The sequence below is a fragment of the Leptosomus discolor genome, chromosome 1 (genome assembly GCF_034619465.1).
Source record: "Leptosomus discolor isolate bLepDis1 chromosome 1, bLepDis1.hap2, whole genome shotgun sequence".
In the NCBI taxonomy this organism is placed as follows: Eukaryota; Metazoa; Chordata; class Aves; order Leptosomiformes; family Leptosomidae; genus Leptosomus; species Leptosomus discolor.
Window position 1 is genome coordinate 17,296,866 of NC_141391.1, and position 288,358 is coordinate 17,585,223.

General features: G+C 40.0%; 1 protein-coding gene across 3 annotated transcripts; it reads right to left on the reverse strand.

The window, feature by feature from the left end:
- Positions 1 to 85,524: 85,524 nt before the first annotated feature.
- On the reverse strand, positions 85,525 to 241,076 carry GUCY1A2 (guanylate cyclase 1 soluble subunit alpha 2). Of its 3 annotated transcripts, XM_086481775.1 has the most exons (11): positions 240,816 to 241,076; positions 225,677 to 225,738; positions 220,559 to 220,680; positions 206,939 to 207,657; positions 153,450 to 153,935; positions 134,281 to 134,424; positions 112,940 to 112,956; positions 109,255 to 109,288; positions 101,833 to 101,839; positions 99,323 to 99,512; positions 85,525 to 85,732 (listed from the first exon to the last, which is right to left on the reverse strand). In XM_086481775.1, the coding sequence occupies exons 1-11, from the start codon at positions 241,074 to 241,076 to the stop codon at positions 85,525 to 85,527; spliced, it is 2,250 nt and encodes a 749-aa protein (XP_086337901.1). The 3 variants fall into 3 exon arrangements, with proteins under 3 accessions (XP_086337901.1, XP_086337902.1, XP_086337903.1); XM_086481776.1 differs by lacking the exons at positions 101,833 to 101,839; positions 109,255 to 109,288; positions 112,940 to 112,956 and adding an exon at positions 224,710 to 224,712 and having other exon boundaries at positions 99,323 to 99,477; XM_086481777.1 differs by lacking the exons at positions 101,833 to 101,839; positions 109,255 to 109,288; positions 112,940 to 112,956 and having other exon boundaries at positions 99,323 to 99,477.
- Between the last annotated feature and the right edge of the window lie 47,282 nt (positions 241,077 to 288,358).

Below are 288,358 nucleotides of genomic sequence, written 5' to 3' on the forward strand. Positions count from 1 at the left end.
CATAAGACTTGGCAACAGGAAGGCTCCTACTCCATCTGCAGACTGGCAGGGACAGATTCAGTGCCCTGGGAGGTGACAGGGGGAACAAGCTCTGCCCTTCAGAGGCAGAAGCTTCAGATTTGATCAAACTTGAACCAAGTATCTGTACTAAGAAGAAGTGACAGATGAGAGTTGGAGATTCCCCTTTTGTGGAGGCCAGAAACGTTCACCTACCATCCACATATGCTGTCACAGAACACTTGTTTCTTGTTGGGTGTCCACATCTGGGATGTTTTGAAGAGAATGACATTTTATCCAGCCCTCAGTCTATTACTCCTTGGTGGTCATCTATGTGGACGTCGATGGTACTTCCAGAGGAGTTCCTGAGCATATCGAGAGTGACTAGAGCTTGCTGCACCAAGGATGCAGGTGAAAAGCCCAGGGGCCCAGGTTGTGTCCCTTGATCCTGCTGCTGAAGGGAAAGGCTGGCTAGAAGCAGGCATGTCCATCAAAATATGAACTGGCTTTTTGACTCTTGTCACAGAAATCACTCTGACTCTTAAAACCACAGGACCATCTTTAAAAATACAAACTTCTGAGCAGAGGTGGGATTCACCTGACAGACTGAGGCAAAAGGATTCTTGCTAACAGTCTGGCCAAACTGGTGAGGAGGGCTTTCAACTGTATCTGCTGGGGGATGAAGACAACAGCCTGCAGTCAAGTGAGGGAAGCGAGATCAGAATTGGTGAGTACAGGGAGAAGGGTGATGGGAGCAGGAAAGTCCTAAGGAAGGTAAAGCAGGACAAAAAGGAGCCCTCCTCACACAGTCAGACATGAACACACACAGCCAGAGAAACAGGAGGAACTAGAGCTGAATGTGTGGACACAAAATTACTGTAACACTGGAATAACTGAGCAGTGATGGGGTAGGGTGCCATGCCTAGGTACTTAAATACTTCTAGGTATCTAGGAAGTCACAGCATCGAAAATAAATACAATCCCAGCACTGCTCCCTTCCAGTGGTTTGGCATTTCTGCTTTGTCAGTGAAGCCATGAGCTCCCTAATGGCTCTGCAATTCTTAAAATTGTGGGCAAATAAGGTCAGTGCTGTGTGCTTCTCAGTATGTTAAGTACAATTTAAATGTAAAAGATCAGAATCCTCAGGAGACGTGGGTGAGGGTTGTTTAGTTTTTGAATTCCAGACTGGCTAAGGAGAAAAGTAAGGACCCGTTTTTTCAGATCAATCCAATACAGCAAAGTCCTTGAGCAGCCAGAGGAAGAGGACCTCGGGTGGAAGAATTTTAGAGAAAATTGACAGCAGTGATGTCTTAAGCATCTAAGCAGGCTAAGGGCTGCATTTATAGACTGCCTTGTCAGAATAAGGCATCTGTATTTCACTAAGGTGAGTTTTATGCACTTGATATCAATTTTAAGACCCACAACATGCTGTCGTTCAGATGTCTCTTTCCCATATGTGGACAAAGAAAGCTGGTCATGCTGATCATGTTGGTTGTGCAAGATGTGTTTCCCGAAAGGAGCTGTGTGTTTCTCAGTCATACAAACGAAAACATGTTCTCATAAGCAGAACATTATATGCTAAATGTCATGTCACGTCCTCTTCCTTCACTCTGCAAAGCCAGACAAATCTCATGAAACAACATAATGTATTTCTTGAGTTTTTAGAGTTGAGGAATGCAACTGCTATCAGTGCAGCCACAAGCAGAGTGTACACAAGCCCTGGGAACATCTTGGAGAACAGAATTTATCAGGGGAACATAGGAGTCATAAAAACTCCCACAGGAGCACCAATCAACATTAAAGTGTTCATGTTGTGGCTGGCTAGTGCTGATGATGGAGTTTAAGCTTTTACTTTTACATCCAAAGTGCACAGCCTTTTTCAACTGAATCAGTCTCTATACATACCACAAGAATATTTCCTTTAATTTGCATTTTTAACTTACCGTTCTTTCCTGGAATGCTGTACATTGTAAACTCGTAGTTTCCCTGTAACTATGTAAGCTCTGTTTACTTGAAATGGAGATGGAAAATTACTCAGATGATTTATTCCTTTCTGGCACATATCTTTCACATGATGACACTAAGTAAGAAAAACTGATAGAGTCCTCTTCTGCCCTATCTAGATCCTATCCAGCTTTCTGTGAAGTGACTGGAAAGATTCCATCATCTTTCAGGGCACCTGGACTGTTACAAGAGCTGTGAGGGCAGTGGACTGCTCTCAGGCTTGTTCTGCTGTTCTCATATCAAATGCAAAGCCAGATTTCTGTGAATGCTGCACATACCGTGCAGAGTCTGTGAGCCTCTTTGATCCATAGCTATTTATAATAGCTGATGATTATACTTCATTTTTCACCCTGATGGTCCCAAAGGACATTGCAAACATCTGGTTAAACAACAATCCCTGGATCAGTGACTGTTGCAATCCAGCTGCTACCAAACTAAGACATGACAACTGCTTAGCATTCAGAGGGAGGGAAAACTATGGCAGCTTTAATTCTCAGACCACTATTACTACTGCTGTCTCCAGTATATTTTGCAAAATTTCCAGTACATTTTCCAAGATTTCAGACATCAGATAGCTCAGCTGGAGGAGTAGTTATGAGTTATCAAATATCCAGAAATCATAGAAGAACGGCTGTTGTGCATCAAGAACCTGAAATGAGGCATCCACCCATGGGCAGGCATTTCATCAGTGGTCATCTGTTCACCTGGGACATTCTAGAAAGAAAGAAGAGATCCTGAAGTATGCACCCAGGTTGTCCTGTCCTTCCTTGTTAGAGTGGTCTCGTGTCTGCCATTGAATTCTCTGATCTTTTATGAGTCCCAGAATTTTATCTAGTAATTCTGAATTCAGCTTGGAGTCTTCAGTTGAGTCCTTGCTTTTAGAAAGCCTTCCTGTATTGCTTTCAGGCCTTCCAGTAATCAAAAACACCCCACAGTGGCTGATGTATTGTCCCAATAATTTATTATACTGCCTTTAAAAGGCACAGTTCATTCTTGCCCTAAATTTGGCTATTGTCTTCTTTCAGCCATGACCACACTGAATACACAGTTTTCAGACACCAAGTTTATGTGCATAAATCTGCTCCAATAATAAACTCTTGACATCTGGTTTGCTTTATCTAGTGGAGAAATTATAAATCTGGTAGGCCTTTTTATTCTTGGAGTCCTGGTGTTAAATGAATTTAACACTTCGAAAAAGAGGATCTTTCCTAGCTAATGTGATTTCCTAGATTAACTTGTGTCCGTGACTAAAGTTCCTTCCTTTACTGACATATATGAACAGATTTATGACATCTTTGGCTACATGTATATAAGTAAACTGAAGAGAGTCCAACCTTGGGCTCAAGCACATTGTATGACCGTGCGTGCTGTTAAATCTTTAGCACTCTCTCCTGCATCAGTTTTGTCTCAGCACACTGATTTCCCCCTAGAACAGATCAGGGGATACTGATATTTCAAAAATCTGAAGAGGGTGGGGGGGATGTCCACAGTTCATATTTGTTTTGGAAGTCGCTGAGAGGTCACTGATGGCCAGCGAGGCCAACCTAGCAAATTGTACAGTGTTAGCTGTGTAGGTACAAGTCATGCCTAAGGCAGAGGGCAGGCAATGCTTTGTTATTTTATTCACATAGTATAAACACAGATTTTATGCAAGCTAAGTAGTCATTATGGCACACTAGTACAGGGGTGTAGAAATAAAGCACTATTAGGCTTTTTCAAAAGGAAGTGAAGGCCCCTGACACCTTCCCCAGGGTGTGTGAGTACCTGAAACCCATCCAGAACTGCTGAGGAGCACCTGGATGGAGCTGTTGGGTGTCTGGTAGATAGCTGTAGATGCATAGATTATTTTTCTGTGGAATGAGCACTTGTTGTATGCCTTCAGGACAGATCATGCTCCCTGCATGTGCTCTCAGAGTGCTTCACACTTTTATCTAGCCGGGAAATCCCAGCTGCATATGTAGTAGCCATAGGGATACACACAATTGTTACCATCTATAATGTCTGTTGACAAGATCAGTCAAAACATCCATCACGTTTCAGCGCTATGTTTTATATATAACACCCTACTCAGCTGTGTGCGGGAGACATATCCACAGAGGTATGTAGGTGCTTCACCATTTTTAGAAGCCAAACTCCCCCAATTTCACAGGGAATAGGTACCTAAATACCTTTGTAGTGAGAGTAAAGAGTCCTAGAGGAAGAGTGGGTGTTTTTTTAAAAACTCTTCCTACTGTCTCTTTGTCCTTTCTTTCCTAATGTCTATTGCATTCTTCTTACACAGCAACATTATATTTTTTCTGAATTTGAATGAGTACATACATATTGTGTTACTGTTGTATAGTGTTATTGCTATAGAGATTAATTTGGAAAGTAAAATTGCCCCCTTTCATATTGTAATGAAAATATAGCACATTTTAGAATTCATCTGAGGAAGATTTAATTTCTTGACATGTTGTACATTTAAAAAAAAAAATTTCATAAAAATTAAACATAGTGCTTATTCAGTCATCTGTTGCAACCATCTGCTCCTGATACATTATTTTGATTTATTATCCTTAGCCTGGCAGGGCCTGATCCTGTCCCCAAGGAAGTCAACTGCAATTTTATTATTTCCTTCATTCAAACAGTATAGAAACTTCATTCAACTTACTACTCAAGGTGAATTATAAAGTCATCTTCTTCCACTACTCTGTAGTTAAGAGTTTAAAGTTTCTACACTCATGGTATTGTGATGTTGTAATTTTTTCCAAGTTCAGGTTCTGACCAGCACAGAAGAATGAAGCTCAAGCCGATGACTTGCATGCAAAGTCTGAAAAATTATCATAGAGTCACAGAATCATTTAGGTTGGAGAAGACCCTTAAGATCTGTTAACCTAACACTACCAAGTCCAGCACTAAACCATGTCCCTAAGCACTACATCTGCACATCTTTTAAATCACAGAATTACAGAATGTTTTGGGTTGGAAGGGACCTTTAAAGGCCATCTAGTCCAACTCCTCTGCAATGAACACGGACATCTTCAAATAGACCAGGCTGGTCAGACCTGACCTAGAGTATCTCCAGGGGTGGGGCTTCTACCACCTCTCTGGGCAGCCTGTTGCAGAGTTTCACCACCCTCATTGTAAAAAAATCTCTTCCTTATATCTGCTCTGAATCTACTCTCCTTTAGTTTAAAACCATTACCCCTTTTCCTATCACAACAGGCCATGATAAAAAAATTGTTCCCATCTTTCTTAGAAGCCCCCTTTATATATACTATTCCTAATTTAATAGGAAGATACCTCTTAAACAAATCAAACCTCTCATAGCATAAACATCTATCAGGTCTGACCACTGGGTCTTTGGATTTATCTCCCTTTCTCTGTATCAGACATGAACAAAGAAGACACAAATTTGTGTCCTCCTTTCCCTGCTGAGAGCCTCAGGATCCAAAAGAGAAGGCAAAGAAATACCTTGGACAATGTCTTGGGGGTCTGTTACAGAGTACCTGGTGGTGTACATAAAGGATGAAGTGGATGAAGCTTTTCCACAAGCCACCTGGAGAAGTTTCCCAATTGCAGGCTCTGGTCCTCAGGGTGGATTTCAATAAAGGCATCTACAGAGAGGACAATATAGCATTGTGTGAGCAACCCAGGATGTTGCTATGCTTTTCATCATGCAAATGCCAGAGTGGGCAGTCAGGGGTAATGCTTTACTTGATCACTGCTTATAAGCAAGGGATAACTGTTGAGCAGGGTGGTCACAGATGGCAATTTGGACTGCAGTGACCACGGTGTGACTGAGTTCAGGATGTTATCTCCTTTCAGGTAGTTGTAGAGAGCGATAAGGTCTCCCCTCAGCCTCCTTTTCTCCGGGTTGAACAACCCCAGTTCCCTCAGCCACTCCTCATAAAACCTGTTCTCCAGACCCTTGACCAGCTTCGTTGCCCTTCTCTGGACACACTCCAGCCCCTCAATGTCTTTCTTGTAGTGAGGGGCCCAAACCTGAACATAGTATTTGAGGTGTGGCCTCACCAGTGCTGAGTATAGGAGAATCATATCTCTACTCCTGCTGGCCACACTGTTTCTGATATCGGACAGGATGCTGTTGGCCTTCTTGGCCACCTGGGCATGCTGCCGGCTCATGTTCAACCAGCTGTCGACCAGCACCCCCAGGTCCTTTTCCCCCAGGCAGCTTTCCAGCCAGTCATCCCCAAGCCTGTAGCGTTGCATGGAGTTGTTGTGAAGCAAGTGCAGGACCTGGCACTTGGCTTTGTTGAACCTCATACAGATGGCCTTGGCCCATCTGTCCGGCCTGTCCAGATCCCTCTGCAGAGCCTTTGTACCCTCAAGCAGATCAACACTTCCACCCAACATGGTGTCATCCTCAAACTTACTGAAGGTGTACTCAATTCCCTGATCCAGATCGTCAATAAAGATATTAAAGAGAACTGGCCCCAGTACTGAGCCCTGGAGATCACCACTTCTAAATAAAAATAAATCTTGGCCACTGAGTCCTGGAGGTTCCCCCCAGTGTTGAACCTGCCATCCATCAGCAGGGTGACAATATGGTGGATGTCCTGCCAAGACTCAGGGTGGTCTGTCAGCCCTGCCTGCACCATCTGGAAGAGCAGCATGTGGTAGACTTCTGTCAGTGCCCCACTGTTGGTGCCTGTTGCATTGATGTGGATGGTGAGGGTCATGTTCTCCAGGCGGCAGAGAACCTTGTTGGCATAGGATGCTTCATCCTCCGCTGTGGACAGGGTGACCCAGGCCCAGCTGGCAAAGGACGTGATGGTGAAGCTCATGTCTACCTCAAAGATGGTGAGCCTTTTGACGATGGTGGCCCCTTACTCCTGGAAGAGGCGGAAGTTCTCTGAGCTTTTCTTCATGTTTGTACAATAGCTGGCAACATCAGATAGCAGCCTTTTTGCATCTATGGAACATCATAAATGTGTGCTATGTATATGTACTATACCATGATTATAATGTCAAACAGTTCTCCCACAAAGCTTTTTTTTATCTGTGTTGCAAACATTTTTTTCCTTTCATGTTGTTTTAGTGATTTATGGATTTAGATGTATGAAAAATCAGGTATGTACAGTGACTTTTTTTAAATAACCATTTTCCTGTAAAATGTATTTTAAAATACAGAAAATGCAGTGTACCTTCAGGCTATTACCCTTTGTGCATTACAATTTGCTCTTTTTAAGTGTACTTTCACACTGATTGAAGTTAATGATTGAATCTTCTGCTTTAATTACATGTGTCAGAAGTAATTTATCAACAGAGAAGTGATTAATCAGTGCTTTAATAAGCAATATCTCATATGATCTGTAAAAGAATTTTTAATCTGCTTTTATGGCCCTTGGAAATCCCAGGGATATTTTAAACGAGATTAAGTGAGAATCATATTTTCTTAAGTTACTCACTCAGTTGTTTTTAGCTGTAGCTTATTAAAATAAATATTGTAAGAATCAAGAAATTTTGATAAATCTCAGATATAGATTTCATTCCTCAAAACAACAACAACAAAAGTGTTTTAAGCCTCTGAATACCCAGCTATTCACAGAATTTTCAGCAGAGCAATTTTACTTGCAAAACCACAAACAGCACTGGTGGTACACTCGACTTTGTTCTTAGAATTGAAAGAAGAAAGACATCTCTTAAAATTTGAGAAGACTATTCAGGCTATAGGTTGGTCCAATTCATTAATAATGTTAATGACAACATTGCCTTGACGATGTCACTCACAAGGCATTCAGTGAAAGCCAATAAAATGACAAAGTTTAGCATGATTACAGTTTTGTTAACCAACAACAAATAGAGCTTTTATATTGTAAAAGACCAATAAATTAAGGGTTGCTATAACACACATATGCCTTTAAAATAGCATGCTATCCTGCTAGGAAATTGAATAGGGCTGGCTAATAACGAACTACACTGAATAAATAGGGATAATGAGTAATACTCATTCTGTTGCACAGCCCTACAAATCAGAAAACCCGTTTCTTAGAAAAGCAGCCTACTTTTGCCTTAAATATTTCAGTGTTAACTTAAAATAAAACTTCAGATTTGACTGAAGCAGTATTTTGACAAAGCATTTATGACACTGGGCAAAAATATAGAACATCATTGTTTTATGTCATTTGCTTGCAAAAAACTTTTGCAAAACATGTCTGCTTTGCATTTTCTTGTCAAAATGTGACATTGAAATTTAAAGACCACCCATTGACTGGACATCTATGAAAGAAAGATGACGATGGAAAACTTGTTTGGAAATGCAGATTTCCATTTTCTGGTTTTGGAGCTAATCAGACAATGCAAACACCATTGTTCTAATATTCCCTTGATCGAGCATGCTCTGTTCTGTGCATAGTTTTTCATGGCGTGATAATAATTATTTTTTTCTGAGTGGTCAGGTGACTACCAATTTATTTCTAAATGTTACATGACTATTAAACATTTCATGAAGCTTAGCATGGACAATTATTTACACTGAGCGAGGGCTAAATGTCATTTACTATTATTCATACACTAGTCTTCAGAAAAATGCCAGTCACCAGTCATAAGCAGAAATTCTGTGGAGTTCAAAGAGGAAATCACAACCAGCAGGTAGCAAGTAGTCACAATGAAGCATTTAAAAAAAAAAAAGAAAGAAAGAAAGAAAAAAACTTTTCCATAGGCTGAATTTTGTGAATAATATGTCTTCCATGTGGATATGGATATTTTCCTTATCAGGAGTGCTAAAGAAGGCCACCAAAAAAATCACTTAAAGGCAAATATTTGGGAAGAAAGATAGCAAATCCTTTACAGTAGTTGGAAGGGAAAAGCTTAACAGTGTTGGTTCATCATATGTAATTAGATAATATTTCTTTAATTTCATCCTTTTCTAGCCAACCTGAATTCTTTTTGCAGAGACTGCAGGTTCAAGCGCATAGCACTACCTGGTTATGGTTTTCCTTTATTACCCCGAAAGACGGGATCCCTCAGTTCTACTCAAGCACAGAGCTCTCTCTCCCTGTTGCCTTCGCTCACCTCCTCTGGAAAATCTCAACATGAGAATTAATCCTTGAATAGTTCTCACACTCTATTTTACCTGTTCTGTTTTATGCATATTAAGTTTTCAGACACCTGCTATATTATATTTACTCCTCTATACATGTCCAGTTCTTCCAACATTATTTATATCTTACCTTCAAATTTGTGTCTGTTCTAAATCAGCAAATTACTCTGGCTTCATTCATTATCATTATTATTACATCATTTAATTACATTCTTTAGTGCAGTTGGCTTAGCAACTGCAACAAAATACTACAACAAAATAAACCCCAAACATTTCTAGCAAACATCTAACTTTTTTTCCTTCTTGCTCTTAGTGCATTTTGAGCTGACGAGATGTCAGTAATGTGAATAAACAGACGTGGTACAGCAAATAGCCCAGTATTTTCCAAGTTCTGTACTTTAATTAATGTGGTTTAAGTTAATTCACGGGGGATTTTTCTTATCTAGAACTAACTTGTTTGAAAGCATGGTACCTTTTGTTTAATGGTGGATGCATGGGTGAATGTACAATCTGAAGTGGAGCCAGAGTAGATCAGCTTGAAGAAATGATCCTTTTACTATGAGCATAATTGAGTTTAATTAGATGCAAAGTATCTGAAGACAGGAATTATAGAAGAAGAAAAAGCAAGAAATTAAAGGAAACACATATATGAATAAGCAAATTAAACGTAAAAGAATGACCAGATCCTCCCTCAGAGAAAACTATCCCTGATGAGAAGGGGATAGAATCAGATTCTAGCGCAGAAAGTGCTGCGGTGAAAACCCAGCCTCAGCAGGGTACTGAGCTCTGCTGGGGGGTCAGAGCTGACTGCAGGAGTTGTCCCACACATTCTAGCATACCCCTACTCGTGGTACATCATACTGCATCAGATGACAGTTAGTTCAGATATGTTTCTTTGGGTCTGTATATGAAAACAACACCTGAGGTTTATAACAGACACTATTGTGACAAGCTTTTGTGCCTACTGTGTTGCTTAAACACCCTTTTGATTTCACAGTATGTTGCCACGTGTTGTGGCATGCATGGACAAGGCTATTCCCTCACTGCAAAGCCCATTCTAACCAAGAGAGTGAAGAATCATAGAAAATTCATTCACCACACATGGCGTTTTTCATGGGGATTCAGAGATCCACAGGAGGCTCAGTTCTGACTTCTACAGCATGATGCTTCTTGGGCAAGGACAGAGGGCAAATTGAATGGAAAGAAAGATCAGAAAGAAATGGAAATGAAAAATCAACTGGAAGATGGATTTTAATTGTCAGCTCAGATCCAAAGAAGCTGTGGTGCAAGGACAACTCAGGTGAATCAGTGAGATGGAAAGAGAGTAAAAATTAGGGTTTTAGGTGTGGGAAGAAGGGAAATAAAAGGACTAGGAGGAAGATTTAAATTTTGGAAGGAGGGAGGCATTCAGAGATGGTTGATGGACAAGGAGCCTGGACTTGAATAAGAACCCTGAGTTGGTGGACCAGGAAACAAACACCTGGAGCAGGGGGTGAAAGGTCAGGGGTGCATTGATGGAGGGGCTGTACAGCAGAAGTGATGAGCTGGGAAGAGGTATGGGACTGAAAAGTGCAATATTCAGACAGTGTGAGCCAGGAGAGGGGTGATCAAGACTAGTTGACAAGGCATCCATAGATACCTGTTTAATTAATGCAAATTGCAGTCGTACCCCTTCCACAGAGTGTATGCTTGGATATTCCAGACCCTGCTTTTGTCTGTGCCAACAGTCTCACTTGTCTTCTTTTTTTTTTATGCTAGTTAAAATAAATTTAAAATTATACATAATTAATGAGAGAAAATAGCTCCACATTTTAGAAGATGTGGTGTTTTATAAAAATAGAAGGAATATAAATAAAGTCTTGTCAAGACAATGTTTTGCAATTCAGAGCTAGTTACTCTGGTAACTTTAAAAGATACTTTTTCCTCCTGAACTGAGAAACAAGCTGACTTAAAAATCCACACAACCAAGTAGTTCAAGCAGATGGTGAGTGACCTCAGCAAACAGGAAAAGAAAAGTGAATGGTTTACTGAAATTGTCTCAGTATTAAGGCTACAGCATCTGTCTTCCAAGGGACATTTCTGAAGTACTTGTTTTATACCATTCACTTAACACTTTTCCTCCTAAGTCTGTTATTTAGGTCAGAGGAGAAGGGTCTTTTAAAATCTTTTTGTAATGTTCTTATCGCAAATATATGACACCATCACAGTGAGATTTCCCTGCACAGTACAAACTGTGGTTGTTTCCACACTTGTGAACACAACAGAGTGAGTTTTGTGCTGAGATTTATAGAGTAGAATAGAATAGAATAGAACAGAACAGAATGTTTGCATGCATTTCGAAGAAGATAGGAGACAAAATGATTCCTCATGTAGCTCCAGTGTGTTCATGATGGTTACATTAAGGAAGACAAATAATAGCCAGTGCATGTTGCTTTCATGTTAATAGGCATTAAAATCCTATGAACGGCAAAGCCAAATTAATAAAAAGTTTTGTATTTACAGTTAATGGAAGTGGAGAACTGTGGGGAAAAAAAATTACACACTATTCCTATGATACTTATTTAATAAACCTTCAGAAAAGATAGTATTTTCATATGTATTTTCAACTTTGGATGATCACGCCTTGGTATTCAGGGTAGGAGTAATTATAGATGGGTCTGAGACTTCTCCCTACCCAAAAGATGAAGAACTTTATAGGAATGAGAAACAGAAACAAAGCAATAACACCATTCAGAATTAAGACTGGGCAACAGCATCATGAAAACTGTCATGGATAGGAAGTTAAAATATAGAAGTGTGTACATGTATGTATATAACTATATACGTATTTATAGCTATAACCAATCAATTCATCCAGAACCTTGTAATGAGCATGAGGTTTTCAGTTTACACAGTCCAATGATGTGTCCATTGCCAAGGTTGGATTTTGTCTGCTATCATGCTGTCAGTCACCAATCTTGGCAATTAGTCACCTATTTTTACTTTTGTCTGTCTCTGTAGACAGAGTCCAACCTGTGACTGCACTCTTCTACCCCATGGCTACTCAATTTCCTTAACAGTTTCTTTCAGAGCATTTGATCTTTCTCAGTTCTGTGTTCAGATAAAGTGTGAGCTTTAACGACTTTCAATGGTCTGCTCCAGGCTTCTGGCAGAATAAATTGGGAGAGTAGTCTCTAAGACTAGCTTATCTTCTAGAAGTCATTCTGACTTGCCTCCATCCCAAAAAGACCTCAGAGTTTTCCATCTTTGTTTTTAACGTAATTTAAGACTGGCTATCAAAAAGGCTAGAGAATTTTTATTTAGATACGAAAAGGGTCTATGTATGGGATCTGATTTTTCTTCTTACTGCATTCTTAAAGAGAAAAACACAGACATTTTACTTTCTCTGTGGAAGCACCCTATAGAGTATTTGATGATGATATTGACATAAAGTTATTGTTTAGCATCCAAGGACTGGGTACAGCTCCCAGCACTTACAATGAGTAGGAACTTCCCCTGCACTCACCCTGTGGAGGATGTCAATAGTAAAATGCAACTCAGTTTAAGTAATGACAATAGAATCAGGGCAGGAATGGCATATTTTGCCAGTCTGGCAATTGATTTCACATATCATTGGAAGAACTCAGAGACCTCACATCTTGTCAGGTCCCAGCTGTCCAATGGACGGTTCCAGTCTTTAAAAAAGCCATGTTTAAGACTCAATGCTTCATAAAAGCATCTGTTCTGCTTTCCATTTGTGACCTGGTGAAGGGCTGAATTTCTACCAAAAACCCATCCATCCCTGTCCAGTGAGATACAGAAAAATACATCTCTCAAATGGAAAATCATGTGCTCTTCAGAAATATGTGAAGACATCTCCATCCTTTTAGTGGCTCTTAGATTGTCAGGGTCAAGCTCCTGTTTTCAACAGGAAGACTGTGATCCAGGTACAGGGGCTTTTCTTTTTTTTTACGTCCTACCAGTGAAGAAATTATTTTCCAAAGTGTGCAAGTTATAGTAAAATTTATTCAACTAGAGGTAAATCATATCTCAAGCAGAGAAACCTTTTTTTAACATCACTGATCTCTACTGTACAATACTTGGTAAACTGATTTAAAACTTATTTAAATATAATCAGTAACGTAATTTAAGCTTCTGAAGTGGTGTGCACCAAATTATATGCCTTTGCAGGAAAATTAAGAAATGGATTGTCGAAACTAACAAGAGCATTATGTCATGTCTGGAGTTGGCTTAATGACTGAAAAACTTATTTAAGAACTTTCAAAAGAATTCTTAATAAGACAAAAGTTACTTATGACCCTTCAAAAAGAATTCTTAGCATTTTTATAGTTCAGCCAAATCTACATATCTTTTTGTTCATTTCCCCACAAACAGAGCTGCAGTTAGTTTTTTGGTTTCCCAGCTTCTTGGAGAGAAGCTGCTCCTTCTGGGGATATCCTTTTTCTTGTGGACCGGCGCATAATATTTTGTTCAAGCACCAAAATGAGATGAGTTTAATATTTAAGTTACTGACTTTAGAAGAAAAAATCAGGAAAATCATCAATAACCTATGTTCCCAGTATATTCAGGAATCTACAAAAGGAGGTAAAAACCTTTGACCTTTCTGTACCAGATTAATCCTGTTGAATGCTGTATAATGGTAGAGAGCATCTAAGATCTGGTATCAGAAATTTGACAGTGGGAGAACTCACCTGCTAATGAAAATCTGCAAGGGTAAATGTAAAAACTATAGTCTATTTTTGTGCTGTGAACAAGTAGAGAAAAGTGTCACCATGCTGGTGATGTAGTGATCACAAATATCTCACCTTGATCTAGCAGATTGGTGAGATCTGTTTGGCTCATCCCCACGCTTGTATTCTCTACTAGCTTAGTCCTCTGACAAAACTGTTAATTCTGAGATCTCATATCAGGAGAGCAGGGCTATTTCCTCCGGGCTTGAATTCAGATCTTGGACACACACAGCTTTATCTTCTTGGCTGAGACTACATCAGCCTTGTATAATACACTGAATCGAGATTGGCAGTTTCAGTGTTTGGATGCAATGTGTGCATCTGTAACATTATACCAGTGATTTAACAGTGGTTTAAAGGCTTCTTTACAATTAATTTAACAGTGGTTTAAAGGCTTCTTTACAATTAAGAAGTTGGTATTGTTCCATTTGCATTCACATGGAACCTGCCTTATATAGGCAACATGAAAGTGTCAGTATTGCCACTTGTTTTTATGAATATCAGTGTAGGAACATATTTTTCTCATAAGTGTTATATCAGAGTTGTAACAAACCTCAGTGTAATTCAAAAACAATTTAAAAAATTACCAACTCTCCTCTTACTTCCCAAGGATTCCCCTGCTTTCCCACATCCTGGGGCAATGTGCAATCAACAGAAGAGTTCTTACACCACATTCTTCCCTCCTCAGCATACAGGTTGTGACTGGAAAAATGGAAGGGCAAGGAATGATTATGTACCTTTGCCATCTGAAACATTGTCATATGGCACTGAAGCTCCCCAAACTGTATTTAGCTTGTCTCCACATCCAGGTATCCTTTCAGCTTAAAAGGGGGAGTGGGGGGTGGGGGGTGGGGAAACCCAACACATTAGATTGCTTTTGGACTTTTTTTTAAAGATAAACTAGAAACAAGCTGATTGACTTCAGCTGAGTGACCTCCAGAAAACTCATCAAAAAGTCTCAGCTATAACTTACCTGAAAAGGAGTATTTCTGTCCCCTCTATCTGTCCCAGAAACACTGCAAGCCTGTTAGAGCTCTCAGCAGGGAGGCTGGTTCCTCAGTTTCTTTAATCTCTGGCATCATCCAAGACTTTGCACTGATATTGCAGGCTTGAGGAAAGACTGTTGCACATAAATATCATTTTACTGCTCTGATAACATAAACTAGGCAGGTTTGGCCTCTGGGAAACACTGTGGAACAAGATTTTTGGAAATTATAGAATATCTCTACAGCACCTCTTTTTGCAAAACACTGCATCTGTGGGCAAGGGCAAAGCTTGCTGTCCCTCAGCTTCTTCCTGACTATGAAACACCTCCTTGGGCTAATGGGGAGGAGGAAGGACGACAGAATCTGGCTGGGCTCCCTTCTACTCACAGCTCGACAGATGAGGACATCCGCACTGAAGCCATCTGTGTATTGTAAATCTATATATGTCTAGTATCCACATACCACTCTTGTTTTGAGGACATCCGGCACATCTCCTTTATCTAGGGGCCTTTGATGGAGGATGCATATTTACTTCCTAATGATTCATAGAATTGCTAAATATCACGAGACTTTACCTTTAGCCTTGCACATCCTCACTAGAAAAAAACCTCCATTCAATTAAAAAAATTGCATTTTTTCATAAACTTCTGTCTTTTGACATCTTCTCATTAACATTGTTGAATATTTAATACCTGGTCCTTGATAGCAAGTGTTTTTTAAAAACTTGCATTATGTCAATTCAGATTCCAGTAAGTTTACCATAGTTGCTCAGTTTTTACTGACTTAACCTAAAACTGCACCAAAAAAATAAATAAACACTTTTCAATAAACTTATTTTCTGCTCCATGCTTGCTGGCATACCTTATATTCCCCATATATAAGATGAAGTTTATTGAAAACATTATCAGATTTTTTTTACTGCTTCCATTACTTTGGCAGTAGCTCCCACTAGCAGAAGAATCAGAGTGTAATTTCAGGTATGTGACTGTGCATGTGAAAGAAATAGCATTGCCTACGTCAAATGACTGCAATGGATTAAATATGATAGATTTTCTTTTTTTCCCACAGCTGATGGCTCAGCTTCAGCAGAATCAGTATCAGGAGCCCTTGTATGAAAATGGAGTACACAACAAGGAGTATGTCAAACCAACTGAATCTATTAAACTCTTAGGTGTAAATAAGACCATAGGGAAGAAGAGCACTTCTGAAATGGTAATTTTACATAAACAACAGGTGAAACTCAAGTGTGGGTGAAAGGACTGGAAACAGAAAAAAAAGTATATCATAGATGCTAATCTCAGAAAAGCCAGACACTGATCAGGCTTGCTGTACCTATATACAGCTGTATTGGGTCTGGCTGAAATGGAGTTAATGTTCACACTGGCAGCCCTGACAGAGCTGTTCTTTGTAGTGGTAGCTAGAAAGGTGTGGATAGAACACCCATGTTTTGGCTACTGCTGAGCAGTGCTCATATAGCATCAAGGCTGCCTCTCCGACACTCCCCCCTCACCAGTAAGCTAGGGGTGGGCAAGATCTTGGGAGTGGATATAGCCAGGACAGATGACCCAAACTGACCAAACGGATATTCCATATTGTAGGATGTCTTCTCAGCAATAAAAGCTAAGGGAAAGGAGGAGGGGGGGTGTTTGTTATTACGTCCTGAAGCCCTGCTTCCCGGGAAGAGGCATTTGCTTTTGCTTTTAAATTGCTTTTATCTTGACCCACAAGTTTTTTTCCATCTTATTTTCTTCCCCTCCCTTTCCTGCTGAGGAGGGGAGAGATAATGTGCCTTGGTGGGCACCTGGTGTCCAGCCAAGGTCAACCCACCACAATAGCAAAAGGATCAATAAAGCAGATTAGAGGAAGTTCTTCTTTCTATGTTTCCCCTGCCTGTCCCTGGTTCCCTTTCTTTTTCATCACCAAACCGTCCCCTCTTCTGACCCAAGCATTCAAAAGCACAACAGACATATCCCCAGAAGTGGCAGTAGTTATGGCACCTTGGTAACCATAAGAATAAAAGGGACATTACTCTTAAGAACTTCCGATGGTCCCTGGATCAGGAGCAGCTTACCAAGCAGCTGAAATGCGCAATACTTTCTTTTACTTAGCAAGTACTTTCCTGAAGGGATTGACCATTTTGTTAATTCTTCCTCACTACAGGCAGTTGCAGCTTTCTTATGGTGTTTTCTTTTTGCTCAGGCAGCTTATTAACATTCAGCTTTCTTGCATCTGACCTATTATAGCTTTTGAATTTATTCTCAAGGCTCCTTTATATCTCAAGTTTGTGTTTGCCTATAGAATTGAAAATATACTCTTTGTTGTCTTGAAGACTATTACTCTGAGTAGAAATCTGCAGAGACTATTGCTGGTGAGCAATATTTCCCTGGAAAAGAAGAGCAAAATAGGAATGACTCTTTCATTTAAGATACATTCTACACTTAACTCTCCCACCAGAAATTCTTTAAAGTGGTCCGATCTTCTCAGGATGTTAGCTAAGTCACCTGCTGAAAATTAACCTCCTCTAGGTTACTCCAAATAGGAGACTTAAAGACAGCAGCTCTGAAATACCATCTAACTTTGAGTATGTCTACAGCAACATTGCAGTGTGGATCAGGGGCATGGTCTGGAAGCAAATAGCCTTTGTTCCCACTTTGATTTGTACCATAGAGTGACCTCACAGGTGTTCTTCCAGCTGAAGCCAAAGAGGAGCACACCTCAGTGCTCTGATCACTGGTGGGCCCTGAAGTCACAGATCAGAGCTGGTAAGTCCAGGTGAAACTGCCTTGGAAACACATAGACAGTGCAGACTTTGGGTCCTCAAATTTGTTTGCTTTTCCAAATGGTTCTCATTTTGCTGCACTACTTCCTAGACTCAACTTAGCTTTTGAAAACTTCCATTATCTTAAAGAGCTTGAGGGAATACTCCTTTTGGCAGGGAGGGGAAAAAAAATTTAAAACCAAAGGGTCAAGCTTGTTAAGCTTGTTCCTGAAGTCTTATCCTAGTTTTGTCTACTACGTGCCTTCAGGCATGGTTCTCCAATGGCTAACTCTAATCTAAGAGAACCTGGAGCATTTCCCAGCTCCCAGCTGTGACTGTGTCCTTTGATGATATCCAGCATACATGTCACTGCGAGGCTTAGATATGACCTACCAGGCAGAAGGGCACTGGTGGAGCACCCATACATGCCGCCCCGTTCATTTGACTGGGGGCACCAGCACTCTAGGACACGCAGTCTTTAGACATACTCTCTAAAAAGACACAGCCTTTGAGGACTTGTATGCATTCTCACTGACACCAGCATATTAACATTTCACTACAGTTAGCTTGATGGGGTACTCGAGCATGAATGTGCTGTCAGTAGTGTTTAACCGTGTTTTGCACATAGGTATTTGGTGTGTTGTTAAATATCAGCAGCAGCTCCATGTCAGTCTACTGAAGGGATTCGAACACTAATGTTACTGGTGCTGCTTCGATGTCAGTGAGGACAGGGAACTCCCACTTAAATAAATAATACTCCCAAGTAGTCCTTGAGGTTTTTCTTAGCCTGACACAATCTAACCGTCACTGTGGCACGTGTGACTCTTCCACAGACAGGACTGACCTGCTGCCGACCTTGCCCAGGGAATTATCCTTTCCTCTTCAGAGGCTCATGCCCTTCTCTGGATGTTCCTGTTTCAGTTTTTGATGGCAACAAAAATGGTTGTTATATTGTCAACTGTAAGGTCAACATTCAGAAGTGGTGTAAATTATACTGCTGTAAATCAGTCCAAGTGAGTGTCAGATGTGTTTATATAGAAATTGTACATTAAAGAAACAAAATGGCAGGACTGAAGAAAATTAATTGAGCAAAGTAAGATAAAGGGGCTGTTATCCCAGAGAATATGAGGGTATAAATCCCTGAATAAAGACTACAATATATATACAAGGAATTATATGTTGCCTGTGCAACCACTTGATTATTAGTAAAGAAATAGTGATTATCAAGTCGGGCCTTTTTCCCATCCAACTTTTCTTAATATTCTCTTTCAAGGACAAACTTTTAACTACCTAGTAAACCCCTTATTAATTATTTCCTTCTGTACCTCCACTGCTGACTCCCCTGTATTCAATAGTAACTTTCTAATGTTCTTAAAAAAACGCATGCTGGCTTTTGTCTGCATTCTGATCTAGCGTTTTCCTATACAAAAGATAATAGTAAAATTAAGTTCTCTCCAAATATATCAAAACAGGACTAGCTGGTATAAGTAGGTTTCATCTGAAGAGTTTGTACCAGAGTTAATTTTTTATCCCAGTTCCTCAGTAGCATCAGGCTAACCAAGACTGTGAGACCTATTTGTACATATCCTCCTCACTGTGTAGAACAATCAAAAAGTGCAGGTAAGAAAAGCAGAGGGAGCTCTGGGTGTCACATTAGACTGAATAGTCAAATTCAAATATGTGACACAGCTTTGCCTTTGTTCTCTGAATCTTCCAAGTGAGAGTGTTTTCTGGAGCAGATTAATTAAAATTTCAGAGCCACATGTGTGCACATGTTTGGATATGTCACTTAGATACCCAGCTGTTGGCATATGGCACCCAGAGTTTCCAGTGATGTTTGTTTGTGGTTTGAAAGGGAAAAAAATAATCCTATCTTTAGAACCTCACAACACGTTTATCTTAGCTCTAGCCCTGGCAGCACTGGATATTTGTTTTCTCCAATGCAATTCTGTCAAATTCTGATTAACAGAGTGAAATCTTGAGGAAAAGTACCAAAAAATCTGAATGAATATTTTACAGAATTTATAAATATTTTTTTGGCAGTGACAGTTTATTACAGGGTAACTTTATGCACAAGGCAGAGCATATGGGCTTCATTTGCTATGCTAGATCATATGGACTATTTCTCTCTTGAATGTAAATAGGAGAGCTTGACACTGCACAGGTTTACACTTTTTAATCAGGTAAAAGTAGAAGGAATGAATCTTGTTTGAATATGACTATATTTGTTGCACAAATTGTATTATACATACTTAATTCTTATTAATAAAAATTGTAACTGAAATGTATGTCCGTGCTCATGGTTAGCTGTACACTTTCAAGAAGGAAAGTTGTTAGTGCTTTACAAGTGCCTTTCCTAAGGATTTCCTGGCTTCAGAAGTCATTTTATCAATACTAAATGCAACATTGTGCAGGGAATTTCAATAGGAAGATGTCCTTGTTGATCTCATTTATATTGGCAAGCATACCTCATGCCTTTTACATATACAACATTTATTGACCTTATCAAGCATCATGACAAGGATAATTTTCTGCTATTGTACTAATTCACATCTGAGAATGTGGGTTTGCTAATATGCCTGCAGACACATCAATGTAAAACTCATGTAGTGGCTATGTGTCCAAATTTTTACTAGAAACAAACAAAAAAGATGTAGCATATTTTATATCCAGGCTGTATAGGCGATTTTGTAATCCCAGGCTTCATTAAAAGCTCCTTGAAGTCCAAATGATTCTTCCATTTCCCTTTAAAGTTTGCAGATGAAGGTTTGATTGTCTCTCTTGACTTCACATCTTTACTGAAATGCTATTAGATAAGCTTACTTTAAAGTTTTAACCATGATATATGGACAGAAAGTGATGAAACTTCTGCTGCCTTTAAATGCCTTTTGACTTTCAGGAATTAGATGGCCAAGCACAAAATTCTGGTCAAACATCTTCCACTGGAGATTTGAGGTCATGTCTAGGGTACCTCCATGCATGAGCTTGTTGACTGAAGAAGTCAGTTTGGGTCACATTTATTTTTCCTTCTGATCATGCCTAGTCAGTTCAAGTGGCCATAAATACAGAGTTTTCCAGCCAGCAGGTGCTGAATGTTATACTGAAATGTACCATAGTGGGGAGAAATTGCTCCAAAATCTGCTTTGAGGTTTCTAAGGAGACCGTCTGCCTTCTATCATATTGGTTCAGTGTAGCTTTAGAACACAGGTTTAGCTGCCGGCTGTCTATAGGAGGGACTTTTCAGTGTCAAGGGAAGAACTGAAGAGTAAGAAGAAAAGGTTTACCTATCACCAGCATATAAATTATAATTGTTTCTGGGTGAGTTCAAAGTCTAATTTGTGATGTGAATCACTGGGCTGTACCCTGGGATTAGACACTTATCATTTGACACACACTTTTAGCTCCAGCTCACCCAAAAATAATTGTGAGCAGGAAGCCTGGAAGACCTTTTTTTTTTCTTCTCTCCTGGCCAGCAAGGAGCTTCCTGTTTCAAAATACAGTAAGTGTTCATTGCTTTAGAGTTCCACCACTTGAAAATTCTGCCTGGGTTTTGGCAACTGGAGATGATGGGTTAGCTTCTGGAGTCCCTTCAGTTTCTCTCCAAGAGAAGTGCAGGGAAAAGGAAAAGCAGAATTTAAGAGTCAGCTCAAGCTCTTTTAATGAACTGCAAGATTATTCTGTCTGAAGAACTGGATCCTTTCGGAAGCACCTACACCAGACAGAAGAAAGCAGTCTTTTAGGAATTCACCAGAAACGATGAAAACAGGAAAAGCCAGATTTGTTTTCAGATGGGAGTAAAGGAGCATGCAAAGCCAAGAGCATTCAGGTTGTTAAAAACAGACTTCTTCTGTAAGTCTGACCTTGATACCAATGTGTGAAATAATATCATGGTCCACAAATAATAATAGGAAATTTGGTCTAGAATGAGACAGGCACAGTTAGAGATGTGCCGCTGAGCAGATCCCTAGGGCTGCACCCTCACAGAAACATATATCCTGCAATACCCACTTCCTAGATATCACATACCATCTCCTAGGTATCACATGCTGATCCCTCAGGCCTGGTCATACTTATCAGCATAAGGAAATTGTAATTTATTTCTTACAGCAGACCTGTATGGCACACTAACTACAGTGTGACCCAGGAAGGAAGAATGATTCATACGGTGAATTTGTCCTATGAAAACCATAGCTCTGTCTCTCAACCAGTATTCAACAGCAATGAAAAAACCTCCACCTTTAGCCTTTGTTGTTTATATACTGGTCTAACAGATGTTCACAGTCTCTATGCCTTTTTTTCTCACACTTGAATCTCTGTATCACTACATTGTAACTTGTCAGGGCATAAAGTGTTTACTTTGGTGTCTGACAAAAATGAAATACTACCACTATTCAAGATTCCTGACTCCTATCCTAAATAATACAGGACTATTCCCATTTTTAGTGGTAGCCAGGAAAGTTAAACAAGGGCTACTGTACTAGACACCAGAGGAAAAAGTGACACTGACAGTCCCACCATATAGAGTGCTGTCAGGTGATAATGTCAGACAGATGAGTAAATAGATAAATATTGGACAGAAGGTGGGAAGATTTGCATAAATCAGTCACAACAGAGAGTACAGATGTCACACTCTACACTAGTTCATTCCCTCTAGGACATCATGCTTCTTCACATTGCTGAGTCCCATATTTCAGTTGCATAGACTTAAAGAAATGTTATCTGCAATTTCTATGTTATTTCACAGGGGTTTTACTTGCGATGCATTTTCATTCTTTATAAAGATGTTGGCTTTCATTCCTCCTTCTATCCTACTCTCACACATGAAATGCTTCTCATTTTTGCAATTTAAAAGCATAAAGTTGACTCCATTCAAGCAAAGATACAAGCGTTTTCCCAAGGTCGTTTTTGCTGCAAAACTGACATAAGCACCAAAGAAACACAAATGAGCAAGTGTATACAGAAGTGTCCCTCAAGACTTCTGATCTTCTTTCCTGAAATCAAAGCAAAGTTTTGCTGAAGGTGAAGGCTATTCCTGACAACCGACAGCAAATGTCATGGCCTGAACTGTTAGTGTCCAGTTACAGGAAAAATCAGTGACTCAGACACAGGTATATCTTCAATCTCAGCCCACACTGAAGCCCAGAGATGCTCTTCAGCTGCAGTGGGGACAGAAACTTTGTCCAGGCACCCAGATATTCTCTGAGAAACACTAGAAGAGAAACCTTAGGTCTGCACTACCCATTAATGTGGACAGAAACAAGCACTGTCCTGGATTTTGTCTGGGACAACTGTGCCCAGACTGTTCACCAGATATCCCACCTGCCTCCATCACATTACCACATGGCTGTCAGGCAAACAAGACAATCCAGGGCCCTGTCTCACATGGCCCTAAAGGTGCATGTTACAGAGCTACCTAGGATTTGTAGACAGCTTGATCTTTACACTCTGTGGTAAGGGAGTGATTGGTGGTGCAGGTACCAAGGATTCACAGGTCTGTGTTTGTGAGCATGCTAAGATGTGGCCTAAGTTCTGTCTGGACTGTGTTCCCAAAGGTGGTGGGCACTAATTTATTTAGAGTTATACACTTTTCCTGGAATGGTAATGTTTTAAAACAGCGTTAAAGCAACAATTAAACATTTGCAACTCAAATTAAGATATTAAGGTTGAGGGAGGCCACCTTTTATATTTCCTGCTGTTTGCCTCAGAGCCCACAGCACCACTATACTGAGATTTTGTCAAATGAGCTTGACTGAAGCTCACTTTCTACACAAAAGACTTTGAGTGATATGAATCATCATCACCTAGAAGCTCCTTTCATAACATTATATTAGATTACACAAAGGAGAACAATGAACTAGATTAGACTTCGGGGACCACTGAATCTAGTCTCCTGTTTTTGCAGATGAGAGTTTAGATGAGCTGTTCTGTCTTAACAAAAACTAGTGAAGAGATAAGCTGAAAGATCCAGGAAAAAAGAAACAACTTTAAGAAATTTAAATAAAAGGAATATTATTATACAAGAAAAAATCTCAGTTACAATAATAATACAGTTGCAACTGTTATCCACATGTATCTGTACAGCATCCCTTTTCCTGGTGCTATGGTCATGCTGTCACTGCCCTTTTGACTCATAGGTTGATAGCTTCAGTCTCGCAGGGTTGGAGGGGGTTCAGTAAGTTGTCAGTATCTGGAGTCCTTCACCAGGATGACTGATGACTGTTTCTCTTTCTTCACCCTAGGACCCACTTGGGGTCATTTTCATATGATTATTCTCTCACCTATACATTTTCTTTTTCTTCATTGGTCTACAGTGCCATGTTACGTGTGAATTTACTGTATATGGTTCGTTTTAGATGTTTATATATTTGTTCTTTGTTACACCTAAACAGTTTTGTCCAGCTCTACATCTACATTTAAATAACCATTGGTGAGAGACGCATTTTGCTAGAGCCACGGCGTCTGTGAAACAAAACCTGTACCCCATCTCTTGTCATCTCATGCTTGCAATCCATGCCACTGCATCCCGCAAACACATTTTTCCAGCTCCCTGCTATCTGACAGACTGGAATGTCTCCAAATTATTAAATCACAATCATAAATATTTCACTCAACATAAAATGCCTACCTGTTACTACAATCTAAATAAAAATTACAGTTGTACCATATACAGATAAACAATAATGAAACAAGTTACGCATGATGAGTTGATCATTAGAAAAATTGCTGTTGTGGTTAAATGAAAATAAAACTCTAGGCATGTCAAGAAAAGTTCAGACAAAACCTTCCCAACCCAGTACAAACCCTGTGGCCTGTTACTAGTAATGACAGTATTGTGTTATTAGGCTACAGGGCTACAGATGAGATAATCATGATGTGACTTCACGGTGGGTCTCCAAGCTTTTATTCATTTGGCCTTCCAGGTAATTGTATGTTCTCTACTTCAGCTGTTAATTCTTTGGGTGTTTTTTTCCATTCATCTATTTGGGGTTTTTTATTTTCATGGCATTTTAGATAGACATATGTATAGATATAAAATGAATACATGAGTAATGGAAGAGTTTTTAGAGTGGGACCAAATGAATCCATTGCCAATGAAAGACTTATACTGGGAAAGAATTTTGCTGCAGAGGTTTTAATTTCAGAAGTATTTCTTTTGTATTAAGTCTCACTAGAAATAATATTAAAATGAAAATGCAGTAATGGATCTTGTAGAAAGATCTAGGGGAGAAATAAAATTGAATTAAAAACAAATTAGTCGGTCCAGTTTTGTTGAACACGTGGACTTAATGTGATGAGCAAAGATCAGAGGCTCAATTCAGTGCTCTCATTTGAGAGATAGAGAAAGGCTTTAAACTACATTACATGCAAGTCAATCCAATCTGCTTACCAAAAAAAAAAAAGTTATCCCATTCTGTCTGTTCCCCTGAAGAAATGGATTTTGAAAGTGCTGAAGTGCTTCATGTATATATACATCTCAACCACAAGACTTAAACAGAGAATGGAAAATTTAGATAAGCAATTTATCCGGGTTTAGGTGGTTAGGTATGCTCATTTATGAGAAGGAAAAGGAGAGAGGATGAGTAGAGGAAAAGTTTTGTCTCTGCTTCCAAGCCGTTGACCCGGAGGGATGAGAGCCCACTTTTTGTGGACATGTCAGGAGAAGATAGGAAGAGAAACAGATCTGTTGGGTTTAGATCATGGCAATTTGCTCCTCATCTGTTCCCAGCACTGACTGATAATCCTCTCAGCGTCCAGTGCTTTCTATTACATACAATAAAAAAGCTAGTATTCAAGCTATATCAGCATACTCAGAATTAAGCATAAAAGAACACAAACAGCTGTTATTCTGCAAAACCAACTAACCAACCAAACAAAAAAGATGTACTATATCTTTATCCAACTGCCTCAGGTCAATCCCAGTCCTGGGGTTGTTTAGCCTGCAGAAGAGGAGGCTGAGGGGAGACCTTATTGCTCCCTACAACTACCTGAAAGGATGTTGTAGTGAGGTGGGGGTCGGTCTCTTCTCCCAAATAACAGGAGGAAAGACAAGAGAAAATGTCCTCAAGTTGCGCGAGGGGAGGTTTAGGTTGGATGTTAGCAAAAATTTCTTTATCAAAAGAGTGGTCAAACATTGGAACAGGCTGCTCAGGGAAGTGGTGGAGTCACCATCCCTGGAGGTGTTCAATAAACAGGTAGATGTGGCACGGGATACGGTTTAGTGGGAGTGGGGATGTTAGGTTGACAGTTGGACTTGATGATCTTAGAAGTCTTTTCCAACCTAATGATCCTGTGATTCTACAGTTATGTGAAGACATAGCTTCCATAATGAAATATGGGTGTACTACAAAGATGATTAGGGGACTGGAGCATCTCTCCTATGAGGAAAGGTTGAGAGACCTGGGGCTCTTTAGCCTGGAGAAGACTGAGAGGGGACCTTATCAACACATAAATTCTAAAGGGTGGGTGTAAAGAGGATGGAGCCAGACTCTTTTCAGTGGTGCCAAGCGACAGGACAAGGGGCAATGGGCACAAACTGAAGCACAGGAAGTTCCACCTCAACCTGAGGAAAAACTTTTTTACTTTAAGGGTGGCAGAGCACTGGAACAGGCTGCCCGGGGGAGGTTGTGGAGTCTCCTGCTCTGGAGATATTCAAAACCTGCCTGGATGCAGTCCTGTGTAACCTGCTGTAGGTGAACCTGCTTTAGCAGGAGCTTGGACTAGGTGATCTCCAGAGGTCCCTTCCAGCCCCTAACATTCTGTGATTCTGTGATTCAGAAAGTGTCTTGTAATAGACAGCAAGCTCTTCAGCAGCCTGATGCTTATTTGAGTTGACATTTGTCCAAATAAATAATCAGAATCTCAATTTTATTACCACTGGCAGAGCAGGCCGTGATCTTGTGTTTTCATAGCAATACACTAACCATAGAATCATTTTATTTTATAAGGCAATCAGACTGGTTAGGCATGATTAGTCCTTGGAAAATTCATGCTGACTGTTCCCATTTATCTTCTTGTGCTCCATGTGCCCAGCACTGTCCTTCAGGAGGGCTAACTGTATGATTTTCCCATGTACTGAAGTAAGGCAGACTGACCTGTAGTTCCCGAGCCTGATCTGTTGGCTAATTCTGAATATGGTAGCAACAGCTGCCTTCCTCTGGTCATTGGAGAATCTCCTCTCGTCCCCATGATCTTTCAGGGATGACAGAGAGCAGTCTTGCAAGGAGCAGCCTTTATCGGGTCTCTCAGCATCCTTGGATGCAGCCAATGAACCCATGCAGGTCAAGTCGTTGCAAGCATTCCCTGACAGTTTTCATCTGCTGCTAGCCATTCTCTTCCTCCCTGAACCCCTTCACAGGAGGCCTTGGAGAAGCTGAGGCAAAGAAAACATTGAGTATCTCAGCTTTAAAAAGTTGTTTAAAAGTCTACTGCGAGGTTGTGTGCTCTGCTACACTTTCCTGTTAGTTATGAGAACACTTAGGAAACTGTCAGTAAACACCATCTTTTCAAGACAATCAACTTTTAACGATGTTAGTCATGCATACAAATTGTATAGATTTTTTCACTGCCTAAGCACTGAGCCTGGCAGCAGAATAGATAACGAGTTTGAAAGAAGCATTGCAAGGTGCAGGTACATCAGTCAGTGTCATCCATTTTCTCAGACACGCATTTTGTAGCAAAAGAAATCAGAATCATAGAAAGACAGAATGGTTGAAATTAAGAGGCACCTCTGGAGATGATCTAGTCCAACCATCCTCCAAGTAGGGTCACTTACAGAAGGTTGCTCAGGGCTATGTCCAGTCATGTTTTGAATGTGTCCAAGGGTGGAGACTCCACAACTTCTGTGGAAAGCTTGTTCCGCTGTTTGATCACCTTTAGAGTAAAAAAGCTGCTTCTTAAGTTTAAATGAAAAAATCAGGTTGAACTATCTTTAGTCTTACTTGATGGGATTCTTGTTAGCTAGCTTTAATCTGTGAGAGTTGAATATCAACGTAAGATTCATTTGACCTATCACAGAATAAAATTAATCTTCTTTCAAATATCCTTCTTTCCACTGATTATGAAGTGGCATAGACAGATGAGTTTAAACATCCAATTCAGATTACATGAATCCTAACAATGGTAATTTTTCTTCTGTAGCACCACACAAAGTCAAAAATGAAACAGAATAAAGACTCCCCCCTCAAAAAAATAATACTTTTTTCTCTATCCCTCTGGGTTGAAAAGAACAATTTCCAGTAGATAGGATTCAAAATATGCAGCTATTCTGCTTTTTTCTTTGCTTTGCTGTTCTTTGCTTATTCTCTTTACTCATGGAAACCATCTTTACAGGATCCCTTGTGCTATGGGAATACAAAATCTTATCCCACTCTACTTGTAACCTCTAAACCTGCTGGCTAATTTCAACTAGAGTTAAATTGGGAGAGGCATCACATGGGAACTCAGAACGAACAAATTTTGTGAAAATCAACAGATGGTTGATAATGAGGAAAAGAAGAGCAGAATGTCGTGTTTATCTGTTTTGAGAGGTAATAAGACAACTGACCAAACTGTCATGAGTACCAGATGTCCAGTCAGTGCACTGGTAATTCCAGCCTAGCTACAGGACAGGATTGTTTCTTGCCTTGAAAACAGAAAACAGACAGTGAACAGAGTAGCAAGGGAATGATATGGGGATAAGGGGAGCAAGAGAGATATCTAGCATGTGATAAACTAGATGGTATCATGGGAATTCAAGGAATACAGAGAACCTGAGGATACTGCAGAGGGAGCACGTGGGGATGGGTATAAGACATAATCTATGAGAAGTGAGTTTCAGTAGCTCCACATATTGATCCATACAGTACCTCATACAGTCAGGAACTGAAATGCAATTGGCCAGGCTTCAGCCTGACAACAAATGCCCTAATAGTCAGTTTCTGCACTCATTTATAGTTCTATAAAAGTAGAATAACTCCTCCATTTGTTATTTTATTCCTAGTTATCACAAGGTGACCCATCTGTTTATATTTTCTCACGCAATGCATGGTTATGGCAAATCGAAATTCCCATCAAATCACAATACTTTGCATATACTTAGCAGCATCTAAGGAACCAAGACTTTCACAATGTCATATTCCTACTTGTCAAATAGAAGACTACCATCTGATTAACATTTTAAGTGTCGGAGTTGCTTGGATGACACATTTAGCAAGACGCAGAATAACTTCAGCCATATGCTTTAAAATACTATAAGAGAGAAAGGAGAATTAAGCATAAGTAGAAGCCTAAACCATGGCCAAGACTTTAAAAAGATTGGTGAGTACATCTAGGCTCTGAAATCTGTAACTAATAATTTTCTCAAATGAATCCATTTTCAAAAGATCTGGCAAATCCAGACTACTCCAGATCCTCACATCTGCAAATTTAATGCAAGGAATGCAACCTGATTTGAGATCAGAATCCTTTCTTGAATTCATCTGGCAGGTGCTGACACATGGAAGCCTGGTGTAATCCCTTTGCTTTTCGTCAGACATAAACCAAACTCCAATCACTAAAGGTCAAAATCTGTCTATTCCATACATATCACAGAATCAATTGGTCTGTGAGGATGTTTACAGGAAACATCGAATGCATTGCTAGTGACAAGACAAACAACATCACTGCTTTTCCCTCATCCACCAACCTAGTCTTTTCACCATAGGAGGTGATCATGTTGCTGAGGCCTGTTTTCTCCTGGGTCTCCATGCTGACTACTCCCAACCATCTTCCTGTCTTTGATATGTTTGGAGACAGTTTCCAGGATTATTCCATGATTGAGGTGAGGATGGTCAGTCTGTAGATCCTTTGATTCTCCTTTTTGCCTTTCTTGAAGGTAGAAGTGGCATTTGCTTTCTGCCTGTCCCCAAAAACATCCCTTAATGACCACAACCTTTAAAAGATAATTGAGAGCAACCTCACAATGACATCAACCAGCTCCCACAGCACTTTTAGGTGTATCCCAGCAGGTCCCAGTGACTTCCAGATGTCCAGCTTTGTTTAAATGTTCCCCAAACTGATCTCTTGCTTCAGACTTCCCATTGAAGGTCTGGGATTCCTGAAGGCAAATCTTACCAGTAAAGACCAAAGGAAACAAGGCATTAAGTGCCTTGACATTTTCCATATCCTTTAGCATCAGGTCTTATGCCCCATTCAGCAGGGCTTACCTTTTCCATCTTCCTTTTGCTCCTGAGGTACCTGCAGAAACTTTTCTTGTTTACCTTCATGTCCCTTATACTTCCAGCTCCAGGTGGTCTTGGGCTTTCCTAATCTCGTCTGCATTCTCTTGGACATGTGTGTCTCTATAGCCCTTCTGGGTCACCTCTTCCTTTTTCCACACCTTGTGAGATTTCTTTTTTGTGTTTGGGTTTTGTCAAGAGATCCTTGTTCAAGCTGCGGACCCGCTGCTGCCTCTCCTTGACTTTCTACACATTGGGATGGACCAAACTTGAGCCTGAAGAAAACAATCTTTGAAAAGGCCTCCCATCCCCCTAGGGTGAAGTCAGTGTGCTCAGCTTGCTCCTTAAAATGCCTATATACCAGTGAACACAGGATGGAGAATATACAGGAGGAGTTAGAAATCTACGTGTGGTCGAGGGATTATGATCTGCTGGCAATTACAGAGACATGGTGGGACAGCTCACATGATGGAATGTGGTCATGGATGGCTATGTCCTTTTCAGGAAAGACAGGCCAACAAGATGAAGAGGTGGAGTTTCTCTTTACATGAGAGAGCAACTAGAAAGTATTGAGTTATGGACAGGGGTGGACGAGGAGCGGGTTGAGAGCTGGTGGGTGAGAATCAAGGGGCAAGCTAGCAGGGGAGATATGTTGTGGGTGTCTATTACAGGCCACCTGATCAGGATGAGGAAGTTGATGAGGCCTTCTACAGGCAGCTGACAGCAGCCTCACAATCACAGGCCCTGGTACTCATGGGGGATTTGAACTGCCCAGGTATTTGCTGGAAGGCCCCTACAGCCATTCAGAGTCCAGGAGGTTCCTCCAGTGCATCGGTGACAACTGCTTGATGCAAATGGTGGATGAGCCAACTAAGAGAGGAGCACTGCTAGATCTTAGACTCACTAACAAGCAGGATCTGGTTGAAGCGTTGAATGTTGAGGGCAGACTTGGCTGTAGCGATCATGAGATGGTGGAGTTCAGGATCGTGTGCGGTAGGAACAGAATACCAAGCAGGATCACAACCTTGGACTTCAGCAGGGCCAACTTTGACCTTTTTAAGCAATTGCTAGGGGAAATCCCATGGGACAGGGTACTAGAAGGTAAAGGGGCCCAAGAGAGTTGGTTTATATTCAAGGAACACTTTTTCCAAGCTCGAGATCAGAGCATCCCAGTGGGTAGGAAATCAAGAAAGGGAGCCAGGAGACCCACATGGCTAAACAGGGAACTGATGGGCAAACTCAAGCAGAAAAAGACAGTCTATAAATCTTGGAAGGAGGGGATGGCCACTTGGGAGGACTGTTGTCAGAGGATGTAGGGAGGCAACTAGGAAAGCTAAGGCCTCCTTGGAGTTAAGCCTTGCAAGGGAGGTCAAAGGACAACAGGGAGCACTTCTTCAAGTACACTGCAGACAAAATTAACACTAGAGGCAATGTAGGCCCACTGTTGAATGAGGCGGGTGCCCTGGTGACAGAGGATACAAAGAAGGCAGAGCTACTGAAAGCAAATGTCACTCCAGTCTCAAGAAAGGGCAAGAAGGAGGACCCGAGTAACTACAGACTGGTCAGCCTCAACTCCATCCCTGGAAAAGTGAGGGAACAACTTATCCTTAGCGCTGTCTCTAAGCATATCAAGGATAAGAGGGTCATTAGGAGCAGTCAACATGGCTTCACCAAGGGGAAGTCGTGTTTGACCAAGCTGATAGCCTTTTATGAAGACATAACCAGGTGGATAGATGACGGTAGTGCAGTGGATGTGGTTTATCTTGATTTCAGTAAAGCATTTGACACCGTCTCCCACAGCATCCTCACAGCTAAACTGAGGAAGTGTGGTCTGGATGATCAGGTAGTGAGGTGGACTGTGAATTGGTTCAAGGAAAGAAGTCAGAGAGCTGTGGTCAATGGGACAGAGTCTAGTTAGAGGCCTGTATCTAGTGGAGTCCCTCAGGGGTCAGTACTGGGACCAGAACTATTCAATATATTCATCAATGACCTGGATGAGGGAACAGAGTGCACTGTCAGCAAGTTTGCTGATGACACAGAACTGGGAGGAGTGGCTGACCCACCAGAAGGCTGTGCTGCCAATCAGTGAGACCTGGACAGGCTGGAGAGCTGGGCGGGGAGAAATGTAACAAACTACAACAAGGGCAAGTATAGAGTCTTGCACCTGGAAAGAACAACCCCATGGACCAGTACAGGTTGGGGACTGAGCTGTTAGAGAGTAGCGTAGGGGAAAGGGACCTGGAGGTCCTGGTGGACAGCAGGGTGACCATGAGCCAGCAATGTGCTCTCGTGGCCAAGAAGGTCAATGGCATCCTGGGGTGGATTAGAAGGGCTGTGGTCAGTAGGTCAAGAGAGGTTCTCCTTCCCCTCTCCTCTGCCCTGGTGAGACCCCATCTGGAATAGCATGTCCGGTTCTGGGCCCCTCAGTTCAAGAAGGACAGGGAACTGCTTGAAAGAGCCCAGCCCAGAGCCACAAAGTTGATGAAGGGGGTGGAACATCTCCCTTATGATGAAAGGCTGAGGGAGCTGGATGTCTTTAGCATGGAGAAGAGGAGACTGAGGGGTGACCTCATTAATGTTTATAAATACAGAAAGGGCGAATGTCAGGAGGATGGAGTCGGGCTCTTCTCAGTGATGTCCAGTGACAGGACAAGGGGCAACAGGTGCAAGCTGGAGCACAGGAGGTTCCACATTAACATAAGGAAAAACTTTTTCACTGTGAGGGTGACAGAGCACTGGAACAGGCTGCCCAGAGAGGTTGTGGAGCCTCCTTCTCTGCAGACAGTCAAAACTCACCTGGATGCGTTCCTGTGTGACCTGCTCTAGGTCGTCCTGCTCTGGCAGGGGGGTTGGACTAGAAGATCTTTTGAGGTCCCTTCCAACCCCTAACATTCTTTATTTCTGTGATTCTATGAATATCAACTAGCTGTTCAGGACTGTTTTCTTCCCAGGGCCATATCCCATGGGATTCTTCCAAACAGAGCCCCAAATAGGCCTAAGTCTGCTCTCCTGAAGTCCAGAATTGTGATCCAGCTGTTTGTTTTGCTTCTTGCTCTCAGAATCCTGAACTCCACCACTTATGGTCACTGCAGTCAAGGCTGCCTCCAGCCTTCACATTCCTGATGAGTCCTGCCTCATTTCTAAGCATGAGGCCCATCTCATTTAGTTGTCTCCTTGACCACCTGTGTCAGAAAGTTACCATCAACACTGTCCAGCAGCTTCCCGGACTGCTTGTGCCCTGCTGTGTTCTCCCTCCAGCAGGTAAATGGTGTGTTTACAGTACCCCGTGAGGACCGGGGCCTGTGAACATGAGGCCCCATCTACTTCTTCAGGCAGTGTGTAGTGGATTTCTACCACACCCATGTTACTCTGCCCTCTAAACCTGACTCATAAGTTAGTGCATCATCTGTCCCAGTCCATGTCCATTCTTCTCTTCTAGTGCTGATGCATGGGAAGTACCTATAAAATAAATGCATTATTCCAGCTAAAATTCACATTTGTTTTCTGCCACAGAGTCAGACACAGCTACTATGCGGATGGGAGAGGGAAGAAAAGCCGTACAGAACAAACTCTACCTTACAGTATGACTGATGTGCACATATTTATATTGCTATAAAAAGGGAGTAAGGTGGGAGGTTAGGGTGCTGCTTGAAGTTCGTGTTCACTTTGGAGGGGACAAACCTGACAGGTCCTTTATATCTATATAATATACAATTGCTACCCCTTGTTCTCATGGGGGACTTTAATTTTCCAAATATCTGCTGGAAATACAATACAGCAGAGAAAGAAGAGTCCCATAGGTTCCTGGAGTGTGTGGAAGATAACTTCCTGACACAAGTGGTAAGGTTGCCAAACCAGGGAAAGTTCCCTCCTGGACCTGCTCCTTGTGAACAGAGAAGATGCTGTGGGGGAAGAAAAGGTTGGAGGCTATCTAGAGCATAGCAATCATGAAATGATAGAGTTTTCAATCCTTGGGGAAGTAAGGAGTGGGGTCTGTAAGACTGCTGTCTTGGACTTCCGGAGGTCAGACTTTGGCCTGTTCAAGACACTGATTGACAAAGTCCCTTGGGAGGCAGCCCTGAAGGGTAAAGGTGTCCAGGAAGGCTGGACGTACTTCAAGGAGGAAGTCTTAAAGGCACAGGAGCAGGCTACCCCTTGTGTCGAAAAACGAGTTGGTGGGGAAGAAGACTGGCCTAGCTGAATAGGGACCTTTGGCATGACCTCAGGAACAAAAGGAGAAGTTATGACCTTTGGAAGAGGGGTCAGGTCTCTCATGAGGACTATGAAGAAGTAGTGAAGCTATGCAGGGAGAAAATCAGGAAAGCCAAAGCCCAATTAGAACTTAAACCAGCAACAGCTGTTAAGGACAATAAAAAAAGTTTCTATAAATATAACAACAGGAAAGGAAGGGCTAGGGTGAATCTTCCTCCTTTACTAGATAGAGGGGGAAATACAGTGACAAAAGATGAGGAAAAGACTGAGATGCTCAATGCCTTCTTTGCTTCAGTCTTTAGTAGTAGAACTAGTTGTTCCCTAGACACCCAGCCCCTTGAGCTGGAAGATAGGGAGGGGGGGCAGAATGTGGCCTTCACAATTAAAGAGGAAGTGGTCAGTGACTTGCTATACCACTTAGATGCACACAAGTCTATGGGGCCGGATGGGCTACATCCAAGAGTACTCAACGAGTTGATGGAAAAATTTTTCACTGAAAGGGTTGTCAGGTATTGGAAAATGCTGTCCAGAGGGGTGGTTGAGTTACCATCCCTTAATGTGTTTAAAGGTCCTTTAGATGTGATGGTTGGAGATATGTTTAGGGGTGTACTTGGTAGAGTAGGGTTGATGGTTGGACTCAATAATCTCAAAGGTCTTTTCCAACCTGAATGATTCCATGATTCTATATAAAGATCTTAATGTTATCTCGACTGATAGCATAGTACCATGTCCAAGGAATTATATGGCATCCCTCTGGCTTGTTGTCTAAATTATTAACTCACAGATAACATCTTGCACAATGAAAGAAGCTCCCTTCAGCCTCCTACACTTAGAGCAAACAGACTACAAGTGCCCTCCAGACTTGCAAACAGTTTAGCTAAGAAAGGCTTCAAAAGACATCTTATAAAACATGTTCTATTGGTCATTTGTCTCATTTCCCTATGAAAAGGGCTACCAATTTTCCTATTATTTTCTGAAAGAGATGATCATGGGAAGGGTTGGATCTGAAATATTTGGTGAGAAAGATCTTCGTTAAAACTGAACCAGTAACCAAGATAACTAAGGCTATGTTAACTAGGGCTGTGTCAACTAAGGATGCAATAACATCCTTGGCCATAAGGACATAGCGAGGCATAAAACTTGTCTTAGGTATGTGTGTAAATATGAAGTTCATCACATTCTGAAGACCACTGCCAGACTGAGACCACAATAAAGTTTCCATCCTCTCTTTTCTTGACTGCTGGCCTCTGCTTGCAGCTGTCAAATCTAAAATCAGTTCTGCTCATTATTGATAAAAACTGCACTGATTCCAATGGGAATACTCAAATGAAGGATGTTGCTTGTATGAAGAAGAGTTCATAAAAACAGATTTTCCCATTAAAGCAGGGAGTATATTTCTGCTTTCAGAAAAATATTTTGTACATTCATGACATTTGACATATTAGGCAATTTTACTACCTGAACTGCGTTTCCCTCTTTGTTTCTTTTCACTTAAAATGCTTTTTTCATTTGCAACTACAGCTTACTTTCACCTTGGAGACACTGCATCCAAGCTGGCTAAAGAGGAGCTAGACTTGTGAAGTTTGATGGCCAGCATAATGTCATCCCCCTCAACCTCTATTCCTCCTGCTAGAGAAAGACACAGGGCTGCAGCCATTCTTCCCAGTAGTTACATGCAGCTAACCAAAAAACTGAACTCAAGGAGTCATAATTTCCTAGCAACTTAGCAATTCAGTCATGTCTAATCAGGTTTACTGAGCTCTTTGGAAAATAAATACATAAATCTGATCATGTACTCGTGTAATACCTAGGAAAATGTTTCAGTGTAAGTCCAACATTTGACAATGTTATTCTGCAGATGTGTAATACAATGCGCTTTTTCAGGCATTTCAGCAATAATATCCATTATAGTGTTCTTCAGAGTTTTACAAGGTTGTGCTTGTTCTTATTCTTTTTGTTATCATGTATTTAAGTGTCCTTAACTGTAATAGACATGTTGCATCATATTGTCAACATTTCACACTATTATTTAATAAACAGCAAAAAAAGAAATGTCAGGAGGATGATTATACTTTCACATTTCATTGTACCAGTAAGGAACAATTACACGGCAACCCAATAAAAAAGAACTGCTACAATAAGGAGTTGGATATACAAGGTGGCAGCCTAGAAAAAGCCTGTATTGCTTTTCTGCAGATAGTGCAAATCTTTTTTAAAAAAAACCACAGTGTAAATTTCTAGTTTTCTTTAAAAAAAAAAATTTAGATGCATCACAGATCTCAGAGGGCAAGTTAAATCTGTAGGTAAAGTTCACCTTTAGGAAATAGCTGTTGACATTCAAACTGATACGCTTCTGCTCTTGGGAAAAGCAAACTGAGCTATGTGGGTAGATGGGGAAAAAAGACACCAAGGAACAGATCAGTAAGAACCAGGTTAAAGGAAAACAGAAAAAGAAGTAACTGAATGCGCCACAATTGGAAAGCAGAAAGGATGAAAATAAGAAATGGGCAAGTAAGGACATAATTTATTCACCTGTGGAAGAAGAGCTCTGGGGGAAGAACAGAGACAAAGCAGCACATTTCCACAAATGTGCATCTTGCCACCTTTAAAAAGTCACAAGACACCAGACTGTTCGGATAAATTCAGGTGCAAAGGATCAATAAAATTTTGCAAGTATGAAAAAAGCATTTAAGATTTGTTCATCTTTTTTTGTCGACTCTTCGGTTTTGCGTATATGCAGCTCTGGTTTATGTAAGTGATAGCTGTTTAAAACTGGGACTCCTCATGAATATCTACAAACATTGCAGAGCTTCCATTCTCTGCCTGGGACTCTCTGGTGTTATCAAAAAAACCTTTTTATTCTCAGAAAAAAATGGTGTACACTGCAGGGAAAAGTGATTTTTAGAGTGTTTTATGTCAGCATGTCTATTGCATAAATGAATGTCAAACACATTACAAGTTACCAAATTCAGACAATTTATCTGAAGATTTGGGCACCTGAATTTAGGTATCTGCATAAGCCAGAAATTTAACCTTTGATGGTAGCCAACGGAGATCTGGCCGGTACAGATATGGAACGGGAGAGCTCTTTGTCTCCTCTAGAACCAAACCCGCCTACATTTGGTGAGGTAAATAGCTCTCTATACTCCTAAATTGATTAAATCTCCCTTGATTATAATGGAAGCTTAGATGTCTGGCTCAGAGGTTAAAGGTGTTAACAGCAGCCTTTGCGTTATAATTAGAGAGAGAGCAGTCCTCCTATGTGGCAGAGTTGAAATATTCTAAGTTGCTTCAATGCTTTTATAAAATGTGTCCCAGCTGGACTGGCATTGTGTCATGTGTCTGTACACGTTTGAACCTTTGTCTGAATCCTACCCTTAAACCCAGAAGTGAATGCAAACATTGCTCAATTCCTCATTTAAAGAAAAAAAAAATAAAAAAAGGCAGCAATTTTTATTGTCTGAGAATTTAAAAATCAAATTAAAAAAACACACTTCCAGTTCATTACAATCATGATTACCAGTAAGGACTTCTGGCAAAAGGAGAAGGGAAAAGGCAAAATTAACTTTGAAAAAGAAAGACCTTTCTAGATCCAAGGCTATTATCAGACTTTGTAAGGCAAAATCATCCTTCCGTGTGTATTTTGTTGTTTTTTGTTTTTTTTTTTAATTCTCCAGTTTTATCCGTTTTTGGTTTTGCCTCCCAATCAGGATCTGATATGAAGCTGTGAAAACCACAAGATTCTAGTAACTGGCATAATTTTGCTGACTAGCCATATGTTTGACTGACAGCATAGTTTGACTAGTGCTCAGCAAAAACGTACATGTAAACCAGACACAAAAAACACACAGAATGCCAGTCTGGCTGCAGACAGGTGCTAAAGTAACTCAGAACAGTCCATTTTTGCCATGCTGTAGAGTGTTCTTCCTTAATTGTAATGCAAAGACTGCTGTGAATTGCTTTCAAGTTACTGAGATGACTGAAAAACATTTTCAAAGCAATCTCTGCTTTAAAACAACCTTCAATAAATTGCTGTAATTATTTTTCCAGCTGAAACAATTAGTAAATTATTGAAAATTCCTTTTTGATGCCTTTCATCATTTCAATTATAAATTCATAACTGGATTGTTAGTTCGTGCAGCTCATGACTTTTTCTTCTTCCTTTCTCCCTAAAAGGGTTATTGCTTCAGTAAGCACTGCATGTTAATCAGGTGTGAGCAATCAAGAATATTAATTTGTCAAAAAGTAGAATAGATGAGCGTGGTGGGCTCCCACTATTCATGACTGGTGTGAAAACATGAGGGTCTGTATGTCAGTCTTTTCCGTGGCCCATCACAAGCTGGTTGCTATTTCAGTCAGGCCCAGCTTCATCAAAAGACATGCTGTTCATCAGACTTTTGTCACTGAGAGACACCTAACCAGCCACCTAAATAAAATCAGATGATGGGATACCACATGGTAGTGAACACAGTACATCACAGCTGTGACATAATTGTAATCATGTCAAACTCACTACTAAAAGAGGATTTGTACTTGAGGGAAAGGACCTCCTGACGTATCGAGTTGAATTTTGTCAAGTTGTTTTCACTAGCTAGAATACTGTTTTCTTTCTTGTTCAAACAGATACCTTAAGAAGTTTCATAAGATTATTTCTAACATTTTTTGAGACAGAGAAGAGAGGTACATAGGTAGGTAGATGAGGTAGACCCTCATCTAGGAGCAAGATCTCATCGACAGTAAAAAAAAAAGGATAATATTTTTATATTTTGAATAAGCTTTTTAAACTCAGCGTTGCAAGAACTCTGGAGTGAAGCAGCAAATTATTTATTTAGGGATTTATTTTGTTTTTAGTAAGAGGACAGTGAGACCAAGGTGCGGCTTGCATAACAAAGGTCTGAAAATCAGTATGATGGCAGAAGTCACTTTGCTCAGAAATAAATCAGGCTATTGGATCTATGGTTTGGCACATGAAAGTAAAGAAATTACACCCTGAAAGCAGTTTCTTTCCTGGTTTCATGCAGCAAATCATAATCGGAGAGAATCACAGAAATATTTGGACCCCTACTCTAGGTGGTCCTGCTCTGGCAGGGAGGTTGGACTAGATGATCTTTCGAGGTCCCTTCCAACCCCTAACATTCTGTGATTCCTCACTGATACTTTTGGATCTAAAAATACCTTATTTTGAAATTCAGAGAAAATACTTTGGAAAAAATCCCTGTCAAACACAACTACATGGAAAGCATAAATGGTATCATGAAAACAATTCCAAGGGTATTTTACTATGTCTTACTTTATATGTCTGCCTTTTGTGTTCCTCCCACTAATGGAAGAACTCATAATTCAGGAAACAGTTTTCACACAATTTTCAAACAACACAGAACCAGAAAATCCTAGGAGTCAAAGTAAAAATTTCCTCCCAGCTCAGCAGACCCATAAGTTTCAAACCACCAGGATAAGCACTCAGAAGACATCAATGTCCAAACCCAAATGGATAAGGTGCTGAAATTCATGTTACTGAGCTATTGGCACTTGCTTTATCTTATCTTCAGAAGGAGAAACCTTTTAGTGTTGTCATTTCCATTTTTTTACTGAGTCCATAACCTCCGTTTCATAAAAAAATCAAGCATCCATAAAAAAGTTTACTCTGGTTACCATATACATTTTAATATTTATTTCTCCACAACTTTTCCAGTCTAGGTAAGGTCAATGTGATCACCCGGCTTAAAGTAAAGTAACACTGTCAGAGCAAAAATTAAGTAAACAAATCAATAATACTTGATTGTTAAAGAAAAGCTGATTTCACAGCTAATGTAGCTGGACCTGTGTCTTCCAATGTACTTTCTACAACACGGAGTTTGCCATTTTCAAAAAAATCCACATACGTTATTCTGGAGTAACCTCAGGGTACAGTCAGCTGGAATTTCCTTCCCAGTAAACCCTCAGCCAGGCAGCCTCCCAAGTGTGCAACTCATGTCTCCTGTGTGTGAGGTACATAGGAGGCAGCTCTGCTGCTGGCAGCCAACTCAAAAGATTCTTAAAGCATGGGTCATTAATTCTTCTTTCCAAGTTTTAGGGAATCAGGTTGCCTTTCCATATATACAAAACAGTACCTTCTTATCCATTCTGCAAGCATTTCCACAGGTTGCTTGTTTAGTAGGGAGTCAGGAGGAATTCAGAAGTAGCTCAAGAGCAAAGTGGGCTACGATAAGGTGGGCTGCAACTCTCATATTTCCAGCAAAACAGGTTTTCACTGATTTCCCTGCTGTTTACAAGATATCCAAGAGAAAATATGGAAGTGGGGTACGAGAGAGAAACTACTTCAGAAGGCATCATCAGAAGGCATTGGAGGGAGGTGCCACTACTGCCTTCAGTAACTTCTGTCAGCCTCTACCTCTGATCCACGGAAAAGTCTGGATTGATCACATAGGTACCATCTTGCAGACATGTATAGTACTAACTAATACAGCTTGTTGCAAGGGCTGTCTTCTGATGTGAAGGCTATCCTTGTTCCTTGATGTGAAGTCTCCACTTTGGCTTGTGCCTGTTCCTCCTCAAAACTTGTATTACGTGTCTGAGAATGGGCATAGTGCCACCCAACAGATGGTCATAAGTGTAGGCATGCTGGAAACCTAGTATGTACAGATCTAAAGCCAGATTTCTCCTCCAAATAGGAAAATTGTGTAGAGCTTCTACATTCTTTGTTAGCTAAAGTCATCTCTGCTTTAAATATCCCCAGATACTTTCCAGCACAGAGTGACTTTCAGGCTCCAGTATAGAAAGATAAATTATTCTTGAGGGTGAGGAAAGAGATTATACCTCTATGCAACAAAATCAATCTCTATAATAAGTGTGGTGTTAAGTGGAAAATGAACTTTTCTATGGTTCTTCTGGAGGATAAGTATACATAGAGTGGACGAAGAGGAAAATTCAGTCACATGTGGAAAACTTCTCAGTTATCTCAAGATTTCATCCCTGTTGTAATTATACATTCCACTAGCCTCCTGCTTGCTATACAATACGGCAGGAGGCTTCTTCCTCTCAGAGCAAGTACGATATCAAAAAGGTTTTTGCTTTTCATGGCTCAGAAGGTGGAATCTAATTTATGCTATGTGTGCAAAAGAAAAAAAAAGTTATTTTCCAGTGACAATCCAATAAAAGTTACACACCATTATTTTCAATACAAACAGCCATTGCAAGGCAGTCCATATATCTTCTCCACTGTTAACATTTCACTTAGAAATATTTTCTAGGAAACTAATCCTGACTCTTTCCTTCTTTCCTTTGCCTTGCTTTCAGTTTTTCCTCAGCAGCTTGTAACATAGAAAGTGATTTTCCTGTTCACTCCTTACTGCCATCAGCCTTGGCTGTTTTATTGTGCTTTTTTATCTCCTTGTTTCAGTACTGGTATAACATAGCTGCTTCAGCAGCAATCACAGGTTCTACATGCCTTACAGGTTTTGTTTTCAGTCAGAATGCCCTTTTTGTTCTGCTAGCTGTCTGCACTTCACACCACACATTGCCTCTTTCTCAGACAGATCTCTCTGATTTGATTTCCTCTGCTTTACCACTCTTCTTTGTAGCTGGTCTAATTTAATGTCAGGTTCTCTTGATGGAAAATTGATTCTGCCAGGATTCTTTGTGGCTTTCGAGGGGCTTTGAAGAAACGGGTATGAACAAAAAGGGCAATAGAGGAAGTCAGGAATTCCAAACATTTGGATTCCAAATTGCTGCTTCATATCATTTTAAGGAAGAAGAGATGGAGCTTCTGCTCCTTATAGGAGGCTCAAGCCTCAATGTTCAGGTTGTAGTATTCGTTATTGAACTAGTGCTTTTTGTCAGCTTGTTCACATAACTGAGAGCAAAGCAAAGACAATTTCTTGTGTGCCGCAATCAGCTCCCTGACCTCTTCAGTGTCTGGAGATTCCAAACAGTCTGATCATGTTAAAAAAAAAACCAAAACCAAAAAACAAAAAGAAAAACAACTCCCCTAACAAAAAAAAAAAAAAGGTCTTTTAAAGGTGCTTCTAGAAGGTGTTAAAAATCCTAAACTGGGTATCATCACATGACTCTAGTAGCAGCAAATTTCAACAGGAATTCATCTGCCTGAACAACTGAAAAAAGGTCTTTCTGTCATTTTTGCATTAGGAGAGTCACATCCAGGAGCTTTGAAAGTTAAGTTTCTTTCAGACTGCCTGATGGGCCCGATAATCCAGACCCTATGCTTCTGCCATTTTTGTGGGTTGCCAACTTCTGGGACAAACACAACTTCAAAACAGAAATGGTTACACAGCTGCACACAACATACTAGGCATATCAAAAGACAAAGCCCTTTTACCACCTGCAGTATATCCATGACTAGAAACCTTTTATAATGCCTCTACACAAAGGCCTATGATACCTAACACCAGGCATTGGGCACTCAGATGCAAAGTACAATATATGGAAAACTACGCCTTTGTTTGCGGAAGAGGTTATGCATGGTGATTTTTGCATTTGAATACAATCACTGAGTGAACTGGAAATTATGTATATTGTCAAAAATATCTTCTTACTGGCAAGTATGTGATTGGTAGATATCGAGTTTGCTGAGGTTACAGAAAGGGGCTCTGTGGTGAGTTTGACCTTTGCTGCCTGCCAGACCCCTGCCCAGCAGCTCCATGACTCCTCCTCCTCAATAGGATAAAAGGAGTAAATAGATGAAAAAAGCTTGTGGGTCAAGATAAAGAGAGGGAGATCCCTTACTGTCATAGGCAAAACAGAGTCAACTTACGGAAAATAACTGAATTTATTGCCAATTAATAACACAGTAGGATAATAAGAAATAAAAACATAAATAAAATCACCTTCTCTCCAGCCCCATCTTCTTCCCAGACCCAACTTCACTCCTGACTTTTCTACCTCCTCCCTCTGAGTGGCACAGGTGGATGGGGAATAGGAGTTGAGGTCGGTTCACAACACTTCATCTCTGCCACTCCTTCCTCCTCACGCTGGTCCCCTGCTCCATTGTGGGATTCCTTCTGTGGGGTACAGTCCTTCATAAACTTCTCCAATGTAGATCTTCTTCCCACAGGCTACAGTTCTTCAAGATCTGCTCCAGCATGGGCTCTCCATGGAATGCAGCTCCTGCCAGAAGCCTGCTCCGGTGTGGGATCTCCACAGGCTGCAGCTTCCTTCAGGTCACATCCATCTGATCCAGTGTGGGGTCCACCATAGGCTGCAAGGTGGATATCTGCTCCATCATGATCCTCCAGGGGCTATAGATGGTCAATCTTCTTCACCATGCTCTTTCGCATGGACTGCAGGGGAACCTTTTCTCCCTTGCCTGGAACAGCTCCTCCCTCTCCCTCTTTACCGACCTTGGTGCCTGTAGGGATGTTTCTCTCACATTTTTCTGACTTTTCACTCTCACAGCTTCTAAGCATAATTTTTTACCCTTTCTTAAATATATTATCACAGAGGTGCCACCAGCATTGATGATGGGCTCAGCTTTGGCCAGTGTTGAATCTGTCATGGAGCCATCTTTAATTGGCTCTCTCTATCATGAAGGCAGCTCTTGGTGTCTTCTCACAGAGGCCACCCCTGCAGCCCTCCCACTACCAAAACTTTGCCACAGAAATTAAATACAGGTTCTTAAAGGAGTAATAGAAATGTGAGTGGAGATGGCAAGTGTCACACTTCTTCATTTCAGGAAATGCCGAACAGGCTTGTTGAGCACCTAGAAATGTTTGTAGCTTGTTAGGGTTGTGACTTCTGCCTGTTTTACAATGTATCTTTACCCTAAAGTGAATTTATGATCTGTGTTTGAATTAATTCTTTTGAATTAGTACACTCTTATCATAGTCCTTGCCCAAGAGCAACACTGAGATTTCATGGGGAATCTCATGATTCTTGGAGGAACACTGTGCTCAAGCACTGTAAATATTTTTGCCTAATAAATCCTGGTAAAACATGTCTGCTCACTGAGAGCAAGTGTAGGAGGAAAAAGAAGATTAAGGACATTTTGCATATGTAAACCCATGCCAATACTACAAGTTTTCTTAGTAGCAAAAGGTAAGTGTCATCCATACAATTTGCCAACAGACGTCTTCAGGAAGACAGTCTGAAACCAAAACAGCATCACAGTCCTCTAAGGGTCTCTGTTTGATCTCTTCAGTTGTAGCTTGGGCTTGCTTTTCACTGTTAAATCAGTGGGTTGAGGATTTGAAGTGGGACAGTCATAAAGCAGCTTTGTACTGGTGATCTCTTTCTTCCAGAATCAGAATACGTAGTACCAGCATACCTAGCACAGTTATATCCATTTCAGGAAGGAGCTGCAAGGGGCAGAAAGGAGGAAAAATTATTAGGTTAGTTGGCCAGTACAGTTAAAATCCAAGTGTTTTGTAAATTATATAATCCCAATGCCACAACAATGCAAGAAAAACACACTGAAGACCTCTACCTCTTTCAGGAACACACCATATTTTATTTTTTTAAAAAATATTAATTAGTCTTCACAAATTGAATACTGACTACTAGATAAAGGCTGGAGTTTTTGGACTTGAGTTTTGTGCTGCTGTGCAGTGACGTCTGCATAGTCCCACACAATATCTCTTAGGAGTTGTCCCTACACAAGTGAACTTAGATACAGAATCATAGAGTCATAGGATCATTTTGGTTGGACAAGACCTTTAAGATCATCAGGCCCAACCATTATTCTAACACTACCAAGTCCACCACTAAACCATGTCCCTAAGCACCACATCTACACATCTTTTGAACACCTCCAGGGATGGGGACTCCACCACCTCCCTGGGCAGCCTGTTCCAATGCCTAACCACTCTTTCAGTAAAGAAGATAGGAGAAACAGTAGAACCGTGGCAGCATGATGTTTTCTTATTAGGTCTTGCTTCCCAGTCTGAGAGGAAGGCTGCATTAATTCCATTGTCCTGCTTTCAGTAGTGAGCTAGTTCTGTTATCAAAACCGTATACCCCCACGTCGTCATACATTTCTGCTCCCATGGGTATTTTGATCTATAAACATGGAAGCAGGAAGAAAAGGAAGTGTCTCAGTCTTTTCCCATATTACTAGGCGTATGGAGGAGGAATCCTCTCTAACTAGCAGATGAGTTCTTCTTTCTTTCTTTTAGTGAACCACAGCTATTAATTAAAAAAAAAATATATAAATAAATCACTTTGTAAATTGTACTGTGAAATTATCAATGTCCCAGTGTGCTAGCAATGCCTTGGAATGGCATCATATTTGAATGTTTTTCAGATTTTTTTTTTCACTACAGGTAAAATTCCAAACTTACAGAGTTTTACAAACTTAGATTCGGTCTTTGCTGGTTTCCTGTGTAGTGGGATGGGAGAAGGAATGGAGAACAGATGCTTTTATAGAGAACCCCTGAATTAATGTCTTCTACACAGTAATCTGGAAAAGCAGGGGACTGAACTGGAAATCCATTTAGCTCCTTTCCTTTGTTCCTTTCTCCGTCTGTGAGTTGTATTATTTGTAGATGAACCTATGGAAAATAGGAACTGGAGGGATTTGGCAGGTCTGCCTGCTTTAGGAGGAATATGACATTCCCAGCACAAGAAAACCAGAATTGAAGTCTCACTATGCGTAAGAAAAAAGTTTTATCACGGAACAAGAATGATACAAACCAACAGAATCTGTCCACAAAATTTGAAAGCTGATATAGTTTTTTAGGTTATTCATAACATGAAAATAGGAGAAGGAACTTCAGATTGCAGAACAGACTGTATAGTGAAATGTGAAGTTGGTAAGTACAAAAAACCCTACAAAACTACTTTTCCTTTAACAGCTGAATTAAAATCTCTTGGCTTTACCACCTAAGGAAAAGAAGTTGCATATCACTACAGATAGATCACTGGAACCTCTACTTAATGCATCACAGTGATGGAAAAAAGCAAATGAGATGTCATACTGTATAAAAAATGGGCTTTTGACCTTACCAAAAGTAATGCAATTATGTTGCTAGTTCTACAATACCAGTCACCATTTTTTGGAGAAAAATTGCACAGAATTATAGAGGGCTTGAGAGAAGAGGATAATTATTAAGAACACAGAAAAACATTTAAAGGGAGATTGAAAAGGGTGGAATTGGTTCCTTTAGAAAGGGGATTAATAAGAGGAGGTGAGAAATAACTATACCAAATAAAGGAATGTGATAGAAAAGGTAGATGGGGAACTTCTGTTTCCTCTCTCTTGTAATGCAAGAACAAGGAGATGTGCTAAGAAAACCAAAAGCTAGTAGAATGAAAACTGATAAAATCCATTCTCTACAGCAGATAATTAGGCTGTGAAGCAAATACATTGATAGAGGTGTGATTGAGGTCAAAGATTCTCCAAGATTGAATGAAATTTGAACAGTTACAAGAATTAATACCAGCAATAACGTAAGAAAGAAGATAAAGCCTTGGCTTTCAGGGCTAAATACAGTCTGTAACTTCTAGGAACAGATAGAAGGCTCTCAGTACCAGGCTGCTTTATTTTTCATATAAACTGCATTTCCTCTGCTATTAGTAAGATTCCCATAGTATGGCCAATGGAATTTTTCACATGTCTATTTTACAGTGTTATTCCGACTGTATTTTGGGTCTGTTCACAGTAACATGACAGCATTGCAGATGGTGTAAAAGCCTATCTCCAAAAAACAATCCAGTCATCACTTCCATTTTCAAAATCCAGGGATGAGTCATTCCCCTCCCACAGGTAAATGTATTTGTATGAACATCAAGCTCTACAAACTTCTATGTATATTCTCACAGTGAAAAAAAATTACAGCAGAGTTTTTCTCTGTATTGATAAAACTCAGGTTTCTGCCCACCCTTAACCACACTCCAATTTAACAAGTGCTCTGTCAAGCAGATGTAACTCAGAGTACCCAAATGGGTACCACAGTGCAACACTGGATTATGGTAAAGGCAGTATAAGAAGAAAAGGTTGGTAAGTGAAGGAATGAGAAAAGGGTGCCTTGGAGACAGATAACAGGTGTGTGGAGGTTAACCACAGTTCTTAAAGGACCACAGGATCACAAGATGATTCAAACTGGGAGGAACCTCAGGGGTCTCTGGTCCAACCTCCTGCTCATAGCAGGATCAGCTCTGAGGTCAGACCACCGTGCTCAGGGCTTCATCCAGCTGGGGCTTAAATATCTCTGAGGATGGTAATGGCACTACCTCTCTCGGTAGCTCATGCCACTGCCTGACTGATCTCACAGGGACAAAATATCTCCAGTTTCACTTTATGCCCACTGCCTGTCAGCCTCCCACCCTGCACCTCTGTGAAGGGCCTGGATCCAACTCTCCAATGACCTCTGCATACACATGGGGGCCTGCTGTTAAGTCCCCCCAAAGCCATCTCTACTCCAGACTGAACAGACTTAGTTGCCTCAGACTTTCATTACAGGGCAAGTGTACTGGCCCCATCATCTCAGTGGCCTGCCCTGAACTCCCTCCAGTTGTTCAGTCTGTCTTGTACTGGGGGACCCAACATTGGATTCAGTAATCCAGATGTCATCTAACAAGTAGTGAGTAGAGGAATATAATTACTTCCCTCAATCTCTGGTGCTGCCCTTGTTCACACAGCCCAGGCTGTCATTGGCCATGTTTGCTGCCAGGATTCAGCATGGCTTCACCAAGCAGAAGTCATGCTTGACTAGCATGATAAACTTTTACGATTAAATGATCGTCTACCCATATTGTCTACCTGGACTTCAATAAGGCCTTTGACATTGTCTCCCATAAGATCCTCACAGTGAAGCAGTTGATGGGCTGGGTAAGCAGGTAGTGAGGTGGACTGAAAACTGGCTGAACAGTTGGGTCCAAAGAGTGGTGATCAGTGGCATGAAGTCTGGATGAAGGCCAGTAGCTAGTGGTGTACCCCAGGGGTCAATATTGGATCCTGTCCTGTTTAACATCTTCATTAATGATCTGGATAGTGGAGCAGCATATACCCTTGGCAGGTTTTCTAGTGAGCTGGGAGGAGTGGCTGATATGCTAGAGGGTTGTGCTGCCATCGAGTGAGACCTCAACAGCCTGGAGAAATGGGCTGACATGAACCTCATGTAGTTCAACAAGTAGAATTTCTAAGTCCTGCACCTGGAGAGGAACAACCCCATGGCACCCACATACACTGGGGGCCACCTACCTAGAAAGCAGCTTTGCAGAAAAGGCACTGTGGGTTCTGATGGGCACCAGGTTGAACATGAGCCAGAAGTGGGGTCTTGCTGCAAAGAAGGAACATGTTATCCTTGGCTGCATTAGACAAAACACTGACAAGAATGAGGTTTTATTCAGCACTGGTGAGACCACACCTGAAGCGCTGTGTCCAGTGGTGGGCTTCTCAGTGCAAGAGAGAGATGGACATACTGAAGGGAGTCCTGTGAAGAGCTCCTAAGCTCATTGAGGGACTGGAGCATCTGACATACGAGGAAAGTCTGAGAGAGACAGAACTGTTTAGCCTAGAGAAGAAAAGGCTCAGGGGGATCTTATCAATATGTATCAAGGTCACCCGTCTTGGAGATATTCAAAAGCCATCTAGACATGGTTGTGGGCAACTAGTTCTAGGTGGCCCTGCTTGTGCAGGCAGGGGGCACCAGACGACCTCCAGAGGTTCCTTCCAACCTCAATCATTCTGTGATTCTGTGGCTCGCTGCTCGCCCATGTCCTGCTTGCCACCCACTGGGATCTCTAGGGCCTTTTCTGCAGAGCTGCTCCCCAAGCAGTCAGTCCCAGCCTGCATTACTGTAGGGGGCTCTTCCTTCTTTGGAGCAGTGCCTGGCATTTGTCCTTGATGAATCTCATAAGGCTTCTTTTGGCCCACTCCTCCAGCCTGTCCATGTCCCTCTGAATAGAAGCCCTGACCTCATGCATATTGGCTAATCCCCCCAACCTGGTGACGTCAGCAAACTTAACGAGAATTCAGTCTGTAATCCTCCAGGTTATTGATAAAGATGTTAAATCAGACAAGTCCTAGGACAGACCCTGTGACACTCCACTTGTTGACACTCTCCTGGCAGAGATGTCCCATTAACAGCTATCTTCATCTGAGCCTGACTATCCAGTGAGATATTTACCCATCTGCTCATCCACCCATGCAGACCGTAATATCAAAACAAGGATATAAGAATATTGTGAAAAACAGGTTCTAAAGTCTTGTTAAAGTCAAGGTAAGTGGCTGCTCTCCCATAGTCCAAAAATCCAGTCATATTATCATGGAAAACAATTAGGTTGGTCAGGCCCTTGGGTACCTGTGCAGAAGGTGACTCTCAGTCACATTTTTCTCTTCTGTGTTCCCAGAAATTCTCTCCAATAGAACTTGCTCGATAATTTTCCCAGAGATCTAAGTGAGGCAGACCAGCCTGTAGTTCCCTGAACTGCCTTTTTTTTTGAAGACAGGAGACCTTTCGCCTTCCTCCAGCTGAGGCCTCTCCCCAGCTCCACTATTTCACGGTCTCTCCAGACAAGGCTGCAATTATCACATCTCAAATCAGTTGGTCCTAATTAGCAAATAGACAGCTCTCCATCTACATTCACTCAATATAAAACAAGAAAGAGCCTGAATTAACAGCAGGGAATTTAATCCCCACTTGTAGAGAAATTCAGAGGCTAAAGGCAGTCTAGAAATGGAGAAGGTGGCTCAGGTATGGCAGAGACCTGGGTTCATATCTCTTCTGTCTAATTTAACACAGAAACTTGGATTTGTCTCACAGCTGCAACTCCCAAACAACATTGGGTTGGGTTTTCACTGCACATATGCAAACTAAAACTTAGGGTGGCCACCAAACATCAGAGAGGACAGAGCAGAGGTTCCTGAGCCAAAAAAGACACCTCACTGTGGCCTGGTTAGCCATTACTGTAGCTAAACTCCACACTTTCCTTCTGCATTTCCAACTAATTCTGGCATGGTGCTGCTCTGCTGGCCCCTGAGGTTCTTTATTTTATCTGTCTAACAACATAAGGTATCTCTGTCAAGCTGAGGAGTGTGTTAGATAGCAAACATCCTTAATAACGTAGTATTTTAAAACTCACATAGATTTTAAAGCAGCAGGGATGACAGCCAATCTGCAAACAAGGGATAGGAAAATTCATATATACTTTTCTGTTGTATCAGCTGTCAGAAACCTGTGGTGCACATCCAGCTCTGGCTCTGCTGGTTAATCTGGTCAGTGACCTCCCATAAGTACGTCCTTTGCGAGTGGCTTTTCCAAGCCTATGTGCCTGTGCATAGTTTGCTCAGATGAGGACAAGCACACAGACTGCCTTCCAACTTCAGACTGTACAATCTAGCACCATCAGCTGCAGGTTGAACAGGCTGAAAGGGCTGTAACTGCAGCTTGTATGTGGAATTTATATTTAATAAATACATTGAATGGAGCTACAGGGCACAGCCTGAGGGCATGGGCTGCATCAGGCTGCTTTGTGGGAAACAAAGTGGTGAACTTCACCTATCACCCAAACAGCAAGAGGGGGCAAGTGAAGGGCACTGTGAGGTGCTCCTGGCATCACTCCCATACGCTCCACTGCCACACACACAGGCTCTCCCTGGGAAGTGCATCAAGCACTGGAGGATTTAACCACAAGTGTGACACCAGAAGTGCAGTACCAGAACAGCTGGGCAGGTCGGGCCTCGTAGGAAGCAGCGACCAGAAAGCCTGTGTGCACACACAAGAAAGGCAAGCCAGCTTGGAAATTCAGGCTCCAAATCCTAGTAATGCAGATATTCTCCTATGTCCTGAGAAAGCACTATAACCCACCAAAATATGACAGAAGAAGCAAAACCAGTGCCCACTCCTAAGAAGTTCTAAGTGATTAAGATGCCAAAGACTGGCACCAGTGATTTAGACTTGCTCACAGGTTTGCCTTGGACTATTTGAGAACAACCACGTCAAATAGCCCTAGCCACCCTAGGAAGGCTGTGCATTTCTGCAACGTTCTTCCTCAGCCTCCAGATATGATCCATGTGGGTAAAAATTGCACTTAGGGGACACTCTGATCACCCACAGTGTTTGAGCTTATCAGATTAAGTCAGGAAGGGAGCTGGGGGGGGGAAGTAGTGTATGCTGTTTGGATAAATAACAGTATTTTGTCTTAACATAATACTACAGTAACTGGCTTTTTGGTTGAGAAGACCTCTGATACAGCTAAAATGCAATGGTGACCCTGTAAATATAAGGCTGAGTTGGTAACTGACCTTCCATTTCTCACCAAGCCACAAGAAGGTGTGTAAGAAATAGCAGAAAGCTGAGAGCAAACTCATTGCTTTAGAGAAAAACTTAAAAAAACTTCGAATGTGTTCTTTCCTGACGACATCAAAGTTAATTGAAATTCCCCACAGCAGCTGTGGATAACCTGGACTAGCACAGGGATGTGTCTCCAGGTCTCCTGCTCAGTAGAGGAGATGGCAGCACAGCACTATGGGTTTTTGTGAGCCATTTTTCACTGGAAAAGACTGTAAAGCGTCTTCACATCTATTAAGACTGGCTGTATATTACAATTGTGTAATCTTATCATATAGGAAAATTTTCACAGTTGATTCTATGTCAATTCTGTCTCTCTTATTTCCTTCTTTTTCCAAATTAAAACCTATATGATTGTGTATTTTTAAACTCAGTATATCTCTTCCCTTAGCATTGTTCCAGCTGGTGAGAGTCTAAGACAGTAGTGCAGTACGACAATGTTTATTGCTACTAATAGAGAAATAATATATAACAATGTGTATCTGTGGCACAATTGCTCATATCTACTGTACTATTTTCGTATAAACTCATTTTATCCATTATGGTCAGGTCTTTAGCCTTTCTTCAGCTGGAGGGGTGAGAAACTTTAAAGTAGCAGCAGTTTCCTGAAAGCTGAAAGAACGGTAGCATATGAATTTCACCCCAAATGTATGGGAAGATACTGTGAAGTTTAATGTGAGAAGAAATTATAGAGAAGACATCATTAATAGTTAAAATTACTGGGAAACTATGTCTCTGCTGTAAAAGTCTGCAGGACTGCTTAATAACCGGTGAGGAAGGAGAGAGTCCACTGCTGTTTACTAAGGCTTTTAAAACTAATTATTTTAAGATGATTATTGCATCTCTGAAAGATACCAGTTATTTTTAGGGCTCCACCACAAAGACTTTTATTAGTTTTCTACATGTGAAGATAAGGCTTCTGCTGCAGTGGTACAGACATTCACAAAGAATATTTGTTAGATAAATTGATTTATTGAGATCTCTGCATAGGATATCACTCACAGGGGAAATTGAATCTCTCAGACAGGATGATCAGCTGCTGTCTGGTTGGTGATGGGAGTCTGCAAGGGTCATTGCAGCAGCGCCTTCAGCTGCATCAGGTGAGACAGCCCGAACTGTACTCATGGGGATTTTTTATATCCATCTGGGCTATGGTCCTACATGATCACATCCACACAAGCAAGGTCCATTGCTACAGATTTTCTTCAACTATGTATAAGCTTTTCCTACGTTAAGTATGCGCAAAGGACTTTCTTATGTGACCATCCCTACATCTGCAGAAACTGTTTCTACTGACCATACAGGTGTCCCATTTATGTACAATTTGGTCAATTCTACCGTGCGAAGGGTCTCAGGGAGTCCCTGGGAAGGCCAGAGGCGCCACTTGGGATGTTACTCAGCATGCTGAGGCAGGACAACGGTGTCTATCCTTTGGTCTATGTGCAGTAGCAGCTGCCCGGGGGGAATCTTCAGGGCTGTTCAAAATCTCCCCTGGAGAGCTGCTGTTGAAATTGGTCAGACGCTTCATAGCGAAGCCGGTAGGAGTTCAGCCGAGCATTTTGTCGCACATCAGCCCATTGAACCAAACCAGTCCTGTGTCTCATCTATGCAGAGACTGGCTGGGGAGTTCCTGGAACCCCCCCAGGGAATGAGTGACTAAGTGCACTGGGAGTGCACGCAGGCAAATTCCTGTTATCACAGTTTGTAACTATAGGGCCAACTCCAATCTCATTTTTATATCAGACTTACAAGTTAAATCCTGTAACTTGCCACAGTATATATATTTGCTAACCAGAACTTCAAAGGAAGAATTGAGATCAATATCTGAGCCTTTTGTCAGATGCAACCTACTAAATCACTGTAGTTACAGCACAAATTTCACATTTCAGTATTACAATGGTGTTCAGTATTCCTCAGGATGCTTAGGTGTCTCAGGTTCTCTTCAGGTTTAGTTTTTAATTTTCCTGTCATGATGAAATGCAGAACGGATCCCACCATGAGCCCATTGCTATTGGTCAGAGAATATGTATTTACTTACGCTGACGCAAAGGAAAAACAAATAAATATCTCACGGTTTTCATGACAATATAAAATGCCATTTATTTCCCTGCATAGTAAACTACTACTTCTTCCCCCTCCACTTTTGTTTGCCTTGTTTCTTTTATTCTATAGCTCATGTATAATTTCACACCTACGTAATTTCTGAAGAACTAGGATTTTGCTTATCAGTTTAAACAATGAAGGCAGATCACTCAAAGAAACATGCAGACAACCATTTCACAGGCTGAACTGAAGGGCCTGGGCTGTTTATGCAAGCAATTTCCTTTCTGAAGCCTGCTGAGAAGCCTTGTACTCTTGATAATAATGTTAAAAGGCTCACAAAGCAAAAATCAAGTGTATAAAACACCACAAGAAATATGAGGAAGCATACAAAGAATTTAATTCACTAGAGAAGCACAAACAGTGAGCGTGTCCTGTGATGAATACCAGGGAGTTTGAAGCAAAGGGCTCTTCTTAGAAGACTTTCAAGGGTAACTGTGATGTCTGTTTTCTCTAGTCAAGTCTGTGTACCATAGTGTTGGTGTCCAGTCAGGCACAGCATGGGTCACATGCAAACCTTCCTAATCGGATCCTGCCAAGATGCCTGATAGTAGTTCTTCGGGAAGACAGTCAACATCCAGACATGGAAGACAAGCTTTCCCCGTGTCTCATATCACAGGCAAGTAAGTCCTGGTGCACACCCAGTGTCGCTGATAGAAAATGGTTGGTTTTCGGACTGGAGATTGAAAGGAGACAGATCATTCATTCACAGAGAATGAACACAGCAGCCCTGCAGTCTCTCAAAGATTTAATACTACAAAGATATAAAGAGTCAGACACATGCTGTTAGTTGTCCTTTATCAGAAATAAGGATTATGTTCTAGAAATAGGCTTTGCCCCAGACTGAATATAGGGTTCTTATGTCCATCTCAGCTCTGGAAAATTATATTGCTGTTGTTACTAGGGAAGGAGGGATCTGAAGCAGGAAAATAATACTGGGAAGCAGGGAAAAAAGGATGCTCTGCAAAGCAGCTGTGCTTCCAGAGATCATCTAACCCGACGTTTGCCTAACAGCTTGCTGATATTATGTATTGTGTGCAAGACCATGCTGTTCAGTTTCCAGCTGAGTATATTTGATGCAACGCTGTTTCTCCAAGGACTCATGCCATCTCAGAAAACTGAGTTTACTCCCCCAGATTTGGGGCTATTGCCAAGGGTGTTAAACACCTGAGCGGCTTTGTACAGAAAAGTGCAGCCTTTGAGATACTCTGCTGTCTATCAACCCTGTAAAGCTGTCTAGACTATCCCAGGAGAGGGGGTGGAAGTGTAAATCAGATATACGTGTAAATCTAGAATTGTAAATCATATTCTATAAGCATGCCTATGCAGCTTATAGGGAAAAAAATTACACAACATTACCAAGACAAAACCCCAAGGACCCTCTTGAAGCTCCGGTAAGAAACGAATCTTTCCTTCTTTGGAATTCAATAAATGGCAGAAATCTTCTAGGACCTCTGTTCAACCATTCCACAGCTTTGATACAGTGCAGCTAATACTGTGCTGAAATAGGATCACAACACACAACAGCAGCACAACACACCACATGAGGATAGGTCACGCTATTGCAAAATAATTTATGCAAGGAGAAGTACTGGCTGGTACCATGGAGTTAATTATGTTTATTATCTGTGAGCCCAGGTGAGAGCAAATGTGCACTGCAGCAGCTGTATCTCACCAACACAGTAGTCACCCACACTGCTGATGTAGTGATGGTCATTTTACAAATTACAACATATATCTGAGGAGAGTTATTAAACCTCCTAATGTAACAGTGCCTGGGGTTTAATATTGTTTTAATATTCCATTATTTATTATTTCATGTTTTTGCAATAAAAAGTCTGAAACGTCATTTCCTTACCAGGGCTCCAGGTTGTGTCCAGGTTTACTCTGGTCCTTTGGGGAAGGACAATTAAACATTCCAGTTTAACACCTGAAGATCTGAGTGCTGCTCCCCATGTTGAGGCAACAGACTGGCTGCATTTTTTGTTGTGTTTGTTTTTTTTTTTTTTCCCAAAGATCCAGTGTCATCTTGCAGGTAAGATAATGCAGAAATTATCTGGCTAGACTACAGGTTTTGGATTAGCATGTTTATGGGAGTGCTTTCTAGAAAAATGAAATCGAACTTGTAGAGCTCTATGCCAATGTCTTTAAACTGATCCTGGTTTTCTTTCTGCAAGGCATTTTCTACTGAGAAGAGAAATATGGTCTTGAGGAAAAAGTATTAGATAAGGATTTTCATACAGAGTTATGAAGATCAGACTAAGTGATATGGATTCTCCTGGGCCAAGAATCACTGAGGATGTCCAAGCAGGTGCTGTCTTTGGGCTGTGTTCACATCACCTGCTGCTGCAGCCACCCACCAAGCTGGGCCTGCTTCTCTGCCCCCTGGCAGTGAGCAGACAGCAAACAGACAGGGTAGGGGATTACAAAGACCCCAGGTACGGTTCCCATATGTGGTGGTTTGGCCCTGGCCAGATGCCAGGTGCCCACCAAAGCCACTCTGTTACTCTCACCCCCTCAGCTTGACAGGGGAGAGAAAATATAACAACAGTCACATGGGTCAGATAAAGACAGTTTAATGAAGCAAAGAGCCACATGTGGAAGCAAAAGCAAAACAAAATAGCTTATTCTCTACTTCCCATCAGCAGGCGACGTCCAGCCACTTCTGGGAAGCAGGGCTCCGGTATGCGTAGTGGTTGCTCCGGACGACAAACATGAAACGAATGTCTCCTCCCTTCTTCCTGTTTTCCCCAGCTTATATTGCTGAGCAGACATCCTGTGGTATGGAATATCCCTTCGGTCAGTCTGGGTCAGCTGTCCTGGCTATATCCCCTCCCAAGTTTTTACCCACCCCCAGCCTACTGGGGAAATGTTGGGGAAACAGCCTTGATGCTGCGTGAGCCCTACTCAGCAGTAGTCAAAACACTGGTGTGTTATCTAGCTACCACTGCACAGCACCATGGGGCTGCATCCCAGGCAGACCCATTACACCATAGCAGATAACTTCCCTGCTGGTCTGCTAGTAAAGCCAGAGGGAAAAATGTGTCTATTCCCAAGGCACCAAAACTTATGACACCTCTTGCTATATGTTAGCAAGTGAGTTTGTATGCTGGACCTTATTTCATTTAAGATACTTTTCCATTATGCAAGTCAGCTCTTTGGACAAGATTTCATGAAGTGCTGCATCAAACTCTGCAGATCACACAATAAACCTTTAAATCAATTGCCTCTTTGACACCTCCTAAATTGCAACACCATTTTGAAAGCAGACAGTTGTGATGGGAATTCTTGTTTTCTTTTCACATACTGATGTGGTTTGCTCCTCATTACTCTATTATCCACGGGGGCTTGTGGTATATTACACTTATATTTTTCACTGGCTGGAGTAACATCTGTTTGGATCTTATTCTCTACTTCTTTTTTCACTTCACGCAAGTACTTCCTCTGCATCTCTTTTTTCAGTCTCTGAGTATGCCAAGAGACAAATCTTTATGTTTTCTCCACTGTGAAAATGAATTATCTATGGCAAAATTTCTTTGTAGCAGAAATGGTCACCAAATATCTCAAACTGAAAAAAAATCTGTGCAGTCATGAGTGATTAAAAAAAAATAATCGAGGACTGTCTTGTTCTGATTGTTCAGCAAATAATCAAGAAGTTAACGTTTAAATAATAATAAAATAATGTATGTATTTGATGGAAGTTGCTAGAGACAAATTTGAAGACAATTCAGCTCAATCTAATCAAGACCATAGACAGAAAAAGAAAAAGGCAGTTAAATTATAAACGGCATTTTTCCGTGTGAAATAGCAAATTAAATGAAAGATAAAGGTACCAGTATTCTTTCAACAGGAGGGCAGCCTTCCATGTCTTTATGTCATCCTCCCCATCACTTATCCTCAGTCTGATGTGACTATGAAATAGTCTCGCCGTGGAATACGCTTTTCCTCACTTACTGCCTGCAGTTCTCCTTGTCAACTGTTTGCTTTCCTAACCTCTCCAGTAGGTGCTAGTGAAATAGTTCTAAACAGTTCTGTATACTTTAACTTTGGTTGATTGGATAGTTCTTTCCTCTTTTTTCACAACTGTTTTGTTTTCCTAGACTTTACATAAATGTTTACTTCTTACTTCTTTTCTCTACCACATTTCTCCTTCTAAGACCATTTTCTTCTAGGTTCTTACTCCATTTACACCACACCATTTACTGAGGTGAATGGAGAGGGAGGAGGAATTTGCAAGCAAGCCTAAAGTGCAGTCAGTGAGTCATTTCACTCACCTATTAATTTCTGAGTGAGATCTCACATTTTTCAAAATTGACTACGTCGGAGCCTAATTAAGGAATTAAGTTACTTACTGTATGGACTAACATTGAAAATTGTGGCACACAGATTAAAGAAGGAATACATTTTCATGGTGTTAGTTATTTGCATAAGGGAAGAAAAAGAGCAAGGGTACTGCTATGATTAAGGCAGAGAAGTTCTCACTGGTCAGTGAGACAGGCAGTGAGCTGAGTTGCCTGCACTCATTAACAATGGAGGCTGCAAAGAATATCTTGCCCTTTTCATGCGTGAATAGTAGTGAAATCCACCACTGTCTTTGTAGTGACCTCTGAGTAGTAGTTCCTTGAATCCTCTTTAATCAAGGAAATGCTGTAGTGTTAACCATTTATTAGAGAGGAGGGACAGTGCAGTGAAAAGTGGCTTTCAGGAAAAAAAGGTTTGGCTTTATCTCAGTGTTTATTTTAAATGACTGCTTTGTGCCCAAGAGGAGCGGCACAGCAGAATGCTACCTGGGAGCAGGTGAGCCTTTGCGTTACCTCTGCTCCTCATGTGTTGCTCTCCTGTCCTGTTGGTATGTGTCACAATGTCCTTGAGGTCATTCCAAAGCCTCAACAGGTCTCTGGGGCCTGTGGGTCTCAAATGTCTGCTGGGATTTCTAGGCAGGCATGTATGAACTGCTTTGCTGGATCAGCCTGAAGGTTCATGTGAACAGTACACTGCCTGGAGACACACTGTGTGAGCTGCAGAATAGGGCTTGAAAGAAAAAACCAGCATTTTATGCAAGCACGTGCCTATCCTGACTTATTTCCATGACACATGATCTTCTTTATAATGCTTAGGAAGAGGAGAGATGAAGCACTAACCAGTCTCAGCACCCTTCACATGGCATTTAGGCATGCATAGGAAACCACAGCAGCTGTGACAACTAAAACGCTCTTAACAGAAGTATAAAACTTATTTCTGAAGTGAGTTGGGTGTTACTCCTCTCCTGGTTTAAGCATCATAAATTCTTTCTTTTAGGGCTGCTTCACACCTCAAAAAAATTGCAAAAAGCCCTAAACCAGATAAGTAAGGAATAAAAAAAATAAATCTGTTCTGATGGAAAAACAAGCACTAGCCACAACCCATGGTTGCCACAGGGTGATGAGAGGAGGAGTGGGGACCACTCCAGCCTGCTGCTTACCCCCTCTCTGGGGCAGTCATACCAGCATTGTTGGCTTTGACATTCCATAGGGGATTTACCTTCTTTGACACTGATGGCTCTTTTACTTTCTCATACCACTGACCACGTTCCCTTCCCTATGCTGCACAGAGCAGCCTGCCCTTGCCACATAAACATATGGCGATGTGCAATGAAGCCACGCATCAGCAGGTGAACACTGTGTGTGGCCGTTAGCAAAGGCTCCCCGCTGGTGATTAGCTGGTCATTTTTAAGATTCAGCAAGCATTTTCTCTTGCAGGCTTTGTTCTGCAAGGAAATTGCACTGTCCTCAGGGATGGGGGTATTGATCAGTGTTGCCAGGTGCTACAAAGCCAGAAAAGCCTTGGCATCGCCTGCTGTAGAAAAGGCAACATGACACTGTTCATGTTGCAAATACCCCACAGGCTTGGCTGAAGGCAGCCACTTGTGCTGCTTTGCAGCTGTCTGCCCTCACGCCAGTCTTTGGCATACGCAGCAATGCTGAAACCTTCCTGTGGTCACACTACATCTGCTCCATTTCTTCAGCTACTCTTCTTCCAATGCCCCAGGCAGGAGGCTCACGGTCTCACTCACCCTTTCCGTGGTGGTGCTGCCTCCGCAGCCAGCTGGCTCAAGCACTATGGTCTCTAGAGCAGCACTGTCTGCCCTGTAACAACATGTTACTTGTGGTCAGGAAAATGTTTCAGGTGTTGCAAAAAGAGTTGTTTTCTCTGCTTCCAAATCACATTGTGAAACCATTGCAATTCATTCACTACTTCAATGTGATATGTGATGATGAACAGTGGTTACCACAAAGATATACTCAAGCTGCCAAGAGAAGGGAAGACAGCACTTTGCAAACCAGCAGCACTTACCCCTCTGCCCTCTGCCTGGTTGTGGCTGCTGGATGCTGTACAGGGATGGTGAACACTAATGCCGTGATGTCTGGTGAACACTAATTAATGCCATGTGTTGCTGGGTCTCTGCAATAGTAACACTTCAGCACTTCAGTGACTCGTGAGTCTGACCAAAGCCCATTACGCAGTCTCCACCAGGAATGTCCAAGTTAAATTAGAAGTATGGGAAAACCTTGAGTGGGTTTTTTTTAATGATTTGCAGATAATTAATTTATTAGTGAACTAGTTAAGCTTTTATAAATTACGCTAAAGCCAAATACACCATCCTTCTCTGACTGCTATATATTTGCCTCAAGAAACTGTAATTAAGACAATATTGATTTACCATACACTTCCAGTGTCACAGACCAGTTACGCCACTGACATTTACACAACTCCTTTTGACCTGGAGCATGCAGCAAATACCCGGTCAAGTTTCACAGTTAATCTATATTACATTTCCTGGAGGTAGTGATCTGCAATTAAAATTGATTAGGTCTTGATTTTCCAAAGTATCTGAGAAATTCATAGCTTTTTCTGAGATAGAGAAAAATTTCACTTGATTCCAATATAAAATAAATCTGAGCCTAAAGCAAAGAATAATCCTTCCTTTTTATATGAATAATCTTCTCTTTATAGGCAGAAAAATTTTCTTCCTCCCTTGAATGCCAGCACAGACATCAAGAGATAATTCTTTTCTCCTTGTAAACTACAGTCTCCAATGCTCAAGCTAATTTTAAATCCACATTTATCCTGGAATTCAAGATTATTATTACTGCTATTGATGGAGTTTCAGCAGCAGATGTATATAATGGCCTGCAATAGTATTCTTTCATGATTTAACTGAAACTCAGAACCTCCTGGTAATAGATTTCTGAACAGCTTTCTACAGGTAACAGTAGCATCTTGCTTCTTCATCTGCCTTTAGGAAATCCTGCCCAGCGTAGCTTATATCTTTCTTTATCTCCTTCTTCCATCTTCCATTTTTTTTCTAAACTGCTATTTCAGATAGATTTGCATTCACTTCAGTTTGAGCTTGGTTCTAGAGCCTAGCTTAAGCCTGATTTCATGCACATTCTTGGAAGACATAATTTCTCAGCTGTGTACTGCTTTGTACATAGACATAATCAGCAGTGAAACAAGCCTCGTATGTAATACAACACACGCACACACAAATTTAAATTTGACACATTTGCATTTTGCACTGCATAGCCAAAATTTACTGTGTAGGCTTCTCAAAGACTTCAGTCACCCCAGTGTTTTCTAAAGTCCTTTGAAATGGACATGCTTCGTATTTGTACTGCCTATGGCTTCAGTATACTAGGAGTTTTATAAATGAAGAGTTAAAACTCTTCCATGGAGAACCTACTGCGTATGTACCACTTGTAAGAATTCCTCCTTTAGAAATAATGCTGCTGAAATAAAATAGAATAATATCAAAATACCTCAATTTGATAGTATGCTTACTAAAGCAAAGTCTTAACATAACCTGTAAAAATACAAGTGTCCGTGTCATCCGAAACATGACAGTTGCAGTTTTGAACGCATAGTCAAAGATCTTAATGGGAAGTATCTTGTTCATCATAACAGCCAGGTGCAATGTATGAAGTTCCTATGAAACATCCTTTTACAAATACTGCCATCTGACCCCAAGTTTGTAATGAAGGAGGCAACTCTGAGTATGGAAGTGGGGATCAGCCTGGAATATATAAAGATATTAATATGAGAGGCAGAAGTGGCTTTGACTCCAAACTGAAGTCTCTCACCTCAGATGGTGACATTCCTATTGTTGGAGAAGAGGCAGTGTGATATTTCAGAGCATTTTCCCAATGTATTGAACATATTTTAATGTTTCTGTGTGTTAATGAGAGAACTGGAGGAGCTCCGAGTCCACTTGGGGGAAGAATCTATTGTAGTCTGGGATACCTAGCACAATGTGTCTAGTTGGTATTCTGATAATAGAGTGCTTAGTAATGTAAATGGAAAATCAAATCAACTTCTCTAACACTCTGTTATCTTCAGACCTGAAAGAACTGGATGGGTCAGAAACTGTAAATGCATCTGGCACTCAAGAAAGAGAGGCGAGAAATGAAGCTCAGCACTTTGTCATAACTCATTATCCAGCTTAGCATTTCCCAAGGCAAATACCTGAATGGAAAGAAAAAGAAAAGAAAGAAAGAAATATGTAATATTCTGTCCTAAAACTGGGAAGAAGTGTTTATAGGTGCATCGAAACAAGTAAATAACATCAGTAACAACCTGTATGACCTGCCCTATAATGGCTCAGGTGTGTGACGACAGGTCTGCTTCTAATCTGACAGATTGTCAGGCTGCTGTCACTGTGGAGCGACCATCTAAGGTTTTATGAAACTCAGAGCTAAGCAGCTACATGCTGGTAGTCACAGGACTTTGCAACAGGGAATTGAAGATTGTCAATATCATAATCAAGAGTCTTTTTGGATGAAAAGCTTTGCACTCAGCTTCCCATGCCACTACAATGTTTTCTGAATACCACGGTTTGCATGAGCAGTGTAATAAACTCTGACAGCTCCAGACAAACAACTGAAATGAAATGCAAATTATGTAATATTAAGTCTGTTTCCATGGACTTAAAGAGACATTTTCAGGGTCAAATGAAATAAATCAAATCACAGTTCTGCTTTACTTGCTCATACAAGTACTCAAATCATTATATTACCATGTTAGGCAGATTATTCAAACTTCTTGTAATACTTCTCTAAACCATATGCAAAGCTTTATCTTATCATTTCTGAATGTACTCTGGTAAAACTAAACTTGTACAGCGATAAAGACCTCTGATCTTATTCTAGTTAGCTAGTTTTCCCTTCAAAGAGTGTGATATTTTTGTCTGGGAAATCAATTATATCTTCAGAATGATGTAATTAATACAGTTGCCTGAATACAGTGTCATTTCTAAGGGATTGACATGGCATTGGTAAATATGGCCCAGGATCTACAGAGTTTATTTGGCCACTTAGGAGCTAGAGGCCAAGCAAGGAGAACTAGAGTGTCTCAAATGCACAATAAGTCTGTGTTTAGGATGAATGAAGATGCCTGGCACAAATAACGACATTTAACTTTCTCTCTTTTTAAAGAAAAGTCAGGAGTACAGGCGATGTATGAAGGTCCTTCACCTATTGATTCTGGGACCACATAAAACAGTGAAAGGTACAGAGAATCACAACCTGGATCTGTTGAGAGATACACCAGGTGGCAACTCATCCTCTTCTATCTCTTGGCTATATTCTTAAGCTGGATCACTTTCTACCTCCTTAGCCTTACAGAGCGGCAAGCAATGTGAGCACTTTGAACATTTTTGATGGTGCTATATTCTCTACTCAAAGACATACTATTGCATCAGGAACACTCAAAGTGTTTTACATATATATATATATATGCTCTTTAAAAGATGTGTGATTCACTGGAAAATAAACAAATTAATTAAATAATTGTATTTCCCTTAGGCAGTACCTTGCTGTCAGTCACAGGAATACACTTAATTTCCTGAATACAAATAATCAGAATTACACACAGTATTCCAGATAAGATTCCACAAGTACCTTATGCAATAACAGTGATATTTCGCTGTATCTATCAAAAACATCTCTCTTGTTGTTACATTTGATTTTTTCATATGACATGAGTGGCTATAATCATACACTTCTCAGTCAGTACCCTTCTATCCCTTTTTCTTCTTCTGTCATTTCTAAATTATGAGCTTCCAGTTATTACAGGAAAACCTGCAATTAAGCCTAGCACACATTACTTATCCTTTCATCCTACTTCTATTTTATGTGGTCTGAAGGCCACTCTGTTCTTCCCTTGTTTCATTTGTCTCTTGCTGTGTTGATAATAACTCCCAGTTTTATGTTATCAAAGATACAATTTCTTCTCCTCTGTACTAAGGTCTTTAACGAAAATATTGAACCAAAATGGGTCCTCAACTTCAGTTTCTGTTCCACTACTACCACTGTGGAATCTGTGCTACTGTGCATCTCACACACGCCTACATTTTAGGAGGCTAGTAAAACTTAATCCCTCAAATGCCTGTGCTTCGGTACTCAGGTAAGAGTTGTAACAAAGAATGGCTAACTAGCCTTTAGAAAACTAGATTTTAGAAAACTAGCTTTTAGAAAAGAACTGCTGACCAGCCTTTAGAGATAGGGAGGAAGGCTGATTTGTACTAACCCTTATGCATATATCCATTGCTGACTAACTAACACTTTAAAGATAAGAATGAAGCAGAATCCGCCAAGCGAAGGACAGCAGGTGGAATCCTCCAATCAGACTGTGGGGCTCAAGGAACACAAAAGACTAAGCAGGATAAATAGGGAGGGCAGCTAGCAAGAGCTGGTCCTGCAGTTTGGAAAAGACCCAGGATGGTACAGGGCATGCGCCACATGACAAGTTCAAAAGTTCAGCCCTGAGGAAGACTCGGACTTTCATCCCCAACAACCACCAAGGACCCCCGACGGGGGTGTAACTTGGGTGGACTGAGGCGGGACTGTGGGAGGAACTTATGTTAATGAATTCCTGGAAATAATAAGAATAACCCAATCTTTTCTTAGAAATGTAATGAATAAACATGAAAGCTGTAAATATAAGGCAAGAACCCTAACGCTTGGGCACGCATGTATGGAAGGAGCTATCCCCCGTGCTGCCCAGCGCCGCAATAAAGAATAACTGCTTAATAACACTTAGTTGTTATTGAGTTTTCTCGGCTTCAGAGTCAACAGATGATGGAGTGTTTTCCCCATCAAGATGACGAAAGATCTCCAAGGCTTTCTTGTAACACTGATCTTGATCCATTGCTGGGTCTTAATTTATTTCCTTGGTCTAGATGTTCTTTTTTTCTTAGGAATAGGGAAAATTCTGTGAAAGATGATGTGAAACTTGTTTGGGCTCAACCATTTCAGCAGAAAGCTACCTTTTTGATTTGTCCCTCAATGAAAAATCACCAGATGGCCTTTCCTGATCCAGCCAATATCCTTTTCAGTCTAAAATCATTACCTTGTGTGCCTGCTCCCAGAAGACAGACCATCTCTTTTCCCTCAAACACTGGTGTGCAGTTCATCCATATATTAAGTTTTCAGTGCATTACGCTATCTCCTCCTGTTGCTGGTATGACTTGAATTCTCTTCCTCCCATTCTTCCCTCAGCCTGCAGATCATTCTGGACTCTATCCTTCCAGTGTCTCCCATATAAGAATATAAAACCAGACTATTTCTTGAAAGGTCGATCTACTCAGCAACTCATCTGCAACAGTATCCATAGGGAATGCTGCACAAGGGACAGCACAAAAAAATATTACGAGACCTCTGGCTGGTACACTCTCCCAGACTCCTGCAACAAAGTGTTAGTGGCTTCCTAAGCCGACAATAGCATGCAGTTCAACACGTCTAAAATCAGCTGATGAATCTATCCTCCATCAGCTTTTCTAATTGCTTCTATTTTAATCTCTGAAATGTTCTGTTGGCTCTGAGAGCCACAATTTGATTACACGTGCTATGAAAAAAAGTGCTTTCTCTTGCATTACTTGTTTTTAATCTGCTGCCTGTAACCTCATTAAATGGCCTCTAATTCTGGCAATGTAAGAAACAGAATAATAATTTTCTATCCCCTTTCACCATAGTATTCAGAGATCTTTATCATAGTCATGTCTTTTCAAACCTGGGCAATTCTTGCCTATTTAATTTCTGGAAGATGTGCAACATCTTTCATAGTTGTTGCTGTCCTTGTCTGTACCTTTTTTTATTCATATTTTATCCTTCTGTGCTGGAATTATCTGGACTGCATATGGGTGTTAAGCTGAAGGCATTCCTTGCATTCATACAGTCAAATAATTGAGCTTTATTGGACAAAGTGAGATCTCAAAATACAGTGTTATGTTAATAGAAAAATAACTCTCCCAGCTAAAAAGATTCTGAGAATTGTCTTTATCATAATTTCCTGGTTGACACACAGTATTCCCAAACCTATTGCAGACCAGAACTGACTCCCACATACCAGTAATGCAAATTCCCATTTTAACATTCTGGAACAATTTTCTGGAATAATTTTGAAGACAGGAAAAGGCAAATTATCAAGTCTCTTTCTTGGAAAATATTCACCAAGCTTAAAGCCAGCTGTGGCAAGGACAAAATCCCTGAAATTTTAGGATAGGTTAGACCTTCCTTAGCTTTAGCTTTAGCCATATAAAAGCCAAGCATATTTGGTACTGAAATGTCAGAATCAAACTCCCCTGCCAACATTTTGAACTAATTGAAATTCCATTTTCTCCCAGTAACACATTCCACAGGAAAATATTGCAAACAATTCAAGTTAATGGTCTTCTGTAAAAAAATAGCAAAGCAGAATGAGTCATGTTCTCAGTTGGCGATATAGAAAAGATGAAGAAGGAATGAAAACATGAGCAACAGGAGCAACATTCATAAGGCTGATGACGTTATAGCGTGCCAGCTTCCTTTGTTCTTGCGTTGGTAGCAATGAGCTAGTGTCAATATTTCATTGTAATGCCATCCCTTTTCTAACTCTGTTCTCCAGAACTGAAGTCTTGTTCTTCTCTTTGTTCTACAGAACGGAGAACTGAACAATCACTGGAAGAAATTAATTGTTATAGTATCACCCAAACCAGATATTTTCTTTCCAATTTATTGAATTTCTTAAGCAGCTTTGCCTCAAAATTCTAAAAGTTCAGTTGAGAACTAAGGCTTTAGTAAGGCTTTTACATGGCAACATCTATGAAAACAAAAGCTTACACATCAAGGGTTGTACACAATGTGTATTTAAGCATCTAGCATTTTGTTATAACATATTTTGCTAGTTTATTGTTTAACAATACATTCGGATTTGTGGTATAAGGTGAGGCTTGAGAGCTAGGAGTGAAAAGAGGTTCTTTTCCACAAATACCTTCACCGAATTTTTGGACTGTTTCCGCTGAATTGGATTTTAGTACTTAATTCTGCTCTCCACATGTAAGCTGTCAACAGAAAAGGAGAAGATTTCGATGATTCATCATGACTTTTAATAGACTTTTGCATGATTTATTGATGTAAATATACTGTAAATAACTGGTTGGACATTAAAGGGCAAATGAAATGTTTTTTCTTTAGCAGACAATTTGTAAATAAACAGTATAAATAGAACATAGTCATCACCACTTTATTTTGTGTCATTCCAATCTACTGTCAATTTCTTTTCATATACAAATTCAACTTTGTTGTAATCTTGAATACTTAGAAATCTTGCATAATGAAACATGTTATTTACACTGTATATGACTCACAAATAATTACAAATAAAAAGTATACAAAATGATTAAAATGTACCATTACATGAAAAGCAAGAAAGTTATAGTAGATGTTCTAATTAATTATAAATGCTTACATATTTGTACATATATTTCTAATCTGAAATTGCTAGATGATATATCTGATGATTTTTGATCAGGAATACTGGTTCTTATGCCTGCACTACTAGAGAGGAAGCAATATTTCCAGACATAATGAGCCACTTAAGAAACATTTATGAAACTGCATAGGATGAAATGTAGTAATTTTAGAAAACAAAAAGAAAATATTTGACATTGTAAAATATAAGCAATTTAATTCATGCCATACAGATACATTGTATATTAAACCAATATAGTAAGATGGCATTGTAAATAAACCATAACAGAGCTATTACATTTTAAAAATAAGCAATTCACATGGCATTTGTATCATAAAATAGCAGATGTACAATATTATTTACATTGCAAACCAAAGAGATAGTAACCTCATGAAACCGCAGCAAACATTGTTCAAAACATTGATCACAGACCTGATTCATAAAATATGCATGAATATGTGTAGAACATATGGAAAAATAAGTCCTTAGATATCTGAAATGCTGCATTGGATACTGGGTGTGCGACTTCCATCTACAACCACCCGATGAGGTATGGCCGCAGTCCCGCCATCCTTGTTCACAACAACCTTGCAGAAGGCCTGGCCAAAGCACACTTTGCATGAGGCCCCCGCATCCCTTAAGTTAGCTGTTCACCTTAGCACACACAGGACTGCAGCCTAAATGGCCCATGTAACTAAGCTTTAAATCCAAATGTAGGTCAGGGGAAAGTGCTGTCTTGTTCCTACATGGAATGCGTTACACATCAACAAACTGGACTATGGTCAAATATAACACCTGCAGAATCAGACCACTGTTTTGTACCGCAAGGTGTGTAGGATACCATTTCAATGTTCTTTGCAGACTCTTAGCCCAAACATGGACTTCTGTTAGGTATAATAGGAGTCACATGGCTTTTCTCTGCAAGGATTATCAGGAGGTAAGAAGCCTGCAATTGCTCTGAACACCGGGTTTCTGGCATGGCAGTACTGACCAAGGTTTTGACTGTGCTGCAATAATCTGCTTTATTTGTGACATCTTAGGACTGCCACAGATCAGTTCTGGGTCACAAGAACGTTCAAAGTTCCTACTACAATTCCTTGCTGGAAAGTGAATCCTACTTGCCAAGTCCCAACAGGGTATTTCAGTATTGACCATCTCAGCAATGAATCCTGAAACAATGGTTATTAAAAAAGACAGTCATCTCCTGTCCCATGGCAATATTATAGCTGCTCTGTATAAAATTTACCTATGGAAACTCAGATACAACTCCTACGCGACAGATGATCAGCATTGACCACTGTATTTGAATGGTGTTAGTTCCGCATGTGGCAATGGCAAAGAAGGAGCTTTAAGAGAACAATAATTTTGATAAATGAGCTCTACCTCACAATCCCCCTCATTTCTCTTTCTTTTTTTTTCCTTCTTTTCTTATTGTTCCAGATACTTTTCATGACAAAAGAGAGAGTAGGTGGTACAAATCATGTACTCCTGTCAACATCTGAAATTCCAAATGCTGCAACTTCCATGTTTTTCCTCAGGATTTGCCAGACTGAAAGGCATGACCATGTATCTGCACTAGCTGAGCAATATGCCAACATGAGTTGTGGCTATACATAAACTCTACAGTGAGAGATGAGTCCAGTGCTCTTGCAAAGCTGGTTTGCCCCTAGCAGTAGACCCAAGACATCTATACAAAACGCTTCTCACCTGAGATACAGAATTGTTCTGCAGATGTTTAGTGAGGCCTTTTATCCAGGATTTCCAGACATGGGGCAGCCCAATTGAAGCTATTGAAGTTATTGACATGGTTGAAGAGAAGTCAAAGGATTCCAGACAAACAGACAAAAAAAGATATCACAAAAGAGATAAACCAGCAAGTCTGCAACATGCCACCAGATGCAGTTTTCACATATGAGAACTCAAGTAATGCAGACACAGACTTAAAACTATTTTTTTTGTCTTTTGAAATGATGGGAGGAGAATAATAAATACAGTCTGGATGGTACATTTCGTATCATGTTATTTAGTACTTAGAAAACCAAGCTCTGTCAATGACTTCCAGTGAATTAGCTACATTTGTGACAGTGAAAGTCAGTCTGGAGGGACTCGGCAGCTGGATTACATTTACTAATTAATTTGGACAAAGTAATCAAGTAACTTTTTTGCTTTGAAGCTATTAGCTTCAAATCAGAGAATGTGAGGGAAGAAATAAATATTTTATAAGCAACTGTTATGTGTATCAGCAAAGATTAATGAGGAAAAAAAAAGAACTTAACTTCCCTATTGCACCACCTTTTTTTAACCAACTGCACACATCTCTTGTGTGTAAAATATCTGGATTTGTCTTAATAGTCTGCCTTCTTTGATCACCTCTTCAGTGACTTAGCTCGGAAATAGAGGTATCCTGGTCACAATGAGGGACAAAATGTTCTTCAGTGGAGTTTCTCAGGACAAACATTTTTTTCTGAATATTGTGTTACTAATATGACAAAAATTAATTCATGTGAGCTACCTACCAGAGGACTAGGTCAAATAAAGTGAGAATTGTCTTGAAGAAAACCTGTATGATTTATTTTTTTTTAAATCCAGATATTTTCTCCATTACAGTGCACTTCCAGATAAAATGGGAAGCAGAAATTAGGACAATTTTTTGATGAAGGCTGGTGCCAGTGTCCATGGCAAAGGCTTCATCAAATACATCTGTTACAATGACTCAGGAAACTTTGCGAAACTGAATAAGCAATGGGAGATCTTCGGAACTTACTCAGCTGAACTTCAAAGGGGTTTTGGGTTTTTGCTGATCACTAATAACTCATAAATGAGATTTTGGACCTATTTATCTTTATGAATCAGGTACTGCGCAAAGGTCATGCACTGAAATAGCTCATTACTTTTCCCTTTCAAATGCATTAATGGGGAATCAGAGTAGGATGGAGCTCACCACAAGTTAACTAGAAGCATGAGAAAAGTATTTGTTGAATAGAAATGTTACGGTTAGTATTTAGATGAGGCAAAACTTCTTTGCTTGGTCCTGCGAAGAACAATAAAACCTGTATTTTGATTAGAAACATTTATATGAATACTAGCCTAAAACTAGAGGCATTTAAATAGAAGATGTATAGTATATTGTATATTGCTTTTTTTATAGAGTGTACCTTATGTTTCTAATATGGTGACAAACAAGTAAAATCTTTTAGGACAAACTAAAAGGACCTCATTGTAACAAACACCATTATAGCAGGTCACACTATGAAAGCAAGATGTCAAGTCACAATGCAGTGCAGGCATGCCATTAAAAGATAATTTGAAGTACTCTAAGAAAGTCTATTTTATCCTTCCGGTAGCTCTTAACAACATGCCTGCATGAGTTTTGTAAAGTTTTTTCTTCTTGTTTGAGGCCTTGGAAAAAGGAAGGGCAAAAAAGGCAAATTGTTTGCCCTCAGTTACACTTTGCAAGAATCATATCACCAAAGCTTACTCAAAAGGAGACAGAAGAAGAAAATTAAGAAGTATCAATAGAAGCTGAACAGAACAGGCTGTTAAATGATTTGTTTCTTCTAAAGAAGGCTTAGGCTGTTGGCACTGTTTGCATTTACTAGGAATAAAGCAGCAGCTTATCAGAAGGAGATTCAGGAAAGGCATTCACTGACCCCTCTAGCCTGCAAGATTTACAGATAGCATCTGCTTTTCCATTTCCCAGCAACACATGGAGAAAGACCCCTTGCTATATGGAGACCTGTGTAAACAATAATTCACAAAACACTGATTTTAAAACAAGAAGAATAAACTTTAGATTACAATTGTAAGCTATGTAAGCTCATAGGGTCACAGCTATCAAGATATATATATTCTGTTATAGAAACAGCAGGACAAATGTTAAAGCTTTTGAGACCATATGTAGTTCACTGCACACACAATTTTCCCATGGCCTACACATATGGGACATCAATTTATTACATAGACTCATGTTCCCATAGAGGGATTAATACTGAATTCTGCTGTGTTGTACTGATGCTGCGGCCTTGAATAACTTGCTCAATGACACAACACAGGCCTGGTTAGTACATATATTATGCACTTCAACTGCTCGCAGTCAAAGACATAAATGACAAAACCAAACTTTACTCTTTTGTTTTCAAGTAGATAAGTCTTTGGTTAGTAACAAAATCAGTTGGTCTGGGGAAGCAATCATAACTGAAATAGTAATTTTCAACCAGAGGAACTTACTGTAACTTCCAGACCACTAAGACTGCCAAATGAATCGCAATAAAAAAACTGACCTGCAGCATGCGATAATTTGTACGGACTCTACTTCTGTTGGCAGGTGCATTCCTTTGCTGAACAGCTAGGACAAATAACCAGTCTCAATTTTGCAATTACTCCCTTGGTTTCAGTGTGGGAAGATCTTGACTTACATGTTTCACCAAGCTTTTCTATCCACGCTAGCTCACAGTAGTTACCTGCCACACCCCTTCCCTGTAGATTGCAGGCCAATGTTTTAAAATAATGTTCAGATTTACATACCACTAAAATTAATTTCTTAACTATTAAGTTGACAGAAATGTCTAGGGACGCCACCTTACCTCCTCTGAGTATCACTAAAATGGAAATACTATCATTAATTAGATCATCCTTGTATTTGTAAGACATTTTATATAAACTGCTTCAGTTCACAGACATCACAGTGCTCTAAACCCTGATAGAGCTCTAGTATTATGTAATGGCATCCAATATTATTTTAATGCTAAGCATCCTTTGTTGATAGTGCAAGGTTGTAAGGTTACGTAGTGCAGAATGCTTGTACAAGTCTCTTCAAAGAAGCTTTATAGGACACATTAAAGCAGTATTACAGAATTACAAAAATCATTTGCACCCAAGGGAGATTGGTCCATTTCCACAGGAGTTCAGAATTTGCAGTGGTCAATCTCCACATTTTAAAAGTAGCAAACATTTTTATCCAGCATGCAAAACAAAGAAGTTTGAAACAAGACAAGCAGCAATTCTCAGCTGAGATTAAAACTATACTGCACTAAACTGCTCCTTCCCTTTATTCTGCTCTCTTTAAATGACAGACCACCAGTATGTGGCTCATAACTCTTACTAAAAATTCCCACTCCCAAAACTAAGCATTATGAAAGCAGGTGAAAACCCATCTTCCTACAATAATCCAACTATTTTACTTATACCTACAATTTATCTTCACATATGTCTGGCCCTGTTATTGGAGCTGTTTGTGACTACCTTGGACAGGAATTAGCCCTCAGATTTTACTTTGGCAACATGGAAATCAAATGGAAAATTTGAAAGATACAACTCTAAGGCATCAAAGATTAATCATCCTCTAGAGTTACCTGCAGAGGAAATGAAGACAAGCCTGACTAAATTGCCAGTTAAATCACCAATTTCAGAATTGCAGCAGGCTCCTGGAAAAGGGTTTAAACAAGTATCAGAAGTATGAGATTTTCCATTGATGGTTTCATGAATTTCATTGGTTTTCCATTAGATGGGAATATCAGTATCACAGTGACAGACAACTGCAAAGCTGTTATCAGTTCTTCCAGGCAAGATATTGCACGCAAAGTTCAATTTGTTCTCAAAGGCTTTGGGAAGAGACTGAACTATGACTTGATGGGCTCAGGCTGTGAAGTTCATTCCAGTAACACTATCTTGTTTTGCAAAAGTTTCTCCTAATCATGAATTTACCCCACTAAAACAAATATAAACCACCAGAAGACTTTTAGTAGCATTCAGTTCCTTCTCTGAAGTTGGCCATGGGGCAGAGCAAGGTGCAGAGAGAATAAGGGGATTATTTGTGGCTGTGAAACATTGGTTGGACTCTCCAGGACAGTGGTCTGAAACAGCTTATCTGTGTGTTTCACCAGGGGACTGCACAATCAGACTACACACAGCCTCTTCAAAACATTATGGAATTCTGCAAAAAGGAACTGCATAATTTTAGTAGACTGGGAAAGATTAAAATCAAATCAGGAAGGGATGTAAAGTCAGTCCTAGCAGTGGAGTGCACCATATTATAAAAAAACCCAAACAAAACAGTATTAGTCCTTTTACAACACTCAGCTGAGAAATTCCTGTGCTATTAAACTCTGGGCTCTCATGTAACCAAGTTTTAATAACTAAAAGGATGATGATGACCATGCAAGGATGGATGTCAAAGATGTGTAATTTTGTTCACAGCAATCCCAAGAGTAGATGATAATATATTAATGGTATCTTAAGATAGCTATCAAACACAGCAGTGTCCACATATTTTGTATTTTTTATTTCTAACTATTTTTCTACACGTTTAACCAGTCATATTATGTCCTATGAAATGCAAAGTATGCCATGAAACATGTACATAATGTATAGGATGTGCAATGCAGATAACTGCTGGTGCTGCTTATCCTGACATTTCTGTTTCACAACTGAACCTTAACACTGCAGTAATAAGAGCACATACTGAGTGCCAGATAAATGGTATTGATACTAATTAAATCCCAAAATCAAGATTACTCTTGAACTCTCTTAGAATGATGACCAAAGGCTTCTGCAAAAACAGGATTTGCAAAAAGGAGCCTAGCTTATAAGATATCTAAAAGACAACGAGCATAAATACTTTATAAATATTTTTCACAGTGATTTGATTCACTGATGTAAGTTATTATTTATATCCTACACTTGTCAATGCCTCAGATCTGAAATGCAGAGAGTTTATAAAAGGTGCACAGAAAAGACACATAATACAGGAATTATTTCTAAAGAAAGTGATGAAGATTATTCCTGAGCTATACATAGGTATGCTTCTGAATATAAAAGTAAAAATAATTACTTAAGTCACAGTACAAACTGCATGCAACTACTGCCAGCCCTGTCTTCAGCTGAGTCCTAATCTGTGCCTTGCAGAAATTTTCACCTTGACCAGACAGGCTGAGGCTCCCTCTCTGCAGTGCATTGCTGCTCCTTCAGGGTCGTATGCAGTACAGTGGAATTGTTCTGCTATGGAAAATAAATAACTGAAGAAGAATGAAGAATAAAAAAGTAGTTTTTTAGGTTTTTTAAGTCCAAGCAAGTAGTAATACAAATTTGCCAAATGATGGCATAAAAGAGAATTCTTTAAAATACAAATGTTTGATCTAATGAAAAATTATTACCTATTTTTAGTAAAGATATGCTGAGGTCTGGAAAGTTGCTTTAACTGCATCTCTCTTATTAGATCTGGTGTTTAGGAGCTTAGTTTTTATTTTTCAGCTGAACAAGTTTAGTGATAAATTATCTCCCCCCCGCCCCCGAAGAATATAAAAATGTTAAGCCTCTTTTCGGTATTCAGATAATGGCTGTAACATAATGACTTTCACTGCCTAACTTTACATACATGACTTTGAAAGGACTGTGGCCAAACTGATTCAGCTGATAAAGCAGCAACCGTAAGGTGGATCTGGAAGGTGAATAAAACAGAGGCAAGACTAAACCATGTCATTCTTCCAGTTGGTGATTTTGATTATTTTTAATCTAATTTTATGGGTAACTTGCTTTGAGTTGAGTAATTTTTTGTTGCTTTTTCTCCAGATGTTATGATATTTTGATGTACCTTCACCTCTATTACTGAATTCATCCTTCTCTGGCAAGTGTCTAACATCTATTTTTAGCTCCATGAGCTACTAATCCAGTTTCTCTGACAACTGCAATTTGTTGGAAGAAACAACTAGTGTTACATTGTCTCAGAGCTATGAGCCATTTGAATAATTAGCTCCTTAGCTGACCTTTAAAGCAAGTGAGAATAATGTGCCTGCAATTCCACAGGGTCTGGATTTCATTATCACAGCAGCGTGTACGAGCTGGGATGCCCCTGCTGCACAACTTGCCTCTCTGTTTTGTTTTCCTGGTAATTATAGAAACTGTTTACTGTACATGGAAAATCTGCAAGTTTTCTCAGCTCTGGAGGACAATACTATTTCTAATTCCTTTTCTCTGCAGAGAGTGATAGTTCACAGTGTGGAGGACTGCATACTGTTGCTTCTTCCCAAGAAGAACTTTCCCACGGCCTCCCTAACCATAACTGCAGTGAAAATCGCCATAGATAACAAAGGATCAGAACAGCAATTCACCCAGGAGAAGTACGGCAGCCCCTGTCCTTCCCTCTTGTCTCTGGTTCAGAGCCCAACCCAAGATCCTGTCAGAGAATCTAGGTACTCCAAATGCATAACAATACAAGTACAATTTAGGACAGGCCAGACAGGAACTTTAGTAACTATGATCATAGTGAGAGAATATTTGCCCAGCATCTCCCTCTCTGCTTCCCTGTTCTTTCCCAAGGGATTGCAGAGACCAACACATATACTGTTTCAAAAAAGAAAGAGGTGAGGAAAAGCAATAATTTCAATGTTAAGAAAACCAGATATACATTCCTAGGAGGGATGGAATCCTTAAGTAAACTGCTAACTGCTACTATTCTAAGGAGGATTCAGGGAGTAAATAACCTGACAATGAGAAGAGATGGTTCTTGGTGGAGCCTATAGGAGTGGCACATTGGTATTAACTTAGATCAGAAGTGGGGACTTGGAAACCATCACAGATTGTTAGCTTTTAGTCAAAAGGAATGTTCTTTTAATTAGGAGAAACTTCCTAGCCAGACCTCTCAGACCTTAAATATTAATAATTTTACCACCACAAGCCTTTGAATCTCTGGTTGGAGCCTGGCTCTTGCCCCTGATGTGTTTCTTTCCATGTATATTTGCTGATCTATCCTGCTACATCCTCTCACTATCAGCAGTGAAATTAATCTCATCTACAGTATGGAAGCTAATCTGAACTAGTCCTCCACCTCCACACTGTAGTCACTGCAGAAAGAAAGAAGAGCACATCTACGGTAGTAGTTTATCTCAACACTTTCTTTAGGAATAATCATTCTTTGAAATGCCAGGATGTCTGCACTAACTCTAGATGGAGCCAACCCGGCTAGCTCAGACCAGACATAATTTTTGAATACCTAAATTTAGGTTAACTGAATTTCACTCAGTTTTAGAGCAATTCCCCAAACCCTTGGTGCTCTAGAGCACGATGGGCCCCAGTGCAACTTGGGCAGAGTAAGACATAAGAATAATAAGCAATATTCCAGCATCAGAGACATTAATGTCTGCAATGTAGTGAAGCGTTAATTTTCTAGTGAGGCAATATAAACATCATGTATCCGGATGGGAATTTTGTCAAGACTGGGCTTTGATTAGATGTCAGTAAAAGGCACAATGCTCACACTTGTTAGGGAGCATATTTAATGCCTTGCTTTGAGATGCAGTGTACGTCTTAATACACTCTAAACCACCTGAGCTAAATCTAGGCCTTACTGAACATGATCTACTTGGCATTTTTGCAGAAGGTGCTTGGTGAAATACTGCTCTGTTTGAAATTAACTACAAAAAACTGTTGGTTGAATGCACTTTTGAAAACTCCTTATACAGGAAGTTTCTGAAGGAATCGTGTGAACTGTAAATTGTGTCATAGACTTTGCACCTTTTTGTTATTATACAACAGTCTTTTAAGCTTTCTTTCAGTTTAGGCATTTCTAAACAATATTTATTATAAACATAAGAGCTTCCTTTTTTTAAAGTGCTAACTTTTAAGTACTGTATCCCTACATAGTTTTTAAAAGGCATTCTTACTATCACCTCCACATTTCTACTAGTTGGCAAAGTACCTCACTTGTACTGTTTCACGTCTAGTTTTGCATTCAGTATCGAAACTCATAGAGGAATTCTGAGTCCTACCTCCATAAAAGCCAAATGATAGAAAAAAGTGGGACATTCTTTTTCCATTTTGCATTTAGAATTTTTAGACTTTCTTTTTCCCCCACAATTTTTCTCTGCAACTAGAGATTCTCCTCTTATTTAAAATACAAAACAACTTTCTCTCCTCAAAAATAACGGATTTATCATGCAGTTCCACTAAAACTCTAAGGATTATGGACTCTAAAACTCCTCCTAAGCCATTGAGAGTTCATGACACTATGTACAGCACTTTCTTGCATTTTGCTTCATACCCAGAATGCTCTCTGGGTCATCCAACTTCCAAATACACAAAAGCTGAGAATCAGCAGCACATCTATCTACAGCAGCTCTCTCCTACACACACACTTCACTTTCTTCAGATGCTTTCTCTCTGTTCTTACCTATACACTTGCAGGACCTGTGAGAAGTTTCTGGAGAGGAATGCTTACACACTTAAATATTGGCAAGCACGTGGGACTTGACTTAGAGATGTAATGAGAAAGTAAATCTTACACTCAGCTTGACACTCCCTCATTAGGCAAACTAAAGTGGATGGAGTTGGCTGTGCAGTGCTTTCTCCCTTCGGATCCCTTGGAACATTATAAAGATGGATAATGAGCCTCATCCCCACTGAAGACTAGAGCATTCATATGCTCACAGTAACACATCTTGGAGCACCACCTTGTAAAAAGGTGTAAAAAACTGCATAGATTAGAAACAATTCCACATTTCATCATCCAGCACAGGTTAGCACTAGGAAAATGCACATATGCTGCTGGCTGGATATTTAGAATTTGCTTTCATGTGTCATTATGAACAACATTTCAAAGGAGCATAAATGACACAGATTTATAACCTACATTTCCAAAATTTATTTAGACATTCAGAACCTCGGGATCACTCAGTACAGTTAGGTTCAACCTTCAGAAAAAGATTATGTTTAAGCAGAGAAAATGGGATTGAGAAGTTTGTCCCTTACGTGACTTTGAAAATTTTACCTTCTCCTCCTTAGCAAATGCAAATAACCTGAACCAGGCTGCTATGCTTGAAGCTTACAGTTTCAGAATGATTTCAACCAATCAGAAATGCCATAGAAAATTTTTAAAATAAATATACCTGTCTGTACCTCTTTTCTCTTTTCCATATGGTATGTTCTTTCAAGCAATGGCTCACTTTATTTATTCCTAACCATGTTCTTCTGCAATAAGTTCAGAAAATCTGATATTGATTTAACAGTATGTTCCAGCCTCATTAAGGAAGGAAAAAATAATACCTTTGAGGTATACTGGTAATAAGCAAATGCCAAAACTGCTTAAAGAGTATTCCTCCTCTCTGGGTACTAATCAGTTTTAGCATCTATTTACTGTTGTATATAAAGCAGAAGTTATCCATTATATATAACTGCCTGGTTTATTGCTCATATATATCATTCCTGGGTATATCTTATATATATTACTGGTACTGTTGTTTCTAGGATGGGAAACCCGTCTTACTCAGCGGGGAGTCTTTAAAATACTCTGTTCACAACCAAAAATCTTTTCTAATTCAGGTCTATAGTTCTCATGCTGCTCTTCCTTATTTAAGAAAGTAGCAACATATATTTTTTGAAAATTAACAAAAAGACAACATCTCACAAAATCAAATGGTTCCACTACATACTCTTCTCCCCTAGGGAAGAAAATGGAAGGACAAACAATGCATGACAGGGTGTTATTCTGCCATTTAATGTTCTGCTAAAAGGCAGTTTGTTAAGGTGATAGGTGTTGTACAAGAATCTACACAGAATAGGTTAGCATGGCTTTACTTATTGCTTCAAGAGTAGTCATTAGAGAGTATTGCTAGGGAGAAGTTATCTACAAAACAAGTAGCCCAATGCGAGACCTTCTGCTCATGAAAAGTTAATTTGGGGCCTGCAAATTTGCAAAAGTGCAAAAAATTAGTGTTAATGATAACCTGGTAACTATCTCTCCACTCTTTAGAATTTACGTATTTTATTACCATCTTTACTACAGGATAACTACCAAGGTTTATGTAGGTGTTCTGGCATATATTTCAGGTGAAGCTGGCACAGAAGTTTTGCGTAATTGGGCTAGGAACTCAAAGCTCAAAAGCTTCTCTAAATCACAGTCCTAATGGCATCTGGGAGTTGTGATTGGCAATACTGATATCATACATAAAGGGTTCAGACATGAGAAGGAGGAGATTTCCAGAACTGTTGTAGCCCCTGTTCTTGACAGTCACCACAGCTACCATATCAAACCTTTATTTATCCTGGAATATGCTTATCTATACCTCTGCTACTTAGTATGACTCAGTTTCACACATTCGGTGTGTAATTTATTTCGGCCAATGCAAAACTCTAAAAAGCAGCCAGACTAGAATATCTGAGACACAGCACTTGGGCTGGAAAGATCTTAATTCAGTGGGATCAATCTCACTTGTTTTGGCCACCTGAAAAAATAGATGCCTAGTAAGTTTGCATCTGTGGTCACTGCGAAAGTTAAGAATACTCAGGGATTTAGGCAGCCTCATGCTGTGTTTAGAGCAGAGGGGACAAGTGCCTGAAGCACTTACCTGTCCCCCAGTCTTCAGAGAAAACTTGATTCTTGGAATGCTAAAGCCAAAGTGGGACAGAGAGACGAAGGCAGAAGCAAGCACTGCTGCAGCCAGTGTGTCCCTCTTGACTCCCTTTCACTCCACTGCCTCCCTGCCAGCCATAAAGCAAGGAAGACACTTGTTTCTTTGAAATCCTGTATCTTTTCTTCTTGTCCAAAACACATGTTCAGCCTCATTCTGCCTTTGGAAACTAAAATCCCAGGAGCAAACAGCCGTTTTAACATCTGCCTCCAGATCCTTTTGTTAAGGCCGCTAGCAAAGTTGCCACTTTGCATGACTTACAGTATTGGCCTCTCTAATGTGAACCCCAGCCCACAGGGAAGCAGACTAAGACGGTCATGCTGTTTTTCAGAGGCCATTTTGTTGCTATAGTGACACAGTGATACTAACCTGGACCACAGATAACTGGAGTTCAACCTTTCTGCTCCACAGGGACAAGTAAGCATCTGCAGAGGTGAATGATCTGTCACCTATGAACGGTTACATTCCCCAGTTTCAATGTTTTGTTTGTTTTCATGCATGATTAATAGCCAAGCCACAAAAGATCAATCATGTATATGAGGTTAAACAGTTTACAGATTTTTGTTGTAAGGCTGCTCATGCATTGCAAATTAATAACATTGCTAAGGAGTAACTCCTAGCTGCATGGACAAATTCAGTGCTTGAGAAAGTTAAAAACATGCCATGGACTGTTATCGTATTGACTTCTCTACCCAAATCCACCAGTGACAACTTGCACTGTGGTCTTCTCCCTCTCTGAGGATGTGAGTGCCTGCCATGTCACTGTAGCAGTTTTGTCTTTGCAGTTTGATCTTTGTAAGATCATCCCTTTAATCCCAGTTATTCTTTACATGTAAGCAGACATGTCAACAGATGCTAACAAGAACAACAACAGGAATTACTATCTATGCCACATACAGGGTGCTACAGGAAGAAAACTGAAGGTCTTTTGAGGAGCAAGAGCCTGACCGAGAGCAGAAAATAGCATGAAAGGTAATGGAATTATGAACAGTAGCAGAAGCAGAGCCGATCAACTGCCTGTCGAGTCTCCTGCACACTCAGCACCTTCAATTCACCCACCGCCTCTACTGTCACTGGCACCCTCAATACCAGTAAAGTGCTATGAATAATGTATTACCTTGAAGGAAGGGAACCAACTGTTTCTGAGTTTGACAAGCTTTTTTATGCTTCTTGTTTTGTTGCTAATTTAAGCGTGTTGCTATTTCCAGTATTACACGTGTATAATTTTTCAAAAGATCATGAAAACACAAAAAGAAAACTAGAAGCTCTGAGACTGCATTAGGACATAGAATTAGCTCTCCTCAGCAAACTCTGAGCACTCAGCAGAGGTGAGGTAGTGGCCTGAGTTGGAAGAGGAAAACCCAGAAAATGCCATAAATTTGCAATGCTGCTGTTGGATTACAGACTTCTTGGTAGGACAGTTTGCATGAAGCACACAAGTGTGACAGCTTGTGACAGCTGCAGAATCTGAAAGCTGTCCAGCAGTTAAACTTGCCCCAACAACTGATGCAGGTTTCATACCAATTTGCAATTCAACACAGCAGTTTTGGGTGTTTGTTTTTTTTTTTTTTTTCCTTCATTTTAAATTGTCTGGGAGAAGGATCTATTCAGAGGAAGAAATATACAATGTGAAATTGGTTAGCAGAGTTCAAGCCTCAGTGCACTACTATGATACTTTTAAATGCATGCAACATGCCATGGTTCTGCCCTACTTGCTTTATACAGAAAAAAAACGAAAGAGGGATGTTAATGGAAAACAGAACAGGTGGCTATATACCTGACACCACTGTCGGGCTTGGTAGGGAACACCATAAGCACAGGAGGAGACAGCATTATGAAATGGCATATGCGCACACATGAACTACAGTAGGACCTGCTGATGACTCAACTACAAGGGTTTCTTCTTCATAATAGGCAATTCCCATACAAGATTTTCAAGGTTTTAAAAGCTTGTGTTTCTGTTTGCAGAGACATGTTTCCAGGCTCCAAAATGCCTTTCCAAACAGATTCAGATCTGAAACTGGATGTGGGAATGAGCAGTGAAGCCAAAACTACAACCACAGTTAATGACTATTGGCTCTTTGGAATGAAAAAAAAAAAAAATCCTGTGGGACCCTACAAGAAAACCACACTTTGAGAGTCCTAGCTTAGCGGCAGTTCTCCCATGCAGAGGCTTTTGTCTTTGAATGGCAGATATTATCAGAGTGATGTACAATAAAATTTATCCACAACTCTACCATTTCCATCACTTTTTCCTTCTTGCTCTGAGGTCCTGACCTCTACGCACTGCATCACAGAAGAGCCTGTGTGATGAGAAGCTTCATCTGACACAAGATCTGTAAAAAGTGCTATGGGGGAATGACTGTTGCCTTTGTTTACTTAGGCCTCATGACTTTTGTACAAGAAGTTGGCCACTGGGTCTGCCTCTGTGGTCAGTCCACGGTCTGGTCCCTCTGAGCTTGGAGCAGAGGGAAGCTGCACAGAACAAGTTTGTGGCAAAGAGATCGATGACCCCAGCCAGGGTATTCACTGCATCTTTCCTTTGCCTTGTACAGACAATATGCAGTAGATCTCCTCCCTCTATCTTCAGAGACAGTGGATTTGTTTCATACAGAAACTCAAGACAGCAGTTGTTGCTACTTGCACCTATGTGAAGAAACACAGGCATGTAAATTCTTAATTAGAGGACCAAAAGATGATCGGTTTCATAGGAAGGAAAATATTAGAAGAAAATTCCAACTATAGTACATGATTTCTGCATCCATTTCAGCACCTCTAACCTCTCTGTCTCATCGTCCTAAGGTATAAAAACTCTGAGAATCTTTTTTTTTTTATGAAGACAATGCCAAGCAAATGAGAGTTCTCTCTGTCACTAAAGGTAAGTTTTGTTGAAGAAATCTTGAATCTGACTACCATCTAATTGACTTCACAGCATCAACCTTGATAATAAATCTCATTTCACTTCATAAATGTGTCCAACAAAATAAACTTGCAATCTAATATTAAAGGCAGCAGATGCAACTACTAAATTAAAGAGTGCTGAGAATCTGTTTTACACTTTTCTCACACTGAGATACAAAAATGTCCCTAGAGAGCCCACACACTTTTATTAACTTTCCTTGTCATTACACAGAAACAAACACAATACTTAGCATCAGTGCTGCAGTTCTGGACATGTTACCTTTACACAAGCTTATAAAAAGCAGAGACTGTGTATTCTTACATTGTAAATCTGCTCTAATTTGGGGAGCTAGATGATTTATTTGCAAACACTGTCATCGTCTCCATGGTGATGCCGACATCAGTTTTCAGTTTTTGCACTGATCTCTGCGATTATAAATTTCCTTATAGAAAAAACTGTCTCTGAGAGGATGAGGATGGTGATGCAAAATTTTTTAGATTGCTTCTCCAATTTGCTAGTAGAATTAGCATTTATCCATCATTTCTCATGAAAATGTTTCCACAGATCTACCAAGATCAGTCACAGAATTAACCTAGACATTTCGTATTGGCAACTATGAGAGACAATTTATTGAGCTGCAAGTTTTTGGTTTGAACCTCTACATTTGACAGGACTACAGGTGGTGAGAAGAGAAAAAGAGTTTGGCCAGAGAGATAGCTACTCTGACACCAGCACCTACTGAACAACGAGGATGTGCCAGTGCAGTCAGAATGAAATCTCAATCTATGGATAGCTATTTGAAAATTTTCACTCTAGGGAAATAGGTAATGACATCAAAACCACAGATTTATTAGCTAGGAAATTGTAATCCTTTTCCAGTGGTGAAACATGAACTTTGCTCCATTTATGATTCTTGCATGTCTCACTGGTGTTGCCAGGAAAAAAATCATGCTACATCCTGTGTATGTGCAAACTAATGGCTACAGGCTAAAACTTGTCATCCTATACAGAAAAATCTCAGATCTGTAGTGTGGATGAAAATTCTGCAACCTTAAGCTCAATTTTTGTTAAGTCATCTTCCAGATAGGCAGCAGAGCTGCAGATGCTGTTTATCAAGGTAGATAAAGATTAACTCCTCCAATCCCAAGGATGCTCTGGTATCAATGGAAGAAATCTTTAACATCAGTGTTCCTCTAGAAAGTGAGGAAGTTTCCACTTAAGTAAGTTTCTGGGCTAATTCTCATGCACCTACCCTCTTCAGGCAAGAAAAAATCACGACTGCATAAGTTCAGATGTCCTCTACATGCTGAAGTATGTTAGGTTCAAGATAGTCCTACCTCATCCAGAAAAGCTTCGTGGAAAGGAAACCTGAAACACGTTCAGCACAGGCTAGTGGTGCCATGCTGACTTGTTCCCACTCTAACACTGGCTACTGGACAAAGGGGAGAAACACGGCATTGTCTTTCCCTCCACAGAAAAATCTAACTGGATAATCCGGAGAGGTGGTGAAAGTTATTTACTAATTTTCAAAAGGTGCCTTAAGTTTTGACTATTAAATCCATAAGTAAGCTCTTATTTCTGGTCTGGATTATAGTAATGCAGAACTTCTCATGCCTCATAGTGCTGTTGAGAGTCTTATCTTTGATTTCAGTGAGTTTTGATCAGGCCCACTTAAAACTAAGCCAGTTTGGAATCACTGCACAAGTGTTAAATAACAATCTTCAAAAGCGGAACAACATCAGCCCACTTCAGTACAACCCTAAAGGAAGTACACCTGCCAAGGAAAACTGCCATCATTTTTGGAAAGGAAAGTCTGAGGAATAAACAATGCCTGTGGACAGATCCACTTCTTGTTTCAGCTGGATTCCTCAAAGATAATAAAGCTATATTAATTTTCAACAGCAAAGAATTGGGCTTTTTTTTTTTTTTTCTAAATTGACATGGACTCATCTAAATCACGAACGCCATTTGCATTAAACCTGGGAAAGTATTGACTTCCACTTTTCAGTGTTGTTTTAGTCTACATTAGATAAAGCAGCAGACCTTTCAGCCAATCCAGTGATAGAGGAAATTCCCAGATAAGCATCATTAATAACAGATAGGATTTTCAATAATCGAACTGGAGCAGGAACATAAATTCTACTAAAAAAATGCAGAAAACTAGTATCTAGTGTCTGCTGGAATTCCTCAGAATAAGTTTTCACAAGATCAATTTTTTTAAAAAAGTCCAGGACTTCTACCAAAAATCAGTTTGGCTCGCAGTTTAGCGGGAAACAAGCCCCACTGAACAGAACTCATTCTGTTTGTCAATACATTGATCTTGTACACTTTGTTTGCATTGTCCTGGAAGGACTGGACATACAGCACTGTAGGACAAATATTGAACATTATTTTATATAAGCAAGACAATGCTCATCTAAAGCTTTAGCATAACATTAGGTAAAGAGGTTTAGCAAAGTCTTTTTTTCTGTAAAATATTGATTTTTTGTTGCCAAAAAAAGACTTCTTCCCACTTGTATAACAATAAGGTTTGATAGGTAGAACATATGAAATATACAGTAGCTTCTTCTGAAAAGCTATCTAAGCTCACTCAGCTTACAGTATGTGGAATGTAATTATCCAGAAAGTGAAATATGTATAAAAATAGGTAAAATTCCTACAATATTTGTATTGAGTTATAATTCCTCCTGCCAGGAAGGTTACAACAGGTCTACAGTATATGTATGAAATGTTTGTTCATAAAGTTAAAAACACTATTATCTTACTGAAGAACACATTAAATGTAGGAATGCATAATCAGAACTGACTCTCAATTCTGCTTAGCTGGTGCAAATCTACAGAGAACCATCATCCTTTCTACACAAAACAAAACCAACCTCTAACTGGAGAGTTGGATTTTTTGTTTGGTTGGTTTTGTTTGGTTTTGTTTGTCATAGAGGGGCCAGACTGAAGTTTATGAAAGACATTCCTCTGGAAGTGGAAGTACACTGTTTAATTTTTTTTTCCCTATCTCCACTTTGTTTACTGACAGCAGTCACCCACCTTTTAAAATGATTATTGCCTGACATTACATGGAACTTTTACTGCTTGTTCAGAACAAGGCAGTGAAAGAGAAAGAACCTCCATCTCCCCTGTCATGACCCAGTTCTGGGCTTGTGCTTTTTTGACGAGTCTTTGATCTGCAGCAGGCCTCATAGGCTAGTCTCCCGGAGGAACATAGTGCCAATGTTGTAAGAAACCTTTCTCACTCTGGCAGATGTGATGGAGGGTTTTGGTGGCTTCTGAGCACTTCTGAACTCGAGGAAGTAACAGATCCCAGGAATTTCCTTTGGAAAGTTTTCTGGAAGCTCTTCACGGGAACGAGGGATAAAAATAAAATTTTCTTCCATTTTCAAAAGCCTAGGAAAAAAAAAAAACAAAACAGAGGGACATAAAAAACTATTAAACACAGTCCAGAAACATCTCTTTGGAAAAGATTGATCTTATGTGGTCCCAAATAAAAAATAAAAAATTAGTTTAAAGTATTATGTAACATCTAAAAAAATCATAACCCAGGATCCTCAGCATATGTTAACTTAGCATCAGCAGCTTCAAGGAGCTATATCGACTGAGATAGCCCAAATAAACACCTTCTCTGAAAATCAGTGTCAGCATTCAGAAAGTCATGTACCAGAAAGGGAACCAAATTCATAATGACCATTACCCCTAAAGTATCATTTGGCTCACTTAAAACACTCCAGTCTAGCCAGTTGTGCGGAAAGGAACATTTCAGAGTGATGACTACCACCAGATCTCCTGCTGGAAAGTAGGTATGAAGGGGACAGTGCTTGGGAGGTCTCATAGGTAGAAGCAGAGTGGTCAGTTTGTGCCCTTCTCATACTCAGCAGTATTGTATCTCATAAATTAGGTTCAAATACATCAAATCCAGCTTCAACAAAAAAACAGAACCAAACCTGACACTATTCATCAAAAGAATCCGTGGGTTTAATCTGGGCCACCTGGTTGGAGTCAAAAAGGGATACAGGTTCACAGGAGCCATGAAGCCACCCTCCCGTCATGTCCACACAACTGGTACAACATCACAGACCTGACTATACTGCCTTTTGCCATTTGTCATCTTCCTCCATAGTGAAGAAATCTCTGGCTAGATCTCAAAGTTTACGGTCTCTTTATCAAGTATCTTCCCTGAAACTAGGTGGACTTCTAAAATAAATAGCTCTATACATTTTCTTTTTGTTTCCAGTAAATTATGTTGGGGCTATTCAGTTCCTTGCAGAGTTTAAAAGAGCAGTTTTGAGGTAATGGTAAATTCTGAGCACAGCTGGATATACGAAAGCAGTCTTCATCTTCTCCCCTCCCAAGATACTTGTTCTTTCTCTCAATCAATCTAAAGCCCAAAAACATCAGTGGGAAGAGCTTTATTAGCTCCAGCAGATTTTGTAATAAGTTGTTTATTTAATGTCTCTAAAGCTGATTTCTGGGAAGTAAATGAACGAATGAATTCTGTTGCCAGCAGAATTTTCCAGGATTCTCAGCGCATGTATTGGCACTTCCTTTACTGAGTATTTTTCATGGGTTTTGGCTGAGACAATCTTTCTGAACTCATTGAAATATAAAGGCATTTTCTTCGCAGCTTTAAAATAATCTCTTATAAATTCAACAATGTTTTTGCTTTTGAACTTCTGTGGTGGTCTTTGTTTAGCATGCAGTTTGAATGTCATAATCTATTTTCCAGACTGTTAATTTTATGATCAAAATATTGTAATCTTTTCTAAACTACATGAGAGTTTGCAAAGGCCTCTACAGAGAAGCTTTTCTCTTTCAATCTCTGCAATGCTTGCAGTAAATATTTTGCATTTTAAAACTACAGACTTAATACACTACTTCCCAAACTAGATTTCTGCAAGCAATAGTTGAGTACTTAGAACTTTCTGAGCTAAACCTCTAAGCTTTCACTGCAGTAATTCTTCCCCAAAATGATTATTCACTGTGGAGCACCTGGCCTTGCTAAAACTCCTCTGTTTTTTTTCTCAGAGCCTAATATTACCTAAGTACAATGACAGTTATACAAGTCTGAAACCATAAAAAATATATTTATATATACACTCTTCTATTCTGTTCAGGGCTGGCACTGAGTTCACTTGATATTTCACAGTATTTTCCTCATAGAAGTGCAAGATATTAATTAAGGGCCTTGTTTCCATTTGTTTTGTGAATTGTAACTTGGTTGTAATGAAATGCACCAGAAGTGGTGGGTGACCAACCAATTAGTCCTTTGGAAATTCCTCTACTACTGTGGGTTGTGATAGACTCCACATCCCTATAGTACCCAGACAGCCTTTATTGGGATGGCATTTCAGCTCCCAAGCAAGCCTGGCAGGAATTCTTTTTTACCAAATGCTAATGGAAGCTACTTACGATCTTATTCTATCCTATTTACTTTAGTTCATACTTTTAAGAAAAAAAAAAAATAAAAATTGCTGGCTCTTACAATACTATTAGAAAAACTTCAATCAGACCAAAAATGGCCTCTTAGCATTCTCCTAAAGAAGAGATTCTTCAAATTCCTTACATATATTGGTGCTGACACTTGGTTTTCCAGGCTGAGAATGAGATAAGGGTTCAGAAATTGCCTCTGGTTTCTTACAGCTTTGTGTATGCACTAAAGAAATAAGGTACCTGCCAATCTTCAGTGTTTAGCAGTGAGGACATTTTTCTGCAGGAATCTTCTCTCTTATATCTAGGCCATTCACAATGTTAAAAAGAAAACACTAGCAGATGATGGCCATGGCCCAGATCTACAGCCCTTTCTAAGTTTCTTGTCTTCCTTTTCATAGGTACAAAGAACCTCAAAAAATACTTCTGCGAAGCAGCTGAATGAATAGTGCAGATCCTCAGTGAGGGCAAGGCTGAGCCACATAACTAATTTTTGAATTTCTCTGCTGGCCCAGGGGAAGAACCAGTGTAAAACCTTCTGGTCTGGAAGATTTCCTGGTTGGTGGCACCCAGTTCTGGTTGTTTGTCTCACCTTGTGGACCATTCTCAGAGCATTTTGTTGTGGCCAAGTCAGATTGCCTGTTCTGAAAGTCTGAGAACACAATCGATCCTTCACCTTCCGGAAATTATATGGCAGCTTAAACTCTGCACAAATTGTCCACCGATCGTCCCATAGTCATAGAGCTGAAGTTGAAGTTACATGGCTTCTGCAGTTCAGGAATATGCATATAACAACTAGTCTGAAATTATTCCAAAGTATTTATCTCATCTGTGAGTTTCCCTTAACAGCACTATCACAAACGGTATTTTTAAATTAGGTTATTCACAGGTTCAAAATTCTGGGTTCCACTCACATGGCTGGATATACCATTTACAATTCAGCGCTTAAATTGTGAGGGTCAGGCTACTCAAGCATTTCTATAAACTGCCTGTAACTAGGTCTGCCCTCAGCTTCTCTTCTTTGTTGATGTTTCAGAGGAGGAAACATTTCTTAAACAGTGATTTGTAGTTGATTAACTTTTGAGATCTTCCCCTTCTAACCTGAAATCTTCCAGAACTGTTCAAATTCTTGTTCTGTCCATTCTCTGGTGGAACTGCTGTTGCTTTCTGACAAAAAGAGATGGTATCTGAGAATTATCCCATTTATTTTTTCATTTTTTGTTCTTTCATTTAAAAAAAAAAGAAAGGTATCAGTATGGAAACAGAAAATGTGGTTATTTTCTAGTGGAAACAAGAAGCATTTCAAAGCCAGGAGGTCTGTGTGTGAATGAAAATCAACATCATACTTAGTGGGAAACTTGAAGAAGCTTTCAAAAGCCATAGCTCTTTTTTGCATAGATTAAATGATAGTGTAATTATATTCAAACTAGTTCGAACTAACAAAGATTTATACTACAGAATTACTTGTTGCAAGGCACTTTACATATGCTGAGTGCATGTTTTCCACAATGATTCTTACTCTCTCCATGCCCACTGGAAAGCAGTATCATCTGTTTATCGCTCCATCTCCCAGAGATGTCAGACCTTTGTACTTATCACTGGATGCTGTGAAGATTAATTAATACTCATACAATAAAAGCACACCTGCTTGCCCTCAAGCTCAGCAGAAAGGATGGCTGCAATTCTTTTATTATTTTTTTTGTGACAAGTGGGCTAACATGCTCCATTCCTTCCCAAAAAATATACAATCACAAATTGGAGTATATGTCCAAAGAGAGGAATAAAATTGTGAGAGGACCAGCTACTTAGCAGCCTGGAGTAGCAACTCCTTTGGAAATATGAAACAGCAACTCCTTCAGAGAAACAAAAGACTATCTTCTTTGAGAACTGTATTTCCACAGCTAAAGCAATAAATGATTAAGACATGTGCTAACTCAACACTAGCTGCTGCCAGAAACAGCAGTGCTGAGGAAGCACTCACCTAGCTTCAGTGTGCTCTAATACTTTGAGTTCCACCGTCAGGGCTTCGGAGGACACATTGCTGTACACTGTCCAGAAACCTTTGAAATCTCCTCCCCACTGCCGTGACTAGTGCTTGCTGGACATGCTAGCACAGGTTGCCACATTCCAACAAACTTTGCAAATCCCAGCAAATCCCAGCAGGTTTGTTCATCCCCAAGACCCCCGCACACTGCATAATTTGCAGTTTTCAGGGATCTGTCTTTTCTCTTGCCTGTTACACCAGGCTTGTCTTAAAAGCCACCTTGAGGCCACATAGTGACTATGTGGCCAAAGCCTTCCAGAGTCAACAGATAGTAAGAAGCAAGCAAGCAAGCCTGGTGATGATGCAGATTGTCCTCAGACAGACTCCTCCTCTTGCTTGCCAAGCTTTCCACTGTCCCCTGACTGCAGCAGCAGTTCAGGAGTATCAGCCTCCCCAGAACAAAGTATAGCACCTCCACCTGCCTGCACGGTTTGCTCCCTTTGGTCTTCCTCAGGCCCTCCACAATAGGTACAGGGGGTATACTTTACATCGCAGTTCCTGAGATATGTGCCATAAACTGATAGACCTACCTATGTATATTAAAAGTATATATTATATAATAACCTTCAAACACATGTTCATATCTGATTAGATGAGACTAATTATAGTATTTTCTGCTTCAATAAACTATGTAACAGGAATACAGTATTCCAGTAAGGTATTAACAACAGCCAAATATTTATACAGCTTCGGTTTTGCATCTATATACATTTTAACCTCTGTTTAATGAATTTCCACGTACCCTAAATAAAGGTCATGTTATGGTAGGGTTTGGCAATTTGCTGAATCAGAGTTTAAAAAGCACACACTCAGAACTGAACTTCAATGTAAACTTATTTTAGGAAAATTGTTTTGTATAGACCAAAATTTGAACAATTTTTCTAAAAGAAATACAATGCACTACAATAAAGGACAATATGCAGAGCCTTCCTAAATATAATATGCACCAGGAAAAGCAAATTGGCCAAGTCAGTCTTCCATAAACGTTACCTTTCACAGGGATTGTTATCAACAAAAGAAAAGGTTCTTCCTGCCCTAACTCCTAAAGAACTGTAAAAACTGTAGTTAGCTTTGTTCACATACATCTATTCACTGTTGCAATCAGGAAAATTTAATCCATGGCTTTCCAAATGGTTTCTCAAAAGACTGTCTCCTGCTGGATTTCTGAGCTCTTCTGTGGCAAAAAGTGTTGGTCACTTCACCAGATGGGCGTCTGGTTCAATTACATATGCCAGTTCATTTGTTTCCCTACAAATTCAGTTGATAAATTATTAAGGCACTCATTACAATATTGGTAGGCAGCTTATAAAATACACTGTATAAAGATATGAACTTGCTATTGTAATGCCAAAAATCAGTGAAATTGGTTCTAAATTTTAGTTGCTTTGAATTTCTCCCTTAGTTCTAGTCATGCTAGAAAGACCAGGAGACTGAAAACAAAGCTTGACTATGTCTTGATCTAGTTAATTTCACATTGTAATTTACTGGTTTTTTAAATTATGGAAGTTCAGGTATTGATGTTTTTTCTTCATACAGAATCACAGAACCACAGAATGTTGGGGGTTGGAAGGGACCTCGAAAGATCTTCTAGTCCAACCCCCCTGCCAGAGCAGGACCACCTAGAGTAGGTCACACAGGAACGCGTCCAGACGGGTTTTGAATGTCTCCAGAGAAGGAGGCTCCACAACCTCTCTGGGCAGCCTGTTCCAGTGCTCTGTCACCCTCACAGTGAAAAAGTTTTTCCTTATGTTAATGTGGAACCTCCTGTGCTCCAGCTTGCACCCATTGCCCCTTGTCCTGTCATTGGCCATCACTGAGAAGAGCCCGGCTCCATCCTCCTGACACTCGCCCTTTCCGTGTTTATAAACATTAATGAGGTCACCCCTCAGTCTTCTCTTCTCCAAGCTAAAGAGACCCAGCTCCCTCAGCCTTTCATCATAAGGGAGATGTTCCACCCCCTTCATCATCTTTGTGGCTCTGGGCTGGACTCTTTCAAGCAGTTCCCTGTCCTTCTTGAACTGAGGGGCCCAGAACTGGACACGCTATTCCAGATGGGGTCTCACCAGGGCAGAGGAGAGGGGGGGAGAACCTCTCTCAACCAACTGACCACACCTCTTTTAATACACCCCAGGATGCCATTGGCCTTCTTGGCCACGAGGGCACATGGCTGGCTCATGGTCATCCTGCTGTCCACCAGGACCTCCAGGTCCCTTTCCCCTACGCTACTCTCTAACAGCTCAGTCCCCAACCTGTACTGGTCCATGGGGTTGTTCTTTCCAGGTGCAAGACTCTACACTTGCCCTTGTTGTATTTCATCACATTTCTCCCCCGCCCAGCTCTCCAGCCTGTCCAGGTCTCTCTGAATGGCAGCCCAGCCTTCTGGTGGGTCAGCCACTCCTCCCAGTTCTGTGTCATCAGCAAACTTGCTGACAGTGCACTCTGTTCCCTCATCCAGGTCATTGATGAATACATTGAATAGTTCTGGTCCCAGTACTGACGCCTGAGGAACTCCACTAGATACAGGCCTCCAATTAGACTCTGCCCCATTGACCACAGCTCTCTGACTTCTTTCCTTGAACCAATTCACAGTCCACCTCACTACCTGATCATCCAGACCACACTTCCTCAGTTTAGCTGCAAGGACACTGTGGGAGACGGTGTCAAATGCTTTACTGAAATCAAGATAAACCACATCCACTGCACTACCATCACCTATCCAGCTGGTTATGTCTTCATAAAAGGCTATCAGGTTGGTCAAACATGACTTCCCCTTGAATAAGCCATGTTGACTGCTCCTAATGACCCTCTTATCCTTGATATGCCTAGAGACAGCACTGAGGATAAGTTGTTCCCTCACTTTTCCAGGGATGGAGGTGAGGCTGACCCGTCTGTAGTTACTCAGGTCCTCTTTCCTGCCCTTTCTTGAGACTGGAGTGACATTTACTTTCCTCCAGTCCTCAGGCACCTCCCCTGTTCCCCACGACTTACCCAAGATGATGAAGAGTGGTCTAGCAACAACTTCTGCCAGCTCCCCTCATCACCTGTGGGTGCTTCCCATCAGGGCCCATGGATTTATGTATGTCCAGCTTGCTTAATTGATCCCTAACCCAGTCCTCATCAACGAAGGCAAACTCCTTTATCCTGACTTCGTCTAGGGCCTCAGGGGTCTGGGGCTCCTGAGGACAGTCTCCAGCAGTATAGACAGAGGCAAAGAAGGCATTCAGTAGCTCCGCCGTCTTTGTATCCTCTGTCACCAGGGCACCCGCCTCATTCAACAGCAGGGCCTACATTGCCTCTAGTGTTAATTTTGTCTGCAGTGTGTTTGAAGAAGCCCTTTCTGGTGTCTTTGACCTCCCTTGCAAGGCTTAACTCCAGGGAGGCCTTAGCTTTCCTAGTTGCCTCCCTACATCCTCTGACCACAGTCTTGTAGTCCTCTCAAGTGGCCATCCCCTCCTTCCAAGATCTGTCTTTTTCCACTTGAGTTTGCCCATCAGTTCCCTGTTTAAGCATGTGGGTCTCCTGTCTCCCTTTCTTGATTTCCTACCCACTGGGATGCTCTGATCTTGAGCTTGGAAAAAGTGGTCCTTGAATAGAAACCAACTGTCTTGGGCCCCTTTACCTTCTAGTACCCTGTCCCATGGGATTTCCCCTAGCAATTGCTTGAAAAGGCCAAAGCTGGCCCTGCTGAAGTCCAGGGTTGTGATCTTCTTGGTATTCTGTTCTTACCACACAATACAGATCAATTGTAACAAGATTATGAAAAGACTAGCCATATTTTCCAATGCAATATATTGTATATTGCATGCAGCTCAGCACAATGTCTGTCACTGACCTTTCACACTTTTATTTTTCGCCCACCTAAGCAGAAGGAATACCTGGTCTCTGCTCTCTGCTTAGGGCATTAGAGAATTAGGCTCAGTGATTAGGATTGCACCAGCAATAGTAAAAGGCCCCAGGTTTTGTATTGATCTAAAAGTGCTGGCCTCAGGACTTGTCTGGATTTGTCTAGGCTTGAGCTTTTTGTTGTTTTAGCAGTTGTCTAGCAGTCAGATGACTATTGCTTAAATATGATTTAGCTTTAGTTTAGCTGCATGGAACTGTGGTGTAACATATACTGCTAATTAATGAACTGTGGTCTAACACAGAGTTCTTCTGTGTAGGGTGAACTACCTATGAACCTTGAATAAAAATGTAGTGTCACGTAGCACAGCAGAGGCCCCAGGACCTTAATCACAAATCACAGTGACTACAGGGGCACAGCCTCTTGGAGGCAGATGACACTGGAAACTGAAAACCAAGAATAAATCTGTGCATTTTGACTAGACTTCTAATACTTTAATTACACTAACAATAATTTTTTGTGTCCACAGGTAAGCTGTGTTCCCTTTCTGTCCATGACTAAATTGCCTGTCCATGAATATGTCTCATGAAAGCATACATGGTGAATTGACTAATATAAAAAAACCCATCTTTTTTAAGGATGCTCAGAAATAAAATTTAAAATAATCTGAAAATGCTCTTAGACAGCAAATCTATTTGTTTGTCCATATGTGGCAGAAAAATATAGCTGTAGATATAGATATAGATATAGATATAGATATAACCTGTAGGAAAAATAAGATATTTTTATAGATATAACCTGCAGGAAAAATAATCTGATTAAATTAAAAATCTACAAGGAGTTTATAGAAATGTATAGTTTTAATTTAAAATCCTTCTTAATTCCCTAAAAGTAAAACTTCTTCCTTGCAACTTTCTGTGAGATAACTGTTAAAAACTTATTCAAATTCTGCATTTTTTAATCAGTTTTAAAGGGTGAGGGGCAATTTAGACAGATGAATCAGCAGTGACCTTGCCCAGCTCCATAAGGAGACATACTTAGTTGCTCTCTCTCCTAAATCCTAAGGATGTGGGGTACAGGCTGTTCACCTCTGCCTAAGCTCAGGTCCCAAATGTATTGCCCAGCATATGATAATGGAAAGTATCTGTACCCATCACCTGATACCAGAAGCACCTTCTCCACAAGGGAAATATGTGCTAGAAAAGACCAGAGGTGGAAAGAAGAGGAAAAAAAATATTAATTTTTAAATATAGTTACTTGACAAATAGCAACAATTATGTTTACCTGGTTTTGATAACTGCTTAGAGATCCCAAGACATTATATTGTAATACTATTAGGGAAACAGAATGAATGTAGGTATATTATATTAATATCAGATAAACATTATTATTCAATGCTGAAACAAAGAATTAAAAAATACTTAATCTCTCTTCTGTGCTGAAGAAGAGTCTTATAAATCTCATTGTGCTTCCTTCCTGAGTATGGAAAATACAGTAATTTTATTCAATTCAGGATAATGGAGATGAATTAAATAAACCTTGAGCTGGATTTCCCAGTTTACTAAAGGAACAGAGAATATGTTATTTTTCTATACCTTCCTGGCCACAGGCTTAAATAGGGACCAGTCTGGGATCCTCTACTTCCTCTCCAGTTTCTATGTGTTTCACTGGAAGTTTTACCAGTGCTGTTCCAGTGATTTCATTTTACAACGCTCAGCGATTCAAGCAAATAGGACTCTCTAATCTTTCAGTCAAAAGACCTGTCTGAGTCAAGAGCAAGCTATTTTGAACAGAAGTGAGCTCTTATGCCCAACAGATCCAAAGGCCACCATTCTAAAAGATGCTGTTTCACACTGCAGAGCTCTGCCCCGGCAGGTGTAAGTGGAGCAAGGCTGCCCCAGGTTCACTGCTGCTGCTAGGCAACACCACAACTTATATTTATAATTTTAGACTCTGATTCTTACATGGGCAGATTATGGGCTCACAGGGAAGTGTCTGAAACCAATAACAGTCATTCTGAAGTGTGATTATAATTTGAATGCTGATGATACTTTATAATTCATAATCAGTACTGTAAAATGAAAGCTGATAAATATTAGACATGTTTCCAGTATCTGCATGCTTTGTAAGCATGAAACTTGTATCAGAATTTTCATCAGGAGGCATGGTAGACACAAACTTGTAATGATAAATGCCCATAGTTCTAACTAATTGAAAATTTTTTTATTTTCATACTGATTGCAAAATTATCTACTTTGGAAAACACTGTTTCTTAGGTAATAAAAAATTTAACTGAGTACACAGGAGCACAATATGATAAAACAGAAGCATTTGATGGAATATAAGGTCAACTATGAAGACATATCAGTTTGCAATGAATCACTTTATTTGTACACAGCAAATTACATAATCATGCAAATCATATTTAAGAAAAGTTATGTACAGATGCATCAGATCACTACTTGTTTATTTGGATAATACCAGTATACTATGTTTAAATCTCCTAGATCACCTTCAGGAGCTCTGAATAATTCTGCCCTTTAGAGCATTTTGTAGTTGCAGTGTCTCCTGGCCACTGTGTCAGTAGTGGCATCCCTTGACTTCTTCCCTGTCTGTTCTCATGCTTTCAACCATGCCAGAATGCATGGTTTGAAATAGCCTTTCTAAGTCATCCCATGCACATCCATTTTATTTTCTCTTATAATTTCTGAAGCATGTAAAATAAATTCGTTCCTAGCCTTTTCATCATTACTTTTAGCCATTCATCTTGAATGATAACTGCCTCTCATTCAAACATATATTTTCTTGATATTTCTACTTCCTTTAGCTGTAACCATGTATCTAGCCGGTTACTTGCACTTAAAATTCTCTGAATCAAGCACTGAATATGTTCAGCAATTAACAGCAGATTTTTATACGTAGTACAATAATGCAGATAACAAATACCAACAATTCTGTATTTTGTTGTGTTTTGTTTTGCAATTTTATGTTATAACATTACTGCATTGTCAGTCACTTTTCCACTATCTTCCCTTTTTGAAAGCAACAGTCTAAATTTGTAACTTTCTGGAAGATAACCCCAGACATGATGATCATACAAGGTGAAAGTTTGGCCATCCTGAAACAAATAGTCCTATTCTTACTGGATTTCATGGAATAAAGGGAAGTGAATAAAAATGTAGCCCCCTTTTTGATGCAACCTGGAAGACATACAAGGTGAGAAAATCTGACTCACAGAATACTAGCTAGGTCCCAGTAAGAATGCTCTCCAAACCCAGGTTACCTGCCCAGGGAGGTGGTGGAGTCACCATCCCTGGAGGTGTTTAAGAGACGGGTAGATGTTGTACTTAGGGACATGGTTTAGTGGTGTTGATAGAGCTAGGACAAAGGTTGGACTCGATGATCTTGAAGGTCTCTTCCAACTGACACCGTTCTACGATTCTATGATTCTATGACTTGTTACAGTACAATATGACCAACGGCAGCCAGGTAGAGGTGAGACACAGACAAACAGAAGCTGCCTTGTCTGTGCTACAATGTACTTGGAGTCAGATAAAGGGCAGCATAAAAGCACAGATTTCTAACAAACTCCGTATACAAGCCCTCAAACTGGCCTTCAGAACAGACTTTTTACCAGCAATGTAATGAAAAGAAAACATAGAATCACAGAATCATAGGTTGGTTTGGAAGTGACCTCTAAAGGTCATCTATTCCAACCCCTCTGCAATGAGCAGGGACATTTTCAACCAGATCAGGTTGCTCAACAATGACCACAAATCTGTCGTCTCACAGAAGAGGTGCCATATCACTCTCATAACCAAAACCAACAGAACTGGCACTGGCATGCTGAAAATGACTCCAGCTTCAGCATGCCAAGAAAAGAGTTCTGTGCATCATTGGCCTCATAAATCCTCATTACTTGTATTTCCAACTGTATTTTTCTTAAAATAATATTAAACTGTCTAGCTTACCATTTTGTGCTCTCAGGGACACAAACTTGAGCAACACCATAGTCCTGACTGGAATCACACTCCTGAACCACAATTGTGAAGTGCTAAGATCTCTCTTCTGGAAAAGTATGGACTGCACCTTCAGAATACCTCTAAGACCTTCTCAGGTTGGAGAACATCCCTTTGTAAGAACCGTTGCTATGCAAGAAATGTTCAGGTCCCTGTCGTAGGGCCTTGGTTCCTTTTTGCCAGAATCACTTACCTCCAACTGTATAAAATTAACACCAAATGTCCTGCCACTGTGTAAGTTTTCAAAACTAGGACACAACTGGTGAACATTCTTGTGTTCACTTTTCAAACAATGTCTTACAGGGTTTCTCTTCCCACACTGGAAGACCAGGAACCAAAGCCACTAGAAGATTGTATGCGGAAGGTCACAAAGATAATTTCTTTTCAGGTGACGCCAAGTTCCAAACAGCAATTTCTTATATATTTATTGAATTTATTTTTATTTAAATGAACAGATTTTCTATACCCAATAGTAGGTTGGGTCTGTGTTTGTCTTGCATGTTACCAGAGAACTGTATGAATCTGCTTCAGTTCACTTTGTGACCAATAGTCTATTCAGTTTTTCTGCCTCGTGTTCAATTAGCTACACTTGCTCCATTCTGTAAATCTGATCTCAAGTTAATGGGCTCTTCAGAAGAATGTCATTTTATTCACTGTTTTTAATTACTTTTAACTTTAATTTCTGACTGATTTGTATTTTAGCATATCAGACGCTTCAATTCTTGGATGAAGAAATGCCATTTAAAACTTTAATTTACATAGATAGGTATGGGGAAAAAATATTGAGATTCACAGTTTGGTATAAGAAAAAAAAAAAAAAAGAAAGAAAAGCAGTATTGTTTGAGCAATTGCATACAGATTTAGCACAGAGAAACAATCCCAAAACCTGAGCAAAACCATACTTCAGAAAATTACTTCAGATACAGAACATTGGAAAAGATTGAGATCTCCTGCCAAAAAAGTGAGCACATCAGTAGTAATCCAAGCAGCAGAAATTCTAATAGTCAAGCTGTCAAATCTGAACAATAAGGAACACCTTTTTTATTTAGGAGCTGTTCCTCATAATCACATTTAATCAAGCATTCTCTCTATTAGCATAATGTCTTCACAGTGCTAGGGATAATGCTTTGCCATTTTCAGACTTTTTTCCTGTATTAAGGAAATGCTTCTATCAAGTGTCTCTTTACAGTGCTAAATAAGAAATTTTGTCTTCAAGAAAGCACAAAAACTCTTTGAAAGCTTGCCCTCACTGGCAAAATTGAAGACTTTCTTCTGAGCCAATGGGAATATGCTTCTCTCCATAAAATGTGTCTAGCGGGTGGAACCCAAATCCTTAGCCTGAAGGTGTAATAATACATAAAATTATGGTGCTTTGGGAGACATCTCCCACTTCTTACTACACATTGTTTTAGGCAGGAGTGGTTGGCCCTCCTGTTGTGCTTCCTTGCCTCCACTCCCTGACTTATTTTGCATTCTGATGCAAAACTGCAAACAAAAGACTGACAGCCCCATGCAACACTTCTTTCCAGTTGTCCTGGTGCCCTGCTGACTCTCTGTTGAAGTTCACGTGCTGAGGACAGAGCATGTTACAAGATCGAACTCAAAACAGGCTTAAATAAAAACAGTATGAAAAGGCTAAGAAGACTTACTGGTATGTGGTTGGACTGACATTGATGCGGCATGGGTGACTTCCTGACTCAAACTTGCTTGCAAGAGTGACATTGTTCCCAAAGAGACAATAACGTGGCATTCTTACACCAACGACGCCGGCCAGCACTGATCCTGAGTGAATGCCTATCCTCATCTGGGAAAACATGAGATCCATGTCAGTTTGTCTCTCTTGTGCTGCCCAAGGTAATGTCATTAGCACCTGTTTACAAGCCAGTCACAGCAACCTTTTCAAAGAAATAACAAATAAAAGAAGAAAGAGAGAAATGGAAGAAAACAGGCTCTCCCATTCTTCTACCTTAATTAGATGCAGTTAAAAAAAGAAGAACAAAAACATGGTTATTTTTTTACTAAAACTATTTTCTTCTTCTGTGCAGGTTTGCTGGAGACTAAGACAGTCAAAACAGGAACCACAAACAGAATAGGATGGGATCACCAAGAGTTACTGCAATATCAGCCATTTAATTACACAAATAGATACATTTGAGAGGGTTATTTGGGGCACCACTTCTAACACAGGCTTTAAAGTAAGACCCAAGTTTTCTCAAACTGGCAGAAAGAGTAGTAAAGTGGATTGAATGAATATGACAGTTTTATCTTCTTTGTATTTTCTTCTTCCAAACTCCTCAAGGTGTAAGGTCTTTCTCACATTGTCAGAGAGACAGTCCAACAGTGAAAATGCTGACGATTAAGGCACCGATAATTTTAAAAAGAATTTTATCCTCCTCAAAATAAGCAGGAACAAATCTCCAGCAAATTAAAAGTGACTATTCTAGCAATCATCTGCTGCAGGTTTCCGAGATGTGGCGATTACATTGATCTGTAAAACTTGGAGTCACCATCCTAATTTCTTTCAGAGTGAATAATCACAGAGAGATTCATTCTGCATACATTTCAGCAACGAATTGTGTTTGCCAAGAAAATAATTTTTACAAATAGGAAAATATTTTTCTTCTGTTAACTTTATAACATTAAAAAATGAAAAGAAGATATTTATATCTTCTGAGGATATTCTTACTCATAGCAACTGGACTATTGCAAAACATGAGATAACATGGTCCTTTCATTTACTTATTTCACGGTTATCACACTGTTTTTTTCTGTCAATCCATAACACAATACATATTTACTCAAATACAAAAAAAAAATCAGTTAGATTTTTTTTTATTTTAAGACAAATGCCAGCATTTTATAACCTTGATGCTTGCGAAGTTCTATAAGCATGTGGGATCTCACATTATTTCACTGACTATAGTTCTTCCCATGTGTTCAAGACTTTTACCATGCAGCTACATACCCTTTTCATCTTGTTTCTCTCTTATATGTCACAGGCAATGGGTATAGCATTATATCTGCTATACGCTAAGGCCATGCATAACCTAAGAACATGTCATTCTGCATTCGATGTGATACTACTTACAGTATCACTGTAAGTATTCTCATAGGCAACATAGAGATGTCAATCTTCACAATAATGCTGTAAATTACAGATCAGGATTTTTTTTTAAAGAAATTCTGTGCATAAATAGCACTCAAACTTAATTTCAAACCTTTACTGCAGTTTGGAAGGCAGCTATCAAATCCTTCAAATACTCTATCCTATCGGCTGGGAAGCTCCCACAAATTTGCTTTGGCTGTGAACATCTGTGCAAATCCATTTCACCTGCATTATTTTGGTCATATATGGGGACATGAAGATTTCCTGCTTTTGCCACAACATACATTTAAACTCCACTGTTCATTTCCAGTGAAAAAAGTGCTCCTGCAGTCAAGAAGTGAGCAAACAGCCCTTCTGCATATTAGTGAATTCAATACCTGCTGTCAGCAAAAGATCACAAGCAGAAAGTCTTGCTCACAGAACAGCAAGTATGCTGCCAGCTTTCAATAAATAATAAAGAACTTGTTTACAATGTCGGTTTTGTGAGATGGGAGAAGGATTAGTCATTTTGTACACAATTTTAAGAACAGAGCTAATGCTACTCTACACATGTAAGAATCACAAATAAGCCACTTCCTGTAACTTCTTCTAGGGTACTTTGAATCACATGTGAAGGCCAGATTGAAACTATAACAAAAAGCACTAGCTGTTGGAAACTGGAAATAAGACTACACATTAGAGTGGAGGGAAAATCCGGTAGCAAAAAATGTACTAAGAAAATAAAATTTACTTTTGCAATACATGCAGTGAAAGCTAAAGTTGTTGGTGGTTGTTTTTCTGCTTTCACTCTTGAAGTGCTTCATTTTATATGTCCACATAGGTTTTTTATCATTCAGTACTTCAGTGACAGAGGACTTCCAAACTATTTCTAAATCCATCAGGATTTCCAGATTCTCAGTAGCAAAAGTTCAAGCTCTCTTGAAGAACCCAAACCCCACTCAGACAGTAAATGCTTTCAAGATATTTTCTCATGATTGTCTCAAAAAACCACTGCGGAAATGGCCTTTGTGTTTATGATTTTTCTGCATGTGTCAAGGAAACCAGACATTACACTGTCAGGCTTGCTGAAAAAAAATACAAGCTGATATACCATGCTTAATATAAAATACTTTCCTCTGCAAGGTTACATGAATGAAGCTACAGCCATGTCAACTTCCACAGAAAAACTGAGGCTGGGAGTAAAAATAAATCCGTATTTAAAATTTCACTCAGGAGTACATAGATTAGGTCTTCTGTGAACTGCTTGACTTTCAGAAGGGATGAGACAGAAGAAAGAAAACAGCTTTTCTATTTAATATAGTGTGTATCTAAAGAGATTTTTAAAACCCTTGGCTTGGCTGAATACATAACATTTTTTGTTCCTCAGTATCTTCGATATTTTTTAAAAAACATGCTCCTACAATAAAAGAGGTAGATGGTCTCACAAACACAGGTTAAACTACATAGAGCTACTGACAAGAGTGTCAAAACCTGAAGTTTTCACTGGGTGCAGGAGAGTTAGTGTGGGTTTTCTCACTAAATCATAAATGTCTGATACACGACAAAATTACACCAAAATGTCTTGCAATAAAGCTCCACTTCTGCTTCATTATATGGTTCTCTACAAGAAAAAGCCTGCAACACTGATGCTACTGCCATGAAGTATTCCTTAGTGTATCTTATACTAAGAATAACCATTATATTGGTCATATATAACTTTGTAGTGAAATATGCTTTTCATAAAAATGTCCTTTCAAGATTTTATTTCATCCACAGGTAACTTATTCTGGCTTTTTCCTCACTGCATTGAAAACTGTTAACAGTTTAAGGTTTTTTTTTTACAAAGGAAGAAAATGCGCGATCAAATTATTAGCAACAAGACACTTATTGGGGCACACTAACCTCTCACATTAACTTTGCAGCAAAAGAAAATCTTCCTAGAGAACTTGACTTGGAACAACAATAACAGTTACAGATGTACAGTTATAGTTCCCAAACTATATTGTATATCCATCACTTATCAGTGCTTTCCCAGAACAATTACCATTAAAGATTATTCATAACACATGAAATGCAAATTAGGTGGCAATAGGATGCATTATTTGTCTATCATAACTATTTAGTGGTTTATGCCCTCTAATTATGTGTAATATACATTAAACATATATTAACTATTTTAAATTGAACATATTTAATAAAATGCATGCTCTCCATCTGTGCCGACTGCTCCTTTATCTGTCCCTAATTATTTGGCTAAAGATAAAAAGGCAGCATATAACTGAGACCAAAAGTTCAGAGGCATTATGCACACAAATGGAAAGACAGCTCTTTGGAAACTATTACAAAGAGACGACAGCTGTGGAAAAAAAACAAAAAAACCAAAAAAAAACAAAACCACCAGAAAATGCCAGAACCCCATAGTCAAGGAACAGTGAAGAGATGGACAAAGGCAGAAGACATTTCTAGAGCAAAATATTGAAAGGCACAATGGAGAATAAAGCATGAACAGGTGTGAAAAAGAGCAAGAGACCTGTTAGAATCCTTTTAGATAAAGAGGAACAACTCGAATGAGCTGCAATGGTAAGATTTAGAGTGCAAAATGACAAGGAGAAGAAAGATTAATCAATTTGATCTTTGCAGCAGCTGTGGTAATAGTGAGGTGGAGAAAAGATGATGCGAGTGTCTGAGGCACAAAAGCAAAGCAGCCTGCATTGATCAATGGAGGATGAGAGGAATGACATAGCTATGTGGAAACAAAAAGAAGCTTCCAAAAATTTCAAAGAAAATGTAGCAATATTTGCATGTTGCCTATAGGATAAGGCACAGGGAGCAGAAATGGCTAATACCTGAGTGACAGGAAGGATAGTGGTTTTGTACAATAGTGGAGATAAAGAAGGTTCATAAGGAAAGATAAGGAGCACTGGAGCTACAGTCATCCTCTGACGGGTAAACATGCCAGCAGTGGTAGCAATGAGAACTGATAGTCCAGACTGGATTGAGGGTTAAAAGTCAAGAACAAACAGGAACAGGAATGATCAACATAAAAACATTTTGTTTTTCTGAACTGAACATTCTGTTTATCTGTTTTTCTGATGTAACGAATATTAGAGGAGCTGTGGGTTACCCGTTTACACCACCTCATTGCCAAAGCATATTTTTTTCTTTCTTATAGGTAAAAGTGCTGGGTTTAGTTTTGGTTTTGTGTTTTTACCTGCTATGCAGTTTCCATAAGTCCTAATAGCCCCAATGCCTTCTTAAGCACCACACTGAAAACTGCACACTTCCATCAAAATAAATCCTATTCAAAGTGAGACACAAGTAAATGCAACATTGAACTCTCATAACACGTCTACACTCACTTTATGGTGAAGAGGCAAAAATGATTTATAAAGAGTAAAGGAATGCAGTGGTGTGCCTGAATTAAATGTCATCATTGCTAATTTATTCCTTAATAGCTTTTTCTGTTAATCACTGTGTTCACAATAAGAAAATCCAGTAATTTGCTTAATGTTCAAAGCTTTGAGCTTTTTTTCTTCTAAAATCTTGTTGAAAAATGCATTTTTTCTTCCCTCTCCTCATTTCCCCACAAAATTTTTGAGGAAAATAATGTCTGATATTAAAGAGCGAGCATAAAGACACCATTCTACAGTCTGAGAAGTAGTAATTGTCTCCTCAAGAACATTTTATAAAACCTCCTCAAATCTAAGATTTTTTACCAATATATGTCTGCATGTTGATAAGCAACAGAACACATTAAAACCCATATTTCCCTTCAGTCCAAATGGAGACATTGCATTGCAAGGCTTAAAAATACTTCCTTTATTAATTAGACCAAAACAATGTTACAAGTTGCAATGATTCCTGAAGGGAAAACTAACTGGTTTTTTAATTGTTCTTCAATCTTCTTATGTACACAGTGCTGTGCAAAAGTATCTGCAATCTTGGTTAAGGGCTTAGAAATCTATTTTAAAAAGCATAACCTGTGCTTAATTCAGAGGAAAAGGAAGGAGACATCAGAGACATCTTTCCTGATAGGCAACAGCATGAAGAATTGCACAAGGACATGACAGCGAATGATTTCTGATTTGAAAAGAAAAGGCTCTTTGTGGACAGTACTGAAAGGCAGAGTAGGCAAAAGAAGAGTCTGTAGGTACCTTTCTTCTTGTCTGCCAGTGACGAGTAGTTGATGTTATAACGTGCAAGCAGACTTTCCAATTCAAACCAAAGGTACACGTAACCTGTCTTCTGATAAGCACAGGGCAAAAATACATGCTCATTTCCAAAACTGTCTCTCTACAACCAGTAATTTTTAGTTCAGGGATTTCCCAGACCAAAAGAAATCCTTTTTGTAGAGGAAAGGTGTTTGCCATTCACAGTTCTTCCTGAAATATGAACTACAATAATATTTCATGGGAGCGGTAGCTGTACACATTCTTTCCACCACACATACAGAGAGAAGGACCTTAATAAACAGTTCTCACACTCTGAAAAACATACACTCATGCTAGAAGAGAAGTCTCAGATTGCCTCACAGGTTAAGTGCACCCAGAAGGGCTCCAAATTAATTTTCACAGAGCTGCCTGCCTTACACAGACCCTAGGCTGAAGAAGTGAGGGCAGACTGGGAAGTATGTGACACAGTTTGGAAAGCAACCACGGGCAGAAGTAACCCCCCACTCAGCCAGCCTGCAACATTTCAAGCCTTAATAGTGTAACTGACTGGCCGCTGCTCAAGATTTAGTACTGAGCTGGTAGCAGAGCTCAGGGCTGATATGAGGCAGTAGCTGTTTGGACATACTTCCAGGCACATGGATGCCCCAAGCCATCAAAGCCTTTAAATAGGAAGCATTCTGCTGGATCAGGACTTTTGACAAAAGTTTCAATAATGTATGTGGATATCTGTACACTACAATCTCTCAGACAAATAAAGCACTTCTCACTGTCTGCCCTAACCCACTGAGTGATACTCTGTGTTTCAATAAGGACCCTCTCCCTTCTCTGCTAGCAGTGGCCTTCAGAACGGAAAATGTCACCTCTCACAGATCATCTCAGCTATTAGTCCGTGACACACTGCTGGATCCTTTCAAACAGAATGTGCCAAATTCTGTAAGACGTTATCTGCTCTAATATTTTGTAGCAGCTTCTACAACAGTGCTATCTCTAAATCTTAACATATACCTTACACAGGGACATTTATTTGTAAACTGTGTTAATGCAAAATAGACTTTACAGAGCTCAGAGGTCTAAAATCACGGGACACGATGGTGAGTCGATGTGCCTTTCTGCTCCTTCAAAGAACTGCAAGTTGACAGTACTGACAGCTATGCCCTGACATATGCTTTAGTGTGTGGGTTATCTGTATTCTTAGATAGATTTATAAATAACACAGTGTCTTTCTGGAAAGGGACATATGACAGTACAGCTCACTACAGAATTGTTGCCAAGGAACAGACCAGCTTAGAAGAAAATTTAGATTACTTTGAATTTCACAAGGTGTTCTATAGAACTAAACTACAGGATATATTTCCCCCATATTTGAACAACATTTGGAGAAATGAACATTTAGCTTTTTTCTAATGAGAATTTCCAAGATTTCTTACTCGTAGGCTTAGAACTATTCAACCCATCTGAAGCAAAATACACAGAAAATTGTACAAGGACAATGTAAAATACAACAATAAACTAAGAAAGATTGAATTTCTTAGGCTTACTAAATCCATTTTAAAAAGTTAGTGAGTAAAGCACTAGTGGTTTGTGTAAAAGACATACAATTAAATTATAACCGATGTGATGCACATTACATATGTATATCCCTGGACTGTGGTCTTGTCATACAGTCACCTCTACTGAATACGTAACAAGAAGCTATGAAGCATTTCTACATAAAGCCCAGACTTGAAAGGTGAAATTCCATTCTCTTTCACCTTTTCTTCTGTTATAATTTAAGTTAGCCCTGCTTTGAATAGCAGTTGGATTAGATGACCTCCAGAGGTTCGTTGCAACTTCCTTTATCCTATTCTATATTTCATACCCTATGATGAAAAATTACACCCCTGTGAGCTTTCAGCAGCAGTATTAAGTAGAATTAGATGAAGTAAAAATCAAAACCAAAGACTCAGACTAGTTTTGAGGGCTCATTACTTATAGCAACAAATGAAAGTTTCTACTGGGGCAAGGCTTTTTGGGCCAGATTCTGTCCTGAGGTATCAAGTGAATTCACTATGGTGCTGCTCAGGGTCTAGGTTAGAAAAGGATGTGGGTCATCTGAAGACGACATCTTACCTCAAATGATGTGCTGGGGGGGGGGGGGGGGGGGGTGGTGTGTTAAACAAGGTAAATGAGAACTGCTAGAGCTGCTGAACAGAAGAATAAGTCCTATATCCTTCCCCTAAGATTCCAAAGAAAAGATGTTAATGTTAACGTGTTTCTTCATAAGCTGCTTTTCCCTCCCCAACAAAATGTTGTATATCATTACTGATATACCATTTAATAAAACCCTTTTTTTTTAATTGTTTTCTTTGAATAGTAATTTCCACAGCAGGAATTTAATTACTATGTGAATCTGTGTGTTCAGGCACTTAAAAAAGAGCTAATCATTCAAGCAAGCCCACATAGCAGTGGAGGATTTTTCCCAGCCTTCTCTCCCCTGACACCCAAAAAAGAAAAAAAATTCGTCAGAAAGTTCTGTTTGATCCTTAGTGTAGGAGGATATCTTTGTCTCACAGTGCCATCATATGTCAAATACCGAATGGACCGGGTGATACTTTAACAAGGCTAAATGACACATGCTCAAAATATTTAAGGGAACAAAAACCCTGCATGCTAAAAAAAAAAAGTTGAGCATAAGGGTTTCAACCTTAAAAAACAGTCTTCTATACTTTTGCTAATTTAGTCATTTAAGGTAGATTTCACCTAATTTCAACCACCTAGAAGTTAGGCAGCTCATTTAAGGTAGATTACTAGACTCCTTCTAAACCAAGGAAGTAAATATCCTCAAGGCTGCAATTCTTCTCATTCCAAAACGGGCACCTAGGAAGGACTGGATCAATCACTCCTGAGGGTGTCTAACTCTCTTGGTAGAACAGAGAGGGACTTTTACTGGTGAGTTTAGCCTGGACACCTTATGCATAGACAACTAAAGATAGATGAGATGACTACAACTGGCAAAGTTGACACACTTTCATCTTCTTTGCTTAAAATGAGCTACTTCCCTGTGCATAAATGATCAAAGAAGCAGGTGTTGATGGATAGGACCCTGTCAGAAGATAATCCTATTTGTAGAACAGCAGAAATTTCTTCAGATATTTTAACATAATGGACTTTGAACCCAGCCTGCAATCTTTGAAACTGTAAAATGAAATGACCTTTCAATGGAAAAGTCGTGCTTTGTCTTTTGATCATAGTATGTGCTTTCATGCGTCAATGAAAATCACGTTGGCCTGCTTTGGGAAGAGCTTGGAACTAATCAACAAGGATCTGCTGCATGACAGCTTTAAAATCTACAGAAACCATTGACATATACAGAATCTTACAGTTTTACTACTAGAAGCAACCTTATCTAGCCTATGCACAATAATGAAGTATCTGCATCAAGATTCTTCCCAAAGGCTTCTACACTGTTAAAAAGACCTAAATTGTTGCCTATGTCATTTAAACATTTACTTCTGCAAGATGCTTTAATACCTTTTTGCACAAAGAGTAGATATATTTTAAGTGTGTGGTTTCTACTGAACCCCCCAGCGTCTTGCAATCAGCACCAAGGCAAACATAATCAAGATAAAAAATTGATTTAATCCTCCTCTTCCATTTGGACACAGAAGACATGACAAAAAAATCAATGGGCCAGGTTTTGCAAATATGCCTGTTCATAAGTTGGGAAAAGTGGAGAGACTGGTTCGTTTAGCACCTTTCAATCTAAGAAACAATATATTCAACTAAATACAGACAAATATCAGAAACAAGTCAATATGTGCCCTCTTTTGATATACAGTAAATCAAGGAATGACCACATGCAAATATAAAATGCTAAGAACGTCCCAAGCTGTGCACAAGCTTGCTTAGTGTTGCAAGTTACAATAGGTAAAAAACAGTTTGCTTCCTTGTGAAGAAACTTAGGACACTGCCATCATCATAGAAGTTTGAATATTAAATGTTCAACATTACCACTCTCACGCTTAACTAAAGGATAAATTGGCTTGTAAAGTACAGAATATTTCCATATAACAGCTAGGGCATACAGGTATTTTATAACATATAGGTTCCAATGTTATGACAGCTCACAGTATTAAACTACCTTTATACATCTTACTCATCTCTAAACCGATAATGATGCTGTGCTCCTTTGCTTGTTCATCAGTTCATTTTTAAGAACTTCGATTTCAATAGATTTAACACAAGACAATATAACAGCTAGAAGATGACAATAATTTTTGTAGACTTTACACTCCTCTTAAGCCTGAGCAAGTCTCCATAACTTGCAGGTAATGATTAGCCTAACAGGTAATGGCAATTGCATACAAAAAGAAAAGAGGCTCTGTGATTGTATGAATCATATAAACAAAAGTCTAAGAATTCACCTTGGCTATAATTGGGAAGGGGTTTAACACTCCTTATTGGCCTTTGTACTTCACCATCACAGAGCTTCAGACTTATGCAGGGAAAGTGAATTTCTTCCTCAGTGAAACTGAAACACACATTTGCATATAAAGATTTTTTTCAAGTCCTTCAGACAGGCAAATCCACTAATCTGAGAAAATCTACTTCATACAACAAACGGAGTGAGCATGAAGAGAAAGGATGCTGTTTTGCACTGAACCAAGGATTTTAGCAAAGCATTCACAGACTCTCATGATTCATGTGTAGCTAGCACTTCAGCAAGTCAAGCAAACTTTCATGACACCACAAAACAAGTATAAAAAAAGCTAGCATCAAAACTCAAGAGAGTATTCTGTACAGCTCAGCTACCTTCACTGAAAATCTAGGTTAAAAAATAAATTTGTAAATCAAATGGCTATAGAAATCAATGAAAAATCACTCTAACACTCATGTAAAATGTAACATTTTTTTATTCCTAATTTTAAGCTGCAAATCTGCAAATCTACAATACCTGATGATTATTGCATGTCAGATGTGCCATGAATGGAAATGAGATACTATTTTACTGTCTCAACTGGTTCAGATAAAATTGTTAACTGCACTTCAATTTTAAGAAGAGTATTTAGGATAAACTTGAATGCTCTAGTGTTTTCATGACTAGAAAGATATCAATCTTATTTTCAAAACAATTAGCAAATGAAGACCTGATGATGTCAAGAATAAGACAAAATCCAAACAGATGGAGACAAATTGCTCTCAGATGAAGGTGAATCACTTATGGGAAGGAAAGGCTTCAATGTTCAGCCTTAACGACTTTCCTTCATTCAGTGATCTCTCCCTCCATGTCTCACACTCATCCCCCCCCTCAGAGACACCTGATAAGGAACAAAGCATGGGAACACATACATCTGGTTTTAGCTTGTGCATTCTGTAAAAAATCACAAACATAATACATACATTATAATAATTCCTTTTATATGTATTAAGCATTTTGCGAATATAAACATTCCAATATATTAATATGCTCAGTCAAGTTTACTTCTGCTCGTCTTCACAAGCTTTTATCAACTAATTTATTTTTCTATAATCCACAAACATATGCACGCACAAATAAAAGCATATTTGTGCTTTTATTTATGTGAGTGAGAAAGGCCAAAAAAGAAAGACAAAGAGAATTTAAGCCTCAATTATCCTTGCATGTTCCTTTGAAAATCACTAGACAAATTAAACACTAATTTAGTTTTGGATGCACTAGAAGATGATAGCATGGCATATCTGTAACAACATTGTTTGTCACTGCCGCCTAGCCAACCTTTAATGCTGCTAATTGGGTGAATTTGGCAGCTGAAGGACACAGATGCCTAGTCCTGGATTTTGCTTATCCAGCATTATCCTTACTTGCTTCTTACCTGCTGTTGCTCTTGTGTGATTGTGCTTTATTTGGAACTTTTCCAGTCAACTTCTTCACCCAAAGCCATCTCTCTTGGTCTGATCTTTGCTAACAAGAGCTGACAAGTCCATTACCTTTTAGTCCCATTCTTTGCTTCTTCCCTCCAAAAACACATACAAAATGTGTTTTCATGGAAAGAGTCCCTTTATTCTCTGGTGCACTATATTTTTCATACCCTACATTCATGTCATATGCAACTGGTGTAATCGAAAAACAGGAATAAAATATACAAATTCTTCTCCCACAAAGAGCAACCAACTCAACAATCCTTCTTTCTTAAATTGAACTTTAAAAATTAATTCAACATTTATCAGATAATATATAATCAAGGCAATGTGAGAAAGGCAGAAAGAAGCAGCAACCACTCAAATCACATGAAATATAGTGTTATCCCCACAGCAGAAAAACAGAAGAAAAAAGGATGAGTGGAAAGTGATCTTTATATTAATGGGTTTGCTAAAATGAGCATTAAAATTTCTGACATTAATATAGACTTTTTTGTAAGATAGTATTTATTTCGTAGGTCATCTGCAGAAAGCATGCAGCCAAGACAAGCAAACAAATTAGCTTCCAACCTTACTAATAATATAATGGTTCTTTTAAAATTAATGAACAACAGAAATGACACTGGAAAGCTAAATATAGTTACAATTATCTACAGGAGAAAAAAGAAATCTATCCCTGGTATTATGTCTTCAAAGTCTATCTTTTAGCCTTAATCAACTAAGGGAAAACAGTTGGAGAGAAAGGAATCATTAGACATTTCAGAGACCCTGGCTGTGGTTTTGTGAAGATTAAATCATGTCAATTTAATATCTTTTTCTTGTATTTAACTTCAGTTGAAATTAGTGGATAAATGAAATATGCCTGATCTTCATCTTGCTTATACTTGCACCTAATAAATAAAAATAAATTATGCTGAATTTTATTTACTGTGTTTGTTAATGATCCACAATAGCAACACACATTTGAAGTTGACTGATCACACAAACGAAATGCATCTAGAAATATACTTCAAACTAAAAATACACAATTTAAGACAGAAAACTGGAAAATTCTGTGTAAGGTCTCCTGAGTGGAGACCAAAATGAACTTGAGTTAACATGCAATCTGGTCACATAAAAAAAAAGTAATCTGGGGCTGTGAACATCATATGGCACTATAAATAGTTCCTTCTTACAGAATTCTAGTTCAATCGCACCAAGAATATTAAGTTAAAACCTAGGTACTGTCAACAGGAATGATTTCTGAAAAGATCAACAATCTGTTCAGATCCTTGAAAGGATTTGTTTAAGGGGGAAAATGAAAAAAGCTGTAAATATTCACACCTTAGATAAGTATTACTCAATAGGGAGAACATGATAATCATCTACAAATACCTACAAGGTGTTAATGTCAAAGAGGGAGATATGGCAGATGGGGACACAATTAGAGATAATAAAATGGAAATGAAGACATAAATGAATATCCAGCCTTCCTAGGCCCATATAGACTATATTAACAGCAGCAACAGACTCCTGAGGCAAGTGTGCTAAGCTACATCGCATAAGTCTTTAAGGCGCTAGTAAAACACTTGAAAATACATTGTAAGGATGCTGACAGGAAGATGGACAGGATGCAGTAATACAGGTATGTCTTTTTTAACTCTAACATCATACTGCATTTAAGGACAACTAATTAGAAAGTGGTGATACATTTCAGGGTTTCAAATGACTGCCAAATAGTACATCTTACTGTCATCCTTAATAACAGATGGAGTAGGAGAAATATTTTTAAAGTCCTGAAACCACTTATTGAAACAGAATTTTGAACTCAGTTTTAAGCTAAGTGTAACTCGGTTCACATTCTGTAAAATTTCAGTAAAACTTTGTCCAAAAACTGGGGCTGAACTAGAGTTTAGCATTTTGAAAAGATGTTTAAAAAAACTTTGAGAATCTGCTTAATCACTTCGAACAAATCTATGTAAAATGAAGTCAGTACTCTGCACCTAGTACAAGCAACACTCAGAAGTAATTGAAAACAGTCACTGAGACACAGTTGTGTCCAATATTGGAAAATCTTTAAACTGAAAGAGAGTAGATTTAGATTAGATAGTAGTAAGAAATTCTTTACTGTGAGGGTGGTGAGACACTGGCACAGGTTGCTCAGTTGTGGCTGCCCCCTCCCTGGCAGTGTTCAAGGCCAGGCTGGATGGGGCTTTGAGCAACCTGGTCTGGTGGAAGGTGTCCCTGCCATAGCAAGGGGGTTGGAACTAGATGATTTTTAAGGTCCATTCCAACCCAAACCATTCAATGATCTATTTCTATGGTAACAGCAGGTGTGAGAATAAGAGGAACACATTCCTTTTTAGGAAAGAAACTAATAATTTTTATCAGAATCCACGTTGGAAAACATTAATTAAGAAATAATTCCTCAGTCTGAGGAACGAAATCAGTCCACGTGAAAACCTGAAAATGTATTGAGTGTAGAAGTAAGGTCCTCAGCACAGATTCCATCGATCCACTGGTCCTTTTCTGTTGCACTGATCTACTTGATGAGCAGGCACACCTATTGGATCACCACTGACAGGGGGAAGACATCAAAACTAATTACCTAAAAATAGCCAGCCAAACCTGTGAACATGCATTTAAAAATTTACTTTCTGAAATTCTAATCAGTGACTGACATTCTATAACAATAAATTCATTGCTAAGTAAAAATGTTATGGCTGTATTAGAAATGTTCAGGACTGAAATGTAAAATGAAAACAATGACATCTTTAATTACAGTGGTAAGGCCCATAAAATTAAGAGATTCACTTATATAAAAACGCTGTAGATGAACCTTGAGTGAAATTAGTCAAAACACATTTAAGATTTCTCATTGCAAAACTATTTAATCCCAGAAGCTTCCCACATTAAGGGTTTGGCTTCATACATTTCAAAGCTGTAGCCTGTTAAATGCCAATTACTTCATAAAAGGTAGGCAGTGTGCGTACGAAAGATACTTGCAACAATAGACTGCACTATGGTGTGTCTCAAAGATCATTATAAAGCAGCTACTACAGTGGACTGTGTCTGATAACTCGCCACAATTTTTCTTCATTTAGTCTTACTTAGAAATTGATCTTGGTTTGTAAGCAAATGCAGAGGATCCTAATGCACTTCTAATAAACCCCATGGGAAAGATGAATAATGTTCAGACAACATGTCTCACAGACACCATTCCCCATCGTAGAAATGTGGGAAGAGTAATGAAAACTCCTTTCCTCTTCTGTGAAGTCAATTAATTATTTTCTATAAAAGTAAACAGGGGCTTTCTTCACATCGGCAACCATCCAAACTCATGTAGCTGAATGTAATATGCAAATTTGAGCAAAAGGAAGCAAATCTTCTCCTTTAAAGCTTACATTTCATTAATGTCTATTTAAATCATAGAACAGTGTACCTCAAAAAGCATGCAGATTTTTAAAAAATTATGCCTATCTGCGAAGAACCTGTTAACAAGGAAGCACACTTTCACTTTAATCATAAGGAAATGTTGCCAAGCAAACACAAGTTCTTTGTATTTCTAATTTTTGTCATACCAAGAAAGGTTATTTTTCTATTTGATGAAATATCTTTAAAGATATTACCTGCACCGTAAGTTTCAGTGAGGCATACAGACTCTCAGCTACGTTAAGATGAGCTTGTTCAGATCTGACCCAATATAGCCACAGAAGCACAGCACTGCAATTGGGTCAGTCCAAGGGGTGATGTGGACTACTGTCCTGACTCAAACTCTGGAAGTTGTCAACACCTATGAAAAATTATCAGAATATGACAAGTGTCGAGTAATATCTTTCCAGCTTTCCTTGCTTCCAACCAGTTGTGACTGTGTCTTCTGAGGTGAAAGATGTATCACCTTCTGCTGAGCCCCATGTCTTGTGATGCCTTCAGCAGGTTGTTACAGCTGCTCGAACTAACTGGTGTAAACCTTGAACAGTTAACTGATATTTGCCTCTCCCTTAACTGACAGCATATTTCTGGTCTTTCTTTGCTAGATTTTTCAAAGCTATGCAGTGGACTGAAGAGAGGCTTTTGTTGTAACGCTCAGGCGCTAATTAATGACAGTTTACTTAACTGTAGCTCTTTTTTCCTTGGTCGGCCATCCTAGCTGTAAGAACAAGGTGATGATAATACTATCTTCTGACTCAGCAGTGAGAGTCCCTGTTCCCCTCTACATATCCTTAACTTTATTTAAACAAACTAATTCATCAGAAAATTGGCATACAATGGATTTTTAAATATTTTTCATAGGAATGAAATCAGTTCTACTTAGCCTGGAGACATCTGGAAACCCTCCCCAAAAATGATTTCTAAAAGTAACCATTTTGATAACATGCAATTTCTGTGGAGGTCACAAGTGGCACTTCTGACATCACCTCAGTCCAGTTCAACAGAGTTTAAAACAGAAGGTACCATCAAAACACATGATTCGGCTGACTGCATTTTCACCCAGTTAGCCCTGTGCTGACACCGATAGCTGACAGCACACTGCAGCAGATCTGGATTACACAGAACAGTGTTTGAACCTTTTTGATGAACTCTCACGGACTCAAAGGCTGCCTGAAAAAGCATTTGGGTCAAAAGCAAGGTAGAACAGCAGAGAGCAATGCAAGCTGGTGAGCAGGCAGTGTGCTGTGGGATGGTTTGGATGCCTGGGTTAAGAATAGCTATTGGGAAGAGTAGAGAGGGTTGTAGCAGTTAAGGGTGTGATACAACATAAAACGCAGGCGTCTTTCAGGGCATTCATGGGAAGGATGACAATGCCTGTTTATCCATATTCACAGCATCACAGAACCACAGGGATTTAAAATGCTGTAACTACCAAATCTTAAAGACTATAACCAATATGCCTGGACATAATCACATGGAGTAAATGAGAATCTTGCTTATAGAAAAAGCCTCAAAAGTAAAATTCTAATACAAGACAAAACAAAGGTATGGGAGAGGGGGGACCAGTGTAAGTTAAGTTTTGATAGACTAAGTCCGTAAGTGAGACACGCAGCAACAAAGAAGCATATCTGGTTTTCGTGCACCAGCAAGAATTCCAGATCTGTCACAGCCAACATCAGAAAACTATAATTCATAGAATCATAGAATCACAGAATCATAAAACAGTTTGGGTAGAAAGGGACACTTAAAGCTCATCTAGTCCACCCCCCTTGCCATAAGCAGAGACATCTTTAGCTACATCAGACGCTCAGAGCCCTGACCAACATGACCTTGACTGTTTCCAGGGACAGGGCTTCTGCAACCTCTCTGCTCAGCCTGTTCAAGTGTTTCACCACCCTGACTGTAAAATATTTTGTCCTTATATCTAGTCTAAATCTATGGTTTTTTCGTTTAAAACCATTCTTCCTTCTCCTATTGAAACAGGCCCTGCTAAAAATATTGTCTCCATCTTTCCTATTGGCCACCTTTAAGTACTGAAAGGCCGCAATGAGGTCTCCCCAGAGCCTTCTCTTCTCCTGGCTGAACAACCCCAACTCTCTCAGCCTGTCCTCATAGGGAAGGTGCTCCAGTCCCCTGATCATCTTCGTGGCCCTCCTCTGGACTCGCTCGAGCAGGTCCATGTCTTTCTTGTGCTGAGGACTCCAGTGCTGGGGTCTCAGCAGAGCAGAGTACAGGGGGAGAATCACCTCCCTCAACCTGCTGGTGACACTTCTCTTCATGCAGCCCAGGATATGGTTGGTCTTCTGGGCTGAGAGTGCACACTGCTGGCTCACGTCCAGTTTTTCATCCACTGGTACCCCTAAGTCCTTCTCCGCAGGGCTGCTCTCAATCCCTTCACTCCCCAGCCTGTATTGATACCGGGGGTTGCCCCAACCCAGGTGCAGGACCTTGCACTTGGCCTTGTTGAACCTCATCAGGTTCACACAGGCCCACTTCTCAAGCTTGTCCAGGTCCCTCTTGATGGCATCCCGTCCCTCAGGTGTGTCAACCGCATCACTCAGCTTGGTGTCATCAAATAACACTTCCTCTAACGACATCGGGCTATAAAGGTATCATCTTCTGTTAGCCCAAAATAATGAGAGAACATGAGTCATGTTCTCATTTTGGAACCTTGTCCCACTAAATTGGCAATATGCTTAGGAAATAGTTACATCATCATATGAGGCCGTTATTTATAGCATTGTGATTATTGTGCAAGACACATCAGGAAATGGACTTAGAAATGTTTGCAAACAGAATCAATTAAAATGAATGTTTTATCTAGATGGCAAAATCAACTATATTCACCTCTGCATAACTCCCGTGTCCTGCTGAAGAAACCACAATTCCAGTTTAAAGATTTGCCCTTTGCTGGTGTCTTTGGAAAGGAAGCAGCAGAAAAACTGGTATCACAGACCTCTCCACAGAAATGTCCACAAATTTCAGTGCTTTCTACAGTCTGTACACCCGTTGTTTGGTTCTTATGCACATGAATTTGCTGATCAGAGGTGTACAATCACCCCTACCAAGTTTTTCCTATTGTCTTTTTTCTCCTTTTGCTTTTTTGGGGTGGAGGAGGGGATGGTATAGAGAATAATTTTTAGGAAGCTGTCAGGGTTCCATATCGCTTTCTTGTCTTCAGAAGACCAAAAGTAATCATCTGTTGCAATTTGGTCATAGCTCCAAACAGAGGCATTTATAGTCATTTTTTGGGGGTTGAGATGTCCACTAAACATAGATGAGGTTTTAAACCATGCCGTTAATTTCTCACTTTCTACTTTCTTGAAAAAAACTTTTGATTCTTCTTGCAAAGCTTTGTTTAGACCTTAGACTTCTTTTTAACATTAGTGTTATTTGAGCTGTTCAATGATGCTTGTTGTTAGGGTTAGCAAGAAAAACATACAATTTTTTATAAATCACAGTTTTTAAGCATCTTTTCTGTGAAATAAAGGTAAGGTCCTTCAAAATATGAAATGAGAAAATGATGACAGGCTCAAGAACAGCCATTATGCTATTTTGGGCTTACAGGTTCTCACTCACCTTTGTCTGATGTAGGCCATGAAGACTAAGCTTGGTTTTCTACACTCCACTTAATCACTGGCTGGGTCAATGCCTTTTTATCTTTCCAGAAATGCCATCCTAAACCGTAGAACTTTTTGTTCTATCAAAAGGTCATTAAAATTAATGCATTACACAAGAAGTCTTGGTTTAAAAGAATCTGTGTTTCCATATGCACAAAACATTTCACCAAAACCAAAGAAGAAATTTCAGTTGGCTATACTTACTGAACTGTGAAAAACAGCAAAAAGCATGATTGACCTGACTCACACTTCTAAGTCAAGGTAAGTTGAGCCCTATACTCCCACTATTGAGGATGCAAAGGTTAGCCTCACTGAAAACTAGACTGGAAACTCTTCACTGTCTTATAGGTTGCAACTTGTAGAGTGTGGCTCTGCAAGTTTGTGTAGACATAACTAGAGAGACAGTTCTACTACAAGAATAACCTTTCTCCGTTCTGCAAAAGATACCTTTGCAAACAGTCATTTTGATTCTGAATGGCTGTTCATTTCTTTCTAGTCATGAACAATCAGACCAGAAAACTTACTCACTGTGTTCATTGGGTAACAGATGTTTGCAAAATTAACCTCATCTCCTGTAAGCAATAGTTTTCATGTGTGAACAAGAGTAGGCTTTATTATTTAGCCATATGCCATTCATTCTCATGCATTAAAACTTTTTTCTGCTGTCCACGGAGCAAGAATGTCACATAATTTAGGTAGCCCATACACACAATGCAAGAAATGGCAAAAAATAAGGTAGAGCTCATGAAAAAGAAAAAGGCTAAAAATTCTTTGGCAAATGCTCAGAAATAATGAAGGCTCTGAGAACAGAAGGATGTCATAGTATCCTCAATGTGTTTATAACTAGCAATTTCACAAGCTCCCTACCAGTCCAGGGTGGGGAGGAAATGGCAGTGTATGAGCAACCATAACATGTTGTAGGGTAACCAGACTGAAATAGATACCATGACCTCCGTCACAGCAGACAGAATTTCTGCACTCTCTTTGTTGTTTTTGTTATCTGAGCTACCCTAGCTATTAAATATGCCATTCCTTCAGAAAAAGAAGCTGACATCTAGCTGCAGATGTCTGTGACTAGGAACAGGCAATAAATTAGATAAGAATGTAAGAACAACTGTACCTTATCAGACCAAAAGACCATCTAGTCCAGTACTGTGGCCCGGAAAGCAAATATAGCGCTTGAACACAGAGCCCCGTATACAAGGGATGGTACCCTGGAGGCAAATGGGGTTAAATGAAGGACTCAGTGAAGCCTGTGAAAATTTGAATTTAATTGTGGTAGAGAAAAGGTCTCAGAGAGTGCCAAATAGAGTGTAATCATGCTTCGCTCTCACCAAAAGTTTAAGAAAAGTGAGACTGTAAATTTGAATGTCAAATAGCATCCTAAGACACGTGAGGTTTTATGGTAAACATATACAGAAATAAAATCCCTAAGTTTGAACTCCACATCATCTTTTAATTTTCACCTTTGAGCAAGTTCATATTCTATATTATGACCCAGTAAAATGGAGACTAGTATTTTGCAGTTCAAAATTATGGAACGGTCTTCATCCCGCTACAAAATTTCGGACCTTACAATGTTAATGTCCATGTTAAAATTAGTATGTGTTGAAATTAAGTTAATCAGTGTTTGAGAGTTCAAACAGGAAGACTCAGTCATTAATTTAGGAGATATTTTCATGTTGACTTGGCGCATTTAAGCTAAGAATTTAAAATTCTATCCTTAGAAAATATTCAGTAATGTTTCTATTTATAGAAACTGTATGGATTTCTCAGGCTTCCACAAGTTTTAAAGTTTAAATTGTGATTATTGCAAAAGCTAGGTTAAAAAATAACATCACTACCTAAAATCTTATTCTCTTGATCATTTATGTTATTGTTTCTTCTTTCAGAAAAGTAGCTCCACTAACATATTTTGAACTTAACCTCTTTTTATAATGATCTTTTAATCATGAAACACATGAATTATTGAAAAAAAGCAAAATTACATGTTCAATGATCATTCTTAGCTTTAGTCATAATAGTAGTCTGTAAAGCTACAAACTGCTCATGAGTTTGCAGATTAGTCACACACAGGTTTCCTGAATCTGGCCTTTCACAAAAAATATATGTGTGTATATATGCATACACACACACACGTATATGGAGTATTTATCTATATTTAAGGAATTATTTCAGTTTCTTCTGATGATTCAGAGTTTTTGCCATTACTGCTTGAACCTAAATATAATTGTGTGTGGGATGTGAACTTGGCTGTTAACTAATTTTCTAAGGTGATTAGCTGTTAGTATTCACTTCAGTAAGTCCAGACAGATACAGTTTCTAGAGTCAAAACCAGACCAATTTAGGGCTCACAATCATAAGCTAAATGTGTAGAAATTTGAAAGTCTGCAGTAATTTGGTGGGTTCAAGTCCTTCACTTTGTAATTCAACACAGCTAAGGTAGATACAGTTCTTAATACAGATTCCTTACATGCATTAATAGTTGAAGAAACAACTGCTACTTAAATATAATGTATTTTTTAAAACATACTTAGTATTTCAGGAAGCCAACTGTCCTATATACAAAAGCTTTCACACATTGAATTAGACCTTCAGAACCCTCCATTCTTTAGAAAATTAATTCCATGAAAGTAAAATATACAAAAAGATAAATCCAGAGAGCTGCTGAGAAATTACAGTTCATGTTGATTTTAATGCCTCAGAGACATTCTACATGCTTTTGGTTTTACAACTTTGTACAGTTGTACCACTTTGGGCAAATTCTTGAAGATAGATAGAGTTGTAATATGGAAAAGAACCTTTTCAGTCTTTTTATATACATCCCTTCCAGTCTCTATAAATTTATAGTCAGAAATTACAGTTTCACCTCAGAAAATCAAAGGCTGAACAAAAGTAGCTAAATGCAAAAGATTTTCTACTCAAGTCAAAGGACTTGAGCTCAGCTTCCAAACCACTTGGATATACAAATGTATAGTTAGCTAACCAAGTTCAAAATGTTTCCATCATCTATAAACCCTGGGTAAGCGAATAGGAGTTTCGATCAAAAAAACACCTGAATTATGAAGCTGTTTTCTCCTAAGTTCAAGCAACAAGTGTGTTGTGAGATGATGACCTTTTCATAATTTCTGAAAGAAAGTGCAATAAGCAGTTACTGAGGATGGCCTATACAACCAGCTCTGTAAACTGGAAAAGGCAAAAAGACAATCGCAAGATGCAAACAGAAATCACTAGTAAATAATAGCTCAAACTCCTACAACCAGAGACCATAAAAACAACTTTTAAAATAAACTACCTACTTTAAAGTTTGGAATGAGTAGTGATTTTAATTGTCCTACTTGAGATGCTTGATTTTCACACTACAAATGTAAATTATTTTCTGACAATCAGGCCTTCGGATCACAGCATATTTTACGAAAACCCCAAAAATGTTTATTGGAATAATGGAAATATTTGTGTCATTTCATATTACGTATTTGTCATTGTCACCATCATAGATTAGTCTTCTAATATATATATTTTTATATATATATAAAGAAAAGACTTCTTTAAGGTAAAGTTTAGTAAGTCTGCTTTTTTTAGGTAAATCACACTGATGCTCCCAACAGAAATGATAACTCTACTTCTGCAAAATGTTCTTTGTGGCTACAGAGTGATTCCTAAAGGACTAACCTGCAGAAATAACAGTAGTAAAGCAGTAACAACAGCAGGCAGTTCCTTTCCCAAAGAACTTTAGAACTGAATGGTAGTTAAAAATTTCCCTATTTTTAGGATTCTTTTTCTTCTTATAAAGGTTTTTATTACTTTTTTTCATCCATTTTCAAAATGTAGCACAAATGGACCTACTACAAAGTAAGCTGTCACAGAAAGAAAAACACTTATGCTACAGAAAGATGACAGAAAAGAAACATTTTTAAAAAGACACATAGGGATTTAATTTCTCACTTTCCACTAAAATTAATGTAAGAGGTGTCAGTACTTCCACAGACAAGTGAAAATTTACTCTTTTGTAAAGAACTTGTTATGTTTCCCAGATGAACATCAATTTTTGACCATATAAATATATCATCAGATTACCTGGGACAGAACAACCCAAAAGCCCAGTACAGGATCTCTGTGATGGGGAGCAGCCTTGCTGAAGGGACCTGCGGGTCCTGGTGGGCAGCGAAGGGTTAGCAGCGCAAAGGCAAATCGGATCCTGGGCTGCAGCCATAGGGGACTCACTAGCAGATATAGAGACGTGATCATCCCACTCTACTCAGCACTTGTCAGGCCATGCCTGGTGTACCGTGTCCAGAGCTGGCCCCCACTATTCAAGAAAGATGCAGACAAACTGGAGAACATCCAAAGGAGAGCCACAACGATGATCAAAGGGCTGGAGAAGCTGCCCCAGAAGGAAAGGCTGAAGGAGTTATGTCTTTTGTCCCTGGAGGTGCCTAAGAGGAGACTTCATCACAGTATTCCAGTACTTAAGGGGCAGCTACAAAGATGACAGAGGTGCTCTCTCCACAAAGAGCCACATGGAGACAACAAGGGGCAACAGGTACAATTTGCATCAGGAGAGGTTTCGTCTTGATGTAAGAAAGACATTTTTTACATTGAGAACAATCAACCACTGGAACAACCTCCCCACGGATGTGGTGGAGTTCCCATCACTGGAAGTTTCCAAGATGTGATTGGACAGGGCACTAGATAATATCTAGGCTTCCTCTTCCAGCTCGTCTTTCCCTTCCAACTTGGGTTGTTCTAACCTGGGAGTCTATCACTTTTGATAAGGTTTGTTTTAATAAGTTTTTGTCATTTTAGCTATTAAGATAATGGTGAAGGTTTTAACCATTATTAGAATATTTAGCTAAATGTCAAGAATTATCCTGCACACTCTAGGAAAACTATATCCCAGTAAGAAATTATCCAGGGTTTTGGTTTTCTGATGTGGAGACTTTGCAGAAAGGAAAAATGGAGTCTCAGAAATATATCACTTCCGATTTTCCTCATCAGGGTTGATTCTTTCTCCGGTAACACAGCTTCAAACCTAGACAAAACTCGGGTCTTTCTTCAGGACAATTATCACCTGAGCCCCTCCAAGTTCTGCCAGGTGGAAAAAATCCCAGTATGTCCTAATCCACTTTTGTTCATAACACTTTCCCCTTTTTATTGACCTAATCAAACAGGTCACACACTAGGAAGAAGCCAAAGAGCCCTTTAATTAAACTGATTATTGAATTATTTGTGCCTTGGTTTCCCTTCTTCTCCCTTCAAAACTAATGTCTTTGTTTCTCCTGTCCCTCTTTTTAACATATTAAAACAAAAGTAAAACCCAAATATGAGATATTCCAAAATATGGAGATTGTTTTGTTTAAAAAAAACCTTCCAGTTATTCAATATGAAGTCTCTGAAGATGATTATTTACATTGAATGACTTTTACCCTAGTTTAAATTTAAGGAAGATATTTGAACAGAAGTGGCTGTCCTAAGTTTCTCTGAAGTATTGGTGTTTTTTCCAAAATACTCTATGTCTCATACAAAAGGAAGCTGTAATACCATTAAACATTTAGTTTATGGATTTATTTATGACAGGAAACACATTCTTCCTTAGGGAACTAAACTATTCTGAAACAGTTGAACAGTGTTGCTGAACTTGTCAGCTTCAAACAGAAGGCCAAGTACAGTTCTCCAGCCTCCACCCCCCATCTGAACTGTTCACTTAATTGTATCACAGTGTAATGACTCACTGTTTAGCACAGAATAATGACAACAGTTATGTGATAGTTTTTTAACTGGTGCTTAAAACTGCAGACTTTGACTTTTCTTCTGAATTGTGCAAGTTGGAGCAAACGGGGGAAGAAAAGCAGAGAATTGCCATCAACAAATAGCCTTTCTTCTTCTCAATCTTGCAGAGATGCTAGCAGCTGCTTCTAAAAATCCTGGAACTGTGGATGCCAGAGTATGGAGCCAGATCTGCGTAAAGGTTAACATATCTACAGGATTACCCAGTGGGGCTGAGAAAGACACTGTTCTCCATGAGAAAACTGACAGGCAGCTCTTCTGGGACTCTGTGCAAGGTTCTGCCTGTAATCCAGGGTCAGAAAAGACAAGGACTACTGAGATGCTCTTCCTTGCAACGTAAAAAAGATTTGTGTCAAGGGGGGGTCTTTCCTGCAGCGAACATAATCCTCCCAGCAAAACTGCATTACAAGGAAAAGGTAACTAATCAGTCATGGCGAGGAGAGCTATGCCCTTTAAATGTGTAACAGAAGGTATGCAGTATAAAAAAGTGCATGCAGCTCAGCTCCATTTTTTTTTTTTAATCTTCAGTGCACCTTATACAGAACTATTCATGCAGTAGCAGACAAGGGAGGACGGAGAAGGAGGAGATGGAAAGAGCACCTTTCTTGAATCTTTTTCTTCAGCCTTCATCAGGGTGAAAGAAGAGTTATGCTAGCACTCACCTAGTGCATGAGTGCCTGAGCTGCATTACCCAGGACGACGTATTACTTCTGCACACTGGAGGGCTCCTGGAGCCATAAAACCATCTTTTTCTTCTAGGGGAGGGTCAGATCAGAGGAGGAGGCAGACTGCCCTATTCACTTAAAAAAAACGCTATTTATGGCCCCAAATAAAGTAAAACATTTTGATTAGGGGACTTCACTGTTTGGACCCTTGGAAGAGAGACAGAAAATGAAGGGATATCAGTGATGTAATGGTGGTTCTGAAACAAAAATATTGCCTAGTTTAGAAAAGATAATGTACATAATTGATATATCAATAATAAATAAGTACCATTAGCACTGGACAGAAGAGGTTTCCTTCATTTTAAAGCAGGCAGACCGAAAACCAGGTGTAGACAACTCAGTCACTGGAGGGAGAGGCAGATGCTGTAGCAATGCAGCACAGGGCAGCAGCTGCCTGACAGCATCTCAGCAGCTGGAAACACAGACGTTCAGGTATCAACCAACTCTACAGCTGCAAAGGGCAAGGCATTTTCCCCTCTACGTCCCACTCAGAGGCCTTTGGGATCACCTGTGCCTATTAACTCAGTGAGGTGGCAATTCAAGCCTAGCAGCATTTTCTGTTCGTGTTTATGTGATCAGACTGCATGAAAGCTAATAAAGCACTATTTTTATGCAAAATCTGTGCTTGATTCTCAATGTATTACTGCTTAGCTTCTGTGAGTCCTTGTTATTTAGTTTTTGCTGTAATGTTTTTCATCTCTTCTCCATCTCAAGAGATAAGAAAAACAGTCTTGTAGTTGATAGTGGAAACCTGACTTCCAAGTTTTATATGACAGGAAGACACATTGAAGGAAGAAGAGAACAGGTATTTAGGACTACAGAGAAACACATATTCAGCACTCAGCTACCCTGTCTCCCTAGCCCAATTCTTTAAATATTCATGGATAATTTAAACTTACATGGTTTTATTTCTTTCTATATAAATATATAGCATAACTATACACATGGCAATTGTCACTTTCTAAGGATTTTTGTCCATTGTTCCCTTTCTAAAGATGTAACAGTGTAAACCCCCTGAAACTCCTATGTACACCACAGGTTTAATTATTTATTCACCTGAGAGGTTGTGTTGCTGTTATTATTGCTTTATTTTTGTCTGCATAAAAAGTTAATGACAATAATAACAATAGAAAATTTCATCTTCAATGTGGAAGTTCTCCACTGACTACAACAGTCAAAACCAGAATGTGAGGTTTTGGCAGCTGCATAAAATGCCCCAACCAAGCCCAGGGGCAAAACAGTATCATAGGATATCTTCCATCCTAGATAACCAAGAACGCAAGGGTTTTTTTCATAAAGGACACAGCTTCAATGCTTTACTCCATTTAAAGTCTTCTTTTTTTTTTTTTTTTTTTTTTTTTTTTTCCCAGGCAATTTCCTGGTAACTAATCTATTTACTATTCTGGAGCAAGTTTTTCTCTGATCAGAAATTTACCAAAATCTGGTAAACTTGCCTGATGAAAATGTGTCAAGATCTTTCTGTGAAAGTTTTTTGTTTTGATCATTCAGTGTTCTCAGCCAAAGAGTGTTTTCCATGGAAAATTCCCAACCAACTCTACTACTAGCCAGGCATCTGGAGTATTACTTGGAGGCGTTCATGTCTAGAATGCCTGCTGAACCGTGAGAATCAGATCAGTGAGAGATGTTACACCATGACCTTAAACCTGACCCCACAATCCAGCTGTACATCATGTGGACATAAATCCCACGCAGGAATCTAAATCTTGAAACCCTTGCTGGTTTTCCCTGTGCATGTACTTATGTCACCTGAAGAAGGAAATGAAAGTATCTGCTCACTGTGAGGCACGAGGACAAAGTTACAAGCTAGATGCAGCCACCATAGTAAGGTTTTGTCTCCTTAAGGAACAGAACGTATGACTGAATTACAGAGGCATTTCTATACTCAGTTAATTCTAAATACTGTGAGTCACAAAGAGTTGTGAACATGTAGTAGTCACTGTGAACTAACAATGGAAAAGTCCACAAGGTACTGTGGGTAACTACCCTGGTTTCTATAAGTATGTTTTATTTTTGCCAGAGGCGTTTATGCTTCTTACTTGCTGGACAATAATGTCAGAGAAAGCATGGCATGAGAGAAGAATGGCCTGGTCCAAAGACAAAACCTCCTCTCAGTGATCCTCGCGTTATTAATTATCTCTCTGCTCATCCTTCAGGTCTCTTCCTCCCAGCAGTCAGAAAAATAGTATCTTCATAGCCTTCTAATTAACTCAAGTTGGGCTTACACTGGGTTGCCAATCTTGATAACATGCCTCTGCTCTGCAATTGAATGCACAGCAGGCTGACCCTTATGTTGTGCAGGATCAATCCCTGGTAGCTTTGAAAATCTATGTTTATCATCTACTGCAGACTTTATTTAAGTACCTGATTAAAACAAGAAATGGATGTCACCTGAAAGAATAACCAGCACTTTGGGAAACTTCCTTCTGCAGCAGAATAAATATCAACCTAATTTTTCAGACCAGCCTCTTCCACAAAGCTGCTGTTGTGCATCCACTAGTCATATTAAATACCACTTACCCTTATTATTGCAACGCATACTCAGTAACACTGTCATACAGTGGGTGTGACATATAACTGGATAGGACAAAGTCCCTTCAAAAGAATAGAAGTTGCAAATATAGAAGTTGCAGTGTGCTTTTGGTTTTTTTTTAAAGAAATTGATCATTACTAAAATCACACAAAAGGAAGCACTTGAGTGAAAATGACTGGAGGACTGAGGAAAGTGAATTTTCCGTTAGAGTAACCTAACAAAACTTGCAATTTCCCAGATGCCTGGGGAGATGCACTTTGATACAGATCAGCTCCTCTCATTTCACATTTCCAAAGGCACTGGGCCAAACTGAGGTATGGCATCATGAAGTCTCCTCAAGTCCAAGGAACCATCACTAGGGCTGACTTTGGCTCACCATGTCGCAAGCACGCTCCCAAGAAAAAGTACAAAGCTTCCCCCTGAGATGTGTGGCTCTGAATGCTCCCCAAAGGAGTTGTGCCGCTGTAGTGTTGGTAAGCCTCTGAAATTAAGAAGCCTAGTACTGGCTCATTGGTCATTTTTAGTAAAAAAGTCTCTTAATGCAAGTGTTTCTTTTCTGGAACTGTTTCTCATTTTTTCTTTTAATACAAATTCTGATTTAAAGTTATGCAGCCTGAAATAGGATATTATATCCTTTCCCGAGTCTGATGTAGACATTAGATACACGGCAAAGTTGCTAGGAGACCACAGATGGAGCAAGGAGCATTGCAGTAACGTAGCAGCTTTTCTCACAGGGCTGATGAGAACGCCTGCATCAGCAGTCAGCCTTTCACAATTTAAAACAAACCAGACAACCTTTTACCGCTTGCATGAAGATGTACATTTGGTGAGGACCGCTAAATTGTTACAAAACTAGCACACCACAATCTGAATTAAAAGCAAGGCAAGAAACACTGAAAAGTATTACAAAAACACTCACTAAACTACTCTCACTCATTGTATGTTTGGGAATGGCACCCTCATTTAGAAACCAAAAAAAAAGTATATATTCAAGCAAATGTTGGCATTTTTACACTACTTGTGTTCTGGGTGCAAGCGCTACAGTACCATAATGCAAAGGGGAATATCTAATGAGCCAGCAGAAGACGCTACACACACTAAAATTCATTGCCCATGTCCATGTTATTTAGAAAAGTGTATCACTCTCACTGTGGACATGACTGATTACAATCCACAGAGCCCTTTTGTCTCTTCTGTACCCTTACTCATGAGGCAGAGTTCATGCTTATTAAAATTTACAACTTTGCAAGCAGAGATTAGACATTTAGCAAATTCAGGCTTTCATTGTTCCAGTCATCATGACCACAGGTATTTAAATAGACAGCACAAACCAAAACTAATGCAGCTCCATGGCTGTAAAGTCATCCACCTTAGACACGCTACAGAAATGGTTCTACTTGTAAAACATTATTTGTCACCTAAATATGGGAAGCTGAAATACAGAAAGTCTGGATAACATAAAAAATTCAAATGGAAAGGCTGCGACTGAACAAAGATTTGAACCTGTGTTTCAGTCCAGCTCCTTCCAGTGGGATCATCCTTCCTTCTGAGAGCTCATTAGCTTGTTCACCCTTGAGGTAGGATTTATCTGATTTATTTCATTATAAAGTAGACACTGAAAGCATGTCAGATGAACACAGAGCTTTACTCTCTCCACTTAAAGAGGGAGCTACAGTAACAAGTTTGGATATAGCTGTTCACACTGTCAGTGTTTGAAATAGATGAGGTTAACCCCCTCTTTCACATGAAACGGTCTCTCTGCCATGCTGTGCTTCTTTCTCTAGCTGATAGATGAAGACTGGCTGTTATGTTGATAGTGCTAATACCAGACAACACTGTTTGAGTGCAGCATATAAATCCAATAACAAAATAGGTTTGGCAAAATATATCTGAAAGTTAGAAGCTGCAAGTGAGCTAACACTCTGAGCCGAGGACCAGACTACGTGCCTTGCAAATACAAGGTCCTATCTACCTCACCTGAGAATAAATTAATAGAATTGAAGAGAATATCAGCTAGAATTTTTCTGCACTACTCTCATTATTTCATTAACTTGGTTTTAACAAGTGAGGGTAGAAGGTGAGGGCATGTATTTGTCTCAGTTTTCGATTACAGTATTTACAGGGCTAATTCTCATGTTATTGTAACATAATTATTTGAAAGATACATGACATTTTTCTGCCGTAGAGGAACATATTTTAAAACATGTTTTGAATTACTGTGGTAGGGCCTAATCTTTACATTTTAGGCAGGACTACTTGTATGCAATAGATCTACACAACTGTAGCTAATTTCAGCAGCTTCATGTAAATCATTTACTTTTCTTCTGTGTGTTCCCAGTTCTGTATCTCTTCAAAACCCTATTAGGACCACCTTCACACACTATAAAAAACAAGCAGGTAATGTTAGAGATTAACCTCTTGGGAAATCTCATTAGCCAAAACTGGTTACGTTCTGCCAGAGTAGTCCTTTTAACAATAAACTGAAAAGGAAGCCTTTCTGTTTCTTCAGGTTATAGAATGCACATTAATTAATTAGGCAAGATTTGAAGCATGATAAAAAGTGATGCCACCAATAATATCCTATGGGTTTTAGCACATCAAATGAGATCTGCATTGTGACCTTTATCTCTAAAGGTCAATGCTCTGGAGAATTATCTCTAGCTATTAAAATTAATGTATTTCCAGTTTATCTAAAAAAATGTAGTAAAATGTGAGGCATATCCTAAACTCAAGTAACATTTAATGTAGGAGGCAATTTTAAATCAATATTTTCAAACTACAGTCATAGGGCACTACATATAATTATTTGTACAGAAAATAAATCAAAACGACAGCTTCTGGACTAAAAAGTGTTTTGCTTAAAGGATATAAATGTATATCCAATTCTACATGCAGTGTCTGAGCCCAAAGTCCCTTTTTTTGTACTAAGGCCTTAGCTTATGCTAAAATAATGGGATTTTGCCTCAAACAGAAGGGAGATTAAAAAAAAATCATACAGGGACCTGAAGCCTTCTCCATCACTCACAGGAGAATGATCAGCCCATTTTCTGTTACAAATATTTCTTGCAAAAAGAGCAGACTGTGTTACAACACTGATGATGGGATTTGTGGGGGCAGCTATAATATAGCTCACTCTCTTTTTCTGCAAAACAATATTTTTTCATTACCCTGCAAACCACAGGCTATTCACGCAGGTATAAGGGGTGCAGACTCAGGGTCTCCATTCTGCTTATGCATTTCTGCTGCCTTTGGTTCCGCTGGAAGTGTCAAGTGCCTGAATATGTGTCAGCAGTACACCATGGTGCTCTCACCAGCATGCTATGAGCTCTGTCTCGGGGGCTGGAGGTTCTCCTCCCCCTCTACTCTGCCTTGGTGAGGCCAAATCTGGAGTACTGTGTCCAGATCCGGGGCCCCCAGTTCAAGAGGGACAAGGAACTACTGGAGAGAGTCCAGCGGAGGGCTACAAAGGTTATTAGAGGATGGGAGCATCTCTCTTACGAGGAGAGGGTGAGAGACCTGTAGATCTTTATCCTGGAGAAGAGAAGACTGAGAGGGGACCTTATCAACACTTATAAAGGGTGGGTGTCAAGAGGACGGGGCCAGACGCTTTTCCGTGGTGCCCAGTGATAAGACAAAGGGCAAGGGGCACAAACTGGAGCACAGGAAGTTCCACCTGAACATGAAGAAAAACTTCTTTACTCTGAGGGTGGCAGAGCACTGGAACAGGCTGCCCAGAGAGGTTGTGGAGTCTCCTTCCCTGGAGATATTCAAAACCCGCCTGGATGCAGTCCTGTGTAACCTGCTGTAGGTGAACCTGCTTTGGCAGGGGAGTTGGACTAGATGGTCTCCAGAGGTCCCTTCCAACCCCTGCCATTCTGTGATTTTGTGATTCTGTGATTCTGTGATCATCCAGATATAAACCAGACCTGCTTCGTACACTTTCTCATCATCCTGAGGTCCATCACTGTTTACTGGCCACAAAAACATTGCTCTAAGGGGCAGATTTTTTTATAAAGTATGGAGAATTATGCAAACAAGGTATTTTTGCAATGGCTACAATGAATGCTTTCAAATGACAACTGTGTACCCAGATAATAAACTTTATTTGATTGTCTGCTAATGCACTTTATAGGTGAAAATCTTATCCTAAATTCCTGTTTATACAATATGGTATTTTTTTCTTTCATTTATTTACTTTTTCTTTCTAACTTAATGAGACTCTAAGTGTCCTTTAATAAGATATCTGCTGCTATCACAGGGATGTTCACATTTCAAGCACTACAAAAAGTAAATATTTGCATTCTGGTGAATTCAGTCCTAAGATGACACAAAATACATCCATCGAAGTAATTCAGAAAATACATACATTCCATAAACCCTAATCATAAATTTAGACATATCTAATTGTGTAATCATTAAACAAAAAGCATTGCACTTCATAACTGCAGTTAGGTTTCCCTAGATCTGAAATCCCTGCAACCAGGACAACCCAGATTCATAATGACTCAGTTTAAAAAAATGTTGCCCAATAAGTAATCAGCCTCTTAAACGTGCATTGTACCAGTCGCAGCCCACAAACCCGGGAAACAACTCCTGAACTTGCGATTTCCAGTGCTGACCTCAGAGAGCTTAGATAAAAGATATAGCTCTGGAAAAGAAATCCCCCACAAACACCAAGGAGAATTTAGCATGTTTTCTTCTTACTAGAAAACACAATCAGAACAGAGTAACTGTGCTGTAATTGTTAACCTGCTAACAGAAATTGAACTGCAAATAACTATGGTGTCATGTATTCTATGAAATGGATGAGAATTATTTCCTCCTATTTAATCAAGGCTTATCAGTCAGTTTTGGGGCGAGAAAACAGAACACTGTTGTTTACTCCTGAGAGCAGAAGGTCTCTTACTTTTAGGAATTATGTTTTGAAAAATTGTCTCAGACTTAGTGAAGTAGCTGTCTTATTTTCAAAATAGCTACTATATTATCCTGAAGAATAAGGCTGGAATTCATTCACAGCAATTCATGAAAGCTGTCAAAGATATAAAACATTGGACACGAGGAAAACTGCCCTCTGATTCCAACTTCTTCTTGAATATACAAATACTGATGTAGGTTTTTTGATACAAGAAAACAAAATCTGCGTCAGCATTCTATATTCAACACACTTGGCAAGGACTCAGAAAATGTGACTTGTGCTTGTTAACATGAATCACGGATACCAATCAAGGTCAAAATATAGTCAAAATACTGCACTTGTTTTCCCATCCATATCAACAGGACCAGCTCAAAGTAACCACATTACAGTATAATTTAGTTCACTGTTTAGAAGTCAGGCCACATATAAATGTCTTAAGGCCTACATTGTGTACTTTGTATCTATTGTTAATGAATATTTAAATATTTTAATGGCAAGGCTTATTTGTAACATGTGTCATTCAGTAAGTCTCCTATTAATGGTCCTGAGCTGAGTCCATAGTAACTGTTACACATACCTAGGGGTTCCTTAAACTTCAGGTAGGTTATAGAACCAAGTCCAACTCCTGACTCCACATAGGGCAACCCAGAAGTTAAACCATAAATCTAAGAGTGTTGTCCAAACACTTAAACACTGACAGGCTTGGGGCCATGACCACTTCCCTGGGAAGCTTGTTCCAGCGCTTGACTACTTTTTTTAATACCCAAGCTGAACTTCCCCTGACAAAGCTTTAAGATATTATTATGCACATGTAGCATTTGTTAATGGGAATCTGTGGCACAACGGGCACCTTCATGTTTTTTAAGTGAAAAACTGGCAGCTAAAAAAATAGGGATCACCCTAGGCAATTCAGCATTGGCTGGAAGGTAAAGTCATGCCAGCTCAATTTAGAAATAATGAATATGTTTTCAACTGTGACAATCATTGACATAACCACTGAGAAAAACTATGCGTCCTTTGCCATTTGTAGGAGGACTCATCTGATAGAGTGTAGAAGCTTACAGTGTAGACATCCACATTTAGGCTAAGTCCATAGACTTCCCTTACAGACAGCTGAGAAAATACACATTTTTAGGGTGTGATTCATCTCATCCTAGAGTAGACACCTAAACTAGGACAAATTAAAGTAGACTTCTCCAAAAGTGCTTATTTCAATAGTTCTGAAAATTTGTCTACCCAATTACAGGGTAGACATTCATGTGAGCAGAATCTTAACCTTAATACATTTAAAAATCAAATCAGGATGCCTCTGTGAAAGATAAGTATTTTTAAACACGATTTACCAGGTTAGGTACAAAAGTAACAACAACGTTCTATGATATCACCATTGCTCCTACCCTGACATCTATTATATCTAAAAGTGAAGACAGGACAACAAACACCCACTGAGGAGCTTGTCAGTACCTCTACTTTCAGTTCAAATACGATGAACTGATATAAATCATCCTATGGGAATTCTGTCGGGCCTTCTCATCCAGCTATATATGGTTTTTGTTATAGGCTTTAGACAGTGTTGAATAATTGTTCTACATAATACCCCCATTTTCTTTGAAAACAAAAGGTTTGTATTATGGGAAGAACAATTTAAGCAAAAACAGGAGTGAGTACACATAATGAAAACAGCATGTAATCTGACCCTTGAAAAGAAAGGCACATATACATCTCCATGGTTTTTCTTCCCTGCTGAATCTCCATCTCCTACCTAAACATTACGAGTTCCAAATGCCAGCGGCTACAAGGCTGGTATAAGATGAAGAGAAGCAGAACAGCAGAGGACCTTTAAAATGGTACAAAAGGACATGTGGTTTTCCACCTCCTGCTACCTCCTGTCCCAATCTAGGAGAAGGAACTAGCATAGCGTGGGAAGGAAGCACACTAACACTGAGAAAGAGGAGGCAGTCTATACATCCTTCAGGTCAACAACTATGTAGAAAAGAGGCACATGACCCTTAGAGCCTCAGAAGCCTCTGAGCGCCTCTACACTAGTGCTGAATTTCAGATCAGGAGTCTACTTCTGAAGCGAATTTCCCTATTGCCATCACATACCATGCTTTGGCTTGTAGCATGGGACAGTCCTGGATCACGAGAATTTTCTTCTAACACTAAACTGAATTGGAAGAGCTCCAGGAGTGCATCCAATGCCCTCCAGCCACAAACAGGCATTCAATGCATATGACAAGGCGACAGCTAGTTTGGGTGGTCTACTGTGCTTACTAAAGTAAGGCAGAGCTTACATGATTGTTGATGGACACCAGCGAAATACAGATCCATAAAAAAGACTGTGATATATTAATGAAATTTTAAATTCTCCTAGTAATAAAGAGATTTCTACTGACAGAACACAATGGAATTAATCAGGTCCAAGCACTACTGACTAGCTGAGAATAAAGAGCAAAGGGGTTACCTTAATAGGGCTTCCATCTGGAGTGAGAACCTCTTCTGAAAGCTCCATCATCTTCAGTGCCATCAGGGCAATGGCTTTAGCGTGACTAAGGCTTTTCTTATGGAGCCCTGCCGCAACGCAGTACGCATCACCTATTGTTTCCACCTGCAGCAACCAGACAGATCAAACGTTAAAATATGATAATGAGAAGAGAATCCTACCATTAGTTATCTGCAATCAAATAGCATTGCTTAAAACATGTGAGCAAAACATCCATAAAATAAGCAATTAGACAACGGAGCATAATTACCTGAGTTTGCAAACAGGTGCAGTCAAAACTTGACATGCAATTGCATAGTAGTTCATCACCATCATAACCAAAGAAGATCATTACATCTAGAACAGTGTATGCCATCAGTTGAGAAATGACAACGTTTTCCCATAGCCGTAATACGGAAAACTTTGTTTTCCTAAATGAGAAATTGCTTGCAGCTTTGTTCGACACTATCGTGGCTCAGTTTGCTGTTGGGTAAGAATACAGCTACACAATTATAATTTATAATTATTATTTGCTCTGCTAGAAAAGCATATCAGGAAGAGAATCAGAAAAAAGCAAAACATTACCATAAGAAGCAGTGAAGAGGCTACAACTTCTCATTGGCAAGTAGGTCTTCCTGGCCTAGCGATAATTTGCCAATAGATGCTGTTGCTACAGACTTTTGACTGCACCTGTCTCTGTTATTTTCAAATAAGAATTGTTGCCTCTCTCTACTATGCAGGCTACCTGACCGTAAATTCCCTACCTTCAGGCATCAATTTCAGGAGACTGATCTCTCTGGTCTCTTCAGACAGGCCTTACCTCTCTCTTATCCTTTGTTTTCTTTTAAAGAAAGCTGTCCCTCAGGAGGAAACTGGTGCAAAAGAAATTACAGAAGCCCTCTGGCTCTGAATAAAGGAAGCCTGAGAAACACTGAAGCCCTCAAGTTCTGCAGCTTTATTGACAACATTGTGTTTTGCAGTCTGCTTGCCCACACATCTGTAACATGCTCTGCATACATTCTGTTAACACTTGCCCAAGCAGACTCAGCCCTCAAGGAATAGTTTGGTTTTCACTACATAACTAATCTGGCTTTCACCCTGCCCACAGCACTACAGGAATTCCAGAAAAGGCTTCAGCAAAGACTAGAGTGAGAAGAAAGTATGTACCGAGCAAGGAGTTATTTAAGGAATAAATACAGCTGGTTCTTCTCTCTGCAGGGATTATAATAATATTAGTAGACCTGGACCTGATAATTTCCCATCCTGATAAACAGAATTGTAAATAATTTCTCAAAAAGTAAGCATTACATGTAAATGTACCCAGAGCATGAATCTAGAACAGCAGTATGAGCAAAACTTCCCACTATCAAACTTATAGAAGCTGCTACAAGCCCATTGCCAAGTTTGGCACCTTAGTCTTCCCTGCTGATTGTGCAGGAGGATATATATAAGAAGCTGAGGGTTTCTCATGAGCCGAGAGCTGAGACAGCTGTTAGAGCTCCCTTGTCACTTTTGGAAGCTCCTAATAGAACTTGTATACAGAAAAAAAAAAAGTAGGAACAATCAATACTGCTGTCTGCCTGCCTGTTTTACCCAAGACATATCTCAGGATCTCTGTCCACATGAAGCAGAGACTGCCAACTCCCTGAAGTTTAACAGGTCGCCTTTCCAAAGAAAAATGGAGGAGCAAGTATGTTGCAATTGCTAGTGAAAAATGTAGAAACTAGGGAAGAAAATACACGAGCATAGTGAGAAAAATTATCAGAAGTCAAAAAGAGACTCTGGATGGCTAAGAAATATATGGTAAAAAAATCTCTAAATCAGAAGGAAGAATTAGCAGAAATCCAAATAACTGCACATTGTCATTCTTAAAAATTGTGGATGAACATGACAAGTTTAAATAGAAATAAAATGGTTACTACAAAAAGAGCTGAGACTATGACATCAAACACAAAAAAAGATACAAATTCTGCTCTTTATTGAATGATTTTATTTGAGAGTTATTTTTCCACTAAAGTTAGTTGTGCTACACCACTCTAAGCAAGTATGGATGTGAGACCATATACTGTTTCTACAATGATCAGGCAAATTTACTTATTTTGTCAGCTTCTTCCCCTCTGGAAATTTTTATAGCTGTGTAAACTAATTTAACAGCTAAACTGCACTCATTGAATGAGTAGCATTATTGGAGCTGCATTGTACATGTCTGTGTACTCCCAGAAAAATGGGATGAAGCTGCTTCATGTTAATCTTACTCCAAAAATACAAATTATAATAATACCATTTAGGATGCTCTTTGAAGTGCTTGTCTCTATGAAGCTCCTCTAACACTAATACTGGAGAACCAGGGGAATGATTAGGACTGTTGAGACTGGCCTGGTAGTTGAAACTGGATGTGATGAGTACTGATAAGGTTGTCTAAAGATTTACCATTCTGTGACCCTGTTTTCAGTCACTACTAAGATTCTCCCCAACTAAGCATTTAAGCTGAACTTTCCATGCTGAGTATCTCCATCAAACTTTGACCTTGGCTCAGGCCTCCTTCAAAATCAGATTTGACAAATTTTCCAATTATTTGAGGGGTTTTTTTCCCCAACTCCTTTTTTAAAATAGCTCCAGGAGTTCTTATAATTCAGGTTGTTCACGGAGCTTTCACATGGTCCTCTCATATGGATCATGGAATCATGGAACGGTTTGGGTTGGAAGGGCCCTTCGAAGATCATCTACTCCTAACCCCCTGCCATGAGCAGGGACATCTTTCTCTAGATCAGGTTGCTCAAAGCCCCATCCAGCCTGGCCTTAAACACTGCCAGGGAGGGGGCAGCCACAGCTTCTCTGGGCAACCTCTTCCAGTGTCTGATCACTTTCATCATTGAAAGCTGGTACAAAAGAAATTATATCTATATAAACAATAAGGTCTTCCTGGCTCCTTCTCTTCTCCAGGCTGAACAATCCCAACCCTTAGCCTTTCCTCATAGGAGAGTTGTTCCATCCTTCTGATCATTTTTGTGGCACTCTAACAGGTCCATGTCTTTCTTGTACTGGGGACCCCAAAGCTGAACTCAGTACTCCAAGTGGGGTCTGACCAGAGCAGAGTAGAGGGGAAGAATTACCTCCCTCAACTTGCCGGCCACTCTTCTTTTGATGCAGCCCAGGATACGGTTTGCCTTCTGGGCTGTGAGTGTATATTGCTGGCTCATGTCTAATTTTTCATCTACCAGCACCCCCAAGTCCTTCTCAGCAGGGCTGTTCTCAATCCCTTCATCCCCTAGCCAGTATTAATATTGGGGATTACCCTGACCCAGGTGCAGGACCTTGCACTCAGCCTTGTCAAACTTCATGTTGTATGAGGACATTAAAACAGAAACTGCAATGAGAGCACATCTCACTTCAGTATTTCAGGCTGGGCCTGTCAGTGAGTTAGACATACATGGGGAAGAAGGGGATTTCTCTTGTTTCAGCTGAGCAGCAAGAATTGGACCAGAAAAACAAAGTGCTGCTTAAAGCTTCCTCCAAACTATGTGCTGGATAGATCCTGAAATCACTGTGCACACCAGAGATCAAGTTACTCCATAAATATTCAAGTAAATGACAATAGGATTAAGAGAAAAGGAAGGTACTACTCAAGGTGGCTAAAAATAGCAGCACTCAGATCTGTTTGATGCTCTTCAAGATGATGATATACAGTAATGAAACTCCAGAGGAAATCTCTACCATCCGATGAACTTCTGAGGGTTGACTTTGTAATGCAACTATTATAGTGCATTAGTAGTACTATATTTGATTTTTATATCCTTCCTAGATACATAATCAGGAAAAGGTATTTTGCTACCCCTATAAGATTGGAATACATTATCCTGCATGTTTTAAAAACCAAAATATATTCTTTTTTAATATTTCAGCCATTTTTGCATACGATTGGCAGTTTTAACTTTATTAAGTTTTAGTACAATTTCGTTCTAGTAAAGTAATATTCTTACTGCTCTGAATATTTCTAGCCACTCACTGACAGCCTGACCTACTCTTACCTACTTTTCATCCCTTTTCACTGATTTATGCTTACCATGGCCAGCTTCACTGGAGCTTTCATAATTAGGAATTAATATATGACACCATAGAAGAGAAGTGAATTTGAACTTATTAGACCAATCTATTAAAAATGTAGGACATAATTTTTATTCTTAATTAACAAACAAAGAAGCCAGGAAATATTGCAGATACTTACACTTCTATGCAAAGGCATAAAGCCTTATATGACTCTACATCAAGTCATTGGAAATGTCCAAAAGATTTTCAGTCAGGCCCTCAACAAATCAAAGATTGAGATTCATAATTAACTGAAGCAGTTGTGTGTACCCTACAATTCAGAAAAAGTTTCTTGGTAGATAACCTGAGACTGATGAATACTGTAGGGTGACAACGTGTAAGACTTGCAGCAGGAAACAAACAAAAGTATCTTCTACTTTTGGGAAGTGATTTTCTGTGTACCCAGCTTCTGTTAGTCCTTGGTAGATCCTGTATGTCGGGTTTAGATATGAACAGTACTTTTTATAGAAGTTAAGCTGTATAGTAATTGTCTTATAGTCACTTACACTTAATTCATACTCATTTTAGGTGGAATATGACTTGCAGATGAATCTGGTAGCCCAGCAGAGAGTATATTTTCTCCAATTCTAATGTGTCCAGAGAACAGAGGTTAATAAACTGTCCCCTGGGTTGCTCCAACAGGTCTCTTCTAACTGCCAGTAGCTAAACCTTATGCTTACTTGACTGAGAAACTGGAAGTTGTACCTGAATGATGTTCCCCAGGTATAAATTTGGGGTGTTGATTCAGTGACAGTTTAGAAAGCAAAATGTGATGTATTGAAGTAACATCCCTGCTTCTGTACTCTTCCTCCTGAATTCATGAATATTCACCAGTCATTATGTATATGAACTTCAAGAAGTAACAAAGGAACTGAAGTGTCACGCTTCATTTCACAGAGTTACACACACATGGGGGGGGAGGGGCAGGGAAATATTGTTTTGTAAGTGAAACCTGTGATGGCAAGTCTAAAGATTTTCATCTAAAATATTCAGGAATCCCAACAGTCTAAGGTATCTCAGTAGCACCTTTTTCAAAGCACAGCTTGGAGATAAACATAAAAAATGTAATCATGGGAGTCACTCTTGTGGCAATTCTAATCTGAAATTCCTACAGCAATCAGAAATATTAAATCCACTGAAAGAAGTATCTGGAGGAAGAACTGGATCTAGTTTTAGTCCTGTCTCTCTCAGCAGGTTTCCTGTAAAAGCCTGTAAAATATTTTGTATTATAATTGTTACAGTAGAGTACTAGTTACTATTTTTTTTCACGTAAGAGCCATAAATAAGTCTATGTACAGTTTTTCCTTTTTTAACGAGTTAAATTATACTCATATCAAGGAAGTTTCTTTGCTTTTAATCAAAACTAAATATGTACACCAAGGAATGAGTCTGAAAAATCAAAAATTGCTGTCTTCTGTCAGGAAGAAAATCTACCCTTAACAGCCAAGTCCCTTGTAGATCCTTCACCTTCCTCTGAAGAGTACTTGTGTACTATTATTCCTATTTCAATACTCTCAAGGCTGCATAGGTATTTATCATCTCACTCCTAAGTGTGTGGCTAGTACCCATTCACCCTAAAATAATCTATGCCACTGCCTGTATGGATTGTTCAATGCTCTTTTGCAAAATAAATAAATAAATTTGAAACAAAAAGTTGGATTGCCCTCACTATAGAGATAAACACAGTTAAAGTATTGTCTCTAACTCAAAGTGTCATCCATAAATAAAAGCCCTTAATGCAGGTTGCACTAGTGATTTTAGTTTGAGTTGGCTGTCCTGCTGAGATGAAACTAACTGCTAGTGGAGTCCTTCTCAAGTCAAATCCATTCAAGGGACATTAATCCTTCAGCACCTTCCTGATATATACACATGCAGAAAGAACAGATTTTTTTTTTTTCTTACAAGGCACAAGAAAAAAAACTTACAGTGCAATTAGGGATGAAGAACAGCAGGACACTTCTGGACAATCCGATGATATACACAGGTGATCAAGTGAATACAGGATTACTTTGGAAAGTAAATATCTAAGTATTGCATAACCATCCTTTGCTCAAGGATGCTCTTCCTTGAGAATGGAAAATCTTTCAGTCATACATGTATGAGGAAAAATACATTATGCTGTTCAAAGTTTATTTGGTTTATTCTATTAACATATATAGATTATTTATATAAATGTTTCACACATACAGACTTTAGACAGAGTAACTAAACACATATTCTTCAGCCCTTTCCATGTCTCGATTTCTTACCTTCTTTTATAGAGTAACAGATATTTCTTCAAATTCAGTTGAGTTTCCACATACATTAAATACTGCTTGTGGTCTCACGTGTTTCTGTTATTTCAATCATAAGAATTATTTGTTTCTGCTCAAGTAAGTATGTGTATCTAATCATTATAATTTTAAGTTGGCAGGAAAACTTGGAATATTAAATACTTTCTCTACGATCCACACCCTGTTTACAGCCACAGCATACAAAGTGTGTATGCTATATTTAGCTGAAGAGAAGCTTATTACTAAACTGTTTCTTATCACTTATGAGGAAGCTGCCAATAGCCTGAAACTATTCTACTGCTGGGAGATACTCTATAAAATTTCATTTTATAATATTGAAATAATAGCAAACAGCAGTGGCAATGATATCAGTTTCCTCTTAAAGAGCTTGAGAGTGAAAAAATAGAAACAAGCAGCAGAGAAAGGGGCAATGTCTTAGCTAATTGCAGTTTAGGCCTACAAATTGTGCAACAACCTGGCCTTGGGAAGGAATTTCGCTGGAACTGACACAGTCTGGGGCCAGCTTCCTGAGGAGAGGCTCTGCAGGGAAGACCCTGAGGATCCTGGCGGGTAGCAAGCGGCACATGGGCCAGCAGCGAGTCCTGGGAGCAAAGATGGCCAATGATACCCTAGGCTGTATGAACAGAGATCGGGGGTAAGTGGTTATGACCCCCTCCTCAGTACTCATTAGACCACACCTAGATAGTGCATCCAGTTTTGGGCCCCTCAGTTCAAGACACAGATTGATAAACTGGATCCAGCTCAGTGGGGGGACACCAAGATGGTGGAAGCTGGAGAATCTGCCTTATGAGGAGAGGCTGGGGGAGCCGAGCTTGTTCAGCCTGCAGTAGAGATGGTTTTGGGGAGACCTAAGAGCAGCCCCCTGTGCCTGTGAGAGGTCCTCAAGGAGACAGGTGGGCTTTTTACAGCCGTGCAGGGTGGGAGGTCAAGAGACAACAATGAATCAGTGTCCTTATGGATTAGGAAAGAGAGAAGCCTGTGAAACTTATTGACCACAAGATCTTACTCAGATAAAAAGAATTTTGCAAGTTTTTTTAAAGAACAATCAAGCAGTTCTGCAGACAGTGAGGATTTTAATAGATGCTTCAGCAAATACAATGATAAAGAACATAATCCTTGTATTTCAGGGCATAAATCTCAAAATGAAAATGCTAGAAAGAATTCTGCCATATGCACCTGACATTTCATAAGTAGCTCATGGGGCTACTTGTACTTCTTCAAGTACCCACGTTCAACACTGTCAAACATGGACCATTATAATGCACTATTTACGGCAGTTTCTACTGTAATCCAAACTTTAACTTGTACACCCTGTCCCCTAATGAACTATATTGATAATTATCTGAAATTTCAGTTGTCCAAATGTTTTCTGTCTCCCCTCATATTGAGATAATTGAAGTTATACTGCAGCCACTGATTTTTCACTTTAATACTCTATCTTGTAATTCCAGGAAGAAAAATCTGCTAAGCAAATTATAGTGGAAAAATTAAAGCTGAAAATTATGCACACTTTCTGAACTTTTCATGATGTAATATTTAAACTGCCCAGGGAAATAATAAAATACTTGCAAATTTTTTTATTATTATTTTTCCTCAGTTGACAATAATAAAGTTTTCTTTTTTTCCGATTTGTGACATATATTCCTTGGAGAAGAGGAGAGGAGAAAGGAAAAAGAGGAGAAAAGAGGAGAAAAAGGAGAAAAAGTGAAACAAACAAACAAACAAACAATTTTTGGAAAAAAGCACCCTTTTTTTCTGTGTATTTTATTATAGATAACTTTACTGCTAAGTTGAGCCACAGAGTTGTATTGTTTGGAGCTGCAACACTAGTTTCCTTGGTGATCATCCCACAGATTAGCATCTGCCAGAATGTCAACCTTTCTTTATCTTTCTCTAATGATCATCAGTAGAATTACCACCTCAGTTTTCTTGGTTGATGAAATGCTCTTAATATTTCTCTTCTTAGCTAAAAGTGAGCAGAATCAGCATTAATGTTAAGGACCCTTGAATACCCCATTGCCTCTTACAGTCAATCCCCCATGTTACTGACTGTTTCAATGGGAGTGAGCAATACATAGTGTTTTGGATGACAATCATCATATCCATTTAGAAAAGTCATGGAAAGTCGAGCTTTAAATTAATCAGTTAAATTAAATTAATCTTAATTAATCTTTAAATTAAGATTCTAAGGTACCCTATTGAGAGAAAGCACAATACTCATGCTCAATGGAGATGGGAGTTATTCCAGTGTCAATTAACAAAAAGCAATGAAATTCAGAAAGAAATAACTTGTGTTGATGCTGATTGTATGAGAGAAATTAAAATACACTGCAACTTCATTTTACTCAATCAAAATGCACCATGCATTAAGCAACATAACACGGCATTAACTATATAACATGATTAAATAACTGTAAAAATAAAGCACATGAAAAGTAGATGGCACAAGCAGGGAAGAAGCAACATTTCCACTGTATATGCTACAAGTTGATAAGATTTAGACTACATGAATGAAACTCAACTCACCTAAACAGAGATATCTCTAATATATTAATCTGAATACGAGTTATTCACTCTCAATTCTCTTCACAATCGATGAACTGAAATGGGAACTCTAGCAGTTATCTGACCTGTGCTAAGCATCTGCTTCAGGAAAAGATGAATCTCACACTAAAAAAGATTCACACGTACCCTATAAAATCATACTTTTCTCTGTTGACTATGAGGATAGTCTAGATGACTAGCTCTATGTTATAAATAGTATAGTTTCACCTCTGTCTCAGAACCACAGAAAATAAAGAATTAACAAGACCATGTGAAGATGCAGAAGGGCAGACTAAACATGGAAGGTCAGAGAGTCAGAATTTTAGAAGTTGGACAGGGCAAGTTCTGGGAAATCAAGCAGTCCTTCAGGAAAGCTGATCTCCAGATGGACAGATGAACCAGTGGAAAAGCTTTCTGCACTCCATATGTCAGTTTTCTTTCCACTCTTAGAGATGAATACAGGCTCAGAACAGCATTTATCAGAGAATATGAAGTTTAAGTGATTCTTACGATTACATTAACAACTTCTATTGTATTAATTTTGTTTTGAAGATCTAGAAATAGTTTCTTAAGGAGTGAAATCAGGGTATGTCCCTGGCTGTCTCCTAGAGCAAGTTCCACATGTACTCAGCCTGCATTTACCAGAGCACATCTTAGATTCTTGCACATTTAGGTTGCATTTGCATGGGAACATATAAGTATATAAGGAAGTGGTTTCTTAAGTCTTATCCCAGCATGAAGCCAGGATTCAGGATGGGAAAGAACCTGGAAGTGGAAGCTGGGAAGTGTTCTCAGTTACTGCAGTAAAGACCTATGCCTTCCCAAACTTTTCATTATCCTGCTTATCCATATTTCACTCCATCTGCAAGACTGAACCACGTAGTACCTCAACAGTATATATTTCTTTTATGAAAGCTGAAACGTTGTTCCTCTAAAGGAACACAGAAAAATTCAGCCTTAAGATAAAATTCTTGCAAGTATAACTCTATAAAAAAACTTTGAAGTTATTAGTATCTCCCCATGGGCTTTTCTTTCATCTGTTTTCTGCCCTAAGTTGTACAGCAGGAAACTTAGCAAAAGGCCATGATATATGGCAAATTGTTGCTTCAGACTTATCATTTGGGCTTCATTATTCCTGTCCATGACTTCTAGTTCAGCAGCAAGCAGGATACCTTTTTAACTGGTATGACACAAAGACTCAAGAAAAGAGAGCTTCTCTCCATTCTAGTGTTTTTTTTAACTCAGCAATCTCACCATTCATCACAGGGAACAATTTATTTGATATCCATATTCTACCTCAAGACATCATTGAAATCTGCCACATTTCCTTCTACCCAAATCTTTCTCCAAATATATCTCTGCAAATCAGTAACAATCCTACAGCATTGTCATTCAGCATGGGACCCAGCATCAGTCACACAAAAACTAAGCCTCTAACTTAAAGCTACTCATCTCTACTCTTTCTATAGTCACTGAGGTGAAAAATGAACTTCCAGAGCATGGTGTATTCCATCCTGAATTCTGGAAACTTCATTTTTTTTACCCATTAACTACAGTAGAACCCAAATGTCTGTATCTTTGGTTAAGTGCCTGCTTCCATGCCCAGACTGTTATTTGGTATGCAAGACCCTTCCTACGTTGTCATCAGCATGCTTTTTCTGAGACATGGCTGAAAACCAGGTCTAAGTGGGCCACAACATCCACAGACTGGGAAGGCTTAGTTTGTGAAACTCTCAGAAGACTCTAGGTGAGCTGTTATCTTATTATGCAAAACTCACCCTGTGCCTTTGAAAGTACACTACAGAGTGCACATTTTTGCTCCCATAAAGTCCCCAACACAGGAAAAAGATTGCATGAGTTTGTTGACTACTAGTGCTTAGATACTGTTTGTCAGCACTGATCAATAGTAAAATCCTGTTTAGCTCAAAAAATCCTATTTCTTGGCATGCATGTTTTGGCATGCAGATCACAGATGTTATTAATCACTAAGTGGAGTGAGGGCAAAAGCGAATTATTTTGGGCAGCTTATGGTAGAAAGACTTGAACAAGTCACTTAATAGAAAGTACAGATTCTGAGGGAAAGAAATGTCAAAGAAACATGCTGGAGAGAAACTAGATCGGTTATTCCACTGAGAGATGAAGTGTGTGTGCTTTTTCTCTAGAGGTGGTGTAAGTGCAGATCAGAAAAGCTTCCTCTGAGCACGGCCTAAGTATATCTGTTCCTGAGGTAGCTTCTAGATCTACATTTCTGTCAAGGTAACAAGGAATGAACACTGGCATTTTTCAAATTAATCAAAACCGGTTTGTTTTCTTGATGTTGTGTGAATACAAATTAAAGCCTAGTTCTGTTTGCATTTTGAAGTATTCTATATGTTTTTCCACTACACAGCTTTGGCAGAAAAGCTTTGAAACACAGTTGAATTGTGCAACACTGTGAAACTTAACATCTGTCAGCTTAAAATACTGCGATCTGGGGTTTCTTGCTGAAATTAAATCTACATGTTGGATACAATATTATTTATAGATTCCCAAGATCTCTGGGATACTATAAAAAAAACTGTTTTTTAAAGGGTTTAAAAATCTTCAAGATAGGATTTAAGAATAAGACTGTCTTCAAATGGATCCAAGAATCTCCTTCAGTTTCTACCTTAGTGTTTGGTTCTCTTAGCTTCTGTCTCTCAGCTTTTCAAAATTAACTCCTAAGCAGTAAAATCTGGTGTCTAAGTTTCAAGGTAAATCTGCAACGCTTTTATGACACTGCATTCTGCTTTTAGAAATAGTTCAGTGTACGGAAAATCCTTCCCATGTGTGCAGGAATGGATTCCAAGTGTCCACCTATGAAGTTCAGAAATTTGTTCACCTAGTAAAGCTCATTTTTCAAAAGAAATGCTTACTGTAAAACCCATCTCCTTTCCCGAGAGCCTAATTATGAAGCATTTGCTCTTACCAGGCCTGAGGGCATTTTATTTTTAGTGAGTTTAATGATGCTACATGCTGGCAAGTTCAGGAGCATTTTGCAGGAAGAGCTGTATTTGAACTCTTTGTATAGCACCTACTTAGTAGTCTTAAGCATAAATCTTTCAGTATCCAATATATGGAGGAACTATTTCACCTACACTTTAATTCCGAGTGCTGTTTTCTTTACAAAAGGAAAAGAGACAAATAGCACTTGCTGTGTAGAATATTATCTAGTATTTTAAAAGGTGTTTTTTTTCCACTACCTATAATAGAAACATGCTAGAAGACTTACAGTTTACATGATGTCAGCATCAGGTTTGCACACAACAGTCATAGAATACAAAAGTCATAGTGCATAAATGATTTCTCTTTTCTGTAGGAAAGTGTGAAAATGCAAAAATCACACCAAATACGTCTGATGAAACAGAAAATGTCCTATCTGGCATTCTGCCTTATGTGAGATAGTTGCAATGTCAAAGTAAAGAACTGTTTAACAAAATAATCAAATATTAAAATAATCATGCATAACTTAAGATGCACATTTCAGTTTAATGTGACTGCCCTTCTCCAGATGTAGCAGTGGTCTTAATTTGCTATAGGTATCCTGGATATTAAAACTACTACTGAACAACAACATCTTCTTCAAGATTACATAAGCTTTAATTTATCTGTCTTGAAATTCATAGTTAGCTAGTTTCTCATAAATTATCTAAGTATCCTCCATATTCATTTAAATAATTTAAGAAATTAAGGTACACTTATGAATGTTATTTGTGTGAATGAAAATGCTGCATCTTGGCATGCTCAGGTATATGAAAGGCTAGCCATATGTTGTCCGGTTGTGCTACGTATCCTCTAGATCTGACACAATACTGAACAAAATTGGACTGTTTAAATGGAAGTAGACTAGGCTTATGGAAAGTGAAATAAATTTTCTCCAGTCCCTCAGAGGGACTAAAGTTCAGAAAGTGGAAAACACTTGACACAAGAAAACAAAGGATTTAAGTATCAATGGTGAAAGGATTGAAGTATTAATGGTGAGTTTTACAAAACATAGCATCAGGGAGATCTGTACGTTGAAAAGGGCATGGTCTTAGCCATGGTTCCTTGTTCATCCGCTATGTCTGGGCTTGCTCCTCAACATGGAGCAGTGAGCCCCAAAGGAGGAATCTTGTCAAAACAGAAAGTCAGGATATGGCCAGGGTTCACACACAAACTGAGAACTTGCAAAGCACTCCAAGGACCTGCAAGTTGGTCATTGGCTATAAGGCTCCCAAGCAGCTTGAGAAAAATAGAGCGGGTCACTTACAAACAAATGTAGGCTTTTGAGGTAAGAGAAAAGTGGAACGAGACAACAGAGAAAACAGAAGGGAATACATACAAGTATGGTATTCCTGAAGAAGAAATTATATGCAGAAGCAGAAGTCCTAGACTCTTTAGAGGATTCTTGGGTGATTAATTGCTTAAAGCTGGGGAACATGCACAGATGTTTTAGTGCTTTGTGCAGGCCTGTATGTTTATAAAGTAAAGAACTACTCTTCTGGAGCCTGTATGTCTGTTTGCTTCATTTGCACATCTCCCTGAAGACAAAAAGTGTAAATCCTCAAGGCTGCAGAAAAATACATGCTTAAAGTAATAGGAAGTCTTAAAATATACTGGATCTCTTGGGTGGTGATACACCACATCTGCAGGGAAAATCCAAGGAATCTTTTGTGCTTTTTTTTTTTTTAAATTAACCCAAGAACAATTCTGAGTTCCCAGAAAAGACAGGTGCCCCAGCTTTGCCCTGGCTTCATACTGGAGTGAGACACAGCCATGTGCCAGCAGGTCCACACACAGCCAGAGAATTCAAGGAGAAAGTCAGTGTTAAGGCCTGCTCAGAGCAAGAAATAGAACAGGGTTCAAGAGTCCTCTGTGGTGGGTCCCAAACAGAACAGCATGCTGAAGGGCAGCTCTACCAGGTTGGGTGGCAGCACAGAGAGAGAGAGCTTCTGGGCAATGGAAATATTCTTCTATTAACCATTTTCTTCTATTACATATTCAAAACCCACCAAACAGCAAGAAGCAACACCTAGTACACTGGTAATCCCAGAAACTGCATGTATTAATCTTTTAAAAAAGTATATTACGGAATTTTATGCATATCATATTGCTCATATAAGAGTATCAGTATAATTTACATATTTTAATTGCATTTCATAATAATCTTCATTCTGCAGATGCCTAAGCTGAAGGTAAAAGAATCTGAAACTTTCTCAAAATGGTCATGTAGTTGTACTGAACTTAAAAGGTTAAAACTGCAGAAGTGATAGAAAGAAGACAAAAATGGTGCCCATAGATTTTACATGAAAACTTGGAGGCTATGGTTTTTAACTTATGAAACATAAAGCCTGTAAAACCTCAGAATAATCTGAATCTTCTTGCAGTATTCTTCAGTCATTATAGCACTGATAGTAAGCTTAAGAACATATACCTGAATATGGACAAATACTGGGTCTCAAGAAGGGTCAGTCATGGCACTGAGAAAGCACTGGTATTTTCTGTAAAATGAATACTGATTTCTGCAACTTAAACTACCAGTATAAAAATGTGAAGTGATATTTTTAGAAAACGTGAGTTTAAAATTAGGTTCCTAAAAGCATTATATCACAACCTCAATATAAACAACTGGTATCAGTCTTGAATGATTGCAGAGCAGTCCAGACTTCTTACCCTTTTTTAGTCTCAGGTCTTTACAACCAGCAAAAATTAAGGCTGTAGCCAGAGTTAGGTGTATAAAATCAGAAAATTAAGATCTGACGTACTAACTGTATCATTCAAAAAATAATATTATTCAATTTAAAGTAAGTGAAATAATGTTGCCAGGAATAATAGCCAAAGAAAATCTCGAGGAAGCTGGCAAAGGACTTACAGGCATGTATGTGGCACCATTCAAAGAGAGTGTCAGTTTAGCCAAATAATGAAACCAAAAAGAAAGCAGAAATTCACATAACAAAGTTGTTAATTCTAACTGTAAAATGAACCTGTGGAATTATATTGTCTTATTCAATAAATATTCAATAAACTTTCAATTAAAATTTTGACAACAAAGACGTAGAGCAAAGAAATTTTGGAAGCTGACAATAATTCATTGTCAGAAACATTTATGACTCTCCTCTTAGACACATAAAGTGGGACTCAGCACTCCATAGAAAGTGAAGTTCAGTGTTAGGGTAAAATCTGTAAATGCCTTCAAGGACGAATCCTGCATTGTCCAGAGAAAGGACAAAGAAACTAACACCTACAGGAGAGGCCTGGTTCTGCTCTATTTGGCTTGCCGTTACCCAGACAGCATACATAGCCACCCAGCCAGTGCATGGCCAAAAAAACCAGCCACAGTACATGCTGCCTTTACTCCATGTAGTAGTTAAAGGGTGAGGGAGGAAAATGGGGTTGTTTCAGAAGGGAAACTGAGGGGAAAAAAGCTAAGAAAGCAGGCCTACAAAGGAAAAAGGACTCAAGAAGGAAAAAAAGTTTAAAACGATCCTATGTCAAAGACATACTACTTGGAGGGAGAAACAGAAGCTGCAGGAATCTTAACCAGGGAAGATTTCAGTCTTCAGGGTTAAGTTCTAAATGCCAGCAGCCCTGGCTGCAGCATATCTAAACAGCTTATTTGATAAAGAGATGGTTTAGCTGAAGCACTGTTTCCCAGCACTTGGGCATAAACAACAGGAACTCAGATACAGAGAAAAACAGGTCAAAACAAAGACACCACCAGCCAGGCCAACCAGTATCTATTTTACCCAAAGCAATTGCTTTCAAAATTTACTGAGATCTCTCTCCCATTACTTCTGCTTCTGGAGTCCATATTTCTACTTGTATGTCCACAGACACTAGCTTACCAAGCATCTGCAGCCACATTGCTTTGATTTGCACTCCCTGCTCAACAGCATCTTTTTCTCCCATTCCTCAATTAGAAGCCAAAACTAATTAGCTCAAAGAGTCAGAAGCACCAGTTTCCAAATGCACAGCCAGGTCTCAGTTTTCTCACATCCTCTCCCTTCTGTGATTACTCCAAGATTGTCCCTCTCGACCTTTTAATCAAGGCTATATGTAAAGCAGATTCTTCATAAAGCTACACTTTCTAAAACACAGATTCTTCCAGACTGCTAAAACTGTCACCCAGGCTTGTATCACCAGGCATCTCAACAACTGCAGTGTTCTCCCTCAGTCTGGACAAACGCAATCTGTCATCTTTGGTATCCATTCAAAATGCTGCTGTGAAATTCACTTTCTGAGCCCATCATCTGTCTGTGTCTCTCTTATCTATGCATCCATCCAATGGATATCCTTTCCCTGCCTCATCAGTTATAACTACTTGCTTTCGTTTCCAAGAAATTTCAAAGTCTAATTCACCCCCCTTCAGCCCGCACTAAGCATTTCTTATTCTGTATCCAACTGCTCATTATGCTTGCCCTCTGTGTCTGACTTGTTAAATGCGAGGATCTTTGTTCTTCTTTCTGTGCCATACTTCTCTGTAAACATCCCTGAATGAATAGCCTGAGACAGTTGAAAATATTACTTTCATTGTCTGAGTCCAAGATTAGAAGCATTGAGGTTCTGAATTCAAAATGCTGTAACAATAAAGCTGGGTGAATAATTTGCAGCATGGAATTACTTAATGAATTTTGCTTAATTTTCTGTTTACAAAATGATGAGTTTGGAATTCAGAAGTACTCACCAAACAATCTTTGCAAATTATTCCTGCCATGCTGATTAAAAAGAAGCAAATTTGAAAATTGTTCAGTTTTGATGTATCTATAGGTCACCTTACAAATTTTTGTAGCCTAGTTACAGGAGTCTATCTTAGACGCAGGCTGTGGGTACAAATACTGGTGACTGCATATCTAAAATTCACTGCCTGACAATAACTTCTAAAATTATAGTTGCTGTGGTGGTGATCATTCCTAGCAATAAACTTAGCTTCCAAAATATCATCTGAAACAAATGAAAAAGATACAAACACACAAGCTATTTTTATTTTAAAATGCAAATGTTTTTTCTAAAGTATTGTCATTTTATTTTTAAGCCTGATTCTCTAAGGAAAAGATAAAGCATTCACTGCCTGAGTTTTGTCTTTCTGTAATGTTCAACTGAGTCATTTTCACTTAACCCCACAGTAATGTTTTCAGACTGCTGGTTAAAAAAGAAATGAAAAAAAAGATTTGGGGAGAGAAAAAAAAGGTACATACGGCTCCAAAATAGCCACAGTGCCTTGCTCATGGGTGGGCTGTGGAGGGAAGCAGGGGAAGTGTAGGGAGGCTCAGGCAACATGGGGGAGTAGGGAGATGGAGGAAAACCCAGGATGAAATGATTTGAGAAATAACTGGCTATATTAAGGCAGTAACAACAGAGAAAGATTGTAGAGGTGTAAGACAGCCTTCTTCAGAAAAACAGGTTTTGTTTATTCCTCTGCTCATAGAATTACATGGGGGTCTTAACTCTTTGGAGTGTTTATTCCTTTTCTGAATGCATAAATCTTATCTTGCTTATCTCAGCAGCTATCATCTTATTTCACTGGTCAGGACAGTATTTCTATACAGTAACTTCTTTCTATCTGAAGTGGCATAAAGCTAGGTAAAAGGCAGAAAACCATGGTCTAAATGATATAATATTCATGGCCCATGTATAAATATTCCTTCTCAGTATTCTCACAGGACTCAATCAACTTTCCTTCTAAACAGGTCATAGAGTTTTACATACTTTATTTCCTATTCCCATGCAACCATAATTTTCAACAAAGAATGTCCTGAATGCCTCAAAACAACTAACTAAAATTAATCATCTGGGAAAACATTAACTACACCCATGTACCAGATACAGTATGAGAAACAGGGTCACTAGATATCACTCTTGACTGTGGTCAGAAGTTCCTCAAGTCCTGTTCTCAGAGCTGTCTCAAGATCCACTGTAGCAACACTTTGCAGTAACATCAGATTAATATAAACCAAGATCAAGCTTCCGACCTTTTCTGACTGTATCACCATAACAATTTTCAAATGAGGGTTGGTACCTTCCATTGTAGTCCTCTCCCAACACGGCGTTTGGCTTCTGAGCATTAGTAATACACACCCCTAACCCAGAAGCACAATACTTATTTACAGTGTGATCTTTTACTTTGGTATACTGTCTACCAACCTGTATCTAGACCATGCTCAATTCTACCTGTGGTATATATTGTAAGCTTTCAGTCACAATTATTATTTAAGTAGTTAATTAGTATTTGTGGATGCCTTTTAAAGTGTATTAGGGGCTAAAAATGAAAGGGACAGCACTGTTGTGAAGACCTTTTCTCTACAGCCTATCAACAAATACTATTTGAAACAATTTGAAAACTGGAGATTTAGTTTGCAAGCCTCAGACAGAAAATTAAGACAATATATAACTTTACAACTAGATTTATTTTTTGGTGCATTCAGTTATAAAAAGAAATTTACTCTAGTTTTCCAAAATTAAAGGTATTCCACATACAAAACATATTCTCTGTAGATTTCACAGGATAATTACACAGATATCCTGACTGCATTTATTAAATTCTACCTCCCCTCTTTCTTCTTTCAAATACATACTGGACATGAAATCACTGAAGAGAAGTGAAAGTGATGAAGTCTCTAACAGGACCAATCCATGCAACATCTCCTTTTCTGCAAAGCAGTAAAGAAGCATGGCAGCTCAGTGCCATGTCCCACTCATTCCATTTACTATGAATGGACATCTGCTGTCCCCTTCCTGTTTTTCAGTGGAAGTTTAAGTCTCTTGTAACAAATTTTTAGTGAATGTTCTGCTCCTTACGGAAAATTTGAATTCCTTCAGGGGAAAGGTAAGTGCCTAAACCCTAAACCAGCCAAGTTTCACCTGAAACAGAAAGTATTTGAATGCCTTCCAGGAGCTGCAGTTTGGGCTAAGATCACCACTGTGCACTTCATCATCCTTAGGACACTGTCTGACGTGTCACCTGAAAGAAACCAGGCTACAACATAGGACATGTATGTTCCTATATGAAAATGGGGATATGAGGCATATATTCTCTTCGGGGAATCATGATGACAGCTCAGTAACAAAGTATTTGATTTTCAAAGGGCATATTTCAGATTAATTTTTTTCATGGGAAACAAAAATATTGCCTTTCTGGTTTTGGAAGGTCTGTAATTTAGGAAGACGGCTACTGGGATTTTTTCCTATCTTAGTTTCAATTTGATTTTGCTAACTTTGGACTTGAGCGATTACCTTGTAGATGTCCAGGAATCCACACTGATGGTCAAACCGCGTGTAGAGTTCGTTCACCATGCTGATGACCTGCATGGGTGTGCACTGTGCACAGATGGCAGTGAAGCCAACAATGTCCGAGAAGAGCATGGTGACATCATCAAACTTCCTGGCCTGAACCTGCTGCCCCTGCCACAACTGCTGAGCCACTTCTTCAGGGAAAATAGAAATAAGGAGATCTACTGTTTTCTTTTTCTCCTCTTCCAGGGCTTGGTGTGTGCATTCTAGTGTCGCCTTCAGCTTATCCATTCGTTTTTTCAAGCCATCCTGGGCCTTTGCTTGCTCCCCAACCAATATGACATCACGAGTAGCATCATGGATAGGTATGTCTGAAAGATGGAGGCCTCGGCCCATCAGTTCATCCAGCTTGTCCACACAGGGGGAACCCAGAAACAAAATCGAATTTGATTCTGGCACATGAATCATTTGTCCTTTAATTTCCATCACCTGGAAAATAAAAATAGTTTAGAAAAGGAAAAATTAGCTGATAGATGTGGATCCCCATTCTACTTTCTCCATCCTTCCTTTTCAGCTAAAATGATAAACATAAACTCTAGCCTTTTATACAGAAGCCTCTTGTACTCACCTATTCAAGTAACGAGGCTCACATAGTCTAGTCATCAAGGTGAGTCAGAAAATAGCTTATACTGACACAAAACTATTCCTAAATCAGATATTGGATTCTATTTCAACCCAATTAAATAAGAAAGCAACCAGAATGACACGTATTTCTCAGAATGCTGCATAAATAATGCTTCTAAATTTTGCTCCTGGAATGCACCTAATCTTAAAAGCAAATTCCAAGTAGCTCCTTCTCTATTACTTAGCTATAAATTACAAAAAGCACAGAATTAAAGGGAAATTGCAACTATAAGAAAGCAGGTTAGTGAAATGGGGAAGTAGCTTCCATTCTTTTTCAGCAGAAGAGCTACTAAGAAAAATGTGGCCATGTTATAGAGGAATCAAATAAGAACAGACGTGAGAAAGAACTCCATAAAATAATGAATGGCATGGAAAAAGTGTACCAGTGCTCCTATTTCCTACTTGCCTTCTCGCACATGCATCAGAGTTGAAGGCTGACATTCTGTTAGACTTTGCAGATTTCTTGGTGATATAGATTAATGTAATTTGTATTTGTAGAATAGAAGAAGGAACAGTAGGAAAGGAGCAGCAGGTGGTTCATCACACTGGTTTATAGATTTTGCATTTGTCTGTTAAATGGCTAGATGTTTTGAGTGCTGTCCAGTGGTTGACACCAATGAGGCCCTGGCTTGTTACCTCTTAGCTCTATGGTGGCAGTTGAGCACAAAACTACCAGACTGAAATGGACATTGAAAACCAACTGTAATGATGTATTTGACATCTGGGGTTACATACATTCTGACTTTTATTAACTTATTCAGGTCACATAAAGTAACTGTCAAACACTGCAAAGGGACATTTCTCACCTGAATACAGCATTTAAAAAACAAAATCAATCAAACAGAAAACTAAGATGAACATGTTTTGCTTAAGCAGAAAATAATTAAATCAGATAAACAGGATCTCTTTGTAAATACAGCCTGCCAAGCCTCTGCCATGATAAAAAATCACTGTTAATGTTTTAATTCCAGGACTGCACAAAGACCAGGGCAATACTGTGCTAGTTGATCTAAAAAAACCACGGTCCTTACCCCAAGGATCTCATAGTCAAAACAGGCACAACAAACAAACATTGTGCATCTAAGCATAGCATTAGGCACCATAATGCCTTAAATCTGTATTTTTCTATTCCTCACAATCCACTGAAATAAAAAGATCTCCTCCAGTCACCCTTTCTTTCATTGCGTAGGCATTCCCTCACTCTCACATGATTCACTTTATCATTTAATCCTTCTTCCACTCAGAATCCTTCCAAGCAAAATAGGAAAATCTCAATCAGAGAATCCAGAGGTGTCTGTAATAATGCTGTGATGTCCAGAGGCCTGGAAGCTCCTGCTAGGCTGATAGCTACCCTTACATGGTACTTTCCATGTTTGGTGGAGATGTTGTGAAGCTCCTGCTTCTATTAGGGATTTCTTACATCAGATAATATGCTGTCATTGCAGATCCTACTGTCAATGTGGGGACTGAGCCTAGACTGTCCCCAAACTCCTCTGCCTCCATACCCCACCCTGCTAGCAACCTGACAGGTGCCAGCCTGGGAACTCAGCAAATGAAAGAAAATCAAAATAATTAAAATTGTCAATTTTCCTAGTTTATGTTCCTGCACACCTACTGGTACTTACATTTTGAAGCCTTGTTTCCTCAGCTTCGTTCTGGGACAGCCATCTCCGTGAGAAAGCCAGTCAGCTACCTAGATGGGCACATTTAATGCTCCAAGACAAATTGTTCTTTTTAATTTTTAAAACATATGGCTCCCTGCTCAAAACATAAGGGAAACAGGTTCTTTCTTCATGCATGCAGCCTCACGCTTTCAAAGGGCACATATGAAATTGTTTTAACACTGAAGTACAAATTACCAAATGTGAAATACCTGGTATGGCATTTCTAAATTCTCTTCTTATTTTACTCCCTTTTGCCAGAGAGATTTCCTGTTTTCTGTTGTTAGAACTTCAGCAGTGTGCAAAATAAATGTATCTCATATTATCACTTCTCTCTTCCACCTCCAGGTGAAAATAGAGTGTCAACTCAGGAAGAGAGAGTATGACCACAGACCCTAGCTGAGCCAGCCTGGCATGGGGGTGGGCTGCTTGTCAGCAAGGCAAGGCACCTGGCTTGGAGCTGTGTTTCTTATGCTAACCTGCTGTGAGACTAGAAGAAAATTAATGCATCCCTCTGTGCTCCTGCTTCGCCTTTGTCAATTTGAGGTGTTAAACCCTTTGATGTGATCTCTGTCCGTGTGAATATATTGCGCCAGCCTTCCCCCGGTGGATTCTTCTCAGGAAACACTGATCAAGTGTATAACGTACTAAACAGGCACTCTGGAGTCCTCCACTCTTCTTCTGGGTAACCCTAGCCAAATTATCAACTCTGAGGGCTTATTTGGCCTTTCAGCACTGAAGGATCAATGATATTGACAACCTTGTAACACACTTTGAGACTTATGTGTGAGAAGCAATAGAAGACATAGACAATCCTGTAAAATGTCTAAGTAATAGTAACCTGTTCTTCTGCCCAAGTGAGACAAGCCCCTGCTTCAACATGTTTGTGGGTTTCTAGAGCATTTTAAAAAACTTTTGCAAAGATATTCTCTCTACACAGCTGCTTAAAGTGTCAAAGGTTCAGTGCTATTTCAGCTTTATCCTGTCAATATTATTATCATTTGCTCTGCTTAACAGGAATTGTCACTTCTTTCATGTTACATTAGTGATGCTGATGTCCTGCTCTCTTGATGATGGAGGGTTTTTTTGGAAAATGACCTGCCAGTCTGTTCAAGTTGCCAGATCAGGGAATTGGTCAGCAGAAGCAAAGCTGCCCCAGCTTGCCTGGGGAGAAACACTCAGATCTTGTAAAGCACAACAGTAGAGAAAAGCTAAGACTGCACAACTCTTCCCAGTTTTTGCAAAGCCCTTTCCATTCCAAAGAAGTTTCTGAGTTGATTCAGACTCTTTCTAGAAGACTTCAGTCTTCAACTGTGATCCAGCATAACCTCCATCTCTTTTCTTTGGACTCTCTTGCCTCTTAGATCCTTCTCTGTGTCTTAAAGTATAACTGAATATAATGGGACATCAGATTTGCCTGAAGCTTTCCATAGCAAGTCACACTTCTGGGCGTCTCCCCAGAGCTGCACTGCTTTACACCTGGACTGCAAACCTACAGGCAATCAGGATTACATCATCTGTCTTTTTTGTAAGCAGAGAAAGATTGAAACTTTTCTGTCATCAGTTGTATTTCAGTACTGCTACATTTCATTGCTTTCCTGTCTTGTCAATTACATTCTCACCAAATAAAATGAGAAAAATTCCACTGTTTTCAGAGGACATTCTCCTGATCTACAGTGGTATAAAAGAATATGTTGAAATGAGCAATTATGCGTCGTATTTTACGGGATTACATTACTGCGAAATGATGGTGCATCCTAAGTAGCTCTAGGATGAAAACCAAAAAACCTGTCACTGACTTTTACTTTCACTGCAAACCCACTGCAAAGAAAGGGAAGCAAACAGAAGAAGCCCTGCTTCTCAGGAATTCTTTCAGTCTTTCTCCCCAGAGACCCACCCAGGGAACATTGGCAGACTCTAAAGCTGCTGTTTGAGAACATGAAAGAGTGTCCTACTGTGCTGTACACCAACAGCTACTTCATTAGGTACACAATATCCAACACTCTGCATGCTCTGGATGCATGCCACCCTAGAATTAAGTATGGATCAAAAGCTTATGAATCAAATGCCAACTCCACTGCCTACTCTTTAAGGAAATGCATGGGGAAAAGCCTCACTTGTTGCACTGATGGAAGACAATATTCCTCTGTACAAAGATGGGCTTTTTGGAATAGTAACTGAGAGAAAGTGTACACACCTTCTGGAAAATATTAAGAGAAATATGAGATGTTATTTTTGAGAAAGAATTGGGGGCTTAAAAAATAATTTTCCTCATCATTAGGCCAGGCCATGTATTCTGCAGCCTCTGCAATGCACAAATAATGGAACGGCTACTTTGATCAGTTCATAATCTCTCCTGAACTGTGATTACAGCCTTCTTTTTTTAGGGTTTTTCATTGGGAGTAGTTCAGGAAACTTACAGAGCTAGGCCACATTTTTTTTTTAAACAGTTACACGTGCGTGCTTGACTTCATAGAATACAAATTAAATGAGAATAAACAAAGCTACTTCTTTAACAGGTCCGTAATTCTTTACAGGACAGGGAAGACTGGGGGAAAATCAGCTTATGATAAATCAACCTGGACACCATCATCACTTCAAAGTACAAAGAAAATAACATAAGCTCAGGAAAAACCAGCATCACTGCACACTGAGGATGAGAGTACAGGGTGACTTTTAGAAAGGTAAGCCAGCTGCTAGCCTAAATCTTAAAACAGTTGGATTCACTTCTCTGAATGTCCTCTAGGATACATGGCAGTGTCTCAGGGACACTTACAGCACGATATTCCAAAGTATTTGAGCAGTTAGAGGCTTAGGGGATTTTGTGAGCACTGAACAAGTCAATAGGACACTTACAGAAAGAAATGTAATGACTCTGCTTGTCATGTTTCTAGGTGACGCACCTAGAAGAAGGGCTGCAAGTATGGTGGACAACACTGGAATTCAAAAAAAATCTCTTAAATTTCAGAAATGGACTAAAACCAGAATTCAAAAGTAGGACAATGAGCATGCTTAGGCAGAAATAACCAAATGCAAAAGCTACAAGCAGGCTAACAGTTCCTAAGAAGATGGCCCAGAGTCTACAGAGTGGAACAGATGAATGTAAGCCAACAGGTCATGCTCTCATTAAGAAAGAAAACACTATACAGGACTATGAAAACAAGAATACAGCTTGCAAAATGCAGGAAGTAATCCTTATGCTCAGACCACCAGTGTTCAGGCCCCAGATGGACAAATCCATTCCTGTTTGGTATAACAAAGAGGTGGATCAATTGGAGAGTCTGGTGAAGAGCTATGACTGTGATTAAGGTTTAGATAATATGACCTACTAAAAATTTGAAAAAAAGTTTATGTTTTACACCAAAGAAGAAAAATTGCAGTGTGGGGATATGAAACTCTTCAAATACACTAAGAGCTGATGCAAAGAGGTCAGACTGTTCTACAAATCCAGTAGGAAAAACCTTGCAGAAAACAATGTAGGGGTCCTGGTGGACACCAAGTTGAACATGAGCCAGCAACGAGCACTTGCATCAAAGTCTAAGAGTACTCTGGGCTCCAATAGGAGGAGTGCTGCAGCAGGTCAAGGGATGTGATCCTTCCCTTCTGCTCAGCCCTGGTGAGACACACCTGGAGTGCTGTATCCAGTGCTGGGCTCCTCAGTACAAGAGAGACATAGACATACTGGAGACAATCTAACAAAGGGCAACAGAGATGATTAAGGGACTGGGCCATCTCTCCTATGAGGAAAGGTTGAGAGAGTTGGGACTGTTTAGCCTGGAGATGAGAAGGCTTAGGAGGATCTTATCCATGTACATAAATACCTGAAGGGAGGGTGCAAAGATGACAGTGAGGCTCTTTTCAGTTGTGCCCAGAGATAGGACAAGAGGCAATGGGCACAAACTGACATACAGGCAACACTTCTTTTACAGAGGATGACCGAGTGCTGGCACAGGTTGTCCAGGGAGGTTGCCGTGTCTCCATCCTTGGAGATACTCAAAAGCCATCTGGACAGGGTCCTGGGCAACTGGCTGTAGGCGGCCCTGCTTGAGCAGGAGGTTGAACCACCTGACTTGTAGAGGTCCCTTCCAACCTCAGCCTTCTGTGACTGTGAAATGAAAAGTAAAAGGCTCAAAATGGAAAAAGTTTCATGTGAGATATTCTTCTATTCATAGGGACAGTGAGAATGGAAACATCAAGTGGTGAGCAGATATATTCTCCATTACTGGAGATTTCTGAGGCCTTCCAAAGGTGGTAAGTCTTGCTGGGAAGCAGTGGGATGAACCAGTGACTTAACAGAAATCTAGGTGGAAACAGGAAGCAGAGGGGTAGGAGGGTTTCAAGCAAAAAGTACGCAACTTTTGCTTGTCAGGGTAAAATGAATTGTGTCCCACATGTGGAATTACCTACATTTCTCTGTTGTAAAGGGAGCACAAGGCTTGGACATAGATGCCTACACTGGTCAGGTAAGTTTACACCCCATCAGAATAAGCTTACTTCATAGCAGTAAAGATATTCCTGTGTATTTAAAGACACCTAAATGGCATTATATAAGTACATTGAGGGAAGTACAAGTCCTCTGTTGGTCTAACAGATTTCTATTTTAAATGCTCCAAATCTCAATTCAGTTAGTTAAACAAAAACTTGATATGCCTGTAAAGTTAAGTCTGCTCTGTGGTTGGCTGACCACCAACACAGGCAGAACACAACTCCAACCTTAAACAGAGAATTTAAGCCATTACAACCTCTCCAGTACTTGAGCTCTGCTTTTAGAGTGGTGTCAGAGTCACAGCCAGCAGAACTAACTGTGGAGAAAGATACATGCAAATGAAAATGAAACAAAAAGAAAAGCATCTAAATTCAATATAAAAATCATAACAAAACACCAGCTTCCATTACACCTATGCCTTACTGAAAAAGCTAAGAAAAATATATATCATCTCCACAGAAATGAAAAAAATATTTTTTTCAATTGATGCCTAATGTAATTGAATAAACGAGTCAGCGTTTGCTCAGCACAACTCAGGACGTGCTCAAATTCTTTGAAATGTGTAACTCTCAGCATTTGATTAAAAGTTTGGTTTTCCGGCTCAATGCATTGTCAAAAGAACAATATTCCACACAGCAGCAAAGTGACTGTTACAAATTTCTGGTTATTTATAGAAATCCCTGGGGTGTTACATAACGTGCAACAGTCTCCAGACCAAAGTGACCAAATTTAACATCGTCTGTATGTTGCAGATACCTCGAGAACATATAATGGCAGCCTGAATATGGCAGGGAACCCACCTTTAGGAAATTCAAAACTTCAGTGGGAATGCATTCGTATTCTATAATGTAAAAGAGGGAAACTGATAATGAGAGAAGGATTTTTTTTCATGAATAAATATATACTTAGAAACAGTCTGTCAGGGTGCTGAAGGTACCATTGGCCTGACTGCCCCTCCCCAGTCCCCTGGGGCTCCCCCGACCCTGCCCATGGCCCAGGACCCCATGCCAACCCTCTGGGGCTGTCAGTCCCTGCCTCAGCAATTCTGCAGCAGGACCGATCTCCAGCTCTCACAGCCCTGCCCCATCCATGGGCTTGCAAGAAGCAGGGATTTGGACACGATGATCCTTACAGGTCCCTTCCAACTTGAGATATTCTACGATTCTGTTTTTCCTTTCACTGCAAAATCTATGTATTCCCTTAAGACTGCATTCAGGTCACACACACGTCCTATTAGCATGGTAGAATTTTAGGTACCAATAATACATGTCTCCCCTGCTTTATTAAAAGTCAGGATACCCTATGGAGATATACAGCTATCCACCTTACTCCATCAACACAGAGTTACAAATCTACAGCATCAGGGTTAAAAAAAAGCTGTTTATATTGGTCAGGAGCAGAGCAGTGAAAAAAATCTTTGGGGAAATGTCCATTCGTTTAGCCTAAGATCTTTCTCTCCGATGCTCTGATTAGATTGCTTCTGGCAATCCGGTGGAGCTGGCCCGGCTCTTCATGGATGGCAGGGTGTAGAAACTGCAGGATTTCTGCTCTCAGACCAGCACACAGCACCTGAAGTTATGGACTGTAGGAGCCTCAATGCAACTCCTCAGTGAGATTTATATTTTTGACATAAAGTTTTGAATAGACAGGAAGATTAACTGCTGTGAGAAGCTGCAGATTCTGGGGACATATTTCACCATTTTTTCATGTAACTTTGAGTCAGCCAAGAGCCTTTTTTTAGAAAATTCCTGAAAACCAGAAGCCCTGCTGCTTGACAGGAACTGTGAGAATGGTGATAGCAATAAACATGCCCCAAGCAGGAGGTCCCCAAGCCATGCACCTGCATTAATTTTGCATTTCAACCAAAGCAAGATGTATTTTTCTACTTACAACACAACCACAGTTTGATTACAACAAATCAATCAAAGTGTAAGGAAAATTTCCCATATTTAATATTCTTTCTGTGCTTATGAAAGACAAATGGAAGAGAATTACACTACATTTCCAGTGAATGCGTGTTAAACACTACTTCTTATTTAAGTCTTTCCTGGGAAAAAGAAATAGATTATTTTTGTTGTATTTTTTTTGCCATTTTAAAAGAGGGATGGAGATTGAGAAAAAAGGAACGTAACATTTGAGAAAGTCATTAAAGCTTTCTGAAAAGGTGGTTCTTCCATTCAAACAAATCTCTTTAGCCTGACAAGGCAGTGAGGTGGAGGGTGACACAAATGTGTATTCAGTTTGCCATCTTCACAGAGGTAAAAATCATGCTTGTTACAATTAAGTTACCTGAAATAATTATACCTCATTAATAGCCTAATACAATACTTTTCATCTCTTCTTCTGCACCTGCTTATATTTTAAGAACATTCTTATGCATTATCATTTATAGTATTATTTATAATAGCTATTCCTTGACTTCCAAAGGTTTGTTCTGTGCACGACTCTTACAATGTACTTAGTCAAAAGAAAATCTCATAAATCCTGTAGCAAAGTTATGAGCCTCAGAGCAACATTTTTTGCTTTTAGTGGGGTGGCGGCAGAGGAAAAAACAGAATCTGTGAAAAAATGAAACTGCGGTTTCAGTTCTTGATTCCTGGAGATAATATGAAGAGCCCACAGCTCCTGCCCCAAAAGCAGATCCAAGGGTCTGTACTACAGCCTGCCCTGCTGCTAGATGGAAGTTTGTGGGGGTAAGCTCAACACGCATAATGGTGAGTCTCCAGCTCACCACTGGCTTTAATAGTGCCCAGGCTGGCTCTTACCAGGATAGCCTTTACACAGACAGCTCTGAACCTGCTGAAAATTCCACTTCTGAATAGAAGACAATGTACCATCATTAAGTACCTTTGTTTGCTTGAATGCTTCTTTGAAATCTTGTCTCTCTTCTTCTTTTTTTGAAAATTATCTTACAAAACATAATGGCTAGCACCCAGAGCAAAGTAATGCTCAGCACGTTCCACTAGACCGAATTTTACAAAAGTCAAAGTATCTGCAGGGAAATCTTTTTATGATATGCCTAATATAAATTAATAAGGATAATTTAAGATTGCCTTTAAGTTATGACATTTTGGGGTTTAAAAAAAAAAATAATAATTTTTAGCTTTTGTTTATGTCACTCAAACTCAACACCAAAGATCTTTCAATTTGTTTTGGTTTTTGTTCTATACATCTAGACCTTCCCAGGTTTTTTTTGCTGCAGCTGCCATACAGCAGTGTGCAGTCATGCTAGAGCTAATAAAACAATACCAGGGGCTGAAACTCACTGGAGACCCTAGTCTGAACTGAGCACATTTTGCTGTATGTTGTGCAAACACACCAAATCTCACCTTTGCTTTCCTACTGAGCTTATATTGCAACATTCTCAACTTAACACTCAGGATAATGACACAAGTAAGACCACCAAGACTATACCTCTGGTTAAAAATAAATGCTATATATATTTACATGATCAAATCTCTAATTATCTTATGCCTGTAAAAACCTTTATAATTTATGAATATAATTTGTTATCTTGTTAAAGACAGATATTTTTTTTTATTTCTATTGTTGTCAACCACGCAAGATTACGAAGGAATGTGCCAGTTCACTGAAGGCAGTGGAAAGGTTCCCATTTTCCACTGTGTTGTTACTTTTTGGATTAGTTCCTACTGTGCAGGTGCACAAATAACTCTTGCAACTACTCCTTCGACTAGCCATATTCAGCTCCTAGCAAAAGCTTCTTGTCTGAACATGATCTATCCCAGCTGCCTGAGATGACCTGCTAGCAGAAAGTACTCTTAGTTATTCTGCAATATTTCTTGCTAAATATTTTTCTTTCTGAGATCCAGGTTAGTTTGTTTCTCTGTGGAAACTGTTTTTATCAAAATGCAATGAAACAGTTAAATGACAATGTATGTTTATTCGTGAGAACAGCAGGCAAAGAGCAGCAGAAGCAGCTTTCCCCTTTGAACTGTGCAGAACAGATATATATAGCAACCATTAGGAGACATGACATTTCATCACCAAGCTAGGTATCTTAAATTTCCTGTGATTAAAAGATCTCTTAGCCCATGCACTAACTACCTTGCAGACTTTTTTCTCCTTTAGGACTTACAGGCTCCACTCTTTCCCTATTTCATTTTAAGTACATAAATCTGCTCCAAATTTCTGCCAGCACCAAGGAAACTGATTAGATGTGGAGTCTTCTGTTGGTATTTTTACTTTGTTTTTCTCTTTATTACCCCATATATCAAGTACTTTTGCAGCTTTGATAAAAGACTCTAACATTAGAATTTGATATTGAGATTAATCAATTCCGATCTCTTGGTGCAGTATAAATTTTCAGAACACCAGGAGAAGAAATTTCTTCTTTTCCCAGTCCAATCATTCTTAAGTTTGATATAATTAGAAAAAGCCATTCTACATCTCACCAAAGTAATTGTAAATGTATCCAGCTGTTTTTAGTGGGAACTGTACCAGGCCTTTAAATTTAAATGTTCTGTATTTTTCTTAAAAAGGTTTAATTTCTCTCAGTGTGTTCAACACAATACATTACAGCATTAGGAGACCTTTCATCCACAACATTCTATTAGCTACCATATTTGATTTGTACCAGTAAAAGACAATCTTCAAGTGGCATCTTTTACAGGCCATGTTAAAGATCTGAATTTGGGAAAAACACATTGGCCTAGTGTAGTAGTCCCAGCTTAAGGGTGTCATTTTTAACAAATTCCACAATGTATTTATTTTACAACGCATCAAGAAATGAAAAGCAAACAAAACCATTAAAATGCCTTTAACTTGATTATAACGTATATAGAGTGTGAGGGAACAGCCAGATGTAGTAAATATTCACATTTCTGTATGCATTATAATATCTGTTTAGCTTCCATTTTCTTCACTGCAATTAATTCATTTTTCCTTGAAATGATAACAAAGGAAATGAAAATAATTAAGTGGAAAGTGTTATTTTAAAACCTAAACATGTTCTCTGTTGCCTTCATTATTCTAGCACAAACTGAAGAAAGCAGTTAAAGCGAGTTGCTTCAATGACCCAGGCTGACAACAAGAGAGAAATACGAAGCTGTCCCCCAGGTCTTAGCTGCTCAGCATTGCTGCCTGGGGGCCACCAAAGTCCACCAGGAGGCTGGTGGGATGGGGCAAGTGTCAAGTGTGGGTGCAAATGGGAAGCCCAGCTGTTACAGCGAAGAAGGACAAGGGAAGCAATCAGTCTAAAATGTTGAGAACTGCTGCCTTAGGAAGCTCCCCACTCAGCTTGCAGACACTTGACCTCAGAAACTTCAGGGAAGGTTTGCGCAACTGCTCAGTACTTGCTGTGGGTAGGCAGACCACAAGCCCAGCCCCAAAAATCACAGGACTGCCCTAGCATAGTGCTCTGCCTCAGCTGAAGCACCCTGCTGAGAAGCAGAAAATATTTGCTCAGGCACAGCATGATGCTAACATAGCTACCTTGCTTTTGGATCCAGGCCATCTTACCCATGACAGGCTCAGACTGAGTGGAGCTAATGAAAAGCTGTCTGCACGTGCATTGACAGGACCAACTTCATCCAATTTACGCAAATACTGACCTCCAGCTCATTTGGAGCTGTGAATTCCCTAAAGGGCAGAGCACTTGATGAACTCTCCAATTTTCAGCATTTTGACTCCTATGATTCTTTGAATATTAAAGCCTTTAAGCATAAAATCCTGATTTCAAAAGTCAGTTTTAAGAATAAGACACCTTTTAAAATTTCACACTTTGTACATCTGTTCTCTTTGGAAGAGTCAGAAGCACTTTCCATCTCATTCATGACTGCCGAGTCTCCCACACTATTGAATAGGAAGTTTTTTAACAGTTCCTGGCATATTTTATTGTAAATGTGGAAAACCAACAACAACAAATCCCAAACCAAAATCATTGTAAGAAGATCTTTCTGAGTACAAGTACACAAAAAATTGGAAAGGAATTCCTTCAGGAGCTAAAGTGATGCTGCCACTGTTGAGAGCAAGGCACTGATTATATGAGTGCTCCACATTCAGCAGCCTCATTTCATATCATATCTCAACAAAGGCAATTAAACCCAACTAACAGTCCTCTGTGCTGTCTGATAGAAATATGAAGCTGTATGCTCTATTTTCAAAGGCAGTGGACAGTTACATGGCATGGACTAGCCAGGAAGGAGCTTTGACAAAAGTTTCCAGACATACCCAGGCCAGATGCAGTGCTTTTGCTGTAAATGAAAGGAGCTGATGTGCCTCACGCTCATCACGTTGCTTGAAACCGACGCCACACCTGTACTGTGTTTGCTTGTCAAGGTTTTGGTAGCTGGGGGGCTATAGGGGTGGCTTCTGTAAGAAGCTGCTAGAAGTTTCCCCTGTGTCCGACAAAGCCAATGTCAGCCAGCTCCAAGATGGACCCACCGCTGGCCAAGGCTGAGCCCATCAGTGACAGTGGTAGTACCTCTGGGATAACGTATTTAAGCAGGTGGAAAAAGTAGCTGCACAACAGCAACTGCAGCCAGAAAGAGGAGCGAGAATATGTGAAAGAAACAACTCTGCAGACACAAAGGTTAGTGAAGAAGGAGTGGAAGGAGGTGCTCCAGGCACCAGAGCAGCGATTCCCCTGCAGCCCCTGGTGAGAGGCCATGGTGAGGCAGGCTGTCTTCTTCCTTCAATAGCTCCTGAAAGAAAATGGACCCTGCCTAGAATCTCTCATGAAAAAGACCCCATAAGAGAGCCTAAAAGAAAACAGACACTCTTCATGGAGATCAGTTTACCTTAGTTTTTCCAGGTTTTACCTGGAAATCTGCAGCCTTCTGTGGTGATGATCCACCATAAGGCTAAGATTTATTAAGCATCTGTAGTACTTACATCCTCTGGCATATGTGTTTTCATTAGTTGCACTGCATTTTCTTTTTTATTTGGGTTTTGCTTTTACATGGCACAGACTTATTTCATTTACGTGCACAGACAGTTCATAAATATTCACCTCCTTCAGCACAAGCCATGATCTACTTGGATTCAACAAGCAATGAAGCTAATGTTGGGATAGCCATGCACAGTTTTGTCTTAAATTATTTCACAACGACACCAGGTAGACTCTCTGCAGCTGGAGTGCCTGAAGTACAATGTAATATTTAGATTTCTCCTACACATTTACACTGGAAATCCCATTCTCTGTTCTGAGCATTATCCGTTTATGTTTCATGGTACTTGAACTAACACAAATACAAAAAAACAGAAATCTTTCCTTAGTGTTCAAATATAACTTGCAGTATTTGGCTAGACATGCTGTCTTCCTGAATGTTTAATTTTTGTTATTGTTATTCATAATCTCTTACTAAAGTATTAAGAGTATATAGAGCACTTTAAGGAATATTAAATGTTAATGCATTATTGAGGTGATAATTCTATGAAATAAAATTCTAAGCCTCAAAATTACACCAGTTGATGTGATGGGAATACAGAACACAGGACTTCAGCTTCTCGTGCATCACCATATGATTTATTTTTAAAGTTAAAATAAGTATAAATAAGCAAATTCTCCCAAATAATCTATTCTTGCACAGTATTCAATCAGAAAAATAACACCCCCCCAAAAAAAAGGACAGTTAAATTTAGCAGTTCTTAATCACACTGCAACAGTCTTTTGATTTAAATCAATGTGATTATTCACAGACCAGTTGATTCCTTTAAAAGGAGAAACTATTCTTCTATTCACCGAGGAAATGAGAGAAAATGAAGATGATTACTCAGCTTACTTCAGGTAAGAAGAAATGGCACAGAAAAGCAGACTGGCAACTACCTATTTCTGTGTTAAGACACAAATTGTCTCACAAGACAGTGCGTTACCTTTTGTTTGAAGAAGTTTTCCAACTGTTTTAAAAATGCATGGCTCCCCGGGAGGGATGCTCCTGAGCTGTAGCAATGAAAAGGCCTAATCTGAAGTGGTATGAAGTTAATGATCAGGCTGATTCTGACAGCAGCACGCTCTAGGACAGAGGGTCGCGAATGAGTAGAAAATCCCTCCTTTCTCAAATGATCAAAATACATTCATCTTTTATTGGAGGAAACAAAAGATTCTAGGTTATAGCCCCCATCATATACTACAAGTATACATTGCATCTGTTTATTATAATAAATAGAAACAGTCTGGCATAAACAATTCTCTGATGACATTTGTGATGTGTCAGTCATAGCTAAACAGGGTAACTAGCCATTTTCCCCAATTTCTTCCCACGTGTTTGTGAAAGGCAGTAACACCTTTTGCTCAACAGGCAAGAAGATAAGGCATTGTTTACCAAAACTTATTTTGATGTATTAGTGACTTGTGAAAAGATGGAAGAATTAAATGTCTTTCTCTCCTTTCTGCTTCAGTTGATGGCCTCAGTCAATCTAAAACACCTTTGTATTTCACACACAATAACCCAACTGAAACATGTTAAATGACCACAGATTACCAAGCCCCTTCAATTACATTTAAATCCACAGAGTAAAAATCCTGACCTAGTGAAATAAATGGCCAAACAGCCAACTTTACTATGTAGAGGACACCACTGACACTTCTTTTCTGTGCTATGAAATTATATATTATTTGAACATTGACGACCATATATAAAATACATCATCTCTCCTTATTGCAAATGATAACATCTTAATGCTCATGTTTCACAAAAGTCTACAAAAAATGAAATCAAAACTTATTGTGTGAAAGCTTTCCAGAGATCAGCTTCCATATGCCCAGAGCTGTCTCGCTTACTTCAGATCACCAAAAGCCTAAACTCTGCAGAGCTCAGTCAAATCTCAGAGTTTCACGTGTATTAATCACCGAAGTCAGGAGAATTGTCTTGGATTTGTGCAAGAAGAAGTGATAACAGCATCACTGTCTCACAGTGCCTAACATTTAACCTGTTAGATCAGGACATTCATGTTACACAAGTTAAAATTCCTGATTCTGTATTAAAATCAGATCACACAAGAAAAGAAAAATTCTAGAGATACAAGATTGTTCCAAATATTTTCATTTGTAACAGAATAAATTTTCCTGAAATAACTCTAACATTGGAGTTAATTAGTGAAACAACCTGCAAATTAATTCTTCTGGAGAATTGAATTTTGGCAATATATCTGAGAAATGCATTTTAAACTCCACTTTTTTTCATATTTGGTGGCAGTTCCATATTCAAACCTTTTGTAGCCATACAGTTCCAACAATGACAACTTTAGCAAGCTCTTCAGTCACCCTCAAATACAGTCCCCTCCTGAGATAAGACTGGTAGATGTATCCTTAATACTTAGAGAAAACGGTGACAGCGGCTGGTCAAAAATATCCTGGCAAAATATCTTTTTGTGTCAGGAAATTATGATTTAAGGAAAGCAAAATATTTCATGGGTATACGTTAATTAAACCAAAGGATAAAACAAAGTCCACATGGACTCAAATTCAAAACTCTTCAGTTCCATCATGAGTAAGAATGAAGTCATAAATGTAAAATGAATGGCTTTATCTTTATTGAAACAAACACTTTCGATCTTTTTGACAGAATAATACGATATTCTAAAACATTTGTTTGTCTCCAAATTTTGAAAAAAACAAGTGACTTTTTTAATTTTTGAAGAAAAAAACTGTGAAATGTCAATATTCTCTCAAGTTAAGGAAGTTGTATAAGGCACTATACCCTAAGGTGTAATTAACAGAAACAGTTTCCTCTTCAGCAGTTATAGTCAAAAAAAGGTGGCAACGTATTACTTGAAGGCATATCTTTTACTACATGCAGGCTAAGAAAATAGTGTTTTCAAATATATCAATACTATCAGATTGAAATTAGGTTCAGGTTGTAGATACCTTAATTAAATCTCACTTTGTGATATTTGGGCCAACAAGAACAGAAATATCTCTTTCCTAATGCAGAACAGTAGACTTCTAGAAATGCGTGTCCGATCAATTCTAGGCTTACCTTTCCACTGGATATTCTTTATCAAACCTAACTGGCATACTGCTAACAGAAACTGATTATTTTGCTTTGGCTATATGATGCAACACTAAAATTTCCCCCTTTGTCTTCATTTTAACCACTGTACACCTAGACAGGTAATATCAGATTGTATTTTTCTTAGTTAGACCAGCAAATGTTACACGCCATGCTTTCTCATGCTGATGCTACTGTGCTATCACTGTCATTAAACAGGCAATTCCAGGGACAGCCTGTCTTTGGGAAGCTGTATCATCTTTACACACATTCTGACGAGCCAGGCTGAATTGCTAACACAGAAGCAATGATTTTCCTATGCTTATTCATGCAGCGACTTCGGAATATAATGTATTCTTTTTTAAAAAGAGGTTGATAATGTACTAACACTGTGATAGCACTACAATTACTGTACTAAATTTGCTCTATTGGACCAAGCCATGGTCTTTCTACTCCCCTGCCCTCTTTCTGCTACTGATCAACACCAGACAGCCCAGACTGTCACTAGGGCTGCTGATGGTTTTTTGTGGGTGAGGAGAGGTGCTTGGTTTTATGGGGTTTTTTTGGAGGTGGTTTTTGGAATTTGTTTGGTTTTGTTGCCTTTATGGGTTTTTTTTATTGTTGTTTAGTTGTGGTTTGTGTGTGTGTGTGTGTTTTGTTGGTTTTTGGTTTTGGTTTTGGTTTTATGAGGGCAGTCCTGAAGAAGTCTAAAAAAGCTCCTGCTTGAGGTGAGGAGGAAGAGATCAGGATTCCAAAATGACCTAGCTAGAAAGCCAAATACTCCACTATGGCATGCTAATAGCAGAGTCATACTGGGAGCTCTGAGACAGCAAAACCAGAACTTCTTTCCCAATTAAGTACCTTTGCTTTGAGAGGTCCTCAGCTTTGCTTCAAGGCATCTAATTTTTGGTGTTCTGTAATCTGGTTCTGATTCAGCCACTAATTGCTTTCCCTTTATTATAAAACCAGATGGAGAACTCTTCAGTGGGATTACAGTTAGTCTTTGTTCAACAGTGGGAATAAAGAGGTTTTACTCTGGCCCATAGCATTAGGGGTTTCATAATGCCTTCAGAGAATCTAGTTTCATTTTTTGGTTACTGAATTCTCCAAGTGATTGGACGCCAATTTCCAAGTATCTTCTCTCTCATTATACTGGTAATCAACAACAGTCTGCTGTCTGTATCATCTGGCAAAAAAACATCTTTAATCTGAAAAATGAGCTTGCTTTTCTATCACTGTTCAGTCATCATACTTGTCTCCAGCCTGCTTTGATTCTTTTTTCCTTCTTTCATATCATTCACAATAAATGGCAGCACTTAAACTACCAAAGTAAGACCAAGGACTAAATAAGAGTAGTAATATCAGTCTATTTAGTGTAATATCTTGACATTTTATTTTAACATTACTTTTTTTGCTTCCTTTTCCTCTTCTTACTAAACTCCAGCTTTCCTCTTAAACTTTGGCTAGTGATTTCAGCAAACATCATGGTCTCATTTTCAGTAGTACAAATTTAAAAGAATGCCTGCCCACTGCAGTAGTCCAACTTATTCCAAATGTTCAGCAGTGTAATAAAGCAGCACTTGATTTATAGCTGCTTCCACAAATTGACTCTGCTAACTCCCATCAAACTCAATGCTTTTTCCTTTCCCTATGAAAAAGCCAAAATGAAAAGCTTTTTTGCCAAGTTTCAGTTTGACTTTCCTTAATCATTCTAAATTTTAAGTGCTCCAATAAAAATACATGTATTTCGGAACTCTGCCATTTTACAGGATTCTCCTACTTCTTTCTACTTCCAATCGCAGAACGCGAAGTCTTTTAATTTGACGGATCAGAAACTAAACCACACAAGATTTATTACTTCTCTAGCCAGAGATTCTATTTTCATTTAATCTAAGAAAAGTCTCATCTGCCTCCAATACTAGCTTCTAAAAGAAAAGTGGTCACGACTACTAGAACGCAGAAAAAAAAATCTAAAGTGAGAAAAGTACCAAAATTCTCAAAGGCAACTGCTTCTGGCCACTAAGATTGGAACTATTTAAGAGAAATAAAATTTCATGGGATGAAAATTAGAGCCTTTCAAATACTTTATGTTCAGCACCTGCCATCACACCTGCGTATCTTCGTTCTCATATCCACTTGTTTTAACCTTACGAAAAACAACAGAGACACAACATTACCCACAATGCTGTGTCCCATTAGTGGATTCAGGCTGCCTCAAAGCTGTAATTTTTTTAATGATGGATCAAATTGTGATGTCATGTTACATTATTACAGTAAAATATTCTGGATGTGTATTTCATGTTTATATTCTTTCTAGAATCTCATTTAATTAGTGAAATGTTCATAAGAAGATATATGACAACAAAGACTAGAAATTAAATTCACTTCATCATTCCTCTTGGGGTGGAAAGAGTGCTAAATATTTTTATATGTTTTAAATTGTATAATCAGTAACATAATTTGGAGTCAGCAACATTTATTCATTTTCAGCAGATAGGAGTATTTGTTTTATTCTGCTTCACATGGAAGAGGAACAGGTTCTACAAAGAGAAGAGCATATATTGTCTTTAAAAGAAGTTGGAGTAAAAAATGATTAAATACAATAGAAGCTTCACCCTTATGTGGCTAGGAGTCCTTTCCTTTCAATCTTGGATGATTCAAGACTACATTTAATTTGTTACCCTAATCTTCCAGCGTAATTCCTGCTTTTCTGCAATGTATGCAATACCAAGTGTAAACAGATGCATTAGTAAAATGTAGTTTCTGACGTACAGTTACAAACACACAATAAATCTAAACTTGGCTTGATCATCTTTTCTTGCCATATCTTTGTGTATCTTCCTAAAGCAGCCTCAGTAATCACTGACATCATGTGGCACAAATATGGGCTTTGAATCAACACAAAAGGCAGCAGATTGCAATAATTTTAGATGGTAATGAATCTAACATTAGATTATCAGAACCCTAATGAGAACTAAGGTGGTTTGAAATGGCATGCTCAAATCAGAATTAAATTATGTATTCCTTTTGTAAAGATGAGTAATTTAAACTTCCTGAAAGTGTTACAATCTCTAGATGACAAGGTGTAATGGCTCTTGCCTCACAAATAACATATCAGACAGGACATACGTGCTTAATTTATGTTGCATGAATTCTTGGAACACTTGTATACAGGTGAGAAATGGACAGCTAAAATATATATATACAGAAATGCCAAAAATACAAAAGAGGAACCAAGCACATGAATCAGCGCCACCTTTAGCTATTTTGTGTATCACGACTCGTAACAACAAAATTATCTCTTTCCCTCTTTTATTGTTTGAATATATTCCAGATTTCTAAGCACAGTCTAAGCATGCTCCTTTCTTGTTTGGAAAAACTGCAGCAAAGATAAACATGTCAAAGGTCATATAAAAAATCCATGCCAAGTAAGTTCTTGGCTCTAAAATGTAATAACTCAGATTGCCTGCTGAGAGCTCCCAGATCACCACAGCACCCACTCAAAACTGTTTTTCCACAAAGTTGAACAATATAAAGACTCCATCCAAGATTTCGTATTAAGAATCTCCCTTCTGTCTAGAAAAGACCTTCACCTTTCCTGTTTTCTTATAACTACGGTAGAGAACACTTGTTAGCTCAACTTTTTCAAGGTAAAATCCCACCCTCAATGCAACTATGAGCACGCAAATTTTGTCAGATTTTGCCTTTCTTCTATCTATTATCTTCATATTCTTCACTTTAATTAACCATGAGTTGTCTAAGATTCAAATTATGTGTTTCTAGATCTTCTATCTATAGCACCTTGTGGGTGCTATAAATAATAAACAGCACCTTGTGTTCTTCTTACTTTGGGATCCAACCCTTCAAACAGTTACAATTCTGTCAGCAGTCACAACATCTAGGACAGTTAAGAAAAAATGAGCAATGGATAGCAATACAGGTCACTGATGCCATTTTTAAATTTCAGGATAAAAGATGAAAAGCCTCAGCCAAATAAAAACTTTCTTTTTTTTTTTTTTCCTAGGACACTGTACCTTTCATATCTATTAGAGACTATGATATATTCCATCTGTTTCCATACATATACTGAAAAAGAAGTTAATACTGGGAAAGTCTTACTGATAGAACCAATTATATAGCACAGTGCCCCACTAACAAGAAGCATGAATCCAACTGGGATAAATCCTTCTCTCATTTATAGTGATCTTTACAAAAATAAGCCCATTGAGTCAATACAATTAGACCAGATTTACAGCACTGTGATTGAAAGCAGAACTCTTCGCTGTCTTGGATGAGTGAAAGAGGATTTGGCAGGAAAAAAGAAACAATCATGAAGCAAATTCCAACTCTCTTCTTACTGAAGAAGTCTCTTTGACTTCAATGGAAATAGAATCAAGCCAGCATTCAAGCTCGATCAAACTGCTCTTTTTTAATCTAGCAATTATTGTCACGTTGTCTGGAAAAAAACAGCTATTAAAAGATTATAAGTGTTCAAAGGAAAATTATAAAATATAATCTCTACAGACACAGAAAAGGAACTATTAATTTTCTTTAAACTAAGTCTTTTAAAAAATTACTAATGAAGTAAAAGAACTGCTAAAAGAACAAATATACTTTCTATCGGATGATAATATTGTTGGTATTTTTCCTCTTGGCTGAACTCTGAAGGTAAATTTGTATTTAGCAGACATACCATAGAAAAAAATGAGAAGTTATATCATTACTGTTAGCAACCATGTCCAATTTTATGCCAGTTTTCATCCAGCAGCAAGTATGTGCCCCTGAAATTAAAGAAATGAAGTTAATTTGGCACAGCGTGTAGCATGTCTTTTTCTCATAGGGCAATGCTGAAGCCATCTATTCCATCAGCCAAGAGCTTTAAAAATCCAGAGACTGTTGCATTTGTAGTTCAAATTGAATAGCCAAATTAGGGAGTTAAAATGCATGACAGCATGGAGAATATCTTTTAGTAGCCTGCCATTTATATTACATACTGTATGAATGGAACTATATTAAAATCCCGATTTTACTGTAGCATCCCTTAGTTGTTCTGTTGTTACTGATTTACAGAACTGAACCAAGAAGTTGGTTTTTAGCAGCCTACGTTTTCCCTCCATTCTACAAAAAGTGTAGCTTGAGAAGTAATCTACACAAAATCCTTATCTCCGTTATCTCAAATATTGTTGCTGATTAGCCAGAGAGAACCAAGACCCAGCTCCTAAGAAAGGATTTAGACACTTAAAACAGGACTTCAGCAGCCTTTCTGCACAAGTCCTAAACTGCAACCTGGAAGGCCTAACACAATGGTCAGGGACACATAAGATCCCTGTGCATCTCTCTGCTGGCCCTAAACACATTGTAAGTGCCTGCATACATGTCCCAGAGGTGCTCCAGCTGGGCCCGTAGCAGCCAGACGCCCGCCTGAGACATCACGGAAGGCAACACAGCAGCACAGCTCAGCAAATGTCCCTGCAGAGTCTCAAAGGGTGAGCGTTCTTCAACTAACCTGCTGTCATGGAGAGCACTGATTTCTCACTCAGACAACCCTATTTAAAAAGGTAGCAGAGGAGGTTGTTATGCACTGCTTTGCATAGTAGTCTAGCTGTAAATACACTTGCCAGAAGTATAGATGGTGTCCCAAGCTCTCATCAGCCCATAGGTATTACATTCACATCTGTCTTTGGGAAAGGATTCTGTTTTCTAAATCCTATTCAGGCTCCAGAGCTTCTCCTCTTACCATGATTTCTGCCCTCATTTCCAGAACAACGAGGCATTTCCAACAATTCCCTTGCAGTCTGCATTTCCTATTGCATCACAGCAATGAAGGTCTCATTCTGGACTCCTCTCTACCACCTCTTCCTGGCAGCCCAGGCACCTCTCCCAGGACTGTTCTCAGCCGCCTTCAAGAAGAGAGGGATGTATTAGCTAAAAGTTAGATGCATTACTCCCTGTTTTTCTTTTCAGATCAGGCCTGGGTTTTTAGCCCTCTTCAGCAGCCCAGAGCAGGTCAGGGCCGGCAGCCCCCACGTTATGTGCCGCCAGCCCACTCCCATGACGGGCACTGCAGGATGCGAGGGAACTCGCTCTGGGTGCTGGCTCTGCTCTCACGTGAGCGTACAGCTGAGGAAACACACTGCCATCATGAGACACGCAACACAAGGGAGGGAGATTCGGGTCATTATGTGGTTTTGGCAATGATATGCCCTTTTTAAAGTTACTAATGAGCCAGTTATCGTGATCCTGGGTATGAAGTAAAGAAAATAAAATTACGATACCTGTTCCTAGCTGATAGACCTGCTAATTCCTCGTATGAATCAATCTGTCACGACTCCTGAGCATGTCTTTTTTTTTCCATTTGAGTCCCACCTAATTTTAAGATTAATTTCTCCAGAGCTAATCAGGTCAGTTTATCAAACTGGGCTGTTACAAAGGAAAATTAAAAAACCTGGGTAACAGTGCTTTTATGGTACATTCAACAAATGTATTTCAGTTTATCTCCTCTAAAAGAAATCTGATATTCCCACAGATAACGATAAGGATTGATTATTGCCTCTGCTACTCACAGCAATCATAGATAGCTTTGTAATGGTGTTATTGCAAAAATATATTTTTTAAATGTCATCTTTATTAGGATTTGCTGTGGAAGTGAAGTATGCTGCAAGTAAGTGTCTTCTATCTGCTTTTTACAGAAAATAAACATGCCAGGCTGACACTTTCCAAACATGCTGCACTACTTGATTCTGTCATTAATAACAAAGATCGGCTAGTGATTTGAGCCTATCATTTGCTACTAATAACAAAAAATTCTATTATCTTTTATGTAGGAAATAATTTAAATGTGTTCTGAACTGTCCAGTTGATGAAAGAGTCAACATACCTCCTTTCTGTACCCAATAGATCTTTTGAGAGGACATCATATTATCTGTGGTCAAATCCTTGAGTTTTGGTGCATTCATGACAATTCATCCCTTTTCAGAGAACCATTTAAGCGTATGCCAAGTTTCAAGAATACACTTAGATCTAACTGGTTTACTGATGGGTAGCAGTGCTTCACTAAAATCAATACTAGACTAAGGAAAAGCCAACTGAAGCAAGTGAAGATGTTCTACTGTTAGAAAACACATTTTAAAGGCCCAGAATGTTTAAAAAACTTTATACAGCTTTCTTCTGTCATCAAAGTGTATCCAAAGAGCATCAAGGAAGTCTTCAATTTTCATGATGTTCATACTTGAATTTTAGATGATCACAAACATTGAAAAGCCATTACTCAGTATCTTATCAGTTGAATTATGAAACAAATGTCATAGAAAGGGAACATATGTACTCTAATTTTAACAGAATACTAATGTTATTATGTTAAAAAACAGATTTATCACTGAATAAACCCTTTTCTTAAAATACTAAGCTGCTGACAATCAGAAAAAAAAAAAGGATGTAGATGAGAGTCAGAATCTTGTGCTCCAACTATGCTACTGTGAAGAGGCAAGACTTTGTAAACTCGTAACTCAGTGAAGGGACAACAAAATTAGGGAGAAGAGATTTCCTTCTTTAAAAACAAAACAAAACAAAACAAACACCAAAAATAAAACAAAAATAAACAAAACCAAAACCCCAAAACAGCTAATGGCCACCAAAAGAGGATGAAAATGTGCAAGTAAAATGGACACTTCAACAGTCATGAATATGACAAATCCTTGCTAACTACTCATTCCGATGCATGGTGAACCATCATTACCACAAAGTGTTGGTTTATGCTCTAGAAGTGTGCCAACTTATTATTTCACAGTAGAGCACCACTGTTTTCAGCATTGCTAATTGTCTGAATTTGGGGGTTACATACAAATAAGGATTTATATATCTAGTAAGCATGGTGCCACAAAGCATGAAATGTAGGTATTAAATGCACTGTCTGACATTGGAATTGGCAGCATTTGAGTGGTATCCTACTGCTTCTCCAAAAGAAAGCAGGTCTCCAACACTTCCTGCCAGCCCTATGAAGACTTCCCTTGTGCTTCAGGGCACCTCAGTCATATCAGATGACACAGTGCAGACAATTGAATCGAGCCCTGGGTGCCTATTTTCCTGCATACTACTTGGGGAAATGCATATGCCTCAAGAAGGTAAATGGAAAGCCTGTACGTTCAGCAGATAACCAGACTGCTAGAATAGAACTGATATACCTGAGATTTAAGATTTCTCCTATTTGCAGCTACTCCAGCAAGGTATTTTCAGGATTCAAAACTAACTACTCACAGATTTTCTTTAAAGATCAGAGTTCATTTGAACTAACTTGCTGCACCTTTCACATCAACATGGGAGCCTCCACAGGAAAGAATGAAAGGTTCATACAACTCATGGAACAATAACTAAGAGCAAAATGATCGAATAATGTAATTTTTTAAGTAAAATAGTAGATTCAGATGAGTCATGTCTATTATAGTGTTTTAATTTGGATTGGGATCACATTTCAGAAGCAAAACCTGGCAGAGCAGCCTTAAGAGAGCAGACTGCTCTCCAGGAGTTTCCCTGATGAACTCCGTGTTCCAAAGGGCAGCCAGCCACACAGGACCAGACTAGAGCCTGTCCACAGTAAAACACACAGAAATACAAATAATGTAGGTGCTGAGTACTCAACAGTTACTGTTTTGCCCCCCAAGTCTGTTCCTAGTGCACCACAATGTTTACTAGTGTAGATAGAGTCATCTCTCAAGCCTGGGTCTGTTTCTAATCTGATGTTCATATAAAATAAAATTCATTATATTGGGACCTAATTTCATGTATGCCAATCTGTCTGATGTGCTCTTTTTGGCATGTAATTTAGGGCTTCTAAATTATGTCAGCTTAAATTTATGCCAACCTGCTAGCATATGTACTTAAAGCTAAACTTGGAAACCAGCTATGAAATTGTCATGACCCCAATTCTTCCTTGCCTAGAAACTCCAGCAGTCATCTCTTTCAAAAGCTAAATGAATGCAGCACGCTCCTGACAGACTGAATATCACTTTACCCAGGTTTGAATGTCCAGGAATGATCTGCAGCAGTGGAGAATCAGGCCCTGCATCATTTCTGTTTGTCAAATAATCACGTTGTCAGTTGCTATTAGCAAGTGCTGCTTATCTATCACAAATATGTAACTGCTTCAGATAACAATCTACTGCTGTGATCACAGATTTCTATTTGTTTTACAACAGAGAATACAGGTAGGATTTTCAAAACCATCTACATTGCTTAAGTTTGGCCTTTGTTCTTAACGGTTTCTGAAAGTGCTGTTGCATTGCCATACAGTATGTAGGTTTTGGTCCTTACCTCAAGTATCAATTTGTCACACTATATTCTATGGTTGCAAATAATAAAAGTAGTTGGTATTATCTCCTCAAAACCAGCTAGTTCTTCAATTCCTGAATTATAATGAAGTCCATTATAAAACTGGTATTCAGTATTTAATATTTCAGCCCTTTGGCAAGGCATTAAGATGAGACATAGCAGAGTATTTTTCCAGATCACATACAGGTCTATTTTTTAGTAATCATCATCAATCTAAGTTTTTAAAAATTATTTATAGAACAGAAGTTATAATTCATCGTCAGTCTTGTACGCTTTTTTGCATGGTTATGAAGACTCACACTTAAACCAAGAAAGTCTAATTCTCACTGTGCCTTTCACTAAGGCAGAGTGGATATAAAATGCTCACAGCATTTTGTATGCACTTTTCAGTCTCTTTCATTAGTTTTCTTCACAGGCCATTAAGGATCTGCCATTTAATTTTGCCCAGTTCCCTGCTGCTGGAGACAATCACATCAAATAGTTCATTTTCCTATGAATTGCCATTTTTGAAGCAGTTAGTTTTTTAAACACATTCTGCATGTCAGCTCCACCTGCTGCAGCCCCACAGGATACCCAGGCGAGCTCAGACATGATAAGGCTTCTTGCCACCACCATACCAACAGCCAGATATGGCCATACCAGATGGTAGGTGGCTTTCCAAATCACCCAGGTGAGTTTCTTCACAAACTTCTATTTGTGGAGGGAGCAACGAATTCACAGGTTTACCACGGCAGCATGTGGTGTAAAACACATAAAACTCTTCACCAAGCAGAGTAAGGACATTTTCAGGGAGGTGAGATTATGTCTTTGTAGTCATTTTCTTCACACAAAGGGTGCTAAGAAGCTCCATTTAAAGAGACACATTCTGAGAAAGGTATGTCAGTAGAACTGGTACTGGAAAAAAAAAGGGTGATTAAATAGCCACAGCGAGCAGCCTGAGAAGGTCCTCAGTCAGGGGGTCTGTAAGCTCTTAAGATGCCAACTTTCATCTGAGTTCAAGAAGACATTGCATTAGTTGTTTCCTTTTTTGTTAACAGCTCGGTCAGCTAAAAAGCTTCATGTTTGACCATATGAATTGTAGGTGAGTAGAACTTTTACTCAGTCCTAACCAGTTCATTCACAACGGAGTGACTGAAATAGAACAACTTTTCAGAAGGAAAATGGAATCCTTTTGAAAGGAACACTCAGAAAAATATACATGAGAGCATGTATAACATTTAGAAAGTTTTGGCAAAGTTTTTCATAAGAAGATAATAAGGAAATATAACCATTCGATAGGGTAATATTTGGTCAGTTCAGAAGTAGGGTAAGGAAAGGCGTGGAGAACAGTGTGACCAGTTTTTCAAAGGAGGGCTGTTAAGATGAGAATATTTAAAGGAACTGCATTTGTTTTTTCCTTAATGATCTAAAAAAACCCCACCAAACAACTGAGATGGCAAAACGTATATTTAACAGCTATAAAGTAAGCAGCCGGAAAGGCTGGAGGGGATCTGTAATATACACATTAAAGGTATTGAGCTTGAAAGTTTAATGATCCTCTCCCATAACGAAGGAGGTAGGCCACAGTCAATGCAAAAAAGAAAGAGAATTAAAATCAAGAGAGGAAATATTCTTTTTATTTTACACTGAAAAATAACCATGTTTAACTATTGAAAGGACTTATCCAGGCAAAGAATTTAGTAAGAATTAGAAAACATTTAGTACTTGATATGGATAATGAAAATATACAAAGTTAATCCATAAAAGATAGCCCTCTCACCTCACACTAGATAAAATGTTGGAAATTACTCCACCAAATATGTTAGTGTTCATTCCACCATTTAACTGCCTCCAGTTATATTCTGCCAGTGACAGAGAGAGACAAGATCCTGGATGAAATCAGTCAGTCATACAGTACAGACAAATGATTCGGAAATATACCTCTTGATGTTCTTCAGGCCATTAGAGTCCCTAAAAAATGGGTAATGCAAGCTGAAAATACAAATTCCTGGTAATCTTTATGTTCCAATAACTCAGACATCTTCAGGCATCTTCTCAGTAGTTAGAAGACAGATTTAAGGCAACTTTCTCATTACCCTTGTTGGGAGGAGAGGAATCCCAGGAAACTCAAGATTGGAAAGGACTGTCAAAAATCTAGACCTCGCAATCACAGAGACCTATGAGATAGCTGCATAATTCAGAGACGCTCAAAGAACATGCATCCCACGTCACACTACACACCTCATAACATTGCTTAGTATTAGATAACAGACTTATCACCTCTGATTCTTGTGCCTTTTCTGAATACAACAATACCACAGGAAGAGAGCAATAGGGATGGAGTTACCACCTTTAGGCCTCATTTTTTTTTTTGCCTTCTTTTCTCCTCAGTATCACCTTCTAAGCCATCTTTCCCATCCCAGACACATTTTAAGCTAAGATCAGAAGCACTGACAAAGCCACCACAGGCTTAGGTACGGGTTTCACTGAGTATCTTCAGAAAAAATAAGGCATTCCAGTGAATATATTACTTATACTTGCATATTGTGTTTTGCTGGTGTCTTTTTTTTTAAGTACGAATGTTCACAGGTAATTGAGCTATCAATACATAACTATCAGTGTCCTTACACCGTGGGGAAAGCATTTTTCTCATAAACGTAACTTAAGCAGATGGCAAAGGCCATAATCTACTTTATTAATTCAACCTGTAAAGAACTATTCGCTGTCATCAGCCAATACCGTCTAAGCATTTCAGCTGCATCACCCTTCACATCCTGAGAAAGTTAAAAAACACGTGTGACTAAAAGCTTTTCTCTCTGCATCATAAGCAATATTACAAGCCTCTTTTACTACTAAAGGTGACAAACATTTCCCAGTAACAGATCTAATTTTCCATTGCTCATAACTTTGTCATATCTGAACCATTCAGGGTGAAATTTTCCATTTTCATTGTCTCCCGCGGGCTGTCATGGCATTAGAGAATTTGCACCAAAATGGTTTGGGGCCATTTAAAAAAAACACAAAACAAATAAAAAGTCTCCATGGTTAAAGCAAATCAGTCCTAATAAAGTAGGTAATAACAACCCTTACACTGGTGATTTCTAGTACTTCTGAACACAAGAGCAGGAATTTGAAATTTAGCATCTGTATCAGGCATGTGGTTATGCCATTCTGTCAACTCATCCAAATTAACAAATGCAGAAACCCTTGAAAAAATTATTTATCAGACAGCTGGTAGCAGATTTCAGCAGCTACATGTCCTGTGTGTGCAATAGTCCAGGGCTGAAGAGACACTTTCCTGCAATTCCAGACCTGGGGCACTACAGGCATCACTGGGTGAAAACCCAGGAACTGAGTGTGAGGAGATTACTTACCTTGTACCATCATTACCCACATTTCTGGACAAAAAATAGAGGCAAAATGAAAACAGAATCTATTTTATTAGTATATAGATAACATAAAATCTACCTCTTCCCAAGCATATATTTTCAGGCATATTTCCAATTTTTAGGGAGCTTAGTTATCTTGTATTTCCTCAACAGCAAGCTATTGTTCTTACAACATCCAAATATTATTTATGTTTTCGGTAGTTAAAAATGCAAAGCTGTAGCTTTCAAATTTCTACATCACAGACAAAAGCACTCCAGATCAGAGTGATTTATTGATACCCTTATAGGCAAAAATCCACTACCAGCACAAAGTTAAAAATGAAGAACTGCTAAGAAAATTATTGAAGATGCAGTAAGGACCTATGTTACTTCCAAGCTTTTGACTTCAATTTTTGATGAAGTTAGGTTAATAGACTTTATTTACAGCTATAACACCAAATCAATGACAAGCTGAGAATTTTGACAACTCCCCTGTATTTTTGGAGATCTTCCTATGTTACAGATAGACAATGTGACTCTATACTAAATTCTCACTCCCGCATCACAGAAATAGTAAAAAAAATCAGCCTTACATTGATTGCAAGAGTGGCAATTATGTAATGTAATAATAAGTCACCTTTTCCAGTTGTTCTATGAAAGCCACTAGCAGTTCAAAACTCCCAAAGCAGTATTCAGGCAGAGCCTCCTCTTCCAACTAGACCACAATTTAATCACTCATTTCTATAATGCATAATCTGCACATTACTTTTAAGATTCTTCTCTGTATTTAATCTACTGTATTGAGTTTCAACACACATACAAAACTGAAAAAACTCTCAATTGCAAATCAAGACAGAATTTTCACTGAGAAGTTAACTGTGCTGCACTTCAACAATTCCAAAGCTGTTATGCAGGAGTCAGTAGGAATAATGACATACACGTGCAATGCTATTTAGAACCATATTAGTGCAATGCTATTAGAATTACAGTACACCTTCAATAGAAATCATGTATGAAAGGTGGCTAAAGAAAGAAGACCTTACCAGAACATTTTGCTTGGAAAAGAACAAATGAAAGAAAATGGAAAATCTCAAGTTGGTATAAATACAGCAAAGATTAACTTTTCCATGTGAGGAACCAATGTAGCCTGTAGTACTACACAAGGCTATGGCACACTTGTATTTAACAATTTATAGGTAGACAAAATTGACATTATTATCCTGCTGGAGGAATATTCATTCTCTATTTTAAAATGCCTATGAAGTCACAGAAACATTAGATTTGGAGGCAAGTCAGGTATCGGAATGGCTACAGTAAAAAATTACCATGAAGACAGCAGCTGATGTGCCATAACCTACACTACAGGACATGTTTTACCTTGCAATGATTCTAAGGTATCACACTCAGTAAAAGCTGTCCAAGCTACTTTACTTTTCCCAAAGAGTAAGAGTATGCAGGTGAACTGTTAGGCTGGCATAGTGTATGCCCTATAAATAGTACCAGCTGCCTTATGGAAACATTTTCATGAGGCTGATTCATGACATCATGTAGTTCATCCTTGTCCCTTTTTACTATGGTCTCTAAAGTAACATGAATATGTATGAGTGCAGCACTCACAAACATGAAGCCATTTACTCAAATGGCAATAAACCCTTGAAAGCTCTTTAAAAGTCAAAAACATGGCCATCTTCTAGAGGGTGCCCTTTGCATTAGAGATGTCAGGCATTGCAAGCAGAGAGCAGTTAGGAAAGCAAGTTCTACAGAGGTGGAGAAATATGGGCAGAGCAACAGAAAGTGAGCAAGAATTGAAAATTCATACCTACTGCTCTTTAATTAAGATCCTGTATAAGTAAAAAATGTACTGAAAATGCTCTATAAAACATATATACCAGAAGAAGTTGGTTTAGCCTTATTATAAAAGCAGCATGGATGGGATGTCATGATGCCACCTTTTCTTCTGAAGGCAAAGATGATGGAAGGCAATGTAAGGCACACAGATAGCAGTGTCACCATAGGAACCATTTCACAGAAGCATGTAGGAGCAAAAGAGCCTGAGTGATGGAAACATTTAGTGGGAAAAAAAAAAAAAAAAAGTAATAAAAACCTGAAATGTAAAATCAGCTACAATGTACTATGACTGGAAGACAGCTGAATCTGTGTGGTGCCTGATAAATTGGTAAATCCAGATCAGAATGAAAGTATGGTTCAATTCAAAGACACTGCAGATGCAGAGTGAAACACGCAGTCATCACAGAAGGAAGTTTTAAAGCGATCCAGAGGACTATACAATGAGAAAAAATACATCTCTTCCACACATGGTGAAACCAACTGGCAGTGGAAGCAAGCTGTGTTTCCTTGGAAACGTCAAAACAAAAGTTATGTGACTTTTAGTCAGCAATATTTTCTGAGACAGCAGTAGGACCTATATTAAAGGCTTAATCTTAGTATTATGTGCACTTTATATAAAACAGAGTAATTGCTCTGAAATGAGCAGAGTCATTCTGGTATAAAGTCAATATAAAATCAAAAGCTTGTTCTTCAGATTGTAAGTGTGGAATTAGTTTTTTTCACAAATATTTATTTTCATTATTATTTGCTTTTGAAAATGGGTTTATTCCAGTCCTTAAAATTTATGGATAATTATATCACAAATCCAAACTGGGATTTTCAGCACATATGCATAGCAGGTCAAATCAAATCTTTTTCGCTCTGAGCTACCCTGAATCTCATACACCTAAAATGTCAGGGAAAAACGTTTAAGGCAATTCCTATTAATAAAAAAATCTGTGCACGGAATATGACTTTTAAAGAACATAGCAATAGCAGCCAAAGAAACAACATAATCAGTCACACACAAACCAAAGTATCTAGAAAGGCAAACTCACGCAGTGAACCTCAGCTTCCATACATGTAATCTCAAAGCTTTGAGCTTTTAACAGGCTTAGTGGGTTGTGATATAAAAACAGTATGGGCTAAGCTATGACTAAACAGAAAAGGAGAAAAAAAAGAGACCATTCTCTTTGGTCTCATATGTCACCTGACAGACTTTTACATTAATGAAATCTTTCTCTGCCTAGGGCACAGCCATTCATATTTCATATCTCATAAGTGAGTTCCATAACCATCAGGACCTAGATTACTGTGGCTTAGGAATATCTTCAACACTTCCTGCACAACAATAAATACACGCAAGCTAACAACAAATACATTTAAATAGGAAATTAGAGAATGTTTCCAAACATCAGGGGAGTAAAATATTGGGAAAGTCTTGCAAACAGAACTGGTGCTGAAATAAAATCTAACCAATTTAAAATGGCACTTGATCATTTTATGAAAAAGTTGTCTGCAATCACAGGAAATTGGACCCTTTAGGGTCCTAAAAATATGCACTGTTACTGGGATTATAATGAAAAACAGTCAACACAAAATGAAAAACTCATTTTAGCAAAGTCAGAAGTACTGAAGAAAGAAAGAAAAGTTACTGAGGATTAAATGGAAAACAAAAATACCCAGAACATTGGAGAAGGAGTAAATTACAGATTGGTGTAATAGGAAGACTACATAAAGGTACTAAAATAGTTGAATATAGCCAAAAGGATGAAGAAATAAACTGAACATAGTGGTATAATCTTTTAGATATGTTACTTACCTCATAGCTGTGAGCAACTAATTTACTCTTTCCAAATTACTTCTTTATTAAGTACAAATGGGATTAATGCCTATTTTACTAGACAGATCTGATCTGAAAAGTAGCTAATGTCTCTAATGTGTCCCATCAGTGTCTAATTTGCTACAGAGAGACCCTAAACCAAAACTCCAGCTTTGAAAAGGAAGTGTTTATTAGTTCTGAGTTTTTACAAAAAGCTGCTTTTCCCCCTTAAAGAGAGAAATACAGTGACATTACTAAAACATTAAATACAATTTAAATCATAAGGGTGTTGAGTGTTTTATCTTCTGGAAAGAAGAGTGAGAAAACATTTAATACATCATCTGATATTGCTAAGAGCAAGGTAGTACTCGGAAAATGTGAAGGCATGAGAAAGAAAACTAAGACATATTTTAAATGTTGTCAGGCTGTATAGCTCCTGAGATGAGGGCATGGGGGAATCATTACCTACTCTAGGTGGTCCTGCTCTGGCAGGCGGTCTGGACTAGATGACCTTTCAAGGTCCCTTCCAACCACTAACATTCTGTGATTCTGTGATAAATACTCTTCTGAAAACAGATTCAAAGGCAAGTACAGGTCTGGTAAAATGAAATCAGAATGGGTGCCTTTAGCAGAGTAGCACCACCCTCATGGGCATCCCCAATGAGAGCCACTTCACTCAGCACCCCAGAATGCTGCTTCCTGATACCAGCAGTCAAGAAACAGCTTGCACTGTTAGTATTTATAAAATTCTGTGTGAGGATGGACATTCTGAAGAACAAAGTCCATGGATGATACCATCGCTGACTCTGGTAGAGATGTGGTTTAATCCATTAAGTTTATTATTTTAATGCTTTAGTGTGCATAAGAAACTAATTAATTAGACTGGCACTTTGTTGTGCTGTGTAACAGAGAAAAAAGATGATCCTGTCTCAAAGAATATAAAGTCCGTATTAAAGTGGGGGTTTTTTCTCTGTCAAATATGAAGGTCAGGCTTTTACGTAAAATTCCATTTGTTCCTTTGTCTGAAATGGATCATATTCCATGCAGTCATTATTAACATTTACAAATATTCTTTAAAATATTCACTGCCGCACCCTAGAGAAAGATCACAGTACAGCACACTTCTACGCTGACCGTGATTTCAGATGCCATGTCTGGTTTTAAAGACTTGCTCTCACAGAGAAACCTGCAAATGGAAAATAGACAGATTTTTTTCTGCTTTGGATTTCAAAAACATTAGATACAATTTTATGATATATTTTTGTTTAGTTTTCTGTTGCCTTCTCTTTTGACAGATTCAGCTCTAAAGAATGACTCTGGACAAACACCACTGGTACACTTGTTGTTCAAAATGTATTCTGCCATTGCCATGTCTGTCTTTGGATGAAGCACTTCTAGATGTGTTACTGCTTTACACTTGTGCTTCCTAGTTCTAGCATTGTCTTAAAACAGGGGTTTCTGATAGTAATTTGTCATTAAGTCTTACAGATTTTTTAAAAAAATATTACTGGGTTTAAAATTATAAAACCTTACTGGGTTTAAAATTATAATATTTTCTTAGATATTCTTAAGGGCTTTCTATTGGAAGGGCTTTCTACTGTCCCAGCAGATGGATTCAGTTCAAGGCCTTTGTTGACTGGATCTGAGAACAAACTATAAATGGTTTGGACTGTGAAAATGGTATCAGGACTGCTGGCTTGGCCTTATGTCAACGCATAGCATGGCTTATCATGTGATGTTGTATTTAGCCAACAATTTCATACCAAAACAAGGAAAACATTTTGTTCTTATTGGATAACTGAAATGGCCGAACACATCAACTTGCTCAAACCCCAGTAACTTCTTTATTACTAGAGCTTATCTTCCCTGTGAAAGAGTCCATTAATAAGCAAATAATACTTTGACAGTCACATCATAACTGGAAAAACACATCAAATGTCAAATGTCATATCTTCATGCCAGTCATCAAGTTATACAAAAAAATCTTTGACCTTTTAAAATAATTTTATCTGTTTCTTTTTCCCTTCCTACTTAGAACATCAATGAATTTTTTACTTAAAGTGTCAGTGAAACTTCTAAGACACATAGCACAGTGAGGCAGATGTACAGACAGACCTGTAATATGAACATAAAGAAGCCAAAAGAAAAATGTTTCACGTTCAAAACCCTCAGCTTTCTAATTTGCGGTGCACTAGCAGGTGCCTGTAGCCATTTAGACTGAAGTATCACCGAAATCTCAACAACTCATCACACCTGCTGCCTCACAGAACAGGGATTCCCAGAGGAGCCCAGGTGCTGGGCTTCATGACCGAGCCCAAAGGGCTAGAGCTCTTCCCTCACCAGTCCTCATTCAGAAGATTGCAGGATCGCCACTCAGATGTATAAAAAGGATTCAGGACTTGTTTTTCATACAAAAAATATTTGTTTATATCTTGGTTTAGATCTGAAGATAGAGTTAGAATAGCTCCACTCTACTTAGTACTGTGCAGTGTCTAATCTATTACAGCCTGTTATGATTTACGGATAACTCTATGAAGATTTTGAACCCTTCACTTTACAAGAAAATCACACACTAAATGAAATATATATGACTCAAATCCATCTTTCAAAAATAACAGAGGAGAAAACATTTTAGATGTTTAATTAAAGCTATCTAGTTAAAGATTTAGGGAAATTTGCCAGACAATAATAATAGCGTTACAAACCAGTCTCATTTGCCAGGTAACGATGGAACATCAAGCGCAATTCTACACTGCAAGGGTGCTTCCTCCAAGGCCTCCTGCCCTGAACAAACCCCTAGATTACTGGGAGGTAATAGCTTCTTTCATCTAAAGAACACTTTTAATTCAGTGTATCTGAAATTGCTTTTCATGTTCTAAATGTATAGGAAATAAATAAGGTTTTATTCATAAAGACGGATTCAGAGAAATGAAACGTTTCATTTGACACTGACCGGCAAACACTTCAAAAGTAAAGTTTTGCAAATGCCTAACAGGACACAGGTACACTACACACCCTTGCAATGTGAACTCCTAAAATCTATGGGGTTTTTTTCATTTGTCAGTGCTTTTCCTAACACAAGCATATGTAAATTATTATATATGTGGTCTCACTGTCCAGTGTACAGTTTGTCTGTGTATTATCAGAACACCTACAGAAGGTGCACTGTGTTGTGACGTACAGATATTACGATTACCTAAAGAGCATAGTATAAACAATGATTACAGCTATTACGCTTTTCTAAAAGTAAACATGGCCACATGACACATTTTAAAACAATTAAGAGATAATTTTTAAACATTATATTATTTATATTATTAATAAATTCAAAAGTAGGAAAATTCTGAATTTCCAAATATCAAGAGTGGCATAATCAAAATATGTACTGATGACTTTATTCATGTCTTCCTATTTCCTCAGCAAAAATCTTTAAAGTAGAAAATGAGAATTAGAAATAAAAAGAGAAAATCAAGCAAACTGGTACTCTGAAAAGTAAGTACATTGCTGGATTATCAACAGCATTACATTGCATAAGTAAAAAGATTTTTCTTCACCTCTTCTTTTCAGATTCCTGTGTGAAGCAGATAAGAAATGCTACTGTATAGCTGTTCTCTCTTAAACAAAAAGCAATGTAACAGAAAATCAGACTTTCTGAATTAGTTTGCTTTTAGTTTTACAGCATGTACTTCTGTAATTCCAGCAATAGGCTATTTGAAGGAATACATTTTTGTCTCTTTTCAACTTAGCTAAAATCCTGCCTCTTTTACACTAATTTCCTATACCTTTTAGCTTTTCCAAAATCCCAATGTTTTCCAAAAATACAAGCATATTAACAGGGGGTCCCAGTAACCAGGGCACTCAGGTAAACTTTTCAAAATGTTTCTGATCCCAGTTTAAAACAATCCTTCCCCTCCTACTCCTCTGGGAGAGGTTATTTTAAATCTAGATCACTTTCATGAACAAAAACAGAGTTACATTATTAGGTTCTTCTCACAGGTCTGCAGTAGCAGATTGACAAATACCCTTTACTGATACATTTCTTCAAAGTGAATAAATCTGCAAATTAAACTCATTTCTCAGTCTTACTTCTACTAAAGGGAAGACAGGTTTACTCAAGTCCTTTATAATCTACTGTGGGATATCAGTCCTCGTCAGCAGAATGCCTTATTTCTGTTCATTTTCTCTAACTCAAGTGGGAAAGCACCAGGCAGCCTTTAGGTAGATTAGTACCTACAAATACAAATGCTTGAAGAATAACACAGGGAAAGACCTGTTAAGCCTAAACTCCCGGGTCATTTTTTTTTTATGATGCATACAGCACTTCTTTCAAAGAAGTAAGCCTCATGCTTTTTAATCTATGCAGGGTTCAGAAACCCTTTTTTTAATTCCATAACACGTTATCAAATACTGATCATCTGTACAATTTTCACTTCAGCAGACACAATTTATAAACACATGCAGATACCCTAAAAATGTTAATAACTCTTCAGCTTGTTAGAAAATTGAATGTTTTTCCTCCACGTGTAATCCTTCTGCTTCCTCAGTCATGTGCAAAAGCTCTGTTTGAACAGCAACCACTAACGCTTGCTGTATAATAGACCGTAGAAAGCAATTAACAGAGAGGAGCATAAGGCCATCTCTAATCTGGCAGCTAGCTTTTTCTGCCATAAGCTTGAATATTGCATTGCCAAGAAAAGTGTTACAATAAAGTCTCCTTTCAGAAAAGGACCCTAAGTAGGAAAGTACCCATGCAACTGATTAAAGAAGCCTTCTGAGTATCCACTACTGGGAAGACTATTCACAGGGTTAAAAATTTGCAGCGGTGTGTCCCTTAATTTGGATGACTCACTGCCACAATTGTTTTCAAATACTTAGGCTAACACAGCTAAAGGGCTGAGGCTTCCCAGTGGGTTCACCAGGCAAGGACATGGAGACCCTGAAGAACCACAGCTGTGCTTTTTTCAAGAAGAACATTGCACAAAAAAGCCTTGCCCACAGAGAGGGGAGGAGAACTATCCCCACTACAAACTGCTCATAACACAGATCAGCTGAAGGTGGTTATGGACAAAGCAATTAGAAGGCGGTCAAACAAAGAAAGAGAACATGTCCCAGAATATTTTGTTCAAAAATATCCAGTAGTGATACGTGATATCAAAAATAAAGTCCTTGTCTTGAGAAATTCTTGTGCTTATGTTCCTTGCATTTCTGTCACGTCCTTGCTAAAGGCATTAAACTACAAACCCAGAGAATCTACATCTTACAGTCCTCTTCAATATAGACGTTAAGCACCAGGAGGTAGCAATGTGCCTCGGGAATAAGTTCTCAGGGTTTTTCTCATGGACAGAATCAGGTAGAAATTACTAGGAAAGTAAGGACAATGACATTCATCATAACAAGAGTAAGACAGTAACAGAACATATGTGATAAATTTAATCGTAATGTCTATGTTACATACAGGATCGTAGCAAACGGAGCTTAAACCTCAAACTGAACACATATCTGTGCTCAACCATGATATATTAGGATGTTCTTGCGGTTTTTCCTACATAGTACTTATCTGCTAAGAATCTGAGCAAGCCAATGCAAAGAGTGTCACCCTAGATATCTACATACAGGCATGAACTATAGACCCATTTGGGTAATGCTTAAGTATAAACAATAAAGGCAAACAGAAAAGATGTACAGGAGACTTAGCTGTAGGACTGTTTGGGCCTCTCCCTCATAACATCATATCCACTTGCATTCACATTAAGGATCTTACCTTCAGACCACTGTTTGAAACTGAAAACCTCATCTTAGACAATGTTTCCAGCACGCAGCTTGCCAGAGACTAATTGATCAAATCAAATCCTGGAGAATGCCACAAATGATTTAACAGTGTTTCATTGCTCACTTAAGAGAAAAGTATCCAGGTGTTGTATCCAAAACAGGACACATCCACAATCAAACAACATTTCATGCACTTTTGAAACTTTTTATGTTAGGAAAAAATAGGATATGAAAATGGTGCTACAGAGCATAATGGACTTCTGTAAGCGGATGAGAATCAGCACTGCCTAGCCACAACACAGGCAGCAAAGGTGGGATGATTTGGCAAGAAAGAAATTAGAATACGAAATGCAGAAAGACCAGTCACTCAGTGTAGTAGCTAAAAGTGATGTCTAGGACAGATAGTAACTCACTGTATCAGCTGTCCCCAGCAGGTACAGTGCCAGGGGCACAGAGCAGCATGCCTGCAGGGAGGCAGGCATATGGAAAAGCCATTCCCGCCTGCACAAGGACAGGTTGCCTATTGCATCTGCAGGAGCACAGCAGGGGCTGCAGGTCATGGTCTTCTGGGGTGACCACCTCCTGCTTCTGCAGGAACTCCTGCACTCTGAACTCTGTAAATAATGTAAAAACATCCCTGACTGTCCTCTAGCATGGCAACCAGCAGTGAAGGAACAGTGTGGGTCCACATGACTGACCTCCTTCACCCTCCCAAACAGAGCAGTCATATGCAGATTCCCCACAGGAAATCCTTGACCCTGGGCCAGGAAATGTTTGGGAGATTATTAACTGGTACTAGCCAAAAGCATGCCAAGGAGCATCTCACCATATAAGAGTACAAGCAATTGCTTCGCAGGGCCTCCAAATGTTTCCTGGCAGTGCTCAGGTCACTAGTCCACAGACGGTCAGTGATAACGTGGTGTGACGTCCACACTCCAGCTGTGGGCCTAGGAATGGGGTTGCAGTGGACCAGATGGGGAAAGCAGACAGCAAGTGAAGAGTCAGGGTCCTGATTTAGAGAGGTGGTCATGTGAGAGAGGAGAGTATGAGAGAGAGGGCACAGGGTTTCTTCAGAGGACAAGACGTGCTGTTTGCTTTGCATATAGGTAGCTCATTTACTGCCTGATACAGTTAATTTATAACATTATTTAAAAACATATATTTATTCTTCATCATGACTCTTTCTTTTGAAAGAAAGCACTGTTAGCTGTTTGCTAACACAGAATACACCTTATTTGACTCAGTGATGCTCAGCTGCAATAAGGTTGGGACCAGATAAACTGAACAAAAGCATTTATATAACAATTGAAAAAAGCAGCAACACTGCTGCAAGACTTAGGCATGCAGCAGTAGTCTTTGCTCAGCTAAGATACCAAAGAAGCCTGAGCTCTGAAATGGAGCTGTCAGCTGAGAAACAAGAGCTCACCCAGATCTACAACATCCCTTCCCCAGTGTAATCAATCTGGAGGCAGCAACATTTCTGTAAAGTTAAGCTCTTAACCAGATGCTCACATTCTGGGAGAATTCTGGATAATTTCCATGCCCCAGGGCCCCTTGGGAGGTTCCCTTCCTGCTGATACTTCATAGGCTGTTGACTGGCTATCAGGGAAACCTGCAGCACTGCTCAGCCAAACAGCCCCTAGCACCAGCATGGCTTGGGCTTCATGTCACTCTAGCAGCCGTGACTTGGCTCCTCATTCACAGCTGGCCAGGCTGGACCAGTTTTGAGGTGGAGCTCCTCGACATTTTCCAGCAAAATACTAGCCAGGGTATTTTAGAGTTATCTGTATACCCACCATGTTGCTGACCAGTCCTACCAGTGCAGAGTTCAATGCGCAGGAGCAATAGGCTAATATGTCCTTCAGAGTTTCACTCAGGAAGACTATTTGCATATAGACACCTTCTTCAAGTGAAGATTCAATACCAAGAGCTTTGGTGACAGGGAATTTTGTAGAAAACATTTTAATCTGTGCTACAAAAAAGCCAATAGATCAAACTTTTTGCATCATTTCATGATCTCGGACATCTCACTCAGGTGCTGCTTCCCCTGGCAGATTGCAGGTTAGCTCCCTGTATATTATGATTTTGTAAAATAACACCTGCATTAAGATAATATTAACATTAATTTTAATATTTGATTTAAACATTTTAAACGAAAACCTTGATTCTGTCCTGTTTTCCCAGTAAGTCATTTCTTGGTCAAATTCTCGTTGACTTCACACAGAATTTATATCCTTACCCAGTAGTTACTCAGACCAGCATCTGACAACTTGACTGTAAGATCTACTAGTGAAACCAGCCTCGGGTTTAGCCTGCAAATAGCCCTTTGTAGCTGAAAACAAATCCAGAAATAAACACTTGGACAGGTGGTCAATCAGTTCCCTCACCTCATAATCTTGTAGAGCTGTACTTTGGCATAGGTGGAAAACAATGTGTTAGTCACTTTTTGTTGTAAATTCATTGGCAATTTTGTGGACATTTCCCATAATGAATACTACAATCTCTACTTCTACAGTGACTATAGAAACGAGTATTAAAATGTCAAATAAATTAGCACATACAAAAAAGAGAAAGCTTATACAATTTTTTAAGTCACAATTTGTTGAATGGTAAATTAATTTTATAGATAAAAAAGATTTTTTTCCTAAAAAAAAACCAAAAGAGAATTATTTATGATTGTGTCTCTTTTAAACTAAAAAAATGCAGCAATACAGTATTGACGAAGTTAACAACTCCTATTTAGAAATAAAAGTATAATTCCCCAAACACGCCATATGGACAACTTCTGTTACCAAAAGAGTTTCATGCTCAAGACATTTGTAGGAGCAGTCACCAAATAAATTTTCTGCATTTAATGTCAAATTAGACTTTATTTTGCTCTCCTTACTCAAAACAAGTACCTTCTTCTACAGTAATCCTGTTGAAACTGGGATGATGATAACTAGTAAGACAAATCAAGAAATAATATCTTATTTAGCCTGATTTTAGTCCCACAGCATCATGTTGATATACTTAGAATTCTAACTTGATTTATGTTGTCAGTTAGGGGTCAAGAGATTCTGACCACATCCGCTGGCACTTTGCTTTTGTACTCTCAGACACATCTCACTACACCAATATTCACGGAATGAATGGGTTTTTTATTGTTCCAGTTGTTTCACAGAATGTTCTACTAAAAAGATTTGGCATTCCAGGATAGCGCAAGCAGTGGGCTGTTAGGATGATCCTTCAAGTCCTGCTAGTCCAGTATGGTACCCTGGTGTGTTGATCACATTCAGTGAGCCCATATATGATCATATGACACCATGGGAAAAAACAGAATCAGAGCAAGTAAGTCAGTTATTTTTAAATACTGTTTATGGATTTGTCAGTGTTATTCCCATGTCCCCAGAACTCTCTGTGGAGTTCCTCATCACCCAAAATGGCTCCAAAAGCCTTTCAGGACCCTCTGATGCTGCTGAACATAGCTAGGAAACCTCTCAGATGTTTCTGCATTTTTGGCTGACAGAAAATATTCTCAGCTATTTTGTCCCCATATTCCCAGGAACAAATGCCAGAAACTGAACGTTCAAGACACATAACAGAAGTTATCCAATAACTGAATTTGAAGCCATCCTGAGCAAAGAGGAAATAGACTGAATCAGCAGTCTGCTGAGATGAGTGAGAAAATTTGATACCCTTTTAATGATATGTTCCATGCTTCTTTCACATGAAAATTAAACACTGCCTGTCTGCACGGCACTCACATCGTTGCCGTAGACAGTATTTTTATAGCATATTTTTCCTTTAAAATTAAAAACTACATACAAATCAATGAAGCTGAAAAATCAAAATCCTTTCAATATGAAGTATCTCCTTTAATATTTGCCAAGCACTGGTATTTTTCCCCTTGGATTTCAGTGGAGCTGAAATAAACATAGCCTCTTCTTTTCTTGGTAGCTCTCCTTTATTGGCATAACAGAACTCTGGGAATAGAGGATCTCTTAATTCTTTTTGCCTGACTCTTACCAGGTGCAATGTCCATGGAGGCAGAAAGTACTTTCGCAGGGGAGTCATCCAAAAGCCTGCACTGCAAAAGACTCTGAGCCACAGCAAGCATAGCCGAGAATAACCCCCAGGCTCTGTTAATCCATTCAAACATTCCCTCTGCTGGATGCCTTTGAGGTAACAGAGCAGACAGAACTGAGCATTTTAAAAAAATTGCAATGATTCTTTTATATTTAAGTTAAACATATAAAATATAATTAATTTAGTTTTCAGGGGATATTCCCCACGAAAGTTTCACACTAGTACAAGAAATTCGTCTGTGCTTTATTGTGTAAGATCAGTTTTAATACCATCTCTTTCTAAGCAAAGTTATGCAGGTAAGGAGAAGCTACTCAATGACTGAAATCATCCAACACTTTATGGAGGGAAAGATTAAAAATTTAAATTGCAAAGGTCTTTGGCATCAGTGGAAGGAGGGAGCATAACTGAGTACCTTGATTCATACCTCATGCCTGTTCTGGGGCCCATGTCCCAGTGTTCTCAAACAGAACCAACACAGCAGAATGTGCTGTGGTGTCACAGAGAAGCCTACCCCCACCACACACAGAATGGAAAAGAATTTGGTCTGCCCAGATTTTTCTTTCTTCCTCAAGCCATTGGGCATGACTTTGCTTTTGTTTTGTGAATGAAGTATTGGCCCTTCAACAGCCATGACTGAAGGCCTCTGAAGTTCACCCAGTTTGCATATCTTTGCCCCTTAAAATACTTGCTTAAGGAACGGAATAATTAATAGATTGCTTGCTAATTTGGGGTCATTCTTCAAATTCTCCCAAACACAGCATAGGCCAAATATTTTAATGCTCTAAGCTTTTATTTTATGAATTTTTAGAAGTAGTTATCTCTGTAACCTATCAATGTAAGCCATCTTTTTTAAACATTTAAACATTATCTGTACTGTCTGAATTAGGAGGATCCCCATGACCTATATTTTCATCAGGACAGACATTTTTAAAGCTACCAGTTCAACATTTGAGGAGGGAAGTACTAGACTGAAGTACTGAGACATGACATATCAGACCCTACCAACTCCAGTAACAACAGCAATCCACTAAAGCCACTGGAATATTCCTAGGAAAATGCTGTTGGAAAGACAGAGTAAGTACCAGTTAAAATCCGTATTTATGCAGATCAAATGATATGTTCATAACAGTCCCTTCTAGGCACAGGCCAAAAAGGATTCAATCTCTAAATTTTCAAAGAAAAAGAAAGGTTATGCAAAAATGAAAATTAAATAATTTATATTCCTGATAGAGTTGCATAGACCCTGCTCGGCTAGTGGTCCCACAGTAGGGTGAGAATAGTTATAGGAAAAGCTGCGTGCAGTGTGAACAAGAATTCCAATTACTATTCTTTAAAAGAAAGAACAATTCCAATTCTTTAAAAGAAAGAAATAGAGTAACAAGTATCATAAAATACATAAAACTCACAAGGCAGATAGAAACTACATTGGTCAAAATGTTCAAAATAATATTTAAATGTGTCTTCAGCTAGGATTTAATTTTAAAATGTTTACCTCTTTCTGAAGTGTCAAAGTACCAAATGTTTATTATTTGTTTGCAATCTGCAAAGAGGAACAAGTTTATTCTGCTTTGAACCAATACAGGAGGAAAATTATATGTTAGGAATATCTTACACGCCTGTCTTTGGTCTGTAGAAAAAGAACATTGAATTCTCTTTTCAGATAATCATTCTAAGACCTCACTTACAAAAGCCAAAGGTTAGTGACAGGAACAAATAATATAAATATTATTTTATGGGTTAACTCATTCACTTTCTTTAATCATGATGATATCATGGGGGTGTTACATACTTTTCAAAAGGAAATGTATCGTGGATAGTTTTAACTGGAAAGAATGTGAATATATACATCTATAAAAGGCATAATTAAAAAAAATGACAAACGAAACAAGTTACAAAACTTGAGGAATCTTCAAGACAGCAAATTACAAAACTCTAGATTTTTTTTTTCTTTTTCAATATGATGGCTTAGCACAGGCAGAAGAACCTGGGCATGTCCCAGTGTTCCCCCTAAGCAATACTTTTGTGGTTTATGTAACTTCTCCGTCTAATATGCTGGTTACTGAGACTTCTGTCTTAGCACATCCTAAAAATCTATGTGTGACAAAGGACTATTTCCAGAGTAGCAAATCCAGTTATCCAACTACTGGTCTGCCTGGCTGGGCTGTACACTTGAATGATGACTCCATTGTCAGCAGTGTAAAGATTTGCAAAGGAAAGGCTCATCCTTCCTGCATGAGTACTCCTGGCTCCACAACACACCATTTCATCATTGCAAAACATGTGCTAAAACAACGATTAGAACTGCTGGCATGGACCGCCTGCCTGGCAATAGGTGATCTGCTGTTATTGAGACTGTCAGTCACTGCCCTTGGTAGACTCTGGAGAAAAAAGCAGGGTAAATATCACACATCCTGGGCAAGAGTAAAAGGCAGGAAAACATTACCTAGTCAAACCTATTCACACAACACCATTTTCCATTCTGCATCCATTGCTGCTCAAAGATAATAGAAACACTGCATCTAAGTATTAGCAAATCAGCACTTGAGTTTTGCAGGTCACTTTTCTAAGTCTCGACTTTTGCAAATCACTACTATCTTACTCATTCATACTACTACTAATTATTCCTAATGCAAAATAAGCTAGGTGTTACTTCATAATAGTATTCCTTTTGATTCAAGTCTTACGACCTACATTTACAATGTCTGATTCAGCTACATTCCCAGAATATAAAAGGGGTCAAAACCAGGTATAAATCACAGGCAAAATAATTTGTTGTCAGCTGTCTATTCTGCCTATGTCCACCACCCAGAAAAACATCACCAATGTTCCTATGTCATGGAGAGTTTCAGAACTTCAGAGCTTTGCCTCTGTGAAAATAAAGCATGAAGAATCCAGGACAAGATGCATGCACAGTGACCATGAGCAAATTAACATATTTAGTGTCAATCCATGCTGTCAACTACAATATAAACTCAAAAGACTAGATATTTATGAGATAGGATTGGAGGACCCAAGCCAAGTAGTCAAAAACTGGTCCAAAACTACTAAGCTACACTCAAAAACCAAATAGGAAGGGAATCCCATGGTCCTAATTTGAGGTTTCAAGATAAAATTTAAGGTGGAGGGAAAAAGTTAAAAGCTTCCTTTCCTCTCCCTGGGCTCTTCGGCCATGCAGAGCCACTCTGCAAGTAACCTGGAGTAAGTCAGGCTTGCTCTCAAGCAAGGAGCATGCTCCAGGAGCAGGGTCAGCAGAAGGTTTTGGCATTTGCCAGCTAGAAATGACCTTACAACTGAAAGCTGCCAACACAGGTGGTGCCAGAGCTTACATTTGCTGCCCCTCAGAGCACTAAGCTTAGTATTTATGCTCAGAGGCACACCCAGGTGCTCCCACAGCCTCTGACCTCCCACCCATGCACTTGTGGGAGCTCATGCACAAAACCCACTCAATCCACAGGGAGACACTTGGGCTTTTCCCCTTCTTTCTAAGGCCACTTCAGCCTCTGCAGAGAGACACAGAAAAGAAGCCTTATCTTGACTATGTGCACTGCCCAGTTGCAAGTGCCAGGACAGAAGGGAGGAAGGTAAAGAGTGACTCAGAGTTTCTACTTTAATTCAACCATCCCAAGGAAAATGGCTTTTTATTGACATCACACTTGTCCAGATTAGAGGACTGTGATGCCGTGAAAACACAGTCACTCAAGAACTCAAATGAGCAAATGAGGAAAAGGACAAAAATGTATTGTGAATAACCAACACTTAATTTTAGTCACTAGAAGAGCGAGGTAGAATAAAATGCACTCCTGAAAATCAAACCGTGTTATGCCGGAGTATTCTCATTATGTAATGCAAAAATCAATGAAATGTGCTTTTTTTGTTCTGGTTATGACACAGTGTAATTTAGAAACCCATTCAAAAGCTTTCAGCCAAATTGAGAAAGAGGGACATTTGCATGTGCAAACAGCTTCCTTATCATAAAAGATTATACGAATCATACAAGGGGAGAGCTCCCCACGGAATCAACAACAGCCACTTGACTCAACAGTCAAGGGAGTATTTTATCTTTAGATTGTCACACTTCTTATTCAGTCCTGTCACTGAAAACATTTTTTAAATGACATCTTCATTGGCCCGTCTTAAAGAAGAAATACCAAAAATTCTGGACCACTTTCACAGTGTTATTAAAGTTCTCCAATGCACAATCATTAATGAGATAAGAAAGTCATGTCATCTATTGTTTCTTACAACCCAGCACAGTCTCTAGAAGCAGTCAAGCCAGCCAATCCAATTAATCTTGAAAACCATCAAAGTCTAAACATATTTTGTCAAGCAAACGGGCAGGATATTGGCATTAGCAGAAACAGAAGACACAATTTCATTCTGAGAGCTCCATGAGCCTGCAAAGCAATGGGAGCTTAGTGTCAAAGGCTGACTGACTGTGAATAAATCAGCTCTGTAAAAAATTAGAATTCCTAGATCATAAGTGACAGATGTCTCTCATGCTAGAATGACTTCCAGGCCACTTAATTTGAATTTTATTAGGAGAGGAGGGAAAACACAGTTACAGAGCAAAAGCAAAACACTTCAAGATTGTGTGTTGTGGGTTTTAAATTCATCTGCCACTGTCAGGACTGCTCGTTTCATTCAGTTGGTCAAGAATAAAAATAAAAAGTAACAGATAGACTCTCACTATAAAAAAGGGGACAATGTACTTCCTGGATTTTTCTTCCAATGGTCAACAAACACAATGGGAAATTGCTTTGCTGAAGTAACGGGTAAGCAGGCTTCCTCACCACCTGCTCCAATCTGTGTACGATGTCCTCACAGACCTGGCTGAAAGTGGCCACCAACTAGGGAGGTCTCTTCTTCACAGTTTCTAATAAACAGTGGATATTATGTACTCAGGATGCCACAGAAGCTGACAGTATGAACTTCCCCTGGTTCAAAAGATGCTAGAGAAAATTATGGAGTGGTCCTGCAGGGGTTATCAGGTGCCACTGCAAGAGGATAACCTTTCATCCTGGGACAGCTAAAAGCTAGGAGGGTATATCACAGAAAAGAGCAATGCAGGCTTAAATTTTTTCTTGTAGTTTTCATTTTTCATTGTCTGTTGGTTACTGTGAGAATCAGCATGCTGGACTGGATGGACTTTTGATCTGATTATACATGGCAAATATACAGCTGAGTGACTGAAAGGAAATATTTGACCTAGAGACGGCACTTCCTTTTACCATGCAAGAAGGACTAGATGAAAAACTCCACAGTTAAACAAAACAATGGAAGTGAACAGGGGAAATTCCCACTGGCTTCCACTGAATCAGCCTACATTTTAAAAAGAACAGTTGTTTATTACTCATCATTTTATAAAATCTGGCCATTTAGTACATGTCCATCTATATACTTTAGAATCTAACTTTTCAGATATAGGATTTTTTTTCAATCTTGGCTCTGGACTGGTTTATTTTTATTTATTTTGCATTTATCTAAATCAGTACACTGGGACAAATTCCTGCTGGTGCAGTCTAGCTCATCTACCACAAACCTCTCCTCCCCACTGACAACGAGGTGTTGGTTAAGAAAACCTGCGCAATCAGTGGAGCTATAAAATGCTGACACCACCATTTTGCTGGACATTTTATCATTATAGAGTTGGTGTTTCTTGAAAATCTGAATTATATGTGGTATTTGGAACTTACTGCAATATAAAACTTTCAGAGGATTCTTTTGTCCACCCCAATGTTTCATATTTTAAATGTTGTATTATAATTTATAATGTGAAACTTTTTCCTAATAAGAAGTATTTTATATCTAAAATTATTGAACAAAACATTTTAACACAATAAAAGTAAATTATTTTCCAGAACACATTTTGCTGATAACCTGGGGAAGTTATGTTTTTAATAAAACGGCATATTCAAAGAGCATACATTCTACCAGAAAAATCCTGGCTACTTTCAGTAATGAAGTTTTGGATGCCAGCTTTATTCTTAGACAAGTTCTCTAAGTTAAAGCATTCGCAGGCCTAACAGTAAGTCAAAGGCCACTGAGTATCCTTATAAAAACTGATTTATTTCAAAGGTGGAAAAGGGCTGTTAAGTCTGAGGAGAGCAGTAGTACAAGGAAAATACAGCTGCACAATATCTGGCCGGGAATCAAATAATTTCTTTCATGATGCCCTTTCAACTTGCCAACCGAATGCCAAGTCACAGTTTCAGAAAGGCACCCACAAACCAGTGCTGGCAGGGTTCATCCTGTCAATTCATGCATCAAGAGGAACTGGGTCTGGATCAAGGCCCCGGGATGCAGTGGGTCCCTGTGAGGGCAGCCCTGTCTCCTCTCAATCTGCCCAGCACTGATGGCACAGGAGTGGCACGTGAGGAGGACATTAGCCAGGAGCAAAAAACCAGGAGAGTCAGCCCTTGTCTTCCCACTCAGCCAAAAAGTGAAGCAGCTCCAGCCATCCCACTGTACTGTCAAGAAGGCAAGTATTTACATCATGTCACGGATGGCTTTACTCATTAGCATAGTCAGAAAATGACTGCATTCAGGAAGTAACTTGTCAGGAGCTTCCAGCCCTTGCCTGGTTAAGAAATGGTGGGAGGGCAGCCCACCTGCACTCATGCTACATGCGCAACTTACTGCTGGGTTATCAGCTGTATATTGTCTTGTTCTCCACAAAAAAAAGACAAAGTGGAAAATTCCTATGATGCACTTTCAATGAGAAGTTGAAATGTAGCCTTGGTGGCAACTAAAAGACAGATTTGTGCAAGGTCTCACCATTAAGGTGAGAAGGAAGCTATCAGACTGCTCGAGAAAGCCAAAGTCATTGAGGCAGCAGAATCAGATAATATCCATTGGGGAGCTTTGCTTAAACAAATAGCATACACAAAGAGACACAGTAAAAGATAATCTGCCTTAAAAATAACAGTGACTCACAGAGATGAGGAATTGACTTCTATTGGAAAAGTATGAAGGTGGAAGTCCTGCAGAAGCTCAGATGGGAGACAGCAATGTCAGTACCACACATGTGTAGCAGTGCAGTGCTCACAAAGCATTGAAACAGTCATGTCAACACACTCTCTGCACAGGTGAGAGAGTCAGGGAGAGACTTGTGTGCAAACACCCATCTGCCTTGCGCAAACCCCTGGAGGTCCTGTCAGGAAGGGAGCAGTGGTGCTTCCCAGATGGTTGCTTAGCCAGGATTACCCACCACCAAGGATTGTGGGATGCCTAGAGCAAGGCAGCTCCTGTCTCCCTGTGTGGCAGTGCGCAACTACCAGCTCTCTTGCATGCCAGCACCTTCATAGAAAGGAAACCTCAGTGTGTGGGCTTGACAGGGGCTTCAGAACACTCCAGAAGACAAGTTCAGATCCAGGCATCTCAATTTAAATTATATCTTATTCCATATGTGACTCCACTAACTTTCATTAAACTCTGTGGAGTACAGTTGTATTAACCATGTGTGAATTAACCAAACGGTTAATTGCCAGAATACATGTGGTTTTGATTGTTGCAATAAATAATTGCTCCCAGAGAGAGAAGTGTAGAATGAGTGTCCTTAGAGAGGTGAAATAGCAATATTTGTGACCTTGTTATTTAGGGATAATACCCAAAATTTGGAAAATCTGATTGCATGTAAGTGAAGCTCTCCAGTTAAACACAAAAAACCTCTGAATAAAAATTAGGGTGAAATGTGAAAAACAACAGAATGTTTATACAGGAAGTAGAGCAACAGGGTCCTAATACTCCCTTCAGCATCTGGGTAATACCATACTATAAACAACAAACAATAACAAGAATTTAGCTGCTTGGAAAAACTGGAAACCTCAGAGGCCGATCACATGCAGCTTTTATACATCTAAAGAGCTGTATGCATCCTAGAAAATCTGACCTGAAGACAGTCATAATTGTTCACACACATAATTTTGAACATGCAGAATAATCAAGAAAAAAAACAAAGCATCAGTGTGGATAACTTCATCACTGCAGAAAATAAAATGGAAGGACAGAAAGAGGGAGGGAAGAAAGGATCAAAGTAAACCATCACATCCTGTCTTATTTTGGATTAGTTTGTACAATCTGGTTCTTCTACTCCACAGACTTACAAGTGTGTTTAATTGCAAACTTACGATAAGTTCAGGTAAAGTCAGTGAGACTGCTGACCTAATAAATTTATACAATTTTTTACTATTTTGCAGAATAAACATTTGCATTGTCCATGTGTGTCCACTGTATAATGGAGACTGAAATATTGACCAAGCAAACATCAAAACATTAGAATTATGACCCAGGGTTACGGATCGTGTTGAAAATTGGGATTAAAGCTATAAGGTCCACATTCTTCAGGTGGAGAGTCTTTTTTACTGTTTGGTCCCTACAACAATGAGATGCTGTAAACGCTCAGAGCTCCAAGGAACAGCTGGTCACATATCAAATTAACATAGTTTTGCTGAGATATTGATGCATTGATGCATGAGGCTGTGCTTCTACTACATCTCTGCAGGAAATGCTACCTATCACCCAGACCTCACAGGCCTTATGTCAGAAATTTAGGGTAGTGTTATAAAGTCATGTATTCCAGAGATTCAAATCCCAGTAAATCAAAGCACACAAATGAGCCATTGCATAAACGGGACAAGCAGTAAGCACCCTGAAAGTCAGGACAGGTGGTTTTCTTTAATTCGCTTCTGGGTGCTGAGTTAAGGAAAGATCATGATTTGTGACTTACTTTCATCTGAACAAAGAGCTGGTGTCAGGACTAAATGAAAACTGTTTTGTTATTCTGTCTTTATCACTGCAAGCCTGAAAAAAAGATCTAATTTATGTACTGAAATGAAGATAAAAGTGCTTTGAAGAGAGGCTGAAAGGTCCCCTGTTCATCGCAAAGCCTTTTGAAACATTTTTTTATTTCTTGAGGAACCACTAAGAAAACTGAACAGCTTCAAAACTGCAGCATAGTTGTCTGGGTCGCATCCCTTCAACTGCCATTTAAAGTAACCAAGTCTGAAAAGTGTGGAGGTTATTGCAGAGACAGAATTTTCTAAAAAAAAGATAAATAGCTATAAGTGGATGCATTTACCATATGAACTGAAAAGAGGTGTGTGACAGAGAAACAGTGAAATACCTAAGTCCGTTACTGCCATCTTTTAAGCAGGGTCATGCTTACAGCCACTAATCGACCTGCCCAATATTCAACTTCCAAACGAGTGTTGGCAAATCGAAAAGAATTCCAAAACGAGCTACATGAGTGACATGAGCTCTGGGAATATAACACAGCATGCAGTTCCCAAGGCTCAGCCTATTTTTTTTATCCAGGAGATATTAAGGTCTTGAGCATGACGTAACAGTATTGCCATGTCGCTCTTCTTAAAATCTATGTAAGCAAGTCAACCACAACCTCTGAATCTGTGCAACTTTTCATTTGGAAAAAAAAGGGAATATCTAGCAAAATGCATCACATGCTGAGCTTTGTTTAACTACTAACAAACGGAAACTTTTGGAAAGTGCTTATAAAACAGGTGAGTCAGAAGAAAATACCTCTTCAGCTGAACTGACATTCTCAGATTAACTCCCATGCCTGCAGCACAACTTTTACCTCAGGTCCCCTGCACCTCACCATCACCCTTTTCTCTCTCATCTACACCTTACTGTTCAAGACCAAATTTTTTTCCTAACTGCTGGCAGACATAGGATTTCCTTTACTGCCATTCCCTTTTACCTGCTTCTCAAGAAAATCTGAATTGCTACTACACTGCTAGTGCTGATGCTTGTTGTTCAGGGTCTAACTTTGGTGCATAAAGCTGGAACTCAACTTCACACCAAAAAACTTTCCCATAATTCAAGGATATGCTATGAGACAAACTCCATTCAGCCTCTGGAGAGGTCCACTCCAGAAGACCTGTTCTCACCTAACTCACCTGGGACACACTGGACTCTACATAGAGCTCGCTAGCTAAGGTAACTCTCTTCTAAAGCACTGAAGGAAGAGGCAGTGTAGAAGGACAAGTGCCCATTTAAAGGACTGGAAAGCATTAAAACTGGCATAAGTGATAGCTGGTACCACTTACAGCTCTGGTTCCCTTGAGTGCAGGGTGAGAGATAAGAGACACAGAGCATTTCAAAATAGGGAAGCAGGATACAATAAAGTGGCTGTGTGAATCCTGCAGTGGGAGTATTTCAGAAAACATACTGAAAGCTATTCCCTAGTAAATGGCTTAATAACTATTACTGTTATCATAATAGAGCTGGAGTGAAATTAATGATTAGATATGGGCATTTTGTAAAATTCCTCACCCTTTGAATTTAAGATGCACTATTCAGCTCCACAGAGCAGAATTTGCTGAATGGCAATGTCATGATTTGCTAAAACATCACAGGTAAAACTTATAAATAATTTATGAAAATACTTACTTGGCTGGGGAATACCACTTAGCCCCTGTTTGCAAGGCATAAGCAGCTTTCAAGAGTACATGGGACTTGATTTGCTCATCTCTGAATGAATAACGCTCTCCCACTGCACATATATACACACATCCCCTTCCAAATTAACATTCTTACCTTGTCTTTATTTTCAGAGCCAGAATCCTCAAGTTTAGTCCGAATGACAAAGGGAGTAGATAATCTTAGGAGAACTCGTTCAAACGTGGCACTGATTTTAGGAGAAACTATGTCGAAGCAGTCTTGGAATTTCAGAGTTTTATGAGTGTCACATCTGAGCTGCTTCCTAAGACCTTCTCCAAGCTGAAGAACCAGCATGTTTGAATCAAACATCAGGTGAAAGGGGAAAGCTCTGCAGAAGGTGTTGATGCTAATCCTCAGGTCTAAGGGGGACTGGGAAGTTCCTGGTGGAAGTGTTTTTGTGATATTTGCATTTTCATGTTCTTTGATAAGGAAAGTCAGACAACTGCAGTTACCTGGGTTCGTCCCCTCTGAACACAGCTTGTCATTAGTGACCTGTTCTACTTCCACTTCCAAGCGGTAAATCTTCTTTGCTGCTGCCTTTATCATTCCCATCATTGCAAATCCCACAATCTGATGTGGGTGAAAGTAATGAAGCATGAGATTGCCTTCAGGGAGCTCTTTGCATAGGAAAGAAGGGGATTCCAGGGTGGCCTGTCTTCCAAATGAAGTTCTAATGTGCTCCAGCAAAGCATCAAAGCCATTGAAGAAGTCTTGAAGTGTCCCACCTACAGCTCGAAGAACTCTTTCATTCTCATCAAAGCAGATGTTGAAGAATTCCTCCCCAAACTTTTCTTGCATTTCCTCAAACTTCAAACCTATGGGACAGTGAAACACTGATATCAACAACATAGTATTGCTACTGTGTCACATTTTCCCATCGTTCTCTACTTGTCCAGTATTTTTCCAAGTCAGTGAGAGTGGCTTTTTCACTGGATACCTACCCACAGGACTTCTGTTTTCTCTGGTGGTTGGGAATAATCCTAGAAGCCATTTTTCCCTGTCATTTTAAGTCCTCATGCTTTCAGCTCACTGTCCAAGCCAGCTACTTGTGGGATTCAGACTTGCCTGTCTCCTTTTTACTCTTGGAAGCCTGGATACATGATAATTTCCCTGACTTTTGCATGTCACATGCAGTCCGCTGTGTGAATGCACCCAGCCATGGCTGCATCCCTTCCACTGTTGACCTAGCCACAAACGAGGCTTCTGCTTTTATTGTCTCTCTGTTCACTGCCTTTGTGAGGGATCCAGATCTTACCAGCTTGAAGAATAAGCTACTGGGACTCAAAGTCAGGCCTTTGGCTTTCAATAAGCAATGTAAAGCCCTGCAGTCAGGTGACACTTTAGTAGCTGGAGGAGGGGGGTTTTGGGTTTGGGGTTTTCTTTCAGAGAAAATACTGTTCTTATTACAGCTGTTGAGCACTGCCAGAAGACAAAAAGGAATAATTACTTCTGTTTTGTTGCCTGCAAAGGAGAGCAAAGCCTTTCCATTTTAGGCTTCTACACTCACTCAGCTTTAAAAGAAACCCTGCTTCTTAGAGCGGTCTAAACTGATAGTAGATGGGACAGTTCTGTGATATCTCACAATGTCACTTCAAGTCTCCATCACAGAAATTCAAAAAGTTTTGATTTACAGAGGTGATAAGGCTGATATTGCTGAAGGGATGAAAAAATATCAGTGATGAAAGCCCCTAGATACAAATGTTATCAAATCCTACTCCAGTTTGTTATTTACCATTTGAAGGGTAACCTAGAAAAAATAATTTTGAGATGGTTATCAAACATATTCTTCTGTCTTATTTTAGGGAAGACATGCTCTGTTAAGTTTCATCTCGATATAACCCCCATATCATACAGTAGAGTTCCAAAATTAACCAGGTATGTTTGTATTGTTCTAAGCTGTAATAGAAGAAGTATGAATCAGATCTATGTGAATTACAAACATCCAGCAAGAGTTTTCGAAGGAAATTAATCTAGGAATTAACAACATAGTTCCTTCAGTGTACTGAAATCAAATCAAATCAAATCAAATCACATTTCACTGAACTAGTCAAACACCTTAAAATTTATCTTGAATTCTAACAGAAGTGAAGGGCAGTTATTTATTTCCTTTGGGCATAACAGGCCCTTTATTTTAATACATATTCTGCATGCTCTATAACATTCATAAGATCCCAGTGGATTACTGAACTTCTCATTGTTTGTTTAGATTGCTTGTAGGCTTTTAAATTTGAAAGAAGAATGTGATTAGCAACTTTCATGCCCAAGCGGTATAACGGGACAGAAAACGTCATGCATCTGTTTTTTGCAGACAATAACCTTTGATCATCTCAAGGCAGCATCTGAACTGCCTATGCACACAGGCATAGTTATAACGATCAATATTCACAAAGGATCTGAGCACTCCACAGCTTTGCAAACTATCTGCAACAATAGTTTTGTCTGGACCTTCCATATGATTAATAGCAGATTAAAATGTATAAAATTACATATATAAAAAGGACAACACAACAAAGCATATTTTATAAAAGAAGTAATAGTAATAATTTGGGAAAGTTCATTCAAATGCCATTACTCATAATCAAATTTGGTCACTAAACTAGGTTATTACAAAAATATTCCCAGGATCTTTTATGACCACAGATGGTCAGATCTGTGGCTAAGCCAAAAGAAGGTACCTCTGGTACACAATGCCCCCTAATATCCTGACTCAGAGGACAGTATGCCAATTCCTGACTCATTACCACTACGTCTGCATAACATAAAAATACTCACTATAACCCCAAATGAATTAAATTCTAACACATACCAATTACATTGTCATAACTGGATATTACTAGCAAGGAGCTAAGAAATTCTCATATTCGTATGTATACACAGATACATATGCATACTTTTAAATCTCATTATTCTGTAGAGTTAACTGTGAGTAGCTTTAGAAGTCTGTGTGTAAAAGTGAGCAGCCTAGCAGGGTAACCAAGGTTGTAAGATTGCAGAGGCCCTAAAGGTATGGGAACAGGACAGTATCAGAAACCCCTGGGCTATTTGTACAAATGACCACATACTGTCACAGAACTATGTGACAACCCATGAAGATGCCCAAAATGATAGTGTAGGTGGGCTGTCTTTAAAGTGTGTTATAAAATTACAGTGAAACAGTCAGTTGCCCTGATGCCACTAACTGAAAATAGGGTATGCAGAACTGATCACTCATGTACTTTCTGCTACATGTGTAAGCCTCGTCTTGTTATCGTTAACCAGAGCTGTATCTTAGTATTCGGCCTAAGGTTCTGCTGATTGTCTTAGATTGTCCACCCTGGAGGACTAGCTGTTCAATCTCGATGCAATGCACTAACTCCAAGCAACATGAATTATACTATTAAACTCAGGTCAATGACCTGGCTCTAGGGCGTGCCACCATTTTAAAAAACATTTTAGCTTTGAATTGAGTTACCCACCATACCAGTAGAAAATTAGATTAGCTAAGATAAGAAAAATGGATATGCCCAAGCTCGACCAAACTGCTGGTCTGCCTTAGCTGGGAATTTTCTCTATAATAATAGACACTATGAGATACCAAGTAAACTAAAAAAAGTCAAATGACCTTCTAAAACAAACAGTATGATGTATCTATCAGGGACGTTTTTTCTTAAACCTCACCAATGAGGGTTCAATTTTTGCTTGAAGCATGACAGTTTTTCTTTAAATCAAAAATCTTTATTTAAATTCCTATTATACAAACAAACACAAACTATTTTTTTTTCTGTATTTCTACAAAGCTTTTGGCTTCAGTCATGTGGTTGTATGAAGTTGCACAAAATACTTAACCTGTATTTTTACTGACTTATTCACCTTTCCTCTTGAAACAAATGATGCACAGAAGGACACACTTACTTAACATTAACTCCATATATATTTCATCATAACCTTTTCATTTACTACCAGATAAATTCTCCTAATCTTTTGAATATCTTCTGTGGAGTTTCTCCCTATCCCTTTCTCTATACCTATATCTGTTTAGCTTTCAAGAGACAATAGAAATGACCATCATCATCACAAGGAGAAAAAATGTCAGACTGCATCAGATTGCTATTCAGCTGCTCTGAAATCTTATCTCAGAAGTGATTGGTATCAGATGCTACAGGAAACTGTAAAATCTGACAGAAAATCATGAAAAAACATGGTTTTCAGGAAGCTCCTCATCCCTAATGGCTAGAGTAAATGTTTAGCTTATTCACTGAAATGGGTGGAAGTACCAAATCGGGAGATAAGTTTTATTACGTATAGAAAAACCCACTTGTTGAAAAAAGTTACAGAACTCATTGTCTCTATAGTGCATACTTTACTACATTTGGAGATTTCCATGGGCTAATTATTATCTTTTAAAATTATATTCGATATGATTTCCAATTCCAACATATTCTGTATTTCCTTTGTTTTTTTCTTTCATACTGAGGTAAGATAAGTAAAATCTTCAATATAATCTTCTATATAACCTTGAGGTTAAACATCTGCATAAACAGTCTAATCTTTTCAAACTCATCTCACATAAAATTCTTTCTCTGCATCTTCATTTGTTTTCATTTTGATTTTGCAGTGGAATAATTAACATTGAAGATGGACTGAACATGTGAGACAACTTCTGTTCGTCAAAATTGATGATTTGCTATTTCTTTCTGAAAAGCTGGCATTTCCATTCTTTCTTTTCCACTAGGGACCTCTAATCAAAATTTTCACTCAGCTGCCCAGCAAAAAAATAACGTTTGAGATCTGTATGCACGCCCAGCACTTCTAAATATAGAGGCCACTGTGCTCCCATATCATGCATGACCCCAACAATGATAGACAGGGCTTCCTAATGGGCACTAGGTTGCAATCAGTAAGGAGTAAAAAATCTTCATTAGTTTCACCAATACACTTCACTAAATAGTGGTGATAGAAATTAAACCAAAATTCATCCCAGCACTCTCTGCCGTTGCCCAAGTGAAGTCTTCTGTAATTTTGAGCTTCTGCTATTTACCAACCTTCTACTAATATACTAGATGAAATTCTAAAAATTCATCAGTCTCAATTTGCTTTGCTCTTGGAAAGTGATCTACTGTTTTCCTACCAAGTTTAATCCACTTCTTTGAGAGGACAAATCACATGTCTTAACTCTAATGAGTTTTTTTTTTCCTTAGTAGTTTCTTTCTCTTGCTCTTTCTTACAATATTTTTATTCTAGCCCATACTGGAGAGAAATCAAATATGCACATTGTAGAAGGAAACTGAGACAAAGGAACCATAGGATGAAAATATTGCTATGGGCCTCCACTACAAAGCACTTTGGGATCTACGACAAAAGTACTATATAAGGTCTATCATTATTGTTCGAAAATGCGTCTTTGATGAAAGATGTTTAGAGAAGAGACCCTACACTTGTGAGCCAGATCCAAAATTACCAAAGTCTTTAAGCATAGGCTAGAAGTACAAATTACATATTTCACTGATCTGGAGCAGAAATAGACGGCTTCATGCTGTAATAACACGGTAGTAAAAGGTCTTTCTTCATTTTCTTTTCAGCAGTTCCTGTAAACTGCAAACCCACTACAAAACATCAACGAACTAATACAGTATCTCTAAGTATTTTGTACATTACTAAGTGGAGAAATTAGATAGGAAACTGCTCCCATGAAGAAAATCACAAATCATACGCTTTTCAGAAACAAATAGAAGATGAATGATGTGATGAAAATGTCAAAGTAATCCATTAACTTGCAGAGCATGCAGAAGCAGTTACAAGCCATCCAGTTCTTCCTTAAATTAAATCATGGAGACAGTGGTTGCAGAGTGGCTAGCATCTGATTCCTTTGGCATAGAAAAATACCCATTAAGAATCTGTAAATGTCAAACATTAAGGGGATGGGACAATTCAATATGCAATTCCAGAACTCATACTGTGGACAGAAGCAAAATTTGCCACCTTCAGTTATAGCAAATATCTCTTAAATGTTTTTGGATTATCATATTTTTGGCGTGAATAAGATCTTTTCCTTAAACAGCCTTTTGGACAGAAGGGCAGGTGGCAGTTCAGAATTCCAAAGCATAATTTTAGATGGTAAGGAAAGCAACATTTGTTCTTTCAATAAAACACGTTTTGATGTGTACCGGCTAATGCTGAAGATACATTAGATGAATCATTTGGCTTGTAAGTGAGCCTAGTACCGTATTTAATTGCTGGATAAAAGACTTTGATCTTACTTATGATGGTGAATTTATATCATCCTGGGAATCCAGAGAGTATTTTTATATTACCATTTTTAGTGTTTCTTATTTAAATACAGTAACATCAGTTTATGCCTTTACATACAGTTTTGGCACAGTTGTAAAATTTGTCCTACACTTCTCTTACAGTGCCATGCAGGGCCTGCATATCTTTCAAGATTTCATAAAATGAAAATGAAAATTATTGTTAAAAAGAATTCCTCACACTTCTTCACCTATAATACTTATTTCATCCAATTTTAATGAGGTGTTTTCTTTCCTTGTTAAAGTGAGGGTCTCCTCTGACAAATGATGCTTAGAAATATCATTGTAACTACTGCCCCTTGGTGAGGACCCGATCACCTGTGCTCAGCATACGTGTAAAAGATTCTGCTCCAAACTGGTGACGCAGGAAGCTCAGCTAAGATATTAAGAACAGACAATGTTCTTTCCTTTCCCCCATATAGCACTTTCAGTAGCAGCTAATTCTGCAGGCAAAGCCAAGCTGTCTGAAGCAAGCCTATCATCATTTTATGCTCCCCATCACATCTTGGAAACCTCACCTCTTAGATTTGCACAGGGTTTATTAAATGAAAACTGCAATCACTAGATTGGTGATTCCTAAATATAAGGCAGATCCAGTTTGTTTCATGTTAATCAAACAGCAGTAAGAACAAAGTTTTTTCATTTGCTTTTGCATTAAAATAAGCATATATGTCTTTGAATTGACATACGGAGTGGAACTTCACTTCTTGGAAAGAATAAAATTGTAATGAAATCTAAAAACTTTCCCCACGAAATGCAAAATCATCTCTCACAATTCCTCACATATATAAAGGACTCAATTCAGTCGACTAAATATAGAAATCTAATGCTATTTGAGTCTTCAGAAGGCATCCAAGACATCTACAAAAGAACTAACAGTTACATCTGCTAGGATATGGGACTTAAGAGAGACCTACACATTCTCAGAGGTTTGACAGAGGCCACACAGGATACACCACAGCACCTAAAACAATGGCAAACACCTATATTTAATCAATTAATCATGTCCACGATGCCTTCTACTTTATAGACTTCCACAAGATATTATTGTACATCATAACTTCAAACTGCTCACTATCTACTGGTAGTTCATCTGCTTTCTAACAATAAATAGCTCTGATTTGAGAAGAGTGGGACATCTAAGGCCAATTGGTATAAACATTTGTCCTTTTCTAATATAGATGTATTCATCTCAGTTTTGAAATCACAGGAATTATGTGATTTTTGTTTAGATTACTTTTGTACTGCCAGTGTGCAGTAACATCTGCTAAATAACAGGAGTCCTGTGTGTATAGCTTAGAGCCCCCCCAGGACAGAGTTCCAAGTATTATTAAAAACCATTAGTATCACCAGTCCTCTGGGCCATGTAACATTTCCTTTTACGCCATTTGTAAACCAACAACTTTAATTATAAATTAGTCTGTGTATCCCAAAGTAGTTGCATCCTAATGACTGTCTGCAATTCTTAGCTCAAAGGAAAAGGAAAGTGATAGTAATGTATGTACTTTCAATATATAAACATCTGCAGTTCTCAGACACCCGCCAAGCAGTCAGTGTGTCAAACCCTTGTCCATCTTTTCCAATCACATCACTGGTCTAATCTCACGGTAGGCTAAGATCTGTCCTGGCATCTCCTTTTCAATGTATTTCCTGCCTTTTCAGATGTAGTATTTCTCAGCAGTGATGTGCTGTCATAATTTAATAGTCACCAGAATGATCCCAAATTTATTCCTCTTTGACTACAGAATATGGGTAAGAGCTGAGATTTTCTTACTTTCATAAAGGAAACACAGATCTTCAGCTTTGATAAATGTAAAGAGAGTAAATGACTTCTATAGAATTATGCCCTCTGCACTAAACGAAGGAACAGCCCTGCAAGATATATTTAGGTATGAAGAGATTTGCTCTATATAAAGCAGCCTACAGCACATATCTTCTTTGGTGGTGACAAGCAAATGTCACCCAGAGCAGAGCTCTCTAAATCCCTACTCCAACAATGGATTCCACATCCTTCTCAGTGTCTTGGAAAGGCTGAATCCAGAAACATGATTTATCTCCCTGACGGGACAGGGCTCCAGGCTGGAATTCCACATAACTTATCACTGGGGGATTCAGGAATCCTTGCCACTGCGCCATATCATCCTCCAAATGGAAGATGCCCAGAAATGTATTCACTTAGAAATGACAGAGAAGCAATGTCCTCACGCCACTCTCAGAAGTAAAATCAAGAGAACAAGCATTATTATTAAACTTTACTTTAAGAATGCCTAGCAGAAAAAGTTCTTGCAATACATTTGAGTCCACATGCAGAGTGGCTTAGCAGCCATTGACATATGTTGTACATTTTTTAAGGAAAATGAGGTAATCGTAGTAAGATTTTAGGAGCCAAATTTTTTTAACAGATGAAAAAGAATTCTGTTGTATATATTAATTTCTTGAATAAAAAAAAGGGCGACAATGTTTTTCTGTATCTTAAGCAAAGGAAAGTCAGACAGTTGCGATTATTTCTTCAGGCCTCCTTGCTGAAATAACTATCTGATACAAGTGCATTTGTAACTTCAGGCTGTGCACCCAAGGTGTCGCAAGTGTTATTTATGCAGTATATATACCATGGTGCTGCAGTATATACAATTTAGATATTGCAGTCTAATACGCAAATAGGCTTTCAAAGACCATTAAAGACTGGGTATGAACATCTACCTCTTGCAAATTTTGCACAACAAAAACTCCCTTTTTTTTTGTGAAGGACTGAAATAAGAGTGAAAAATACTTCACATCCACAAAGGCTACATGAATTGTGCGCAGTGTTTGAAACAAGTTTGGAGGAGGTGACATGAAGGCTGCACAATTTTTATCCAGTTTGTGCATTTGGGATGTGAGAAACAACATGGGATATACTAGAAGTACACAGTAGAGTTGAAAAATGAAAACTTGGTATTTCTGTTTTGCTTCATAAAGCTCAGTAGCACAGATCTGTGTGGAATATCTACCCAAAAGACAAGCAAGAGTCATGTCATGAAGGCTTTATGTCCCAAAATAAATTCCTTACAGTAGGAATTACAGACTAACAAAAGAAGTTTTCATCCTTATTTTCCCGTTGCCAAAGCTTTAATTTGCACCTACCTGGAAGTCTTCTCCTTTGTTCTGACTCAGCTGCAATTAAGTCAAAGTGCACACTCTACCTAACTTGAAATCAAATTATTTTAAATTATGAGGACAAAAGAAGTCCCAAACAAGATTTGTCTATCATTGCTCAAAATGCTGAATGTACAAATAATATGAAAATGTCTTTGCTTTGAGAAGGTTATAAACTGAGGAGCACTGACGTATGGTTTAAAGGATTAAAACCCCCCTGTTATCTCCATTATACAGATGTGAAATTGAGGCACAGAAAGAATAAAAAGTGCCCAAGGTCAAATAAGAAATCTCTTCATATACAATCTTTCTCTCTAACATACCTCAGTATAAATTTACAGTCACCTAATGAAGAAATGTGGCATTCATCCACATAATATACTTCATCACAGGAATAGTTTTCTTATCATCACTTCTAAAATAAGATCAAACTAACACCACCAATCTGCTCTGAACACAGCTTAGCTAGCCAGCTAAAAGCATTGTCTGTGTCAACAGGGCAAAACACACGAGTGCTTATTCTTTTAAATATTTTATTTCCAGCTAGGAACTTTATAAAGGCTCCCTTTAGAAGTCAGGATTTCTCTTCACTATTACCCAACTTCCACTATATTGTCACTTCGTTTTCCTTCAGATGATAGGACTAGGGAAGTGATTGTCCCCCTGTACTCTGGTGCAGCACTGCTGAGGCCACATCTCGAATACGATGTTCAGTTTTGGACCCCTCACTCACTACAAGAAAGACATTGAGGTGCTGGAGCATGTCCAGAGAAGAGCAACGAAGCTGGTAAAGGGTCTAGAGCACAAATCTTGTGGTTGATGGAGTCTTTGATGAAGTGGCGGAGTCACCATCCCTGGAGGTATTTAAAAGACATGTAGATGTAGCGCTTAGGGACATGATGTAGTGGTGGGCTTGGAAGGGCTAGGTTAGTGGTTGGACTTGATTGCTCGTAAATATCCTTTCCAACCTAAATGATTCTGTGATGCTATATGCTTATGAAGGACTCTGTAAAAGTGTGCACACACCACATAAAGAAAGCAGAGTCCATCATAAATCTGTCTGGACTATTTCAGGAAGGATACAAAGTTAAATTAAATATTCCAGCCTCAGAAGCTGTCACCATAAAGGAAAGCTGTGCCAGTGATCTGGTATCAGACATGGTTTACAGCATGTGAGCATGGTGGACATGGCTCCCTTAATTACAGTGGATTAAAGCAGGAAGAAATCTATTGATGTTTAGACTTGTAGCAGGAGCAACTCAGTGAGGAGATGAGCAGAATGAGGTCCTTCCACTGCAGGAAGATGGTGTCACACTTTAGTGATGCCTTGAAAGGAGGAAAATACTAGTATTCATACATGATAAATCACATGCATCGAGCTGAGAGTACAGCTTGCAGTCAGCACTTTCCTGTGTGCAGCATGAGCACAAGGACCACGGTGCAAAACATCCGCTCATAATCTTCCAAGCTTACTAATGATCTCAGCATTTGCTATCTTCTGATTAATAAGGAATAGCAAATGACTATTTTAGAGGCAGTTAGAGGGTCAGGAGAGGTGAATCATGTTGGCATTATCTAAGGTAAGAGAGCAGGAAGTTGCTTCCAAGCACTTTTAAGGAAACACTTTCTTCCAGCCCTAGATATCAAGTCCTTGTTACTGCTCATATAAATAAACTGAGAGCCAGATTTGGTTCAACAGTTTCTCTAACCTCCATCACAGTCTCCTGTCTCAGCAATGCCAATTGCTCTAGGTACACACCCCAGCGGTTACGTCCTTCTTGCATAGAAGTGGCTCTCACTAATCCTTATTCAACCAGAAAAATAACTGTGTATGTGAGAATTAATTACGCAGCCTCCATTAATTATTTACCTATTCTGATAAGAGTTACAATTAAAACCAAGAAGCTCATTTTCTGCTCATTCCCTTACGTTCCTGTCCCAGATAAGAAGGAAAAACTACTGCTTTTAAATTATCTCAGTTTTGCTCAGATTGAAGTTTTTTTTTGTTATGAACCCAAATTAATTCTTTAAAAGGTGAGCTTTCCAAGAGTAAGTCTCCGCAAACTTATTTTCAACAAAGTCCGCTTCAGTAATTTTCCAAGACAGTAACATTTACACGTTATCCCTACACTGTGATCCTAACAGTCTGATCTGCCCTTGACACACATGGACCGTGTGGATACCACTGAAAAAACAGGCTGCACATTACTTAGCCATGCTGAGGGACCAGAACTAACATATTGATTTAAAAGCACTCTGAAGATGAAAAAGGATCCATAACTGTTTCTTAGAACACATACTTTGTGTCATGGTGAAGTAAGTACAAAATGTCTAATTTGTTTTTTTATAATATTAATATGCACATCATAACATGAAAAGTCTTTGCTTTGCGTAAGTCCTGACTTATCACTCCTAGCATTTGTTTCTGAGAGTTAGCATTCAACTATTTTAAAATGCAAACAAACAAACAAACAAAAAAAGGTAACTAATACTGGACATATTTACAATGTAATTTGTTCTAAATTCTCTCCTTGACCAAACGTGCGAAGCACCAAGTACTGTCTCTTCCCAGCAGCAGTTAAAAGCACTCAGAACCTCCCTGACAGTGTCTAGCATCTTACAGAATAAGTCACCTGACACCAAAAAGAAAGCATTTTGAATGTCAGTGAAACACAGTCATCTCTCAACTAGAACATGTTATCTGTTTCACAGAGCATACCAAGTCTGTTTTAGAGTTTGAGATAGAACACACAGACATGCAATGCATATACCTCCAAAAGGATTTCCAGTCAGCAGGATATGATGATCAAGACAGCAACGTGGGCAGAATATTACCTTACCATATTCCCCTGCCATGGAAGGTAAATTACATGTTTAATTACCGTACAAGGTCAGATTTCAGTGTTGTGCCTCCTATTGAAGAAGTCTCTTTAACTCCATAATCCCATAAAAAATTCACAGGTTTATACTGTATATTATCAGCTGAAAGGAACCTTATTATCAAACAGAATGCCATCTTTCGTGCCCTCCACACCAACTTCAGTAGCCTACTGTAGAGTAGTAGAGACCTCAAATGGAAGAGCAAAGAGGGATTCATTGCAAAAAGTACACCCCCAAGTGTTGTGAGCCTTATACAGAAGTTCAGGGAAAAAAGCTCAGTACTCAACTAGCAAAAATGTCATCATGATATCAACAGCTGCTTCATGTTAGCTGGGCCAGAATCAGAGAGGCTTTCAAGCTGGGCTCTTTGCAGTGGTGCAGCCCAGGAGGACTAGAGACAACGGGCCTAAGTTGAAACAGCAGATGTTCAGACTGTGTATTTTTCTCCATAAGGGCAGTCAGGCAGAGGCACAAGTTGCCCAGAGAGGCAACATGTGTGCAGTCTCTACCCTTGGAGGTTTCTAACCCGAACTGGGTAAAGCCACGAGCAACCTGGTTCCCAACATTGCATTCAGTAATCCAAATGTGGTCTGACAAGTACTGAGTAGAGGGGTATAATGAGTCTCTTCAATCTGTAGACAATTGCCCAGTGGTTAAAGCTCTATCTGTAAAGTTTACTCTAAAACAAAGAATATGATTAGTTTCATAGAAATGAAGCAGCTAAAACAATCCCAGCCAAAAATTAAGTTTCCAGTGTCAAATTCTGTAACTTTTTTTTTTTTTTTTTAGTAAAGCTTACTAACAACTTGGGAAGAAGAATAAGCTGGATAAATCATATGAATGGGTGCAAATAGCCAGCTATGTAATACTGACACCTATTAAGACAGTTGCACTTCAGTGATGGATGGCATCATCTCGACACACAAAATTTCACAAGTTTATTGCAGCAAGCATTCTTCAATATGAATGTAAGTTTCCAGAATGTTTCATGTCCCAGGTACGTCCTGCTCTGTGTTTCTCAGGCCCTCTATCCACCATATCCACCATGCCCATAGACAATAAGAGTATCTGTTGTTCTGTAGAACCCCTATAAAACCACTTGAGATAATTCCAAGACTAGGGCCTGCACAGATGCAAGTCCATTTGGACTCAAAGCCTTTGAAACTGCTCGAATCACTGGGTACTGCACAATGCACCTCCACTGACTCCACTGAAAAATCAGTCTGTACTGTCCCAAAGGTGCAAAATATATGTAGAAGAGAAGACAAATGCAGTAACAATGCACTAATATGTAGTTGCCTACACCCTACATTTCCTTTGTTAGAGCAAAAATTCCTTGGTTCATTGTTGGTATTGGGATGGTCAGTAAACTTTCCTTCCAACTAAAGGAAATAAATTCCATTGAAAAAATACATACCAAGTACATTAGCCGTACACTGGAGAATTCCTGAGACATCTTCAGTTTCTTCATTGCCAGAGCAGTCTGTATAGGAGCATCTGTTTGATATATTGTGAAAGTTCTTCTCTGCATCCCTGTAACTACATCAAAAAAAAAAGTAAAAAAGTTCCAGCATCTCCTTATATAAATGCAAGGTCAACAAATGTCTTTCAGAAGTGGTGGTAAAGGATGCCTTTAGCCTCCCTTGTCTCCTCCTTCTTCTCCCCTCCATCACCCCCTTTCCATTCATGCATTATCACACGCAGATGACACTGTATCAGTAGCCTGGGTATCTCAAGTATTATACTAGAATCTGGAATATTATCTGTAACGAGAATGAAGACATAAGAAAAAAATAGTATCAAAGGGCTGAGGCATGAAGGAAGGGTATCACACATATCTGTCTTACATATCCTTCCGACTGGGGTGTTTTCTATAACAAAGTTGTACAGTAAACTCCAAGATGTTTATGAGGCAATGGTGAGTATCTAACAAGAATAATAAATCTTCCACATCACGTTACATTAGCACTGCAAGTATAAAACCTAGCTCTCTTTGTGAATTTTCTTCTGAAAAGATCTCAACAGAAAGAAGGATGTCAAGCTGCAACTCACTATACTATCAAGAATAAAGTTTCTGTTATAGCCTGTTAAAGAAAAATTAAAAAGAATCCCACCACTGACGAAAGGCACAGAGCCATGGTCCAACCAACAAGAAAGCAGCTACCATCTAAATTATTCTATTTGATTTCATTTCGCTGGATTGTTTTTCCTTAATTCAACAGAAACAGAACAGAAGCTGAAACTATGTTTAGAACAAAGCTTTATGCAGGTGATAATAAGCACAGAAGACAGAATAAAAGTGAAGAAAATATTGCAGCAGAGTGATAATGCACTTGGCAAAATATAAAATCAATTTAGCTCAATGCACAGAGAAAAGCTTTTCTAATGAGTATTTTATTAACACTTCTGTTATGCTTTCATACTTTGTTTATACTCCATAAATCATGAATAGCAGTTTTAAGGATTAGACTCTTCATCTGGTTAATGTCTGCAAAATCTCAGTACCTGGGTTGCCAGCACCTGTGGAAAAGGACCAAAAAGGATTCAGAGCCGCGCATCCTGGTAACTGGTTCTCCATGTGGAGTAAAACACATTGGGAAGAATGGGCTCATATTCAACAAGGAAAACACGGTGGCAAAGGGTGCTGGTGCACTCTGCAGTGAGCTGCATGGTCAGCACTGCTTTCCAGGTCTCCACTGATGCCAGGCCATGTGCCTGGCAGAAGGCCATGTCCCGACACACTGTCCAAGTTGACATAGAACCCAAAGTCATGGCTCAACTCCACTGCCACACCAGGAGGTCAGGCCTCTCCAGACAGCGTCACCGAGTCCCTGAATGGCACCATGGCCACTCCTCACCTCTGATCTTGATGTTCAACAAGTTGAAGTGCCAGGTCCTGCACTTCGGCCACGACAACCCCAGGCAGCACCACAGGCTTGGGAATGAGTGGCTGGAAAACTGCTCAGTGGAAAAGGACCTGGGGGTATTGGTCAACAGCCAGCTGAACATGAGCCAGCAGTGTGCCTGGGTGGCCAAGAAGACCAACAGCATCCTGGCCTCTATCAGCAATAGTGTGGCCAGCAGGAGTAGGGAAGGGATCGTGCCCCTGTACTCGGCACTGATGAGGCTGCACCTTGAATACTGTGTGCAGTTTTGGGTCCCTCACTACAAGAAAGACATTGAGGGGCTGGAGTGTGTCCAGAGAAGAGCATCGAAGCTGGTCAAGGGTCTAGAGAACAGGTCTTATGAGGAGGGGCTGAGGGAACAGGGGTTGTTTAGTCTGGAGAAGAGGAGGCTGAGGGGAGACCTAATTGCTCTCTACAACTACCTGAAAGGAGGTTGTAGTGAGGTGGGGGTCAGTGTCTTCTCCCAAGTAACTTGAGGAATTGGCCTCAAGTTGCACCAGGGAAGGTTTAGATTGGATAGTAGGGAAAATTTCTTCACAGAAAGGGGTGTCAAGCATTGGAACAGGCTGTTCAGGCAAGTGGTTGAGTCACCATCCTTGAAGTATTGAAAAGACATGTAGATGTGGTGCTTAGGGACATGGTTTAGTGGTGGACTTGGCAGTGCTAGGTTAAAAGTTGGACTCAATGATCTTAAAGGTCTTTTCCAACCTAAATGATTCTATGATTCAATGATTCTATGATTCTGTCTTGACCACAATGGGAGATTTGATGAACATTTATCTCAGATGTTAGCACCCAGGTGCTGGCAGGGGGCCTGCAGAGGCCTCTGTGAAGAGAGGCCAGGGCTGCCCCATGCTGGGCACAGCCAGTGCCAGCCAGCTCCAGCGGCCCCACCGCAGGGCACAGCTGAGGCCCTTGGCCAAGCAGGTGGTGCCTCTGGGAAAGTGTATTGTAGAAAGGGCAAAACATCTCATGGAGGTTTGAGAAGTGAGGAAAACAACTGAGAGAAACTCAGGCACCAGGGTCAGTGCAGAAAGAGGGGGAGGAGGTGCTCCAGGTGCCGAAGCAGAGATTCCCCTGCAATGTGTGGTGAAGACCATGGTGATGCAGGCTGCACCCCTGCAGGCCATGGAGGTTCATGGTGGAGCAGATATCCACCCTGCAGCTCTTGGAGGACCCCAAACCAGAGCAGATGGATGTGCCCTGAAGGAAGCTGCAGCCTGTGGAAAGCCTGGGCCAGAACAAGGGAGTAGCGTGAGGAGGATGGAGCAGCAGAGAGGAGCTGTTATGGACTGACCACAGTCCCCATCCCCATTCCCCTGTGCCACTCAGGGCAGGAGGAAGTACAGGTATCAAGAGTGTCTTTAACAAAACCCATGGGCTTTTTTCACCTTATTTTCTCCCCTCATCCTGTTGAGGAGTACGAAGGAGAGAACAGAGCAGCTGTGGGGGGGTCTGGCGGCTGGCCAAGGTCAACCCACCACAGTGTGAACCAACAGTAAAGATCACAGGGCAGGACAAATATAGGACATCCACTAGAGACAGATGCTACTTTAACCAACTCATAGTGATGTTCAAATATTGAGTCAGTGTACTGTAATTCACAGGAATCACAGGTTTCAGAGTGTCCTGGTTTTATATTTTGTCCGTTAAAAAAAGTACATCTAAGCCACATGTGGCCATAAATAAAAAGATGCATTGTTATTACCCACATGATTTCCTCAAGGCACTGTATCACCCTCTGAAGTCTCCTAATGTGAGACTTCAAGCAATTTTTTCAGCAACTGAAAAAACAGCCGCCAGAAGTCTTCCTCCTTAGCCTGCCCCACAGCGGATGTTACAACTGCCTGCCAAGTCTGGCTTCCTCTCTGCCCTCAGGTGCCAGCCAGACTGCTAATATTGCAGGTATCACCCTCCAAGCTAGGGCTCCCTGTGAATTTTAACCAAACATAGAGAAACAGTCAAGGTGTGGTGGTTTGACCCTGGCTGGATGCCAGGGGCCCACCAAAGCAAATATATCACTCCCCCTCCTTAACTGGACAGGGGAGAGAAAAATATAACAACAGGCTCGTGGGCCGAGATAAGGACAGGGAGATCACTCAGCGTTTACTGTCATGGGCAAAACAGACTCCACTTGGGGAAAAATGTAATTTATTACCAATCAACTCAGAGAAGAGTAATGAGAAATAAAACCAAATCTTAAAACACTTTTCCCCCACCCCTTCCTTCTTCCCAGTCTTAACTTTATTCACAATTTCTCTACCTTCTACCTCCAAGCAGCTCAGGGGGGCAGGGAATGGGGGTTGTGGTCAGTTCATCACACATTGTCCCTGCTGCTCCTTCCTCCTCAGGGAGAGGACTCCTCACATGCTTTTCCTGCTCCAGGGTGGGGTCCCTCTCACAGGAGACAGTCCTCCGTGACTTCTCCAGTGTGAGTCCTTCCCACAGGCTTCAATTCTTCATGAACTGCTCCAGCGTGGGTCTCCTTCATGGGATGCAGTCCTTCAGGCACTGATGCTGCAGCATGGGTCTCCCTACGGGGTCACTAGCAGCAAACCTGCTCCAGCGTGGGCTTCTCTCTCTCCATGGGTCCACAGGTCCTGCCGGGAGCCTGCTCCGGTGCAGGCTTCCCACGGGGTCACAGCTTCCTTCAGGCATCCACCTACTTTGGTATGGGGTGTAGGCAGGTATCTGCTCCACCGCCCATGGGCTGCCTCACCATGGTCTTCATCACAGGTTGCAGGGGGTGCAGAAATATCTCTCTCACATATTCTCATTCCTCTCTCTCACTGTAATTACTGCTGTGGAATAACTTTTCCCTTTCTTAAACTCATTATCACAGAGGCGCTACTGCTGTTGCTGATTGGCTCGGCCTTGGCCAGCGGCGGGTCCGTCTTAAAGCCGGCTGTATCGGACATAGGGGAAACTCCTAGCAGCTTCTCACAGAAGCCACCCCTGTAACCCACCCGCTACCAAAACCTTGCCACGCAAACCTATTACAAAGGACAGTTCTTCCCAGTCCACTGAGATTTGAAACTATGTCATAAATTCTAAAAAGACCCTCAACAGGGCCTGAAAAAAAATTCCCTTACATCTGTGTAATTAAATTCAGAGGACAGCATTCTTCATTTGTCATATGACACAGTCATTTAGTGCCTATAGACATGCAGCCATTGTATTCTCACCCTGTTAGGAAAATAAGTTATCTGTGAAAGTAAAATACTTGCACAGGTAAGGCAAATACTTGTGCAGGTAAAGACTTTTTATTGCTCAATCCCATACTAATTTTCTCAATGAACTCTTATGAGGTGGTTTTCAGTCCTGCTTCTGCAAACACCCAGAAATATGCAGCACTGTTGTGGGACCTTGCAAGATTATACTTTTACAAAAAGATTCCCTATTCTCCTTATATAGGAAACATTATCATTAATGGAGCAGTCATGTCCTGATGGGATTGCATGGAAGCAGGACTGGACAGCAGTTTAATGTCCATAGTATGCATAGTTACTCCAGAGCACCTCTAAGAATCTGAGGGAAAAATTAAAAGGCTTGTCACGCAAGTTTGTGACTCGGGAAGTATAGAGCAAAATATTACCATGCACCTTTTACTACCTCACATTAACACTTACCCAATAACTTGATGCTCAAAATATTGCAGTGTCCTTTGAAGAGTTTGCCGAATGGTCTGAGGCTATGGAATAATAATAATAAAAAAATAAGATTAGGAAAGTATAGTACAGATTAATTAACAGATCTTTTAATACACTGTTTTTCTCCAGTTTTACTCCTCCTCATCTTCTACCTGCCAGATGCCCATCGCAACGATGGTTTCAAAATATTATTAATTCCTTCTATGTCACTTCACCATTTAAACAGGAATGAATTTTACAATGTGACATAATTAATACTGCTTAGAAAACTAGTTGTGCATAACAAAGGAGCAGCCACTTCACGATTAGCTCTCAAAAACTATCACCCACCAATTATGTCTTTAATTTAAAATAATTTAAAATAGTCTGCAACAAAGTGCTATTATTTTGTGATGAAACTATCACGGGAAAAGGCATTGGGTTTTGAAACTTTGTATGCTCCCTAGAGCATTTTGTAGTAAAGAATATTATAAAGATGTAATTTATTTTGGCTTACTTTCCTGACAAGCTATGACTCTCTAGTCATCTTTTAAATTATCATGAAAATCAAGTTCATCAAAAGAAAATCATGATATGCTTCAAGTATTTCTATGCTATTTCATTTTAATAGGTGTTCACCAAACTACATATGTGCATATATGTGTTTATTTGCATTATTACTACTGATACAGTGTTCACCAATATACGTATGTAGATATGTATGTTTATTTTCCTTACTACTACTGCTGCTGAGGCTATTCTTATTACTTTGAATTAATTCATGAGAGAACTTTGGGTAAAGAAAGCAAACATGAAATCCATGTCATTCTCTTTTGAATTTTCCAAGTCATTTATGGCAAAACATCATTCTTCCAAAATGACTAGTTTGTCAAATCTGAGGGTTTTTACCTGTCCATTTTGTCTTGGTGCCAGAGGTCAGACAAATGTACACAACTGGGATTTATAAGCCTTCCTTCTGTATCAGAGGCTCATAAGGATATTTTGATCAGACTTGCAGCAGCAGACGCTCAAATTTTAGAGATATTGGTACTTCCTACGTTTTGAAAAAGACGTCTAATTGTTTTGGAAAGTGAGAGTTGAAATGCCCCTTAATTAGAGGAACTTCATTTTAAAACTTCCGTCATCTTTGGAAGTTTCAGATTTTGCTCACTGCTGTACAGTTTCGTCAGTTCAAGAGCTGAGCTTTCTACCTACTCTTGCTCCTGAGTTTGCAGAAAGAGGTATCTGTTTTGACGACAGCAGGAATGAAAAAGCGTATGCCAGGTTTGTACAATTGTAAAAATTTCTTTTTTAAAACAAAACTATAAGAATGTGTCTACCCTTTTGAATTCAGATGTGTAGAAATGCATGCACTTAAGAAATGCATAAGGGGGCTTGCAAGAAAAATGGGGACAAACTTTTTAGCAGGGCCTGTAGCAATAGGACAAAGGGTAATGGTTTTAAATTAAAGGAGGGTAAATTCAGACTATATGTAAGGAAGAAATTTTTTACAATGATGGTGGTGAAACACTGGAACAGGCTGCCCAGAGAGGCGGTAGAAGCCCCGTCCCTGGAAACATTCAAGGTCGGGTTGGACAGGGCTCCGAGCAACCTGAACTCGTTGAAGACGTCCCTGCTCACTGCAGGGGGGTTGGACTACATGACCTTTAAAGGTCCCTTCCAGCCCAAACCATTCTATGATTCTATGAACAAAAATAAGCTCAGCATAGATGTAAACCTTGAAAGAGGGGTTTTTTGTTAATTCTGTACCAGATAATTACATCTCTTCTCTGTGGGAGCTAAGTTTCCCATGCTAAAAGCGTTAAAAGTTACATGTTCTCTTGCAAAACACAATGGAAGCACCACATGAATGAAACCATCACACATCAAAAAACTGTCCCCTTCTCAGTGGTACAGCAGGTGTTGAAGTCCTTGGGCCTAATGGGCTACAAATATATTTCATAGCATGTTCTTGCAGAGATTCAGAAGCTTTCCTGTGCTCAGCAGGCAGAAAAATCCATTCTTCACATATAGAAAAAATGTATTTTCCCACACAAGCAATGAAGCAAAGCAAACTGGCTTTAAGCAAAGAGGTCCAGACAGCTGCCATCTCCCATCTCCATACAGCATTTCCCTCAGCCCCACTCCCTACACACAACAGTAGTACTCCACCAGCAACTCCTCTGACATGAAACAGGGAATGGTAGAAATACTTGATTGTTAAATTAGATCTCCCTTCTGGTTCTTCCAAAATGCTTTTACAGTAAGTGTATGGAAGGCAGCAACACCTGGTACCGTAGCAGAGAGGAAGCAAAATAGCTTTTTTTCTTCTCCAGAAGTTTTGCAGCTTATGACACCTGAGAAATCCTCCACGGATTATCTTTGCCTTTCTCACGCCTGATACACTGATGTTGCACTCCTTACCCAGGGAAAAATCCTTTTGAATACCTCAAGATTTGACCATACAAGTGACCTCCAAGTACTAAGCTTATTGCACCAGTAGACCTCCCTTCTCCTGCAGTGCTGAATGAAAAATAAAACAGCCCATGTTAACTCTCTCTTCTGAAAGCTAAATCAGCTGCCTAGCTGTTGTCAGAAAATTCTATACAATCCTATGACTTCATATCCCTTTTCACTGGCATCTCCTATCAAATCTTAGAAATTAAGCACAGACAAAAAATAGGATTTACGATTAAAACACTGGTCATAAACAGAGCTCTATGTAATGTGCTTATAGCCAGTATGAAAACTGACCTAAGAAGCCACAAAGTCTTTCTTCATTTCTCACAAGAATTATTATGGCATGTCACTGTGCATAGTTAAAAAGTCACTGTGCTCACCTTCTCATTTTGCTGTATTTCATCACTGGTGAATGTCTTTTTGCTATAGATTTAAATCTGTAACTATGGCCATGACTAAACAAAACAGAAAGAAGAGACATGACATCTGCTTATAGCTGTCTACAAGGGTAGTTGGGTGTGCTACTTCTTCCACTACTGACTATGCACTGCCCATGAGCGAAAGAATGGGCAGGAAAACATTTCCACCTCTTTTTTGCATCCAATGGCAAGACTGGATGGAGGCAAAATAGCTAAACCTTCCCCGAGTGTCACGACACACATCACCTCTCCAAGAAGCATAGTTCTGCCATTCAAGGAGATGAAAGACAGCCTGTAACAATACACCTCCTCCACCACAATGTAAGTCTGTGCCATGCAGGTACCCAGTGGCACTTATTTACTGGAGAGGTTTTAAAGCTTCATGACCACTTCAAATGAAAGATTTAATATAAATGTGAAATAGTATATAAATGTGAAAAAACTATTATCTAAACCAGTAAATTCAAATTTTAAAAAAATCATTTTTATTATAATGATTTATTAATATTTGGTACTAATTACAAAAGGAATAGTCACATCAGTTCATGTTTCTAAGGGCAAATCAAATTAACACATGCCAGTATTGCTATAGTTAACTGTAAATTAATGCAAAAATTGCCACATCAGATCACATCCAAGCTCCATCTGGAATGATGATACGTAGGTAGAGGGGAACACTCAAGATATTCAGACTGAACTTTTACATGGCAGATGCCACAGGACTTCCCTAAATTAATTCTGAATCCAGACATCAGGCCACGGCTAACTCCAATGTGTCAGAATAAATCGTAAAAAATCACCAGATCAATTAATCATACAGGTTTGAAGAAACCTCTGGAGGTCTTCTAGTCCAACCTCCTGCTCAAAGTAACTTGAGTTACAACTGGTTGCTTAGGTCCTTCTCCAGACAAGTTTTGACTGCCTCCAAGGATGGCAATCCCATAGCCCCTCTGGGCAACCTGTGCCAGTGTTTGAGTACCCTTGTGACATTTTTTTCTTCTTCTTCTTCTTAGTACAGATTTGAAACTTCCCATATTCCAGCTTTGTTGCCTCTCATCCTTCCACTGTGCACCCCTGTGAAAAGTCTGGCTCCATCTTCTCTGCACACCCTGATCAGGTAGCTGCAGCCTGCAACAAAGTATGTCCAAAGCTGTGTCTTCTTAAAAGCTGAACAGACACAGCTCCCCCAGTCTCCCCTCAGATGTAATGTGCTCCATCCCCTGACCATCCCGATAGTCCTCTGCTGGCCCCAGTCTCATTCCCTGAGGGATATGCAGAGGTAACTTGTTGCTAATTCAACTTTGTGACTCTGACAGCTACCTTTTGAGCCCTAAGGTCCAGTCAATATTCCACCCACCTTATCGCTCACTTAAGTCGGTCTGTCACCACTTTGGCTCTAATGACACTATGGGAGACCTTCCTAAAATCAAGGCAGTCAAAACCCCTTCATTCATTGAGCAAGTCGCCTCATTACAGAAGTCAACCAGGTTGGGCAGGCACAATTCACCCTCGGTAAAGGGCATAAAAGTGTGTAAACGGTGTTAAAGGAAACAAAAGGGTAAAATTTGGCCTGGATATTCCCAATCACCATCTTGTCCTTTTTTTGTGCTAAGAAAAGGCTTCCAAAAAGATTTGCTCCATAACCTTCCCAAGTACTGAGGTCAGGCTGATTGGTGAGTAGTTCCCTGGGTCCTCCTTGTCCTTCTTGATGCTGCACGTGACATTTGTCTTTTTCTAGCCAACAAGTACCTCCCCTGATTGCCACAACTGGAAGGCTTTCCTATCTCCATCCCTGCATGCTCAGACAATGCCTCAGTATCCCTCCAGGGCATCTCATCCCTGCTTCCAACTTCTGTAGACATCTTTTTTTGCATATGAGAAGATGAACTGTTCTTGTGCTTTGAGGAGTGTGTCAAAGGGTCCATGAAGAGATCAATCAGCTTCTTGTGCCTGTTTACCCTACAGACTAGTTGCCCATTGGATCCTGCCAAGAAGATCTACGAAGAAGCCAAAAATCTGCTCTCCTGAAGTATGAGGTTGTGATTCCACTTATTTGTCTTTCCCACTTCTCTCAGTGGTTTGAACTCCAGCATCTCGTAATCACTGTAGGCCTGCCCTCAACCTTTATACTTTCAACTAATTCTTTCTTGTTTGTGAGCAATAGCTCCAGCAGAGTGGTCCCCCCTTTGTCAGCTCATTGATCACCTGCATTAAGAAATTATCTTCACACTCCAAATATCTCCCGCATTGTTTGTGCTCAGACCTATTGCCCTTCTAGTGGATTTTGGGTTGGCTGAAGTCCCCCATGATACCAAGGCCTGCCATTTTGAGGCTTCATCCAGCTGTCTAAAGGCTTCCTCTACTTTCACTTTTTGACCAGCCAGTGTGTAGCAGATGTACCACCACACCACCCCTGCTCATCTCTCCTCTGTTCCTGACCCTCACTCTCTGGACCAGCTTGCTCTATCCAGAGGGAACCGCCCACACCCTGCCGCCACCTCTTTGCACAGAGCACAGCTCCTGCTCCTCACCTTCCCAGCCCATCCTTCCTGAAGAGCCTGTGTCCATCTTCTGCAGCAGTCCCATCCTGAGAGTCGTTCCACACAGGGATGCGTGCAATCCCACAGGAGGTCCAAGCTCAGTGGCAGCATGGGGATGTCTAATGCCACCTGTTTACTCCCCATGCTGCCTGCATTTGGACACAGGCATTTAAGATGGGCTCCCTGTCATACTGCTTTCATGAGGTGAGCATAAAAGCCTCTTCCATCTTGTTGCTCCCCTGATACTTCTTCACTGCTCCCAATTCCCTTCAGAGAATGAAACCCCTTCCCCAACAAGCATAGATTAAAGCCCTCCTCACAAGGTTGTGAAGCCTGTTAGCAAAGACACCCTCACCTCACTTTGTCAGATGAATGCCATTCTTGCTCAGCAGTCCTGGCTCCTCAGAGAGTGCCCCGTGTCCATGGAGGCCAAACCCCTGCCAGCAACACCAGCCACACAGCCAGGGACTGCCTTTCTAGGTGTGTCTGCTCCAGCCAGAGCCTTTCCCCCTCACCAGCAGGATCGAGGAGACACCAACTGGGCACCCACACCCTTTGGCCTTGTGCTCAAAGCCATGCAGTCACTCCTGATATATTCAAGGTCCCCCCGGCTGTATCATTGATGAGCAGTCAGGGTCATAGTCCAAGAGACAAACAAGCTTTGGCAGCCTTTTTGCAACACTATGTCCGAGCTCTTGGCGAGCAGCAAAACTCCTGAGGCATCAAGGCAGGCTGGTAGATGAGTGCCTCAGTCTCCTCAGAAGAGAGCTTCTGATACCTACCATACTGCTCCTCTTGAAGCCTCTAAGGGCTGAGGCTGATATGGCTCTAATGCCTCATCCCAAGGGAGGTCACCTCTCCCACCTCTTCCCAGGGCAATGTACCCGCTCTGTAACTGCTGAACCACAGGTGGAAAAGAGGCCTTAGTTGCATTGCCAGAAGTAACAACCCCCCAGACTCCTCCACCTCAGGAGTTTTCACCCTTGACCCTCAAGAGTTATCTCTATTTTTACCTCCTTCCCTTCAACATGGGCTTGGTTCTTGCTAGATCTCACCCTGCTCTCCAGTAGTGCAAAATCGGTTCAAGACCTGAAGCTAGAGGAGTAATAGTTCTTCAGAAGAACATTTTTATGACTAACTGGAGAAAATTGTTATGAAGATATTTGTCTAAATGAACTTGAAGTATTCCAGGTTTTTTAAACTCAGACAACATCCTTTGAAAAAATATTCCAGTTTAAACATTGCATTTTTTTTTTCTTTTGACTTCATTGCCTCCAGTTTTGGAGACAAAAGGGAGAGGACTCCCACTTTAATTGCATCCCTTGTTATAAATGTCTTTCCTAAGGCAATCAAACATAAGCTTTCCAATCTTCTCAGAGGACACAGACTCTAGCCTATTCCCCAGCCTTTTTCTGTTGCCTCTGAAATGTCTTTTCATTTGGCTGCAACACCTTCAGAAATAAATGGTAGGGCTCATCTGCCCAACTGTAGGCACCCAAAGAGATTCATTTCATCTTAGAGTTGGCCGGAGGACTCAGTCTTTAGAAATACCCATTTTTGCATCTAGAAAAGATGTGGAGTGATCGCTTTAGAATTAGACATCTTTTAAATGTTTAAGTAAGGACAGACAACCCCCACCCTGAGGTGACAGAACTGCACACAGTATCCCAGATGACTCAGTCTAAATTTACATAAGTGTAGTTTCAGATTCTCCATCCCATTCCTTTTGCATCCTAAGATAACCTGATAGAATTAGAGAAGAAAGCAACTGTATGGAACAGGGAGGTCTGAGGCAAGGGAGCACCCAGGTACACAGACAGTTCCTCCTTAACCCCAACAAGGCTTCAAAGATTTTTCCTGGTGAAAGCTAAGTGGCTGCTAGCTGAGCCTCAGAAGTGCTTCAGCAGTCATGCTCTTAAAACCTTGAGTGCTTAAAATTTTAAACATGAAAGTTGAAGCACTGAAGAGCATAATAGGCTCAGCTAGAAACCACTTTGCTTTTATCATGATTTCTTCGAGGAAGTCCGTTGGGTCAGGGGGCTCCTCCAGACTCTTGTGCCCTGGGGAGCTACAAAGTCCTTCCTAGAGAAATCCGCACTTCTGCATACAGGAGGAGCAAGCTACCACAGACCTCAGCCAAATCAGCGCCTTGAGGCTGAAAGTTTTACATGCTTCAAATTTGTAGCGTTCAATCACTAACTCAGCAGATGTGTAAGACTAATTGCCAGCTTCACTGCTGGTGACAGTTCATTAACGAAAAACTTTTTTTTCCTCATATTTCAGAACAAATTTTAGTCAAGTCTTTGTGCAAAGGTGATTACAGATCTCTAAGCACATTTAGTAGGTGTGCACCTGGCCCATCCATAAGGAAATAAATGGCAAAATAGTTGTTTTCACATCCAGTCTGGGTTTGGGTTTTTTTTTAATATTTACCCCATGATTATGAAAGGAGCAGAAAATTCTTTCCCTGTCTTTCTGGTCAGCAAAATATTGATATTGAAGAGGCTGTAAACAAAGACTCAAGGCTCCAGCTGAAGACAAACATTTATCAACATTCCCAAATGCCAGTAGTGGGGAGACAAGCACTGAAATTGCTGCAACTAGGGAAAAGTAGAACCGAAAACGAAAACGAAGCCTCCTTTGGCATCTGATAATTTTCTGATGATGCAGAAAGGAGGAAGACTCCCTAGCAAGTCTTTGCAGGTCCTGCAAAGCCAGGATCCCTCCCTGTCCCCTTCCCAATAGCTGAAGAATGGAAAGGACACAGACAGAAATCAGAAATGGAGAAGCAGAGCCCCAACATAAGCAATCATTTGAATTTTTTTTTTTTTTTTAAAAGATCATCTTTGGGAGTTTAATAGTGCTTTTGCTAATATAATCAGGGAAAAAAAAAAAAAATTACTCTCCAGCTTCTGAACCTTCAGGGTGTGCTCATTTTTTTCACTGTAACTGTGCAAGCTAAAAATGTATTTTTTCTTCATGAAAACCAGCTTCTTGATTCCAGAAGTTTGTGCTTTAGATAAAAGCACCGACTGCTTGCAAACTTCCATGACTAGCGCCAGATATGGTATCGAGACAGGAGATGCAGAATCCCCAGGAGGAGGCTGTTTGGCGATCCGCAGAGGGATGACTGACAGCTGGAGGCAAAACTGCTGCCCTACAACAGCTCACAATGATCCAGACAGAATGGGGCAAGAGTGCAGCCCCTGAGCTCAGTACCACGTGGCACCTAAACCTGAGACCATTCTGTTCCTCAGTTCATGCAAACCGGGGTACTCTTCAGAAAGAAATACTTGTGCATATCAGAGAAAATGCCTTAATTTAATAATTAACATTGAGACTAAGAATTTTACCCCATACTATTTCATGGCAATAACAATGCAAACATTCTGAAGAAATAAAGCAGAGCTAAATAATAATTAGGAATTAAAACTCCTGCATGCCCAGCTGCCTTTCAACTAGAAGAGTCACAGACATTACAGATGGAAATTGCCTATTAGATCATCTAGTCTAACTCCTTGACAGTGAAGGATAAATATCTCAGGGTGCTATCCATCATAATACTGGCTGGAATCACTTTGTTCATCTCTAAATTTCAGCCATGTCTGGAATGGATAGAAGTTCTGTTCTGTGCTGCAGAAAGAATGTATTCAGTAGGTGAGAATATAGTAGATGATCTACCACTAATGCTACCTGTTCGTCTTTTAATGCAACTTACATCTACTGCATAAAAACATCAGTGCTAGGAAATGAAAGGCTTTATGCGTCAATCCTTCTCAAGAAATTTCTTCTGCTGGGATAGAACAAGCCAAATTTCCTCATTACAACTGGACGTAATTTCATATGCGGAACTGCAAAGATGCTTATCCCTTTGAGACCTATAGACAAACCACAGATTTTTTTTTTTTTTCTTAGATTGAGAGTTAGCAAGCAAACACATCTAGAAAGAATTTGGGTATGAGATGGAACGACTTCTTTTACTCAAAGCGTTTTATAATGGCTTTTAACATTAGCACAAGAGGTAGAAGGAAAGAGAGGGTCTTTCTAGTCCCCTTCAGGGACACACTCTCTGCTTCCAGGCAGCAGAGACACCTGCAATGTATGAATGTTTCCATTTTTTTCCAAGCTCTATAGTGAAGTCAAGATTTCAGCCTGGAACTACACAAAGATTAAGAAAGCAACTATTACTATGATCGGTCCAAGCACTAGACGTCAAATATTCAAACTTATCCGAAATAAAATTTCATCAAAGTCAATACAATGCTGAAGGCCCTCTGGTGCAGCTAAACTGATCTTTTTTAATATTTTGTTTTTTGAGGCTGACATTCCTTTGAATGAGATATTAAACTACCAAACAAGACAAACATACAAAACTCACCATGTTGCTCATATTGATAATGTTTTCCAGAACACTCCTGTTTAAGACACCACAGCTCTGTTCCATGCTATGAAATAGCAAATTGACTGCCTACAGACTGCTCCTGCGACCTTGTGTACAGATGGCTTTTCTCTCTGTTAAGCTGAAAGATACTGGGCAAAAGTCTGATTTGATTATACTTTTGAAAAAATTAAACCTGTTCGCCCATTGGAACTAGAAATTAGGTATTTCTCATGGGATGTGCTTTTCTTCGCCATTTTCATGCTTTTTTTTTTCCTTCACACCCTCATTCCTGAGAACGATGTTACTCACGTAAAGCTCATCTAGCCCAGGCTATTAAGTGAATAAGCTCATCACACTGCTGATATGGTTACCATTTGACATCATCTTACTTCATTCAGAAAGACAGGCAGAAGTTATTCCAACAGTAGAGCTTAGATATACCTGATGGGTTAATGTGAGTCATAAGAAGCTCAGAGTACTTGTGCAAAATTTTTTCAAAATCTCATGTAAAAATCAGTTTGTTACCTCTCCTGCTAGTGGTAACTTGCTATTGCTACTAAAAGAGTAGTTATTCCTTGAGAGTAAGTGGTAGAGGTTTATGATGGAGCCAGGTTCAATTTGAGCTTCTATATTGCAACTTCTCTGCCAAAACCCCACCTCCACTCACTGGAGGATTCACTTGCAATTAAGCAATTTGAAGCTACAGCAGTTCTGTGACATAAGTAATAGCCTACACACTAACCTAAATGACTGTCTTTAAGTCCACTTTTCTCCCACTGTCAGGAAAAAGGTTCTATTCAAAAAGACAATTCTTAAATTCAAACTATTTGGCAGCAGCCGGTAGAGCTTCTTAACTTAAATAGGAAAAAAAATGTTCTTACTTTAACATGTCTTTAACTGGGCCTTTAAAGAATAGTAGGAATAATTCTGAATGAACAGAAAAGTATATCAGAAGTTATTTTCACTTAATAATGTTTGTAGTTCAAGAGATGCATTACATACGCCATTCAGAAAATAAAATCAAACAGAAATGTAAGTCAGTTTAATGCTGTGTCATGACGTAATTCTCTTTCCAGAAAGATCAGTACAGTGCTTGAGGGTACACAGTCTCTGCTGAATGCATGCCCAGTCACTTGCAGCTCCTTTAGGGTAGTCCATGCCCCTTACATGGAAGCAGAGTGTTTGACTTTTCAAATCAGCAACAAATTTTTTTTTTTCTTCCTGATTTTGATTCTATTTTCAGCCTGGTATTGGATACAAGTCAAGATAGAACTGGAGCAAATGTGAAAATTGCTGCAAGGAACTGGAATTCAGTAAGATACTAAATGACATTTCTACAGAATAAAAATGTGTCCACTGGTGCCATTCCCATATAACAGAACTCCTAAAGGCAGAAAAATTTATGTTGATAAAGAATAGCATATAGTATCATCTCTAGTTATAACTGATCAAAATTTATGTCGTTGTGGGTGTAAAATTCATCTTTTAAAATGGAACACAACAAAGCTGGAATCACAAGAAAAATATACCATTAAATTTGCTCATTATTATTAATGATTGCAGTTGAGTTCTTAAAAACAAGGTCATGAATCAATGTACTAGGTTCCAAGCATTTTATTATTTATCTCCAAATACCTGAACTCAGCCCAGTGAGAACAGCACCTCTTAGTTTTGACAGCAGCCAGCTCTAGTTCCAAATTTCTCATAGCATAGGTAACCAAAGACCCTCTGACAGTGGTTCAGATGAAGGACGGCAGAAGGGATACCTTTGCAGGTTAGGAACATGATTCAGGAACATGTTAGAGGGGATAGGAGTTGCCTACACAATTACGGGCTCAGCTTTGTGAGGACACCACTGGGATGAAGGCTGTGAGAGGGCAGAGCCAGATATGGGGCAATAATCATGGAGCGCTGTTGGCCATGACCTTGTGAGCTAAAGTAGTCACAAGAGCTATGTGTGCAATGCTTGGGGTTTATTGCACTGAGCAGCTAAATTTGGTCCCAAAACACATCATCTTCACACTCAGGTGCTGAGCACAGCCCTGGCTGGGCATGGTTCCCCCAGCCCTTTGGGCCGCAGTGCCCAGCTGTGCCTGGCTGCTGGGAGAGCATCAGCCCTCCTGCTGTCAGTGCTCCCGCTTCCTCAGCAGAACAGTACTTCGGGAGGCAACAGGGCAGCAAGTCGAAGTGGTGTTTAGCATATGCAGAGGCCCCTACATCCTCTAGTACAAGAGCTGCAGGAAAAAAAATCTCTAAAACTGTATTTAAGAAAAAAGTTGGAAAATCATATGTGCTGGAAAGTGCTAGAAGCTGTTCACTGGGAGCAAGCAGAATGGGTTGGATTAAACATTGCAACACAGCAAGGTTCACTTTTCAATTTTGTCCCACATTTCCACAAAAAAGTAATAGTTGTGCAAAGTCACACTCAGCTAAACTTGAGACAAAGATTACACGTGATACAAAATATAGTAACTTCTTTTCACTATATTTTAGTATAAAATATCTCAAATACTTCATTACTGCATTTTACTCAACAGAATCTCTTTCCATTGACAATACAGTTGTACTAACTTATGAACACATTGCACAGAAGATACTACTATTTTCACACACATTTTTGCACTACCACTCATAAGACCTAGCCTGCTCGCACAGTGTTCTTGACACTCTGCCCCATGGATGCCCCTCTTGCTCAGCTCCTTTGCCCCTCAGATCCTCCTCCCTGCCCAGTTCGAGGCTCTCCACATTGCCACAGCAGCCCTCGGTAGCCCTTGCTACTGCCACATTGAAACAACATCACCCCAGAGGTCTCTCTGTGTGCCACAGTAGTATTAAATACACACGCAGAATCTTTCCTCAGTGAAAACACAAAAAATATTTTGCTCAGTATTTTACTCCTAGCTATCACTGACAGAAAGCACAAAGGTAAGGCTAATTATAAACATCAGGAACCTGTAGCACCCTTCAACTTTGAAAGTGTTCATCACTGGGATGGGGACAAATTCCTGCTGCATTCATGTTGGAAAGAAAAACATTAAGCCATTGAGGGCGATACATATAGTATACACTTTCACACACATAATACATATTATGTACATAAATATATGTTTATATACTTAACAGAAACCCCTGTCTATAGTATCATGGAATGAAAATTTATCTACATCTACAATAAAAGTATTAAAGCTTTTGTTCAGAAAGAACATATGTCAATGCACCCTTCAGACTTGCCCTTTAATTTGACAAATAATGGAAATGGGTCCCATTTGACACTAATTTCATAGGCAAAGTTTTGGGGTTTTTTTACTTCTAATTAAAGTTATTCCTGATTTATATCAGCAGATGTGCAAAAATAATCAAAGTGTTAGACATATGGTAACTGGACTTGCTGCAAGAAGGCATATATTCAGTACCACAGAACAGATTCTCAATAAGAAAAGAACGCAGCAAAATAACAAGGCACCTGAACAGTGTTTTCTTGGAGTGAAAAATGAAAAGATGGGGGACCTGGTTCCTTTCTTATACCATGATTGTGACAACACGACTTTTTAGACTTAATTGCACTAGTTTATGCCAAAATGTGTAAGATGGGAGTGAAGCACTAGTTATGATGCCAAGATAAAAAGGGAAATTTTAAGCAATATGTATCACATATTAAAGTTTTAAAAATACTACAGTTTTTCAGCAATAAGGGGTGCTATAATTATCTCCCAAGGAAGCCATGGAAGCTGTTGTTCGGGACATCAAAACCTGGTTGGACGAAATTTTTGCATTCTTAAATAAAATTTCTCTGAGAGCAGGAAGGGAAAAGGACTATAAGACCTATCAAAGTTTTCCTTATCTCTTAATTCAAAGAGTGTGCTAATTTTAAAACCAAATTCAACAATTGATTAAAGCTGTAAAATTGCAATTGTCTTTTATAGCAACTCAATACAGGAGGCAACAGTGAAAGCTAGGAAAATACTAATACTAAGGTTATCTAAAAATAAAGCATTGAGCTACTTCAGAATACTTCAAATATTTTGGGTAACACATGCTCTAATTATACCATTGTATTCTTATCAAATTAAATAGCTTCATTTTTTTTTGTACTGAAACAAGACAGGTCACCTGAGATTTCATCTATTAATATCAGCAATACAAGACCAGATTCCCAGTGGAGAGAGAAAAAAATCAATGGGAAAGAAAAGTCTTAACTGCAACTGGACGACTATAAGCTATGTAATGCACTGCTATCTTCTCACATTAAACAGCTTCTCTGCTCCGACCTAGCCAGATCAAGAAACATCGAACATGAAAGAGCTGATTAAAACCAAAGCAAACTGACAGCTGATGGTGATGAGACTCATAAGTAATTTCCAAAGCTAGATGACAATATGCAAAAAAAATGATCCAATGCCACAACAGCAGATACGGCTGTCCTACAGAATAAGACTACTTGTTGCAATTATATTTTGGTTTATACCTTAACACATTAAAATATCTCAGAGACCAAATATTCAATCGCAGCTGAAACTTTATGAGGAAAATTTAGTGATGGTCACAGGGGTTTTTATAGGAGCATAGAACCGTCATAACAGAAAGGCTGGAGAAGAACCTTCTATTGTACATGAATCTACCAGAACTTCTGAGCCACTGATTTCAGACTTGCCAAGTGATACTAGTGTACGTTACGGGTTCTACCCAAATCCACTCCCTATTTTAGCATAAGCAATGCTTCATTGATTCTCAACTACAGGTGTAGCTATCCAGACAAAGGTAAGTGACAGATTTCAAAGTACACTGGAAAGAAACTGATCTCTCAGGAATGTCGGTGCGGCTGGGAGGCACAGGGAAATCTGTTGCTGAAATATTTCTGAACAAACTTTTTTTTACCTTGTTCAGTACGGAAAAGCCCTATAAATGCACGAAGTTCACATCTTCCCCGTGGCGAAGGAAGAATGTGCATGCCGAGCATCACAGAGATGTAACTTTTCACTAGAAAATGTGGCTAGTACCAGATAGTTAGTGCTAAGCACGTTACGACTTTACCATTTTCTTTTGATTCAGAAGGGGACTCGGCGGAAATGTTAAGCCCAGCTAAACCGGCAGCTGCGCGTCTTTGTGCCTCCGAGCCGATTCCCAGCACCGGGCTGCCGAAATCTCCCCGCCCGCAGCTCGGCGGGGCTGGCAGCCCGCAGCAGGGGCGGGCACGGCGGGGCAGGGGCTCCGGCGGGGACGCCCGGGAGGAGGGCGCGGGCACCGCCGCCGCCTTCCCGACACGGACCCGACCCCGCGGAGTCTGCGCGGCGCGGGGGGCCGGGGCCGGGCGCGGCGCTCCGCGGGCGCGGGGCACTCACCGCGGGGGCCGTCAGGCGGCGGATGCTCTCGCCCAGCGAGTCCAGGTTGACCCGCCGGCGGCGGGGAGCGCGGCGCGCCCCGGCGCTGGCCGCGGCGGCGGCGGCGGCGGCGAAGGGGGTGTCGGCGGGGCCGGGGGGGCTGCGGCTGCCGTTCCAGCAGAGGCGGGACAGGGGACACTCGCCCTCCTCCTCGGGGCTGGTCTCCGGGCAGTCCGAGCCCAGCGAGCTGAAGGACTCGGAGGAGATCTTGCGCCGGGACATGGTGCCGCGGGGCGGCGGCGGCGGCTCGGCTCAGCGCGGGGCGGCGGGCAGCCGCGGCGGGCAGCAGCGCTGAGCCGTGCGGCCGCGGGGGCGGCCGCCTCGCATGGCCGCGGGTGCCCCTGGGCGGGAGGCGGCGGAGGCGCCGCGCCGGGGCCGGCTCAGCCCGCGCCCCTCGGCGCCGCTGCCCGGCTCCGCGCTTCGCCGCGCCTGGGCCGGGGGAGAGCGGGTGCTGCGCGGCGCCGCGCCGGGAGGCTTTAAAGCGGCGGCGGCGGCTGCCCTCCTCTGCCTCGGCCGCCCGCCCTCGCTCTCCCCTCCCCCGACTCCCTCGCTGCTCCGCGGGAATCACGTGTTGTTTGGAGCCCTTGCCCCCTCCTCCTCCTCCTCCTCCGCCTCCCCCCGCCCCGCTCGCCGCGGCCCGCAGCCGCCGCCCGGCCCCGCTCCCCCGCCCCGGGGCGATGGATGCTGCCGCCGCCCGGCGGGGCCGCCCGAGCCGGCAGCACCGGCGGGGCGGGGCGGGCCGGCAGCCGGAGCCGGGGCCGACTGCGGGGAGGGCGGGCAGGGCGCTCCGTTCTCCTCCCTGCTCTTTGGAGCCAGGCGAAGGGGGAGCGGGGAAACGGGCCGGTATCCCCTCACGGCTCCGCGGGGAGCGGTGGTGCCCGCGCAACGGCTGAGGGCGACCCGGGGCCCTCCCGGTGCGGCCGCGCCGGCCCTGCTCCGCCGCCGCCGGCCCGCGGCGGTGCTGGACAGCTCCCTGCGCCGGGGGAGCGGCGGGGGAAAGAGGGCCTCGCTCCCCTCCCTGCCAGCCGCGTGCCGCCAGCAACTTCTGGGAACGGCATTCGGGGGCTGAAGGTTAGGAGAGAAACCGCTTCTAAGAGCTGGGAAAGCGCGATGCTGCCGTCGGTTTTGGGAGGCCAAAGTTCCCGTCTTTGTGTGAGCAGTGCTCCTGCTGACATTACAGGTCATGTCCAAAAAAAGAGGAGAAGAAACTAAATCCATTCCCCTCCAGCAGCCCTGTGCTACCGCCTTGCAAAAGGAGAAAGGAGGGGGGGTGGAGGACACAAAGAAGAGGAGCTTGGATACAGGATGACACCCTTGAAGACAATGCAAGGTATCTCCTTCCCAACTTTCCCTGCCCATGCACCCTGTTTAATGACACTTTGAGAGTTTCATGGCAGTAGTGATAACCCCACATAGTCCTTATCGGTAGAGAGGCTCCAAGAAAATGTGATCTCAGCTGTAGCGGTTTGTCCTACCACCAAGGAGCACAGCTTGTCATTACTTTTTCTTTCAAATCAAACTTTTAAAATAAGTCAATGATTTTAAGATAGTTCTTACTCTACCTTTCCCCTGCATTATGACATTGCAATGGGTTTGCACGTCAAGGTTTTGGTAGTAGAGGTGTTACAGGGGTGGCTTCTGTGAAAAGCCACTAGAAGTTTCCCCTATGTCAAATACAGCCAATGCCAGCCGGCTCTAGGACAGACCCGCTGCTGGCCAAGGCCGAGCCAATCAGCAATGGTGGTAACACCTCTGGGATAACACATTTAAGAAAGGGAAAAAAGTTTCTACGCAGGAGCAACTGCAGCCAGAGAGAGGAGTGAGAATATGTGAGAGAAACAACTCTGCGGACACCAAGGTCAGTGAAGAAGGAGGGGGAGGTGGTGCTCCAGGCACTGGAGCAGTGATTACCCTGCAGCCTGTGGTGAAGACCACAGTGAGGCAGGCTGTCCCCCTGCAGCCCATGGAGGACCCCACACCAGAACAGGTGGATGCCCAAAGAAGGCTGTGAGCCTGTGGGAAGCCCATGCTGGAACAGGCTTCTGGCAGGACCTGTGGACCCAGAGGAGCCCACGCTGCAGCAGGTTTGCTTACAGAACTTGTGACCCCACAGGGGACACACGCTGGAGCAGTCTATTCCTGAGGGACTGCACCCCATGAAGGAGACCCACGCTGGAGCAGTTCGTGAAGAACTGCAGCCCATGGGAAAGACTCACACTGGAGAAGTTACGGAGGACTGTCTCCTGTGAGAGGGACCCCACATTGGAGCAGGGGAAGCGTGTGAGGAGTCCTACCCCTGAGGAGGAAGGAGCAGCAGGGACAATGTGTGATGAACTGACCACAACCCCCATTCCCTGTGCCCCTGTGCCACTCAGGGGGAGGAGGTAGAGAAATTGTGAATAAAGTTAAGCCTGGGAACAAGGGGTGGGTGGGGGGAAGGTGTTTTAAGATTTGGTTTTATTTCTCGTTACTCTTCTCTGAGTTGATTGATAATAAATTACTTTTTTCCCCAAGTGGAGTCTGTTTTGCCCGTGACAGCAATTGCTGAGTGATCTCCCTGTCCTCATCTCGACCCACAAGCCTGTTATATTTTTCTCTCCCCTGTCCAGTTAAGGAGGGGGAGTGATAGACTGGCTTTGGTGGGCACCTGGCACCCAGCCAGGGTCAACCCACTACAAGTGTTTTACAACCTCATCTTGTTTAAATATCTGAGTTCAGCCTAAACAAGAACACACTGGAGAGACTGGGAAGATTTCTACAGGTATGAACGAGCCTTCGAGCATGGCCCAAGGCAGGACAAACCGTGTGTCTGCTTTCAGAAGGGGCATAGGTCTGTGGCTGAGTGTGCTACTTTTAACTAGGGCATGGCAGCCCTTGCCAGAGCATTGCTTTCGGCGTCGTCTGACGAGTAATCCTGTTGCTCTTGTCTCACCCAACTTCTTTTTTTTTTTTTTTTTTTTCTGTAGGAATATATATATGGAGTAAGAGAAGCAATTAATCTCCTTTTGTCTTGTCATACTTTTTAAATTTCTGGGGCTTGAAACCTGTGGCTTGGAAGTAAGTATAACAAAGCCAGAGTGGTCCAGACTACCTTCTCTTGTCTTATTAAATATTACACTTGTGATGCAGATTTTCTTTTTGCAGTCCTGGTGATGTCCTCAGCAGCCCTAGGACAGGAATCAGACAAGACTTCACCTGAAAGCTAATTCACACATGAACCTCCAGAACCGTTGTCCTCTTCCTCTCTTTTTCCTCCTCTACGGAATAACAATACTCATCAGTACCTGAGTGCAGAGACGAGACAATTAGTCTGCCTTTTCCTTCTTCCCTTTAACAAAATCCTCATTTTAACAGATTCTTTGAGACCTGCTGCTCAAGCCCCTGCTTGCCCTCAGGCCAAGCTCCTACCATTGAGGGGATTCAGGAATTAAGGGGTCTGGAAGGTGTCCTTTGGTGCTAAACACCATCCCTAGCACAGGGTACTCTGTGTTAAGATGTTAACTTTCTCCACATGCTTCAGCTTCCACTAGACTTATTTACTTCTTGTAGACCATATCGTGCAGTGCTCAATGAAGCAAACTTCCACTGGCTTCCTGGCTGATGCAGTGACAGTGACAACTGGGTAAGAGCCACATAGTTCAGCGTTGAAAATGCAGATACATATTTATAAGTCTAAACTGCTAAAATACCAAAGTGTCAACTGGTTCCATGTGCAGTACTTCAGCTGCAGGGTAAGCAACTTGCTTGTGGGCATATTTGCATTTTATTCAGCACAAGGGAAAAATGTTTTCAAGATGACAAAACTGACACTTTTTAAGTCTTCAGTTTCCTCTTTTTCTCAAAGTTTAAAGTAGCACTTCCTAATGCAACTTATCATTAGCATTTGCCAGCACTCTTGAGTTACCCTTGCAGCATTAAAAACTACTTTTTTCATGCCCCTCATGGCCATATTCTTTTTATGTCTGTAATGTGGTGACCCTGAAACAGGAAGGGAAATTCTTTGCTTTGGTGACTATTCCTGAGGCCAGGTTTATTATAACTGAATGCAATCGTATTCCAAACCAATTCTTCTCAAGGCTGTAAAAAACATTTTCCTTCAGCATCTAGATGGTGAAGTTCAACACTCAGAGTAAAAAAATGCAATTAAGGCTTCAAGTCTTCTATTGCTCCAGCTGAAGCAGCTCTTTGAGTAAACCCAGACACAGAGTCACTATTCACTGGCTATTCTGCTCAGCTATGACCTTCAGAACTTGTGGAAGCAAGCCTGATACCTGCCTGGTCCGATTATGAAGATGTCGGTCATCTGCACACTGCAACTCTGTTTGGGATTCATGATATAAAATACAAGGAATTGGACAGAGGCATCAGCTGGAAAAGTACCAAATACCATCACAAGATGTCTCGAACTAAATAGAAATGGACAGCAAAACATCCAAGATGATGCAGGTCCTGGAGGTGAGTCTGGTGAGCCAACAAGTCATTCCGTCCCTGGTTAATTATTCTCATTTCTTCCTCTTGATCCAGATACAGCCTTGGCAAAAGCTAAATACCACAGAGGGTTGCTTCATCTGACAGTCAAATGCCTTTGACAGCACATACACATAGACAGTTACAGCACATAAGAGAACAAATGTTCTTTCATACATGTCTCATCAGCCCAAATTTGCAGTTGGCACATTATTGGATGAATAGCAGAAGTGTCTGTAAAATGTATAATGTTCACCAAAATAGTGCCTACGTAACTTTTCTGTCATACTACAACAGAGTTCAATGTATGTCCCCCACATGTACTGCAGACAGTTCAGAAAAAAAAATGAATATTTTTCATTTTTTTGCAATCTCTAGTGTATAATTTCTCTTCTAATAAAATTATTTTGAAATGCAAAAATGTTTTATAAAGTTTTATCTGCTTTCAAATTTTTTTATTCATGCTAGTAAGCAAAACTCACAATACTGAGTTCAACCCTGACAGAAAATGCGTGGTCTTTAATTTTCATTTATTACAACATGTCACTTTATTGTTATTTATTCATTATTTGTTATTAACTAAAATTTTCTCATCAGACTTTATATGCTGAAGTTTTGGTGTTAATATTTTTTTTTACAAATGCTGTTTTTCTGCAGTTCACACAGCCTTGGAAGATTAAAATAACAAAAACAACTTCATCACAGCACATTGCACGGTCCTATCTGCATTTGTTGAGAAAATGTTCGTCACAGAGCTGCCAGAAGAAACTATTTGAATTAATCCCACTTAGGGATTAGTCACATATATCACATACATCACATATGTATTTCATATCATTTCACCTATTACATTATATGGCTTTTTATAATGATCTTTTTATAGTACTGCTGAACATATAAGTACTTAATTTTCCTTTAATAGAAAAGATTGTTGTCCCGGGATCAATGTCTCCCATAGAGAAAGTAAACATCTGTTTTGCAAAGCATTTCTAAAGCAGCAGGAGACCATTATCCTGTGACAACGTTCTATTACAATTACTTTATTGCAGTCAGGCAAAATGAGTGATGTGTAGCAAATTTATTCTTTCTTCACATTCTGCCAAACCTTCCTGTTCTTTCTCCAACAACTTCCATCTGGAGTATTGCCTGGAAGGATGGCTGGGGCATTCTGCCATTTGTCATTAATGATCTGTTGAATTACGATTGGCTTAAAGAACAGATCAATTTTACGTTTCAGCTACTCAGAAATAAAGTTTATGTGCAAGATACATCAGATTCACACTGGCCAAAGTTGATGTTCTAGTAATCAGGTTATGTTTGAGTCCATCATGTTGCACAGTGTATCACTGAAGGAGTAATGAATCTATTTTGCACTGTGCGATGAGATATCACATAATGAAGGCAGCAGAATCTGGATCTTAATGCACATAAAATGTCTTTAATCTGTGACCCTCAGCACACTTTTAAGAGTTTTGTTCTCGTGAATGAGAAAAGCAAAGCACCAGTGACTGATATCATGAGTCTCACACTACACAGCAGATCAATAGCAGAATCGGGAATTCCTTGTTGCCTAATCTAACTTCAAGACAACTTTATTCAGAATCAATTGGTTTGAAACATGAATGGCCAGCATCAGATCCATTCGTAATTTCAGGGATTTCACTATATCGAGGAAGGATCAAAACAAGATATCAAGGCTGTGGAATAAGATACGTTATGTTGACATCATCACTATTTCACAAAAAAGTTGGTGGAGGAAGCTGCTAAGGGAGTGGAAAAAAAATCCAAATGCCCAAATAGCAATGCTTTGACTCAGGTGATTAGGTCAAACTGAGATTGCAAATCTCAGGGAGAACTGGTTCCTTACATCATATAGCTTCAACTAATTGTCTAGAAGGAGCACACAGCTGAATAAATATTCAGACTTAAAAAAATTATAAATTGTGAAAGAAAAAATGCATTACAGCACTGAAAACCTCTTATTTCCATTTGCCTTGCACAGAGAGAGAGATTTACTGAATTTAAGACAGGTTGAGAAAACTTGAACCTTTCCTTGATCAGCGTTTCTTCTGTATCCTAAGTATTTTACCCTAAGGACAGCAGGTAACAGAGGCCAAATAAGTTATGCCTGAGTTACTTATACACCTCATCCAAATTCATTTAAAACAGCAAAACAAGAAGATGCTGATGGGTGTCTTATATGGTCTAGAGCTACCTCACCCCAGCACTCTTTGCAGCTTAGTCTAGCCGCTATTTATAGAAGAACAGCTCCTACAGAAGCCACTTTGTTGTCACTCTTGCAACCATATTTATCCCAGATAGACTTCCTGCTATAAGCAGTTTTTGTATGGGTATCGATGTCATCAGTCAGGATAACCTAAAGGAAATATAATGATAGCTACACGTGAAATTAAAGCAAATTTTCTTTCAAGCATCCTCTGTATCTTAGCAGGAGTTCAAACAGGCATTTTTCTAGACTTCTGGAGCAGGTCCTTGCACTCTTCATACACCATGAGTGTCCAAGACAGCAAGGACTTTAAAAGCTTCTTGTGTCCTGAACAGAGGCTGAATTAAACCAGGACATTCACATTTTCTGAAATGGCTGCCTAGACTGCCTCATCTCCTGAGGGAAGGCAGAGCTGATGTCCATGAGGCAGGGTGTCCCTCGTGTCCCAGTGCTCTGGCTTGCTTGTAGAAATTCCACTTGGTGGTTTCTCCAAAGCCAGCAGCTCTGTAAGCAAGGGCAAGGAGTTAGCAGGTAAGTCCTGGGAAAACTAGCATAGTCACAAAATACTGAGCAGGTTTTACCAGGTTTGAAACTGACCTGATGGAGGAGTAGTTTGCCAAGGCAAGCAGTGCTGCATAGCATCTGGGAGACGACCAGCCTGCAGCAGAGCTTGTGAGAGAAGAGTTTTCTTGACTAGCTCATCCGGGACCTGGCTGGGAGCGTAACAGCAGGTTCTACCAAAGCAGGCCAAGCCAGTGTACATAGTACAAAGTGTTGTACTGCATCTTCTTCAGTGTCATCTGAGCAAGCTGGTCCTTTCCACAAACGTTACACTTTTATTACAGTTCATCTCTTCACATATTGACACCTTCCACCAGATGTTTTCCAATGTAAAAATTCCAAAATGTAAATCATTGTCATTAATGTACTCTTACCAACTGGCCTTAGATTAACTCACACTAGCATCTTTTCTGATTAGATAGCCTTTTTCTTTTTTATCTTAACAACAGGAAATCCCACAATATTTTACCCAGAGTTGTTTAAAAGTGAGACCTTGTATCATATAATGAGGGAACACTTTCTCTTGGAAGCTTCTTTGCATTCTATAAGAGATGAACTGATTAACAAATTGTTTGCAACGACTTGCTCCCACAAAGCACAAAAAGGAATAAAGACATTTTACTTATACGTAGTTTCAGCAACAGCAGAGAGAGAGTGAAAACATGCTCGTACCTATAGATGTAGATAATAAGAAACTATTAAGATAGTATCTGAGCAAAGAAAAAATATCTACAATATCTACCTACAGGATATTATTTGCTGAACACAGAGCCGGCCAAAATGTTGTCAAAATGAAAGATGGTATTGAGCTTCTAGATAAAATCTATTGTAATAAAATCTACCTAGAGGTGGCAAGTGATCCTGTTGCGAAAGCAATTTCTGCAAGCAGAAAGTACGTTGCTCCTTACAGTGCTGGTATGGCTGCTCTGGCTTTTTTCACTAGGTGCATCTTTAAAGTCAACCTCGGTCTGTCTCTGCTTAGTAGTGCATAGCAGTTTTAAGTACTTAGTAGTGCTTAGGAACCTTTTCAGATGTTCAGCTATCTAACCTGCTGATGTTGTGGCTACTTGTGTGAACACAATTCTAGAGAAATTTTTACAGGAGTTGCAAAAATATGGTGACTTAAGTTTTCATATTAGTTCAGAATCTGCTTTTCCATTCCTTTCATTCTTTTCTTGAATCTTTAGTCCTTGAAAACTTAATTGCTCCTTTTACCTCATTCTTCACTTTCACTTGGCTCCTTGGAACAAGGCTACAGGTAAATACCAAGGCAAATTATTTTGCTGTCATTTAGTTCCTGTCACTTTGTTTTCGTGAAGGAATGCAACTTTCAGAAATGAGCACTGGTTCTACTCAGAGCACTGTCGCTCTTACAAATGTTACTTAGCACCAGGATACCACAATTTCATATTCCAAGGTTTCTTGTCTTCTTTGCAAAACATCAGTTCCCAGAGGAATATTTTTATGCAGAGAGTAGTTTGAATACTAATGGGAAAGCTGTGCACTGAGAGTGTTCAAATAAATATATTTTATAATAGTAACACAACTGGAAACAAATATATATATGTGTGTATATATATATATATATATATATATCTCCGTAATTTCAGCTTCAGAATTTGAGTTGAACCCTGTCTAAAACGTTTGGGGGTTGGGGGGAAGGAGATAAACAAAGAAAAAAAAAGGAAAATATAGAGGGAAAAGGCCAATCCTTTTCTCTATGAAAAACTCCTAATTGATTCTTAAGTCCTCTTTCATGTCAGTATATATTATGCAAAAATGTCTGACAAAGATAGGTTACTGTGAGGAAATCACACATCTGGTAGGGGGTGCAACATGTTTGCCATAACATCAATATTTCACTTTTGTAGCATGCTTTGTTCCAAACTTCTCAAGGCGATTTGCAAGCAATTATAGAGCAAACACCTATAATGTGAATAAGCTTGAACAAACAACCACGATTTCACAGTGGATTTGAAAGCACTGTAGGACAAATCCCGTAGTTTTCATCCCTACTGATATGAGCTGGGGGGCTCAGCACCTCGCAGGAAATCCTCAGGACTTCTCTAAATCAGGCCCTGGGTGAATCAGTCTCAAAATCTTTTACAAGAAAAAAAAAATCCATAGGCAAGGTACATACTGCTATAATAGGAATTTAACTGCTTGTAGCAATGCAAAAATAAATTCTAGCTACCAAAAATGTTTGCTGCTAAAGGAATAATGTTTTAAAAAATTGGTCTCTTTAGATAAACAAAAAAGATGGATGAAGTATTTTTACAGAAAGGTACTATTAAGTGCCTGAAACAATGGAAATGATTCTTAAGAGAGTGATGTTTAACATTTTGCAATTAAAGCCAATAAGTAAACCAGATTTATGGAACATCTCTCTTAAAAAGACAAGGTAGATCTAAGCTTTCACTGCAGTGGTGCAGCCAATTGCCTGGTTTGCAAAGAGACTGAACACTGCAGTTCAGATTACCCACTAGTAAAGTTTTCTATAATACCAGTTTTTCAATTTGTTCTTCAATAATACTAAGATTCAGCTAAAGATAAACGACATAAGTTAAAAATACCTTGTGTAAAGCAATGAGAATTTGGTTCCAAAAAACCGTGAAAGTACTAATATAGACGGTTCGAACTATTTCTAGTACTAATCTAGGCACAATACAAAGGTCCTGTAAAATATCAGGCCCTGTTTTTACCATGAAGTGAAATGTACGCCTGCTGCAACATCTCAAATTGACCACAGCTTTTTCTTCACTCATGTCCTTTGTCTTCAAATTGTGTCTTATTTTCCATCATCTGACAATAGTTTAACACCTTACATGACCCACCATGAACAGGATGTCAAGAATGTTAAAAACCATTTTTTTTTGTTGGTTGGATACAAATGCAGTAGAATGCAAATGCGTTGCAGCAGGAAGAATCAGGTTAACATTGAAAACATTCATACTACCTCAAATGCTGAACTCTTCCCTGGATTTTGAGAAGCACTTTGAACTCATTGCAGGTGAAAAGTAGGAAAAAGCTCATGGCATTACAGCATTGACCAATGCAATTGGTAGAAATTAATTTTTGCTTACCACAAAAGCATTAAAATGGCTTAATGCAGACAAGATTTGAAAAGGAAAAATGTGAAATTACAGTAAGGAAATTATAGGGGCATGAATAAGAAACACTTTATGCCAAGTGAGTTCCTAAATAAACAATTTTTTAAGGAAATTAGGGGAATAAGTAACAAAAGTACTATGCTACTGTCTGGAATATGTTGCTCCCTGTCCGCTACTGCCAGTAATAATTAAATATTCCAAGTTTCAAAATTCAATCTTCCTTTCTTCTTCTTTCCCATCCTTTCCTGTCCGTTTCTGCTTGCCCTTAGTCAACATATAGCCCATCAAATATGAAAACAGTAAAATTTTAATTCAGGCAGACTCATGTAAGTGTACAGATATATAAAACAGAAGCAAAATCTCTTATTCTCATATTAGTAAGGCAAGTGTAGCTGTTACTATCAAGCAAATCAATTTCATCAAAATCTGAACACTTCACCCATATCAGGGAAGAGAAGAATTTTCAGGGTAATTGGGTTTTAAATAGTGTGAAAGGTCTTGTGAGGGGTCTCTCTACTGAGCAAAGTTTCAGCTTTGGTGGAACAGAAATATGGGTGTTAGAGACCAGCAGAGAGACAGATGTGGTATTATAAGGAGCAAGTTAGAAATGGATAGGTAAAGGATTCAAATATAAATGTATGAGTTATCAAAGAAGAAATTTCTGCCAATTAAAACTTGACGATCTCAGGTTAACTTCTCATGTCTTCTCTGGATTTTATTGGAAGATGCCAGATTCTGATTTTCCATGAAACAAGAAGTCACTTCAAGGAAATCTCTACTTCCTGTAAATAACCCATCACCTTTTATAGGCCTGACCAGAAGCTGAGTAGCTGTTTATAACTCCATATTAAGAAATTTAACAGTATAAAACTTAACTTTGCTTGCAAATTCTGGGAAAGAACTGGGTCACAGTAAAATTCGATCAAACTACAACTCTTACACTCTTCCTTAATTTTCTTTAACTTAAAAAGGAAATTTGACTTCGAAAGCACCACAAGGTTTGTGTTCTTCATTTCTTCTTCTGGAATTTTTTGGGTTCTTTTACTGTTGATGAGGCATCAATGTGCATAACACATGCATAAGACTCTACACTGAAAACACTATTCATAGACTTTTATTATTTTAGAAGACTGGAATTTATGACGTTTAAGTGCTTTTTTTTTCTGCGTAGTAAAATGAAGGTGACTAACAGAAGAAAAATCAGGCTGTACTGGCAAAACCTGAACCATAAACATGAAAGCAACAGAATTTTAAAAGGTGAGGTGGTAAACATCTTAGTGCAATGGAGGTTTTGCATGATCTTGGTGGAAATGAGAAAAGCCACGAGGCACTGTGCTTCCAAGAAAAAGGTCAGAGACAACGATATTCACCTTCAGTCCTGGAGAAGTGTGTAGAGTTGGTGGTGAGAGGAGATCCCACTCCAAAAATGTCAAGGAGCACCACTGATCATCTCAGCATCACAGCCCAGGACTGGGGATACAGTTTGGAGCCAGGTCTCATCAGGAGAGGTAGGGTTGTCTCCTGCTTTCATGAGGGTCCTAGGGTGCAAACCCACCCCTGCGTGACCCAGCACCCAGTGCCTCCAAGCCACCCACCCAGCATCTTCACTGGTGCTGCAGCCCCCAGATGTCCTGCTGGCTGGTTCACACTGCCAGGCTCGGTGCAGCAGAGAGAAAGAGCAGGTATCACTTCACTTCTGGGGGATGTAAGGAAAACATCAGGATTGCTGCCCATCCCTGCTCAGCAGCTGTTCTGCACCTTTGTGGCTGTCAGATGAATTTCACACTGTACATTTTACGTCTCTCCCAGGGTGGCTGCCCACCAGTGTGAGACCCATGGCCTTCATGTCTGTATAGATCCTATAGTGACAGTACTACTAAATTTGACAGAAAAAGATCTTTTCAGACCTCACCTTTCCTTCTGAGAAGAGAAAGAGATTGAAAGTTACATTAGTAAAATGGCCTTGCGCTGGCTGGGGGAGCTACAGCTGTGGCACACCCTCATTATCCTAAGAAATATGTTTCCATTAAATCCTCTTCCCTCTGCTGTGTCCTCTGCCCTCTTACTCAGCACACAGGCAAGAGTCCTCAGCAGAGAGGAAAGGACAGCCCAAGGCATGATGTGGCCCATACCCATAGAGTTTAAAAGCATGTCTCCTCTAAGCAGAGAGCAGCTGACATTTATGTCCAGAGTCAATTCCCAGGGTTTTTAGCAAGGCTGGGACATAACCTCATCAGTCAGATTAACAAAGGGCTGTATTGGGTCTGACTGAGATGGAGTTAATGTTCCCCATGGCAGCCCCCACAGTGCTGTGCTTTGTAGTAGTAGCTAGAAAGTTGTGGGTAACACACCTGTGTTTTGGCTACAGCTGAGGAGGGCTCAACAGCATCAGGGCTGGCTCTCTGACTTTCACCCCTCACCAGTAAGCTGGAGGTGGGCAGGATCCTTGGAGGGGACACAGCCAGGACAGCTGACCCAAACTAATTAAAGGGATGTTCTATACCATATGATGTCTGGTCAGCAGTAAAAGCCAAGGAAAAGGAGTGGGGCATTTGTTATTACAACGTTTGTCTTCCAAAGCAACTGCTACATGTACTGAAGCCCTACTTCCCAGGAAGTTGTTGGACATCGCCTGCTGATGGGAAGTAGAGAATAAATATTTTATTTTCCTTTGCTTCCCTGTGCGGCCTTTCCTTTTGCTTTATTAAACTGCCTTTATCTTGACCCATGAGGTTTTTTCCGTCTTATTTTCTCCTCCCAGTCCTGCTGAGGAGTGATAGCATGTCTTGGTGGGCACATGGCATCCAGCCAAGGTCAACCCACTACAAGAGCAAATGAACATACCCAAAATACTGCAACTGTAAAAGCATAAGAGTAAAATGTGTTGTTCTACAGGTGAGAATATTGACATATCAAGGAAAACCACCAAGCAGCTCTTCCCTGGAATACATTTGTCTGAATGCAGTATAGTCAGTGTAATGTACAGGATTCATTCAGATTCTGAACAGTTTAAGGTTTTATTTTACAATGCATATTTCTATTCCTCCTGGCTGTGAAGATAACCTTGAAACCTGATCAACACAGGAGTTCCTCAAGTTATGAACTGCCGCACTTCCCGTTACTCCTACTGGCATACTATCTTCAAAGCCTTAACAATATTTTAAGGACTAGCATCAATTATTTTATTGAAAAAAATTTCAGGCGATGAAATATGAAAGGACTGGAAATTGCTGCAGAGAAAAGGAAGAAACGTAAAAAGACAGGGAAGAGAAAAGAGAAACAGAAAATGAAGATAGGAAAGGCAGAGATGAAATGGGCACAAACAGAGCAGTCCTTGCTGTGAGCATACTGCCCCAAAACCATCCATCACTGTAATATAAAGGTCTGAGCTAATAGTAAGTAAGGATAAAATTTAAGCATCCACTGATTAATTTAGCCAAAAGCATAAACCTGCAATGTAGACATTTGCCTTTCAGCTAGTACCTACACTGATCTTTACATTCCATGCACAGAAATAGGCACTTCTGGGGAAGAGGGGGGGGATCATTTCAACCTAAAATAGATGGCTACATATAGGTCAAATGAATCACTTCTTGAAAATACCTACTTCTCTCAATCGACTCTGAAAGGAACCTAGGTTGACTCGTTTCATTGTAAATACTTATACCATAGACAGCTTAGATGTAATTAGATGAGATGGTCCTACCCCCAACCATTATGCAAAGATGTGATCCTTCTCTTCATCTTTACATGCATCCCTCATGAAGACAGTGGCAGCTCCTCTGTGGATTTTTATTGCAGCTCACAGACTGGATTTTGGACTCTTCTGCCAGTTTGTATTAAGTATGTTTATTAGGAGCTCTTGAGAAGATGTTTTGCTGGCACTGCCCCTCACAGCTACCCAGGGCAGGTGAGGAGGGAGGGTGAACAGTCATCAGGAGCTGCACTTGGACAGACTCCCACTGAGGTGCATGCACTGGGGACACTGGGGACAGGCAGCTAAAGCTGGGATAGCACCAAGCCCTGTGACCTCCACCACAACCTAGCAAACCAGATTACTCAGTGTCCTATCCTCTTCCTCTTCTTCCAGGTGGCTCCACAGAGCTCTCTGGAGTGGAGATGCTCTTTGCTCGGTTTTCCCCTAAGCTGAGAAAGAGACATTTACTCTTTTATCCTAGTGATGCAGGGTATATCAGGTAGCATCAGGTAAGGATACAAGCAAAGGGCCAGCAGGCAAATAAAGGGGGAAAAGGATGTTCCTTTCCCTTTCTTCAGCACAAGTAGATGCCGGCAGCTGAGCTGAGGTGCTGCACAGGGGAATAGCCCTTATCTTTGGCTCATGTTACCTTCCTGCCAGGTATTTCCCCTCATACAAAGGAGCCCTCGTGGAGCTGCAGAAAAAGAAACAGCTAAAGAAGCAAGTCTTGGTTCTGCAACAACCTTCATGTCAGTGGGAACAAGGGAATACTTAAAGACAAGGGAAGGCAGCATTTGTGAGCAAGAGGACAAAATCTGACTATGGGAGTATTTGGCTGCATGACAAATTGCGTAAGATTAAATCAGTGGAGATGGGTGGCAGGGGAAGGAGAAAAAGAGAGTAAGAATCCCCAGCAAATAGAAGTGCTATTCCTCAGGAGGAAAGAAGAGTCTTACTTTCTAAACCAGGGGCAGGGAAGAATCAGAAACAAAACCACAGCCACTGATATACAGTAATGCTTCTATTTCCACAGACCTTCAAGGGAACTGAGAGGGAGAAATAATATTTTTCTTTTTTATTTTTTTCCATAATTTTCTCTTAGTGTATCTACTGCTAGTCCAGTCATTGTGCCAAGTAAGGTTCCCAACTAAGGCTTTATTGCCTTGGTACTTTATTGTACCACCACATTTAGAATGACATAAGTACATGACACAAAGTCTTTTCTGCTCTTAAGTCAATATATTTTGGGCCACCTCAGATATAAGCTTGATTAGAAATTTATCCAAAGCAAAGATTCCCACGGATTTGAATGGTTTTCCAGATCAGACTCCATGTATATAAACTGAGTTGGGGAAGACAAAGCAATGCCAGAGATAAGAAGGTTTGCAAAAGGAACCTCATCACAGGAGTGTTGTGAACATCAAGGCTGAGCAATGGAGTGATTTTTGTGATATAATTGAAAAGCCACAAAGAAGCAAGAGATAAGGGGACAGGAAGGGAGCCACAGATATTTTCTGCTCCCACAATCCAGCAATGTGTTTAAAATCAGAGATTCTGCAGTCTGTAGGGAAAAAAGAATATTAAAAAAATATTTTGCACCTGCGTATCATGCCTTTCCTTTTAAGGTTCCAAGATGAATCTCAGAGCTTCAGATAGAGCTGTGAGTATTGTCAGCTAATTACAACCAAACCAACAAGCCTAAGCTTCAAACCCTATTAATGTAACTAATAACTTATATCATTATATATATCATTATATAATGACCACTGTCCAAAGGGACTACTTCCATGAGAAATGTAGAAAGGTAGTCAGGGTTTGGTCAGACTGCCATTCCAGCATCATAGGACACAGTGCAGGTACCTTCATGGACAGCCATGGCAAGCGGCACAGTAGCCGTATTAGCAGATCTGAAAGTATTTGCTACTTGATGGAAACCCCAGCTATGACTCAAACACATGCTAGGGCCAGACCTGCTCCCATGGTTGTGTCAGAGCCACCACATCTTCCTGTCACGGTCATGTAGTCATAATGTTGGAAGAGCTTGAGAACTGGTCCCTACCAGGGAGGCCACGTCTTTAGTGTTGGGGCATGCCAAAGGGATCTGTTTTTGCAGGATCGAGATGATTGCAGCCCATTGACTCCAAACCCTTGGGCACAGAGATCTCAGCTTCCCACAAGTGTCAGCTGGTGGCAATCTCCCTGTAACAGTGGGCTTGCTCTTGTACAACAACAGTGTGGAGAGCAAATCAAGCCCATTATATCTGTGTTAGAAGGAAGTCAGATTGACTTTTACCCTGTAAGATTATGGTGTAAAAAAAAATATTATTTTGCCAAATTTTGTAGGTGTTTTAAAGATAAAGGGAAATTTTTAACTTCAGAAATTCCTGCATCAAAGACAGAAATTTAAGTTGTCCTAGTCAGCTATGATCTCCTGGAGAAAACAGGAGGTATTGTTCACATGTGCCAAAATCCTGCTGAGTTTTTTCCCCCATGCTTCAGTCAGGCAGGTAACACATGTGCTGGTTTCCAAGCAATGCTCAGGCATAAAATGGTACCTCTTTGGGCAGAGTAGTGCTCCAAAATGCAAATGATGTCATGCTTGTGGATATCTGTGGCTGGCAGAGATCTGACAGACCGTAATCATATGGAAAATGTAGATACTGTGTTTGATGGCCTTTCTACTTAGCAGTTTCGCTTGGTATTGAATCACACACCCCCATCTGGCACACCATAAATTGCCATCATCTGTTTGTCTCTGGGTGAGTGTTCCCTGCCTTTGTGGCTGACAGAGCACAGAATACCAACAACGAAACAAACACCTAAAACAGATTGATCTGTCTTTTGCCTGCAGCAGTTAAAAAAACAGCAGAGAGCTGTGAGCCCAGCAGTAGCACAATGAATCACAGTGAAACTCCCTGCCACCAAGAAAGGATGCAGTTTTTTCCCCCTTTGTGCTTGGCTGATTTTGCACAGCAGCTTTCACCTGTATCTGGTTTTTTTCTCACACTAAAAAAACCAACTAGCCACCACCAGCAATCAGGAAACTATACTGGTAATGAGCCAAGAAGGACAAATGTACTAATATTGAGGGAGACATTAATATTGAGGGAGACATCCTGCAGCTCTCAACCATGCATTAGGATGATGTCACGCTTTTGAGAAAGGATATGCCAGGTGAAAGCAGAGCTCTTCCCTGTGCAGTACATACAGTCAAGTGTGAAAATCCCCCAGGTAACCTTTAACAATTCACTGGCTTGCTCTAAACATTTAAAATACCATTTGACAGAGTATGAGACCAAATCAGGGTCAGCTGGCAGGTGGCCACCATCCCGTCGCAGGCTGGGTCAGCCCTGCTGGCCGCCATGCACGAGCTGCTCCTCATTACACTTGTTCTCGTTTCACTGTGCGCTAGGGGAATTCTTCCCTGGGCAAAAATTGATGAAACGTTCTCTCCACGACGGTTTTACCTTCCAGCTGCTCACTTTTGCCTCCTCTTGAGCAGTTCCTCTTCACAGCTGGATCCCCCCAGGCTCCTCTGTGCTCATTTTCTGTCCCCCTTGTGCCTGCTTTCTCTTCCCACCTCAGACTCCCCTTGCAGTGAGACGCTGCTGCTGCCTGCCCAAAATCCTGCTGTTGCTCCCCTACCCCCTGCTGTCACCCCAGGCTATTCCCCACTGCCTGCCAGGCCAGAGAGGTTGGCAAGGGGGAGGAAGGAGGGCTCTGCCTGCCAAGGGCTGCAGGGAGGGTGGAAAGCCTCCCTGTCACCAAAAGTACTGACAATCTTGGTGAAACAAAGCAATGCCAGTGCCCTTCTGCTGCTAATGGCCTTGGCAAAGATCCCTCCAGGAGGCCTCCAGATGGAAAATGTGTTTTGTGAGAGTCAGCATGGCACCAGGCATCTGAGCCCTAGCATTTACCTCTTGGTCTAATTTTTATTTTATGGAGCCCACAGCTGTGGACTAGTCTCCAGAATGGCAGCTTTCTCTGGTCTCTGGGTGTTTTAAGTGCCCAAACACCTGCTGTTACCTGACTTTTGTGCTGACACATCAGCAAAACATGGATAACAAGGAAGCACGCTTCCTCTGCTGGAGGAGAAACCTCAAATGGTGCCACAGGGCTGTGGCTGGCATGAGCCCTGGTACCAGTGGGGAAACTGCTCTGTAGCTAATTCACCCTGCAATAACATTTTATAAAGCAAGTCTTGGGGCAGAAGGTGCTTAGAGAGATAAGTGAAGAAAGCACAGACCATAGTGCCAGTGCGACAGAAGGTTACCTGCCCACACGGACATGCAGGCACTGGCTCTTTGAGAGGATTAATGAAATCACACTAGAAAGCAGATCCTGTGGATTTCAAAGTGGAGATATCTACCAACTGCTAGCCACATATGACTGAAAAATATCTTATACCCTGATTTGCTGTTTTCTACTTCTGCAAAACCAGGAACGTTGTTTCCAAGCATGTTACTTGGACATAGAGAATTTGTTCAGTGTCTACCAAGACCAAAAGCCCCAAGACCTCAAGAGCTTGTGCCCTGATCTCTGTTTGGAATAGATGGATGAGTGAGCAGAGGTGATATGAGGACTAGTCTCTCCTTCCAAGTAAATCTTAATAGCAGGCAGGTAGCAGTCTGTAGAAAACGCATGTAGAACAATGAACTGCCCGGACTTCTCACACCTTGGGAAACAGACCATGCTGCCAAAATTGTTCATTTGAGCACTAAGGAACAAAAAGCCTTAAACTAGAATCTTCCCTCTGAAACTCTGTCTGAGAGCTTTGCTTGGTAACAGCAGTAGCATTTTCTTCACTTGATTTTCAAGGAAGGTGTGGCATATGTTGCAGAGAGAAAATTAGAAATGCAAAAGCCCAGCTAGAACTCATAAGAGATAACAAAAAATGTTTTTACAAATACATTAACAACAAAAAGAGAGCCAAGGAGACTCTCTGTCACTTATTGGATTGGGGGGGGGGGGCATTGGCACCAAGGATGAAGAAAAGGCTAAGGTACTTAATTCCTTCTTTGCACCAGTCTTTAACAGTCAGACCAGTTATCCTCAAGGTAATCATCCCCCTGAGCTGGAAGACAGGGACAGAGAGCAGAATAAACCCCCCAATAATCCAGGAAGAAGCAGTTAATGACTGCTACGCCACCTGGACCCTCACAAGTCTATGCAGCCAGATGGGATCCACCCAAGAGTACTGAGGGAGCTGGCAGAGGAGCTGAGCAAACCACTCTCCATCATTTATCAGAAGTCTTGGTCAACAGGGGAGGTTCAGGCTGAGAGATTTGGGCTTGTTCATCCTGGAAAAGAGAAGGCTCCAGAGAGACTTTCTAGCAGCCTTCCACTACCTGAAGGGAGCCTACAAGAAGGCTGGGGACGGACTTTCTACAAGGGCCTGCAGTGATAAGGCGAGGGGTAATGGTTGGAAGCTGGGAGAGGGCAGGTTTAGGCTAGATACAAGGAAGTTCTTCACCCTGAGGGTGGTGAGACACTGGAACAGGTTGCCTAAGGAAGTTGTGGATGCTTCATCCCTGAAAGTGTTCAAGACCAGGTTGGGTGGAGCCTTGAGCAACCTGGTCTAGTGGGAGGTGTCCCTGCCATGGCAGAGGGGTTGGAACTAGATGATCTTTGAGGTCCCTTCCTACCCAAACCATTCTATGATTCTATGATATGATATCTTCTGGTCAAGTTGTACTGATATTTTAAATGTATTATATCTGATCAACAGGTTTAGATGATGTGCCTTATGGGCATAAGGTTACTTGTGGTGCTGATGTAGGGCCCAGGAGTGATCACAAGCTAGGAAAACATGGTGACCTACAAGGGGCATGCATGAAGGCAGCAGGGTAGAGCAAACTTTGCACATTATGCATGAGCTCATAGTCCATAGGGAAATGAAGAGTGTGCAGAAATACGGCTTTCGTGATCATGGGGGCTCCATAAAGCCCCTGGAGCTCCTGCCCTGTGACAGAACAGATAAATGCTCTGGGAAGTAAGGGATTACGCTCATTCTTAGATAGGCTGGCATGTTCTACGCCTATAAATATAGCAGCAGGGAGAGTACTGGTGCAAGGCCTTCCCCAACAACCAGACAAGACCTGCTCCTTTGGAGTGAAAGTTACCCCTTTGCTACCCGTTGCTACAAGGCTGTGTTGAAGCTGTCAGCCTCATGTGTGTGTCTCTGATACCTTAAGTTCACTTAATTGCCTATGTTTAGGGAACTAAATTACACTTTAAATTCAATTAAATCTAGAACAAATAATTCATACAAACATATGCACCTAGTACCAGCTGAGATGCATTTAGATGCTATCATCTGGAAACTAATCCAAGTTTGAGTGTCTATAACCTTATAGCTGTGGCCTAGACTGCTCTCTCCATGCTCACCAGGACCAGTGCATGGCCACAAAGCCCTCCTAAAGGCAATCTCAATTCTTTGAGCTGGAAAAAACAGCCCAGGCAAACACATATGTGGCTACCACATCACTGCAACTCCGAGTTACCCAACCAGCCAGCTCAGCATCTTCCAGGCACTTCCTCATCCCACCAAACTGTAAGCCCAAGAGTCAAGCAGGGAAGGACATCAGCATGGTGGATAGAAGATTTGCAGGAAGTCATAGGTAAGGAGGAGCTGAGACACTTTAAAATTTGTCTTTTCCCATATCTCGTAAAAGGATTATTTCCAACACATAGTCTTAACTGCTGTTTCTGGACCAGTAGTGAAAAGCAGACTAAGGAAATGCTCTGCTGTAGCCACTGCTTCTCCCATTGCTTACTTAGATATTTACACACTTTCCTCCTTTTGTTTGCAAAACAAGCGTAAAAACAAGTGCAGGCTGTAATGGACAGGCCCTGTTACTGAAAGAACTGAAATACTGCTGCTCATTAACGTAATCTCACTTATTTTGCGCATTACTTATAGAGACTCACCGGCCAAGAAGCTATATTTTTAAAGCAACAGCAGCTATTGAATAGCTATTTTCTTCCTTTAACTTTGATCAGCTCCTCATTACAGGCTTTCCCTTCTCTGTTGATGTGCAGAAAGGCCAGCAGAGTGTGGCTGGCTTCTTCATCAGAGATTAATAGAGCAGGTTTGCAAAGGGGGAGTTCCTCCGGCAATTTTAGTAAATGAAGCCTGAAACTGTGGAAGATATTTTGTAAATGAAACCTGCCTGCACAAATTCTTCAACTAAATCCCACCAGGTTTGCATACACCCTACAGGAGTCTCATTCTGAAAGCATAATGCTAACTTTATAATATCATAAAATCACAAAGAGTTGTCTTTCACAAGCCACTGCTTTCCCTCTTGATTGGCCTGTGTTTATTCACACTGTGAATGCATAAAGGTGCCTGAAAATAGAATACATAGACCATGTCCAAATTAATCTCCAGATTCCAAATAATTAATCAACACTGTCCAACTAAGGCAGTTAAAGTATTCCTCATCCTCATCCCTAATTCATGTCATTGCATCTTTGTAAATGCATGATGATGTTCTCAAGAAGAACTTTATTATTGTCATCTAAATGTGAATAGAAAAATGGCCTTTCTAGGAAAATCCACCTGTATTTAAGAGTTACTGTTAGTCCATTCTGAAAAATGATGACATGCCTTGCCTTCAGAATCAATTTTATCCTCTTCAGTAAATTAAACATTTCTGCACTAACAAAAACCAACAATAACAAGAGTGATGGAGAACATTAAATAGCAACACATAAAGCATGTGGATTCAGTTCTCACCGCAGCTGAATCAAAGTAACCTTGGAACAGCTTGGTTACAACCAACTAGGTTCCGACTAGGGTGCTTCTGCAGTTCCCAGGTTTCACCTCTCCATGGTTGCACACATTTGCAAGCGAGGACCAGTAAGCAGTATCAGACTTTGCTCTGCCAGCCTCATTCTGTCTTGTTCATTTCCTGCAGCCAAAACCAACATTAAAGAATCTCTCAGGAGACACATTGCTCACAGTCGGTGCATGGAGGGCTGTAAGCCAAGCCCACGTCCTCACAGTACTACAGTATTCAATGTCTGTGTCAGGTTTTGTGTTTGCAACCCATAATTTGCCTACCTGCTCTTGGCAGATGACTTCTGTGGAAGTCCTGTGAGCTGAAGGGTAAGTAGCCATGCATGACTTGAGTGAGGTTCTTCTCAAGCTGACCTCTGTTGAATTGCTCACAAACACAAGGTGAAATTTGTGCTGCAGTAGCTACAGTTAAGTGGTTGAAGGATTTGGGACTATGTGAAATCAGAACCTGGTTCAATATTTTTACAACTCTTCACATTTTTACACACACACAGACACACTATGCAACCACTATCAACTTCAGAGGATTTAATAGTGGTTTTTTGTCATGGGTATTGGCAGGATAATAACTATAATAATATAAAAATACCAATGTAATTATAGCACAAAAAGTACGGATCTCTAGGCTTTCTTTTTGTCAAACTTTCTTACAACCCTGCATGTTTTATTTGTATTAAATATGAACTTAATTAGTGATCAGAATTCTAGGTCTCTCTTTTCAATTCTAAACCTCCAGTACAAAATATTTTAATATCTCTCTTTTTCTTCTTTGCAGCATGCTAAATGAGGCATTGAAAATTCAACTTTATACTTGATAGTTCTTTCTATAAAATATGCTGAGAAGGCTATAATTATTTAAATTTTTGTTCATAAGTATTTAAACTACTCAGAAATAAAAGAACTCAAACCTAATTAATCATATTTTGACTAATAAAATACTGTAAAAGGTGACTTATGATGTCTTGCATATAAATGGATTTACTGGTAATTTAGGACAAGTGCTTTGCTGTAAGGATCAAGTTTAAAGACAACAAGTAGCTGAGAAAAGAAAAAAAGGTAACGTCTTGCAGTCGCCAACAAGCCTTGCATTAGTCATGTCTGCAGCAAGGTGAGCCCAGGCCATGGAAGAGAGAGGGTCTGTCATTAAACCTGCAGATCTTTCCCAACAGCACCACAGTTAATAATAGTGCTAATGTGCCTTGACCCAACATGAGCGGCTATTCACAGGCTGGAAATCACAGTGAGCTCATGCCTGCATTAGGGTTGTAACATGTATAAATTTTTGCCTTACTCCTTCCTTAGTCATCCACACTGGAATGAGGTGACAGAGTTCCTATCAATTGTGTAGGCTGGATAGAGCATGTGGTTGTATTCAGTGCACCTCTATCTCAGTCCTCTCTATGAATGTTTGATGAAAATCAAGTCACACAAGAAACATGTTATTTATGAATGTTTCTGATGGCTCCATGGTGGAAAATATCCTGGAAAATGTCACCAGCTCAGAGGTATTTGCAGGTGTAGTAAATATGGGGAAATCAGGGAGGTCATGAATCACAAGGAACTTGGGTATTCTCATGAGCAAGGGGGAAGACTGCATTGTGCCATGGGAGATGGAGTCCAGCCAGGGTATTTGGGTGAGGCTGCAGAGGTGCCAGCCCTCCAAACTCCAAGTCATGGACATAACTGTTGTAGGGTACAATTGGTCATTTTTCTCAGATCTTTGCTTCCCCCCACCTTCTTTCACATTTACAGGGAGTTAACAGGTTAACACCAGCCTTCATCACCGAGTTCCTCTGATATCCAAATTTTCTTTTCTTGTCCTTTTCTTTGGAGGGCATTTAGTCCTCTGCCTAGGCCAATGGTGTCCAAAACAATTTAATGTATAGCCCTCCAACCACTCAGCTGGTTTCCTCCTGCATTCCCCTGGAAAGCAGAGATCATTGCCACCCTACTGCTGGTAAGACTCATGTTCCCCAGGCACCATCCTCACTGCAGCATTGACACTGCTCACTCCTAACCCACCTTGTGCACGGGCGCAACTGCCACCAGTAAGCCTCCAAAGCAAATTCCCCTCTGTCAGAGCAGTGACCATCCAAGACATTTGTGTGAGAAACAGACTGAGCAGTCTGTCCAGATGAAGTTTGTACTTTGGTGTTCTTGTCCTCACATGGTTAAATGCCTGAAAGAAAAGAATTCTATTGCTGCTGCTGCTGACAAATGATTAATAGTCATTTCCCCAGTGCTCATCACCATGGTATTTTGAGAGAGAGATAATGAGAATTCTCCATTAGCTTAAGTGCTGGGGCTGCTCTTATGGGATCTGAGGAGCCATTGGTCAACTCGGTCCCAGCAAAGACAAGTTCTTTGTGAAGAAATTCACAAAAGAAACCTGAAGGCAAATAAGAGGAACCCATTAATCACTAATTGCAAGTCATGTCACTACTTTTAGGTCTAGTTTGGCATTCCTGGTTATAATTTTTTAACTTTGGGGAGGAGGGGAGTGGAGGGAAGGAGGAGGGCTGTAAGTAGATTACTTACCAAAATTGCAGTTTTGTGCTTTCAACACAATGGAATTATATGCAAATTGAGGGGTGGGGTGTGGTGGAATTTTCTTCGCATTTCCCTCCCTCTGCATGCCCTCTTTTCCTCCAAAAGAAGGGAAATTTTTTTGAAATGTCCATATTTTGGAAACAGCATTTTTAAAATAAAACATTTCAGGTTTCCAGGAGTGTGTAAGTAACTGAGCGTTAGTTGAGATTTAACACTATTTTTTTTACCCTGCCCTACCACCCCCATCCCCCCCACACACACACCTTGTATAAATCCTTTTCTTCACAAACACCTTCACATTTCAGGACCTTTGGAATCTAGAATACACAGGAAGTTTGGGGTATAATTATCTGAATTCCACATAACTGATCCAACTCTCTTTTGTTGGCTGAGATTAGCACCAGACTTCTTCCTTCATGAATTGTGAGAAACAGCTGCACTGAGAATCAGCTTTCTGAAGACAGCCATGGGATGTTCAACCCCAGACGTTATAGGATGTTGAGCCACAGATGTTATGGGATGTTCTGTCTTGTATATAGACAGATCCCTTGGAATACAGGGCGAATACAAGTTACTCACTTTCCCTCAGTTTCAGTGCCCTATCTATGAAGTTTAGCAAGTTGGATATTCTTGTTTGTTGTCTGGCCCCAGAAGCATTTAAGTACTGACGTAAGTTGGAACAGCTTCACCAAGACAGATGAGAAAAATCCACCTCCAGTTCTGACAGTAAAAACATGTCTTAAGGATGTGGTTGACCTTCACTGCAACTGTGTTCTGGCTCAAACAGAAAGGAGACTTGAGACCAGGCTTCCTCACTCAAAGCCATGGACATCTTCGTCATATCAGGGCACTCAGTTCTTACATGATGTATGTTTGAATTTCATTTCTAAATTTAATTTCCGTGACTCCAAAGATTCATGTGAGTTAAGCTGTGACTGGAGGGATATGAGTGCTGATCTTTGCACCAGGGAGTTCTTAGTTTATATAACATTATTATGCATACCCAGTTACTGGGTAAATAATAATAAATATCCTGTTATGGTGTAAATTGCACAAACATGCCTTAGTGCAAAAAAAAACGTAATTCAAGATCCTCTCTGTGTTAATGATGAGACTATTCAGCAACAAAACCATCTTTACTTTCATGGTCCAAGGTTTTGATCCAATTAAGCTGCAGTGCTTTCCTATAGAGAGGTACACATCTGCAGGGAGCAATGGAAAGTAATTTTCGCAACTGAGCTATAATCTGGTCGTTAGAGCAGCCTCCTGCAAAGGGGAAAAGGCACACTGGATCCTTCTCAGGGAGATCCGTTCTGCCTCCCCCACCATGATCTATGCAGAAAACAGTTGCATAAGTGAAAGCCGTTCCTTGATCCAGAAAGAAACATTGTCTGCTGCTGAATTTTATATAGGATGTAATTCTGATGATGTTGATAGACATGATCTGTAATGACAGGGTCTTAAAAATCTTGATAAATGGAGCCTCTAGGGAAATCATACTAAGGATCTCCTGTATCACTTCTACGCCTGTATCATTGCTGTACCCACGTTCAGACTTGGGTTTACCCAGGCACTTAGCTTGAGTCGCTCTCCTCTGGACCACAGAAATTGGGTCTCTACCACTTTTTGACAGGGATAAAGTTGGCTTCTACAGCTCTCCCAATTACCTTTCCACATCACTTTGACAAGCTGTTCCACTTTACTGTCTGTCCACAACCTAACACAGATCATATCTTCCCCTCAGCACACTTCATGTAACAGGCTCCATCTCAACAACAGCAATTAGATTTTCATTTCAGTATCAAGACCAGCAGTTATTACCAGGTCTAGCAAATAGAGATAATCAGGAGGAAGGATCAGTGTTTTAAACAGTCACTGAAATGACAAGAAAGAAACTCCATGTGTTTGGACTTCCAGCAGAAGTCAAGCGCGATCACACTAACAACTGTCTTTACGAAAAATGTTTATATCTACTTAGCCACTGCATGCTCTCCCTATCATCAAACGAGATAAAGCACTAAACATAGATCCCCACTACCATTGCTGATGTCTCACGACAGGCTGGTACACGTGTTGTAGGACCTGTGGACACACATGCTGCTGAACTGGCACCTGGAGCCCAGGGAGATTTGCTTAGGGTATCTCCAATGGTGTTAGGCATCTATTGTGCTCAACTTCACTCATACAATATAAAATTGGTGTCCATTCTTCTCCCTTGACAGTAAAGGCAATCTACATCTCAGACTTAAGTCTAGATTTCTGTACTGTAGAAGTGAAGCTCTGCTCAGATGTTCCACCCAATATATGAGTAGTCAAGAAAAATATCACAGTTAGATCAATCCCTCTCTACAGTTGTTAGATTACATGGTAAGAAGCAGAGAAAAAGTTACAATCCAAAATTAAAACAGAATATTTTAGCAACTTCTCTCTGATCTGTCTCATATAACATCAGGAAGAATATACACTGATTAAGTGTGTTTATGTTTATTTGCCTGCAGTGATGAGAACAAGATGACTGATAGGTTTCAAACATGAAGTATTTGGGTGACATTTCCCACAGTATAATGCCACATTTTTGGCGAAGACAAAACTGAAATCCTTTATGTACTTTAGAAACACTTTTAGTATGAAAAGGCTCTTTTAAAATCTTTTGCAGTCTGTTAAGAAAGCTGGATTGAAAGAAGGGTGCCACTCCTCCTTGATGAAAGGTCAAACAGCATGTTTTCACACTGAGTCAAAAGCAAACTCAACAGACCTTACTACAGTCAGATTTTTTTCCTTCAACAGGGAGAGACATAAATACATAGCAAGTATCTCATGGTAAGATAGTGTCTAAGAAAGAGGCATGAAAGAAAAGGTGTAGGGGTAGAAGAAACATCAGAAAGTACATTTAAACCCAGAATCACTTCCACTGACTGAGTGGCTGCTTATTATGCAGGCTGACAAGCAAGATTTCAATTTTCCAGTATCTATATCCCATTTACCATTTTCACTCAGCCCTTCACAATAAATCTAAAGAGCATAAAAAACTAAAGGGCAAACATGAAAAGAGATATACAACTTCACTCTGGTTTATGTCAACAAAAGGGTATTTTTAATGTAGCCTTTCATTCTGTGTTTTGATTTTACACTTCGTCGTATATTAAGCCAGGTAGTTCAACCCAAAGGAACTGATCTTAGCCTTTATTATTACAAAGGTCACACACAAAAGGTGCAAGAATTGATAACCTGGTAGAAACCTAGCTTGTAGCTACTCACAGAGGGTGAGAAAGTTATCACTCACTTCTTTGTTCTTTGTTTCCTGTTTCAGAAATTTTCAGCCCAGCTTGTAGCAGTACCTACTTCAGAATGGAGAGCTCTTCCTTCTGCCTGCTATCTAACCAATACAACACGTGTTCCCAGTAATTTGAACATACCACCCCTTACCAGCACAGAGTGAGTCACGGAATGCGACTTCTCTTTCCTTAGGGACCAGTAAGATTCTCCAAACTGAACAGAATGACAGTCAGACTGGTAACATCTACTTTATTCTGCCTGTTTTAAATAATTTCCCACTCAAGTACTCCACTTTATGGGGAAAGGAATCATACACTGATTAATTCACTGCTAGAGCTTCCACAATTACTTTAAAATGTTCTCCAGCTCTAACATTTGGTGGAACGGGGACTCTCAAACTCTTGTATGCTATGACTCCACACATAGTTGTGGTCAATTAATCCCCTTTAGAGGCAGTCAGTTAGTTTTCCCACGGCTTTGTAGATTCATAAACACTAGGAGTTGGCAAATATCTTTGGGACAGATACCAAAGACTTCTCCAACATATAACGAGAACTAAATCCAGGATATGGTGTGCATTGTGGAAGTAAAGAGCAAGTAAAGCTAAAACAGAGCTTACCCCTTTTCCAGCGCCTGGCCTGGCCGGGAACAAGCAGTAATTTTGTGGCCTCACTGTACATCATTTCTATGTGCTTGTTGCTGTGCAATTACCTGTGTGTAAGTTTTCACTGAAAACAGAATCATTGTGAGAATATGCCCAAAACTGAAATCATTCTCTAACATGCGCCAGCCTATCTTTGGAAAAAGCCACATGTCTTTACCTGCTTGACACAATAATAATTGGTCACATAAGGGATAAATACAACTGTCCTGTTCGTGATGCCAGCAAGTCTCTCAAACTCACCTGATGGATCTTGATATTTCTAGCAGTGGCTCGCAGAGTCTTCAATTTAGCAAGTATAAATTAACAAAAGAGGCATCTAGAGACATGTCTAAAGTCCAGACTTCTCCTTATTGTCCCTTATTCTACTTCTCTTAATTTTATATGTATATATACACACATATTCTACTTCTCTTAATTTTATATGTATATATACACACATATATATATGTTAGTCTTAAGGAAAGTAAGCCATGCAAAAGGATATATTCATACAAATATGCTGCTTGGATAGGTTTCTCCACTGCAGCTTTCATTGTTATATGTGTCAACACCAGTTCACACTCCTTCAAGGACTAGCCTCGTTCCTGAAGCTTTTGTCATGGGTATCCTTTATCCAGCTCTAGACTGCAGCTCTCCACGTCTACATATGATGTCTTTACGCATACCTGTACAGCAACCAGTATAGATAGGATTCCATCCACAGAAGGTGCACTTTCAGTTTTTAAAACAATACAGTGTATACATCAAATTTATATTTTTAAAATAAAAGGTCACCTTCAATATGGAAAGTAAATTCCATATTTTTAGGCCTAATAAGTTACATATGTTTTCCAATGCCATTCAGTGTCTGCATGTCACTCTTAAGTGTTATCCTTTTATTAATGTCCGAGATCTTTCTTCTTTCCACCTTCAATTTGTGTTAAATTTTACTCTGCTTTCCAGGGTAGGATTGTTCTCATCACAGCCTAGATTAAAGGAAGATGCTTAAAAATACTTAGGTGCATTGTGTCACTACTCTCTTGAAAATCTTTGTAAATTTAGTACTTAAAGTTTGAGGCTTTTGTTTCACAGTTTATCAATAATGTTAAATGAAGTTACAGGTCTTAAAAGAGAAAGGAAAGAGAGGTAATCCATGAGTTGTCCCCTTAATTCATCATCAAGTGAAAGTGTTGATTCTGTAGGTGGTACCATGAACAAATAATTCCACACAGCGTTTGAAGTTACAGAGCCACGCAAGAGACCATCCTTCAGAAGAGGTGCTTAGCTGGGGTCTTGAGCACTTTGTGGGTACCAACAGTCTCAAAAGCACTTGCTGCTTGAAGGAAGTTGTTTATGAGTGAGTTGTCCAAAGTGAATCAGTTGATATCCACTGGCAGACATCCCAGGAAATCCAAGCGTCTTGTTCATCTTTTATTGGGTGAACCATGACCTCTCTCACATTTTTCTCAGAGCTGAATCTGACAAGAACGAGATATAGCTTATATCCCTTTTATTCACTTTTTACATTGTGCAGATACTAACAAAGGAGGATTTCTAAATATACAGATATAGAAATAAAATTAGGTGGTACAGAAAATAAGTTTCTCTTATCTGGTACCCGCTAGTCACAGTGGCTGCTCTTTGCTATATCTGGAATAGAGACTTACAGTTACACTCTGTTCGCTTGGAGAAGATCAAGAAGTGAGAGCCTTTGCAGAAAACAAGGTTTCTGATTTCTTTGAGAGTACTGCTTTTGGATTCTCTATGGCAAGGAAAGATCTGTAGGGAATATCAAAGGTTACTGGGGCGTCTGTCTGAAATTGTTCTGGCAGTTGACTTGGGGAAAAAAAGACAAGAAAATCTGTGTGGTATGAAAAAGCTAAGATTGGTGGGGAAAGTCACCCATTCCTATACTGCTTACTTTTCCATGTGTTTTTCTAGATTTATTTATTTATCTATTTAGCAACTTGCCTAAGGATAAAGCTGAAGCATGAGACAATTATGCCTGTTTAGTAAAAGAAACTGGTATTTTGTCAGAGTTTTGAAGCAAAGTCATACATCTATAACAAATTAACCTGGCATATACCAAACAAGCAGCTATTTGGTGACCAAGCTTCCCAGCAGGAAGGTGCAAGGGTGTCATTTGGCCAGATCTTTCCTTTCACGGGGCAAATGTTGGCAATCATGTGTAAATCAAGGGTGTTAGAGCAGTTGGTCCTGTTACAGGTAAATGAAGAAAAACATTTCCTGTTACAGGTAAATGAAGAAAAGCCTGAGCTGCTCTTGGCATGTATTTACTAAAGGAGGAGTGAACGCAGATTTAGGAAAATTCAAAAACTTATTCACACTGATTTCACTGAAAACTGTCACAGAGGTTGAAAATTGAAAACTGCTACTGTTCCTCCTCAGAAAGACCAGTCTTTAAAGAAATCAGTACCTCAACCAGTCTCAAAAGACTAGGTCTTAACCAGCTGCTTGAAACACACTGTGGCTCTACACACAGAGCACTAGAGTTACCAAAACTGAAGAAATTTCTAAATTCTTGGCATTTTACACGGTATCTTTTTCTGGGGATTCTATGTGTTCTTCATGGGGTGCTTCACACAGAGGCAAATCCTCAGAAGATGGCAAGAAGTGCTTGCACCTGGCTAGGATCAACAGAGAAGAGCCAGTGTACTTTGGAGACTGCCCATTTAAGAGGCATTTCCTTAGGCAAAAAAAAAAAAAAAAAAAAGTCTATGGTTCAGTGTATAATTTGCTAAGGGCTGGCTTTTCACTGTCACTGATTGTTCTGGTAGGGAACTGGTCACTTCACGAGGCAAATTAAAGGAGTCCCCAACAAATGGTGACTGAGAGGGGTTTCAGGTTGTCAAGGAAGCTTAAGCAGGAGTGAAGAGCTGAGGGACCCACTTTTTCAGAAATGAGGTCATTTTCACTGCGGAAAAAGCTAAGGAGGGAGGAGATGGGCTGCAGAACACATGTGTAACTTGAAGAAGCAGCCTGTGCAGAGTGCACTGTATTCCCCAGAGGACTCACAAACAAGGAGGAAAATGAGGCATTGAATTGTGTACAGGTGTTTTATAGCCAAGTCTCAACCTGTACAACTCTGAGTTAAAAATGGGGCTGGTCTTTTGAAAGGTCTTACAAAGCCTGGGCATAGTTTGCTCTTACACGGCTGGCGCTGGAGAGAAAATTGTAAATTCAGACTGCTTATGATGGAATCTCTTGGGAAAAAAAAAAAATATTTAAACTTCTGGCCATCTGAAGAGACAGCTTCAATACAGGTAGTCTGAGGCTGCTGGGCTGCAAACGCTCATCTCATGAGGAGAGAGGCAAAAAGCCTATTCTGGGCAGAGAAGCCAAAAGGAGCAAATGAACCACAGTCCAAACAAATGAGAAAAAACTAAAGGAGCCAGTCTGCTGTGACCTAAATGCAGCACCTGAGGAAGTTTCCCCAGGCACAACGATTTTAAAACACAAAAATCCCCAGCTGATTTTTCAACACCAATAAGTACATGTTCTTAATGAATCTGGCCCTTATCTCAGCTAGCAGTTTTGCAAAGCAATCCATGTAATCCATTACTTCTGAGTAATTTTTATCCAGCTGATCATCTGTGATGTGTGCCAATGGATTTTTGGACTGTGTGATTGATCATGTAGGTCAGGTGATGCCAGCCGTGCTCTTCGCGTGACACAACGGGAGGAGGGTGGTGACCAGTGACTAGTGGATACAAAAAGCAAATATTCTTGTTCAAGAATAGATTTTCTTGGTTTTATATAATGTACAAAGGACATATGCAGATATGTTCTTTTAAAGTATGCTATGGTAATTTGTTATTCATATTTCATGGAAGGGTATAAAGACATAACATCTGGGACATACATTTGCAGAACTACAATAAAACTCTCCCCAAATCTTGTTCTGTTCAATGCATCTTTAGATTAAATAAAAATACAGGAACTTCCACACTAAGTCAAATCAAAGGCCCTTCTGGTCTCACTAACATGGCAGAAATAGCAATATGCATCCAGTGACCCTTATATACTCTTCTGACTTTCAGTAGGAACAGGCTGAAGAATTTCTTTTCTGCATTACAAGTGATAAACAAAAGTACTGTCCTTGGCATTAATGAGAATTTTTCACTAAACGCTTTCGTTTTGGAGAAAGATAAGCAATGTTGAACGCAAATATCTCTTTGTTTGGAATTACTTTGACTTTCATTTAGCTTTGCCCCTGTGTGCACTTAAGAAATTATCAGGAGTGAAGAGCCAGACAGCCCATAAATGGTAAGATCGATATTGTAGAATGACAAGACGTGCAAAATAAAACATGGAACTTTCTGTTCTCCTTTTCTGTTAGAAGTGTCCTTGTAAATTTTAGGTGTCAGCGACTGTTTTCTTGTCATGGGCCATATTCTACAGGTCATTAAATGTGCTACTTGGAAGGTAAAACAAATCCTCAAGAATATCTACTATTTTTGCTTCCGAAGAGGAGAATAATACAGCTATTCAAGCAAACAATTCATTTAACTATGATGCAAAGAATCTGAAAATTTTCTTGTACAAAACTTGCAGTGCCTGAAATAAAATAGCTTCCTAATTCAGGCCAGTTAAATACTTATAAGTGATCCCATTTACAACAGACACACATTCACCCGGTTTTGATAACCAGCCCCAGTGTACATCACACATTACAGGCTGCTTCTAACTGATTAATTCAATACAGACTCCTTTTAGCTTTTCATTGAGAAGACCTTGGCTGAGTCAGAAATTTGAATACTAGAAAGTACTTTTAAAAGAGAGACAGGGAACCAGTGCTTCATGTATTCATATTAACTGTCTAGGTTAAAAAAATAATGTTCATAAAAGAGTAAGGAAATAAACTGTTAGCTGACACTCAAAGGAAAGATCCTCCTATTGAATCTTTCTTAATAGCTGGTCATTAGGAGAAAAAAATTTGCATCCGCAGATGAAATCTGTTGCATTTATATCCTATGATCTAGAAATCTGGTGTGCATTCTCTTTGTTTCATTTTTCGTAAAACACAGTCTAGCATCCTAAACTTCAGATCTCTATTGTATTATGCAATTGAATTATAAAATTCCAGCTTTTTTAAGCAAAAAGCACACAACACAAACAGTTCAGCTGTCAGGGTTTGCCATGATCTGCCTTAGCAGTTCTATCCAAAGGTGTTTATGAGACATGCCAGTGTGCACAATGGTTATTATACTTTAATGCATGAATGCTTGAATTCCATGTGCCATTGGCCACTATTTGTTCACTCATGTGTCCTTTCATTTTCACCTCTGGAGCAGTTGCCTGTTTGTCAAAGAGTTAACTACAAAAGATCAAAGACGACATTTCAAATTCAAGATTAAATAGCTGTGGGTCAAATTTTGTTCATTCACAGCACTAAACTACCATTTTACTCCCCAAAGCTACACAGATGCCCACAAGAGGAGAATTTAGTGTTGGGTTTGAAATAATAATTATCATTAATTAAGAATCTGTCATCACTAATAATTGTATTAGATGAGAAGATACTTACTATTCTGGGGGGATTTAAGTACAATTTAATATTGTTGCTGAAAGGTTCTCTGTATTCAAAGTAAATGCTGTTTAAGAAACATAACTGACACTCACCCTGTCTGCACATCTCAGGTCCTTTAACACAACATTACTCCTGGGGTGGAGAAACATTGCCAGATCTGTTTTACAGAAGGAACCAGATGTTAAACTGGGGAACTTGACTCCAGCTGAATGAAAGTGCTTAAATAGCACCTCTGGCCACCTGGCTCAGGGTTGCAAACCTGGATAGCCTCCTGAGACTCCGCTGCAAGGAGTGAGGAAAGCACCTAGAACTGGGATTTAGATACTTCATGTTTTCTTTGCAAATGCTGAGGTCTGGTCCGAAACAAGTTTAAGTCTGTTGCCTTTCTACCAGGGTCCCTAAGGGACCCTGAGATGTGCCCTCCAAAACAGACTTCTGCTTCCAGGTTGTCACATTTCTGCCTCATTCCTTGTTTTTAAGCTGAAGGTGATAGAAAAAGCTGGTTGTCAGGGCAATGGCCAAGGGAGGAGGAGACACAAATTCAAGCCCTCCTTGCACTGGATGAGTTTGGACGGACTGCCCTCTTGCCAAGGGAAGTACCCAAACCCGTGGGATGCATCAGAGCTGCCACACAATCACTTTTCACCTCTCTTGATGGCTCTGCCTTCCCAATTGCGAGGGCAGATTTAAAGAATCAGAAACAAATGAACACACAGAAGCCTTTGCAACCCAGTAATGAGAAAAACCTGGATTTCAAGGCCTTATTCTTGAGATGTTTACCTGGTTTCATCTTAAACTATCAGCAAGTGAAATATAAAATTTAATGTTGGGAACAGTCAAGCATCAAGCTCTGTATCTAGGAGCAAGAGAGGCAGTCATCACAGTTTCTGGAACACAAGGGATGAGGGGTCAAAGTGGACAAGCTGGAGAGCAGCGAGGTCTTGCTGGGGATGGCAGTAGCAGTGCAGAGAAGCAGGCAGCAGCTGGCAGCTGAGATCATTCTTGTTTACTGAAATTGCTACTGGAATAATTTGCTCAACTCAAGGATCTGACAAAATCTTAGAGATTTAAAAAAAAAGATTAGTTACAATTATTTGCAGGCTAGGGAAAACACCTCACAAGGCTTAAAGCACTCATTGTTGTTGCTGTATCAAAGAGGAAGCTGGAGGGTGACCTGACTGTAGAGGTGTTCGGTACCACATGTTTTCTTCGTCTTGCAGAGAAAAAAAAATAATTGCAGCAGCTAGAAACAGGAGTCAGAAGCATTTAAATCAGAAATAAGGCATATAATTATAAGAAGAAAGATGATTAACCAAAAAACAAATGACCAAAGAAAACAATATGTTCTCTACACCTTTGTAGTTTCACATGAAGATGAGGACTTTTGTAACATTATTTGAGGCAAAACACAAGTCCTACTGTGATCAAACACAAACTGCTGAGTGCAAAGCAGGGTGATGGGTCTTGTGGTATGCAAAAGGTCAGACTAGGTATCAGCAGTATTTATTGAACAGCAGCTACTGCTAAATGTACATGTTATTAAATGTATGTAAGGAGATAGTCCTCAGTTGCCTCCTGTGGGAGCAAAGAGCACACAGCATTGTGCCCTGCTGTTGTAGTCAGGCTTTCTCCATATGAAAATCAGGGCACAGTGGTGCTCACCCATCCCTTGCCCTGGCTGGGAGGTGGGGTGCAGTCTGAGCAGCTACCAACATCCAGCAACTTGGAAGCTTAAACATAGCCACTGAAATGACAAATGTCCATGACACAGTGAATTTGGAGGAGCAGATCTCAGGAGGCCCAGCCCTGATTATTTTTTTTGTTTAAATATACCTCTTTGACAAGAAAAGGGGAAACCAAGCAGGTATCTATGCAGGGAATGAGGGGTCCTGTGGAATATTAAGTTTCTGTGTTTTCCTGTTCAGCTTTCATGTAGAAATGTCTTTTCTTTGAGGTGTGTTATAATAAGTCAGCCAGGATACCTGTTGGCTAATCAGAGTAGATGGGCTGATGACAGCACTAGCAGGCAGAAGTGGTGACCAAAGAAGGTAACATGGTATGGTGGCTGCAGTCCTCCCCGATCCCACTCATCTTTCTTCTTAAAGGCTGTGGTGCCACAGACAAAATTATGCCCCTGGCTCTCGGGGTTGAGGAGGAGGAAGGGCTGTGCAGGCCCAAACACATGCCATATGCCCAGCAATCTGAAGGACACAGGTAACCCATCCTTGTAGGCACCCGTAGCACAGGGTGCCACACACGTAGACCCTGAAACAAGTGTTTCAAGATTTACTGCAGATGTTCACAGTGACATCAAAACTGGTGTCAGAAAAAAAAAAAAAAATATATAAAAGGAAGATCCCACACGGGTGTTGCCACAGAAAGAGCAAGACAAAGGAGACAGCTGAGGAGATGGTTAGCCATGGCTGCCATGTATGAAATGTAAGTTTTCCTTTGAGTGTTCTAACATTATCATTGGTCATCTTCTTTGGTCCTTAGTAAGCAGGAAGGAATAACTCATCGTTATAGTATTTACACCGTATTTTACAGTCTGTCTTAATGCTGGTTCCCAGACCCCTAAAAAATTCTCAGGCTTTCAAGACAAAATTTCATATTATTGCTCTAATTTGTCTTGTGGAGATATATAATGATGTGTCAACACACTAACACAAATGTAATGCCTGCATTACATACAAGATAGCTACTTAATGTCACTATCCACAGGGTTTTACACGTAGTTTGAAGAGATAACTTTGCGTTCGTGTTGGCAGCTGGTAGTTAAAGTTATGTACATGCTTAGTCTCAGGGGCACATTTTCATCCTACGCTGTGCCAGATTAATGCAGGTAATACAGACAAGAGTATGATGGATACAATCTGCAGCACATACAGTCAGCTTGTAAAGAAAGGAAGATATTTTTTCTCCATGCTCAGGAGAGAAACGAATATAGCCAGCTGATACTAGCCTCATCCTGTGTATGCTGTGCTTTGCCAGGGGACAGTGCTGTGGTGGCTGCAGTGTCACCTCCTGCCAAGAGCACACAGGGAGAACAGTGGAGCTGTCATCCAGCTGGGGGTCTCTTGGGGAGCATGGCCTGTCACACTTCAGCATGCATGCAGGACCTCACCTCAGCCAGTGAAGCAGGGAAGCACAATGGGTATGGACCACTTCTCATCTGTTGCAGGTGAACAGAGCTGAAAGTAGGTCACTAAGATTTGAAGTTCCTCTGTGCAAAAGTAAATGAGAAAGACTTACGCAAAGGCTCAAGTAACAGCTACAGGGTAGACTTCCCGCTGTCTCAGTTAAGTCAGGCTCGAGGCAATGAGAGCCCTATGGAAATGTAAGCAGCCTCTCAGCAGGCAAAGAGAAACTGCAACTGCTATCTCTAAACCTTTATAGATACTGGAAGCGTCTGGTTATGGTATTCTCCTGAGCGGAGCATGCAAAGAAAGTTTAATATACTTATACTCATCTATTTATAGAGAAACTAAGTGACCCAATGTGTAAACATGTCTTGCTGGATCTGAAAGTATCAGCTTGAGTCTCCACAAGAGAAGGAAAAAGTTCCAGCAAGGTCTTGTACAGTCTCACAGGTTTCTGTGCTCTGCAGTATATGTGCCTCACAACAACTAATGACACAGTCACTCACGTCAGACCAGGATGTGTCAGTGACCCTACCCACTGCCTGTGAGCTCAGCTGTACCTGACATGCACATCTTTCCGCTGGAGCTGGGCAACTTAGAGAGGGATATTTCACTCTTCCCATTCCCAGTGGTACTGCAGGTCTTGGGGGCTGACAGCCTGCCAGCCGTCCTGCAATGGGATTCCTCCCAGAATACCACCAGCTGAGTCACATCTGTAGTTCTGCTGTTTCTGGCACTTCTGACTGGCCCAGGCAATAGCACAGCTGACCTGCAGGTCCAACACTTTGGTCCCAACCAACACTTTCCATCTGATCTTCTGAACAGAAGGTATTATTTGGGGGTTAAATTAATCATGCTGCAGCAGGACAGAAAGGAGCTTTTCTCCAGCAGGCAGACAGACCTGCTCACCACCTGCCAGCTCCCAATTAGAGTTAACTAAAATCCCCTGGCTCCACCATATGCTAAAACTATCAGTGGCTGATAGATTACAATTGTCATCAAATCTACCATCTGGGTTTAGAGGTGGGTTTTTTTCCTTTGAAGAGTTCAACCATTGACTACGCTGAAGCCATGAGAGTGACAGAGGTAAGTCCCTGTTCCCTGGGTCTTTAATCAGGAAAAGCAAAGCTCTCCTGGAATAATTTCATTTCCTTAAAACCTCTTGTCAGTATTATTATCCTGCCTTTCCATCCCGTAATCAATCAAATCAGTCACCTGCACTTGAAACCTATGTTGTCCTTTGCTCAGGCAGTGAGGCTGAAGACCTTTCCTCGGTCCCCCACACCAAAATGCATACAAAAGCAAAATAGGCAACCTCTCTCCTGATGGTGCTTTATGACACCTCTCATTTACTTCTTCAGCCATCACACAAAGCAGACCAAACCCTGTACTCACATAAGGTCATGTAAGCTTGACTCCACTTGACACTATTCTTCAAAGCATGATCCATGGCTGTGCAGATTTCCTACACATGATCCATGATCCATGGTTGTGCAGTTGTCCTGCCTTGGAGGAGCTGTTTCTATTTCTGTGGCTAGGGCTTTTTCCAGTCTAATAGCTAAGATCACTTTTTTGCCCCAGTGATAAACACCCTGTAAACAGGAAATAGAGGCATTTGCCCTCTTGAAATTGGAAAGAGAGAACATATTGCCTTGGCCTCATAAAAGGCCTCAGTTGGAAATTAGTTTCCATTTCTACTGACCTGGGTGAATTTCAAAGTGCTAAGCTCTTCATAGCAGCCGCCATCTGCTTACCCATAGCTTAGGCCATCCAGTCCCCTCTGAGTATTGATTTTTGGCCCTAGAATATTTCTCTTCTGCACAAACACGTTATCCAGCAACAGTTCAATACAATGAGCTTTTATTCTTTCTTACAAATGCTGAATTTTGTAACAAGTTATGGAAACATTTAAATCAGAAGGATGAACTTTTTATAATTGCAAATGTATCCCTTTCTTGTTTTTTGCTATTTTTCAGGTTTCTTCCTCCTCCTGGCTTACGAAGTTTCACATCTGGGCCTCGGCAAGTTTGTGGGCTATGCTAGTACAGTAAGGAATATTTTTTCTCCTCAAACTGTAGCAGGCAGGAAAGAAAATACTGACGACAGCTATGCACCCCCCGAGGAGGCTTAAGTACTATTGTGGGTAATTTTGCCTGGAGAAATTTATTGAGAAGCAGAAGCAATACCTAAATATCATTTTATTTGTACGTTGCTCATTTGAATAACGTCAGTGTAAACATCCTTTTTACGTGAGCTTTTTTGTCCCTGCTGAGAGATTGATGGGGTTCTGGGGGAGGCGGGAGGAAGCACCGTGTTGCGTTACGCTGTGCGACATTCAGGCACACCGAGGGAACTTTCTCCCTCAGCACAGTATGTAGCAAAAAATATCACTATAATCATCACAGGGGAGTGAATAAGATAGAGCTACCTTAACTAGATCTTGAAAATCTGCATACCCCACAATGGGCTAGTGGGAATCTCACAGCTCAAAGAGCACTTTTCAGCCCTGGTGTGAGTGTGCCATGTGGAACCTTTTCCTGAAGAGGCTGCTGGTGCTGAGCATACAGCAGGATACCATTTTCTAGGCCCAAAGCTGGGCTGCCACAGCATGGCTGGTGCTTATGTACACCAAAGGCTTTCCAGGTTGACGTAAGAAGCCAATGGATTTGGAATAGTTTCCTTCTCTCTCTGAACCCAGCATCTTCAGCTATGCCCCTGCCCATTTTCCATTAAATCCCACAGCACACAGCATCTCTCTGTTCCTAGAAAGGTTGTTACCATGCAGGGGGCAAAACCCAACACAGCTGCACTCTTTCTTCACCGCCATCAGCAGCAGCAATCATCTCCCACTGTTACCTTTCACTTTTTCCTTTCCCAGGTGCAAAAGGAGCCGAATCCTGCAAGACAGTGTCCCTAGAGGGCTTGAGCACTTCCATTACTCATCCAGCTCACCTAGACAGATTTTTTTTATATTTTACTAAACAGAAAAAGCTGTTTACTGTCATTCAGCTGTGAGGATTCTCTCTGCTACTGGTGCAAACAACATGTTCAAACAAAGGCTTTCTCCCATATAGCCAGATTCTTATGATCTCACCTTAGAAAGAAATCGTAGTCCTTTGTTACAATGACTGATATGCTGCGCTGGTAGCTATAAAAATGTACATTTTACTCAATAAGAAAAAGCAACCTTCAGTAAACCTCAGAGGAGTAAAAGATGCCTACACTATTCAAGGAGGAAAAGACATGCCACAGACTCCTGCTCAGAGTGATCACTTTACCGCAGAATCCGTTTGACTCTGGAAATCAAGGGTGTGAACTGGACAAAGTTAGAGGGATAAGGAATTTGCCAAAAAAGACTTTTTTTTGAAAAGAGGCTGCTTTTGTGTTGTGTAAATCACCATTATCTCTCAGCATAATAATTGTGAGATCAATAGTGCCATAGAAACCAGCAACGGGTAGTATTCATGCTGCAGACCATGAAATGCTCTTAAGGTATGTCCACACCAGTCCTTCAGTTGAGATCAAGAATGCACACATTGCAGCTGCCCATTTTCCTGCACTTTGCTTTACATCATAAAGTGAGTCTCAATGGATGCAAACTGGATCTTTTCAAATATAAAGTTTAGCCAAAAGATTCACTGGACCATGCCTGGCCTTGCCCACCATTCCCAGCACTAAAAGGACCAACACTGTCTTCTGAAAGAACCATTGGTGTCCCTAAATGTCCTTAGCTTGTCGAGGGGAGCAGAGAAGTGGGACCACAATTGCATTTCTGCCCCACAGTTACTGGGGACAAAGCGTACTCCAGTAAGTTCATAGAGGGGGTGGGACTGTCCTTTGTCCTTGACATGGCCACAGTAGGGAAAGGTTTCTAAAGCCAGTCACCTGTCCAGCATATCATGTCTGTATCAGAAGGAGACAAGTCCAAGTCATACCTTCTTTCTCTGTCCTTGGGCTACAAGAGAAACCTATGGACTGGCTCACACATGGACATTTAAAACTAGTCCAGAAAATTTCTATCTTTTATGGCCAGACATGTGCAAAGACCAGAGGACAACCTGACTTGTCTTAATTGTTAGCCACATCTATGAAAAAAACGTGTTTCTCTGGCAAAAGTGCAGGGTCTGATAGATGGGGACAACCATGGCCACAGAGCCAATGCAAGGTGCTCAGGGACCCTGAAAACCTGGGGCTCCCTGCCAGGTATTGTCTAGGAGGGGATATGAGGTACCCTGACTTCAGGCTGACAGTAACTACCTGAGTAGGAGGTTTCTAGCAGGAACAGGCTTTAATGCATTGCAGGCAAGTTCTGTTGAGTGGAAGGGGAAGATGGATTCACAGCAGTCTTGAAAAGTATATATTTCATGGTGAAGGTAAGTTAGCACTAAAGCCATTAGCTGGGCTCTGTCTGCCTCAAATCGTTAAATGAAATAGGCTTGATTTAAAAAAATAGCATTGTAGTGCAGCAGAAACTCTGGGCTACTAGGCAGAATGGCAGTTTGTGTCAGGAAAGTGACTGTCTTTCCAGCCTCTCAGTGCATCCCGGGAACACTTCCTTACTGTTCTGTGTTGATTAGGACGACATGTTCAAACAGCAGAAAATGAAGTGGGTTTCATTTAAAAAAAAACTGTGAGCATCTGCCACAAACCCTCCCAGCAATGCAGCACCACTCAGAAATGGCAAATTTACCCCTGGATGTACTAGAGCAATTTTCTCCCCTTGCCAAATGCTTTACTTTCAGATGTGTCACTGCTGGTCTGGGCTCACCTGCCCCACTGCAGAATGCACCCATACAGGTGTCTCAGGCTTCCCTCCCGACTGAAGGACCATGCGCTGTGGGAGGCTTGGGCCAGCTGGAGGGGCCGCTGCCAGCAAGGTTGCCTGTATAGGGACAGGGCAGAGCATCTCTACTGCTGTGGAGAGCCTTGACACAGTCGAGTGTATCAGACAGTTGTTTATTTTTCACCTAGTGCAACAGGCTGTCACATACTTGTCTCAAAGTCACTGGTGTCCTGCTCCACCTGATTCTTCTCATCAGAGGAAAGAGCTGAGGAATTCTGCTGTGATTAATAACCGTATCTATCCCCCTGGGCTTATTTTTTTCCCTCCATTTTTAATTTTACATTCTGCTTACCAGATGCTCTTGTTCATTAAAAAAAAAAAAAAGCAGCCCTCTCTATTTCTCATTAGCACCATATGTCTGCTGGTTATTTGAGAAATGAATGCAAAAAGGATTAGTCAGATCATGATAGGCAAAAAGATTGAAAGGTAAAAAGCTAAGGACATGCACACTAGACTGTATCTACTCACTGCTACACATGCTCTCCACAGCTAAACCCAAAACAACATCCCACCTCAGTCCTCCCTCCCTGTTCCACTAGTGACTCCACAGCTGCAGTGAAACCACAGCCATGCCTCTGGCTCTCACCAATTCCCCAGCAGAGATTTTTTTCCCCCCTCACTCCTTTTCCAGGGAAATTACCACTGACCCAAATCCGGCTTTCAAATGTGAACCAAGAACTAGTGCTAATTTGAGACAGTTGTTTTTAAAACAGTTGCAAAGTTTCACAGGGCTGTTCTGAAGCATTCAGAAACCTGTGCAGCACGAAACACAGCTGGCTGCTGTTTTGTGCTTCCCTCCTTACAACCCTCAGCATGTAATGTTCGAAGCACTTTTTTTCTGAAATATCTCTATCTTTCCATGTCCAAACATATTTATTTAATTTAAACTGTGAACATAGATATCAGTTTTCTTTGGGACATAATAAGGCAAAAGTCTAACCTATTTCTTTTCTCCAAGAGCTTCTGTCATGCAACAAATCCTGTTTCAGTATTTATAAATTCAGTCCCCATCCTGACATCCTGATTGGTAAAGGAGAATATAAACAGCCCAGAATTTGGCTTTTCTTAACGCCTCTGCACTTCTTCAGAGAGTGTGACATCTCATCTGATGTGCATTACCTCCAGCAGCACATGATCCCTTGGCAAAATGAACGTGTCCAGATTTCTTAGCCAATCTATTACCATCAGACCCAGAAGCAACAGAGCTGCTGACTGACACTTTTACAGCATCAGCATTGAAATTCATTGTCTAAAACAGATCTGCAAATGTCTATGCTGACAGGAATGAAAATCTATATATTTATATATAGATTTATAGAGAAATTTTCATATGAAAATATATATATATTTCCTCCGGCAATGAACTTGTAATATGAACAGCATTGCTGATGATGGTCCTCTGTTTGTTTCTTTGTTTATTGTTTTCCCATAGGAAAAAAATACCAAGCCACTAATAGTCTGGGAAGAGACTTCCTGCCCAGAGGATACAGGGAACAGGAACAGCTCTAAGTGGATCTTCCACAGCAGAAAATCTTGTTTAGAATAGTAACAAAAACTTGCAGTTTCTCTTGAGAGGCTGAGTATACGCTGGAGGTGGGTTATTTGAATTTTCTCCTGAAGCACACCTGGAAAAAACTCAAGCACATAAATCACTAAAGATAATGCACAAACATGTTGAAAAGTGAGGAAGAAATCCAATTCTGATCACTCATTCAGCATGCTGCATAGAGGACTTACAATCCATTACATGAAATTAGAGTAGTAGATGGATTGCAATAGTTTAGGGAACTGGACAAAAACACTAAGGTAAAACTAGCTTGCAATGGGTGAAGCATTGTTAATAAGGTGTTCATACTGGTCACAGGGGGAAATACATGGTAATATTTGGATTTAATGGTTTATAGCATCTAATCTCCCAAAGGTTCACATAAAAAATATTTAATAGTTGGCTTGGTTGATGTGAGGGAAAGCTCCAAGTGCAATTTAATGGTATTCAAAATATTTCAGACCATGTAGTTAATTTCTTAGGTACACAATTTTTTCTTATTGTTCCTATTACTCTCAGCAAGGTTTCACTACCCCTGGGTAGAGACCTGGGACTCCTGCATCTGGCAATGGCTGCAGGAGCTGCACGGACATACAGCTGCACCCAGGCTCCCCTCGACACCATGCCAGGGCCAGGTTTGCCTGGAGTGGGTCTGGGGGGAGAGCAGACACCCAGGGCTGTACTGCACGTCCAATCACCCACCCCTGCCCCTGCCTTCCTCCTGGTCCTGGGGCTCCCTGTGTGTCTTGGGGACCCAAACTCACCTGAACATCAGACTTACCAGTTTAAGCCCCAGCATCATGGGCAGCAAGGCCATGTATACTTTGCCTAATTACTCCTCTTGCTAAAGGGATTGCTGCTTGAAGGAGAGAGAGCAACTCTATGTGGTGGTGGTAGTAGTTTGGGGTTTTTTTAAACAAACATATTTAGGACTTGAGTTTTAAAGATTTTAGTATGATCTATTTTGGGGGAATTGATGAATAATTTGAAGAATGTGTTGAATAACTACAAGATCAAAACCAAATATGGTTGACTTGTGGCTCTCACTTAGTACTGAGATCTGCCTGCCCTCTGTTACTCTCAGAAGTGCATCTGGCTGTTCCCCCATGGGCAAACTGTGATGCAAAAGAAAGTCTGAGCTTTCATCTTTTTATTTCCCAAATCAGGGTTTCAGGCCCAGATTCTCAAGGGTATCTAAGAATTACTAACTCCCTTCTGGATCAGTGGGAACAGGGAGTCTATGATTTTGTATAGCCAAGGCTTGGAATTTTATGAGCAGTCTAAGCTCCTGAGCAGCTGTCAGTAAGAGTGGCATCTTTGCCTCCTCTCCTCTCCTCTCCTCTCCTCTCCTCTCCTCTCCTCTCCTCTCCTCTCCTCTCCTCTCCTCTCCTCTCCTCTCCTCTCCTCTCCTCTCCTCTCCTCTCCTCTCCTCTCCTCTCCTCTCCTCTCCTCTCCTCTCCTCGTCTGTTCCCTGCCCTTCCTTTCCCAAAACATTTCCTAAAATACATTTCCTAAAATACATTTCTTCAACATTTCTTGAAACACAAAGCTGTTGGAAAATACAAACCTGCATCATGATGCATTTCCAGACAGTCAAGTCTCAGAGAAATTTTTCCTTTGTACGTCTTTAAAAAAGGAAGGGTTCTTAGGATGAAATTAGCAATGAAAGGCACCAAGTGTACCAAAGCAGTAGAAATCTGCTATCGGAACCATGATTAAGTACCGCTATTACCATGTGTCAACAGATTTACAAGAGTTTGTAAATTAAGCTGGTGTAGCTGTAATTACTGAGGAACTGTTCTGTCTTCTTGAAATGTTCCTTCAAACTGACGTTAACTCATTTGAAAATAATATGATTCAGCAGCAAGATACTGCATCTTCCAGGGGCTGCTATGCTCAGAGGTGGTTTGGGGTCTTTTTTTAAAACCTATCTTCTTCTCAAGTGGCAAGAGTGAAGATTTAGCGTGCATCTCTACTGCGATGCTTACACAATTGCAAGCACCCAAGCAAGACTGCAAGATGCTGTTATGACTCCATTTGTAGGACACTGATGAAGAGAGGTTATTAGCATCTGAAATCATTCATTCTCTGTGTAACTGATGAGCAGAGTGCCTCTTGGCATCCATACTAATGGACCAGTTCAGCTAACACCAGCAGTCTACTTCCTGAACTTGAGGCTTGAGTCACCCAAAATCCTTGGCTGATTTTCTTTAAAAACTAACCAGAAGATTTAGCTTTTCTCCAGAGAATGTCAGACCATTTCAAAAGGGTTTGTTCATTAATATCCCTACAAATGTTGATATTTATTTGTTATACTTAAATTACTGCATACATCTTGTTAGTGGGAAAACTAAGGCAAGCATCTAGTAATGAATGTCTGAATGCACAGATTTGTCTCTTTGCGCAGCTAATTTAAGTCCTTACCTGGATTTGGTATTGCAGAGGAACCACTGGCATAAGCTGAAACTGCTTTATTCAGCTAGGGTACAGGTTAATGCTGGGGTGAAGCTGAGAACGCAAGTGTAAGGTCTCAAATGCCCCCGTGTCCTTCCTGTAAATCCTTGCCAACCTCTCCTGCAAGGCACGGGCAAGGCAGTGCCCCTGCCTTTCTCCAGCACAGAGCTCAACACAAAGAGTCAGCAGGCAGGGGTAGGGGGGACGAATGTTTGTGGTACACTAGCATCATCTGCATCAGCCGCATGCTAAAAACATGTTGTATTCATGTCCCAGAGAATAGTTGTTTTATACCTTAACCTGGAATATGGTGTGGTGACATTGATTTCAGCCTACCTCTGATTAGGCTGCCTTATTTTCTGTATCTCCTACTCAAGCCATTTCTTGATATGAGCAGGTATTTGTTGGATGAGTGTTTGTAAAAGCCATACTTGACTCATGATTGTTATTTTTACTGGAAAATGGCAGCTCAGACAGCAAGTCTTCCTTCTGAAAAACTGGACCAGTCTGTCTATTGACACCTCAGCAGGACTAATTTAATTTAATAACTAGATTTCGCATTTCTGTAACTCCCGCAGGAGTCCAGCTCAGTGCAGCAACAGGCAGTGTACCTAACCAGCCTTTTTGGCGTGTCCCTCTGCTTTATGTGCATGTCTAAATTGGGGAGCTTCAAAAAACAATCAATGACTGCTGCAAGACAAAATGAGATCTTAATCCTTTCGCTCATTGATCCAGAGAGTTTAAGTCCCTTAGGGAACAGCGGGTTCCCTCACCTCACCACAGGTGTCACAGCTACTACACGATATTCTTGTGTTTCTTCTCAAGCCTAACAATCTATGTTTGACCAGAGACTTCCAGAGAGGTGTCCTTCTGCTACTGAGAGTCCTCAGGAGATGGAGAGCCTGCTCCTTCCCTGACTGCCTGCTCTAATAGCTACTCATGCTGAGTTAATATTAGCGCCTTATTTTCCCTTACTCAAATTTCCCATTTTCAGCGTCCAGCCACTGGGTCTCATTATACCTTCCTCTGCCCTGAGCTTAACGAGCCATTTGCTAACTGATATTTTCTTCCTGTCAAGGATTTACAGGTTGCAATCAAATGATGTTTCGGTTTTATTTCCAGCAGTCTAACATACCAAAACCTTTGAAGCTCACACATTTCATCATTTCCTCTAAACATTACATTCTTTTTGGGGGGTCTTTTCTGTGTCTTCAGCAGCCTTTCTACAACCTTTATAAAGCCCGTATTAGGATGCAATGTGTCCTTTCCCAAAAGTGCCTCTAGTGAGTAAAAGGAAAGCAGGAGAGCCTGGCTAAGGTTCATACATCTGCTTCTGGTCATCTGAATCCCTCCCCTGAACCGTTCCCAGGTCCTCAGTGTGGTCTCCCAATGCTGTGCGTACAGAGATAAAATCATTGGCCCAGCCTTACTTGTTATCCCTCTCTTGAGGCATGCAGAAACGCACTTTTTTGTCAATGTCTCAGAGTGGGCTGACACTGGACCCCTGTGTCACCATAATCTTTTCTCAAGTGCCTGCTTTCTAGGCTGCAATCCCCAAACCTGTGGGGATGGTGTAAAAACCTTGGCCCTACTCAGCTGAGAAGTACTGCAAAGCACCACCATCTCCCTTCCATG

Bases quoted from the DNA above. Each gene is read 5' to 3' on its own strand.
- GUCY1A2 (XM_086481775.1), bottom strand. From the start codon at position 241,076: ATGTCCCGGCGCAAGATCTCCTCCGAGTCCTTCAGCTCGCTGGGCTCG. The intron at 220,681-225,676 runs GTAAGTGTTAAT...TTTTTGATGTAG, and splicing joins TTTGAGCATCAAGTTATTGG to TTACAGGGATGCAGAGAAGA. The intron at 85,733-99,322 runs GTAAGTCTTCTT...TTTTTTTCCTAG, and splicing joins GTCAGTCCAACCACATACCA to GCTTTTGAAAATGGAAGAAA.